The sequence below is a fragment of the Oncorhynchus mykiss genome, chromosome 16 (assembly GCF_057628025.1).
Source record: "Oncorhynchus mykiss isolate SJ-2025 chromosome 16, ASM5762802v1, whole genome shotgun sequence".
Classification (NCBI taxonomy): Eukaryota; Metazoa; Chordata; class Actinopteri; order Salmoniformes; family Salmonidae; genus Oncorhynchus; species Oncorhynchus mykiss.
The window spans coordinates 36,948,159-37,210,000 of record NC_143037.1 but is presented as its reverse complement, the minus strand read 5'-3'; the positions used below and the strand labels follow the sequence as shown (position 1 = coordinate 37,210,000).

At 43.7% G+C, this 261,842-nt stretch overlaps 3 protein-coding genes and 2 long non-coding RNA genes across 18 annotated transcripts in view; 2 read left to right on the top strand and 3 right to left on the bottom strand.

Annotated features, from left to right (window-relative positions):
* The window catches only part of LOC110491868 (agrin), a 472,223-nt gene extending 358,395 nt beyond the window's left edge, over positions 1–113,828 (top strand). For 4 of the 8 annotated variants that reach the window (XM_090202606.1, XM_090202602.1, XM_090202605.1 and 1 more), the window contains 28 exons: positions 13,726–13,868; positions 14,162–14,267; positions 16,372–16,491; positions 17,062–17,226; positions 23,538–23,681; positions 29,997–30,121; positions 30,288–30,393; positions 36,926–37,327; positions 50,001–50,126; positions 53,276–53,403; positions 54,771–54,885; positions 60,951–61,070; positions 61,277–61,633; positions 65,206–65,398; positions 68,303–68,518; positions 68,998–69,227; positions 72,965–73,099; positions 76,468–76,558; positions 78,520–78,684; positions 79,416–79,527; positions 84,140–84,151; positions 87,483–87,599; positions 90,635–90,818; positions 91,142–91,229; positions 104,220–104,252; positions 107,037–107,261; positions 107,564–107,667; positions 111,313–113,828. In XM_090202606.1, coding sequence (XP_090058732.1) covers positions 13,726–13,868; positions 14,162–14,267; positions 16,372–16,491; positions 17,062–17,226; positions 23,538–23,681; positions 29,997–30,121; positions 30,288–30,393; positions 36,926–37,327; positions 50,001–50,126; positions 53,276–53,403; positions 54,771–54,885; positions 60,951–61,070; positions 61,277–61,633; positions 65,206–65,398; positions 68,303–68,518; positions 68,998–69,227; positions 72,965–73,099; positions 76,468–76,558; positions 78,520–78,684; positions 79,416–79,527; positions 84,140–84,151; positions 87,483–87,599; positions 90,635–90,818; positions 91,142–91,229; positions 104,220–104,252; positions 107,037–107,261; positions 107,564–107,667; positions 111,313–111,482 — 4,232 coding nt within the window. In that variant the 3' untranslated portion in view covers positions 111,483–113,828. The remainder of the gene's footprint in view (positions 1–13,725; positions 13,869–14,161; positions 14,268–16,371; positions 16,492–17,061; positions 17,227–23,537; positions 23,682–29,996; positions 30,122–30,287; positions 30,394–36,925; positions 37,328–50,000; positions 50,127–53,275; positions 53,404–54,770; positions 54,886–60,950; positions 61,071–61,276; positions 61,634–65,205; positions 65,399–68,302; positions 68,519–68,997; positions 69,228–72,964; positions 73,100–76,467; positions 76,559–78,519; positions 78,685–79,415; positions 79,528–84,139; positions 84,152–87,482; positions 87,600–90,634; positions 90,819–91,141; positions 91,230–104,219; positions 104,253–107,036; positions 107,262–107,563; positions 107,668–111,312) is intronic. The other 4 variants (XM_036946761.2, XM_036946764.2, XM_090202603.1 and 1 more) reach the window with 3 other exon arrangements.
* Positions 113,829–133,710: 19,882 nt separating this feature from the next.
* On the top strand, positions 133,711–246,906 carry LOC110491865 (tyrosine-protein phosphatase non-receptor type 11). 7 transcript variants are annotated; one of them, XM_021565688.3, is made up of 16 exons: positions 133,711–134,099; positions 185,794–185,916; positions 200,949–201,143; positions 201,673–201,865; positions 203,263–203,382; positions 203,610–203,723; positions 205,298–205,394; positions 205,485–205,564; positions 209,777–209,932; positions 211,675–211,806; positions 221,300–221,454; positions 221,721–221,788; positions 222,123–222,274; positions 222,678–222,781; positions 222,941–223,068; positions 243,295–246,906. In XM_021565688.3, the coding sequence occupies exons 1-15, from the start codon at positions 134,086–134,088 to the stop codon at positions 223,029–223,031; spliced, it is 1,794 nt and encodes a 597-aa protein (XP_021421363.3). In that variant the 5' UTR covers positions 133,711–134,085; the 3' UTR covers positions 223,032–223,068; positions 243,295–246,906. The 7 variants fall into 7 exon arrangements, 5 of the variants coding, with proteins under 5 accessions (XP_021421363.3, XP_021421364.3, XP_021421362.3 ...); XM_021565689.3 differs by having other exon boundaries at positions 133,739–134,099; positions 203,266–203,382; XM_021565687.3 differs by having other exon boundaries at positions 133,739–134,099; positions 203,266–203,382; positions 205,485–205,579.
* On the bottom strand, positions 146,374–146,774 carry LOC149976659 (uncharacterized). The gene is made up of 2 exons (XR_016487236.1): positions 146,645–146,774; positions 146,374–146,542 (listed from the first exon to the last, which is right to left on the bottom strand). It is a non-coding gene; the product is annotated as an uncharacterized LOC149976659 (long non-coding RNA).
* Positions 150,691–151,090, bottom strand: LOC149976658 (uncharacterized). The gene is made up of 2 exons (XR_016487237.1): positions 150,961–151,090; positions 150,691–150,859 (listed from the first exon to the last, which is right to left on the bottom strand). It is a non-coding gene; the product is annotated as an uncharacterized LOC149976658 (long non-coding RNA).
* Positions 246,907–247,693: 787 nt separating the features above from the next.
* rnf223 (ring finger protein 223) lies at positions 247,694–261,367 on the bottom strand. Its single transcript, XM_021565685.3, has 2 exons — positions 261,001–261,367; positions 247,694–249,686 (listed from the first exon to the last, which is right to left on the bottom strand). The coding sequence occupies exon 2, from the start codon at positions 249,585–249,587 to the stop codon at positions 248,868–248,870; it is 720 nt and encodes a 239-aa protein (XP_021421360.1). The 5' UTR covers positions 249,588–249,686; positions 261,001–261,367; the 3' UTR covers positions 247,694–248,867.
* Positions 261,368–261,842: the final 475 nt, after the last annotated feature.

Genomic DNA, 261,842 nt, shown 5'->3' with positions numbered 1-261,842 from the left:
CATAAACCTACCCCCCAGGCCAACGTCATGACACTGTTAGTTATCATTGGTTTAGTTTACAATGGAGCCCCTAGTTCCACTCATTATACCTCTGATACCTCCTTTGTCGCCACCTCCCACACATGCGGTGACCTCAGCCATTATAATCAGCTTATCGAGAGATACAACCTCTCTTATCATCACTCAGTGACTGGGCTCACCTCCGCTGTTGGTGGGTGGATAGTGCATCACCGTGTGACTGCGGCCCAGTCTCCAAAGGAAAGGGATCATGCTCTGCTTCAGTATGTCACAGTACATGTTGGCATTCATGGTTCCCTCAATGAACTGTAGCTCCCCAGTGCCGGCAGCACTCATGCAGCCCCAGACCATCACACTCCCACCACCATGCTTGACTGTAGGCAAGACACACTTGTCTTTGTACTCCTCACCTGGTTGTCGCCACACACGCTTGACACCATCTGAACCAAATAAGTTTATCTCGGTCTCATCAGACCACAGGACATAGTTCCAGTAGTCCATGTCCTTTGTCTGCTTGTCTTCAGCAAACTGTTTGCGGGCTTTCTTGTGCATCATCTCTAGAAGAGGCTTCCTTCTGGGACGACAGCCATGCAGACCAATTTGATGCAGTGTACGGCGTATGGTCTGATATACTGTATATCCATTGTGCCCTGCCTATCTAAAGTCTTCGAAAGCCAAGTTAATAAACAGATCACTGACCATTTCGAATCCCACCGTACCTTCTCCTCTGTGCAATCCGGCCTCATTAGCCGGTCACGGGTGCACCTCAGCCACGCTCAAGGTACTAAACTATATCATAACCGCCATCGATAAAAGACAGTACTGTGCAGCCGTCTTCATCGACCTGGCCAAGGCTTTCAACTCTGTCACTCACCGCATTCTTATCGGCAGACTCAATAGCCTTGGTTTTTATAATGACTGCCTCACCTGGTTCACCAACTACTTTGCAGACAGAGTTCAGTGTGTCAAATCGGAGGGCATGTTGTCCGGACTTCTGGCAGTCTCTATGGGGGTACCAAAGGGTTCAATTCCCGGGCCGACTCTTTTCTTTGTATATATAAATGATGTCGCTCTTGCTGTGGGTGATTCCCTGATCCACCTCTACGCAGACGACACCATTCTGTATACATCTGGCCCTTCCTTGGACACTGCGCTAACTAACCTCCAAAAGAGCTTCAATGCCATACAACACTCCTTCCGTGGCCTCCAACTGCTCTTAAACGCTATTAAAACCAAATGCATGCTTTTCAATCGTTCGCTGCCCGCACCCGCCCGCCAGACTAGCATCCTCACCCTGGACGGTTCCGACCTAGAATATATGGACAACTATAAATACCTAGGTGTCTGGCTAGACTGTAAACTCTCCTTCCACACGCATATTAAACATCTCCAATCAAAAATAAAATCTAGAATCGGCTTTCTATTTCGCAACAAAGCCTCCTTCTTTCACGCCGCCAAACGTACCCGAGTAAAACGGACTATCCTACCGATCATCGACTTTGGCGATGTCATCTACAAAATAGCTTCCAACACTCAACTCAGCAAACTGGATGTAGTCTATCATAGTGCCATCCATTTTGTTACCAAATCACCTTATACCACCAACCACTGCGACCTGTATGCTCTAGTCGGCTGGCCCTCGCTAAATATTCGTCTCCAGACCCACTGGCTCCAGGTCATCTATAAGTCTATGCTAGGTAAAGCTCCGCCTTATCTCAGTTCACTGGTCACGATAACAACACCCACCCATAGCAGGTATATCTCACTGATCATCCCCAAAGCCAACACCTCATTTGGCCTCCTTTCCTTCCAGTTCTCTGCTGCCAGTGACTGGAACGAATTGCAAAAATCGCTGAAGTTGGAGACTTTTATTTCCCTCACCAACTACCTCTTACAGCTACCCCCCTACTTTTTTCAATTTCCGCCTGAAGACATACCCAAATCTAACTTCCTGTAGCTCAGGCCCAGGACCAAGGGTATGCATATTATTGGTTTAATTTGAAAGAAAACACTTTGAAGTTTGTCTAAATGTGAATTGAATGTAGGAGAATATAACACAATAGATCTGGTTTAGATCTGATAATACATTTAATTTTTTTTTTTTTTCATTTTTATTGTTGTATCATCATGTTTATAATGAACAAGACAAAACAAACATTCAGATAGGATGATGGGGACAATTTCAGTGAAAGACATAAGAGGGCCACAGTACTTGTGCAAAGTTTCAGAATGATAATTTCCAAAATGAGTGTGCTACGTGAAAATGTATCATGAAGTCACCCAGGTGTCCCACACAAGTAGCCCAAATGTACTGAAGTGGCCAAATTGGTGAAGTTATACATTTTGAATGGATTAACTATATACAAAATACCAAAATGGTATTCTAACACACACACCCAAAAAATGGAGAAAAAACATGAAAAGAAAATATATACATTTACAAAATAACACTTTCAATATTTGGAAGACCCTCAGTCCTCTACACAATATTGTGCTGCTGATGCCAGGTGCCACAACAGTCTCTTTCTGCTGTAAAGCAGAGGGTCACCAAGCATGTGGTGCAGGTGATGGGGGACTTCATTTTGCAAAGAACACAGTGACGCCTCCATGCTGTAACCTTTTGGCCCTGAGGCACATCCATGCCTGCAGAAATACATTTGGGCAGATGAACACTACTTGTGGCAGGAGCTGGATGAACCAGCTTCAGTGGGGGATGGAAACCTTGGCACTGGGGGCTCCCACTCGATGTCAGTGTCACTGTGAAAATGTTCAGTTAGAATAGTTTCACATATGAGCCCTGTATCAACAGGTATAATAAACAGATATATATAGAGTACAGAGAACATAAGGTTGAATATATTATTATAGACCTGCTAGATCTACTGTCTCATTTATATTATGACAGACCAGCTAGATCTACTGTCTTTATTACATTACAACAGACCAGCTGTATCTACTGTCTCCATTTCACTTTGGCCATTGTTGTGGGCCTGCCCTCCCCTCTAAAGCCTCAAATAGGCTATTTCATTTCACAAATAATATTTTATATTACTAATTTCAAACAACGGCATTGGCATGAAAAAAACTTACCAGTCCAAAACGATGTCCTTTGCGTTCAAGAAATATTCCTAAATTCGCTAAATGAATCGTCCTCCAACAATCTCTGTCTCACTTTCCCGATCAATTTCTCCTAAAATTGTGTGTACATCTGTATATCTAGACTTAGATTTAGCTTTCCCTGACTTAGTCGCCATACTGATTGATATATAAACAGCTGAAGATGTGCTTTACCAAAACAACGCTGTGCGTAACATGCGTGGCTCCTTCCGGTATGAATCTTCAATGGCGAATGAACCTCTTTATGCCGGAGTTTACTGCAAGGGTTGGTCTTCCAACACATAAACATTACATATTGCTGTTTACCTCAGCTCATTGAATATCTACCCAGCTAGATTTCAAGACGATCGGTGGTCATTGGGTTAAAATACAGTCAATACACGAAACAGCGGTCCTATCATTAGTGCACAACGATGTCATTACTTGTTGTCTTCAAATCAATTTCTTTCAGTCAATACGTCCCGCGAAATGACCCATCAGGTTTGGTTGTGTTACAATCAAACCAGTTGATTGCAATGAAACCAAACATGACTGGAAAAGTCACGTTTAGTGTGTGTATTTACATCGAATGTGTCGTCGAAAATGGGATGAGACGGTTCACAAAATGTTTCGTGTTAGGCTATAAAAATGGATTTTATCAAACAAAAGACCAGTCATTGTGTAACAACGAGCATTGGGATTGCAAACAGAGGAAGATCGTCAAAGGTAAACTATTTATTTTATTGCAGTTTGTGATTTTTTTTACGCCTGTGCTGGTTGAAATAGTTGTTTTTTATGGGTCTCTATCCTCAGATAATCGCATCGTATTCTTTTGCAGTAAATCCTTTTTTAAATCTGACAACGCAGTTGGATTAGCAAGATTCTACGCTTTCGAAACATGTGAAACACTTGTAATTTCATGAATGTTAAATATGACTATTTATGTAACGATCACTGTATGTTGTCGAATTTCATCCCGCTAACCGGTTCGATGCGCAGAGAGGTTAAACATCAACTATCTGAGCAGCTAACCGATCGCTGCAGCTGTACATACTCCATCTGTTAATAGCCCACCCAAACTACCTACCTCATCCCCATACTGTTTTTATTTTATTTACTTTTCTGCTCTTTTGCACACCAGTATCTCTACTTGCACATCATCATCTGCTCATTTATCACTTGTGTTAATCTGCTAAATTGTAATTATTCACTCCTATGGCCTATTTATTGCCTACCTCCTCATGCCTTTTGCACACACTGTATATAGACTTTATTTTTTCTACTGCGTCATTGACTTGTTTATTGTGTTATTGACTTGTTTATTGTTTATTCAATGTGTAACACTGTGTTGTTGTCTGTGTCACACTGCTTTGCTTTATTTCAAATCAAATCAAATTTTATTTGTCACATACACATGGTTAGCAGATTTTCTTGGCCAGGTTGCAGTTGCAAATGAGAACTTGTTCTCAACTAGCCTACCTGGTTAAATAAATAATAAAATAAAAACTAACCCACAACCCGCCTTTCAACTAGAAGCCAGGGCTTTGTTCATGGGCTAGTAGCTTAGTACCGGCAGAATTCTCCAACTCCAGAGAATTGAATGAGTGATTTATTTGTTTATTTAGACCCAACTTAAAAATCATATTCATTAGTCACAAGGAGAAATGGAAGTGTTTTCTCCCCATTTTATTTAGTGGTAATGAAAAATGACAGTGTCCCCACTGTTGGCTGTACGGGGGAATTTATCACCTGTTTAATTTCATACTCGACTAGGCCCGGGCTCAGCTTCATTGTCGACACTGACAAAGTGGCAGGTTAGCATAGTGCATCACCTTGGGGTCCCGGCCCATTTTAATTGAATTCACATTTACTAAACAGGATTATGGGTTGGGATATCACACGGTGATGCACTATCCACCCACCAATATGGAGAGAGAGAGAGAGAGAGAGAGAGAGAGAGAGAGAGAGAGAGAGATATGTGGAAAAGAGCTCTTCAAAAGAAGATCAGGGGGTTTATCCTCCTTCGCAGCATCCATCCATAACCAGCACCTGTATCTATCTATCCTGAAACCTTTTTCTTTCTCTCTCTCCTCCCTGCCACTCCATCCTTCTTTATGTAGCAGGGGTTTATTTGGATTCACATCCTTCAGCAGCAGTCTGTCTGAGGGGTTGACAAATGGTGCGAAAACAAACACCGGAGCAACAAGTCCGGAGTCCGGAGCAACAAGCCACCAGCGTGTCTGGACTGACCAAGGTCACACTTTTTTCGATCCCACCTAATACACTTCAAAACACAGACGTGTATGAAGTAGCGGGGGGAAGTCTATATAGGTACATACAGTGGTGGAAAAAGTACACAATTGCCATACTTGAGTAAAAGTTAAGAAACCTTAATTGAAAATGACTCAAGTAAAAGTAGAAGCGACCCAGTAAAAGTCTAAACGTATTTGGTTTTAAATATACTTAAGTATCAAAAGTAAATGTAACTGCTAAAATATACTTACAGTTGAAGTTTACATACTGTTGGAGTCATTAAAACCTGTTTTTCAACCACTCCACAAATGTCTTGTTAACAAACTATAGTTTTGGCAAGTTGGTTAGGACACCTATTTTGTGCACCTACAAGTCATTTTTCCAACAATTGTTTGCAGACAGATTATTTCACTTATAATTCACTGTATCATAATTCCAGTGGGTCAGAAGTCTACATACACTAAATTGACTGTGCCTTTAAACAGCTTGGAAAATCCCAGAAAATTATGTCATGGCTTTAGAAGCTTCTGATAGGCTAATTGACATCATTTGAGTGTACCTGTGGATGTATTTCAAGGCCTACCTTCAAACTCAGTGCCTATTTGCTTGACATCATGGGAAAATCGAAAGAAATCCGCCAAATACCTCAGAAAATAATTGTAGACCTCCACAAGTTTGGTTCATCCTTGAGAGCAATTTCCAAATGCCTGAAGGTGCATGTTCATCTGTACAAACAATAGTACGCAAGAATAAACACCATGGGACCACGCAGCCATTATACCTCTTTGGATGGAGACACGTTCTGTCTCCTAGAATGGGATGTACTTTGGTGCGAAAAGTGCAAATCAATCCCAAAACAACAGCAAAGGACCTTGTGAAGATGCTAGAGGAAACAGGTACAAAAGTATCTATATCCACAGTAAAACGAGTCCTATATCGACATAACCTGAAATGCCGCTCAGCAAGTGTTGGAGCGAACCATTAAGGAGAGAGGTGAGCATTAAATAGGTCTAGTTGCCAGGCTGAAATAGCAAGGACATGCACATTAACACCCAGGCTATACTCTATTTTTGAAAGAGTACATTAACCAAGACCATACGAACATTTATGACAGCTGGACATACTATGGTCAGCAGGATACAGAAAGAAAGATGGAAGCAAGATAACTGATGACTAACACGTGAAACATAAGCATGCAATACATACATTATTTTTAGAACATGGAAAGAGGTCTACCATCATTATAACCTAACCAAAAGCAGATATGGGCGTTAGTGGGCGTGAACTAGCTCTGAAATGAGAAGAAAATAATGGAAGAAAACTGAGCCCTTCCATGGAGGGCTGCGACAGAGCTGCGACAGAGCCTGGACTAGAACCAGGATCTCTAGTGGCACGACTGCGATGCAGTGCCTTAGACCATTGCATCACTCGGGAAGTCCTGTTAAGTAATACAAATATTACTTTTGACGATATACTACAGTGGGGCAAAAAATAATTTAGTCAGCCACCAATTGTGCAAGTTCTTATTTTCCACCATAATTTGCAAATAAATTCATTAAAAATCCTACAATGTGATTTTCTGGGTATTTGTTTCTCATTTTTCTGTCATAGTTGAAGTGTACCTATGATGAAAATTACAGACCTCTCTCATCTTTTTAAGTCAGAGAACTTGCACAATTGGTGGCTGACTAAATACTTTTTTGCCCCACTGTATATAATTTTGACTATCGCAATATCTTTGAGCTAGTTGGCTGTAACTGCACCAAAAATCCAGTATTCTTCCTTTATAGCTTGTTCTCCATCATCTTTTTGGTCATAGACTGTTCTCTCTGCTACCACACGGCAAGCCACACGTCAAGCGGTACCGGAGCGCCAAGTCTAGGTCCAAGAGGCTTCTAAACAGCTTCTACCCCCTAGCTATAAGACTAATGAACATCTAATCAAATGGCTACCCAGACTACTTACTGTCAAAGTTGTGCGCTACTGGTGGAGAAGTCAGGTGCAGGAGAGCAGAGAGTGAACAGGCGCACACTTTATTTAGGCAGAGGCAAATAAAACAAACAGAAGCCACTGTGTCAAAACCAAAAGGTAAGAAGAGCAAGGTGCGAAACAGTCACGAAAATAAGCAAATGTTTAACAATTAAACATCCTTAGTGAAATACCACGGAATACAGGGGAAAAACCAGCCTGGCGCGTAACACGAAACACGTAACAAAAACAATTCCACACAAAGACATGGGGTGGGGGGGAACAGAGGAATAATTACATGCAGTGTGATTGGGGAATGTAAACCAGGTGTGCAGGGAACAAGACAAGACAAATGGAACAATGGAAAAATGGAGCGGCGATGGCTATAAAGCCGGTGACGTCGACCGCCGAACGCCGTCCGAACAAGTAGAGGAGCCGACTTCAGCGGAAGTCGTGACACTTACATTGCCCCCCTTTTACGCTGCTGCTATTCTCTGTTATTACAGTGCCTTGCGAAAGTATTCGGCCCCCTTGAACTATGCGACCTTTTGACACATTTCAGGCTTCAAACATAAAGATATAAAATTGTAATTTTTTGTTAAGAATCAACAACAAGTGGGACACAATCATGAAGTGGAACGACATTTATTGGATATTTCAAACTTTTTTAACAAATCAAAAACTGAAAAATTGGGCGTGCAAAATTATTCAGCCCCTTTACTTTCAATGCAGCAAACTCTCTCCAGAAGTTCAGTGAGGATCTCTGAATGATCCAATGTTGACCTAAATGACTAATGATGATAAATACAATCCACCTGTGTGTAATCAAGTCTCCGTATAAATGCATCTGCACTGTGATAGTCTCAGAGGTCCGTTAAAAGCGCAGAGAGCATCATGAAGAACAAGGAACACACCAGGCAGGTCCGAGATACTGTTGTGAAGAAGTTTAAAGCCGGATTTGGATACAAAAAGATTTCCCAAGCTTTAAACATCCCAAGGAGCACTGTGCAAGCGATAATATTGAAATGGAAGGAGTATCAGACCACTACAAATCTACCAAGACCTGGCCGTCCCTCTAAACTTTCAGCTCATACAAGGAGAAGACTGATCAGAGATGCAGCCAAGAGGCCCATGATCACTCTGGATGAACTGCAGAGATCTACAGCTGAGGTGGGAGACTCTGTCCATAGGACAACAATCAGTCGTATATTGCACAAATCTGGCCTTTATGGAAGAGTGGCAAGAAGAAAGCCATTTCTTAAAGATATCCATAAAAAGTGTCGTTTAAAGTTTGCCACAAGCCACCTGGGAGACACACCAAACATGTGGAAGAAGGTGCTCTGGTCAGATGAAACCAAAATTGAACTTTTTGGCAACAATGCAAAACGTTATGTTTGGCGTAAAAGCAACACAGCTGAACACACCATCCCCACTGTCAAACATGGTGGTGGCAGGATCATGGTTTGGGCCTGCTTTTCTTCAGCAGGGACAGGGAAGATGGTTAAAATTGATGGGAAGATGGATGGAGCCAAATACAGGACCATTCTGGAAGAAAACCTGATGGAGTCTGCAAAAGACCTGAGACTGGGATGGAGATTTGTCTTCCAACAAGACAATGATCCAAAACATAAAGCAAAATCTACAATGGAATGGTTCAAAAATAAACATATCCAGGTGTTAGAATGGCCAAGTCAAAGTCCAGACCTGAATCCAATCGAGAATCTGTGGAAAGAACTGAAAACCGCTGTTCACAAATGCTCTCCATCCAACCTCACTGAGCTCGAGCTGTTTTGCAAGGAGGAATGGGAAAAAATGTCAGTCTCTCGATGTGCAAAACTGATAGAGACATACCCCAAGCGACTTACAGCTGTAATCGCAGCAAAAGGTGGCGCTACAAAGTATTAACTTAAGGGGGCTGAATAATTTTGCACGCCCAATTTTTCAGTTTTTGATTTGTTAAAAAAGTTTGAAATATCCAATAAATGTTGTTCCACTTCATGATTGTGTCCCACTTGTTGTTGATTCTTCACAAAAAAATACAGTTTTATATCTTTTTGTTTGAAGCCTGAAATGTGGCAAAAGGTCGCAAAGTTCAAGGGGGCCGAATACTTTCGCAAGGCACTGTATCTATGCATGAGTCACTTCAATAGCTCTACCCACATGTAAATATTACCTAAATTACATCGACTATCCGGTGCCCCCGCACATTCATTCTGTACCGGTACCGCCTGCATATAGCCTTGTTATTTTACTGCTTCTCTTTAATTATTTGTTACTTTATTTATTTTTGGGGGGCTGTATATTTCTTAAAACTGCATTGTTGGTTAAGGGCTTGTAAGTAAGCACATGTGACAAATAACATTTGATTTGATTTTACAATTTTCCAGCACTTTTATTTACATGACTGATCAAAACTTGTTTTCTCATGGCTCCCACGTCCCTCTGCAGCAGACATGGTGAGCAACATGTTTGGAACATCGAATCGCAAAAAAATCACAGTATCGAATCGCAACACATGTAGAATTGTGAAAATTGCAATACATTTTGTATCGGCACCTAAGTATCGTGATAATATTGTATTTTGAGGTCCCTGGCAATTCCCAGGGAGACGTGCAAGCACACACACACACAAAGGGGTGAAAAAGATGAAAAATGTTGACATTCACACGGGTCATGATCTTGGTACAGTGTTTTTTTACAGACAGGCGTGTTTCCTGGCCCTGATATTGATAGTACTGGGGTGACTCAGGCCATGTTCTTCAGAAGGTCACACCCCTTTCTCTACTTTACTTCCCATAATCCACCCTGTCTACTACTTCCCTCTAGTCATCACCTCATCCTATTAGTAAATCACACATTACTTCCTCTATTGCTTCTACAGTTTTTATTTGCTTAGCCAATTCCCAGCTCTTCTTTAAAATAGAGCAAAACGTTTTTTCTTTTCTCCTCTCTCCACCGTAGTGTATTTGCTCATCTTAATGGCGATCCCTTGGCTAAATGGATTCTGGTTATGACATGATTGAGTAAAAGAAGCAGGCAGACACGGGTGCTGGGAGAATAGCTGATGCAGACATCTTCTCTGCTAATTAAAAGGTTCATAGGCAGTGCGGGTGGCAGCCACATCAAAGACCAACAGCTAATTACTGCCCCCCTCCTTCGATTAACTCCCTCCCTCTCTTCACTTTTATTTATTCCATTTCTTAGGTTTATTTTGATATTTTTCTATTCCTTGAGTTTGGACGTGCATGTGCAGAATATGAATCGGGTTGTGAAGGCTCTCTCGGCGCACTCCCACATTTCCCTTCTCATGGCAAGTTTGCATAAATGGACTCAGGTGGCCAGGCAGGCCGGGGCCTTGTTTATTTAACAGCTGCTTTGGGGTCAGTTGACTCATGCATTTGCATGGAAACCCGTCATTCTGGCCTATCACTGTCCCGAATCAGATAGCGTGTGGGCTCATCGTATGGTGCTGACAGACATTTTGCAATGCAATATCGCGATAAGCTTTAGAAGACTCACAAAATGGCCTCTTACATAGTGGTATCAAATCCATTTTACAATCCTTTTTTATCATCTCCATTCATCATAATCAACACAGTCACAATGATAGCGAATCCTAATAAAGTGAATTCCCTTCCATTCTATCGACCCCTCGAGCCTGTCAGAGTCCATTGCTGATGACCCATATCAGGCTGAGGAGACGGACTGCTGCTCCTCTTGTCCCTGCACCGCTCACTACAGAGTGACCTGCCCCATAATCCACTTAAGAAGATGGGTTATGCTAATTGGCACTTCCACGACTACACTATTGATTTACCCATTAGGGCCAGCGGGGGCCTTGCTACAGCACCCCGTCAATACAGATGGGAGTGATTCAGATGGTCAAAATAGGCATTTGGGCTCCCTAGTACTTTACATCTGGTTTTAAGTGTTGTACAATAAGCATTATAACTGGTCTGGAGGATATCAAAAGGATAACTTGCATCATTCTTGTAACATCTTCCTCTGTCTGCCTGTGGAGTATCGTCCTCTTGCTCTCTCTCTCTATCTTGGTTTTTCTCCCTTTCTCTCTCTTGCTCTCTCTCCCGCATTCCTTCATTTCCCACAGGAGTCTTGTAAGTGTAGCTGGTGTCAACTGTCAGAATATCAAAAGAAGGACCCTCCTATTCTCCAGGGCTGAACTCCCTCCCATTTTGTTTGTATTAAATAAAACATTGTGGTCATGTCTTGCCCTGACCATAGAGAACCCCAAGTGCAATAGGTCAGAGCATGACTAAGGGGTGTTCTAGTCTTGAATTTCTATGTTGGTGTGAGTATGGTTCCCAATTGGAGGCAGCTGATGATCGTTGCCTCTAATTGGGGATCATGCTTAGTGTGGTCCTTTTCCCACCTGCGTTTGTGGGATATTGTTTTGTTGTCCCTGCAATTTATTTGTCCCTGCAATTTATTATGTGACTTGATAAGCACATTGTAAGGGGTGCGTAACTGGTGGCAGGGAAGTCGCAGAACTAGGTAATAGCCGGAGCAGTTTAATTCCAAAACCAACGGCATAAAGAAATAACAACTTGCGTACAAAACCCGATGCGCACCAGTAAACATGTGCACCAGCACTTACAACAAACAGTACCACACAAAGACATGGGGGGGAACAGAGGGTTAAATACACAACACGTAATGAGGGAATGAAAACCAGGTGTGTGGGAAAACAAAACAAAACAAATGGAAAATGAAAAATGGATCGGCGGTGGCTAGAAGACCGGTGACGTCGACCGCCCGAACAAGGAGAGGAACCGACTTCGGTAGAAGTCGTGACACACATTTTTATTCCTGAACTTATTTAGGCTTGCCATAACAAAAGGGTTGAATACTTAATGACTCAAGACATTTCAGCTTTTCATGTTTAATTCATTTGAAAAACATAATTCCACTGAAGGCCAATGACACAAAATCTCAATTTAATTGATTTTAAATTTAGGCTGTAACACATCAAATTGTGGAAAAAGTCAAGGGGTGTGAATACTTTCTGAAGGTGCTGTATATTATATTTCTATGGAATCTCTATTCCAATATTTTTTCAGCTTTCTAAGTCTCCGATCTTTGGAAATAATTCCGGATGGTCGTTTGTCCTTGTTACCGCTCTCTGAAGAACCATTTTCATAAACATTTCAAGGACGGCTCGTTGAAAAGGCCTCTTTGATCCAGTGAAGTTGACTGTTTTACAGTAAATTAAAAGTTTACCTTCCACAGTCGCCAATACAAAAAGCATCTGAGTTATTTTTCTCTGAAGTCTGGTGAAAAGGTGTATTTTTCGGTTTTTATACAACTTAGTGACCGACATCGGTTTAATTATTTGAATTTCATTCTGTTTTATTCAGTGACCTCAATGCGCACATTGCACTGCAGGTTCTCTAGAGATAAATCAGATCATATGCAAGAACAAGAGGGGATACATAGAGCAGTTTCTTTGAGGTATGTCTACCGGAAAATACATGAGCTAAGTGATTAATAGTTTGTATTCAGCAGTCATAAAAGTATGTTTATTTAGAAAAACTACTAAAATAGTGATTTTGTCAGACAGCGTAGGCAGCAGCTCTGTGGGGCTGAAATGATGACTTGGAATGAAATAAAGTCATCAAATAAAACAAACGTAATATACATAATAACAAAAAATATTTTATTAAAGTAATGTGTATAAATGATGGTTCATAAGTGATCAGCAGGCATGGGCAGTCACTACCATCATGGATCTTTTATTGATAGTCTGTGTTGTTACAGCATTCAACCCACATAATGCATAGTGCATTTAATGTAAAAATTGAAATAAAAAAATAAATACAAAAATAATAATTTTTTATAATCAAACCGAAACGGACCTCAAAAAGCACTAACCGTTCAGCACTACTGGAGTGGATTGATAATTGGATCTTACAGAACACTGTGCAATTAGTGGCTTCCTCATATCAGGAAATCTGTGTCCATGAAACAGGCTCTTGCATTGATTCCCCCTCGCAGGGATGCAAGTGATAATATTTTTCTCCTCCCTCTATCTTCAACTTTAATTGAAATGTAAAGGATGCCTCTCTGGTGGCGCAGCAATGTTGTGCCTAATTTATTTTGTCAATTGCTGGTCCTCTCCATGGTTGGTCATTATCTTGTACTTCCAGCAGCGCCTTTGGTTCAATCTCAGTGCCAACGTGAAGAAAATTCCAACATCAAAAGGTGGCGTGCTCTGAATGTATAAACACTCTGCCATTAACTTTTTTGGGGGGGAAGACAAAGATGGAAGGCATTTTTACTGATGTATCAAAAGGTTAGGGGTTCTTAAAATGTGTGTCTGTGCTGGGCTGTTAATAACCACTTCCGTTTTTTCTCTGTGTGTTGTCTTTGCAGAGTGTGGTTCAGGAGGGTCGGCCTCAGGTGTTGAGAGCTGCGAACAGGATAGGTGTCGTACGTTTGGAGGCTCGTGGGACGAGGACACAGAGGATGACCGCTGTGTCTGTGACTTCGACTGCAATCGCGTGCCTCGCAACCTGGTAAGCCTTAACCTCCATAACTTAGCCTTCCCAACAACAACCCTCTACTTGGGTTTTACTTAAATAGTGGTGGTTTTCATTTCACGCAAGCCTATGTAATTCCTAGATAATGAATGCATGACATCTGACATTTACATTCAGTTAATATTAGTGCAATTTAATTTTCATATTGAGATGGAACTTGTCGCATGGTTTGAAAATGAACTATGTACATAAAGTCATTTGAAATGAAATTGCTATCACACGCTGCTATGTTCCAGCATTCATATGCGTATGACTACAATTCTCCTCAGGTGTGTGGCTCAGATGGGAAGACCTACAGCAACGAGTGTGAGATGAAGAAGGCCAGTTGCGAAAGGCAAGGGCATCTGCTGATCCAGAATCAGGGACCCTGCACAGGTGAGCTGCCTGGACATCCCACCATAAATGATCTAAGATCAGCCAGAGTAATAATCCATCTCGTACACTGGATTCACACAGTTTACTACTTTGTTATAAAGCAAATCCCAGAAATCCTGTTGTTTCTTCTGAATAGCACTTTGGTGGTAACATATCCAACACAGTGTCATTTCCCAGATTCAATGTTGCTACATATGGCTCAACGTGCATGTGGCTACCAAAGGCTCAACATGAAGAAGCTCCTATTTCTCTAGAGACATCCACCACAGGTGCTAGGCAGTTCAGTAGGGAACACTAGTTATACTCGAGTCTCTGCCTTGGCAGTGCAAACCACAAGCTTTAACTGAAGAGACAGTATAGTGATGTTTCTGTAGTAGGCCAGAGTGAAGCCAAAGGCACATAAAAAATTCTGTATGATCACTGCAGCCTGTTTGATTCCTAGCTGTCCTAAAAAAAAGAGGGAGGGAGCAAACGAAAGGGAGAGAAGAGAGCGATACACTCGGATTTCACACTCGCATCCCTGTAGAGTTGTCCCTGCTAAGCTGGCATTTTGGCTGCTTTCTGTCACGCTTCTCCACCATCTGCGGATAATCAATCCCTTTTCTTGTGGAATGCTATTGGTGTGCGAGCTCTGGGTCCTCTTCTTCTTCTTCTCCCAAAAAGCTCAGATCAATGGGAATCTCATTGGGCCCTTCTTCATTAGCTATACATGCAGGAACTTGTCTTTGACCATGGTTTGATCTTCAAGAAAAGCTCCTGTTGGCTTTCACGAACTAGACAAAACAAACAGGGATTGACCTCAACACGATCTTGTTGTTTTGTACTGTCCTATGTTGTTTATAAACAACTTATGTGTGGTGTCTCTGGGAGTTCTTTGATCTATGACAGCTGTCTCTGAAGAACTTTCAAGCTGTCCTATTTTGAATTTTCTATCGGATAACTGGGTCAGTGATTCCAGTCTTCATGAGGTCTAAAAAGATCCTGTGCTATATACCGTTGCTACGTGCAGAGGCACTCAATTCTCTCCTAGGAGACATACAAAGGCTACCTGTACAGAGCCGTGGCAGCAGCAGACCTTGAGATAGAGAGAGTAATACTCTCACATCAGAGAGAACTGCATTATGCCAGACAATGGCCACTGAAGAGGAAAACCCTTGAAGGGTTGAAGAACATATGAAATTAAAAGTTCTCCCTTGCCCTAATAGGCTCAGTACAGATAGTAGCAGGAGCACTGAAAAGTGTCAAGTTAATGAACTGTGTCCAAAGCCCATCACTGGAGTGGGAAAGCACTGAAAAAAGAAAGAGCTAGTCATCACCATTAGGCTTCGGCTCATATCCACACCAGTAAGAGTGTGATTTATGGGCCGGTATCTGCAGCCTCCAAACTCCAAATGAGAAACACAAGAGAGGAAGAAAGAAATAGAGAGTGGAGGCCATTTTGATCCAAGGCTTGGAAAGAGTTTGAGCGATAAGATAATATATTGCCTTGGCCGTTGAACCACCTCCCTGCCTCCCTCTTTTCCCTCCATCCTTCCATCTCGCGCTCTCGTTTCCCTTATACACAAGTCTCTGTTGGGTAACATATTTGTTTAGGGTGTGTTGTATGTGGGTTTTCTTTTCGAGCTGTCACGTCAGCTTGGAATTTGGCACACGCACAGACAAAACAACTACACACATACGCTCACAGATTGGCCCAGTCCATCACATTCAGCCGTAGACTTGTTCTTTTCTGCTTCTGAAAGCTTGTAGAGATGTTGTGTCGCATGCTGCAATTTCACAGGAGAACAAATGAAGAGAATAGGCCTCCTAGGATGTGGCAAATGTCAGCTGTTCCACTAGGAGCACCATTGTTTTCAGGTAATGGCATAATTTCTCCCTGATTTTGAGCCGTTGTCAGGATTGGGAAAGTAGAATTGTTATCTAGAAGCCAGATGCCAGCTTTTCACCTCTGGCCCTCGAGGTGAACCTCATTGTTCGCTAGAAGTTGCACGTTGTTCAGAGATTGTGTCTTCTAACTCCTTTTAAAAGAGCCTTCACTGTCACTCTAAAAAGTTGTTTTATCTTTTCTTCCTCTTTTGTTCCATCCTCGTTCCCATCTCATCAGGGATTTCAGCCACCTCTCCACCAGAGCTGACAGCGCCACAACGCTGCATTCAGTCAGTCTACGGCTGTTGCCGCGACAACAAAACGGCGGCCCTTGGTGTGGGACTCGCTGGATGCACCAGTAAGCGTGCCAACCTCTTACCTGACATCTGATCTCTCACCTATGACCACTTGTATTATATCCATCACAATGGTATTAACTTATTGATGTACACAAACAGCCTAGCATACATTTGCTGGAAAGGAAAACCTGCATACGAAGTGATATCTGAAGGTCTACGTATAGGGCCGGTTTCCAGGACACAGATTCAAGTCTAGTATTGGACTAAAAGCTCTTTCAGTCAGTGCTGCTGAGGGGAGGACTACTCAAAATAATGGCTGGAATGGAGTATTTGGAATGGTATCAAACTTGTGTTTGATACCATTCACACCATTGCAGCCATTAAACTCCATTCCAGCCATTATTATGAGCCGTCCTCCCCTCAGCAGCCTCTGCTGCTTTCAGTTGAGATACGCAATTGAATCCCGGACTAAGCTTAATCAGTTTCTGGGAAACCGTCCTTTAGTGGTCCATCTGATCCCCCTCTGGCATCGCCTCAGACTGGAGAGTTGTTGTTTTGATGTTGTAGCTGTGTAAAATGATCTCATTAATGAAATCATCCATTCAGTCCTATCCTTATTGTGTCCCCAGGTACGTGCCAGTGTAACCCGTATGGCTCCTACAAGGGGACGTGTGACCCGGCCAGCGGCCAGTGCTCCTGTAAGCCCGGCGTCGGGGGACAGAAGTGCGACCGCTGTGATCCAGGCTTCTGGAACTTCCGTGGCATTGTCACAGAGAACTTGAGCGGCTGCACACGTAAGAGACCTCCTCCTACTTCGCTGCTTTCTGTTTTCTTCACATTAACTGTCCCGATGTAGGGAACAGAAGAGTTTTGGTCCTGTGCACTGCTTCATTTGTAAATCGGAAGGTGCCGGAACCAAAAGTGAGCACGAGAGGAGGGTGATCTGGGTAGCTCTGATGTACCTTTATAATAAAGCATTGCATCGCATTTGCATAGTGGTATAGAGCAGTAGAGTATAGGCGCTTACAGAAGTTGCACACATGGGGTACATTTTTAGTAGCCTAAGGGTCCTGGGAAAATGTTGCTTTTTATAAACGCATTTCATGCAACTCTGCACCATTTTACATGACTGGAGACTTTTGCAGTATCTTTAATACTGCACAAATGATCTAAATGACACTGAGAATCTGAGATCAATAAAAACGACCTTGTCTTGAAACCATCAATAGCCTAGGTGTGTGGTGAAACACATATTGTAGGTTACAATGTGAGGAGGAAATTATCCTTCTAAAACTGCTTTCCAGTTTCACTGACTCACCCAATGATGCACAGCGCACTCGCCGGTGATGGCCGATGTGTTCATGCCAGAAGCCTATCTGTCTCTTGTTTTACTTTGTAAAACACTATTTGGACGTTGATCAAATATTCTGGTAGCCAACAGCATCGTCTTCTCTTTGCAGCAGGAGCCATTTGCTTTCCAACCTGTGTTTTCCTGTGATTGTATTTGAAATAAAGGCCTGTTTTGTCTGCATGCTGTTCACTGACAGATTTGCTGTGTGTTCCCAACTGTAGGCTATGCTTTGTTATTGGGTTACACAAAATCCACAGCTATTTTTTTTCAGAGGCTATTGATAAATGATAGGCCTTCTCATGGTGTAGTAGGCTATTCTGAATTATTTGTTTGTTGTATTTGTTTGTTTTATTTGTTTCTGAACAGACAGTAGTAATTCTATAACTATGGCAAATGTATTTCAAATCGTCAGGGGTGCTGCGGCACCTCCAGCACCCTTCCCGCGGTTATGATTCTATCAGGAAATAAATGATGAAGTGCAACTCTGAAGAGATGAGAGTTGCAGGCTCATGTCTATCAGAGCAGAGAGAGGGAGAGAGATCATAGAAAGTGAATCTCATTCTAGTTCTGTGAGAGATACAGGCACACTTCTCACACAGCCACGCGTTGGTCTCAAACATACACTGAACAAAAATATAAACCCAACATGTAAAGTGTTGTTTCCCAGAAATGTTCCACATGCACAAAAAACGTATTTCTCTAATTTGTGCACATCCCTGTTAGTGAGAATTCTCATTTGCCAAGATAACCCATCAACCTGACAGGTATGGCTTATCAAGAAGCTGATTAAACAGCATGATCATTACACAGCCACCCAGACAGTTGATAAAACTGTGGGTTTGCACAACCGAAGAAACAACCAAACTGTCAGAAACCATCTCAGGGAAGCTAATCTGCCCGCTCGTTGTCCTCACCAGGGTCATGACCTGACTGCAGTTCGGTGTCGTAACGCTCACCATCGATGAACACTGGCACTCTGGACTAGTGTGCTCCTCACGGATAATTCCTGGTTTCAACTGTTCCAGGCAGATTGCAGACAGCTTGTATGGTGTCGTGTGGGGGAGCGGTCAACATTGTGTCAACGTGGTAGGGTTATGGTATGGGCAGGCAAAAGCTGCGGACAACAAAAACTATTGACGATACCATGACGAGATTCTGAGGCCCATTGTCATGCCATTCATCCTCCGCCATCACCTCGTCTTTCAGTATGATAATGCACTGCCCCATGTCGCAAGGATCTGCTCACAATTCCTGGAAGCTGAAAATGTCCCAGTTGTTCCATGGCCCGCATACTCACCAGACATGTCACCCATTGAGCATGTTTGGGATGCTCTGGGCCAACGTATATGACAGTGTGTTCCAGTTCATGTCAATATTCAGCAACTTCACACAGACATTGAAGAGGAGTGGGACAACAAGCCACCATCAACAGCCTGATCAACTCTATGCAAAGGAGATGTGTCACGTTGCATGAGGCAAATGGTGGTCACACCAGATACTGACTGGTTTTCTGATCCACACCCCTACCTGTTTTTAAGGTACGGTGCATTCAGAAAGTATTCAGAGCCCTTCACTCATTTCACATTTTGTTACATTACAGCCTTTTTCTAAAATGGATTAATAATATATTTTTTTAAATCCTCAGCAATCTACACACAATACCCCGTAATGACAAAATTAACATTTTTTTTTAGAAATGTTGGAAAATGTATTACAAATAAAAAACAGAAATACCTTACTTACATAAGTATTCGGACCCTTTGCTATAAGACTCGAAATTGAGCTCAGGTACCTCCTGTTTTCATTGATCATCCTTGAGATGTTTCTACAACTTCATTGGAGTCCACATGTGGTAAATTCAATTGATTGGACATGATTTAGAAAGGCACAGATCTGTCTATATTAGGTCCAACAGTTGACAGTGCATGTCAGAGCACAAACCAAACCATGAGGTCAAAGGAATTTTCCACAGAGCTCCGACACAGGATTGTGTCGAGGCACAGATCTGGGGAAGGGTACCAAAAAATGTCTGCAGCATTGAAGGTCCCCAAGAACACAGTGGCCTCCATCATTCTTAAATTGAAGAAGTTTGGTACCACCAAGACACTTCCTAGAGCTGGCCGCCCGGCCAAACTTAGCAATCGGGTGAGAAGGGCTTGGTCAGGGAGTTGACCAAGAACCCGATGGTCACTCTGACAGAGCTCCAGAGTTCCTCTGTGGAGATGGGAGAACCATCTAGAAGGACAACCATCTCTGCAGCACTCCACCAATCATCCCTTTATGGTAGTGTGACCAGACAAAAGCCACTCCTCAGTAAAAGACACATGACAGCCCGCTTGGAGTTTGCCAAAAGGCGCCTAAAGACTCTCAGACCATGAGAAACAAGATTCTCTGGTATGATGAAACCAAGTTTGAGCCCTTTGTCCTGAATGTCAAGCGTCAGGAGGAGCGTCTGGAGGAAACCTGGAATCATCCCTACAGTGAAGCATGTTGTTGGCAGCATCATACTGTGGGCAAGTTTTTTAGCGGCAGGGACTGGGAGACTAGTCAGGATAGAGGGAAAGATGAACGGAACAGAGTACAGAGAGATCCTTGATGAAAACCTGCTCCAGAGTGCTCAGGACCTCAGACTGGGGTGAAGGTTAATCTTCCAACAGGACAACGACCCTAAGCACACAGGCAAGACAATACAGGAGTGGCTGAATGTCCTTGAGTGGCCCAGCTAGAGCCTGGACTTGAACCCGATCGAACATCTCTGGAGAGACCTGAAAATAGCTGTGCAGTGACTCTACCCAGTCCAACCTGACAGAGCTTGAGGGGATATGCAGAGAAGAATGGGAGAAACTTCTCAAATACAGGTGTGACAAGCTTGTAGCACCATACACAAGAAGACTATGCTGTAACCGCTGCCAAAGGTGCTTCAACAAAGTACAGAGTAAAGGGCCTGAATGCGTATGTAAATGTGATATTTCAGTTTTTAATTTTTAATGAATTAGCAAAAATGTCATCCTGTTTTTCTTTGCCATTATGTGTGCAGATTGATGAAAAACGATTTAATACATTTTAGGATAAGGCTGTAACCTAACAAAATGTGGAAATGGTAATGGGGTCTGAATACTTTCCAAAGGCTAGGGTTAGTCATTTATATCTTGAGTATTTCTCCTGTCTTATCTGGTGTCCTGTGTGAATTTAAGTATGCTCTCTCTAATTCTAATTCTCTCTCTCTTTTTTTTCTCTCTCTCTCGGAGGACCTGAGCCCTAGGACCATGCCTCAGGACTACCTGGCCTGATAACTCCTTGCTGTCCCCAGTCCACCTGGCCGTGCTGCTGCTCCAGTTTCAACTGTTCTGCCTGTGGCTAACCCTCACCTGTTCTCCAGATGTGCTACCTGTCCCAGACCTGTTGTTTCCAACTCTCTAGAGACAGCAGGAGTGGTAGAGATACTCTTAATGATCGGCTATGAAAAGCCAACTGACATTTACTCCTGAGGTGCTGACCTGTTGCACCCTCTACAACCACTGTGACTATTATTATTTGACCCTGCTGGTCATCTATGAACGTTTAAACATCTTGGCCATGTTCTGTGATAATCTCCACCCAGCACAGCCAGAAGAGGACTAGCCACCCCTCATAGCCTGGTTCCTCTCTAGGTTTCTTCCTAGGTTCTGGCTTTTCTAGGGAGTTTTTCCTAGCCACCGTGCTTCTACACCTTCATTGCTTGCTGTTTGAGGTTTTAGGCTGGGTTTCTGTACAGCACTTTGTGACATCAGCTGATGTAAGAAGGGCTTTATAAATACATTTGATTGATTGACTGTATATGTGACCAACAGATGCATATCTGTATTTCCAGACATGTGAAATCCATAGGTTAGGGCCTAATGAATTTATTTACATTTCTTTATATGAACTGTAACTAAGTAAAGTTTTTTTTTTTTTTACCCGGTTTTCTCCCCAATTTCGTGGTAGCCAATTGGTAGTTACAGTCTTGTCCCATCGCAGCAACTCCTGTACGGACTCAGGAGAGCCGAAGGTCGAGAGCGAGTTTTTTTTTTTTTAACCCCGGTTTTCTCCCCAATTTCGTGGTAGCCAATTGGTAGTTACAGTCTTGTCCCATCGCAGCAACTCCTGTACGGACAGGAGAGCCGAAGGTCGAGAGCCGTGTGTCCTCCGAAACACAACCCAACCACTGCTTCTTGACACAATGCCCACTTAACCCAGAAGCCAGTCGCACCAATGTGTTGGAGGAAACACCATGCACCTGGCGACCGTTCAGCGTGCACTGCGCTCGGCCCGCCACTGGAGTCGCTAGTGCATGATTGGACAAGAACATCCCTGCCGGCCAAACCCTCCCCAAACCCAGATGACGCTGGGCGCCTCCCTATGGGTCTCCCGGTCGTGGCCAGCTGCGACAGAGCCTGGACTCGAACCCAGAATCTCTAGTGGCACAGCTAGCACTGTGATGCAGTGCCTTAGACCACTGCACCACTCAGGAAGCCTCTTCAGTAAATGTTTTGAAATTGTTCCATGTTGCATTTATATGTTGGTTCAGTTTTGGTTGCAGTGTTGCGCAAACCATAAGCCGGAATCAACTCTTAGAATATTGAGGAAACTCAAATTAACTTTGAACGCTTTTATCAAAATGTCTAGCCACGAAAGGTACCGGATCTGGCCAAATAGGATCCGTAATGAAACAGTCCAAAACGGTGAGGTGCCGGATCCTCTTCCGGCAAGATCCGGCTCAAGTGAAACAATGTTCCTGTGTAGTACAGTTACAAGACTCTGGCGCTTGTAATTCAAGGATCTTTGGCTACCGTATATGTATGCATTCCCTTCTGTAAGACGAATATGTTATATTAGTTAATTGTAGCACTTGGCTGTAAAGAGATTAAGTTGAAAAATGAATGCTTATTGTTGAAGCCAAGGAGGTCATAGGAAGAAAAATAAGAAAAAGGACTAGATTTACATAATATGACCACTTGAAAGAAAAAAACTGAGACCCAAGAATCAGAGCTTTGTCAAAGCTGTCACACAATTGCGCTTGACATTGCCTCAATTCCTTTGTGTGGCTGTGTGTCCGTCATCCTTTTTGAATACTATCCTACTTGTGAACAGAGTTCTTGGCAATACAGTAGAGGACCCGCTGAGCTATTTAGTCCACAGCAGGAGCTTGTATCCGTCTCCACTGTAGCCTGACCTGTGGGGTTTACCGACGGACAAGCAAACAGTACACACATCAGTACATCAGTACAGAGTTCAGCAGGGGGGAAAACATTGATTCCAGGAACATGATGGGGTTTGATGGGGTTGATGTTATTCCTTGGGGCCTGGAGGCTCTCTGTGATCTTATTGGCCCATCTACCCACTTGCCTCAGGACTCAGGCTGGCCTCTGCCTGAACTATCCCTGACTCCAGTCCCGACACCGAGGCGCTGAGATTTACATCAACCTAGGGGTCACTTCTGAGGTAGTCTGAGTGTGTGTGAGAGGCAGGTTTCTATGACATAGATTAAGTGTAGTTCTGAACTGAAAAGCCCAATAGAAAATCTTGAAGAGTTTTAGGGAAAGAGTTAAGATGGATAATCAATATTCTTTATCTTGCATTGTGGTGAACAGGTGGATTGTTATTCACTGTATGTCATTAAGTACCACTTACCCTTTTGTTTCCATCTCTCTCCCTGTCTCTCTTCCTCCATTCCTTCCTTCTCCCTATTTATATCTCCCTTCCTCTCTTTCTTTCTCTCCCTCGGTGTTCCAGCGTGTAACTGCGACGCAGTGGGCTCGGTGAGGGACGACTGCGAGCAGATGTCAGGCCTGTGCTCCTGCAAGACTGGAGTGAAGGGCATGAAATGCAATGTGTGCCCCGACGGCAGTAAGATGGGCAGGAGCGGCTGTGACACAGGTACAGGGAGCCCCTGCTGACTGACGTGCGCCACCTGTTAACTCACCGCGCCACCGACAGAGCATGGCAACCCCTCGGCTCTCGTCTCGTCCCTGTAACTCCTCTCATCCAGGGAGCGGTCTTGCAGAAGCGAAGTCATGAACTCAATGGATTTTTCTCGAAGCCACCTGTTTTATCAGCATTAAGAAGTATCAGAAAGTGAAGCGGCTGCAGTACAATAACAATCAAATCAAATTGTATTAGTCACATGCGCCGAATACAACAGTATTCAGTGTTGTATGCTGAAATGCTTACTTATGAGCCCTTAGCCAATAATGCAGTGAGAATGTTGTTTTTTTACAAATAAATAAATAAAATGAACAAGTAATTAAAAAGCAGCAGTAAAATAACAATAGCGAGACTATATACAAGGGGTACCGGTACAGAGTCAATGTGCGGGGGCACCGGTTAGTCGAGGTAATTGAGGTAATATGTACATGTAGGTAGAGTTATTAAAGTGACTATGTATAGATGATAAGAGAGAGAGTAGCAGCGGTGTAAAAGGGGGGGAAGGCAATGCAGATAGTCTGGGTAGCCATTTGATTAGGTGTTCAGGAGTCTGAATTTTAGGGCTTGGGGGTAGAAGCTATTTAGAAGCCTCTTGGACCTAGCCGTGGCGCTCCGGTACCGCTTGCCGTGCAGTAGCAGAGAGAACAGTCTACGACTAGGGTGGCTGGTGTCTTTGACAACAATGGCTGTTGTTGTAGCTGTAGTTTTTCATTCTGTTATTTGAAGGAAAAACAAATCAGAATGGGAAATATCAGTTTAAGTACACAACCCGATTCACAAAAATGGTTTGCTCCTACAGACATTGAGTCAGGTGTGCCGGTTCCAGTACCTCAGTACCTCGTCTGTCGTCCTGGGCTTTTCACGCACGACGGTGTCTAGGGTTTTATTTTTTTTATCCCTTTCTCTCCCCAATTTCATGTCATCCAGTTGGTAGTTACAGTTTTGTCCCATCGCTGTAACTCCCATACGGACTCAGGAGAGGCGAAGGTCGAGAGCCGTGCGTCCTCCGAAACACGACCCGCACTGCTTCTTGACATAACGCCCACTTAACACGGAAGCCAGCCGCAGCAATGTGTCAGAGGAAACACTGTACACCTGGCGACTGTGTCAGCGTGCATTGCACCCGGCCCACCACAGGAGTCGCTAGTGTGCGATGGGACAAGAACATCCCTGCCCGCTCCGGAGGCCCCAGTGTCTAGGGTTTACAGAAAATGGTAGAACAAACAACAGTACAGCGGTGGTGTGCAGAACAACATCTCGGAACAGACAACTCGTCGGTGCTTGTCACGGATGGTCTATAATGCAGTAGAGGGTTCCACTCCTATCAGCTAAAAAGAAGAAGAAGCGGCTCCATTGCCTCGTCCGACGAATCCCAGTTCCTGTAGCATCATGCTGATGGCAGAGTCAGGATTTGGTGTAAGCAGCATGAGTCCATGGCTCCATCCTGCCTGATGTACAGGCTGATGGTTACAATGGTGTGGGGAATGTTTTCCTGGCACACGTTAGGTCTCTTGAGATGAATTGATAAATATTTGAATGCCACACTTTGTTGAATCCATTCCCCAAATAATTCAGTCTGTTCTGGAATCAAAGGGGAGTCCGACTTGGTACTAGATGGATGTACCTAATACAATATTTGGGAAATTTATCCAGTGTCCATTAATTTAGCCCTCCATTCTAATGTCTGGATGAATGGCAACCTAACCTAATGAATACACACAACTGAGAGGGGAAGGTCCCGCTGTGTTATCCGGGCACTGTCTCGTTAAGACCCACTGTCATCTATTGACAGGAAGTCAAGTGCTTAATGAAGTCAATAGTCCCAGCACAAAGTGGGGTGGGGTGGGGGGGCCGCACTTGAAAGCCGAGAGGAGGCTCTCTGCACCACATTAAGTTCAGCGCAGAGAGGAGAGCCCACACTTGATGCCTCAGGGGCTCATGGCAATGATTCTTAGCCCCTGTTGTTGCTGCTGATGCAACCCAGTGGTTGCTTCAAACAGGTTCCTTGGTCAACGTACCAGTAATCAAATCAAAGTTAATTTGTCACGTGCGCCGAATACAACAGGTCTTACAGTGAAATGCTTACTTAAAGGTTCTAACCAATAGTGCAAAAAAAGGTGTTAGGTGAACAATAGGTAAGTAAAGAAATAAAACAACAGTAAAAAGACAGGCTATATACAGTAGCTATAAAAGTAGCGAGGCTACATACCGGTTAGTCTGGCTGACTGAGGTAGTATGTACATGTAGATATGGTTAAAGTGACTATGCATATATGATGAACAGAGAGTAGCAGTAGCGTAAAATAGGGGTTGGGGGGGAAGGCACACAATGCAAATAGTCTGTGTAGCCATTTGATTACCTGTTCAGGATTCTTATGGCTTGGGGGTAAAAACTGTTGAGAAGCCTTTTTGTCTTAGACTTGGCACTCTGGTAACGCTTGCCATGCGGTAGTAGAGAGAACAGTCTATGACTGGAGTGGCTGGGGTCTTTGACAATTGTTAGGGCCTTCCCCTGACACCGCCTGGTGTAGAGGTCCTGGATTGCAGGCAGCTTAGCCCCAGTGATGTACTGGGCCGTACACACTACCCTCTGTAGTGCTTTACGGTCAGAGGCCGAGCAATTGCTGTACCAGGCAGTGATGCAACCATGCTCTCGATGTTGCAGCTGTAGCACCTTTTGAGGATCTCAGACCCATGCCAAATCTTTTTGGTTTCCTGAGGGAGAATAGGCTTTGTCGTGCCCTCTTCATGACTGTCTTGGTGTGTTTGGACCATTATAGTTTGTTGTTGATGTGGACACCGAGGAACTTGAAGCTCTCAACCTGTTCCACTACAGCCCCGTCGATGAGAATGGGGGCGTGCTTGGTCCTCTTTTTCCTGTAGTCCATAATCATCTCCTTATTCTTGGTTACGTTGAGGGATAGGTTGTTATTCTGGCACCACACGGCCAGGTCTCTGACCTCCTCCCTATATGCTGTCTCGTCGTTGTCTGTGATCAGGCCTACCACTGTTGTGTCGTCTGAAAACTTAATGATGGTGTTGGAGTCGTGCCTGCCATGCAGTCGTGAGTGAACAGGGAGTACAGGAGGGGACTGAGCATGCACCCCTGGGGAGCTCCAGTGTTGAGGATCAGCGTGGCAGATGTGTTGCTACCTACCCTCACCACCTGGGGTCGGCCCGTCAGGAAGTCCAGGATCCAGTTGCAGAAGGAGGTTGTTTAGTCCCAGGATCCTTAGCTTAGTGATGAGCTTTGAGGGTACTATGGTGTTGAACGCTGAGCTGTAGTCAATGAATAGCATTCTCACATAAGTGTTCCTTTTGTCCAGGTGGGAAAGGGCAGTGTGGAGTGCAATAGAGATTGCATCATCTGTGGATCTGTTTGGGCGGTATGCAAATTGGAGTGGGTCTAGGGTTTCTGGGATAATGGTGTTGATGTGAGCCATTACCAACCTTTCAAAGCACTTCATGGCTACGGACGTGAGTACTAAGGTCTATAGTCATTTTGTCAGGTTGCCTTTGTGTTCGTGGGCACAGGGACTATGGTGGTCTGCTTGAAACATGTTGGTATTACAGACTCAGTCAGGGACATGTTGAAAATGTTAGTGAAGACACCTGCGAGTTGGTCAGCACAAGCCCGGAGCACACGTCCTAAAGGTCTTACTCACGTCAGCTACGGAGAGCCTGATCACACAGTCATCCAGAACAGCTGATGTTGCATGCTCTCATGCATGCCTCAGTGTTGCTTGCTTCAAAGCGAGCATAGAAGTGATTTAGCTCATCTGGTATGCTCGTGTCACTGGGCAGCTCACAGCTGAGCTTCCCTTTGTAGTCTGTAATAGTTTGCAAGCCTTGCCACATAAGACGAGCGTCGGAGCCGGTGTAGTATGATTCAATCTTAGCCCTGTATTGACGCTTTGCCTGTTTGATGGTTCGTCGCAGGGTTAGCATGATTTCCAGTCCCACACCTTGAAAGCGGCAACTCTACCCTTTAGCTCAGTGTGAATGTTGCCAGTAATCCATGGCTTCTTATTGGGGTATGTGCATACAGTCACTGTGGGGACGACGTCCTCGATGCACTAATTGATAGAGCCAATGACAGATGTGGTGTACTCCTCAATGCCATTGGAAGAATCCCGGAACATGTTCCAGCTTGTGATAGCAAAACAGTCCTGTAGTTTAGCATCTGCTTCATCTGACCACGTTTTTATAGACCGAGTCACTGGTGCTTCCTGCTTTCATTTTTGCTTGTAAACAGGAATTAGGAGCATAGAGTTGTGGTCGGATTTACCAAATGGAGGGCGAGGGAGAGCTTTGTACGCGTCTCTGTGTGTGGAGTACAGGTGATCTAGAATTTGTTTCCCTCTGGTTGCTCATTTAACATGTTGGTATAAATTATGTAGAACTGATTTAGGTTTCCCTGCATTAAAGTCTCTGGCCACTAGGAGCACCGCCTCTGAGTGAGTGGTTTCCTGTTTGCTTATTTCCTTATACAGCTGACTGAGTGCGGTCTTAGTGCCAGCATCTGTCTGTGGTGGTAAATAAACAGCCACGAAAAGTATAGCTGAAAACTCTTTAGGCAAGTAGTGGCCTGCAATTTATCACAATATACTCTACTTCAGGCGAGCAAAATCTAGAGACTTCCTTAGATTTCGTGCACCAGCTGTTGTTTACAAATATGCACAGACCGACTGCCCTCGTCTTACCAGAGTGTGCTGTTCTATCCTGCCGGTGCAGCGTATATCCCGCTAGCTGAATATCAGTTTTTGATGTCCTGTTGGTAGGGTATTTGTGATCGTACCTCGTCTAGTTTATTGTCCAATGATTGCACGTTGGCGAGTAGTATTGATGGTAACAGCAGCTTTCCCAGTCGACTTCGCCGGGTCCTGACCAGGCATCCGGCTCTTTGTCCTCTGTGTACCTGCGTCGCTTCCTCTTGCAAGTAACGGAATGTCGGTCCTGTGGGGTGTTTGGAGAATGTCTTGTGCGTCATCTTTGTTGCAGAAAAAATCTTTGTCTAATCCGAGGTGAGTGATCGCTGTTCTGATATTCAGAAGCTCTTTTTTTGCCGTAAGATACGGTTGCAGAAACATTATGTACAAAATAAGTTACAAATAACGCGAAAACCCCCCCACATAATAGCACAATTGGTTGGGCGCCCGTAAAACTGCTGCCATTTCTTCCGCCGCCATTTTAACGATCAGTGCTGTGTAGGCGCCTGACCCCAAACACAACAAACATGACGGAATGAGACCAAATCCTTTTTTTATTGTCTTGAAAAGAGTCCACATATTTACTTTATACTAAAGATTCATCATTAATATATTCGCGTATGGAAAGCATAACAATATTTCATCTGCATAACCTACTCATGTTTCTATACAGTCTAAGAGTATTGAGACAGGGACAAATGTTTTGTTGTTTTGGCTCTGTCCTCCAGCACTGAATTTGAAATGATACAATGACTGTGTGAATAATGATGAGTGAAAAAGTTACAGAGACAGAAATATCATACCCCCAAGACATGCTAACTTTTCAGAGGGGAGTTTAGCATTTTTGGGGGGTCGTATGATATTTGTGCGTATGTAACCTTCTCAGTCATCATTATTCAAGATTCATTCAGGACTATCCATAATCATTGTAGCATCCACATTAATGGAGAAGTGTTTAGAAACACATTATATTCATATTTACAATAAAAGTGACTCCAAATTGACACAATACATTGTTAATTTGTATCGGGCACAAAATAATCTGAAACACAACCAAAACAAACTGCATCCAACAAATGTGTAGAGTCACATGTAGTCATTACGTGCTATGAATATTGGACCAAATACTTTTTTTACTACTTTAATAAACATAGACTGAATTTGCCCCAATACTTTTGGTCCTCTGAAATGGGGGTACTATGTACAAACGGTGCTGTATTTGCTTATGAAAATACCCTCAAATTAAAGCTGACAGTCTGCACCTTAACCTCATAGTCATTGTATCACTTAAAATCCAAAGGGCTGAAGTAGAGAGCCAAAACAACAACAATTGTCACTGTCACATGACTTTTGGACCTCCCTGTATGTATGTGGAAGTGGTACCATGCATATACATTATTATGGTAATTATCAACTAGGATTCAGAGCAGTTAAAAGTACCAAGCTCACATGCTAATTCCAGCATCATGATTTGGACCATGAACACACATTCATATGATGGACAGTGATGGTATCCATTGACCCATGAGTTGATTTTAACCCCTTCATTCCCATCCCAGGTGCTGATGCCCCAACCTCATGTAATGAGCTGGACTGCAAGTTTGGTGCGTCTTGTGTTGAGGTCAATGGTCAAGCCCACTGTGAATGTCCCTCGCCCGACTGTGACGAGATGAACAAGACCAAGGTGGGCCTTTACATTATCCTCTCTATGTCAGAAATTCATCACAGAATCCAGAACACTTTATCTGGAACTACTGAGCTTGTGATCGGCCTAAAGAGGTCGGTAGTACGCAGGCATAGAGTTAACAAGCTGTGATCCTAGCCTGTTTCTATTTTTTTCCCCTGAGCAGGTGTGTGGCTCTGATGGGGTGACCTACGCTGACCAGTGCCAGCTGAGCACCATTGCCTGTAGGCGGGACAAGCACATCAGAGTGGAACACTTTGGCCAGTGTGCAGGTGAGCTCTGTCTGGCCTCCATACATCATTCTAGGGAATGTCCTTCTCCTGTTGTCAGGCCCATATCAAGAGATAATGAATAACGCCACAGGCGTTGGAAAGACCAACTGTCCTCTCTCTCCTTGTCAAAGCCAAGAGACTAGGGTATGGGTTGTGTCCTCTGTGGTTGGTGCAGTAGTGCTTCACTGTGTCTTTCACCGAGGTTTGTCTTTGGATAGCCTCCATGGCTATACTTTAAAGTATACAAATGTTACTTTACACATTACTGTAGTAAACAGTTTTTGAGACTGACTGTACCAGATATCGTCAAGTGTTTGTATTTTAGTGTATGTGGGCTCTATATGTGCCAAGAATTTGCAGTAAAGCACAAGTTTTCTTGTGGAAATAACGACCAGCTGGCGTGTCGTCAACATACCTGTGAGCGCACACGACGACAGCTGAGGCTCTTTACCATCATCCTCCCTGCTTCGGATGGCTGACAGAGAGGAGCGAGGAAGAGGGAAAACAATTTCTTGGGAGAGAAACGAGGCCCAAGATGCTCCCCTGGAGATAGAGAAACTACCGTTTGGCTGCAGCCTGAGCCACTGAATCGCCCATAAATGGTTGACATTTTACTGTTTGATTCCCTGCACCCCTGTGCGGATTAGGGAGGTTTAGCTCCCAAATTCTCAGTGGGCAATCCCCTTCGCAGCTTTTAGCTGGATGAGTGCACCACTGTTCAACTATCAGAGGGGAGATTGGCGAGATGCTTGAGGATGGGGGGAAGAGTAAGCCTTCTGATACCTGGTTTGGAATAGAGGTTGTGGGTAGAGGTCTTCACGGGTCCAAAAAGTTGGACCCATTCTGAAATGGATCCGTGGCGTTCCCACCTGACCGATATGCATAAATTCATTTTTTTTTTAAAGAGAACTGTTCCAAATGGACCCAAGGACAGTCAGACCCACTCCGAAAAGGCCAGTAGAAATACGAACCTCAATGGACCCATGCTGGTTTGGATCCAAGAGACCCGTTCAGATCCGAGAGTAGAAAGACAGAGTGAAAGAAACCTCAATAAACACGCGATAGGCTATTTGCTAAATGATCCATAGTTACGTTTCCTTAAAAACGGTGTGAAACAAATGACTTTATAGCCATTTGCTTAGTTTTTACTTTCCTAAAACAATAATTGTACACCTCACGGTTCAGCTGTCAGAGATTTGAGCACTAAATGCATCAGGGCATTGCATGCATCTAGACAAGCCTAAACGCCTAGGTGTCCACTGTATGCTATTAATATATATATATATGTATATATCACACCCACAGTGTGTACAGTGCATTCGGAATGTATTCAGACCCCTTGACTTTTTCCACATTTTGTTACATTACAGCCTTATTCTAAAATGAATTAAATCGTTTTTTCCCCTCATCAATCTATAACACAATACCTCATAATGACAAAGCAAAAGCAGGTTTTTAGAAATATTTGCAAATGTATTAAAAATAAAAACTGAAATCACATTTAAATAAGTATTCAGACCCTTTACTGTTGAAGCACCTTTGGCAGCGATTACAGCCTAGAGTCTTCTTGGGCAGCTATTTTCAGGTCTCTCCAGAGATGTTAGATCGGGTTCAAGTCCGGGCTTTCGCTGGACCACTCAGAAATATTCCAAACATAGCCTGAAACAGTTGTGGGATGCGAACCCAAATTAATACAACCACTAGCATAAAGTGTTTTAAGCAACAAGTATGACTCAACAGATGACAATGTTTTGCTTAAAAGGTTGAGAAACTATGAGTCTGTCTCTTCACATTAAAAGCGCAGCAATAGGTTGCCAGGTGCACGGTGTTTCCTCCGACACATTGGTGCGGCTGGCTTCCGGGTTGGCTGCGCGCTGTGTTAAGAAGCAGTGCGGCTTAGTTGGGTTGTGTATCGGAGGACGCATGACTTTCAACCTTCGATCTCCCGAGTACGTACGGGAGTTGTAGCGATGAGACAAGATAGTAGCTACTAACAGTTGGATACCACAAAATTGGGGAGAAAAAGGGGGTAAAAAAAAAAAAAAACAGAAAAGATGATTGCTGCCCCCAAAGTTATTAATTCACTCATTTGGTCTCTCCCACATCTCTCCCAAAGATGATCTATTGCCTCAGCAAAACTGACTGTGCTCCAACTGGCCACCCCACTCCTGCCTTGATGTCATTACTGGTTAATGAGACAGCGCATATTTGAAAAAAATAATCAGTACAATAAATTAAGTCCCAAACGGAAGGGAAATAGATTGTCATCTGTAGCCCCATGAAATCAGCCAAAACAAGCTCAATAATTCGATGCATTCACACACTGCTATAGGCCTATGCTACATCTTTATGTGCCCAGTTCATTAATAGAGATTTACAATTCAAATAAATGATCATTGTTGTTGTTGCTGTCTCTTCACATTAAAAGCGCAGCAATAGGTTGCCAGGTGCACAGTGTTTCCTCAGACACATTGGTGCGGCTGGCTTCCGGGTTGGATGGCGCTGTGATAAGAAGCAGTGCGGCTTAGTTGGGTTGTGTATCGGAGGACGCATGACTTTCAACCTTCGTCTCTCCCCAGCACGTACGGGAGTTGTAGCGATGAGACAAGATAGTAGCTACTAAAACAATTGGATACCACGAAATTGGGGAGAAAAAAGGGTAAAATTCCAACAGCAGGGTAGGGGTGGTATACAGAAGATAGCCCTATTTGGTAAAAAATCAAGTCCAAATTATGGCAAGAACAGCTCAAATAAGCAAAGAGAAACGATAGTCCATCATTACTTTAAGACGTGAAGGTCAGTCAATCCGGAAAATGTCAAGAACTTTTAAAGTTTCTTCAAGTGCAGTTGCAAAAACCATCAATCGCTATGATGAAACTGGCTCTCATGAGGACCGCCACTGGAAAGGAAGACCCAGGATTACCTCTGCTGCAGAGGATACCAGCCTCAGAAATTGATGCTCAAGTCAATGCTTCATAGTTTAAGTAACAGACAGAGGAGAATGCATGAGTCAGGCCTTCATGGTCGAATTGCTGAGAATAAACTACTACTAAAGGACACCAATAGAAGAAGAGACTTGCTTGGGCATTGAAACACGAGCAATGGACATTAGAGAGGTGAAAATCTGTCCTTTGGGCTGATGAGTCCAAATGTGAGATTTTTGGTTCCAACTGCCATGTCTTTGTGAGATGCAGAGTAGGTGAATGGGTGAGCTCCGCATGTGTGGTTCCCACCGTGAAGCATTGAGGTGTGATGGTGTGGAGGTGCTTTGCTAGTAACACTGTCTGTGATTTATTTAGAATTCAAGGCACACTTAACTAGCATGGCTACCACAGCATTCTGCAGCAATACGCCATCCCATCTGGTTTGCGCTTAGTGGGACCATCATTTGTTTTTCGGATCCCGGGTCGGATCTCAGAATTTAGGGTCTGTTGAACCCATGAAGACCTCTGGTGGGTACCTTCCTTTTCCCTGCTGATCTTGGTGCAGTTTGTCAGGCCTGAAGTAAGTGCAATGCTTCGAAGGCACCACCTCAACCCCTAACCAAGGCTTCTGAAATAGTGCTGTGTGGCGGCCTCATACATGCAGGTACACAGGAGCAGGGGTGCAACTTTCACTGGGGACATTCTGAAACAGCATTTTTGTCCCCCCGTTCTATCATAGGAATATGATACAAAATGAGGCAACGGTGTGCTTTAGGACCATGTGGACGCCTCCGAGTGGTCAGGTAGGCTGTTTGGAGTATATATAATAATATTATTATTATATAATATAGTAATTAAATTATATACACTCCATTATACCTAAAACCAGTTGCGTCCCTGCACAGGAGTAAGAGTAATTTGCTCTATGAGAGGCCGACAGCACCTTGATCTGGTGATTAGCGATCTGACGCCGTCGGTTACCAATGAAATTCACTCCAGGCTCATTCTTTGTTGCCTGGCGATGGAGAGATGGGTAGTATGTAAGTCCTTACCTAGTGTGGGGCTTCATTCGGAAGGAGAAAGAGTTCTCTCTCGCTCGCTTTCTTTGAGCCCAAGGGGAAGCCAGACGAACACAATTTGTCACAGCAGTTCGTTTAATTTCTTCCCCCAGATGCGGTCACGCCGTAGGTGGCGGCCCAGGTTGGAGGTTAGATCGAGCTCATTTCACGTGCGACTGGGTGCGAATTAGCATTCAAGCATCCTCACCCTGCCACCGCTCCTCACCTTCCGCTGATCTGATGCAGCTCTTAATACAAATGACAGAAACAACTTCAATGCTAATAGCTAGCGCAGAACCACTGCTGAAGACCTATGCCATTTCACACTGAAGCAAGTTCTGCAGAAACTACATCAAATGGCTACTACTGTGGACTTGTGATCTAACCCATCTCTCCGCCCATGCTAAGGGACAAGCACTTTGAGTCTTCTCTACACAACACAGCATTTCTGCTTCAGGCTATTCTAAGAGCTAGATGAAGCAAACCATGGGGAAACCTGTGAAAGTGTGTGAGGTACAAGCCACTAAAGGGGGGTATATGAACAAATGAGGAACTTCTGGCACCAATCGTGTCCAGACATTGACCATTGGACTGGTTCTCCCATATGTTGTCATCACCTGTAGGTTTGACGCAAATTGGCAGTGAACACTAGCATATGACATCATCAGTTTTCTGCCTTAATGTCTTTTATGCCTCCCGCGCCATCCTCATACTTTCCCTGAACACTTTTTCTGAACTTGTTCACTTATTTCCTCCGTCCCTCTTTTCATGTCTCTCTCTTTCGTGCTCTCTTTCTCCCCCGCTCGTTTTTCTTCTTCTCTTCCATTTTCTCTTTCCCTTTTTCTGTCGACTTTCATATATCTGATTCCTCCTCCCCACTGAGCATGGCAGACACGGCAAACAATCTTAATAACCGCCTTTCAAAGATGACTACACAGCCCAGACAAGTGAAGATGACAATGATTTGTCTCCCCGCCCGCCTGTCGATATAACCGCCTGCCTCTCGGAAAAAAAGCAAATGGAGTGTTAAACCTGATTAAGGAAAGCTTCCACTGAACTGACTGTGCTGCCAGTTGTCCATCCTTCCCTTTCTTTCTATATCTGTTTTTTATTTATTTTACCCCTCTTCGAGCGTTCGCCGTCGAAGGACTCCCGGCCGTAACACAGCACCTGAGTAACAGGTGTAGCCAAGAGGAAAAGCAAAGTATACCACCGCCTCGCACACGGCGATAGCAATTGATAGATGCACTCTTGGGCTAAGCCGACATACTGTATCTGCAGGCTGGCTCCTCTGCCTCCCCTCCTCTGGAGCCTAGCAGGATGGGAGATAGTGGGGTGCCTGCCTGGCTGATAACATCCAGCGCCTCATCAAGGTATCACATTTCACACCTCACGGCGTAATTGCCTATCAAATAGGAGATTATTAGTGTGCAATTAAATCCTACACATAATGTTTGCCGAATTCCAATGAGATGGAAATAATATACCGTAGGAGGTTTTTCTTTTGCCCTGCACAAACAACGGCTGGGGTAAAGTAGGAGCATCAGTATTAAGTGACGCCTGGCTGGTTTGCCGCCATCCTAGCAGCTACACTTACAAAGTGTCTCCCTTCCCTCCAGCTCGACTCGCTTCTTTCCCTCAGGAGTTTTTCTCCTATTTTATCGGTTTTATCCGATACATGTTTGTCTTTGTACCCAAGGCATTGCATGGGTAATGCTGGTTTCTGCTGAAAGAAAAGCGGGTCCCTCTCTCTTGCGACGTCAAGAAAAGGATTTCTGAGAGTTTTTGGATGGCGTGTGTGACTGTGTTGACAAGGCTGCCATTCGCGGCGGAGTTGACGGATACTTGTGCGGCTGTGAACGGAGTCTGGAGTCTTTGAAGCCGGAGTTAAACCCTGCTATTTCTGCCCCATTTATATCAATCATTCATCACCAGAGGCTTTGACTGTCTGTGATTAAAGCTCCGCTACAAGAGGGCAACATTTGAATATGTATATATAATTCATACCCACAGACACACACCAACACCAGCACATATACACACAGACACACTGAACAAACACACATGCCTCACAAACACACCAGTGCAACTGCAGTGCAGTTTAACCCTATATAGGGCACATTATTCTTCTCTGTACACAGACTGCAGTGCAGTTGAACTCAACAGTATGCCATCCTTTGGCATACTTCAGTGTAAGATGTTCTTATTTTCATGGTGTGTTTTGCTTCCTAAGTCATATGGGGTTAAAAGATTTCATCCAGGATTTCCGTTCCTATGTGCATAGGTTTTCAATTCTATTTTAGATGTATATTTCATATTGCAATGAGTCTGGCCTCTGCTCTTGTGTGTTGGTCAGTATTGGGTGCTCAGGTGCCTGACGTGACCAGAACACAAAAGACAACCATAAGGGGTACAGCAGTAGTATGAGGTAAAGGTGTACAATCGAAATAGGGGCTATAGGGAGAAGAAAATAAAAAACAGATTTTCATCTTTGCTTACCCATTCATCCATTCCTTGCTTCCTCTCCTCCTCCCTTCCCTCCCCATGCAGAAAGCATCACCGAGCCTGCCAGCCGACCCACCCCTTACCCCCCCACCCCCCGCGCAAAAGCCACCACCCCCTCCCACGTCAGGCTTACGTCGCCGCGCCATGGCACATCATACTCTCCCTGGGACGATGATGAAACCGAGGGGCCACTAGCCTCATTCGTGGAGGCCCTGCCGCCCCCCATGTCCACTGAGAGACCGCTTCCCACCAACCACCCCGTCATCACCCCCCACCACCCACCTCACTCCACCACCCCTCGCCTACCCAGCCACACCAGCCCTGGCTCCTCCCCTACAGCCTTCGAGGACTCAGGGAGCGGTGAGCCCAGCGGAGACGACCAGGTGGAGGAGGTGGAAGAGGGTAGCGGCGTCAGAGTCCTGGAGGCGAGCGGAGAGGAGCCAGTTGGTAAATCAAAGCTATTTCACTTCATAACCCATAATTCTGCTCCACAGGGGGTCAAGGGTCAGAGGTCAGGGGAGGGTTGAATTACAGATGGGGGTTTGAAATAATTTCACTATTTTAATAGTGTCATTCATCTATAGCTAGCTGGGCTAATTGAGGACACATTCTGCGCTTTCTCCCCAACCCAATTCAGATAAAACAGTCTACCTCTTGGTTGCTCTTTAAAGCCTACTCCTTGTCATTTCACTAACTTTTTAATTCCGTAATTGTATTCCATCTGCATTGCATTAGTGAACTCTCACTCCCCTTGCTACACATTGAGCCTCTTTGATTGGCCTACTAGTGGTGTGTATTCATGGATGGCAAGGGAAGCCAAGCTTTCCCCAAAAAAGTACCAAGGGAAAAAAACATAAAAAATAATGTATCTTTCGTCTCTCTGTGTTTCATACATTTCCTTCAAAAAGCAAGAGGCTGAATGTATCTCACTGAAGAAAGCATCTGAGTGAACGAAGCAGTGTGTCTCTGTCTCAGTAGCATATCTACAGTATCTGATGCTGTCTGGCCAAAAAGAGTATGACATTGTTGACTCCCGTAGCATTGAATGCAAGGGAAGCCAGCAAGCATTTGTCTTCCCTTGATAAAAAAGATATAAAATAATAGCCAATCAGTGCTGAGTGAGCTCAGCTTTAGATGGCCCTGCCGCACCCAAAAAAACGTGTCAAGGGATGCCAGTTTTGGATTTGGCTACAGACCAATCACATCACATCAGAAGTCAAACATCATTGACAGAAAGAAACTTAAATTGTTGCATCTCGTTGTGTCATTGTCCTCCGGTGGCTAGCTAGCTATATTAGCCATGGATGGAGATAGGGATTTGGTCTTGTTTTACTTCATTCTCCGTACTTTCCAAATCAAATGTATTTGGTCACATACACATGGTTAACAGATGGTATTGCCAGTGAAATGCTTGTGCTTCTACCAATGATTATAACGGTGATTCTGATCCACACTTTCCAAATGGTCTTCAGTACAACTCCCGCAGCTACACAAAGTATTTTCCTTTTCGTCCTGACAAATGTTGAAGCTCCTGACCACCAACAGCAGAGTACAATGTTAAAGATAGTGATATAGGGTCCAGAAATTCATACATTGTGCCCCTGGTCTGAGAGAATGGAAGTTCAACATGTAGCTAGATGTAGTATGCTAATGTTAACCAGCTGGCCTGCAACAGTGTTGCCCATGAAAGGAAGTTACGCTAGCGAGCAAGCATTTGAGCCAGGTAGTCTAGGACAATAAAAACTAAAAGTGTGTACTGTATGACAGATTCATAGACCGTTTAGGCAACATGAAAGAGGAGGATGGCTTTGGCGTTTCTCTACAAGTAGGATGAGTCAACATGTTTTTTTCCCAATTGCACGCACGCACACACACACAAAGTAATCAGTACCATGACAGCCATATCATATTTAACTTACGTTGATTGGACTAAATAGTTTTTGGTATCTTTTAGTTGTCACTGTATTAGACTAAGCATTGATGATTAGATGTTGGAATAGTGGAGGAAGCGCCTGTTTTCTTTGCGACTTGCGGTAACTCTCCGTGTTTCTAAATCAGTAGTAGTCCAACAATGTTGGAAACTTGCTTGACCATGCTGTAGGTCACGTAACTGTTTGTTACATGCAATATATTTTGTGGACTTCACCGATTGCTCTCCGGTTTTGTAATGAAATGAATGTATTCTTAATGTCCCGGCCTTAGGCCTATACAGTATATCACGGTGTCAAGGCATATGAACTAACAGGTTAATAGAGCAAACAACCCAATTATCACAACACATAGGAATTAATAGGGCTTTATTTTTTCTGGCTTCCCCCGTGGACATCCCTAGGTTGAATATGGGCCTCTGAACTGACTCAAGGTTTGATATGTCATTGCTACATCACACATTTTACAATGGTAAAAAGTAGAGACTCAGAGCTACAAAATGGTATATCATACACTGTATTTTTATTTTTTTTCAATTTAAAGTTTTATTAAGTTTTCTTGTTTTTCAATCAACCAACAAAACACATTCCACATTCACAGATGTGACAGGCTTAAAAAAAAGTTATAATATATATAATAATAATAATTTAAAAAATACAATTACAATAAAAGATTTTAAAAAATAATAAAAGTTTTTTTTTTGGTGTATATATATATACAGTATATATATATATACATACATACACATATATACTCATATCTATATATACACACACATACACATATACATACATACATTCACACCCATACACACACACACATATCCTACATACCTACACGTACTCACAAAGAACACTTAAAAAAACATATATGAAACTTGCAGCAGCACTATCAAGGTTCTTATTAGCTATTTCTAGCCTTCGCTGAGACGACGAGCCAATAATTAGTTTGTAGATTTTACAGCACCTTACACAACATGTATCTGCACATTTCCCAAGTCACCCCGTTCACTCTGTCCAGAATCTGGCAATCTCTCTACAGCTCCAAAATACATGCATGAAGGTACACTTTCAGAGGTACATCTTTTACAGTTAGGAGACATATCTGTTTTCATTCTATGGAGTCTCAAAGGAGTGTAATAAAATTTGTACAAAAATGTGTAATTAGATTCTTTAATTTTTACATGAGTAGGTGCAGTATACCCTGTTGCAAACCTCCGCCCATAACTCATCACTGATAGTCAGACCTAAGTCCTTTTCCCAGATTATTTTCAAAGGAGTAAAGGAGGAGCCTCCTTTCTCAGAAAGGAGTCTATAGATATACAATATTTTGCCTTTAATGGATTGTGCTGTGACAAAAAGGGTTTCAACAAATGACATATCTAAGATCCATTTTTAAATGGATCTTGGCACATTGAATTCACTGCAGAGCTCTTGAAAGGATTTCAGTGTAGTGATTTTCTGATGAAATAGGTCTGAAAAGGTCCTGATTCTTAGAGTATGCCAAAGATTAAAGTTGGCATTCCTCAGGGCTTTTGGCAAGTCTGGGTTGCCTACTATAGGCGAGTGAGAACATATTTGGGAGGAAATGCCAGGTATTTCTTACAGTCCCTCCACGCTAGTAGGGTGCTGTAAATCACAAAGGTTTTGGCTATTTTGCCCACTTCACTAAAGTTATTAATGAATCTAATTGAGCTTAAGGGCAATGAACCACAGGATTGGGCTTCTATCTGAATCCACGTTGACTCTTGTCTGTTTGTGATCCATGTTAGCATGTTGCGGATTTGGGCAGACCAGTAGTACAATTGGAGGGAGTGAAGGGCAAGACCACCCTTAGATTCAGGTTTCGATAGAGTTGAAAACTTGATCCTAGGTTTGTTATTGCCCCATATAAATTTGGTGATGCTTTGGTTAGTTGTTTTGAAAAAGGAAACTGGGAGAAAGCATTGGAGCATCTGAAATAAGTAGTTCAGTCTAGGGAGGATGTTCATACGGATGACATTAATTCTTCCTACTAAGCTAATTGGGAGGGAGATCCAGGTTTGGAGATCGTTCTTGATTCGATCCAGGAGTGGAAGATAATTTTCCTTGAAAAGGCTTTTCAGATCTGGTGTTATGAAGATCCCGAGGTATTGAAACCCCTGTGTATTCCATTGGAAAGGACATAGTGTCTTCATAGAGCTGGTGAGTGTAATATTGAGAGGGCAGACAGTGGATTTGTTAAAATTGATATTATAACCTGAAAACTTGCCATACTGAGCAATTGTGTCTAAAATGAGAGGGAGGGATTTCTCAGGGTTGGATATGTAGAGCAAGACATCATCCGCAGAAATCAAAATTTTGTGCTGCAGGCCGCCTGCAGAAACACCCATAATACTTGGATTGCTCCTTATCAGCTCTGCCAGAGGCTCCGCCCCCTACAACTAGAGCAGGGGGGACAGCGAGCACCCTTGTCTTGTGCCCCGTTCTAGAGGGAATCTGTCAGAGTTCAGTCCATTAGTAGTCACCATGGCATTTGGATGAGAGTATAGTGATTTCATCCATTTAATAAAATTTGGGCCCATATTGAACTTTTCTAAGACTGAAAACAGAGAGCTCCACTCCATCCTGTCAAACTCCTTCTCAGCATCCAGTGAAGCCAGCAGGACAGGGGTCTTCTGTGCATTTACTTGATCAATAACATAAAAAAGACAGCGAATGTTATCAGAAGAGTATCGGTCTCTAATAAATCCAGTTTGGTCCGGTTTTATTATTTTGGGAAGAAGAGTGTTTAGTCTTTTGGCGAGTAATTTGGTAATTATTTTGTAGTCGAAATCCAACAAACTTATGGGCCGGAATGACAAGCAGGATAGGGGGTCCTTGTCCTTTTTGAGCAACACTGTAACGCGAGCTGTGTGCATTAAGTCTGGAAGAACTCCATTTTTGCAAAAATCCTCCAGCATTGGCATGAAGATAGGGCTGAGCTGGGGCCAAAAAGCTTTGTAGAACTCTCTGGGGAATCCATCTGGGCCTGGGGACTTATTAGGTGACATGGAGGTAATTGCCTCCAGGATCTCCTCAGGAGTGAAGGGGGAGTTGAGATCTTCTTGGTCGGTCTCTGATAGTTTAGGTAGCAAGATTCCCTCTAGGAAAGATGGGAGTTCTGCCTCCGTGTGTTTTCTCTCAGAGTTATATAGTTTGCAGTAAAAATCATGAAAAGTTAAATTGATATTTTTTGGGTCATATGTGACCTCGTCCTCTGCTGTTCGGAGAGCCATGATTGTACGTTCTGACTGCTCTTTTTTTAAAATGGTAAGCAAGCAATCTACTGGGCCTATTGCTATACTCATGGTATTTCTGTTTAGTAAAGAAAACATTTTGTTTTATCTCCCGAGTGTAGTCCAAATTCAGTTGGGCTTTGGCTGCTTTAAGATGACTCCAGGAGGTGCTGTCTGGGGATTGTTTATGTATTTTTTCACAGCATTCCAGCTCCCTCTCAAGATCTAGCCTGTGTGCTTCCATTGCTTTTTTTGTTAGAGGAAGCATATGCAATTAGATGGCCTCTTAGTGTGGCTTTGGCAGCGTCCCACATTGTGGCAGGAGAAACAGGAGAATCTTTGTTGTCTTGTGTGTAGTTGTCTATCCATGTAGTTACCAATGTATGGAACGCTTCGTTTGATAGCATGGAGGTGTTGAATTTCCAGCTCTTTGACCTCGGGATGTTTTTGCAGAGGTCAAAGCGGAGGTGGACAAAGGCGTGATCTGAAAGTGCTATGGGTCAGATTGTACATGTGGCTGAATTTATTAAACTCTTTGGGATAAAAATGTAATCTATACGGGAGTAGGTGTTATGGGCATTAGAGTAGCATGTATAGTCCATAGATGAGCTATTAGTCTCTCCCCAGTTATCTATCAGTCCCATCTCTTTAGTAAGAGAGTTCAACATCTTTGCAGATCTAGGATTTGTGGTGGGGACTGATTTGTCTAGTGTTGGGTTAAGGGAACAATTAAAATCTCCGGCCACCACGGCAAAGGAAACACAATGCTCATTGAATAGGGTTAGCATTTTTGACATGAAAGCAGGAGTATCAGTGTTTGGGGCGTATATGTTTAAGATAGTAATTGGTTGACCATATAGTGACCCAGTTATCAAAATAAATCTCCCCTCCGGATCAGATATGTTTTTGTCATATGAATGGAACATTCTTATGGATAAGTATGGCTGCTGTTTGAAAGAGTGCGAGGTTGGCATTCGTTGTGCCTCGGGGGGGAGCGGGTTCTCTTGCTCCTGGCTAATTGCGCTAGCTTTTTCTGAAGCTAGCTTTTTCTTGGAGGCTTTTTCCGTCGCTAATGCTCGAGTCTGGGTAAAAATGTCACCTGTAGTGTCGCCTTTTGTAGCCGCCATGACTTTTTCTTACTAAAGCTAAATGAGTTTGAACTTGGGGTGGAGGTGAGATTAGGAATTGGAAACTACTTGTGCGGAGCTCTTAGTTCATGCGGCCATCTCGTTCAAGGGTCACGTGATCCCCCATACACTGTATTTTTGAGGAACATTGGGAAAGTGATTCTGCTTTGAAAGTTGATACACTTTTGAGAAAAAGGCCTTTGAATGTTTTGGTACCTACTGGAGAACTCTCCTTTGTCTACACCCATTCAGCATTGTTCACCCTCTTAAACTTTAGCCACACCCATCTCTTTAAGGATTCACATGTGAGGTCATGTGCTAAACAGTGAGTAGTGTAGTAAAGATTAAGACTAAAAGTGGTAACACCTACAATAAGGAGGAATTCCAGGTAAAGAGAAAGTGTCCAGATGTAAAGAAACCTTAATAGAAAATGACTGAAGTATAAGTCACCCAGGAAAAATACTACTTGAGTAAAAGTCTAAAAGTATTTGGTTTTAAAAATACTTAAGTATCAAAAGTAAATGGAATTGCTCAAATGTACTTAAGTATCAAAAGTAAAAGTATAAATAATTTCAAATTCCTTAAACCAGGCGGCCCAATTTCTTTCATTTTTTTTAATTGACGGATAACCAGGGGCACACTCCAACACTCAGACATAATTTACAAACAAAGCATTTTTGTTTAGTGAGTCTGTGGGGTATGTCACAAAATCATGTAACGACCACACATAGCAACATATTTATATATAAAATGAATATGGATTAGTCTTGCGAAGTGGATGCGTCTCTACGGAAGATGTAAATGGTACAGCCAAATGGTTACTTGCATAGTATCACTATCAGAAATAGATAGTGGCAATATAAATAAAATAATATACAGTATGTACACGAACAATATTAATAACGATAGTGATAGACGAGGTAGTAGTATGCATACAATCAGGGAAAAAGTGGCTGAGCAGCAGGATAAAATATATATATAGTTGCAGCAACGTATGGCGTGTGTGTTCTTAGAGAGTCATTTGAATCGAAGCACTGCAGATAGTGCTGATGACTAGTTCGTCCGAACAACGCATGAACAAGGGAATCTATATTCGGAGAGCCTGTTTCTGTCATGCCCTTGACTTTGGTGCGGGGCATGTGATGTCCATAGCCTCTTCGTCACAAAACTCCCTGATCTTCTCAACAAGATAAGTTTGTCTAGCTGTGTCCAGTCCAGGTGGTGCTTGTACAGGCAGACCACCTGTGGGAGGAAGGATGTCAGTGTTGCACAGCAGCTAAAACATGGTCCCGACTGAGTCCGAACACTCCTTGGCGACAACACCAGGCTCCAGAGCACCAAAGCTGTAAAACAGGAAATAGCACAACATCAGTTCACCTCCCAAGTTTAGATAAGAATAATAACCTCATACAATGCAATGAAAATTATATTCACCTGAAGTGCTGGTACTGCTTGATCTGTGTCAGCGGCCTGAAATACAGAGTCAGGTGTTGTTGCCAACCATAGCTTTCCACCAGCACCATACCATCCTCCAGTCCCACCAGCTGTGGGATGTTGTCCCCTGTCACAGTGCTGTCCTTCACATCACCAGCAATCTCAGACAAAGTGTTCACTCTGGTATTTCTGAAGCTCTGCTTGATGATCCCGAAGCACCAGTCGGGGTGTGGCCTGTGATCAGGAAGTGAAAGTCCAGACTGTGGTGGAGCTTGTGCATGGTCCGCCAGGCACAGTGGCAGAGCACAAACTTAACAGCTTCTGGCAGATTGGCAGCTATATTAGCTAGCTAAAATAAGGTGACCAGATTTCTGAAATGAGAACCGGGGATATTTCCAGTTCGGCGGTCAATATATCATTAAAATATCCAATGTTATTATCTATGAAATGAAAAAGGGGGACAATTCCGGTTTCATGTATTTAGTCTAACAGGCACATTGTGATAGAGAAAACAACTATACTACAGAAACACTACAGACAAGACAGAACTGATCTGAACAGCCATTCAGTGGTCCTGCTAGAATAAGAGCAGAAGAGAACATGAGCAAAATTGAAAAAACAGACAATAGTATATGTGAAATACTTATCATAATAAAGAAATAAGATGCTGATGAGATTGGTAACTACATAATATACCAACCTAATCTGTATATTTCTCAGAAGAATGTATTTTCTTCAGGATTGCTCTGTCTTCGGCCAGCTTCTCCATGAACTCCTGGCAGGGAAGGTTAAAGTTTGTCTTCACAATAAGCATGGCCTTGATGGTAGGAACAGTGAACCTATTTCTTGCTGCTGTCCATACTGCATATCGTTCATTTGGAAGAACACTCTCTCGACTGGTGCATTACTTCTAGGTAAGCAAATGACAACAGACGCTAATCTAGCCAGGTTAGTGTGTGGGATGTCGTTCTCTTTGAAGTGGTTAACCACCGTGCTCCATCTCTGACTAAGCCGCGTCTCAGATGTTTTCCATTCTTCAAGCGATCCCCCCCGTTAGGAACTCTTGCAGGCCAGTAACCTCGTCAAACAATGCATCCTCATTAATGGTCACATTGGGGCATTTTTCCTGCAGTGTGTCTGCTGCCTTCTGGATGTCTTCACGCAGAGGTTGCCTTTTTAAAAGGAGACAATGTAAATATTTTAGATTATCTGTGTGCTTTCCCCATGCTTGCAAGTAGTTCACAGCCATAGTGAAGAATGATTGGGATGTTTTGAGAAAGCTCTCTTTAGACATGTCTCCATTTTCCTCTAGCTCTCTCAGAAGTCCTCTGACCACTGGGATGAAGTTGTCATCACGTCTTGCAGTCAATTTTGCCTCAATGTTTCTCAGAACTGCAGCTGACTCCACAGCACAGCGGTCCTGGCATTCAAGCATCTTGATCATGCCACTGAATATGGTCGAGTTTCCATGGACAAAGGCCAGCCAAAGTTCAGTCAGTGGATCTTCGAACATTGCTCGCAGGACAACAGGGCGTTTGTCTTAAGAAAGAAAATGGCACATACCTTTTCAGCACACTTTCTAGAGCAGGGAGCATGGACAGCCAGAGAACATTGCTGTGTCCTAAAATGTTATGGTACTCCTGGCCAACAAACTTTCTACTCTGACGGTGAAAATATGAAAATATCCAAATATCTTTGTGAGCAGGTACTCAACAACAAGGGGAATCATAACCAAAGCTGTTCTGGCCGTGTTATGAATGATGTGGGCAGAACAACCTAAGCCAATCACCTCACGCTGCACAGCATTTTTAACATTGGTATGGACATTGACTCTCCCCAGCCTATTCAGTCCTCCAAAGTTGGTATTTGTGTTGTCGGCAGAGAATGCTACGACTTTGTTTTGCAGGTTACATTTTTGGATGACCACCAGGACCTCAGCTGCAATCTCCTCTGCTGTTTCTCCTTTCAATTCAACAAAATCAAGCAGTTTTGTTTTGACAGATGTGTTGCCACCATATACAGTGGGGCAAAAAAAGTATTTAGTCAGCCACCAATTGTGCAAGTTCTCCCACGTAGAAAGGTGAGAGAGGCCTGCAATTTTCATCATAGGTACACTTCAACTATGACAGACAAAATGAGAAAAAAATCCAGAAAATCACATTGTAGGATTTTTTCTGAATTTATTTGCAAATTATGGTGGAAAGTAAGTATTTGGTCAATAACAAAAGTTTATCTCAATACTTTGTTATATACCCTTTGTTGGCAATGACAGAGGTCAAACATTTTCTGTAAGTCTTCACAAGGTTTTCACACACTGTTGCTGGTATTTTGGCCCATTCCTGCATGCAGATCTCCTCTAGAGCAGTGATGTTTTGGGGCTGTTGCTGGGCAACACGGATTTCCAATTCCCTCCAAAGATTTTCTATGGGGTTGAGATCTGGAGACTGGCTAGGCCATTCCAGGATCTTGAAATGCTTCTTACGAAGCCACTACTTCGTTGCCCGGGCGGAAGGAGGTTTTCAATCAAAATCTCACGATACATGGCCCCATTCATTCTTTCCTTTACATGGATTAGTCGGCCTGGTCCCTTTGCAGAAAAACAGCCCTAAAGCATGATGTTTCCACCCCCATGCTTCACAGTAGGTATGGTGTTCTTTGGATGCAACTCATCATTCTTTGTCCTCCAAACACGACAAGTTTAGTTTTTACCAAAAAGTTATATATTTGTTTCATCTGACCATATGACATTCTCCCAATCTTCTTCTGGATCATCCAAATGCTCTCTAGCAAACTTCAGACGGGCCTGGACATGTACTGGCTTAAGCAGGGGGACATGTCTGGCACTGCAGGATTTGAGTCCCTGGCGGCGTAGTGTGTTACTGATGGTAGGCTTTGTTACTTTGGTCCCAGCTCTCTGCAGGTCATTCACTAGGTCCCCCCGTGTGGTTCTGGGATTTTTGCTCATCGTTCTTGTGATCATTTTGACCCCACGGGGTGAGATCTTGCGTGGAGCCCCAGATAGAGGGAGATTATCAGTGGTCTTATATGTCTTCCATTTCCTAATAATTGCTCCCACAGTTGATTTCTTCAAACCAAGCTGCTTACCTATTGCAGATTCGGTCTTTCCAGCCTGGTGCAGGTCTACAATTTTGTTTCTGGTGTCCTTTGACAGCTTTGGTCTTGGCCATAGTGGAGTTTGGAGTGTGACTGTTTGAGGTTGTGGACAGGTGTCTTTTATACTGATAACAATTTCAAACAGGTGCCATTAATACAGGTAACGAGTGGAGGACAGAGGAGCCTCTTAAAGAAGAAGTTACAGGTCTGTGAGAGCCAGAAATCTTTCTTGTTTGTAGGTGACTTAATACTTATTTTCCACCGCAATTTGCAAACAAATTCATTAAAAATCCTACAATGTGATTTTTTTCCTAATTTTGTCTGTCATAGTTGAAGAGTACCTATGTACCTCTCTCATCTTTTTAAGTGGGAGAACTTGCACAATTGGTGGCTGACTAAATACTTTTTTGCCCCACTGTATCTTACAATATCTGACTACTACTGGCAGCAGCTATACATGTCCATGATTGAATGCATCAATGGACAGGACACATATTCAACTTGGTCTAGGTCCTGTGTTACCAAAGTAGTTGCCCATGGTGCTAACACGTTACTCACTATGGCTTCACATTTTGTCCTAGCACATGTACACTTCGGCTCATAAAGCTTTCGTGTCAGTTGTGCTCAATGTTCAATGTTATCTAGCATTTGGATTAAACCGATAATAATGACATGTATAACATCAAACAAAGTCATTCTTACATTTTAAACATGTCATTGTTTGACATTATACATGTCATTATCTGATGTTATGTCACCACAACAGAAGTGTGTTTTCAAAGTGTCCTTTGCATTTAGTTTAAGCCAAATGTTAAGCAGAGAAATACAAGAATGTCTTCCAAACGAAAACTGTTGTCACAGTATCCTCCATTCTGTCAAAATAAGAAGCTATTTTCATATTTGAAATGGAAAACAGAAAGTTGATGAGATTATTGGCTTATGTTGGGGGGTTGTTTCAAAGCTGCGTTGATAGCTTGATAAGAATTTCTCTTACCTTGTCATTGCAGCATAGTGATACGGAACACAACTCTCACTCTACACAGTAAAATCCCTCCACGGCATTCTGGCCTTATAGCTAAACCACTCCACCAAGCACCACACTCCAGAGACCTGTAGACTAACCCTTTTCAATCAGCTTTTTTTTACCATTCCAAAGCTCTGTGACCCAACAGCTTGCTTTGACACTCCTGAATTGATGGAACACGAGCCTCAGCGCTTCCTCTGACGCTTTTCCCTCTTGCAGATTTATTCTCTTGTCACCAGCGGACCGGAGCGCTCGCTGACGCCTGGCACATATGGCCTGTCTGCCAAGGAGACCTGGGTCTCCTATGTGTCTGTGTGTCTAGTTGTATGTTTATGTAAACAGGGGGGTGGTTGTGGTTGGGTAGATCTGTGTTTGCCTCCCAATGGAGCAATAGCACACCTCCCTACACCCCCATTCTCCCAACTCAATTGCTGTGGTCAGTAAATCCATGTGCCAACAGATGCCCTGTAGACGCCAACACTCCTCTCCATCATTCTCTCCCTTCCTTCCAATCCCTGACCTAGAGTTGTTTCTCCACAGACTCCTGTCCTAGCGGCGGGTGTTTCACTCAGAGGGCGACGACAGGGAGTCCTTGAAGAGACAACCTTCCCCCTTTGACGTCTTAACGACTTATTCAGCAAGCCACGGTTGTTTGCTCTACGATCATTTCTAATCATAGGGTGACCGTTAAGCTGCTCCACAGAGAAACCTATCCCTGTAAGAGAGAAACGGGTGCAGGCCATTCCCTGGTGTACTGTAAGAGTAGCCACTTTACCCCATTGGAGATGAGGTCAGGGTACTCCTAGATTTATAGCAAAGGCAATGTTCTCAGGGACAAAGTGTTTGGAGATTGCCATCTGCCAATCAGTGGAAATGTGCAGATAGCAATCGCCCAATCAGTGGAAGAGATTAGCTGTTTCCGTGGTTATTTATCAACCCTCATCACAAAGTACTTAGTGCCATTATAACGGTATGTAGCCCATTATGTAGCTACTACAGTATGGCTCTCATAATGGAGATGAGTTCCAGATGCAGCTTCTCCGAGGTTGGGGTTACAGAGGTATTATGAAGCATTAAAATGAGCTATAAAGCATTATGAATCTCTTCCTCTCTCTCCCCTAGTTCCCTAGGCTGTAGCCACCACTGCCAGATTTAAGATGTGTTACAAGTGTTACGAATCATTATGAAGCGTTATGAGGTGTTATGAAGCATTATGAACCCTCCTCTTTCCCCTAGACCCCACAGCCGCAGCCACCACCATCCCCACAGCGGAGGACCGCTCGTCGTGTGACAACACTCCCTTCGGCTGTTGTCCTGATGGCAAGACGGCTTCCAGCAGCCCTGAGGGAGCCAAATGCCCCTGTAAGTACCCCACAACCCCCCTCTCCTGTTCCCCTCCTATACTTACCACCTCACCTCTCTTCAACCCCTTTAGGAGGTACACTTGAAATTGAAGAGGACTATTGGATATGAAACAATGTGCTCATATAAAATCTAGAGCTGTGTTGCTTCTTTCTCATCACACCAACATGACCAGTCGCTACCGTCCTTGACATCAAATCACACCAACATTACCAGTCGCTACCGTCCATGAAATGAAATCACACCAACATTACCAGTCGCTAACGTCCATTGAATGAAATCACACCAACATTACCAGTCGCTACCGTCCATGAAATGAAATCACACCAACATTACCAGTCGCTACCGTCCATTAAATGAAATCACGCTATTAGCACTACAATAGAGTCTCGGTACAGTACATCTGCAGTACGCCACATCACGCAATGACGAAATGCACAAACATCCATTTGTCAGCAGTGGCGAGGCGCTAACGGTGTCACACCCACCCTTTGTCGATCGATAGCTCATTCTGCCAAAGAGTTACCGATTTATAGAGTGTATCGCTCCTTAATCAATACGCCAGACCTATTTCTACTCCTGAGTAAGGATGATATCACACTCATTAGGATGGAACTGACAAGTCCATGGCGACCGGCAAGGTGTAATATCTATCAGCGGAGCGTCTTGCTTTATTTTCCTCCTGTATTGATGGTGTAAGTGATCTCTCTGAGGAGAGGAGATAACCGCTATTTGCTAACTCCTAGCGAAAACAGGCATAGTTAACTTTAGATCACCCTGTAAACGATCATCAGAAGGTGTGGACAAATTTTATTGGTGTGCAAATGGATATTTTGATCATGTTTGTGTTCCTTTAACCGTCCGAAATAAGATAAGATAAGCATCAGTGGGAGTGATTTCAATAACTCTGACTTTGTTGCCACACCATTGAAACATCTGAAAAGTGTAATAACTTGTATCAGTTACAGTATATGTATCATGCGAATGGTTTCCCATTTAAAAATTTTTTTTTTTGTTGCCAGAAGTTAGAAAGTGACGTACCATTTGAAAGCTACAGCCATTGTCTTTACGGAAATCAAACTATCTCACTTGTTTACAATAGGAATAGTGAATGGGAAAATAAGTGCTATTTTGGCACGGTGACGACCCAAACCAGAGGTTTGGTTTGGTTTGAAGTTGCCAAGAGACATCATGTGCTCTCCTACTGGACAAACTGGGAATCAGATGGGATATATTTACGTCAATGGATAGGTAGAGACTTCAGCTTTCTCCTCATTTATTTTATTTTTATTTAACTAGGCAAGTCAGTTAAGAACAAATTCTTATTTACAATGACGGCCTAGGAACAGTGGGTTAACTGCCTTGTTCAGGGGCAGAACGACAGAATTTTACCTTATCAGCTCGGGGAGTCGATCTTGCAACCTTTCGGTTACTAATCCAACGCTATAACCACTAGGCTACCTGCCAGCCCCCTGCTGCTCATATGTATATTATTCCAGTAAGATGAAAAATTATTCCTGTAATACGAAAAATTACATTGCACAAGTCCTGTCTGGGAATTTGTGCATGTTTGAAGCGACACCATTAGGTTTTTTCATAAAAAACAACCTTTTGGAACAATAATTGTTTACATATTTAATGTTAAACCTAGACATTCAAATCTCTCAATTGTGACCCCCCCCCCCCCCCCCCCCCCACACACACACACATTCACATTTGTTTTATCTGCTGTATCTAAGGTTCTGTTATAGTCACATTGTTTCTGATCCCCCTTTATCACCCCCTTTATCATAATCCCACAGTCCTTACCTTTCTAACAGTACTAATCATGTGTTTGTAGGACTTATAGTTTTGAAATGAAATCCACTTTATGAGGGTAGTATACAATATTATGAGTCATTTACAAAATGCCACCAGAGGGTGTCAGAGTTGAATATGTTAATACTAAGAACAAAGCTTCTGTCCACTTTCCCAATGCAAGTTGCGAGTGGCAAGTTAAACTCAGACAAGGCCTTTTAAGTTTCACAGTTTAACCTTATCTGATAATCCCCCATCCCTCTCTTTGTCCATCACGGCTGCTGCTCGTCGGAAAAATGGCCTCCTCTGTTTTGTCTTCTACCCATATAAAAATAATCTGATCTATTGCTCTCCTCTCCTCTTTTTTCTGCTCTCCATCCAAACCTTCCCCATTTGTTCCTATTTAATAGCTGCCCCATCAGATTTGAATCGATGTGTGTCGTGCGGAGACAACGGCCAAAAAAAGTCCTTATCATGCAATTTTGTCAGTCACCGGTTTGGCGGCATTAGGAGACAATTATGGCTATCTTCCACGATAATCATACAAATGCTCTTCACTTTTTTTTTCAGGCGAGCTCCAAGCAGGGCACCATGATTGATTTGGGCAATTTGTTCAGCTGATTATGAGCCGTGGCATGAAACCTCAGCATCAGCGCCTCTCCTCATCTCCTCTCCAGCCCCCTTTCTCTCCTGCTTCCTGCTTTATTTCACTCTTCTCTTTCACGATGTCTTGAGTCTCGCTGCCATTGTGTTGCCGGAACAATAGCAAGAGGCCATTGGGGCTTGAAGGATTTTGAACAGGGAAATGGGGATGTTTAAGGGCAAGGTGTGGGACTGTCTTTGCCAAAGCTGGAGACTTTTAGAAAATGTTCTTAATTTTTGCTATGCGTGTTGTCTTGTCTGTCCCTCTCTGCTTGTCTTTGTAATATGTGTGTTAATATCTCCTGTCTATCTAACTGATATCTCTCTCTCTACTCAGTCCTCCATGCCTCTGCCAATTTTTGGGACAAGTCTCAGTCTGGTAAACTCCATTACTCCACCCCCTGCCCTTCTGCTCTTCCTCTTCTCTTCTTCTTTCATTCCTCCTTCATATCCCACCATCCACTCTTTCCACTTCCGCTGCAGCCAATCACAGGCTCTGCCCCCTCAACTCCACAGCCACACCCACCATAAAAAACAACCACACTAACCCTCCCCCCCACACACACACTCCATCACTAACCCCAGACTGGCACTACTCCACCAAAATGGTCACTGTCTGAAGCCGAGGGCGGGTAGTTGAGGGCACCGCATGCCCCATAGGTACAGAAAGTAAACGTTTATAACTTGTGTGTGACACCATTTCCTCCCAGCCACCATGCGGTTCAACGGCTTCCTGCACTTGGACCAGGTGGAGGGCCAGGAGGTCTTCTACACCCCTGAGATGGAGGATCCCAAGTCTGAGCTGTTTGGCGAGACGGCCAGGAGCATCGAGAATGCTGTGAGTAGCAACCCCCCTACATACAGAACTAGCTGCCATAGTCAGTGGTTCAATAACGGTCTGTCGAACAAGTGTGGGTTGTCAAAGTTAATGCTCGCTCTTAAACGGGGACATTGTGTGTGTGTGTGTGTGTGGGCGCACGCACACGTGTGCTTCTCGCCAGCTGTTGAAATGGTGTCACTGGCCCGCGTCGAAGCCTAATCTACCACCTCACAACACTCAGTGTGTGACTGTGTGTCTGTATGTGTGTGCATCCTACGCCTCGTGGGGGCCAGCTGTGGCACTAGATAGCAAAACCATCCCTCTAGCCCCTTGTGTGTGTTTGTCTGCTAGAGACTGTGTGTGGATATCACCTGAGGTTAAAACTAGAGAGGGGGAGAGGTGGCCATGTTTCTGGTTCAGTGTGGCCGTGTGGGGGTTTGTGTCTGGGCACACACATATTGGTTTTGTTATGCTACTTGCAGTCCCGCCCTCTACCCAGCAGAGGTACCTGAGGAGTATGTACAGAGACATTAACATACAGTAGGCTAGTATAGAAAATGGAATATAGTGTAGTGGGAGTGATGTCATTCACCCCCATACAAATCATTTGGAGTGAACAGAGGAGGAACAGGAGAATAACCCAATTGTGTGTGCTTCAAAATCTCTTGAGATGAGTGGTCAGCAGGAGTTAGCTCTATTTTTGAAAATAAACAAGAATTAGGTCAGGTACTTGGTACAGCGCCTTATGTCTCCCTCAAGGTATCAAATTTGAGCCAACAGAGAGAGATACATGATGAATGTTATGCTCTGTCTAGTAGGGAAGCATGAAACCATGTGGATTACAAGCTTATTTACTTCCTGACAATGACTTAGACTTCATTTGGGCACCAAAAGCACACACCCATATTGTGAATCAGAAGCTAAACCAATCAGCAGCCAGCGTGTGCCATGCTAACCTGACATTTACCACTGCCTCAGAAAAAAACATGCTCATGTAATTATACCCCTATCTGCAGCTAAATATCAATTTGTGCACCCAGACCAGGCCCAATGTGCTTCTACACAGTAGAAGACCTATTCCCTGACAAAGGCTGCGTCCCAAATGGCACAGGGGCCCTGGTCAATAGTAGTGCACTATACAGGGAATAAGGTGCCATTTTGGATGCAGACATAGTCTTCCCCCATCCTTCCGGGAAATGAGTTTACTGCACTCAAATTGGATGAGCCACTGCACAGAGCTCATTACCTCGCTCATTCATCATCCTGGTTGTATTCATTATGCACGAAACAGAACAAAACAGACTGAAACAGGGAGGGACAACCTAAACTGCAAAATATTTGTCTGTGGTATGTACTAATGAATGTGTTTCTCATCCCTGGCTCAGCTGAACGAGTTGTTCCGTAAATCAAAGGTGCAGAACGACTTCATGAGTGTCCAAGTCCGCAGCCTGGCGCCCAGCAACTCCATCCTGGCCTTCATCGAGGCCCACTTCAACCCAGGTAAAAACTTTTTTGATAAAAAGTCATGATGAACACACTCTGGGCCAGTTTCCCGGACACAGATTAAAAAGCATGTTCAATGGAGATTGTCCTTTGAAAGTGCTTCTTAGTCCAAGAAACCAGCCCTTACTGTATGGTATAGTATGGTAAATGTACTGTTATCATCAAATCAAATCAAATGTATTTATATAGCCCTTCATACATCAGCTGATATCTCAAAGTGCTGTACAGAAACCCATCCTAAAACCCCAAACAGCAAGCAATGCAGGTGTTGAAGCACGTTGGCTAGGAAAAACACCCTAGAAAGGCCGGAACCTAGGAAGAAACCTAGAGAGGAACCAGGCTATGAGGGGTGGCCAGTCCTCTTCTGGCTGCGCCGGGTGGAGATTATAACAGAACATGGCCAAGATGTTCAAATGTTCATAAATTACCAGCATGGTCAAATAATAGGTCTGGGACAGGTAGCACGTCCAGTAAACAGGTCAGGATTCCATAGCCGCAGGCAGAACAGTTGAAACTGGAGCAGCAGCATGGCCAGGTGGACTGGAGACAACAAGGAGTCATCATGCCAGGTAGTCTTGAGGCATGGTCCTACGGCTGAGGTCCTCCGAGAGAGAGAAAGAGAGAATTAGAGCATACTTAAATTCACACAGGATACCGGATAAGACAGGAGAAGTACTCTAGATATAACAAACTGACCCTAGCCCCTCGACACATAAACTACTGCAGCATAGATACTGGAGGCTGAGACAGGAGGGGTCAGGAGACACTGTGGCCCCATCCGATGATACACCCGGACAGGACCAAACGGGAAGGATGTAACCCCACCCACTTTGCCAAAGCACAGCCCTCACACCACTAGAGGGATATCTTCAAGCACCAACTTATCATCCTGAGACGAAGACAAAGGCAGAGTATAGCCCACAAAGATCTCTGCCATGGCACAACCCAGACAGGAAGATCACATCAGTGACTCAACCCACTCAAGTGACACACCCCTTCTAGGGACCGCATGAAAGAGCCCCAGTAAGCCAGTGACTCAGCCCCTGTAATAGGGTTAGAGGCAGAGAATCCAAGTGGAAAGAGGGGAACCGGCCAGGCAGAGACAGCAAGGGCGGTTCGTTGCTCCAGAGCCTTTCCATTCACCTTCACACTCCTGGGCCAGACTACACTCAATCATATGACCCACTGAAGAGATGAGTCTTCAGTAAAGACTTAAAGGTTGAGACCGAGTTTGTGTCTCTCACATGGGTAGGCAGACCATTCCATAAAAATTTAGCTTTATAGGAGATAGCCCTGCCTCCAGCTGTTTCCTTAGAAATTCTAGGGACAATTAGGAGGCCTGCGTCTTGTGACCGTAGCGTACGTGTAGGTATGTACGGCAGGACCAAATCGGAAAGATAGGTAGGGGCAAGCCCATGTAATGCGTTGTAGGTTAGCAGTAAAACGTTGAAATCAGCCCTTGCCTTGACAGGAAGCCAGTGTAGGGAGGCTAGCACTGGAGTAATATGATCAAATCTTTTGGTTCTAGTCAGGATTCTAGCAGCCATATTTAGCACTAACTGAAGTTTATTTAGTGCTTTATCCAGGTAGCCGGAAAGTAGAGGATTGCAGTAGTCTAACCTAGAAGTAACAAAAGCATGGATAAATTTTTCTGCATCATTTTTGGACAGAAAGTTTCAGATTTTTGCAATGTTACGTAGATGGAAAAAAGCTGTCCTTGAAACAGTCTTGATATGTTCGTCAAAAGAGAGATCAGGGTCCAGAGTAACGCCGAGGTCCTTCGCAGTTTTATTTGAGACGACTGTACAACCATTAAGAATAATTATCAGATTCAACAGAAGATATCTTTGTTTCTTGGGACCTAGAACAAGCATCTCTGTTTTGTCCGAGTTTAAAAGTAGAAAGTTTGCAGCCATCCACTTCCTTATGTCTGAAACACAGGCTTCTAGCAAGGGCAATTTTGGGACTTCACCATGTTTCATTGAAATGTACAGCTGTGTGTTGTCCGCATAGTTAACATAGTTTTCGAATGACATCCCCAAGAGGTAAAATATATAGTGAAAACAATAGTGGTCCTAAAACGAAACCTTGAGGAACACTGAAAACCATTCACAGAGACAAACTGATATCTTTCCGACAGATAAGATCTAAACCAGGCCAGAACTTGTCCGTGTAGACCAATTTGGATTTCCAATCTCTCCAAAATAATGTGGTGATCGATGGTATCAAAAGCAGCACTAAGGTCTAGGAGCATGAGGACAGATGCAGAGCCTCGGTCTGATGCCATTAAAAGGTCATTTACCACCTTCACAAGTGCAGTCTCAGTGCTATGATGGGGTCTAAAACCAGACTGAAGCATTTCGTATACATTGTTTGTCTTCAGGAAGTGAGTTGCTGCGCAACAGCCTTTTCTAAAATTTTGAGAGGAATGGAAGATTCGATATAGGCCGATTCGTTTTTTATATTTTCTGGGTCAAGGTTTGGCTTTTTCAAGAGAGGCTTTATTACTGCCACCTTTAGTGACCTTTGGTACAACCGTTTATTATGCTCAACATAGGAGGGCCAAGCACAGGAAGCAGCTCTTTCAGTAGTTTAGTTGGAATAGGGTCCAGTATGCAGCTTGGAGGTTTAGAGGCCATGATTATTTTCATCATTGTGTCAAGAGATATAGTACTAAAACACTTGAGTGTCTCTCTTGATCCTCGGTCCTGGCAGAGTTGTGCAGACTCAGGACAACTAAGCTTTGAAGGAATACGCAGATTTAAAGAGTAGTCCGTAATTTGCTTTCTAATAATCATGATCTTTTCCTCAAAGAAGTTCATGAATTTATTACTAATGAAGTGAAAGCCATTCTCACTTGGGGAATGCTGCTTTTTAGTTAGCTTTGAGACAGTATCAAAAATACATTTCGTGTTGTTCTTATTTTCCTCAATTAAGTTGGAAAAATAGGATGATTGAGCAGCAGTGAGGGCTCTTCGGTACTGTCTTTCCCAGCTAGTCGGAAGACTTCCAGTTTGGTGTGGCGCCATTTCCGTTCCAATTTTCTGGAAGCTTGCTTCACAGCTCGGGTATTTTCTGTATACCAGGGAGCTAGTTTCTTAAGATAAATGTTTTTAGGGGTGCAACTGCATCTAGGGTATTGCGCAAGGTTAAATTGAGTTCCTCAGTTAGGTGGTTAACTGATTTTTGCCCTTTGACGTCGTTGGGTAGGCAGAGGGAGTCTGAAAGGGCATCAAGGAATCTTTGTGTTGTCTGTGAATTTATAGCACGACTTTTGATGCTCCTTGGTTGGGGTTATTTGTTGCAATTGCAAACGTAATAAAATGGTGGTCCAATAGTCCAGGATTTTGAGGAAAAACATAAAGATCCACAACATTTATTCCATGGGACAAAACTAGGTCCAGAGAATGACTGTGACAGTTATGGCTAGTGTAGCACATTCATTATACATATAAACAAGTTTCTAAATGCCAATGTAAGCAAAAGGCCACGGCAGTGTATCACTGCACTGGCATTATTGTTCAGGAAGTCATTCCATTTTACAAAACACACTAGACCGTGGCTATGCTATTTTCATTGTTATTCTCTTTTTCAGACGTGGGTTGTATTTGTTATTTGTAAGCGCCAACAGGGAAAAACTAACAAAACAACACCAACAACAATTAAATCCTCTCAGTGAGCTTGGTGGCGTTGTCTTTCAGAACTGGGTTCATTTCAGCCCCAGAGTGCTGTTAGGCATTGTTCACATTGCAGGCCTTAATGCTCAAATCAGTTCTGTTTTTGAATACTGATTGTCCAAACAACAAGTTACAAGTGATCAATTCGGATGTGTGTGTGTTCAGACAACAGTCATTTGCTGACATGGCTATGCTAGTTGTCATAGTAACGACGGGTGTGTGCACAGTAGTGTACGCTGATTAGTGGTTGTGCTTGTGCTTCCTATCACTCAGAAGTTATTTAACAACCAATTGTTGTCACCTTTGCTTTTTGGCTAGGCACAGCAGTCAACTACCCTACATGGCCAAAATGTGTGGATTCTGCTATTTCAGCCACACCCGTTGCAACCGGTGTATAAAATCGAGCACACAGCCATGCAATCTCCGTAGACAAACATTAGCAGTAGAATGGCCTTACTGAAGAGCTCAGTGACTTTCAACATGGCACCGTCATAGGAAGCCACCTTTCCAACCAGAGCTGCCCCGGTCAACTGTAAGTGTTGTTATTGTGAAATGGAAATGTCTAGGAGCAACAACTGCTCAGCCGCGAAGTGGTAGATCACACAAGCTCACAGAACTGGACTTCCGATTTCTGAAGCGTGTAGCACGTAAAAATCCTATGTCCTCAGTTGCAACACTCACTACGGAGTTCCAAACTGCCTCTGGTAGCAACGTCAGCACAATAACTGTTTGTCGGGAATTTCTTGAAAAGGGTTTCCTTGGCCAAGCAGCCTAAGATCACCATGCGCAATGCCAAGCGTCGGCTGGAGTTGTGTAAAGTTTGCCGCCATTGGACTCTGGAGCAGTGGAAACTCGTCTCTGGAGTGATGAATCAATCTACACCATCTGGCAGTCTGACGGACTGATCTGGGTTTGACGGATGCCAGGAGAACACTACCTGCCCCAATGCATAGTGCCAACTGTAAAGTTTGGTGAAGGTGGAATAGTGGTCTGGGGCTGTTTTTCATGGTTTGCGCTAGGCCCCTTAGTTCCAGTGAAGTGAAATCTTAGCACTACAGCACACAATGACATTCTAGACGATTCTGTGCTTCCAACTTTGTGGCAACAGTTTGGGGAAGGTCCTTTCCTGTTTCAGCATGACAATGCCCCCGTGCACAAAGCGAGGTCCATACAGAAATGGTTTGTCGAGATCGGTGTGGAAGAACTTGACTCTCCTGCACAGAGCCCTGACCTCAACCCCATCGAACACCTTTGAGATTAATTGGAATGCAGAGTGCGAGCCAGGCCTAATCGCCAACATCAGTGCCTGACCACACTAATGCTCTTGTGGCCGAATGGAAGCAAGTCCCTGCAGCAATGTTCTAGTGGAAAGCCTTCCCAGAAGAGTGGAGATTGTTATAGCAGCAAAGGGGGGGGGACCAACTCCATATTAATGCCCTTGATTTTGGAATGAGATGTTTGACGAGCATGTCAATATACTTTTGGCCATGTAGTGTAGCTAGCTAGTGTAACTAGCTAACGAGTTAGCAACCACATGTTCTTACCTAACTGTCAACAGAGTAGCTAGCAAGCAATAAAATATGCCAAATAAGTATAAAAAACACTTGAGGGCAAGTAAATCAGATTTTATCATTCAGATACAAGTGGCATGGACAGGAATAAGATTTGCATCCGACTTCGAACCATCTATGAAGGTGGTTTGAAATGTGCCTTGAAATATGAGATTCCATGTGATTTTTAGCCGTTCAGACTGCAGGACAAATAACAGATTAGAATCGGATATTACAAAAAATTGGATTTGAACTTCCAATGTGAACAAGGGTTAGTGTGTGCCTCTCCCCTATTGGATTAAACCTCCAAAAACTTTGCCCTTCTCCACGCCTCTTCTCTTTTACATCCGCACAATAGACACTGCCATAAAGGAACTCTGCGTCGGCCATTTCAAATGGCCATCTGTGGAAAATGTTATGAGAAAGGTTCATCTGAACCTTAGTGAACTTTGTTGGATGTTAGGAGAATGACTGGTCCCCTTGGGTGTGTCGTTGTCTTGTCGCAAGCGGCCTCGATCGCTCTCGCAAATATTTACTGCAATGGGATGGAGGGAGGGGAATGACATTCCTAATGTCCTGCCGTTTCAGGACATTGCTTCTCTGTCTTCTAGTTCAGTGTCTCTCAAACCTCTCCTCTGGGACCAAATGTTTCACAGTTCTGTGGTAGCCCTGGAACTAATTTACTGTAACTAGTCAATGGCTTTATAATTAGTTGACAAGTTGAATCAGGTGTGCTAGCTCTGTGATATATAAAATACGTAGAAGTACAGCTATCCAAGTGTGTGGTGTCCTCTGGGTTGTTGTGAACGTCTTTATCCTCCATGTTGTCCCACAGAGACCAGTTTCACGGTGCAGGACATTGAAGGAGCCCTGCTCAAGCAGCTGAAGGCAGCCAAGGAGACAGCCATTGTGGTGAAGAAGCCAGAGGAGGAGAATATTCGCTTCAACAACTATGGTAGGACACACCCAGGGGATTGGCTTGCGTTGTTTACATGTAATGTAACAAACACGAAGCATGAGAGGACATGAAATGTTCTTAGGAAGGACGATGCGAGCATGAGTAGACATTTTTTGGTTCTTGTATCAATGTCCAAGACTGACATGCTCCTTGACATTTGCTCTCTCTCTCTCTGAATCTCCCTCTCTTCATCTGTCTACCAGGCCTGTTCTCCCTCCCCTACTTCACTACCAGAGCTACCGCCACCACCCCCACTGCCAGCACTGCCACCAGCACCACCCTGCCGCACCCCAACTCCCCTTTCATCACACGCCGTCCCCTGGGCACCACACGCCGTCCCTATACCAGCCGCCGGACCACCGCCGCCCCTTCTACCATGGCCCCCACTCCCACCATTACTATCACCCCCCTCCACAGGACCAGCCCTGTGCCCCACTACACCAAAGCTCAGCAGCCCTGTGACTCCCACCCATGCCGCCACGGCGGCACCTGCGAGGACGACGGCGCCGATTTCACCTGCATCTGCCCCGCCGGGAGAGGGGGCGCTGTCTGCGAGAAATGTGAGTGGTGCCCCCTCGCCCTCCTCCTTGACCGACACACAAACAAACACAAACCTTAGGTTCCATCTCTGAACTTTGAAAGGGAGATGGAATTGATCACAATCCTAGAAGAGAACAGTAGGTTTCTATTTAAGTATTGATGTCCTGAAATGACAGTGCTGAAGTGACCCCTACCTTGCATCAAAGACCATGCCCATACCCATACAGCTTACCTCCCAGTCTATTTAACTCAATAGATATCCAACCTCTATCAACGTTGCTACACCACTAGGTAAATAACCAACGAGGTTATCAGACTATACTAGTCAACACTAAAGTAAACTGATATCAAATCAGTGTCTTCTGTGCCGAGCGCCAAAATCATGTGTTGAGTGCTGTCAGAGCAATCTCAAGAGCTTTTTTCCCCTTAGTTTCTCTGATAAGAAATTACCTCACGCAGCTGCATCTTAAAATAATTTACACTAATTGCTTTGATCGGGATTAACTGGTGGAAATGTGTGTTCAAGTCAGAGTGTGTGTGAGTGACAGCCCCATAGCCTCCCTCAAATCAATCAATCAAATCATTAGACAAGATGATTTCATCAGCCTACATTCTCCCAAGACAAAGAAAGGCGGACAGAGAAACAGACGGCTCAGGAGTTTGTTGAGTTTGGAGAACAAAGATGATAATGTAATGGCAGAGTGAGAGAAACAAGTGTGTACGCGGTGGAGGGATGCATCCGGGTTGAGGATTTGCAGATTTACTCCCGTGTACACCTGTGTCACGGCTGGGGTCTGCCCCTATATATAGACACACATTCTCTTTCATTTTCTCGGTAGACGCCCGCAATGGTTTGAGGTACAGTCTCGCTTGGATGAGGGCTTGGCAGCCTCTACACTGAGAGGATATTTGGCCACTATATCTTCCTGCCTTGTGGGGTGGATGGACAGGCCGGTGGGGCGCTATCCTTTGTTCTCCAGGTTTATGAAGGGGGTTCGTTGCCTGCGTCCAGCTAGGACCCGTTCAATGACGAGCTGGGATCTGGATGTGGTCTTGGCAGCCTTGGCAAAGCCGCCTTTCGAGTCTGCCTCCCTGAAACACCTCTCTATGAAGGTGGCTTTCTTGTTAGCGATTACTTCCATGAAGAGGATGGGTGAGCTCCATGTTCTTTCAGTAAGTTCTGAGTGCTCCCGGATGGACCCAGGGGGAGGAGTATAATCTCTCCGTCCCAACCCCTCATTCCTCCCCAAGGTTCTGCTTACAACCCCCCGGCAGTGGCAGGGAAATCTGCGCCTCCCTCCGGCATGCTGTGCCCTGTACCCTCCGGCACTGGCTGCCTATGTGGAGCGGACACGGTCAGGGGTAACAACAGACCAGCTCTTTGTCTGCTATGATGAGAGAGTCCTGGGGGCTGGGCTATCAAAGCAGAGGTTCTCTCACTGGATCGTGGACACGATTACGACAGCATACCTCCTGGCTGGAAGTCCAGTGCTGGGATCTGTGGTGGCACATTCAACACGAGGTGCGGCTGCGTCCTGGGCACTACTGAGAAGAGTGCCCCTCGCTGATATCTGTGGACACGATTACGACAGCATACCTCCTGGCTGGAAGTCCAGTGCTGGGATCTGTGGTGGCACATTCAACACGAGGTGCGGCTGCGTCCTGGGCACTACTGAGAAGAGTGCCCCTCGCTGATATCTGTGGACACGATTACGACAGCATACCTCCTGGCTGGAAGTCCAGTGCTGGGATCTGTGGTGGCACATTCAACACGAGGTGCGGCTGCGTCCTGGGCACTACTGAGAAGAGTGCCCCTCGCTGATATCTGTGCTGCGGCCAGCTGGGCTTCCTCTTGCATTTTTGCTAGGCACTATTGGGTAAATGTGGCACCTCCCTCTGCAGTTGGTTCAGCAGTCCTGGGCGTTTCCTCCCCTTATGGGGACTGTGCCAGGACCTCCCTTCCACATCGACGGCCCCTGCGTCTCGGTCCCGCGCTGCCTGGCCAGGTCCCTCTGGAGTGATCCAATATAGTGAAACATAATACGCAACGTATGTAAATTATATGGATCACTCCAATCCTCTACAGTGCTAGAGAACATGTGTCATGATCATGGGGTCTATATATAGGGGCGAACCCCAGCGTGACACAGGAGTATATCTGTAAATCCTCACCTCTGATGTATCCCTCCGAAGCGGAGTGTTACCAATATATTGGAGTGATCCATATAGCTCACATAACCATGGTTCCATACGTAACCTTAGTTTTGTGTGTGTGTGCGTTCATGTGTGCATTCGTGTCAAAACTCCAAGTATAAAATCGAAAATGCATCATCAAGCTGTCCTTTTCTACCTGACGATACAGACCAGCACATGTTCTGTAAGTCACAGGGTCTCTCTTTCCACACATCTGTCTGTTGAGCTTACTGTATGACCTACCTAGCTAGGCTAGGCTATATTACTTTAACTAGGCTCTTGTCTCCAACTGTACGAACAACAATTTACAGACACACACAAACAATGACTACATCTCCTCTGCCCAGACCTGCATGCTCACACCCCCATCCCCAGTGCCTGCATTATTGTTGGCCACTTCGCCTTAAATTATACCAATTTATTTTTCTTCTCGCCGATGCTACTTCAATAATAAATCATTCGATTTTTCCATTGTGTCAATGATGGCGGATTGACTTCTAAGTTTTTAGTAGTTTTTAGTATATGTTTTTTTCAAGATGAGTGATGAGAAGAGAATCGTCCAACCCATTGGGTATCTCACTACACCCCCATATGCTATATCTTGAAATATACAGACAGCGGATTAGAAGTAAGTTTCCATTGCAATACTTCTGACTTTGCAATACTTCACTTTGTAGTTTCGCCCACAAACTCCGGACTTTATAGCATTCCCAGAAAGCATGGATTACGACGTCGTTATGATTGTGTATATCTTATCTATCATATGAACATTTTCTGACTCAAATAAGATTCCCTCAAGGTTGCTCTGATGTACAAAAGATTTTAACTCAAAAGTTTGTGATATATAACTTTTAAGTTGCATATATTTGAAACTCTCTTTATTGGTACCTTTTAATTCTGTTACGGTAATACATGTATTTCCTGTTACCAAGTCATTTACGGTTTCTATGCCAATAGTGTTCCAATTTATCTGTGAATTCTCAAAAGCTTTCCAAGGATTGTACCATAAGGTTGTGTTTTTAGAGAGGGATATTGGTTCTTGTAGAATACGTTTCATTTTCTTCCATATTATTATAGTGTTCTTTACTATGAAGTTAATGTTCTTAGCTTTATCCTTTGAAAATAGACATGTAAAAATATTCTGGGAGTGAGCATGAGCATCTTCAATATATACCCATTGTTTCTCTTTGATGCATTTAACTATATGTCCCAAGTAAAAGACTTGGGTAGCGAGTTGATACAATTTCAAGTCTGGAAGGTTAAAACCACCTCAGACTTAGGAAGATGTAAAACTTTCCTTCTTATTTTATGAATTTTATTAGCTCAAAGATTTTTTAAAGCATGTCATCAGTGGGATAATTGGTATTACCAAAAATAAATACCCCTCTCTTCTTCCCAGTGATCACATACTTCATCCCGTCATTCGGGGGTAAGTCCTATCTGGCCTTCGACACCATGAGGGCCTATCACACGGTCCGTATCGCCATGGAGTTCAGGGTGGCCGAGATGACGGGCATCCTGCTCTTCAACGGCCAGGATGGCAAGAAGGACTTCCTGTCTCTCACCCTGGTCAATGGCAAGGTGGAGCTCAAGTGAGTGGACGGGTGGAGGTGATAGAACAGGAAGGGACAAAACAGGAAGAGGTTCAGTTGTGTCAAAGGGCATTGATAGCAAGCTGTAGATCAGGGTGTAAAAACATACGGCCCGGATCCGGCCCGTGGAGGTGTCCAATCCGGTCTGCGGGTGGTTTGAGTAAAAAAATGACATGTACACTACATGACCAAAAGTATGTGGAGACTTGCTTGTCGAACATCTCATTCCAAAATCATGGGCATTAACATGGAGTTGGTCCCCCCCTTTGCTGCTCTAACAGCCTCCACTCTCCATGGAAGTCTTTCCATTAGATGTTGGAACATTGCTGCAGGGACAAGAGCATTAGTGAGGTCAGGCACTGATGTTTGGCAATTTGGTCTGGCTCGCAGTTGGCATTCCAATTTTTCCCAAAGGTGTTCGATAGGTTTGAGGTCAGGGCTCTTGGCATTGCACATGGTGATCTCAGGCTTGTGTGGGGGTGCTCGGCCATGGAAACCCATTTCATGAAGCTCCCGACGAACAGTTATTGTGCTGACGTTGCTTCCAGAGGTAGTTTGGAACTCGGTAATGAGTGTTGCAACCGAGGACAGACCATTTTTACACACTCAGGGGTCCTGTTCTGTAAGCTTTTGTGGCTTACCACTTAGCGGCTGAGCCGTTGTTGCTCCTAGACGTTTCCACTCCACAATGACAGCGCTTACAGTTGACCCGGGCAGCTCCAGCAAGGCAGAAATTTGATGAACTGACTGCCACATTGAAAGTCACTGAGCTCTTCAGGCCATTCTACTGCCAATGTTTGTTTATGGAGATTGCATGGCTGTGTGCTCTATTTTATACAGATGTCAGCAACGGGTGTGACTGAAATAGCCGAATCCACTAATTTGAAGGGGTGTACCAGTCCAGTTTTGACCCACCTACTCATTCAAGGGATTTTCTTAATTTTCTACTATTTTATACATTGTATAATAATAGTGAAGACATACAAATTAGGAAATAACACATATGGAATCATGTAGTAAACAAATAAAGTGTTAAACAAATCTAAATCTATTTTAGATTTTAGATTCTTCAAAGTAGCCACCCTTTGCCTTGATGACAGCTTTGCAAACTCATGGCATTCTCTCAACCATCTTAACCTGGAATGCTTTTTCCAACAGTCTTGAAGGAGTTCCCACACATGCAAGCATTTTTGGGCTGCTTTTCCTTCACTCTGTGGTCCAACTCATCCCAAACCATCTCAATTGGGTTGAGGTCGGGTGATTGTGGAGGCCAGGTCATCTGATGCAGCACTACATCACTCTCCTTCTTGGTCGAAAAGCCCTTATACCGCCTGGAGGTGTGTTGGGTTATTGTCCTGTTGAATAACAAATGATATTCCCACTAAGTGCAAACCAGATGGGATGGCATATCACTGCAGAAGGCTGTGGTAGCCATGCTGGTTAAGTGTACCTTGAATTCTAAATCAATCACTGACAGTGTCACCAGCAAAGCACCCCAACACCATCACACCTCCTCCATGCTTCACGGTGGGAACCACACATGTGGAGATCATCCATTCACTTAATCTGCGTCTCACAAAGACATGGCGGTTGGAACCCAAAATCTCAAAATTGGACTCATCAGACCAAAGGACAGATTTCCACCGGTCTAATGCCCATTGCTCGTGTTTCTTGGTCCAAGCAAGTCTCTTCTTCCTATTGGTGTCCTTTAAACGTGGTTTCTTTGCAGCCATTTGACCATGGCCTGATTCACACAGTCTCATCTGAATAGTTGATATTGAGCTGTGTCTATTACTTGAACTCTGTGAAGCATTTATTTGGGCTGCAATCTGAGTTTAATCAACTTGTACTCTGCATCAGAGGTAACTCTGGGACTTTCTTTCCTGTGGCAGTCCTCATGAGAGCCAGTTTCATCATAGCGCTTGATGTTTTTTGCGATTGCACTTGAAGAAACTTTCAAAGTTCTTAAAATGTTCCGTATTGACTGACCTTCATGTCTTAAAGTAATGATGGACTGTCATTTCCTGTTGCTTATTTGAGCTGTTCTTGCCATAATATGGACTTGGTCTTTTACCAAATAGGGCTATCTTCTGTATACAACCCCTACTTTGTCACAACACAACTGATTGGCTCAAACACATTAAGAAGGAAAGAAATTCCACAACTTAACTTTGAACAAAGCCACACCTGTTCATTGAAATGCATTCCAGGTGGCTACCTCATGAAGCTGGTTGAGAGAATACCAAGAGTTTGCAAAGCTGTCATAAAGGCAAAGGGTAGCTACTTTCAAGTATCTCAAATCTCAAATATATTTTGTTTTGTTTAACACTTTTTTGGTTACTACATGATTCCATATGTGTTATTTCATAGTATTGATGTCTTCACTATTATTCTACAATGTTAAAAATAAAGAAAACCCAAGGAATGAGTAAGTGTGTTCTAAAACGTTTGCCTGGTACTTTATATATATATATATATATATATATATATATATATATATATATATATATATATACATATATATATATATATACTTTAAAATGACTCAGATCAAATTGAAACTGTGTAGAAATGATTATGGACCTCCATTCCAACAGTAGCTCTATAAAAATCCCATTAGAAAACAGAGTTGAGGGCAATTGATTATGAGAAATATAATACTATCAATTCTCAACCAAGTTTTCCTTAGGTACATGTAGGGCAGTTAATCGGGTGTAGCTGGTGCACCTATGAACCTCTAATCTGCTTCCTTTAAAAAAAATATATATACTGAAAAACATATGCAGTATGGGCCAGTTTCCTGTATCCAGATTTAAACCTATTCCTGGATTAAAAATCATCTTTCAATGCAGAATCTCCGTTGAACATATTATATAAAGATGATGGTTTGCTACCCATCCCTAGGTTCAACACCGGCTCGGGCACAGGCACACTGGTCAGTAAAGTCCAGGTGAAGCAGGGTCGCTGGTACCAGCTGGTGGTGACGAGGAACCGGCGCAACGCCGTGCTGAGCGTGGATGACGAGCTCCACATCGAGGGCGCCAGCCCCCCCGGAACCGACGGCCTCAACCTGGACACACACCTCTTCATCGGAGGGGTGCCCGAAGACATGATGACAGAGTAAGGCCTAACATGAAGATGGCATTAGTATGGTTGTATGTTAGCAATATAATTAGTAATGGATTAGTATATATATATAGAGAAAAGGATATTGATGGAGAAAGGAGTTGTTGAGTTATATAAAACCAGTACAGTACGGAACTCTCCGGTACCATATTGGTTTATTGAGACGCGTACACAGTGAGCATTAGCAGAGCTGCAGGTAATTGCTTTTTTCATATTATTTGTTTGTTTTTTCTGTCCAGCACCTGTGTTTATTTTTCCTATTTTTCACTAAGTTGATTTGAATAACTATTGAATGGCTGATGGTATATTGTCATTCACACTCTTTCTCTCTCTTGCTCTCTCTGTCTCTCTCACTCCCTCTCTCTCCCTCTCTCCTCTCTCTCTCTCTCTCTCTCTCTCTCTCCCTCCACTCTCCTCTCTTTCTCTCTCTCTCCCACTCCCACTCCCGCTCTCTCCATCCTCTTCTCTCTTAGTGTGAAGGAGAGGACCTCCACCGGTACAGGTCTTGTTGGCTGTGTTCGCACGCTGGACGTCAACAACCTGGTGTACAACCTGCAGGAGAAGGGTGGCAACGTGCTCTACGGCACCGGCGTAGGCGAGTGCGGCAACAACCCGTGCCAGCCGAACCCCTGTAAGAACAGCGCCTCCTGCCAGGTCAAGGAGGCTGAGATGTTCCACTGCAAGTGCATCAACAGCTACTCCGGTCAGCCAAACACTTTTTCTTTCTAACAACAGAGTCCTGGTCATTAGGCACCAAACGTCTGAAAGTGGATCGCAACATCAAGGGACTACCTGGACTTGTCCATTGAGAAACGCCATTGCAACACGTCTCAAAATGTTTTTTGTTGCATGCCCTAATGAACATGACTCAGACCTCAGTTCTTGGCACCGTAGATTTGACTTCACAAATAGTATTTGTTTTTGTTTATTTGAATAATTAAGCTGCACTTGATTGAGCTTGCCTGGCACAGTAGAACCAAATTACATAGTCCCCACAGTAGAGGTCTTCATGGATCCACCTGTACCCGAATACCCGAGACCCGGTCCGGGTCCCGAGCGAGTCCGGATACAGAATTCTAAATAATGTCACAGGTCTGGGTCGGATCTGATATAGTTTGTCTCGGTCTTGGGTATATGTAATTGTAACTGACTTGTTTGGAAGGGCACGTACAGATCTGAACGTGACTGCTGCAGTAGAGAGAGAGAGAAATATCTTCTTATTTATGTTGCTGCTCTTGCTTTTCACTTGTGTGGACTGTGGCGTGTGTAGCTTGTGGTTGGCCAGCCATTGCTGCAACAGGCTAAGGTCATATAGCCTCTCTCCATGTGTGGCAAAAGTTAGGAGCTATCTAACCAATGGAAGATGGAATTAAAAGTTAAAGTAGAGGGTTAGGCTTCAATGACCAAGAGCCAACAGAAAGGCTGCATCTTAGTATTCTGAATTGGAGTTGTTGTTATTTGTAACTCTAGGATGAGAAAGCGCATGCACTGCAACCTCAGTTAGCCTAGCTAGCTAACATTAGCTATCTAAATTAGCTTCTCCCGGTTTGTTGCAGTCAAGATGGGTACCACGTACTTATATTTGATGATAAATAGCCTAGCTAAGGCAGCTATTAGTCTACTATGGCGCGAGTCGGCTTGGTTGGTTGCCGTCTCTCACTTCTCCCTCCCTCCTCACATTGTCACTCGCTCACAGTATGGCCCCTCCCCCGCCTACTAGAGCGGCATCTCCCTCCCTCCTCACTTGTCACTCGCTCACAGTATGGCCCCTCCCCCGCCTACTAGAGTGGCAGCTCCCTCCCTCCTCATATTGTCACTCGCTCACAGTATGGCCCCTCCCCCGCCTACTAGAGCGGCATCTCCCTCCCTCCTCACATTGTCACTCGCTCACAGAACGGCCCCTCCCCCGCCTACTAGAGCGGCATCTCCCTCCCTCCTCACATTGTCACTCGCTCACAGAACGGCCCCTCCCCCGCCTACTAGAGCGGCATCTCCCTTCCTCTTGCGCTTTATCTTCTCCGGTTAATAAAGTAACTTATACAAATACTTTTCTGTGACTTCCCCCACTCGGATCGGATCTGGGCCCGATCAGGTCTGTACGGAAAGGTTCTAGTTGTCTTCGGGTCTGTTCGAAACGGGTCTCTAGATTACATTGTTTATTTATGCATATCGGGTCTGGGTGGGAAAGCCCCAGATCGATTTCGGAACGGCTCCAACTTTTTGGACCCATGATTACCCCACACTGCACTCCTCCTTAGGCTCAATCAACTGCTCAAAGGTATTTGAAAGCGAGCCAATACTATTTGAACCAATGTCTGAGGAATAAACCGCAGTCAGAATTTAGCCATTTGAAAAGCTCACAGCACGTTGCCTCTGTCTTGTTTAAGACTTGTCTGGGATTAGGTGTAGTGCAGTAAAGGAACCCATTGAAGACTATAACCAAATGCTCCCCATCGCTTGGCCTTTACCCCTCTCTCCTCTCTTACAGTGGTCCAAGTGCAGTGTCAGGGGCAGAGTGAGTGTTATTTAAGATAGTCTTCAAAGAGGTAGGGTTTCAGATGTTTTCGTAAGATGGGCAGGTACTCCGCTGTCCTGACTTTAGAGGGAAGCTGGTTCCACCATTGGGGTCCAGGACTGAGAAGAGCTTTGACTGGGCCGAGTGGGAGCTGCCCTCCCATAGGGGTGGGAGGGCCAAGAGACCAGAGGTGGCAGAATGCAGTGCTTGGGTTGGGGTGTAGGGTTTGAGCATAGCCTAATGCACGAAGGGGCAGTTCCCCTTGCTGCTCCATAGACAAGAACCAGGGTCTTGAAGATGATGCGAGCTTCGACTGGAAGCCAGTGGAGTGTGCAGAGGAGCGGTGTGACATGGGACAACTTAGGAAGGTTGAACACAAGGCGGGCTGCGGCATTATGGATAAGTTGCAGGTGTTTGATGGCACAAGAGGGGAGCCCAGCCAACAGAGAGTTGCATTAGTCTAGACAGGAGATAAGTGCCTGGATTAGGACCTGCACCACTACCTGTGTGAGGAAAGGTTGTACTCTTCAAAGCAGTGACTGCAGGAGCAAGTCACTGCTTTGATGTTTGCAGAGAACGACAGTGTCTTGTCCAGGGTCAGGCCAAGGATCTTTGCACTCTTGGAGGGGGACACCATGGAGTTGTCAACCATGATGGAGAGGTCTTGGAGCGGGCAGGCCTTCCCCGGGAGGATGAGTAGCTCCGTTTTGTTGGGCTTGAGCTTGAGCTTGAGGTGGTGGGCCGACATCCAAGCTGAGATGTCTGCCAGGCATGCAGAGATGCATGTCGCTACCTGTGCGTCAGAAGAGTCGAAGGAGAAGAGTAGTTGAGTGTCATCCGCATAGCAATGATAGAAGACACAATGTGAAGATATGACAGAGCCAAGTGACTTGATGTAAAGAGAAAAGAGGAGAGGTCCTAGAACCGAGCCCTGGGGGACACCAGTAGTGAGAGCACGTAGTGCAGTCACAGGCGACCTGTCAGGTAGGATGCAATCCAAGTGTTTGCAGATCCTGAGACACCCAACCCTGAGAAGGTGACGAGGAGGATCTGTTGAAGGCAGCAGATAGATCTGGGAGGATGAAAACAGAAGAGAGCGAGTCCGCTGTAGCAGAGCGGAAGAGCGTCTGTGACACAGAGGAGAGCGGTCTCAGTTGAATGAGCTGCCTTGAAGCCTGACTGGTTAGGGTCAGGAAGATAGTTCTGAGAGAGATAACGAGAGAGTTGGTCAGAGACAAGAGAGAGAGGGAGATGGAGTAAGAGGGAGGGAGAGAGACGAGAGAAAGAGTGTGTATGTGTGTGCGAGAGAGAGTGAGTAACAGGAGAAATTGATGAGAAAGAGTGTAATAGAACTCAGCGGAAGGGGTTAATTACAGCATTCTCCTCGCCTCAGGCAGCTCTGGCTACTTAAATAATGACAGCTGAATTGGGATGCGTCCTGGCTAGCGTAGGGCAAAGCCAATTTAGCCATCCGGGAGCCATTTCAGACACCTCTCCCACAGCCAAGAACCGTCTCCATACGCATGACTGCAAAACAGCAAGACAGGGTGCCTGGGTCTTTCCTTAATCTTTCTAAATCCTATTAGAAAAGGACCTCTATTACTGAGGAAATCATGGAATGAAGGGAAAATGGTCTGAAAGGCCTAGGTTGTATTAATTAGGGCATACCGTAGCAAAACGGTTTGCAATAGAAAATGGGAAAGTTTCTTAGAATAGAACTTAATTGTCCATATGTTACAGAAAACAGCAGTAATTTGTCTTCTGCCCCAAGTTCAGGTAGTCCCTCCCTTTTTGTCACTTATTTCCCTTTTTGGTGCCTAATGAATACAACCCTGGTTTTTATAAGAGAAGATGGAATAAAGATTCTGTGGTTTGAGTTCTAACTTGGGGTGTTTTTTTTGTAATTTGCTGATGGTGAAATATAGGTCCGACGTGCGCCGACACCCACAATCCATGCGAGCCTAACAGATGCCACCCATCGTCCCAGTGTCAGGTGCAACCAGAGGGAGGGTATAAGTGTGAGTGTCCCATGGGCCGCGAAGGACTCCATTGCGAGCAAGGTACTGGCACCTCTTTTTAAAGAAGTTAAATCCCTACTGCTGAACCTTTTGTGTCTGTGTTTGAGAGAGAGTGAGCATGTATCTGAGATATAAACTCAGCAAAGAAAGAAATGTCCTCTCACTGTCAACTGCGTTTATTTTCAGCAAACTTAACATGTGTAACATGGGGGGGTCAAAATCAAAAGTAACAGTCAGTATCTGGTGTGGGCACCAGCTGCATTAATAATTAAGTACTGCAGTGCATCTCCTCCTCATGGACGACACCAGATTTGTCGGTTCTTGCTGTGAGATGTTACCCCACTCTTCAATCAAGGAATCTGCAAGTTCCGGGATATTTCAGGGGGGAATGGCCCTAGCCATCACCATCCGATCCAACAGGTTCCAGATGTGCTCAATGGGAATGAGAATTATTATTTTTTTATTTCACCTTTTTCTAACCAGGTAGGCCAGTTGAAAACAAGTTCTCATTTACAACTGCGACCTGCCCAAGAAAAAGCAAAGCAGCGTGACACAAACAACAACACAGAGTTACACATGGAATAAACAAATGTACAGTCAATAATAATAAGATTAGGGAGGTAAGTCAATAAATAGGCCGTAGTGGCGAAGTAATAGCAATGTAGAGTAGAGTAGAGATACTGGGGTGCAAAGGAGAAAAAAATAATAACAATATGGGGATGAGGTAGTTGGATGGGCTATGTACAGGTGCAATGATCTGTGAGCTGCTCTGACAGCTGATGCTTAAAGTTAGTAAGAGAGATATGAGTCTCCAGCTTCAGTGATTTTTGCAATTCGTTCCAGTCATTGGCAGCAGAGAACTGGAAGGAAAGGCGCCAAAGTAGGAATTGGCTTTGGGGGTGACCAGTGAAATATACCTGCTGGAGCGCGTGCTACGGGTGGGTGCTGCTATGATGACCAGTGAGCTGAGATAAGGCGGGGCTTTACCTAGCAAAGACTTATAGATGACCTGGAGCCAGTGGGTTTGGCGATAAATATGAAGCGAGGGCCAGCCAACGAGAGCATACAGGTTGCAGTGGTGGGTAGTATATGGGGCTTTGGTGACAAAAACGGATCCAGGCTCTTTGCTGGGCATGGCAGAACACTATCGTTTCTGTCTTGCAGGAAATCATGCACAGAACGAGCAGTATGGCTGGTGTCATTGTCATGCTGGAGCGTCATGTCAGGATGAGCCTACAGGAAAGGTACCACATGAGGGAGGAGGATGCCTTCCCTGTAACGCACTGAGTTGAGATTGCCTGCATGACAACAAGCTCAGTCCAATGATGCTGTGACACACCGCCCCAGACCATGACTGACCCTCCACCTCCAAATCGATCCCGCTCCAGTGTACAGGCCTCGGTGTAACGCTCATTCATTCGATGATATAAACGCCAATCCGACCATCACCCCTGGTGAGACAAAACCATGACTCGTCAGTGAAGAGCACTTTTTGCCAGTCCTGTCTGGTCCAGCGACGGTGGGTTTATGCCCATAGGCGACGTTGTTGCCAGTGATGTCTGGTGAGGACCTGCCTTACAACAGGCCTACAAGCCCTCAGTCCAGCCTCTCTCAGCTTATTGCGGACAGTCTGAGCACTGATGGAGGTGTTGTGCGTTCCTGGTGTAACTCGGGCAGTTGTTGTTGTCATTCTGTACCTGTCCCACAGGTGTGATGTTCGGATGTACCGATCCTGTGCAGGTGTTGTTACACGTGGTCTGCCACTGCGAGGACGATCAGCTGTCCATCCTGTCTGCCTGTATAGCGCTGTCTTTGGCATCTCACAGTACGGACATTGCAATTTATTGCCCTGGCCACATCTGCAGTCCTCATTCCTCCTTGCAGCATGCCTAAGGCACGTACACGCAGATGAGCAGGGACCCTTGGGATCTTTCTTCTGGTGTTTTTCAGAGTCAGTAGAAAGGCCTCTTTAGTGTCCTAAGTTTTCATAACTGTGACCTTAATTGCCTACCTTCTGTAAGCTGTTAGTGTCTTAACGACTGTTCCACAGGTGCATGTTCATTAAATGTTTATGGTTCATTGAACAAGCATGGGAAACCGTGTTTAAACCCTTTACAATGAAGATCTGTGAAGTTATTTGGATTTTTACTAATTATCTTTGAATCACATGGTCCTGAAAAAGGGGCGTTTCTTTTTTTGCTGAGTTTATAAAGCATGTCAGTACAGTATGTACATCAGTCTGTGTTTTGACTTCAGTATTTATGTGTCGTATCACATCGCTACTTAAACTACAAACATTTGATTTAAAAAATAAAACACCAAGCTTATCATTCACTCACACACACGCGCTTTCCTAACCTGACTGGTTCGACAAACACCTGAGGAGAACCGCCTCTCGCCTCACCGTAAGTCCCAGTTAGCAGGTGATTTAAAATCAATTGGGGTGAACTGAAAATCATTGTGAGGGAAAGAGCATCTCACACTCTGAGGGCTTCAATTAAATCAATGAGATGACTAATGACATCAGTCCTCCCATGTTGATTAATGAAGAAGTCACTCAGCCTGAGTGTCTGGCCTACACAAGATCTGGATCACGTAACAGAACCATCATTCAGCCGAATATGCTTTAAGGGCTGTACTGGGAACAGTTAAAGACAGGTGGTGTCGCCAACCGCCTACTCGAAGGAAGCCCTTGGTAGACATAGTTATACTCACTAATACTAAGTACAAGAGTGTTTTTCCCTAGTACCCTGCTGCTGTCCCCAATTCAACTACATAGAGTTGCTTCGCTGGAACTCGTGTGAGATTTTAGATTCCAACTGTCCATCTCCCTTTATCGTGTCACTCACTTATCTGAGTCCCTGTACCTTATGGCAGAAACATAGCCAGTCTTTTAAACCATAAATGCAATTCTCCTCTCAAATGTGTGTGTGTGTGTGTGTGCATTCAGCTAAGGAAACCGAACTCTTCTCCTGATCCACTGTCTGAGTTCCGAGGTTGCTCTTTCCTTTCCTTACTATGACAGCTGCTTTGACGGCAGACTTCCTTGTTGTGTCTGCAGCAGTGCTCCTATTGTCCTCTCCGTCATTAGCCGTTTCCTACACAATGGCTAATTAGCTTTCTCATCTGCGTCTGCCTCCCCTCCCTGACTCAGTTAGCTAATCCCGACTAATTAGCAAAGAAAAGAGCCTCGCAGCCCCAAACTGTCTGTTTGTGTGTGTGTCGGTGTGGGTGAAGACTAGGCCACCATTGTTATCCAAAATGGACCGCCTGGGTGGGTAGCACTTACTTCAGCCAATGTGCCCCTGACAGACTGTATAAGCCTTCTTACTGTCATAAGCATGCATAGTGCTATCGTAAGGATGACATAATGTCTGTTGTAATGCATTCCATTTGTGTTTCATCTTCAGTGTCGGACAAGAAAGGGGCCTACATGCCGTTCTTTAGTGGTGACTCTTACCTGGAGCTGAAGGGATTGCACACCTATGGTCACAATCTCCAGTAAGTCAAATGCAAATTTCACTACACACAGACATACATATACTCACACACCTATACTCACACACACACTCCACGCATTACATGCACAACACCATATGTGTCCACAAAGACACCTTCACTGATATTTGAGTGTATTCTGGTCCTGTATCGTAAAGGCATATTGATCTCCAGGAGTAGGTACACAGGGAGCTGTAACTTGATGTAATGGAAGATAGATACTTAAAGCTGTGCCTCCAGCAGGACAGCCTTGTGATGAATTGAATATAATAAAATGGAACAGAACAGATCATTGTCCTGCTGCTTAGAAATAGTATTCCATAGAAATATAATTTATTAAATGTTTATGTTGTCCTCTATGGTGGGAATTATTTTCAGTCTTGTGTAGGTTACACAAAAGAACACACAACTACAGCTATCGTCACATACAACATTGTTACATTATGTAAAGACCAGATAGACATAACAGTAGACAGACAGGCATGGTAGACAAGTGTCACAATTGCAGATTTTAGAGAAACAACAAATGTCGGTACATATAAGTGTGTTATATCGGCAGAAAGCTTAAATTATTATTAATATAACTGCACTGTCCAATTTATAGTAGCTATTACTGTAAAAAAATGTAATTCTATTGTTTGAGGAGAGCTTCTAACAACAAAATACTTTTGTCACCGCGATAGGTTTGATAAATTCACCTCTGAAGGTGAAATGTGTACTTACATACTGAAATCTTGCTCTGATTTATCATCCAAAGGGTCCCAGAGATAACATGAAGTGTTGTTTTGTTAGATAAAATCATTTTTCATATCCTTAAAAGGTCCATATAGCATGCACGATCGATTTTGTATTTCCACTCGTTCGATTTGCAAAGAAAGGAATCTGTGAAAATTTCACCTTTTAATGTTATTTCAACCAGTCAAATCACATTCGTATGTATTCCTCAGAGATCCTAGAATGTAACCAGACTTCACAATATCATTAGGGGTGTAGTTTATCCTATACGAAAACCATATTTGGTCAGAAAGCGATACCTTCATGGCACTCCAATGACGCGGGTGGTCTTCACTTGAACAACTCTAACTTTGTCAAATAAGCACCAATCGGGGTCAAACAAAGCTAGCTAGATGGCCAATGAGCTAGGCTTTACGGGAGTATCCGGAAACCCTGTATCTGTTGTAAAATGTTGCTACTGACCTTGTACGACCGCATGCCTTTTCATTTTGGCCAAAAATGATAAGAATATTCAGAGTTATGAAAACTGGTTGTTTTGCAAATGTTGAACATAACATGTCTACTAATACTGGAAAAAGCTAAATTAAACTCCAAGTATACAGATGTGACTATATTCTTGCAGAAAAATTTAATATGAATGCAAATGTCTCCTTCACAATTTGCCCAAATGTACCTGGGTGACTTAACACTAAATGTTATGTCATTCACTCCTAATTCAAGTAATCCATCTGAGACTTTGCACATACACTGCTGCCATCTTGTGGACACCATTGGAATTACAAGCAGAGTGATGGCTGGAACTGGGATGTTTCTGTTGCATTTCAAAGATGGTGGTAGAAAAAAAGTTATTATTTTCTTTGTATTTTCTTCTACCAGATATGTTGTGTTTTATTCTCCTACATTCAATTTGCATTTCCACAAACTTCAAAAGTGTTTCCTTTCAAATGGTACCAAGAATATGCATATCCTTGCTTCAGGGCCTGAGCTACAGGCAGTTAGATTTGGTTATGTCATTTAGGCGAAAATTGAAAAAAAGGGGGCTATCCCTAAGTTGTAATACCAGGTCTGGCCTCCATTCGGCAATGGTGTTTGTTTACCATTGTTGTTGGTCTTCTGTCTGTTGTTTGGATACTGTTGTTTTTTACGTTTAGTCTGGCGCTTGTTTACTATTGTTGTATGTGTTTTTGTCTGTGCCTGGTTGTTTACTCATGTTTGTGTTTTGTCTGCAGCCAAAAGGTCAGCATAATGGTGGTGCTCATGGCCAACGAATCCAACGGCATGATATTCTACAATGGCCAGAAGACCGACGGCAAAGGGGACTTCATCTCCCTCTCCCTCAACGATGGCATCCTGGAGTTCCGCTACGACCTGGGCAAGGGCCCCGCCGTCATCAGGTGTGCACCACACTAGAACCCCATAGTGACTCTAGACTGAAACCCCATAGTGACTCTAGACTGAAACACCATACTGACTCTAGTCTGAAACCCCATAGTGACTCTAGACTGAAACCCCGTAGTGACTCTAATCTGAAACCCCATAGTCACTCTAGTCTGAAACCACATAGTGACTCTAGTCTGAAACCCCATACTGACTCTAGGTTGAAACCCCATAGTGACTCTAGTCTGAAACCTCATAGTGACTCTAGTCTGAAACCCCATCGTGACTCTAGTCTGAAACCCCATAGTGACTCTAGTCTGAAACCCCATAGTGACTCTAGTCTGAAACCCCATAGTGACTCTAGTCTGAAACCCCATAGTGACTCTAGTCTGAAACCCCATAGTGACTCTAGACTGAAACCCCATAGTGACTCTAGTCTGAAACCCTAGACTAATCTTCTAGCCCACAGCAACTAGTCCAGAACACCATAATGACTCTTAACTAGAACTCCTATAGCAACTCTAGTCTAGAACCCCGTAGCAACTCTAGTCTAGACACCTATTTATTTTAATTGTACCTTTATTTAACTAGGCAAGTCAGTTAAGAACTAATTCTTATTTTCAATGACGGCCCAGGAGTCCTCGTTAACTGGGTTATTGTTGTCTCTTGATTTTGGATTGTACTTGTGTGTGTTGCTTTGCGACGTCCCTGACCTCTTGGCTCGTTTGTGTCTGCTCCTCTCATGCAGGAGTAAAGATAAGATCAAGATGGGTGTGTGGAACACAGTGAATCTGGAGAGGGCCAGTCGCAAGGGAGAGATCAACATAAACGGAAAGGACCCAGTCAGGGGAGAGTCGCCGGTGAGACAGAGAGAGAGAGCTAGCATTCTAGGTTTATCATGATTTATGATTAGCCTAGCTATTAGCATGCAAGGCAAACTGAATGTGAATATACTCTGCATAGCTGCTAGCATAAAAGGCAATATCCAGCCTTGCTTATACTTAGCCTGCGCTACTGTGTGTGTGTGTGTACATGCGTGTCACTGTAGCACCACATCCTTGGTCATGCATACTAGAGGTTGACCGATTAGGATTTTTCAACGCCGATACCGATACAGATTATTGGAGAAAAGCCGATACCGATTAATCTGCCGATGTTTATTTATTTGTAATAATGACAATTACAACAATACTGAATGAAAACTTAATTTAACTTAATATAATACATCAAAATCTATTTAGCCTCAAGTAAATAATGAAACATGTTCAATTTGATTTAAATAATGCAAAAACAAAGTGTTGGAGAAGAAAGTAAAAGTGCAATATGTGCTATGTAAGAAAGCCAACGTTTCAGTTCCTTGCTCAGAACATGAGAACATATGAAAGCTGGTGGTTCCTTTTAACATGACTCTTCAATATTCCCAGGTAAGAAGTTTTAGGTTGTAGTTATTATAGGAATTATAGGACTATTTCCCTCTATACCATTTGTATTTCATTAACCTTTGACTATTGGATGTTCTTATAGGCACTTTAGTATTGCCAGTGTAACAATACAGCTTCTGTCCCTCTCCTCGCTCCTAACGGGCTCGAGCAAGGAACACAAAGACAACAGCTACCATCGAAGTAGCGTTACCCAAGCAGAGCAAAGGAAACAACTACTAGAAGGCTCAGAGTGAGTGACGCTATTTGAAACGCTATTAGCGCACGCTAACTAGCTAGCCATTTCACTTCCTTTACACCAGCCTCATCTCGGGAGTTGATAGGCTTGAAGTCATAAACAGCGCAATGCTTGACGAACAACGAAGAGCTGCTTCCAAAACGCACGGAAGTCCTGTTTGAATGAATGTTTACACGCCTGCTTCTGCCTACCACCACTCAGTTAGATACTTAGATGCTTGTATGCTCAGTCAGATTATATGCAACGCAGGACACACTAGATAATATCTAGTAATATCATCAACCATGTGTAGTTAACTAGTGATTATGATTGATTGTTTTTTTTACAAGATAAGTTTAATGCTAGCTAGCAACTTACCTTGGCTTACTGCATTTGCGTAACAGGCAGTCTCCTTGTGGAGTGCAACGAGAGAGAGCCAGGTCGTTATTGCGTTGGACTAGTTAACTGTAAGGTTGCAAGATTGGCTCCCCCGAGCTGACAAGGTGAAAATCTGTCGTTCTGCCCCTGAACAAGGCAGTTAACCCACTGTTCCTTGGCCGTCATTGAAAATAAGAATGTGTTCTTAACTGACTTGCCTAGTTAAATAAAGGTACAGTGCCTTGCGAAAGTATTCGGCCCCCTTGAACTTTGCGACCTTTTGCCACATTTCAGGCTTCAAACATAAAGATATAAAACTGTATTTGTTTGTGAAGAATCAACAACAAGTGGGACACAATCATGAAGTGGAACGACATTTATTGGATATTTCAAACTTTTTTAACAAATCAAAAACTGAAAAATTGGGCGTGCAAAATTATTCAGCCCCTTTACTTTCAGTGCAGCAAACTCTCTCCAGAAGTTCAGTGAGGATCTCTGAATGATCCAATGTTGACCTAAATGACTAATGATGATAAATACAATCCACCTGTGTGTAATCAAGTCTCCGTATAAATGCACCTGCACTGTGATAGTCTCAGAGGTCCGTTAAAAGCGCAGAGAGCATCATGAAGAACAAGGAACACACCAGGCAGGTCCGAGATACTGTTGTGAAGAAGTTTAAAGCCGGATTTGGATACAAAAATATTTCCCAAGCTTTAAACATCCCAAGGAGCACTGTGCAAGCGATAATATTGAAATGGAAGGAGTATCAGACCACTGCAAATCTACCAAGACCTGGCCGTCCCTCTAAACTTTCAGCTCATACAAGGAGAAGACTGATCAGAGATGCAGCCAAGAGGCCCATGATCACTCTGGATGAACTGCAGAGATCTACAGCTGAGGTGGGAGACTCTGTCCATAGGACAACAATCAGTCGTATATTGCACAAATCTGGCCTTTATGGAAGAGTGGCAAGAAGAAAGCCATTTCTTAAAGATATCCATAAAAAGTGTCGTTTAAAGTTTGCCACAAGCCACCTGGGAGACACACCAAACATGTGGAAGAAGGTGCTCTGGTCAGATGAAACCAAAATTGAACTTTTTGGCAACAATGCAAAACGTTATGTTTGGCGTAAAAGCAACACAGCTCATCACCCTGAACACACCATACCCACTGTCAAACATGGTGGTGGCAGCATCATGGTTTGGGCCTGCTTTTCTTCAGCAGGGACAGGGAAGATGGTTAAAATTGATGGGAAGATGGATGGAGCCAAATACAGGACCATTCTGGAAGAAAACCTGATGGAGTCTGCAAAAGACCTGAGACTGGGACGGAGATTTGTCTTCCAACAAGACAATGATCCAAAACATAAAGCAAAATCTACAATGGAATGGTTCAAAAATAAACATATCCAGGTGTTAGAATGGCCAAGTCAAAGTCCAGACCTGAATCCAATCGAGAATCTGTGGAAAGAACTGAAAACTGCTGTTCACAAATGCTCTCCATCCAACCTCACTGAGCTCGAGCTGTTTTGCAAGGAGGAATGGGAAAAAATTTCAGTCTCTCGATGTGCAAAACTGATAGAGACATACCCCAAGCGACTTACAGCTGTAATCGCAGCAAAAGGTGGCGCTACAAAGTATTAACTTAAGGGGGCTGAATAATTTTGCACGCCCAATTTTTCAGTTTTTGTTTTGTTAAAAAAGTTTGAAATATCCAATAAATGTCGTTCCACTTCATGATTGTGTCCCACTTGTTGTTGATTCTTCACAAAAATGTTCGAAGCTTGAAATGTGGCAAAAGGTCGCAAAGTTCAAGGGGGCCGAATACTTTCGCAAGGCACTGTATATAAAAAATATTTTAAAAAATCTGCAAATTGGCCCCCAAAAATACAGATTTCCGATTGTTATGAAAACTTGAAATCGGCCCTAATTAATCGGCCAATCCAATTAATCGGTCGACCTCTAATGCATACATGCCCTTATCAATGGAGCTGTTCAACTCAGTGCACTCTTTACTCCCAGAGTGCAATGATGATAACACACCAGAGCTGACTGTACAAAACGCTTACCTAGTTGCGGTCGTCCATAAGGACATACACGCTACCAGGGTTGTGTTTGAAAACACATTCCACTGTATTCTGATAGTTCGTCACGGTAAGAAATAGTACGCTGGAGACATAAAGGGCACGTTTGACAGGTGGTCTCTGAGTTGGAAATGTCTTATTTCCCTCCTTCTTAGAATCCTTTTTATCTGTCATCATTGCATCTACAGAAATGCCTACACAGAAGTATGATCTCGTTCTTATTTGTTGCAGTCACGAAAAACAACCTCTATGGCCTGAGTGGTATGCACCGATTAGTATGACTTTACTTATTCCTTTTAGCTTCTAGTGAAGCAAAGATCCCCCGATAGTGCAGCCCATTAATATGTACATGCAAGTTCTATTGTCACATGCACAAGTGCAGTTATTATCATTATTACATTAGTTTGACCCATGCTCTTAAACTCTAGGGAGGTAGATGTATAGATGGAGAGATGGGAAAAATAAATCATGATAATCAAGCAATAAACCAGGTACATAAGTGAGAGCAATCTAATAGCCAAGTACAGTATGTCTGCAAGTCATCCAATCATAGTAAAGAGTGTAATTTGTGATTAGGAACATGTACACTCCAAAGCCACCACCTCCAGAATGCATGCTGTCACTTTTTCTCTCTTTTCTTTTTGTCTTCCTGTCCTCCGTAAAGTAATTGTGTTTCCCTACTGCAAAGGAGGCAGAAAATCGTATTAAAAGACGAGAACAGGGAGCGGGTGAGAAGGATAGGGATGAGTGGAGGCTAGTGATGGAGGAGCTCAATGCATAGAGGCCCCATGCAGGATATAGTTGGCAGCTAATTTTCTCCTACTCCTGCATTTACATTGAAGATGGGAGCCAGGAAGTCCCACTGCACTCAGAGAACCTAGCATCTTTGATATAGATACCTTATATAAAGTTATTATATTATACCTGGGACAGGAATTTCTGTGATTCAGGACATCTAAAAACAGAATATTTCAGTAAAATCCAGAAGGAGATTTTAAAAAGACCAAATGTCCCGTCAAATCCATGCATGCTTTCGCACACAAACAGAAATAACACTGTCTGCATTGGCTGGCTATATGGTGGATCCAAATGATGAGCCACAGCTGCAACTTCCTTAAGCACAATTTTTGTTTCTCATTTATTTTCAGTGGCAGCCTTTCTGTCTTGTCCATGACCTTCAGGCTTCACAGTTTGTGTTGTGTTATGCGGTTTTATGTTGGTCCGGGGTGTGTATTTGAGTGTGTGTGTGTTGCCTGTTTCTCCACACACCAATGTCCATTGATAACCTTTTATGATAACCTTTTTCCCCTCCCGGTTTCTTTTCTCTTACTGTGTGCTGTCTGGAAACTAAGAAATCACGCAAGGTAATAAGACAAGTCCCATCCACCTCCTTTGACATATTTCATATCTCCACTTTCAGCTCCAATTTCAGTTCGCCACTTCTCATCCCCATGCTCCACCATACGACAGTTACTAGACTATAGAACTGACAGGGGAGAAGGGTCAGTATTTAGTACTACCATCTCACACACTGTACCAAAGTAGAGACATTTGTTAAAGAAGTAGGTTTGGCTTTCAAATCAGACCATCTGCTGTGGAGGCGGAAGGAGGGGGTGAGGGAGGCAGTTATCTTTCTGACCGCCATTGTGCCTCGCAACAATGAAACTTCTTTAAGGCCCTTTCTCACTAAGTCCGTTATTTTCGTCTGAATTATAAGACAATGTCTTGTTTATGACACCGTGCTGCCGCAATCCGTCACTTATTTATTCGGAACAGGTTCTATTTTTGTGTCTTTTCACATGTTAAAATAAGCTGTTGACCAAAAGTGATTGTTATCTGGGACAGTGCAGGCGGCTCACTGACAGGTCTGTGGGTTCATTGTGTGAATTAAAGAATTCATTCATTAATTTCTCTCGGCCTGGTTTTTACATTTGCAATGCTTCAGTGGAGCACGGTGTCGTTTTAGCCAAATTGCTACACATCGCTCTCGCCATTCAAACTTCCCCACCAGTTCTATGCCAACGATTTAGCCAATTTTCTAGACATTCAGCAAGCAAGGGGATCGATCAATGCTTCTCTCCTTGAATAGACCTAGGCCTATAAGTACATGTTTTGTTGTTGCTTGAAATACATTTCAAACTGTATCGTTGGTCAGTATCTAAATATAGAGGCTACTCATTCAAGAGCTAGAGAGAAGGGGGAAGAGAGTTGCCAGTGGCGTTGCCAGTGGAGATGTGTGAATTGCGTGAGGAGTGAAGAAGGAGATGTGCAAGTTAAGTTAGTTAATATATGAATGCATAATTTGTATAGCCTACACATTAGGCAATGTATTATATGCCTGCTAAAGTGAATCTAGGCGACCATCTGCCAGACTTGATCTTTTTCAATAAGTGGTTGCACAGATTTAACATAACCACCCGTTGCTTCACAAAAATGTATCAACGGGTGATCGTTAGGCTATGGATAAGTTGTGTGCATGTGTTTCTATTTTCTAATGGTTGTCAATTACATCTTCATATACCCTAAATCACAGTTGTCTCTCTGTCTCCCCCTTAAAACGTTCCTCTTCAATTTACGTGATAGGCTACATTGATTTAGCATTATCTTATAGACTCGTTTTTGATATCCTACAGAAGTGATTTGAAGCTAAGGCAAGGTTATTGCAGTAAAACGTTTTTGGGAAAGGAGAAACGTGATTTGCTTATGTCTGAGTGAGATGCGCTTCAGGCGGCCTTGATTGATGGGTCCTTTTAGGTGGCTGTGCGTGTATGAGTTCGCTAATTTTCTATGTCCATTCAGAAAGTTTCCTAAAATAGGCTTAGCCTGTCTAGGCTTAATCTCTTTAATCCAAACAGAAATAACTTAAGTCAGCAAGTGTCATGATGTACAGCATATGTGCGAGGAACGACGACAGGTTATAGTTTTGCATCTCCTCCACTTATTGAATGATTGAATGAAACGTAGCCATTCTCCATTCATGATTAATCCTATAAAATGAATAGCATATCCTAATATTTTCAGTAGCATATTATTTTTCCAATAGCCTACTATATGATTTGCTTCTCATTAAATGTCTCTCTAGCCACTTTGAACAAGGAATTGCCTTTGAGAATGACCTCAGCAGCGTTGGTGATGTTATGCAAATTCTTCGGACTTGTTGTGAATGGTTTAGTGCATCAAAATCGGAATCTGTGTTTTGGGGAATTGGGATGAAAAGATCGCAACGCAGTTGATGAGAAAAGGCTGCGTGGGCAGAGATATCGTGTGGCAGTCGAGAGTGAGAAGAAGATCAAGGAGAGAAGAATGAGAGTGAGGTGCCAAGCTGGGCTGTTCTTTTGTCATCAACATTCTCTTCTCGAAAGAGAAACAAAACGTTCTACATCATCAACTCACTTACTCAATCACTCAAACATAACAGCACTGGCATTACCAACAACACCCATGCCATTAGATATACTGGTCTGTTACCAGAGTTAGAGTATATCATTCCAATTCTCCCCTATTCAGGAATCTAATATGACCTTTCAATTTGACAGAAGCCATGTTTATTATATGATGGCCAAAGTACAACTTCATAATAATGGACTGGATGTATATATCCAAATCGTTTTACAATGTAACTGAGCGAATTGCATGTCAACTTGTATCGAATACAGGTTGAGTTGATCCCAACCCGCTACTCTTCACTTGAGCATTGCCTTCAGCTAAAGTGGGCACTTAGTCCTTCCCACAAGAGGCATGCATAGCTGGACTGTAGGTGACCCACCTGACTGGGCTCTTGGAGCCCACTCCAGGTGCACCACACAGCCGTGGGGTTAGCGAAGCCCCACTGGCCTCCACACTCCAGCTCCCATCTCAAATAGAAGCACAATCCCATGCCGGCTCTCAAACACAGCCCATGTTTACTTGGCAACTTCCATCATTTTTACACCAATAACCTCATATTTTCCCTCTGGTAATTACTGGCCTACATAAAAAGAAATATCCGCAATTCCTCCCGAAGAGGGGGCCTGTACTTTCTCTTTCGTAATTGAAGCCAAGTCCCCTGCGGGTTGCTGGATGAACCTGATTTCATGGTCCTCCAACACACAAATTAACGGCCAATTATAGGCTGCTGCTCGCTCGGCGCCGGAAAGGTCTTCAGTACAATCACTCATTCATTAGAGAGACATTCATAAAAATAACGGCATCCATATCGTCTCTCCAGCCGCACCAGCTGACTTTCTATTGTAGCCCTTTTCTTGTGTTTTGTACCAGATAACAAATAATTTACTGCTTGGAGAGTTGCACAGAAATCAAATACACGTATTTTATCAAGTGTATTGATGTGGAAAAGGAGGTAGCACAGTTAGTGAATTGTCCTGCATGCACTATATAGATATATCTTTCAAAGGATAAATATTTTTTCGCTGGGACAGCTATTAGTCTCATTGTGCTACTGTATGGATCAAAAACTAAAAAAACGAGTCTCATTTGAATCAAAACAGAATCGATTGATCAGGTGTGGTTATAGTCCCTGTGGTAGGGTTCTAGACCACGTGGTAGGGTTCTAGTCCTTGTTATATGGTTCTAGTCTCTGTTATGGTAGGGTTCTAGTCTAGTAGGGTTCTAGTCCTTGTGGTAGGGTTTTAGTACCTGTGGTAGGGTTCCATACCCTGTTATTATAGGGTTCTAACACTTGTGTCCTATCTCCAGAACCAACACACCGCTCTCAACCTGAAGGAGTCTCTGTTCGTGGGTGGTGCTCCTGATTTCAGCCGGCAAGCGAGAGCCGCCTCGCTCAAAGATGGCTTCAAGGGGGCCATTCAGAAGGTGAGTATCCTCTCCCCACACACACTATTCACACAAAAGCAGATATTTTTTTGCCAGACACCCTGTTCAAAAGGTTATGCAAAAGTTCCTATACATTTTACCAATTATCAACAACTATAAATGATTTCATTTAAAATAGGTAGGTTTTTGACGTCTTTTAACTGTGACACAATGTTGAATCCACCTCAGACATGGATACATATATTTTAACAAAATTTAGTGATGGACAATAACTATCTGCCTAAACATGATGACCTTTACAGTGACCCCAGCTATTGTAAGGTCCGCTGTGTTGAACTGAACTGACACAGTTCCGCAGAACGAAATACAACACAGTAAAATCTGAATCTACACTAACGTTCAAAAGTTTGGGGTCACTTAGAAATGTCCTTGTTTTTGAAAGAAAAGCAACTTTTTTTGTATATTAAAATAACATCAAATTGAAATACAGTGTAGACATTGTTGTAAATTACTATTGTAGCTAGAAATGGCAGATTTTTAATGGAATATCTATATAGGCGTACAGAGGTCCATTATCAGCAGCTATCACTCCTGTGTTCCAATGGCACGTTGTGTAAGCTAATCCAAGTTTATCATTTTAAAAGGCTAATTGATCATTAGAAATCCCCTTTGCAATTATGTTAGCACAGCTGAAAACTGTTGTCCTGATTTAAGAAGCAATATAACTGGCCTTCTTTAGACTAGTTGAGTATCTGGAGCATCAGCATTTGTGGGTTCGATTACAGCCTCAAAATGGCCAGAAACAAAGAATTTTCTTCTGAAACTTGTCAGTCTATTCTTGTTCTGAGAAATGAAGGCTATTCCATGCGAAAAATTGTCAAGAAACTGAAGATCTCGTACAATGCTGTGTACTACTCCCTTCACAGAACAGTGCAAACTGGCACTAACCAGAATAGAAATAGGAGTGGGAGGCCCCGGTGCACAACAAGTACATTAGTGTCTAGTTTGAGAAACAGATGCCTCACAAGTCCTCAACTGGCAGCTTCATTAAACAGTACCTGCAAAACACCAGTCTCAATGTCAACAGTGAAGAGGCAATTCCGGGATGCTGGCCTTCTAGGCAGAGTTCCTCTGTCCAGTGTGTGTGTGTTCTTTTGCCCTTCTTAATCTTTTCTTTTTATTGGCCAATCTGGCTTTTTCTTTGCAACTCTGCCTAGAAGGCCAGCATCCCGGAGTCGCCTCTTCACTGTTGACGTTGAGACTGGTGTTCTTGAAATGTGCAGATTGACTGACCTGCATGTCTTAAAGTAATGATGGACTGTCATTTCTCTTTGCTTATTTGAGCTGTTCTTGCCATAATATGGACTTGGTCTTTTACCAAATAGGGGTATCTTCTGTATACCCCCTACCTTGTCACAACACAACTGATTGGCTCAAATGCATTAAGAAGGAAAAAATTCAGACAAATTAACTTTTAACAAGTTTTTAGCCATTTTTGCACATTTATAATACAACTGAAATACCTTATTTACATAAACAATTCAGACCCTTTGCTATGAGACTCGAAATGGAGCGCAGGTGCATCCTGTTTCATTTATCATCCTTGAGATGTTTCTCCAACTTGATTGGAGTCCAACTGTGGTACATTCAATTGGTTGGACATAGAAAGGCACACACCTGTCTATTTAAGGTCACACCATTGACAGTGCATGCCAGAACAAAAACCAAGCCGTGAGGTCGAAGGAATTGTCCGTAAAGCTCCGAGACAGGATTGTGTTGAGGCACAGATCTGGGGAAGGGCACCAAAAGATGTCTGCAGCATTGAAGGTCCCCAAGAACACAGTGGCCGCCGTCATTCTTAAATGGAAGAAGATTGGAACCACCAAGACTCTTCCTAGAGCTAGTCCCCCATTCAACCTGAGCAATCGTTCGAGAAGGGCCTTGGTCAGGGAGTTGACCAAGAAACCGATGTTCACTGAAACCTTTCAGAAGAACAACCATCTCTGCACCACTCCACCAATCAGGCCTTTATAGTAGAGTTGCCAGATGGAAGCCACTACTCAGTAAAATGCACATGACAGCCCGCTTGGAGTTTACCAAAAGGCACCTAAAGACTCCCATAGCATGGGAAACAAGATTATCTGGTCTGATGAAACCCAGATTAAACTCTTTGGCTGGAATGCAAAGCATCACGTTTGGAGGTCATTACCTGACCAATACCATCCAAACAGTGAAGCATGGTGGTGGCAGAATCATGCAGTGGGGATGTTTTTCCATGGCAGGGAGAGGGAGACTAGTCACGATCGAGGGAAAGATGAACAGATCAAAGTACAGAGAGATCCTTAATGGAAACCTACTCCAGACCTCTCAGGACTTCAGATTGGGGTGAAGGTTCACCTTCCAACAGGACAACAACGCTAAGCACACAGCCAAGACAACGTAGGAGTGGCTTCGGCACAAGTCTGAATGTCCTTCAGTGGCGCAGCCAGAGCCAGGACTTGAGACCTGAAAATAGCTGTGCAGCGACGCTCCCCATCCAACCTGACAGAGCTTGACAAGATCTGCAGAGAAGAGTGTGAGAAACCCCAAGAAGACTTGAGGCTGTAATTGCTGCCAAAGGTGCTTCATCAAAGTACTGAGTAAAAGGTCTGAGTACTTCCGCTTCTTATTTTTAATACATTTGCTAAAAAATAAACTGTTTTTGCTTTATCATTATGGGGTATTGTGTGTAGATTCATGAGTAGGGGAAAACAATGTAATCAATTTTAGAATAAGGCTGTAACATAACAAAATGTGGAAAAAGTCCAGGGGTCTGAATACTTTCCGAATGCACTGTATGTCAGATGTATCTTCGATGTAAATTATTTGGCTAGGATACCAAGATAGTCCTGACCATATCACTTGACCAGGAAAGACTCTGAACCCTAGTTTTAGCCTTTAGGGCCGAGAGGATTTCCAGGTCAGGTAGGTCATGTGGTCAGGAAAAACTCAGTATGTCATGTATGTCCTATGTAGGCTACACACTGCACTATGACAGGTTTAAGTCCCCTCTCCTCCTCTCTATCCCGCCTCAGATCACCCTGATGGGCACTCCCATCCTGCGGCAGGAGAACGCATTGCACTCCAGTGACGTGGCAATGTTTAAGGGCCACCCGTGCAGCCGGTATCCCTGCCACAACGGGGGTCTCTGCAACCCCATGCTTGAGAGCTACGAGTGTGTGTGCCCCCACGGCTTCACGGGCACAGCCTGTCAGAACAGTGAGTGAACAAAGATCCTGAATTCAACGTTTCTGTTGGTGTAGTGTTGATGTCACGCTAGTCTTAAAATGTTTCCATTTGAAGGTTAGCGTAACCCCTCTGTTTCATCATTCTCAGCAGTTTGCACACGTTAACACACACGAACAACACACGTGTACTTTACCAAATACATTCACTTTGGCCGTGTGCCCTACTGTTCCTTTTACTTTAATTAGAACCATCCCCATTCATCACCATCCACTGCCTTGACTCCGATTAAAGGAGCCATGTTTCCTATTGATTCATGTGATCTCATCCAATGTTCCTCCTCCTCTTCCTCGCAGCCATCTTGGAGAAGTCGGCCGGGGAGTCAGAGTCCATTGTTTTTGATGGCCGGACTTTTATCGAGTACCACAACGCCGTCACCAAGAGGTAATCTAATCAAATCAATCAAATTCTATTGGTCACATACACGTGGCTAGCAGATGTTATTGGTCACATACACGTGGTTAGGAGATGTTATTGCGAGGGTAGCAAAATGCTTGTGCTTCCAGTTCCGACAGTGCAGCAATATCTAACATGCAATCTAACTCCACAACAATACCTAACACACACAAATCTAAATAAAGGAATGGAATAAGAATGTATAAATATATGGATGAGCAATGTCAGAGCGGCATAGGCTAAGATACAGTAGATAATATAGAATACAGTATATACAGTGGGGAGAACAAGTATTTGATACACTGCCGATTTTGCAGGTTTTCCCACTTACAAAGCATGTAGAGGTCTGTAAATCCAGAAAATCACATTGTATGATTTTTAAGTAATTAATTTGCATTTTATTGCATGACATAATTATTTGATACATCAGAAAATCAGAACTTAATATTTGGTACAGAAACCTTTGTTTGCAATTACAGAGATCATACGTTTCCTGTAGTTCTTGACCAGGTTTGCACACACTGCAGCAGGGATTTTGGCCCACTCCTCCATACAGACCTTCTCCAGATCCTTCAGGTTTCAGGGCTGTCGCTGGGCAATACGGACTTTCAGCTCCCTCCAAAGATTTTCTATTGGGTTCAGGTCTCGAGACTGGCTAGGCCACTCCAGGACCTTGAGATGCTTCTTACGGAGCCACTTCTTAGTTGCCCTGGCTGTGTGTTTCGGGTCGTTGTCATGCTGGAAGACCCAGCCACGACCCATCTTCAATGCTCTTACTGAGGGAAGGAGGTTGTTGGCCAAGATCTCGCGATACATGGCCCCATCCACCCCCCCCCCCCCTCAATACGGTGCAGTTGTCCTGTCCCCTTTGCAGAAAAGCATCCCCAAAGAATGATGTTTCCACCTCCATGCTTCACGGTTGGGATGGTGATCTTGGGGTTGTACTCATCCTTCTTCCTCCAAACACAGCGAGTGGAGTTTAGACCAAAAAGCTCTATTTTTGTCTCATCAGACCACATGACCTTCTCCCATTCCTCCTCTGGATCATCCAGATGGTCATTGGCAAACTTCAGACGGGCCTGGACATGCGCTGGCTTGAGCAGGGGGACCTTGCGTGCACTGCATGATTTTAATCCATGACGGCGTAGTGTGTTACTAATGGTTTTCCTTGAGACTGTGGTCCCAGCTCTCTTCAGGTCATTGACCAGGTCCTGCCGTGTAGTTCTGGGCTGATCCCTCACCTTCCTCATGATCATTGATGCCCCACGAGGTGAGATTTTGCATGGAGCTCCAGACCGAGGGTGATTGACCGTCATTTCTCATTTCTTCAGCCTCCTGAGGTGGAAGAGGTGCTGTTGTGCCTTCACCCACACTATCTGTGTGGGTGGACCATTTCAGTTTGTCTGTGATGTGTACACCAAGGAACTTTCCACCTGTTCCACTGCTGTCCTGTCGATATTTATAGGGGGCTCCCTCTGCTGATTCCTTTGTTTTGTTGACGCTAAGTGAGAGATTGTTTTCCTGACACCCCCGCGAGAGCCCTCACCTCCTCCCTGTAGCCTGTCTTGTCATTGTTGGTAATCAAGCCTAACACTGTTGGGTCGTCTGCAAACTTGATGATTGAGTTGGAGGCATGCATTGGTCACGCAGTTATGGGTGAACAGGAAGTACAGGAGGGGGCTGAGCATACACCCTTTTGGGGACCCAGTGTTGAGGATCAGCAAAGTGGAGATGTTGTTTCCTACCTTCACCACCTGGGTGGCCCTTCAGGAAGACCAGGACCCGATTGCACAGGGTGGAGTTGGCCGATGGGAATGGCCGATTAATTAGGGCCGATTTAAAGTTTTCATAACAATCGGTAATCGGCATTATGGGCGATTATATTGCAATCCACGAGGAGGCTGTGTGGCAGGCTGACCAGCTGTTACGTGAGTGCAGGCAGTGAGGAGCCATGGTAAATTGCTAGCTAGCATTAAACTTATCTTATAAAAAACAATCTTGACATAATCACTAGTTAACTACACATGGTTGATGATATTATTAGTTTAACTAGCTTGTCCTGCGTTGCAATCAATGCGGTGCCTGAAATTGTCACTTCTCTTGCGTTCAGTGTAAGCAGACTCAGGGTATATGCAGCAGTTTAGGGCACCTGGCTCGTTTCGAACTGTGTGAAGACCATTTCTTACTAACAAAGGCCGTAATTAATTTGCCAGAATTGTACATAATTATGACATAACATTAATGGTTGTGCAATGTAACAGCAATATTTATACTTAGGGTTGCCACCCGTTAGATAAAATACGCAACGGTTCCGTATTTCACTGAAATAATAAACGCTTTGTTTTCTAAATTATAGTTTCCAGATTTGGCCATATTAATGACCTAAGGCTCGTATTTCTGTGTGTTTATTATATTATAATTTAATCTATGATTTGATTTTTGATAGAGCAGTCTGACTGAGCGGTGGTAGGCAGCAGCATGCTCGTAAGCATTCATTCAAACAGCACTGTCCTGCGTTTGCCAGCAGCTCTTCGCAATGCTTGAAGCACAGCGCTGTTTATGACTTCAAGCCTATCAACTCCCGAGATTAGGTTGGCAGTGCCTAAAAGAACATCCAATAGTCAAAGGTCTATGAAGTACAAATGGTATAGAGAGAAATAGTCCTATAATAACTACAACTTCTTACCTGGGAATATTGAAGACTCATGTTAAAAGGAACCACCAGCTTTCATATGTTCTCATGTTCTGAGCAAGGAATTTAAACATTAGCTTTTTACATGGCACATTTACTTTCTTCTCCAACACTTTGTTTTTGCATTATTTAAACCATATGTTTCATTATTTATTTGAGACTAAATTGATTTTATTTATGTACCCTTTTTTCTCCCCAATTTCATGGTATCCAATTGTTGTAGTAGCTACTATCTTGTCTCATTGCTACAACTCCCGTACGGGCTCGGGAGAGACGAAGGTTGAAAGTCATGCGTCCTCCGATACACAACCCAACCAGCCGTACTGCTTCTTAACACAGCGCGCATCCAACCCGGAAGCCAGCCGCACCAATGTGTCGGAGGCTACACCGTGCCCCTGGCAACCTTGGCTAGCGCGCACTGCGCCTGGCCCGCCACAGGAGTCGCTGGTGCGCGATGAGACAAGGAGATCCCTACCGACCAATCCCTCCCTAACCCGGACGACGCTAGGCCAATTGTGCGTCGCCCCACGGACCTCCCGGTCGCGGCCGGTTACGACAGAGCCTGGGCGCGAACCCAGGGACTCTGATAGTACAGCGCCCTTAACCACTGCGCCACCCGGGAGGCCCCTATTTATGTATTATATTAAGTTAAAATAAAGTGTTCATTGTTCATTCAGTGTTGTTGCAATTGTCATTATTACAAATATATTTACAAAAATCGGCCGATTTATCGATTTCGGCTTTTTTTTGGTCCTCCAATAATCGGTATCGGCGTTGAAAAATCATAATCGGTCGACCTCTAGTTGAGACCCAGAGCCTCAAGCTTAATGATGAGCTTGGAGGGTACTATGGTGTTGAATGCTGAGCTATAGTCAATGAACAGCATTCTAACATAGGTATTCCTCTTGTCCAGATGGGATAGGGCAGGGTGATCACGATTGCGTCGTCTGTGGACCTATTGAGGCGGTAAGCAAATTGGAGTGGGTCTAGGGTGTCAGGTAGGGTGGAGGTGATATGATCCTTGACTAGTCTCTCAAAGCACTTCATGATGACAGAAGTGAGTGCTACGGGGCGATAGTCATTTAGTTAAGGTTTAATTGGTTTAAGTGAATTGGTCTCCCAGGCTAACCGGTAGTAGAGAAATGGTTAATGGCCCCCCATTCATATTCCATTGCAGTAAGTGGTGGTGACAGGGTTGATTATTCCAGGCCCATTAGGGGCTTCGGAAGTGAGCCTGGCGTTAGTTGATTGCTCGACCACTTCCCCTGCGCTGTTTCACTGGTCTTGACTGAATTTAGCTAATTTAGCTGACTGGCTAACAATTACGGCAATGCCCCGAGCACCCCCCTTGCTTGCTGTACACCACAGCGGACTGAGCCGACACACACAGACACATACACCCACACACTCTGATTTGACACACACACCATGCATTTCACAACAACCATAGCAGCCCTTTATTCTATACTTGGTTAAAATTTGGTATAATTTAAGCTTCTTTTAGAAATACACAATGAGCGACTGTGTCCCCTCAAAATAGCAGTCCTAAAGTGTCGATTTCCATTTAAACACACACTAGCTATACCAGGAGAAGCTGGATGATGTAAGTGTAAATGGTTTCAATACAAGGTGTGAACAAGAGAGAAACGTATCCTGCCTTCCAGGCTACCGCTGATACATTGTATCCTCTTCCATCCATCTACGTCTTCCACACGCCCGCAGGTTGGCATGCATTAAATGTTTGTGATGACGAACCTGAAAAGAGATGGAACATAAGACTAACCATCAAGATCCATTACAAGTCCTCCCAAAACACAACACTCCAGGGTGTGAAAATGGAGAAACAGACAGTGAATTTGAATTTGTGGTCTTATGAACACACACACACACACACACACACAATGAAACTATAAGAGACAATTGTAGGATATGTCTGTATCCTCTGTCTGTTGTCCGGGTTGAGCCTGTCAGATGTATGTGCTGCCGTCCGTCTGTCTGTCCACTTCTTTCTCTTGTCTGTCTCATGAGTGTTCCTTGTCTGTCTTTCTGATGCACTCAAGCCAACTGACCAATGACATTCCAGAGTAAGTAGACTTAAAGAGATGCAGAACCTTCACAGGTTCAGTCAAAGCCAAACTAACCCAACTCTAAATACATTACAATAGTTAACACAAAAGTAATAGATTCTTTATTTATTTATCCTATATCATCTTCATCATCTTCACCTGTGCAGAAAGCTATCATGTGTATTATGTTTAAAATAGGCCTAAAGGACATTCAAACTCCATGCCCATCATTTGATTTTGTCCGGGCTTTTCTCTTTTCTCATTAAAATGGCTCATCATAGTCCAGTCTCAATGAACGCATGACTGCATGTGTACCAGATGCATTGTGTTCAAGCTCATAGCAAAGAGTGCTATATTGAAGGTGCTATATTGTATGCATGGTTGTAACTACTTTCACCAGAACCAGAAATATGTAAATTGTCATGTTGAAATTAACCCTTTCTTAACTCTTTACACTCATACCCATATACGGGTTGAAAATTGCAGATTTTGGCACTAATAAGTGCCTAAATTGGAACGCAGTGGTAAAATGCTGTAAATGACGTCAGAGTTCAGGCTCTGCCACTCACAGCGCTGTATGGGTTTTTTTGCCTGACAGCCATTCTGAACTTGAGCTCCGCACGCTTCAATAAAGTGCTCCCATCCCTGTCGTTAATTGGGCAACTTTTGCAAATTTGTAGTTGTTTGAGTGAGGAAAATGCTGTAAATTAAGAGGACTCGATGTACTTTGAAAGATGAGACATTGAGGATTCTAATAAATACCACTTTGATGTCATACAAGCAAGCCAAACACCTGTGAGTCAAAATGTGCACTATACATTTCCATATCATAAATTTCATGTCATCTACAGTGTCAAAGTTTATGATCCCGATGTTTGATGTACAGTTACAAGATGGCATGGCGCCTAGGTTGTTCTGAACAGAATGAACCTATGTTTGTCTATTTGTCTCTCAAAAATAGCCCAGAACACTCACCTGAATGCACGCATGACTTCTTTCTATGCGCACCTGAATTATGATCTGTTTCTCTGAATTATCCTGTGAAAGCCTAACACTGTAAGATCATATTTTATAACTTAACTAGTTAAGTTAGCAAAGAACAATCTGTCAAATAATGCCCACCTGACCCAGTATGTGATTTACAGTGTATTCAGACCCCTTCCCTTTTACCACATTTTGTTACGTTACAATCTTATTTGAAAATTGATTTAAAAAATGTTTTCCCCTCATCAAGCTACACACAATACCCCATAATGACAAAGCAACAACAGTTTTTTTTAAACATTTTTGCAAATGTATAAAAATACAAAAACGGAATACCTTATTTACAGAAGTATTCAGACCCTTTGCAATGAGGCCCGAAATTGAGCTAAGGTGCATCCTGTTTCCATTGATCATCCTTGAGATGATCCAAAAACCAAGCCATGAGGTCAAAGGAATTGTCCTTAGAGCTCCGAGACAGTATTGTGTTGAGGCACAGATCTGGGGAAGGGGAACAACAAAATGTTTGCAGCATTGAAGGTCCCCTAGAACACAGTGGCCTCCATCATTCTTAAATGGGACAAGTTTGGAACCACCAAGACTCTTCGTAGAGCTGGCCGCCGTCCGGCGAAACTGAGCAATCGGGGGAGAATGGCCTTGGTCAGGGAGGTGACCAAGTAACCAATGGTCACTCTGACAGAGCATTAGAGTTCCTCTTTGGAGATGGGAGAACCTTCTAGAAGGACAACCATCTCTGCAGCACTCCACCAATCAGGCCTTTGTTAGAATGGCCAAACAAAAGCCACTCCTCAGTAAAGGGCACATGACAGTCTCTTGGAGTTTGCCAAAAAAGCACCTAAAAGACTCTCAGACAATGAGAAACAAGATTCTCTGGTCTGATGAAACCAAGATTGAACTCTTTGGCCTGAATGTCAAGTGTCACGTCTGGAGGAAACCTGGCACCATCCCAAAGGCGAAGCAAGGTGTTGGCAGCGTCATGCTGTGGGGATGTTTTTCAGCAGCAGGGACTGGGAGACCAGAGAGTACAGAGAGAGCAGAACTTGCCGAACTTGATCCCGATCGAACATCTCTGGGGAGACCTGCAAATCGCTGTGCAGCAACGCTCCCCATCCAACCTGACAGCTTGAGAGGATCTGTAGAGAAGAATGGGAGAAACATACCCAAGAAGTCTGAAATCGCAAAGTACTGAGTAAAGTACAATAATTGCTAAAAACCTGTTTTTGCTTTGTCATTATAGGGTATTTTTTTGTAAATTGATGAGGGGGATAACACAATTTAATTCAGTTTAGAATAAGGCAGTAACGTACAGTTGAATTCGGAAGTTTACATAGACTTTAGCCAAATACATTTAAACTCAGTTTTTCACAATTCCTGACATTTAATCCTAGTAGGGGGTCTTTGGTCTTTGGTTAGTTAGGATCACCACTTTATTTTAAGAATATGAAATGTCAGAATAATAGTAGAGAGAATGATTTATTTCAGATTTGATTTCTTTCATCACTTTCCCAGTGGGTCAGAAGTTTACTTACACTTAATTAGTATTTGGTAGCGTTGCCTTTAAATTGTTTAACCTGGGTCAAAAATTTCGGGTAGCCTTCCACAAGCTTCCCAGAATAAGTTGGGTGAATTTTGGCCCATTCCTCCTGACAGAGCTGGTGTAACTAAGTCAGGTTTGTAGGCCTCCTTGCTTGCACACGCTTTTTCAGTTCTGCCCATACATTTTCTATAGGATTGAGGTCAGGGCTTTGTGATGACCACTCCAATACCTTGACTTTGTTGTCCTTAAGCCATTTTGCCACAACTTTGGAAGTATGCTTGGGGTCATTGTCCATTTGGAAGACCCATTTGCGACCAAGCTTTAACTTCCTGACTGATGTCTTGATGTTGCTTCAATATATCCACATAATTTTCCTAAATCAGGATGCCATCTATTTTGTGAAGTGCCCCAGTCCCTCCTGCAGCAAAACACCCCCACAACATGATGATACCACCCCCGTACTTCACGGTTGGGATGGTGTTCTTCGGCTTGCAAGCCTCCCTCTTTTTCCCTCCAAACATAACGATGGTCGTTATGGCCAAACAGTTCTATTTTTGTTTCGTGAGACCAGAGGACAGTTTTCCAAAAAGTACAATCTTTGTCCCGATGTGCAGTTGCAAACCGTAGTATGGCTTTTTTTATGGCGGTTTTGGAGCAGCGGCTTTTTCCTTGCTGAGCTGCCTTTCAGGTTATGTCGATATAGGACTCGTTTTACTGTGGAAAAAATACTTTTGTACCTGTTTCCTCCAGCATCTTCACAAGGTCTTTTACTGCTGTTCTGGGATTGATTTGCACTTTTCACACCAAAATACGTTCATCTCTAGGAGACAGAATGCGTCTCCTTGCTGAGCGGAATGACGGCTGTGTGGTCCCATGGTGTTTAAACTTGCGTACTATTGTTTGTACAGATGAACGTGCTACCTTCAGGCATTTGAAAATTGCTCCCAAGGATGAACCAGACTTGTGGAGTTCCACAATTTTTTTTCTGAGGTCTTGACTGGTTTCTTTAGATTTTCCCATGATGTCAAGCAAAGAGGCATTGAGTTTGAAGGTAGGCCTTGAAATACATTCTCAGGTACACCTCCAATTGACTCAAATTATGTCAATCAGCATGTCAGAAGCTTCTAAAGCCATGACATAATTTTCTGGAGCTGTTTAAAGGCACAGCTGTTTAAAGGCACAGTCAACTTAGTGTGTGTACATTTCTGACCCACTGGAATTGTTATACAGTGAGTTATAAGAGAAATAATCTGTCTGTAAACAATTATTCGGAAAATTACTTGTGTCATGCAGAAAGTAGATGTCCTAACCGATAAACTATAGTTTGTTAACAAGAAATTTGTGGAGTGGTTGAAAAATGAGTTTTAATGACTCCAACCTAAGTGTATGTAAACTTCTGACTTCAACTGTAAAAGATGTTGAATAAGTCAAGGGGTCTGAATACTTTCCGAATGCACTGTATAATGGGCTGTTTTTGGATTGCGTGAACAACAACAGTAATCGTGTGATGGTGGGGATGCAGGGTTGTGTTCCAAACAAGTGTGCTTGCTCTAATTCCTCAAGGGCACAGCTAGGAGAGCTCAATAAATCACATTGTTGAAGACTCTTCTTTGAGTCATAAAAGTGCATGGGAATTACTTAGGAAAAGAGGACACTTAGAAGTGTGTGGCTACTTGGAGACACCAGTTAGCTCTCTCAGTCAAACCCTTGTAATTTATTTTTGTCTTATGTTGCACCTTCCCAACATTTTCCATTAATATTCTTATCGTGTTACTGAATGTATCCAGAGTATTTTCTGATTTCGTTGTCAACAAATTACATGATAAGAACAGTAAATGTAAAAGGCACATAAAATCAACTGTGTAATGTTTGGATTCAGTCTTGTGTCAGGGGAATTGTTGTGTCAACTTTGGTCTAATAATTTTCCATAATCTCCAAACTGTACCATGCTTATTTATCTGCTTTTCATATTTATTTTGTAAGAAACATGTCAATTTAGCCATGTCCATATAGGCCAATTCCCACGAGTGTAAAGGCTTAATTGCAAGGTAGTGGACCAAGATATTCCCCCTTCCTCAGTCTTGCTGCATCAGTTATTTTACTGCCTCCTCCAGGGCAACACTTAGATCTTACTTTGTTAGTTTCCTTTTTGCTGGCATTAGCTTGGTAAGTAACTTCTTAAAAGATTTGATATGATAAAAAAACTAAGCGGGGAAGTTGGTTTTAGGTCGAGCTCATTCACCAGAGAATTTGATATCCACATGTAAGCCCCTGTCATTCACACTTAGTTCAATCTTTAACTGCAATTATGAATACGTATCAAGTTGGATGCTGAGAAAAAGAAGGCTGACATGTTAAGGAGTTGTCTCATGTTTTAAAAATTATTTTCAAGAATGTAACGGCTGTCGTCAGAATGAGACCAAAGTGGAAAGTGTTCAAAAAATGTTCAAAAAACACTGTGATGACAAAATGACAAAAGGTGAAAACGAAAGCGCACAGTTCTGTCAGGAAAAAAACAGAAAATAACATCCCACCCAAACCCAAACGGAAAATGACAACTTATATATGATCCCCACTCAGAGACAACGATAGATAGCTGCCTCTGATTGGGAACCACACTAACATAGAAATAAGGAAACTAGAATGCCCACCCTAGTCACACCCTGACCTAACCAAAATAGAGAATAAAAACCTCTCTATGGCCAGGGCGTGACAAAGAAAGACTTCAAATCGAGGCGTCTTTGAGACCAGCCCTAACTATGTTGCAGCTGGTATCAAAATCCATCAGGACAGCATTTCCCAATGATCAAAGCTTTATGATTATTTGAATCAGCTTTGTAGTGCTATGCTAAAAACTAGACGTGCACCTCTTGGAGTTTGGCCAACCCTGCGTTAGAGTGATAATCATGGTCCTTCGAGCCGGACTGGCCAGAGGAGCTTTAATAATTGTCACTTCCTGTAAGAGCGAGGGGCGCGATTATGGTCCAAACCAGAGCCAGCCCAATCTCTCCGAGCGAGTGTCATCGATTCAACATGATCTGGTGTTTAACAGAGATTCATAAATTGATCAATTAATTCCTCAGAGGAATGTTATAGCAATGTTATTACAACACACAGACCAGCGCTGTATCACCCTGGGCTAATGATGCTGTTACTATTTACTGTAGCCTAGATCGGTCTTCATTCCTCTTCTGAAAGCTTGGGTCAATTTCCTCACGCCCCAATATTGGAGCAACCAAATCATATAGGGCCCTGTCTCTGGTAATACAATATTTGACCCCATTTTTGTCGATTTCCCCATTTTTCTCATTTGGTGCTTCCTTCTCTCAAGGAAGTTGATAATAGCCACTACACACACACACACACACACACACAGCACTGTCATCAGACTCAGTTATAGTAGTGGAAAATGTTATTATCCCCAAAAGAAAAATGGTTTGGCAAATTAATCATAAAATCATGACATTGTTGCCCAGCCCTCCCCTTAAGAGTCCCAGTGGTCCTCATTGTGTTGCTTTACTGCTCCTGGACCAGGGCTACAGTGTCTCTGATCAAATCAAATTGTATTGGTCGCATACACAAGCGAAATGCTTGTGTTCCTAGCTCCAACAGTTCAGCAGTATCTAACAATACACAACAGTACACAGAAATCTAAAATAATAGAATTAAAAAACAGAAATAATTGGACGAGCATTGTCCGAGTCAGGAGTTTATAAAAACAAAAATATGACATCTCCAGAATTCCACTTTTCCTGGCACCACTCCACCAGGGCCAGCTCCTCCCTGTAAGGCCATCTTGTCATTGTTGGCAATCAGGCCTAACACTTTTGTGTCGCCTGCAAACTTGATTGTTGAGTTGGAGGCGTGGCCACGCAGTCATGGGTAAACGAGGGAAGTACAGAACGAGGCTGAGGACGCACCTTTGTGGGGCCCCTGTGTTGAGGTTCAGTGTAGTGGAGGTGTTGTTGCCTACCTTCACCACCTGGGGGGGCAGCCTGTCAGGAAGTCCAGGATCCAGTTCCACAGGGCGGGGTTCAGACCCAGGACCCCGAGCTTAATGATGAGCTCGGAGGATACTATGGTGTTGAAGGCTGAGCTGTAGTCAATGATCAGTATTCTTACATACATTAGGTAAGATGGGATAGGGCAGTGTGTAGTGCGATGGCATCATCCGTAAATCTATTGGGGCAATATGTAAATTGCAGTGGGTCTAGGCTGTCGGTGAAGGTGACATGATCCTTAACTAGTCTCTCAAAGCACTTCATGATGACGGAAGTGTGCTACGGGGCGATAGTCATTTAGTTCAGTTACCTTAGCTTTCTTGGGAACAGATACAATGGTGGACATCTTGAAGCATATGGGGACAGCAGACTGAGATAGGAAGAGGTTGAATATGTCCATAAACACTCCAGCTAGCAGGTCTGCGCCTGCTCTGAGGATGCGGCTCGGGATGCCATCTGGGCTGGCAGCCTTTCAAGGGTTAACATGCTGTCCGCGGTGTGGCTGGTTTTCTCTTTATAATACATTATTTTTTGGAGTCCCTGCCACATACATCTTGTGTCTGAGCCGTTAAATTGCAACTCCACTTAGTCTCTGTACTGACGTTCTGCCTGTTTGATTGCCTTACGGAGGGCATAACTGGACTGTTTATAACCTACCATATTCCCAGTCACCTTGCTGTGGTTAAATGCAGTGGTCACAGTGGGAACAAAATCCCCCATACACTTCTTGATGAACTCAGTCACCTTGTCAGTGTACACGTCAATGTTATTCTAGAAGCAACCCGGAACATGTCCCAGTCCGCGTGATCAAAACAGTCTTGGTCAGACCAGCATTGAATAAACCTTAGCACAGGTATTTCCTGTTTGAGTTTCTGCTTATAGGGAGGGAGGAGCGAAAGGGAGTTGCCGAAGGGAGTTGAGGGGAGAGCCTTGTAGCCATCCTGGAAGGGAGAGGATTTCTGCAGGCAATGTGTTGGTAAAACTTCGGTAGTGTTTTCCTCAGATTTGCTTTATTCAAATTCCCAGCTTTAATAAATGTCCCCCAGGTTATGCAGTTTCCAGTTTGCACATGGTCCAGTGTAGTTCTTTGAGAGCTGTCATGTATCGGCTAGAGGGGGAATTTACACGGCTGTGACGATAACCAAAGAAAATTCTAAGGAGGTAATGCGGTCGGCATTGATTGTGAGGTATTCTAGGTCGGTGAACAAAAGGACTTGAGTTCCTGTACGTTCCCACAATCACACCATGAGTAGTTAATCATGAAACATACCCCTCCGCCTTTCTTCTTCCCAGAGAGTTCTCTATCAGCACAATGTACTGAGAACCCAGCTGGCTGTATGGATGGGAACATAATATCCAGAGAGAGCCATGATTCTGTGATCACAGCTCCAGAGCCAAACTCATAATGTGTTCTATTTCCTGTGTTCATACTACCTAGAATGTAGTAATGCATTGGCTAGTATGCTAGTATGGACCATGGAAGGTAGCTAGACATGTTTTCCCATCTCCCGGGCAACAACTTACTCTGTTCAACACATCTCCCTGATCACTGAGGCTCTTGTCTATGCTGGACGATGCTATATAGTACATCACCCTGTAAGGTTCCTTGTGGGTCCTCCTTCCACCTCCCTCCGTCCGCTTATTGCACGCCCTTCCATTCTCTCCCCTGCTCCCTTAAAGTCCAGAGTCACTGGAGAACCCGTCGGAACAGAGGTGAGTGTCCTGGAGCCTGTAGCCAGCGCTGTCCAACCAATCGCTAGCATGCTGCCTCCCCACCCTTCTGCATCCCACCCCGACACAACCCCCCTCAGGTTGGCAGCCTAACTTCTCACTACTCAAGGGTCAGAAAGTGCCCCATAGAAACAGTATTGGAGAGCCACAGTTCAATACTCTCGGCCCCATTTAGAGAAGTATAATAGGGCCACACTACTCTGTACACTGGGACCCATAGAGAAATTATTGGAGGGCCAGACTTCTCTATACTTACCTATATACTGGGCCACGTATAGAGACAGTATTATATTGTAATTTGTTTATCTGGATCCCCATAAGCTGTTGCAATCGCACCCGGGTCTATTAAGACAGCAGAGCTCAGTCCCCAATCATATCTAGCCCTAGCAGCCAAACGAGCCATCCAACCTTGCAATCTCTATGCAATGTTTTCCTTACAAGTTTAGCAATGCTCTGTTTACTTCTCCCACCTAAAGGCAATGGGGTGCACAGCCCTTTTTCAGACTTATTCAAAAAGGAATAAAAGAAGCATAGAAGACGCTACTCCATAATATTAATCAAATCCAGTAAGTAAACCCCAAAGTAAGACAACTTGGTTGCATTTGAAATCATGTATTGTTTCACATCAAATTCTTAATTCAGTTAAATTCAAACGTTGTCCCTTCTTGGAAATGTATTATGCAACCAGGAGTCCGAGACATAATTAAGACTAGTCAGTATAGTATAAATACAGTATAATATATCCTTAGTCTGAGGACCTTATTCTTTCTGAAAATCCATCCTGTTGAGGATTTATTCAACCTCATAACCAGGCTGTTGAGGATTTATTGAACCTCCTACCCAGGCTGTTGAGGATTTATTGAACCTCATAACCCAGGCTGTTGAGGATTTATTGAACCTCCTACCCAGGCTGTTGAAGATTTATTGAACCTCATAACCCAGGCTGTTGAGGATTTATTGAACCTCCTACCCAGGCTGTTGAGGATTTATTGAACCTCCTACCCAGGCTGTTGAGGATTTATTGAACCTCCTACCCAGGCTGTTGAGGATTTATTGAACCTCCTACCCAGGCAAGGGGAAAGGAGTCCAAATATTGTATGTGTTTTGTTACTGTTTGTCTAAAGGATTTCTATGACTCTAAATTCATTAGTCATTCTGTTTTGTGCATTTGTGCTTGAGTGAATTTAAATGGTGTATTTTAGAAAGATTAGTTATGCTTTGGAAATCTCAAATCCAAATGTAGAAACGTTTCACTCCTTCCTCTCTGCTGGGTCGAATACTAAACATGCGTCAAGTTCGGTTGGCCATACCTGAACAGAAACTAAATGAAAAGACTTAAAAAATTATTACGTTTAAACAATCCGTCCAGTCTCTTCACCACCGTTAGCTCATTAGCAGTAGCACCACTTTTGGCCGGCCCAATGAGAGGATCAAATCAACTTTATTTATACGTAGTCAAGGGTCATTTTCTCTTTTCTTCCTTTTCTCCTCTCCTTCTGCCCGTTTGTGGATAACCCCCTGTGCTCCCATAAGACTCTGTCTGTTTGCTGAGCAGACTTGTGTCGTGTACATGTCATGTCTGTCTTGTGTGATCTGGGTTTTGTGTTGTGTTGTGTGCTCTCTGTTCTGTGTTGTGTGCTCTCTGTTCTGTGTTGTGTGCTCTCTGTTCTGTGTTGTGTGCTCTCTGTTCTGTGTTGTGTGCTCTCTGTTCTGTGTTGTGTTGTGTGCTCTCTGTTCTGTGTTGTGTTGTGTGCTCTCTGTTCTGTGTTGTGTTGTGTGCTCTCTGTTCTGTGTGCTTTGCCTGTTTGTCAAAAAAAAAAGTTGTTGTACCTTGTCGACTTCACAGTACATTACAGCGATACCGATTAGTGACACACACACCACAAACACATAGGCATGATTCTCTTGATATCCATCTCTTGAAGGAAACAATGGAGAATAAAGGAGCTGTTTAAAAATAGCTTCCTTTCTGGAGTCTTTTTGTTTGAGGTCTGTACCAAATGGAGCTGTGTGCATGTGTGCATACATGGATGTGTGTGTGTGTGTGTGTGTGTGTGTGTGTGTGTGTGTGTGTGTGTGTGTGTGTATATATGCAAACCACCACACCAGCTAGGCTCTGAGCAGCAGCCCACTCACAGAGTAGAGACAGCTGTGGCAGTGAGATGCAGCGCTCCCCATAGGAAGGCCCAGGATGTCCCAGTCTCCACCCCTCTCCCCAGCTCCCTGACTCCCCCGCAGCACAGGCAGTCCAGAGACTGAGATCAAACAGCACCGAACCCCCCAGAATCCTGCCTCAGTCCCCCGCCTCAACCACCACCTAACGAGAGAGAGAGAGAGAGAGAGAGAGAGAGAGAGAGAGAGAGAGAGAGAGAGAGAGAGAGAGAGAGAGAGAGAGAGAGAGAGAGAGAGAGAGAGAGAGAGAGAGAGAGAGAGAGAGAGAGAGAGAGAGAGAGAGAGAGAGAGAGAGAGAGAGAGGCCTGAGAGGTTTCTCACATGACCCTCTCAAGTGCTTTCAGATCAGTTGTCATGAAGGAAGCTAGACAAGGAATTAGGAAACCAGTGAAGTGTATTGGGACACAGCCATCACTGGTAACCATTTAGAATGCATCCCATCACTATCAACCTTGAATCACCTCTCTGGGGTTCATACGTACAAGCAACACAGCCAGTATGCAAACGTTGACTACTTCACAGTTCACAATCACCTCACTTACTCTGCTCTCCAATAATATAAGTCATTCTAAATCTCCTCCCCCTGCCCTGCAGTGAGAAGGCCCTGCTAGTGAACAAATTTGAGCTGAGCATCAAGACGGAGGCCACACAGGGCCTGGTGCTGTGGAGCGGCAAGGGCGTGGAGCGCTCTGACTATATCGCCCTGGCCATTGTGGATGGCCGCGTGCAGATGACCTATGACCTGGGCTCCAAGCCTGTGGTGCTTCACTCGACGGTGCGCGTCAACACTAACAGTTGGATCTGCGTCAAGGCCAGCAGGTAAGGCGACGGCTAACGGGACATTCAACAGGATAGCTTGTATTTGTGATTTTGCTTTAGCGTAAATCCTAACTTCAACTTGACTAACTTTGACTTGGGGGGAAGTTAGGATTTAGCCCTAAGTGAATATTTATATTAGTGATATCGGATGCACTCACTCTCTCCCCCTTCGCTCAATCACCTGCTAAGCACATAGCCATCTGACTTAATTTTTACTACAAGCCAGTAAACAACTCCCTCTTTCTCTCCCTATCTCCCACCTCTCCCTCTACCTTCCCCCTTTCTGCCCCCTCCTCTCTCAGAGCACGTAGGGACGGATCTCTCCAGGTGGGCAACGAGGCAGCAGTCACGGGATCGTCGCCCCTGACAGCCACTCAGCTGGACACAGACGGAGCTCTCTGGTTGGGTAGGTGGATTAATAAGCCCGCAACAGGTCTTAGGTTTAAAACACAGTGAAACAGACACACAGAGGCAGACACAGGTGTACAAACATACACACACCCAGATGGGAATGCACACATGCAGACACACGACAGACAGACAAATCAAATAAATGTTTATTTGTCGCATGCGCCCTTAACCAACAATGCAGTTTTAAGGAAACAAAGTGTTAAGTAAAAAATAGATACAGTTGAAGTCGGAAGTTTACATACACTTAGGTTGGAGTCATTAAAACTAGTTTTTCAACCATTCCACAAATTTCTTGTTAACAAACTACAGTTGTGGCAAGTCGGTTAGGACACCTACTTTGTGCATGACACAAGTAATTTTTCCAACAATTGTTTACAGACAGATTATTTCACGTATAATTCACTGTATCACAATTCCAGTGAGTCAGAAGTTTACATACACTAAGGTGACTGTGCCTTTAAACAGCTTGGAAAATTCCAGAAAATGATGTCATGGCTTTAGAAGCTTCTGATAGGCTAATTGACATCATTTGAGTCAATTGGAGGTGTACATGTGAATGTATTTCAAGGCCTACCCTCAAACTCAGTGCCTCTTTGCTTGACATCATGGGAAAATCAAAAGTATCTATATCCGCAGTAAAACGAGTCCCATATCGACATAACCTGAAAGACCGCTCAGCAAGGAAGAAGCCACTGCTCCAAAACTGCTATAAAAAAGCCAGACTACGGTTTGCAACTGCACATTGGGACAAAGATTGTACTTTTTGGAGAAATGTCCTCTGGTCTGATGAAATGAAAATAGAACTGTTTGGCCATAATGACCATTGCTATGTTTGGAGGAAAAAGGAGGAGGCTTGCAAGTTGAAGGACACCATCCTAACCATGAAGCACAGGGGTGGCAGCATCATGTTGTGGGGGTGCTTTGCTGCAGGAGGGACTGGTGGACTTCACAAAATAATGAAGAGGGGAAATTATGTGGATATATTGAAGCAACATCTCAAGACATCAGTCAGGAAGTGAAAGCTTGGTTGCAAATGGGTCTTCCAAATGGACAATGACCCCAAGCATACTTCCAAAGTTGTGGCAAAATAGCTGAAGGACAACAGAGTCAAGGTATTGGAGTGGCCATCACAAAGCCCTGACCTCAATCCTATAGAACATTTGTGGGCAGAACTGAAAGTGTGCGAACAAGGAGGCCTACAAACCTGCCTCAGTTACACCAGCTCTGTCAGGAGGAATGGGCCAAAATTCATCCACATTACTGTGGGAAGCTTGTGGAAGGCTACCTGAAACATTTGACCCAGGTTAAACAATTTAAAGGCAATGCTACCAAATACTATTTGAGTGTATGTAAACTGACCCACTGGGAATGTGATGAAAGAAATAAAAGCTGAAATAAATCACTCTACTATTATTCTGACATTTCATATTCTTAAAATAAAGTGGTGATCCTAACTGACCAAAGACAGGGAATTTTTGCTAGGATTAAATGTCAGGAATTGTGAAAAACTGAGTTTAAATGTATTTGGCTAAGGTGTATGTAAACTTCCAAATTCAACTGTAAATAGAAAAATAAAAGTAACAAATAATTACACAGCAGCAGTAAAATAACAATAGCGAGGCTATATACAGGGGGTACCGGTACAGAGTCAATGTGCGGGGGCACCGGTTAGTCAAGGTAATGGAGGTAATATGTTCATGTAGGTAGAGTTAAAGTGACAATGCATAGATAATAAACAGAGCAGCAGCATAAAAGATAGGGGGCAATGCAAATCGTCTGGGAAGCCCTTTGATTTGCTGTTCAGGAGCCTTATGGCTTTGGGGTAGAAGCTGTTGAGAATACTTTTGGACTTAGACTCTGTGCTCTGGTACTGCTTGCCATGCAGCAGCAGAGAGAACACTCTATGACTAGAGGGCTGGAGTCTTTGAAAATGTTTAGGGCCATCCTCTGACACCGCCTGGTTTAGAGGTCCTGGATGGAAAGAAGCTTGGCCCCAGTGATATACTAGACCAATCACACTACCCTCTGTAGTGCCTTGCGCTCGGAGGCCGAGCAGTTGCCATACCAGGTGATCAGGGCTGCCACTGTTGTGTCATCGGAAAACATGATGATGGTGTTGGAGTCGTGCCTGGCCATGCAGTCATGAGTCCTCCATACATCAATCCGTCAGACACTAAAATGTTGTTTTTAGAAACAGCAAGTGAGTAAACGCTGATAATACTTGGTCTAACTTCCCTCTGATAGTGTAACGGACATGGACTAGTGACCAAGGTACTGTTGAGCAACACATAGGGTTAACCTGAAATTTGACACACACAGTACATTTCCATCTGTAACAATGGTAGGTGTGTGCCAGAAATGAGGAATGTGCTCACTATGCATTGCAGTGGATGTGAGAGAACTCGCTGGCATGAAAATAATTGGTCATAAATGTAAGATGACGGTCTGGAAAGAGTGTCCAACTCTATTCTGGTATTGATTTGAGAAATGAAAAGCAATCTGACTAAACTCAAAAGTTTTCTTTTCTCTGGAATTTGAAACGACCAAAGAAGTCTGCCTGTTATCTTTTTGAGTTCCATTTGACCTGAACTTCGCTCAGCGAAATGGCTTTTGAAGTAGCACACGCTGATAGATTGAATATTCTGGGGAAATGGCGCTGGTAGAATTTTTTTTCCTTGAAATGCATTTGGTCGTGTAAGGTGTTGGGAAGGTATGTGTGGGTGTTTTGAGTTAGGAGAGCCAGCAGGTGGAAGGACACACATAATCCCTCTCTTTCTCACACACACACGCACACACACACTGACACACCACACATACACACCGCTGCGGTTCCAAACAGGTGCCGAGCACGCCCCACAGCTAGAATACATTATCCTTTCAGCAGGCCTCACATCAAGCAGCTCCTCGCTTTTAAATCCTTCTCTTTCACTGCTCATCATTAATTAATCTTTTACTCGCATAAAATTAGCCCTGTCGATCCCCGATTCAGAGGCACGCAATCCGATTAGAGGGGACAGAGAGAAGGGGGAAAGAGCTTGACGGAAAGGCCAACTCGGGGCAGCAGATGAAACAGGGACAAAAGCAGGAGAGGGAAGAGAAAGGAAATAAGTGGAAAATAGTGTCTTTGAGAGGGAAAGAGATATAGGCAAAGAGTGTGTGAAAGTGTTTGATAGAGAATGAGAAACAGAAAACGAGAGAAAGATAAATCCAGGTGAATTATCAGAAGACGGGCTCCCCTTGGAATGAATGAGAGACAGAAAACGAGAGAAAGATAAATCCAGGTGAATCTATCAGAAGACGGGCTCCCCTTGGAGTGAATGGTGATTTCTAGTGACTGTACTGCTCGAGCAGGCCTCCAGAAAGGACCACCTGTTTGATATGCAGTTCGTTCCTGTTCACCAGAGCTACATGTCTCTCTCTCATCATCTACTGCCAGTGTCAACATTACACAGTACTTTACAGCAGTTAGTTATCCTTTGTGGCAGGACACATGCTGCTTTATGGGAGATGCAAGGACGTGACCTCAATCTGTGGGAGTGCTGGGGTGCATGCATTTGTTGTGTGTCTGTCCATGCACCTCAGACACTGTTCTAAAGCGCCCTCCTTCTCTTCCCTTCTCTCTCTCTCGTTCTGTCTCCAGGTGGCTTGGAGGAGTTGATGGTGGCCCACAGGCTGCCTAAGGCCTACAGCACGGGCTTCGTTGGCTGTGTAAAGAATGTGGTGGTGGACGGCATGGGGCTTCACCTGGTGGAGGACGCCCTCAATAGCCCCAAAATATTACACTGTTCCGCCGCTGAGGACAAAAAATAGCCTGGCTAAACCACCCCCTTCATAAACTACATGTCTAATGCTGTAATTAAGTTCTATTTTTGTATAATTGTCATCGCTTTTTATATTGGAAAAAAATAATACATCGTTTAAATTTGTTTTATTTTGTTTTGTTATACTGTATTTTTTTTGTTTGTTTATCTACGCCTCCCGTTCATTCATTATCCCCCTCCTGAAAGGCCGGTGTAAATACCTTGCGTATATGCGTACATTTGTGTGGCGTTGCAAGACAAGCGAAAGTTGCATTAATTGTATTTGTTATTTTCAAACAAACGCGCATTGCTTGAACACTGGTGAACCACATTGGTCCTCTCTATTATTGCCTCGTCTTGGTGTCATATCAGTCACTACCACCCAACACAGCCTATAGACATAACCCTAACTCTACATACAAACATTCCCGTGTGAGGCAAATGCAGTAGACATACTGCAGATACCTGTGTCATGTTCATTAGAGCACACTGTTACAAAATGTTTTACAACATTTTGCAACGAAAACAAGCCTGTCTTATTGGTGCCTCATGAACACAACTCTGGTTTCATAGAACCCTCTGCTTGCCCCTGATAGGACACAAGTTTATTCCATATTAGTTAAGACTGAGTTTCGGAAACCGCCTGATCAAACTCTTCTAACTCCTCATACAGCGCAAATACTCTCAGTTGGCTCTGAACCAATGACTAAGTCTCATTTTTGAACAAAGACGAAGTGCCATGCATTCCAGAACAACTTACATATCATAATTTCAAAACATCCATTAATCAAGAAATGTAATAATAATTTACATAAATAAATGTAATAAATATAGAGTATATAAATACCTGAGACTGTGAATATGTAAGATTGGTTCTCTTCTCATGTATTGTGCTTCTCATGTATTGTGCATATTCTATTTTGCAATCAGTAAAGCTAACAATGACCACTAGTTGCATGCGGTTTCTGCGATGTTGATTTTGTTTTGTTTTAGTTTTGCCAGATCTTTTCATTTTCTGAGGCGAACGTGTCAGCGGTCAAGTGGATTATTTTACTCTCACCTGATTTCACTGAGCTTGTAGAACTATTTCATTTGGCTGGGTCCTTTTTTTATGGTGTAAGAGAACAAGTTGTTGTTTTTACCACATCTGGCCTGATGGAGGAGCTGTAAGATACGGCTAAATAGAGGAAGAGGAGAGATGTCATACCAGGTGGGCAGTGGGACCCTTCAATGCTCAGTCATGGAATGTTCAGTCATCAATAAAATTCTTCAATCTTTCAAACTTCAGAGTAAAAAAAAATGTCTCAAATTGAAAGGAAAACTGGTTTATACTCTTGCATTAAAATAACATAAACTCTTGCTGTTGGAAAGGGGATAATGTGATAAGTTGGGATATTGGGCGGCAAAATGTAAAGAAAAATCGCAAACATAATTGCAATTGCAAATAAACATACTAATACATGGGTTTGTATTAAGATGAATTCTGCAACATCCAAAAACTGGCATAAACCCACTCTGTTTTGATACATAAGATACTTGGCAATATTGTTCACTTCATATTTCCCCCTTCTGAAACAAAGGCGGCCATTTTGTACGTGTAAATTTAGCATTGTGTAAAACTGTGGAGGTTATGTTTTTAGTACTATACACTGGAACCAAGAAGTCTGACTTGTCTGTTCACTACACACAATAATTATGTTCTTATGTCAATGGGGAAGGAAAGGGAAGGGGAAGAGCATTGAAGCATATGACTTTTGAGTCAAATCAAGGACTAGTTTCCAAAGCTAAGACCAGTAACCGTGTGTGCTTATGTATGGTCTACACCACTGCATTTCTATGTTGTATTACTGTTGAATTGGACCTATTCCAGTAGTTGTGGAATGTGTCCTGTGTTATTGACACTCAGAAGTGACACTGGCTCAAGAGTAAGACGGGCACAATCTAATGTCGGGGTAGTTGCAACTGTCTATGAATTGCCTTAAAACAGTTCAACGGCTCACCGGTTGACAAAGTCATTGTGCTCTTATTTTAGCCAGCATCCTAGCCTCATCAACCCCATGGTGTAAATTAATATGTAATAATTAAATTCATAATAATACTCATACAAGTCATCGGAGAGCCTCAAAAATGTCTGCCTCTGGCTTTTACAGAAAAGGTACTATTTACTGTTTGAATCTATTTTCTGTTCCTTTATGTCTTCATGTGGATTCCCCTATCGACTGGCCTCTAAACTACTGTTTGATTTAGACGCTCCTGAAGGGCAGTGCACCGAGTAAGAGTGGCATGACCTGACCATTACTAACTTTATTACCTTTGTCTTTTGTTCCTACCACCATGAAATAAAATGTCAAACAGACCTGACTCTGTCGCCTGTCTCCGTGGAATCCATCTCCTTCCGTCGAAACAACATAAGGATTACTTAACGGCTTCATAAGCAATGCATAACGGCATTATAAGCACTACCTAAATATTGATCGACGCTTACTGCACACGGTATGTCAATAACATAAATTTTACTCATGCTTATTAAAGTGTTAATGACTCCTAACAAACCTTATGTAGTTACTCTTGGATGGTTGAATTATAAATATAAATTAGGAGTTGTCTGTGCAGTATGAACTGGGGCCTTTATAATTCAAGCCATAGCTTAATGAGAACTCGTGTAGGGCACACATCTAACATACGAGTACCTCCACAGATAACTATGAGTTCAGGACTAATGTAAAGCTGGAATGTCAACATGTGCTTTGGGTGAGAAAATTAGATGGACAGGCAGGCAGTAATGCCAATCTCATTATTATTCTGAGTTCAACTCAAGTGGGATTTTGGACTGGCATCAGAGTGTAAAGCCTCCAGCCAGCTAAGCACATTTCAAGATTTGTTATTTTTAACAGGGAATACATTATGAAATTATTATTTTTACAAAGGTCAAAGGAGATTTATGAATTATGCAACAATGCCGGGCCTTCAGTAGATATCCTGAGCAGCAGAAGAGAGATGGAGTGGGGGGAAAAGTGCCTGGAGATGTGTGGGGGGAAAAGCAATTTCATCCATGAGCCTTTCTCATGACATAACTGCACAAATAAAAACAGACTGTGTTTGATTTCTGCGGTCCAACGTGAAGTAATGATGAAATTATCCGAGCTCTGATAAGAGGGATCTTTTCTCTTTGGGAGGGGGGTTTCTAGCTAGGCCACCACACACCTTTCTGTCAATGGCAACCTGGATGTCACATAGCAATAAATCTGCTAATTCCATTGTAGTCCATTTTAGTGGATCTATCAGTTTAACTGTGAGTGAGGGAAGGACAGTGGAAATGGGTAAAGGAAACCATTTCAAAGTATTTGGACCCAGCCTTGGTCTGCACAACAGTGTCCTCTCTATACATTCTCAACATTCTGTTAGTAAACTCAACCTCAAACATGTCCACGGCATATTCAAATCAAGTTTATTTATAAAGCCCTTCTTACATCAGCTGATGTCACAAAGTGCTGTACAGAAACCCAGCCTAAAACTCCAAACAGCAAGCAATGCAGGTGTAGAAGCACAGTGGCTAGGAAAAACTCCCTAGAAAGGCCAGAACCTAGGAAGAAACCTAGAGAGGAACCAGGCTATGAGGGGTGGCGAGTCCTCTTCTGGCTGTGTCGCGTGGAGATTATAACAGAACATGGCCAAGATGTTCAAATTTTCCAGCAGGGTCAAATAATACAATTCACAGTGGTTGTCGAGGGTGCAACAGGTAAGCACCTCAGAAGTAAATGTTAGTTGGCTTTTCATAGCCGATCATAGCCGATCTCTACCACTCCTGCTGTCTCTAGAGAGTTGAAAACAGCACGTCCGGAGAACAGGTCAGGGTTCCACAGCCAGAGGCAGAACAGTTGAAACTGGAGCAGCAGCACGGCCAGGTGGACTGGGGACAGCAAGGAGTCATCAGGCCAGGTAGTCCTGAGGCATGGTCCTAGGGCTCAGGTCCTCCGAGAATATTCTGTTAATTGAAAATGCAACAAACCTTTCTCCATGGCTCTCAAGTTATCTATTTTGGCTTTAAGACCCGTCCCTAGAATTCCCTAAAAGAGCAATGACATATCAATTACATTTGAATTCAACAGAACTCCCACTGTGTTGTGTTACTGGTGCGGTATAGAGTACCACAGTATGAATTATAATACCCGTAAAACCTAGGGGTCAAATGGTTCCAATCGTTTCACCATTCATTTTTCCATAGGGGATTCTAGGAACACTTTAAATAAGGGCTGTGTTTCATATCGACTTACCCTGGCATGACGTTTTGATATTTGCCTGTATTTACAACCCCAAAAATGAAATGCTAATTTGCTGTTAATGAGGCTATCATACATGAGGCTATCAAACTACAGATGCCTGTCTCAAGCTTTACGTCACTCACTAAGCCATGATGATCTGGATGAGTCTGTCGAATCAAGGTGAAGGTAAGAATCTCTGGATTAAAGAGCTGAATTATCTGTTAGATAAATTTAGTAATTAATAAATTGCCTATATTTATTTAAATTCACAATTCTGTGAACTGTCTTGGGCAAGTTTTTAATTTACTGTATTTAATACATGTTATTAAGCCAGCTAGCTCATGGTTAGCTGGTTAACAATATTAGTCTGGCTAGATAGCTACATTAGCTGTCTGTCTAGCCATTTAAATGCATGAAAAAATGAGTTTAGCTTTCTTTGGCTTTTATAAACCAACAAGGCAGCTTGCTAGTTAACTCGTTTGCTAACTTAGATGGTGAGCAAGGCGTCCTTGATAATGTTTGTATCTGTGGGTGAGGGGTGGGTCGCCTACTTCAATTCTACTTGACTTGTACAGTAGCTACCCTAGAATTATTTGGATTATTTGGATTAGCATCCTCTCTTGAGTCAACAGTGCTTTACTTTACTGTGTTTTCTGTTACCCTCTTAACAGCAGATCATTAGTAGAGCTAGCAGGCAATATTGATGCAGGAAAAATACAATCAATACAGATACATCACATTATTATTGTGGATGATATTATATCAATACTTAGACTCCAAGTATCGATGTGTAATTTTTTAAATAAAAACTAAGTTAGCCAAAATAGTGAGCCAACATGTTTTTAGCACTTATTTCCCTGACTGATCAGAACTCCTTTTCTCATGTTCTCTCTTGTCTCTCTGCAGCAGACACGTACTGAGCAATATGCTTGGAATGTCAAACCGCAATAAAATCACAGTATCGAATCGCAATACATATCGAATTGTGAGAATCAGGCCTCCCGAGTGGCGCAGCGGTCTACGGTACTGCATCGCAGTCCTAGCTGCGTCACTACAGATCCTGGTTCGATCCCAGGCTGTGTCGCAGCCGGCTGCGAAAGGGAGACCCATGACGAGGCGCACAATTAGCCCAGAGTCATCTGAGTTAGGTGAGGGTTAGGCTGGCCGGGTTGTTCTTCTCCCATTGTGCTCAAGCAACTCCTGTGGCAGGCCAGGCACAATGCACACTGACATGGTCGCCAGGTGTACAGTGTTTCTTCCAACACATTGGAGTGTCTTGCTTCCGGGCTAAGCGAGCATTGTGTCAAGAAGCAGTGCGGCTTGGCGGGGTAGTGTTTCGGATAATGCACGGCTCTTGAACTTCGTCTCTCCCGAGTCTGTATGGGAGTTGCAGCGATGGGACAAGACTGTAACTACCAATTGGCCATCACGAAATTGGTGAGAAGAAGGGGTAAAACAATTACATCGAAACAATATATATGAATACAATTTTGAAAAAAAGGTTGGTGAGAATCACAATACAGTGGTAAGAAAAAGTATGTGAACCCTTTGGAATTATCTGAATTTCTGCATAAATTTGTCATAAAATAGATCTGATCTTCATCTAAGTCACAACAATAGACAAACACAGTGGGCTTAAACTAATAACACACAAAGTATTGTATTTTTCTTGTTTATATTGAATACATAATTTCAACATTCACAGCGTAGGTTGGAAAAAGTATGTGAACCCCTAGGCTAATGACTTCTCCAAAAGATAATTGGAGTCAAGAGTCAGCTAACCTGGAGTCCAATCAATAGACAAACACAGTGTGCTTAAACTAATAACACACAAAGTATTGTATTTTTCTTGTCTATATTGAATACATCATTTAAACATTCACAGCGTAGGTTGGAAAAAGTATGTGAACCCCTAATGACTTCTCCAAAAGCTAATTGTCAGTCAGCTAACCTGGAGTACAATCATTGAGACGAGATTGGAGATGTTGGTTAGAGCTGCCCTGCCCTATGAAAAACACTCACAAAATGTGAGTTTGCTATTCACAAGAAGCATTGACTGAAGTGAACCATGCCTCGAACAAAAGAGATCTCAGAAGACCCAAGATTAAGAATTGTTGACTTGCATAAAGCTGAAAAGGGTTGCAAAGTATCTCTAAAAGCCTTGATGTTCATCAGTACATGGTTGTTGAGTTGTTTGGAAGGAAGGAACACACAACACTATGTGTGGAGAAAAAAAGGCACAGCACACCAACATCAAAACCTCATCCCAACTGTAAAGTATGGTGAAGGGATCATCATGGTTTGGAGCCGCTTTGCTGCCTCAGGGCCTGGACAGCTTGCTATCGTCGACGGAAAAATGAATTCCCAAGTTTATCAAGACAATTTGCAGGAGAATGTAAGGCTGTCTGTCTGCCAATTGAAGATCAACAGGAGTTGGGTGAGGCAACAGGACAACGACCCAAAACACAGAAGTAAATCAACAACAGAATGGCTTCAACAGAAGAAAATACGGCTTCTGGAGTGGCCCAGTCCTGGCCCAGTCCTGACCTCAACGCGATTGTGATGCTGTGGCATGACCTCAAGAGAGCGGTTCACACCCAATATCCCAAGAATATTGCTGAAGGCAAATTGTAAAGAGGAATGGTCCAAAATTCCTCCTGAACATTGTGCAGGTCTGATCCACAACTACAGAAAATGTTTGGTTGAGGTTATTGCTGTCAATGGAGGGTTAACCAGTTATTAAAACCAAGGGTTCACATACTTTTCAAACCCTGCACTGTGAATGTTTACACGGTGTGTTCAATAAAGATATGGAAAAATGTAATTGTTTGTGTTATTAGTTTAAGCATACTGTATTGTTGTGACTTAGATGAAGATGACTTAGATGAAGATCAGATCAAATGTTTTGACAAATTTATGCAGAAGTCCAGGTAATTCCAAAGGGTTCACATACTTTTTCTTGCCACTCTGCATATCGTATCGCAATCTAAGTATCTTGATAATATCGTATCGTGAGATCCCTGGAAATTCCCAGCCCTAGTAGGCAAGGTTATGAAACCTTATTTAGTCCTACATGCTATGGTGGGTTTTAAATTAGTTGGTATTCACGTTTGTTTTTTGAGTTAGAATTACTGTCATATTATTGATGCCAAATTGCAAACCTTATTTGCACCTTCTCTGTTCCAGAACCAATGGGTGTGCCTGAGTCTTATCACCTCTCAACTAGATAAACTGTTGCAACCTGGAAGACTTTTCTCATGCTTTGATCTGTTTGGCAGGAAGTCCTGATGAGCAGGAGTCCGTGAAAGGTTTTGTCCCAGCCCAGCTCTAACACCTGATCAACATAATCCATTGACCATAACATTGACCATAATCAACATAACAAATTACGGCAATAGGCTACGGTTTGTAATCAGGTATGATCTGGGTTGGAACAAAAAGCTAATACTGTCTCCTGCCATTCAGATCTGGTGCTGTCCACTATTTTAAGTAATTCTGCACAATGGTATACATACCACATGCTCCACTCTCAAGTTGAAGTTGAACTTGTTGACTGATGCAAAGGCTACTAAGAAGAACGGAGCAGGTGCGGACCAGAAGACTGCAGCCAAGGCAGCGCTGGTCCACACTTGCCTTGTCTGTCGGGTGTGGTGTATTGGCTGGTACTGTATGTACCATTAGGTTCCTTTCCATTTGTAAGCTATTGTACTGGCCTTTGTGGAATAGTCTTTCGTATGTGTAGAACATAAAATGGGGTGCTGGAGTGTGTAGAAGTTTGTATTGATTTGTTCACCATTTGTGTCATTTTTTTATTCAGTCTAAGCCACAGATGAACTTCCTCCATTTTGTACTTGACCTTTATAGATGCAGACCCAAATACATTCAAACAGCACTTTGAGAGCAAACATCCCAAGTCTCCAATGGTCCCAGTACTGGTTGATGTACAGTGACCACACACACTCAAATGGACCTACAGCTGGGGTAAGATTCTTCCATCATTAACACACGTAAACCACCATGTTATCAACAAAATGCTGACCTCAATGATTAAGTTGTATTATGTATGGTTCAATCTGTGGAAATGCTGTGATCACTCATCGTCTTTAACGTTGTGATTCACAGACACTCGATGACCACGATTTGAATGACGTCGAGGGACACACACTGAGGCCCCGAGTATGACTGGACATGGGCCGGATATTTGTGACAACAGCATAAAAGGGGTGCAGAAGCACTCCAGCACCCCATTTTATGTTTATGTTAATTTCATGGCCAACCATCCCTCCAGCTGCCCCTTATTCCACACTTTGCCTTTTACATCTCATGCTCCCTCAACTTCGGACACTTCTCCATCTTATCTCTATAAACCCACCCTACCTTCACCTATTTTCCCTATGCTGCTTCCTTCTTCTCCTGATTTGTAGACTCTGTAACACATTCAAAGGCGCTTACACACTGCGAGGAAATCAACATACCTTAAGTGTACCAGTGGTCCCAGTTGATGTCAGCTCGAATGTTGTCATTAAAACATTGTTTGATTGGTTGAAAATATTAGCTCTTCTCATTAGTCAACCATTTGCGGTGGGCGTTCTAGACTCCAGCTAATTCCATCTTTTGGCGCCTCGTGCGCCGAGCCAGCGGCGCCGCTCACGGGAGCGAGCACCACAAACCAGTGTCCTCCTTTTGGGGTTCAGACTGAACGCAGGGGTAAATGTGCTGCTCACAATTGACAGCAGCAACATGGACCTGTTGTCTTGAGATATTGCTCGCCTGAGGTAGAATACCTCATGATAAACTGTAGACCACACTAAACCACACTATCTACCAAGAGAGGTCTCATCTATATTATTCGTAGCCGTCTATTTACCGCCACAAACCGATGATGGCACTAAGACGGCTCTCAACAAGCTGTATAAGGTCATAAGCAAACAAGGAAATGCTCATCCAGAGGTGGTGCTCCTTGTGCCCGGGCACTTTAATGCAGCCAAACTTAAATCCGTTTTACCTCATTTCTACCAACATGTTACATCCAGTGCAACCAGAGGGAAAAAAACTCTAGACCACCTATACTCCAGACAGAGAGATGCATAAAAAGCTCTCCCTCGCCCTCCATTTGGCAAATCTGACCATAATTCTATGCTCCTGATTACTGCTTACAAGCAAAAACTAAAGCAGGACGTACCAGTCACTCGCTCAATACTGACGTGGTCAGATGAAGCAGATGCTACACTACAGGACTGTTTGGCTAGCACAGACTGGAATATGTTCCGGGATTCATCCAATGGCATTGAGGAGTATACCACCTCAGTCACCGGCTTCATCAATAAGTGCATCGACGACATCGTCTCCGCAGTGACCGTACGTACATTTCCCAACCAGAACCCATGGATTACAGGCAACATCTGCACCGAGCTAAAGGGTAGAGCTGCCGCTTTCAAGGAGCGGGACAATAATCCAAATGCTTATAAGAAACCCTACTATGCCCTCAGACGAAACATCAAACAGGCAAAGTGTCAATACAGGACTAAGATTGAATCCTACTACATCGGCTCTGATGCTCATTGGATGTGACAGGGCTTGAAAAATATTACGGACCACAAAGGGAACCGCGGCCGCAAGCTGCCCAGTGATGTGAGCCTAACAGACGAGCTAAATTACTTTCATGCTCGCTTCGAGGCAAGCAACAATGAAGCATGCATGAGAGCAACAACTGCTTCGGAAGACTGTGTGATCTCACTCTCTGTGCTGATGTGAGTAAGACCTTTAAACAGGTCAACATTCAAAAAGCTGCGGGGCCAGATGGATTACCAGGGAGTGTACTCAATGTATGCACGGACCAACTGGCAAATCAAATCAAATCAAATTTTATTTGTCACATACACATGGTTAGCAGATGTTAATGCGAGTGTATCGAAATGCTTGTGCTTCTAGTTCCGACAATGCAGTAATAACCAACAAGTAATCTAGCTAACAATTCCAAAACTACTACCTTATAGACACAAGTGTAAGGGGATAAAGAATATGCACATAAAGATATATGAATGAGTGATGGTACAGAGCGGCATAGGCAAGATACAGTAGATGGTATTGAGTGCAGTATATACATATGAGATGATTATGTAAACAAAGTGGCATAGTTATAGTGGCTAGTGATACATGTATTACATAAAGATGCAGTAGATGATATAGAGTACAGTATATACATATACATATGAGATGAATAATGTAGGGTATGTAACATTATATTAGGTAGCATTGTTTAAAGTGGCTAGTGATATATTTTACATCATTTCCCATCAATTCCCATTATTAAAGTGGCTGGAGTTGAGTCAGTGTGTTGGCAGCAGCCACTCAATGTTAGTGGTGGCTGCTTAACAGTCTGATGGCCTTGAGATAGAAGCTGTTTTTCAGTCTCTCGGTCCCAGCTTTGATTCACCTGTACTGACCTTGCCTTCTGGATGATAGCGGGGTGAACAGGCAGTGGCTCGGGTGGTTGTTGTCCTTGATGATCTTTATGGCCTTCCTCTGACATCGGGTGGTGTAGGTGTCCTGGAGGGCAGGTAGTTTGCCCCCGGTGATGCGTTGTGCAGACCTCACTACCCTCTGGAGAGCCTTACGGTTGTGGGCGGAACAGTTGCCGTACCAGGCGGTGATACAGCCCGACAGGATGTTCTCGATTGTGCATCTGTAGAAGTTTGTGAGTGCTTTAGGTGACAAGCCGAATTTCTTCAGCCTCCTGAGGTTGAAGAGGCGCTGCTGCGCCTTCTTCACGATGCTGTCTGTGTGGGTGGACCAATTCAGTTTGTCTGTGATGTGTACGCCGAGGAACTTAAAACCTACTACCCTCTCCACTACTGTTCCATCGATGTGGATAGGGGGGTGTTCCCTCTGCTGTTTCCTAAAGTCCACAATCATCTCCTTAGTTTTGTTGACGTTGAGTGTGAGGTTATTTTCCTGACACCACACTCCGAGGGCCCTCACCTCCTCCCTGTAGGCCGTCTCGTCGTTGATGGTAATCAAGCCTACCACTGTTGTGTCGTCCGCAAACTTGATGATTGAGTTGGAGGCGTGCGTGGCCACGCAGTCGTGGGTGAACAGGGAGTACAGGAGAGGGCTCAGAACGCACCCTTGTGGGGCCCCAGTGTTGAGGATCAGCGGGGTGGAAATGTTGTTGCCTATCCTCACCACCTGAGGGCGGCCCGTAAGGAAGTCCAGTACCCAGTTGCACAGGGCGGGGTCGAGACCCAAGGTCTCGAGCTTGATGACGAGCATGGAGGGCACTATGGTGTTAAATGCCGAGCTGTAGTCGATGAACAGCATTCTCACATAGGTATTCCTCTTGTCCAGATGGGTTAGGGCAGTGTGCAGTGTGTTTGAGATTGCATCGTCTGTGGACCTATTTGGGCGGTAAGCAAATTGGAGTGGGTCTAGGGTGTCAGGTAGGGTGGAGGTGATATGGTCCTTGACTAGTCTCTCAAAGCACTTCATGATGACGGAAGTGAGTGCTACGGGGCGGTAGTCGTTTAGCTCAGTTACCTTAGCTTTCTTGGGAACAGGAACAATGGTGGCCCTCTTGAAGCATGTGGGAACAACAGACTGGGATAGGGATTGATTGAATATGTCCGTAAACACACCAGCCAGCTGGTCTGCGCATGCTCTGAGGGCGCGGCTGGGGATGCCGTCTGGGCCTGCAGCCTTGCGAGGGTTGACACGTTTAAATGTTTTCCTCACTTCGGCTGCAGTGAAGGAGAGTCCACATGTTTTATTTGCGGGCCGTGTCAGTGGCACTGTATTGTCCTCAAAGCGGGCAAAAAAGTTATTTAGTCTGCCTGGGAGCAAGACATCCTGGTCCGTAACTGGGCTGGTTTTCTTTTTGTAATCCGTGATTGACTGTAGACCCTGCCACATACCTCTTGTGTCTGAGCCGTTGAATTGAGATTCTACTTTGTCTCTATACTGACGCTTTAGCTTGTTTGATTGCCTTGCGGAAGGAATAGTTACACTGTTTGTATTCGGTCATGTTTCTGGTCACCTTGCCCTGATTAAAAGCAGTGGTACGGGCTTTCAGTTTCACGCGAATGCTGCCATCAATCCACGGTTTCTGGTTTGGGAATGTTTTAATCGTTGCTATGGGAACGACATCTTCAACGCACGTTCTAATGAACTCACTCACCGAATCAGCGTATTCGTCAATGTTGTTGTCTGACGCAATACGAAACATATCCCAGTCCACGTGATGGAAGCAGTCTTGGAGTGTGGAATCAGATTGGTCGGACCAGCGTTGAACAGACCTCAGCGCGGGAGCTTCTTGTTTTAGTTTCTGTCTGTAAGCAGGGATCAACAAAGTCGTGGTCAGCTTTTCCGAAAGGAGGGCGGGGCAGGGCCCTATATGCGTTGCGGAAATTAGAATAGCAGTGATCCAAGGTTTTTCCAGCCCTGGTTGCGCAATCGATATGCTGTCTTGTTTTCAGATTAGCCTTGTTAAATGATGGTGTTGGTGTGAGCCATGACCAACCTTTCAAAGCACTTCATGACTACCGACGTGAGTGCTACAAGGCGGTAGTCATTTAGGCAGGTTACCTTTGCTTTCTTGGGCACAGGGACTATGGTAGTCTGTTTGAAGCATGTAGAATCAGTCAAGGAGAGGTTGAAAATGTAATTGAAGACTCTTCATTGTAGCTGGGGATTTTAACAAGGCTAATCTGAAAACAAGACTCCCTAAATTTTATCAGCATATCGATTGCGCAACCAGGGGTGGAAAAACCTTGGATCACTGCTATTCTAACTTCCGCAACGCATATATACTCCCTGTTCACCCACGACTGCGTGGCCACGCACTCCTCCAACTCAATCATCAAGTTTGCGGACGACACAACAGTGGTAGGCTTGATTACCAACAACGACGAGACGGCCTACAGGGAGGAGGTGAGGGCCCTCGGAGTGTGGTGTCAGGAAAATAACCTCACACTCAACGTCAACAAAACTAAGGAGATGATTGTGGACTTCAGGAAACAGCAGAGGGAACACCCCCCTATCCACATTGATGGAACAGTAGTGGAGAGGGTAGTACGTTTTAAGTTCCTCGGCGTACACATCACAGACAAACTGAATTGGTCCGCCCACACAGACAGCATCGTGAAGAAGGCGCAGCAGCGCCTCTTCAACCTCAGGAGGCTGAAGAAATTCGGCTTGTCACCTAAAGCACTCACAAACTTCTACAGATGCACAATCGAGAGCATCCTGTCGGGCTGTATCACCGCCTGGTACGGCAACTGCTCCGCCCACAACCGTAAGGCTCTCCAGAGGGTAGTGAGGTCTGCACAACGCATCACCGGGGGCAAACTACCTGCCCTCCAGGACACCTACACCACCCGATGTCATAGGAAGGCCATAAAGATCATTAAGGACAACAACCACCCGAGCCACTGCCTGTTCACCCCGCTATCATCCAGAAGGCGAGGTCAGTACAGGTGCATCAAGCTGGGACCGAGAGACTGAAAAACAGCTTATATCTCAAGGCCATCAAACTGTTAAACAGCCACCACTAACATTGAGTGGCTGCTGCCAACACACTGACTCAACTCCAGCCACTTTAATAATGGGAATTGATGAGAAATGATGTAAAATATATCACTAGCCACTTTAAACAATGCTACCTAATATAATGTTTACATACCCTACATTATTCATCTCATATGTATATGTATATACTGTACTCTATATCATCTACTGCATCTTTATGTAATACATGTATCACTAGCCACTTTAACTATGCCACTTTGTTTACATACTCATCTCATATGTATATACTGCACTCAATACCATCTACTGTATCTTGCCTATGACGCTCTGTACCATCACTCACTCATATATCTTTATGTACATATTCTTTATCCCCTTACACTTGTGTGTATAGGGTAGTAGTTTTGGAATTGTTAGCTAGATTACTTGTTGGTTATTACTGCATTGTCGGAACTAGAAGCACAAGCATTTCGCTACACTCGCATTAACATCTGCTAACCATGTGTATTTGACAAATAAAATTTGATTTGATGCCAGAAACCCTAGACCCACTCCAATTTGCATACCACCATAACAGATATGACGCAATCTCAATCACACTAGACAATGCCCATTCACACCTGGACAAAAGGAACACCTATGTTCAACACCATAGTGCTCACAAAGCTCATCATTGAGCTAAGGACACTTGAACATAAACACCTCCCTCTGCAACTGGATCCTGGACTTCCTGACAGGCTGCCCACAGGTGGTAAGGGTAGGCAAAAACACATCTGCCATGCTGATCCTCAACACGGGGGCCCCTCAAGGGTGTGAGCTTAGTCCTCTCTTGTACTCCCTGTTCACCTACAACTGCGTGGCCAAACACGACTCCAACACCATCATTTAGTTTGTTGACGACACAACAGCCTGATCACCGACATCCATGAGACAGCCTATAGGGAGGAGGTCAGAGACCTGGCAGTGTGGTGCCAGGACAACAACCTCTCCCTCAATGTGAGCAAGACAAAGAAACTGATCGTTGACTTCAAGAAAAGGATGGCCCAACAGGCCCCCATTAACATCAACGGGGCTGAAGTGGAGCGGGTCGAGAGTTTCAAATTCCTTGGTGTCCAGATCACCAACGAACTATCATGGTCCAAACACACCAAGAGAGTTGTGAAGAGGGCACAACAACATCTTTCCCCCTCAGGAGACTGAAAAGATTTGGCATGGGTTCCCCCATTTCTACAGCTGCACCATCGAGAGCACCCTGACCGGTTGCGTCACTGCCTGGTATGGCAACTGTTTGGCATCTGACCGTAAGGAGCTACAGAGGGTAGTGCGTACGGCCCAGTACATCACTGGGGCCAAGCTTCCTGACATCCAGGACCTATATACCAGGCGGTGTCAGAGGAAGGCCCAAAAAATTGTCAAAGATTCCAGTCACCCAAGTTATAGACTGTTCTCTCTTAGGCATGTTTTGGGTCTTTTAAATGTGTTTCTAATTCTGCTGGAGTTAACCTACAGTGCCTTGCAAAAGTATTCATCCCCCTTGGCATTTTCCCTATTTTGTTGCATTACAACCTGCAATTTGAATGGATTTTTATTTGGATTTCATGTAACAAACATACACAAAATAATTCAAATTGGTGAAGTGAAATTTAAAAAATAGCTTGTTTCAATAATAAATAAAAAATATTAAACGGAAAAGTGGTGTGTGCATATGTATTCAACCCTTTTGCTATGAAGCCCCTAAGTCAGAAGTCACATAATTAGTTTAATAAGAGTCCACCCGTGTGCAATATCAGTATCACATGATCTGTCACATGATCTCAGTATATATACCTGTTCTGAAAAGCCCCAGAGTCTGCAACACCACTAAGCAAGGCGCGCCACCAAGCAAGCGGCACTAAGAAGACCAGCGAGCTCTCCAGACAGGTCAGGGACAAAGTTGGGGTTGGGTTATAAAAAAATATCCAAAATGTTGAACATCCCACGGAGCACCATTAAATCCATTATTACAAAATGGAAAGAATACGGCACCACACACAAACCTGCCAAGTGAGGGCAGCCCACCAAAACTCACAGACCAGGCAAGGAGGGCATTAATTAGAGAAGCAATAAAGAGACCAAAGATAACCCTGAAGGAGCTGTAAAGCTCCACAGCGGAGAATGGAGTATCTGTCCATAGGACCACTTTAAGCCATACACTCCACAGAGCTGGGCTTTACAGAAGAGTGGCCAGAAAAAAGCCATTGCTTAAAGAAAAAAATAGGCAAACACGTTTGGTGTTCGCCAAAAGGCATGTGGGAGACTAACCAAACATATGGAAGAAGGTACTCTGGTCAAATGAAACAAAAATTTAGCTTTTTGGACATCAAGGAAAATGCTATGTCTGGCGCAAACCCAACACCCCTCATCACCCTGAGAACACCATTCCCACAGTGAAGCATGGTGGTGGCAGCATCATGCTGTCGGGATGTTTTTCATCGGCAGGGACTTGGAAACTGGTCAGAATTGAAGGAACGGTGGATGGCGCTAAATACAGGGAAAGTCTTGAGGGAAATCTGTTTCAGTCTTCAAGAGATTTGAGACTGGGACGGAGGTTCACCTTCCAGCAGGACAATGACCCTAATCATACTGCTAAAGCAACACTTAAGTGGTTTAAGGGGAGACATTTAAATGTCTTAGAATGGCCTCGTCAAAGCCCAGACCTCAATCCAATTGAGAATCTGTGGTATGACTTAAATATTGCTGTACACCAGCGGAACCCATCCAACTTGAAGGAGCTGGAGCAGTTTTGCCTTGAAGAATGGGCAAAAATTCCAGTAGCTAGATGTGCCAAGCATATAGAGACATACCCCAAGAGACTTGCAGCTGTAATTGCTGCAAAAGGTGGCTCTATAAAGTATTTACTTTGGGGGGTGTTAAAGGTCTGTGTGTAGCTGGAGCAGAGGAGTCAGGTGCAGGACAGCAAAGATGAGTAGTAAAAGTAACTTTCCTCAAAATTACCAAATACATGTAGTAATACCAATCCCACACAAAAGGACCAAAATACATAAAACAAACACGCACAAAAACCATGGGGAAAACAAAGGGTTAAATAATGAACATGTAATTGGGGAATTGAAACCAGGTGTGTAAAACAAAGACAAAACAAATGGAAAATGAAAAGTGGATCGGAGATGGCTAGAAGGCCAGTGACGTCGACCGCCGAACTCCGCCCGAACAAGGAGAGGGATCGACTTCAGCGGAAGTCGTAACAGGGGGTGAATAGTTATGGACACAAGTTTTCTTCCCGTCTTATTTCTTGCTTGTTTCACAGTAAAAAATATTTTGCATCTTCAAAGTGGTAGGCATTTTGTGTAAATCCAATGATACAAACCCTCCAGAAATCTATTTTAATTCTATGTTGTAAGTCAACAAAATAGGAAAAATGCCAAGGGGGGTGAATACTTTCGCAAGCCACTGTAATATTTTATATTAAACCTACCTTACGCATCCAGTTGTTTCTCAATTTGTAACTCACCCACCCAAAATCACAACATGACGTTTTACATTTTGTGTTATTTGTGCTGGTGTCAACGGTGGGTGTAGCTTGTGCATGGAAATCCAGCGCAGGAGAGCAGAGATGAGTGAATACAAAGCACTTTACTGAGGCAAATAGTACGACCAGAACGCAACAGCGACACCAAAACCAAATGCCCAAAACAAGTAAGGCCCCAAACAAAGTACAAAGTACCGGCTGCCACAAAACACAGGTATACATAAAACCTGGCACTAACCAGCCGGAAGCGTGCCAACCTCGACAAATAAACAATACCCCACACAGACATGGAGGGAACAGAGGGCTAAATACACATAGTAATTATGAGGAGACATAAACCATGTGTGGAGGAAAACAAGACAAAACAAATGGAAAATGAAAGGTGGAGCGGCGATGGCTAGAAGACCGGTGACGTCAACCGCCGAATGCCGCCCGAACAAGGAGAGGGACCGACTTCAGCGGAAGTCGTGATAGCTGGTCTAATTCCTAAAATGGAAAAGCAGAAGAATATGTTAAGTTCTCAGATAGTGATAATAATTAATATGGTGCTCTTCGATGTTCGAGGTTTGTGGCATTGATTGATACTTCAAGTCAGATGTCTTTATGTTATGTACAGTATAAAAGGCATATTGTATGCGTTGTTTATTATTTTGATTTTTTTTAAACAATGTAATTTATTGGAATTCAGGTTTTTGATGTGATTGACTAGGTGCATTCTTGTCAAATAAATACACTTATTCATTCTTGATTATGGATACTGCAATGAGTTAATTTGGCTTTGAATCTGCAACAGAACATGTCAAAATTTAGTGCATTATGACACTATGAATTGAAATACATTTCATATCATTCATATAGTTGGCAGACATTATAAAGGATTAAATATGCTTCTACACCTGCATTGCTTGCTGTTTGGGGTTTTAGGCTGGGTTTCTGTACAGCACTTTGAGATATCAGCTGATGTACGAAGGGCTATATAAATAAATTTGATTTGATTTGATATAGACCTCCACCGGCTGAAGGAGAAGAGGATCTAGTAAAATACAGGTATGTTGCTAATATCATCTAGGTAGGTAGGTAGCTAGCTAGCTTCTTTGAAAAAAACTAGCCTAGTATTCATGAAAAATTGTAAATATCTGACTGCTACTACGAAAGTATTCTGTACAAGATACAAGAACAAATGCATAAATATGACAACAAATATTAGTTAAATAAAATATGGAACAGTAAATGAAAATGGGAGCGTGCAAATGGAATGCAGGAATGTCCACCAGAACTGTTGCCAGAAAATGGAGTATACATTTTTTTCCATATGCCACCACCGTCATTTTAGAGAATTTGTCAGTACGTCCAACCGGCCTTACAACCGCAGACCACATGTACCCACGCCAGCCCAGGACCTCCACACCTGCTTCATCACCTGCGGGATCATCTAAGGGGGTGCTGAGGAGTATTTCTGTCAGTAATAAAGCCATTTTGTGGGGAAAAACTCACTCTGATTTGCTAGGCCTGGCTCCCCAGTGGGTGGGTGTATGCCCTCCCAGACCCACCCATGGCTGTGCCCCTGCCCAGTCATGTGAAATCCATAGATGATGGCCTAATTAATGTATTTAAATTGACTGATTTCCTTTTATAAACTGTAACTCAGTAAAATCTTTGAAAATGTTGCATGTTGCATTTATATTTTTGTTCAGCATATACAGTGGGGAGAACAAGTATTTTGATACACTGCCGATTTTGCAGGTTTTCATACTTACAAAGCATATAGAGGTCTGTAATTTTTATCATAGGTACACTTCAACTGTGAGACGGAATCTAAAAAAAAATCCAGAAAATCACGTTGTATGGTTTTTAAGTAATTAATGTGCATTTTATTGCATGACATAAGTATTTGATCACCTACTAACCAGTAAGAATTACGGCTCTCACAGACCTGTTAGTTTTTCTTTAAGAAGCCCTCCTGTTCTCCACTCATTACCTGTATTAACTACACCTGTTTGAACTCGTTGCCTGTATAAAAGACACCTGTCCACACACTTTATCAAACAGACTCCAACCTCTCCACAATGGCCAAGACCAGAGGGCTGTGTAAGGACATCAGGGATAAAATTGTAGACATGCACAAGGCTGGGATGGGCTACAGGACAGTAGGCAAGCAACTTGGTGAGAAGGCAACAACTGTTGGCGCAATTATTAGAAAATGGAAGAAGTTCAAGATGACGGTCAATAAACCTCGGTCTGGGGCTCCATGCAAGATCTCACCTCGTGGGGCATCAATGATCATGAGGAAGGTGAGGGATCAGCCCAGAACTACACGGCAGGACCTGGTCAATGACCTGAAGAGAGCTGAGACCACAGTCTCAAAGAAAACCATTAGTAACACACTACGCCGGCATGGATTAAAATCCTGCAGCGCACGCAAGGTCCCCTTGCTCAAGCCAGCACATGTCCAGGCCCGTCTGAAGTTTGCCAATGACCATCTGGATGATCCAGAGGAGGAATGAGAGAAGGTCATGTGGTCTGATTAGACAAAAATAGAGCTTTTTGGTCTAAACTCCACTCGCTGTGTTTGGAGGAAGAAGAAGGATTAGTACAACCCCAAGAACACCATCCCAACCGTGAAGCCTGGAGGTGGAAACATCATTCTTTGGGGATGCTTTTCTGCAAAGGGGACAGGACGACTGCACCGTATTGAGGGGAGGATGGATGGGGCCATGTATCGCGAGATCTTGGCCAACAACCTCCTTCCCTCAGTAAGAGCATTGAAGATGGGTCGTGGCTGGGTCTTCCAGCATGACAACGACCCGAAACACACAGCCAGGGCAACTAAGGAGTGGCTCCGTAAGAAGCATCTCAAGGTCTTGGAGTGGCCTAGCCAGTCTCCAGACCTGAACCCAATAGAAAATCTTTGGAGGGAGCTGAAAGTCCGTATTGCCCAGCGACAGCCCCGAAACCCAAAGGATCTGGAGAAGGTCTGTTTGGAGGAGTGGGCCAAAATCCCTGCTGCAGTGTGTGCAAACCTGGTCAAGAACTACAGGAAAGGTTTCTGTACCAAATATTAAGTTCTGCTTTTCTGATGTATCAAATACTTATGTCATGCAATACAATGCAAATTAATTACTTAAAAATCATACAATGTGATTTTCTGGATTTTTGTTGAAGTGTACCTATGATAAAAATACAGACCTCTACATGCTTTGAAAGTAGGAAAACCTGCAAAATCAGCAGTGTATCAAATACTTGTTCTCCCCACTGTATCAGTGCAAAGGAAATCCATAGAGGAGAGAAAGCCCTGTGGCTTCAGACAATTGCATAACCCCATTCCCCAGCAGATTAACCTCTTGTTGATAACCACACAGCCTGGTGACGTCAATGCTGCTGCAGCCATGGAAGCTCTGACTGAGATTCCTTTCGCTCTGACTGAGGAGCACTCTCTCTCTCTCTCAATTCAATTCAATTCAAGGGGCTTTATTGGCACGGGAAACATATGTTAACGTTGCCAAAGCAAGTGAAGAGGATAATATACAAAAGTGAAATAAACAATAAATATTAACAGTAGACATTACACTCATAAAAGTTCCAAAAGAATAATGACATTACAAATGGCATTATGTATGTATAGAGTGTAACGAGATGTGCAAATGATTAAATTACAAAAGGGAAAATAAATAAACATAAATATGGGTTGTATTTACAATGGTGTTTGTTCTTCACTGGTTGCCCTTTTCTTGTGGCAACAGGTCACACATCTTGCTGCTGTGATGGCACACTGTGGTATTTCACCCAGTAGATATGGGAGTTTATCAAAATCAGGTTTGTTTTCGAATTCTTTGTGGATCTGTGTAATCAGAGGGAAATATGTGTCTCTAAATGGTCATACATTTGGCAGGAGGTTAGGAAGTGCAGCTCAGTTTCCACCTCATTTTGTGGGCTGTTTGCACATAGCCTGTCTTCTCTTGAGAGCCAGGTCTGCTTACGGTGGCCTTTCTCAATAGCAAGGCTATGCTCACTGAGTCTGTACATTGTCAAAGCTTTCCTTAAGTTTGGGTCAGTTACAGTGGTCAGGTATTCTGCCACTGTGTGCTCTCTGTTTAGGGCCAAATAGCATTCTAGTTTGCTCCGTTTTTTTGTTAATTCTTTCCAATGTGTCAAGTAATTAATTATCTTTTTGTTTTCTCATGATTTGGTTGGGTCTAATTGTGTTGCTGTCCTGGGGCTCTGTGGTGTCTGTTTGTGTTTGTGAACTCTCTCTCTCTTTCTCCGTTTCTACAGTATCTCCCTCCCCCTGCCTCTCAATCCAATTCAATTCAAGGAGCTTATTGGCATGGGAAACATGTGTTAACATTGCCAAAGCAAGTGAAGTAGATAATAAACAGAAGTGAAATAAACAATAAAAATGAACAGTAAACATTAAACTCTCTCACCCCTGTAATTTTTCTTGGCCTCGCTCTTGGCCTCTTCCCCCTCTCCCCTTTTTCCTTTCTCTCTCTACATCTGTCTATCTTACTTTGTCTCCCTCTGTTTCTGTGCTTCTCTCCCTCTCTCTCTCTGCAACCTACAACTTGCCTTCATGCCATTGTAAGATGAAGTGGACAGAGGCAGGCAGAATATTTAAATAGGTTTGCCATTATCCTTGCATTGTTGCTGTTAATAACTCAAAAGGGAGTTCGTGGAGGGCTATTTTCTTATCAAGACTTGTGTAATCATGCATTTCAATACAAAAATTGGCAGCATTTAGGATACAGAATGTTATTTCAACTAGTTACCTTCTCACGGACTACTCTAATATGATGTGAGGTCCCATGTAGTGATAAGTAGGTCATGATTGAGATTATATAAAATGGTCTTTAATTTGCTTGCCCTCCCCTTTTGGTTTTAGAGGCTATATAATATTGAATTAGATTATATAATACAGACAAATGTTTGATAGGCAATAGGCCTCTACACGCATGCACCAGACACAAGCCCACGCGCCTTCAGTCTGTTCTTCATTGTTCTGCTATTCCACCTGTAAGCGATCTGACATGAACCAAGTGGATATTATGGACACAGTATCGTTTTTTTTTAACGACACACTTCAGTCTTTGTGTAAGCCACACCGACCCTTAGTAGAATGAGTATCCCTAACTGTGGGCTTTGGAGGCGGGTTATCCGGGGATATTGTCTTTGGAGTTGAACCTTGTTCTACAACCGCTCTCCCCAGTGCATGCTCGCCAACAGCGACACCGTGAAGCCCTAAAGGGAAGGCTTGCTTTATTTGACTTTCACTTCTCATTCGACGACAGCTTTCCAAGACTGCTATGACGTCTCGCAGGTAAGACCGGCTTTATCGAAACCAATGGAAGGAACCGGGAATAGTCCTTTCACCCATTATAACAGCGTATCACGACTTATTCCCGGGACTAGCCGTGTTGGACTTGCAGGTTGACGTTTTGACCCATTAAAACGCACAAAGCCCACAATGGTTGCTTCAATTAGTGGTATTGTTTTTGCTTTTGTCGGCATCTTGTATTTGGTATGGCACAAGTTATTGACTGTAAGTTCAGAGTTACAATAACATTGTCATAGACAGTTGGGTTATAGGCTAGTTTACGCTTGTAAGGCTATGGGACATGGCAAAACTCCTGAATATAGATTGATATAAAACGACAACTGTTCATTTGAAAACCAGGAGGGTCTTATTTGCTATAGCACACTAGTTCTCTCTCTCTCTGCTGTGCAGGAAACCACCAGGAGTTGAGCTATGATATCACGGTCCCCGGTTTGGCTTTTGCAGAATGCAAGCTCTGCTTTTGTAGTTGGAATGCAACATACTTGTTCAAATGTAGGTTGAATTGAGCTGGCTAGTTGTTGTATTTAGAAACAATAGGATAGGCCACAAATGAATGACACTTTGGTTTGGTTACATCAGAAATACGTGTTGCATTTTTACCTCAATGTGGTTAAAACCTGTTAGAACAAACATTTGAATGATTTGTAAACCTAAAACAAGTAACCACTATTAACTATTTGGGAGGCTACTGTAGACTAGCTTACATTACTGTCTTAGTTGACACGTGGTTGTTTTACAAAGTATTTCTCGATGATGTTTGAGAAACTTCATTAATTAGTCTTCACATTTAGATTTGATATTATTGTTGAACTATTAGAGCACAGCACACTGTTTGGAATTTACAGATAGGCCTTGATTTAAATGATGTTTGGTATGTTTGTTCAGTGAGGTATTTCATTCACTGACTTTTTGTAATCTGAACAGGACTGGTCAATATCACATTTAAAATTAAGTTATCACCTCAAGTGTGTCCCCTCATATCAGTCATATCAGTAGGAAATAAGATAGTTTTAACCCAGTAAATAAGTAATTTTCAAATGTAGCCTAGTGTCAGTCTCATAAGACAATAGTAAAATCATGAGAATGGGGTTTAGGTAGGCCTATGCTATCCATGACTTGTTTTAGGCAGGCATAACCGCCACAAAACATTGTAGCTCAACCGTAAATTGTTCAATTACAACTGCAGTTTGTAATTGAGTTCAGCAAAGGCTATTGATTGCCATTTCAATCAATACATTTATCTTTATGTACTAGTTCAAACCACCATACATATTATGCTTTTCTGGTAAGTGTGTAAGTGTAATCCTACCTGTCCAGCTGTATACTGTAGTTATGTAAACACTTTTTTGACATGTAGTCTTAAGGTGGGCAGCTGCAAGTACCTGCAAGTGGAGATAAGTCTACAGTACACAAAATAACATCAACATTGACCATGTCAGCAATCTAAGAGTTGACAATGTACACAGACACCCCTATATGAGTACGCTCTAAATGAGAGAGATGCATCACATCAACGTTTCCAAACGGGATTGCCACTGTAGAAGCAAAGCTGTGCGAACAAATGAATGGATGTTAGATAACAACAACGTCGTTTAGCAATGCGGTCCAACGACATTTATTTCTGTTTCTTGAGAACAAAGGGGTGTAACAGCTTATAAAACAGCTTTCATTAATACTGCCTGGATCTGGCGTTAGTCTCTGTGCATCACAAAGGACTTGTTGTGAAGTAAACATCTCGGCTCGTTCCCCTGAGAACTTTCTCATGTGTCTTTTTAGGTTCTCAGTGAGTTTGTGTCGAGCCTTTACTATGGACAAACGATAGGCTACATGTAGTTTCATGCTTGGGAGACACTGATAATATGACGTTGGTTGGCGAAACAGTTGTAGCATTGAATTGGAGTTTGTTGATTATAGGGTTGTCACGATACCAGTATCACACTACTATGAAACTTTTATTTTCCCTGGCAAAGAAAGGAAAACATAAAGCAGTCCGATCGCTTTAGTCCTTAATAGCTTGGCAAATAAGAAAATGTGACACTCAATAAATGAAGTGTGCTTCATGTTTTGTTTTAATGCCATGATATTTCTGAGTACCACAATGCTGGTATCGTGACAACCTAGTTGGTTAGTGGGTGTTTGTTTCCATCCTTTGTCACCTGTTCTGTTTAGTCTGTGGTTCAGTACTTCCTGCTCCTGTGAGCCACAGGGGAACCGTTTCTGACACATTCATCTGAACAATAGTCTGGGTGCCATCTTGGAAAGACCGTCTGCTTCTGAACTTTAGCAGTCAAACATTTGAGTCCGTCAGTTTTTACTTCAGATCAACCAATAATTAATAGTTAGTGTGTTTTGCCTTTTATCATCAAATGCAAAGTACTTCATAACTATTAGTGACAGTTCAATGAAGAGCGTCGTTTTGACAATGAAGGGCGTCGTTTTGAGTAAGGCGCATGCAAAACGTTCTAAAATCGGTGCTGTACATAATGCTGCTCCTGAGTGATTTATTCCCTGCACCAGAATTCACAACATTTCGACAACCGTGTGTGTCCCTCTTCTTTCATCATTCAGTAACACATTACTGGAGGTTGGCTTGCACATTGCCACAATAACATTGTAATAAGCTTGACATGATGCCTAATCACAATGGAGTTGCATGTGTCATACCAATTTTACATTGTTACCTAAAGCAGGAGTTATCATACCTAGAACGTTTTGCCGGTCCATCCTGGTGCTCTTCAGATAAAGCGGTTCCAAGTTTTCCAGTATTGGAAATCTCTTTGGGCTCTTTTGTTTGTGGAACGAGTCTTTCACTGAAACGGATTGAAACTGTGGAAAACAGTGAGTCATTCGGGGTGGAGAAGCACTCAGGAAAACAACAGGCCAATGTGGAGATGTAAGATAGCCCATCCAAAATGTCCAGGAATTCACAATAAAAGCTGTTATAGCCATACTATAATTACCAATGCAGTCAAATCCTTTCATCTTCCCTCCAGCTGCGTTTGATTTAGGTTATCACATTTTGATATCATTTCCAGCAACTGTTTGATGCATAAGCACAGCACTCTCAAATGTATCTGCCAGTTTGTCATTTTTATATAATTTCCAGCAACTGTTTGATGCATAACCACAGCACTCTCAAATGTATCTGCCAGTTTGTCATCTTGATATCATTTCCAGCAACTGTTTGATGCATAACCACAGCACTCTCAAATGTATCCGCCAGTTTGTCATTTTGATGGTTGGTTTGTTCTAGGATATTTTGGGATTTATGAAATATGTTTCTTCTGTTATTCGTAGCTGTATGATTCATAAACTAATGCTATTCTTTTTTCATTCTTGGACTTTCCACATGGGTGTGTGTGGAGATAAAGCCACCACGTTTAGATCAAAGTTACTGCTACTGGCGAATGACTAACTGATGCCATTTAAAGGGGTAGCTCACAAGCTTGAAGTATGAACATGTCTGATAAACTTTGATTTGGGTTAACTATCCCTTTAAATGTGCACATTTCTGGCTTCATAAAATTTCACCAATTTAAACTACAATAACATGCATTTTAGCTACCAGTTGCTAAAGTCACATTTTGAAGAGGATATAGCTGTCTAAGCTTTATCAGTTTTTCATACCTGCTTTCTTCTCAATTGTGATTGATCAACATCTTGCTTCAAAAATGTTATCCAAGGTTTGGGAAGTTAGGTTTTTCCATCATCAAATGAATCAAGATAGCGCAACACTCTCAAAATGGGTTAAATATCACAGACAATGTGTAATGGTCAGGTTATATTAAACCACCAATGCTACACTTGTCTGGCCACAGTTGAACCTGTAGCTCCATGTAACCAGAGTAGCACGGCTTGCTCTCTCTTCAAACTGTGTGCATAGCCTCTGCTCATGCAATTTAAATGGATTGCCCATTAAGTCTAAAAGCCCTCTTACCAAGATGTTCAATATCATTGCACTCAAAAAGGCAGAATAGTTAGCCATCCCCTCAAAACAGAGGGGGCTAGTCTATATGCATACCTTCATATACGCATTTCATGTGCAACTTGAAAGTGCTAAGTTAGCTGCTAACCGCTAGCTGACTACATAGTGATGTGGGGCATCTAGCCGCTGAGGGTGGGTTTGCACTGCAGGTAAATACCGCAAGATTATCAGCTGTTCTAAAAATACCAGTAACATGACCAAAATCCACACCCCGGGGCTTGTCTGTGACCGATATAGCCCTAACGGAGCTTTCATGCAGCGTTGGGGGCACTAAGTACATCACCATTTTGTCACCAGGCCTAGCCAGTGCTTTAAATAGCCCAGGCTGTACTGATCTTGAGACATTATGTAAGAGAATAGAGAGCAGGCGTGATGTATGCACATGGGGCCTCTGTTTCCCCTGTCTGTCTGTGCAAGCTAGCGCTGTGCTCTGTGCTGTGTTCAACCCGCTGAGCCATGGCTTTTTGACTGTGTTGCTCTCCCTTCCATCTGTCACTCTACAGTTTGCTCTCTCCCTCTCTGTATGTCTTATGTCTTATACCAGTCTCTCATTGACAGTTTCGCATCAGGCACATTGAGAAACACTGGTTCTGCCGCAGTGAAACTATTCGGCCAGTGCTCCATGCCTGATACGGGAAATTGAAGGGCCTGGTAGTTGTCAAAGGAAATTCCCTGCGTCACTCCTGCAGTCGTGTTCTGTGAGGATAGAGAGATGATATTTGTAGCGCGAGGACACCACAGAAAGGGCCCGCTTCAGGTATTTTTATACTGCAAATGGCTTTTACTTGTTGAATTCATAGTATAGTAAGTCAAGTTGTCTTAATCTGTTAAATATATTCATAAACAAAATGACAAACAAGGGTCTCCATTTTGGTGGGGCACATCTGTTCAAGCTGATCTATTTGCAAAAGGGATTTCTCAGTCAGAGATGTGGCTAGCATGGACACTACCCGTTAATCATTAAACTCTGCACAAAGAAAAAGAGAAAGGGCAAACGCATTGGCCCCAGACTTACACAATAACCAGCCAATTCAAAGTTTGACAAAGAAATCCCATTCTGGTGTCCAATCCTACCACATCACATTGGTGTATTGTTTTTTAACTGAACGTCAGAGTAACACTTTACCTAAGATATCCAGGTATAATTCCTTGTAACTTGTTATAAGCATGTATGAGCCTTTGTCATGTCTTAGAACAATGCTTATAATATGTCATGTCTCTCCATGCGCCAATGAAAGGCCATAGAGGAGCCTGCAGGCCTCATGTCTTGAGGGTGTACTTGCTAACCATTAGCGTCTTCATGGCAGATTGAATAGGACCCCTGGGACTGGATCAGGCATAAGCAGGAAGCTTACGAGGGGAAACTTAATAAGCTGGCCTGGCCTCGTGGCTTCATATCTGGGCACATGCTGCTAGTGACATGAGCTTTCTGGGGAAAGTCTGCTAGTTTCTTCACTTCAATGTGATTTATATACCTAATGTACAGTAAATGTCTTTAGAATTGGTAAATGGCATAGCTGAGCATTGAAAGCTGAGGATATCTTTATGTTAGAATTGGAAAGTTTGGTTTTGTCCTTGTCTGGATCCAAGATGGCGTAGCAGTAAGTCGTCCTGTCGTGTCGTGTCCCTTGTATATATCGTTTCTTTTTCGTTTTTTTATATATTTTTCTTCGCATATCTCTTTAAAAACATTTTGCTAAACCTAAGCTTCCAATACTCTCCTGCAACCCGCCTCACCCAATGTAGCTATTTTTCCTAAAGTATTTATAATTACTTCGGAACCGGAACCCCTCAACTGAAGCTAGCCAGCTAACCACCAGCTGTGCTAGCGGTCTTCAGCTAACCGGTCATCAGCTAACCTTTAGCTCGGAAAGCTCTCGCCAGTTCGAACAACGCGACTCTAACCAGAGCATAACGGACCTATTTATTTTTCATCCCCGGATTCATCCCCGGATTCCCACCGCAAACGGAACATTTCTCAGCTGGATCTTCACAACTAGCTATCTAGCTAAACCGCAACCCCGGATGATTACACCTGGCTAGCGTTTCCACCCACTTAGCTTGAAGCTAGCCCGGCCAGCGCACCTGTGCTACCACCGTAGCATACTCCTGGGCTACAATACCCGGGCCCACGACCGGTCTATCGATGTCACCGCATGAAGAGGAATAAACAGACTCACCCCATCGCGACGTCCCCCAAAGGCTAACTCTCTAGCCCTCGCTATCTCCCTGCTTGCTAATTCGGCCTGCTAACTGCTAGCTTGTCCAGCTCCGGTCCGCTAACTGCTACCTTGTTTAGCCCGGGCCTACAAACTGTTAGCTTGTTAGCACAGGCCTGCTAACCGTCTGAATCGCCGCGTCCCAAACACTCACTGGATCCATATTTACTTTCTTTCTCTTTTTGATTTTTTATATTTTTCATATTTATTTACATATTTACATATTTACTTTTCATATTTACTTTTTCATATTTTTTATATTTTTCATATTTACTTTCTTTGATCTTTTTGAATCTCTTTTAGATTTTTAACTTGTTTATACCTTCCGGAAACCTGCCTCACCCAATGTGATACGGAATCGCTATTATTTTTAATTTTTAGTACACACTCAAGAACCCCCAGAAGCTAACCAGCTAACTATTTAGTCATTGTTAGTTTTTTTAACCTGGATAACACTCGCCAGTCCAGCTTCCCTGCCCCATCCACCGCTGCCCCCTGGACACTGATCTCTTGGCTACATAGCTGATGCACGCTGGACTGTCCATTAATCACGGTACTCCATTCTGCTTGTTTGTTTTATCTGTTGGCCCCGTTGCCTAGTCAACGCCATTTTACCTGCTGTTGTTGTGCTAGCTGATTAGCTGTTGTCTCACCTACTGTTTTAGCTAGCTTTCCCAACTCAACACCTGTGATTACTGTATGCCTCGCTGTATGTCTCTCTCAAGTGTCAATATGCCTTGTATACTGTTGTTCAGGTTAGTTATCATTGTTTTAGTTCACAATGGAGCCCCTAGTTCCACTCTTCATACCCCTGATAACTCCTTTGTCCCACCTCCCACACATGCAGTGACCTCACCCATTACAACCAGCATGTCCAGAGATACAACCTCTCTCATCATCACCCAGTGCCTGGGCTTACCTCCGCTGTACCCGCACCCTACTATACCCCTGTCTGCGCATTATGCCCTGAATATATTCTACCATGCCCAGAAACCTGCTCCTCTTATTCTCTGTCCCCAACGCTCTAGGCGACCAGTTTTGATAGCCTTTAGCCGCACTCTCATACTACTCCTTCTCTGTTCCGCGGGTGATGTGGAGGTAAACCCAGGCCCTGCATGTCCCCAGGCACCCTCATTTGTTGACTTCTGTGATCGAAAAAGCCTTGGTTTCATGCATGTCAACATCAGAAGCCTCCTCCCTAAGTTTGTTTTACTCACTGCTTTAGCACACTCTGATAACCCTGATGTCCTTGCTGTGTCTGAATCCTGGCTCAGGAAGGCCACCAAAAATTCAGAGATGTCCATACCCAACTATAACATCTTCCGTCAAGATAGAACTGCCAAAGGGGGAGGAGTTGCAGTCTACTGCAGAGATAGCCTGCAAAGTAATGTCATACTTTCCAGGTCCATACCCAAACAGTTCGAACTACTAATTTTGAAAATTACTCTCTCCAGAAATAAGTCTCTCACTGTTGCCCTGGACACCATTTGTGAATTGATCGCCCCCCATCTAGCTTCAGAGTTTGTTCTGTTAGGTGACCTAAACTGGGATATGCTTAACACCCCGGCAGTCCTACAATCTAAGCTAGATGCCCTCAATCTCACACAAATCATCAAGGAACCCACCAGGTACAACCCTAACTCTGTAAACAAGGGCACCCTCATAGACGTCATCCTGACCAACTGGCCCTCCAAATACACCTCCGCTGTCTTCAACCAGGATCTCAGCGATCACTGCCTCATTGCCTGTATCCGCTACGGAGCCGCAGTCAAACGACCACCCCTCATCACTGTCAAACGCTCCCTAAAACACTTCTGTGAGCAGGCCTTTCTAATCGACCTGGCCCGGGTATCCTGGAAGGACATTGACCTCATCCCGTCAGTTGAGGATGCCTGGTCATTCTTTAAAAGTAACTTCCTCACCATTTTAGATAAGCATGCTCCGTTCAAAAAATGCAGAACTAAGAACAGATACAGCCCTTGGTTCACCCCAGACCTGACTGCCCTCGACCAGCACAAAAACATCCTGTGGCGGACTGCAATAGCATCGAATAGTCCCCGTGATATGCAACTGTTCAGGGAAGTCCGGAACCAATACACGCAGTCAGTCAGGAAAGCTAAGGCCAGCTTCTTCAGGCAGAAGTTTGCATCCTGTAGCTCCAACTCCAAAAAGTTCTGGGACACTGTGAAGTCAATGGAGAACAAGAGCACCTCCTCCCAGCTGCCCACTGCACTGAGGCTAGGTAACACGGTCACCACCGATAAATCCGTGATAATCGAAAACTTCAACAAGCATTTCTCAACGGCTGGCCATGCCTTCCGCCTGGCTACTTCAACCTCGGCCAACAGCCCCGCCCCCCCCGCTGCTCCTCGCCCAAGCCTCTCCAGGTTCTCCTTTACCCAAATCCAGATAGCAGATGTTCTGAAAGAGCTGCAAAACCTGGACCCGTACAAATCAGCTGGGCTTGACAATCTGGACCCTCTATTTCTGAAACTATCCGCCACCATTGTCGCAACCCCTATTACCAGCCTGTTCAACCTCTCTTTCATATCGTCTGAGATCCCCAAGGATTGGAAAGCTGCCGCAGTCATCCCCCTCTTCAAAGGGGGAGACACCCTGGACCCAAACTGTTACAGACCTATATCCATCCTGCCCTGCCTATCTAAGGTCTTCGAAAGCCAAGTCAACAAACACGTCACTGACCATCTCGAATCCCACTGTACCTTCTCCGCTGTGCAATCTGGTTTCCGAGCCGGTCACGGGTGCACCTCAGCCACACTCAAGGTACTAAACGATATCATAACCGCCATCGATAAAAGACAGTACTGTGCAGCCGTCTTCATCGACCTTGCCAAGGCTTTCGACTCTGTCAATCACCATATTCTTATCGGCAGACTCAGTAGCCTCGGTTTTTCGGATGACTGCCTTGCCTGGTTCACCAATTACTTTGCAGACAGAGTTCAGTGTGTCAAATCGGAGGGCATGCTGTCCGGTCCTCTGGCAGTCTCTATGGGGGTGCCACAGGGTTCAATTCTCGGGCCGACTCTTTTCTCTGTATACATCAATGATGTTGCTCTTGCTGCGGGCGATTCCCTGATCCACCTCTACGCAGACGACACCATTCTATATACTTTCGGCCCGTCATTGGACACTGTGCTATCTAACCTCCAAACAAGCTTCAATGCCATACAACACTCCTTCCGTGGCCTCCGACTGCTCTTAAACGCTAGTAAAACCAAATGCATGCTTTTCAACCGATCGCTGCCTGCACCCGCATGCCCGCCTAGCATCACCACCCTGGATGGTTCCGACCTAGAATATGTGGACATCTATAAGTACCTAGGTGTCTGGCTAGACTGCAAACTCTCCTTCCAGACTCATATCAAACATCTCCAATCGAAAATCAAATCAAGAGTCGGCTTTCTATTCCGCAACAAAGCCTCCTTCACTCACGCCGCCAAGCTTACCCTAGTAAAACTGACTATCCTACCGATCCTCGACTTCGGCGATGTCATCTACAAAATGGCTTCCAACACTCTACTCAGCAAACTGGATGCAGTCTATCACAGTGCCACCCGTTTTGTCACTAAAGCACCTTATACCACCCACCACTGCGACTTGTATGCTCTAGTCGGCTGGCCCTCGCTACATATTCGTCGCCAGACCCACTGGCTCCAGGTCATCTACAAGTCCATGCTAGGTAAAGCTCCGCCTTATCTCAGCTCACTGGTCACGATGGCAACACCCACCCGTAGCACGCGCTCCAGCAGGTGTATCTCACTGATCATCCCTAAAGCCAACACCTCATTTGGCCGCCTTTCGTTCCAGTACTCTGCTGCCTGTGACTGGAACGAATTGCAAAAATCGCTGAAGTTGGAGACTTTTATCTCCCTCACCAACTTCAAACATCAGCTATCTGAGCAGCTAACCGATCGATGCAGCTGTACATAGTCTATTGGTAAATAGCCCACCCATTTTCACCTACCTCATCCCCATACTGTTTTTATTTATTTACTTTTCTGCTCTTTTGCACACCAATATCTCTACCTGTACATGACCATCTGATCATTTATCACTCCAGTGTTAATCTGCAAAATTGTAATTATTCGCCTACCTCATGCCTTTTGCACACATTGTATATAGACTCCCCCTTTGTTTTCTACTGTGTTATTGACTTGTTAATTGTTTACTCCATGTGTAACTCTGTGTTGTCTGCTCATACTGCTATGCTTTATCTTGGCCAGGTCGCAGTTGCAAATGAGAACTTGTTCTCAACTAGCCTACCTGGTTAAATAAAGGTGAAATAAAAAAAAATAAAAAATGTTTATCTTTGTTCATCCACCATGTCTTGGTTGACATGCAGTAGCAATTGCTCATTCCTCTCAAACTTAAATAGTAATGTATCTTGCAATGCTCAAAGAGAATGCAAAAGAGAGCACAATCATTGGCATGCCTAATTTCAGGCATTAATCATGTACCTGATCTGATTCATTTCTAGATCATTTTGAGATAGTTTCCATTTGTTTCACTGTTCCCTATTTCAGATATCATTTTTGTGATGAAAATGCATTTAATATTGTGTTGCAACGTAATACTTTTTTTTCCATCAGCATCATTCGGAAATGCCGGGACTAAGGAAAAAACCTTCCTGACATTAAAATGTATTTTAGTCACCCACATGCATTGGGTCTTACCAGTAAGTTGCTGTTGTTGTGTTTAGGTCAAGTTAGGCTCACGCTTCAATTGTTGATAGTTCATGACTTTGTGTGCATTTTGGAGGATCTGGCTGGAGTTGACTGGGTAGTGCTGGGTGGGTGTGCTTGTTGGCGGACATTTGGTGTTAGGGCTTCTTGAGGTGATTGACCCTGCTGAACTGCCAAGTGTGTGTGAACAGACCTGGGCAGTGTGATCCCAGGCCAGGTCAAGCCAGGGCGAGAGAGAGAAAGAGAGGGAAGGATTATGTGCAGTAATTGGTGAGCAGTGCTATTTGTTCCATTGAGGGGGTCAGGGGTCAAACAGGGGGTGACCTCCTGTCTGATCTTCATTAGCAGGCAAGCAGGTGTGTGTGTGTGTGTGTGTGCACGTCTGTGCTTGCGTGCATTTGTTTGTTAGTGTGTGTTTTGTGTTGAGGTGAGGGTTGCAGACAAGACAGACTAGAACCCGAAACAGAAAGTGATACTGACCGCTCTCTGTTGTCCTTTGACCTGCAATCGACACAAAGGTATTTTGCTTGTGTTTAAGTGTCGGGCACTTTGTCGGGTGTTTGTTCCAATTTCAAAGCAAACCAAACAAAGCTCTTTGAACATTGTTGCATGTGTAGTGCTAGTACGTGATTCACTAAAACTGTTGTATAAGCTGTGCATAAAAGATGCAAGTCATTTTGTTTGCTGGTTGTTAATATAGAACAATGGTGAACAGTTTCCAAGACTGAATGGTCTGAGTGGGGTGCCATTGTTTCATCAGATGACATGAATGAAAGCAGTGCTGGTGTGACTTAAAGTACAATAGCATTCTTTTCCGATTGGTAGAGAAATGTTTTTCCATGGCCCGTGAAAACAATACTATTAAATCTAATCTGCAACCCAGTCAACAACCCAAGGTCTACAGTAGTCTACGGGACCCCAGTCAACACTCAATAAAACCCATGAGACTGTGTATTCAAGATGGCAGCACCACAGAATGCCATATATGTCCGTAGAATGTTGCTCATAACCATAGCTCAAGTAACAACTAGTGGCAGCGGTGGCATTTGGAGGATATACAGTGAGCTCCAAATGATACAATGACTGAGGTTAAGGTGCAGACTGTCAGCTTTAATTAGAGGATATTTTCATCCATATCGGGTAAAACTATTAGAAATTCACTTATGTGTATTAAAGTAGTAAAAAGTTAAGTATTTGGTCTCATATTCATAGCACACAATGACTACATAAAGCTTGTGACAAATTTGTTGGACGCATCTGCTGTATGTTTTGGTTGTGGTTCAGATTATTTTGTGCCCATGTCACGTCTCTTCAAAATTGAACCCAGAAGCAGACCAGGACAAGGAGAGTAGGAAGAAGGTGAGTATTTATTTACAAGTGAATGTGAATGGGTAGATATATCCAGGTGGCGTAGCGGGCAGCGGTGGTGAGTTGATGGGAGTAAATAGGTGGATCCAATGGGGAAGCGGAATCCTCCGACGACCAGGCGGGAATGGGGTAAATGATCCGGGTGAGTAACTGAAGACAGAACAAACGGAGGTAAGTTTAAGGTAAGCAATACGTAAAAAACAACAAAACTAATTCTATCCAACTTGAGGCTGATACTATGGCACAACATACTGTTCATGGCTAACGATCCGGCAGGGAATGGATGTCAGGTCCGGGCTTATGAAGAGGAGAGATGATGATCAGGACCAGGTGTGCAGATAGCTGATGGGATACAGGTGCGGGTAATCAGAACTCCCAACTGGCTACATTGCCCGGCAACCAGACAGGGTGCGTTCCAGGACGCCGAAAAAACACTCCAGGACAGAACACAGGCAAAAACAGACTCAGGAAACGGGATTCGTAACAGTACCCCCCTCCTCGACTCAGTCCGTAGAGGAAGATCCCGTGAAGCCAACCAAACCCTATCTCCAACGGTATAAGCGGGGGCAGAAATACGGCGACGATTCGCCTGGATCTGATACCGGTCAGAAACCTTAAGGAGGGCCTTCCTGGCCCGATGCCAGGTGCGGTGGCAATGACGAATGTGGGTCTGGACAGAAGGAACCGAGAGATCCCGCTCCTGAGAACGAAACAATGGAGGTTGGTAACCGTACAGGCACTGGAAGGGAGACATCCCAGTGGCAGATGAAGGGAGAGTATTATGAGCATACTCGACCCAGGGTAATTGAGAGGACCAAGAGGTGGGATCAGAGGAAACAAGACAGCGCAGCGTGGACTCCATCTTCTGGTTGGCTCTCTCCGCCTGACCATTAGATTGGGGGTGAAATCCAGATGTGAGACTGACTGTAGCTCCATTGGCCAAACAGAAGGATTTCCAGACAGCAGAGGTAAACTGAGAAACAATGTCACAGGGCAACCCGTGGACCCTGAACACCTCCCTAACCAGGATCTCGGACGTCTCAGTGGCAGAAGGCAGCTTGGAGAGGGGAACAAAGTGGGCAAACTTGCTGAATCTATCCACAATGGTCAGAATAACCGTGTTACCAACAGAAGAGGGCAACCCCGTGACAAAATCCAGGGCCAGATGCGACCAAGGTCGCCGGGGAATAGGTAGGGGGTGAAGAAGCCCAGAGCTGGCCCGATTTGGTACTCTTATTCTGCGCACAAACAGGACAAGCGGCAACAAACCTCCGGGTATCTTCTCCCATGGCAGGCCACCAAAATCGTCTGCGCAGTAACGCCATAGTCCGAGCAACACCAGGGTGACAAGCTATCTTGCTGGCGTGGGACCACTGAAGGACAGCAGAACGAACCGACTCAGGCACGAACAACTGACCGGGTGGACCGTTATCGGGCCCGGGCTGTGTCCGAAGAGGCGCCATCACCTCCTCCTCAATCCTCCATGTAACGACTCCCACGACAACGTTCTGGGGAAGAATCGTCTCAGTCTTGGCCCCACTCTCCTCCGTCTTGGAGAACATCCGGGACAGGGCGTCCGCCTTCCCGTTCTTCTACCCAGGTCGGAACGTCAGGGAAAAATTGAAGCGTCCAAAAAACAAAGCCCACCGGGCCTGACGGGAGTTGAGACGTTTATCCGATTGCACGTAAGCCAGATTCTTGTGGTCAGTCCAGACTACAAACGGTTGCTCCGCTCCCTCCAACCAGTGATGCCACTCCTCCAAGGCAAGCTTCACAGCGAGAAGCTCCCGGTTACCCACATCGTAGTTTCTTTCAGCTGGAGAAAGACGACAAGAGTAGAAGGCGCAGGGATGGAGTTTACAGTCAGTGGAGCTACGCTGGGACAGGATGGCGCCCACCCCCACAACGAACTGATGGGAAGTGTCAGGTTGAGAGAGAAATCGGCTCTTCAAATCAAGAAATGCTCAGTCTGCCTCAGGAGACCAACAGAACTTTCTGGTGCAAGACGTCAGTACAGTTACATCTTCATCTCTCCCCTGGAGATGATGTACCCGAGGAAGGACGTCGTGTGGGCGTGAAAATCACACTTCTCAGCCTTCACGAACAGACGGTTCTCCAATAACCGCTGCAGGACCTGCCTGACATGCTGAACGTGGCTAGAAAGCTCCTTCAAGAAGATGAGGATATCATCCAGGTAAACGAACACAAAAATACCAATCATATCTCTCAGAACGTCATTCACCATACTTTGGAACACAGCAGGAGCGTTGGTCAGTCCAAACGGCATCACCTGGTACTCGAAATGTCCCATCAGAGTATTGAACCCAGTCAAACACTCGGCCCCCTCTTTGATCCGAACCAAATGATAAGCATTACGTAAATCAAGCTTCGTAAAAACCGTAGCACCCTGTAAAGAATCGAAAGCCGAGCTCATCAAGGGCAGGGGATACTTGTTCTTGACCGTAATATCATTCAACCCCCGATAATCAATACACGGTCGAAGAGAGCCATCCTTCTTGCTCACAAAAAAAAATTCCTGCTCCCAGAGGTGATGACGAGGGCCGAATGAGACTTGCAGCTAGAGACTCCTTGATGTAGGTCTCCAAGGCCTCACGTTCAGGTCGAGAGATACTGTATAACCGTCCCTTGGGAAAGGCGGCTCCAGGAAACCGATTAATCGCACAGTCATAAGGTCGGTGGGGAGGAAGGGACTGAGCCTTCTGTTTACTGAATACTTCACCCAACTCGTGATATGTTTCTGGAACCAGGGACAAATCAGGAGGAGCAGAGTCACTGACCTGACTGGAAACGGCAGGAGAACAGGCAGTCAGTCCTAAGACAGTTAGCATGACAATCAATGCTCCAACTAGTTACCTTACCCGTCACCCAATCAAACGAGGGATTGTGTTCCTTCAGCCAGGGGTAACCAAGAACCAGAGGAACATGAGGCGAGGACAGAATGAAGAAAGAGATAAACTCTGAATGATTCCCCAACAACAACATCTTAACCGGTTCAGTCCTCATAGTGATCCGTGCCAGACTACTGCCGTTCAGAGTGGTTGCTTCAATGGCTTCCGGCAATTGCTCCTTGGAAAGCCCCAGCTGTTCCACCAAGTCGGCATCAATAAAGCTGCCATCGGCACCTGAATCGATAAAAGCGTTCATCTCTAAGCTCTGATCCTTATTCATAAGGGTCGCAGGAAAACGGGGTCTGACAGGATTCTTGAGAGGTTGAAACTGGCTCGCTAAAATTCCTCCCAAAACTAGCGAGCCGGGCAGTTTAACGAGCGCTGTGGACAAGCGGAGATGTAATGTCCTAAGCTACCACAGTAGAGACTGCTGTTGGTCTCACGTCTACGTTGGCGCTCCTCCTTAGTTAGCCCGTGTCGCCCCACTTGCATTGGTTCAGGATCAGGTGGCAAGACCCCTCCACTAATCCCGTGTGGGGAATAACAATCAATACGTTCTGGTTCACTTCCTGAACCGAATGGTAACCGAGTTGCTGATTGATTGGATGGACCCCACTGCTTCTCCCTCCTCTCTCGGACTCTATTATCTACCCGAATAGATAAAGTGACCAAGCTGTCTAGGTCACTAGGCTCTGGATAGGATATCAGCTCGTCCTTGAGTTGCTCCGACAACCCCTGGTAAAAAGCCGCTTGTAGTGACTCCTCATTCCAACCACTCTCCACAGACAATGTCCTGAACTCGATCATAAAGTCTGCCACACTGCGAGCTCCTTGGCGAAGAGTGAACAAACGTTTAGCTGCGTCCTTACCTTGGACTGGATGGTCAAAAAGCCTTCTCATCTCTCCCGTGAATGCCTGGTATGAAGCCATGCAGGTCTCCTGTCGTTCCCAAACGGCTGAAGCCCATTCCAGAGCTCTTCCACGCAGCAGTTCAATAACAAAGGCTATCCTAGCCTTGTCAGTGGCGTAAGAATGGGGCTGCAGATCAAACACTAACCCACACTGCATAAGAAACAAACGGCATCTTCCCAAATCCCCTTCATATTTATCAGGCGTCGGTACCTTGGGTTCACAGAAGGAAACCGCATCAGACACGGCAGGTGAGATGGGTGAAACAGGTGGTGACTGAATCGCCAGCAAACTGAGCTGATCCTGGATTTGTGTCAAGCTAGCAGATAAGTTCTGGATTGCAACCGCTGTCCCAATGTCTTCCCCTGCTGGGTAATGGCATGGCAAACGGAATCCAGGTCCGCTGGGTTCATCCTTGGCCGGATCGTTCTGTCACGTTTCTTCAAAATCGAACCTAGAAGCAGACCAGGACAAGGAGAGTAGGAAGAAGGTGAGTATTTATTTACAAGTGAATGTGAATGGGTAGATATATCCAGGTGGCGTAGCGGGCAGCGGTGGTGAGTTGATGGGAGTAAATAGGTGGATCCAATGGGGAAGCGGAATCCTCCGACGACCAGGCGGGAATGGGGTAAATGATCCGGGTGAGTAACTGAAGACAGAACAAACGGAGGTAAGTTTAAGGTAAGCAATACGTAAAAACAACAAAATAAATTCTATCCAACTTGTGGCTGATACTATGGCACAACATACTGTTCATGGCTAACGATCCGGCAGGGAATGGATGTCAGGTCCGGGCTTATGAAGAGGAGAGATGATGATCAGGACCAGGTGTGCAGATAGCTGATGGGATACAGGTGCGGGTAATCAGAACTCCCAACTGGCTACATTGCCTGGCAACCAGACAGGGTGCGTTCCAGGACGCCGAAAAAAACACTCCAGGACAGAACACAGGCAAAAACAGACTCAGGAAACGGGATTCGTGACAGCCCAATAGAAATGAATGGTAAATAATGTATTGTGTCATTGTCACAAGTTGGTTCCTCTCCTTGTTCGGGCGGCGTTCGGCGGTCGGCGTCACCGGTCTTCTAGCCATCATCGATCCACTTTTCATTTTCCATTTGTTTTGTCTCGTTTTCCTACACACCTGGTTTTCATTTCCCTCATTAATTGTTGTGGACCGTTTTTCTAAATCCTGCCGCCTCCTCCCTCTGCCCGGTCTCCCTACGGCCCTACAGACTGCGGAGGCCTTGTTTACACACGTCTTCCGGCACTACGGGGTGCCTGAGGACATAGTGTCTGATCTGGGTCCCCAGTTCACTTCGAGGGTCTGGAGGGCGTTCATGGAACGTCTGGGGGTCTCGATCAGCCTTACCTCAGGTTTTCACCCCGAGAGTAACGGGCAGGTGAAGAGAGTTAATCAGGATGTGGGTAGGTTTCTGAGGTCTTATTGCCAGGACCGGCCGGAGGCGGAGTTCGTGCCCTGGGCAGAGAAACCCCAGAACTCGCTCTGCCACCCCTCCACTAACCTTTCCCCCTTCCAGTGCGTACTGGGGTATCAGCCGGTTCTGGCTCCTTGGCCTCAGAGTCAGACTGAGGCTCCTTCGGTGAACGACTGGTTCCGGCGTGCGGAGGAGACATGGGACGCCGCTCATGTTCACCTTCAGTGCGCCGTGCGGCGCCAGAAAGCCTTTGGGTTTGCACTGCCGTGCGGCGCACCACCGGTGGAGTTCGTCACCGGTCTTCTAGCCATCGCCGATCCACCTTTAATTTTCCATTTGTTTTGTCTTGTTTTCCTACACACCTGTTTTTCATTTCCCTTATTCATTGTTGTGTGTTTAACCCTCTGTTCCCCCCCATGTCTTTGTGTGGAATTGTTTGTTGTAAGTGCTTGTGCACATGTTGACTGGTATGCGTCGGGTTTTGTACCCATGTTGGTTATTTCTTTATGCCGTTGGTTTTGCTCTCCTGTGTCTAACTTCCCTGCCACCAGTTACCCTTACAGTCATTTTGGAGTCACTTTTACTGTAAATAAGAATATGTTCCTAAACACTTTTACATTAATGTGGATGCTACCATGATTACGAAAAATCCTGAATGAATAGTAAATAATGATGAGTGAGAAAGTTAGACCCACAAATAGGTTGAGTAATTAAGAATTTTGTCCACAAATGTACCCACATTTATTTTATACCGTACCAGTCAAAAGTTTGCACACACCTACTCATTCAAGGGTTTTCTTTATTTTTTACTATTTTCTACATTGTCGAATAATAGTGAAGACATCAAAACTATGAAATAGCACACATGGACTCATGTAGTAACCAAAAAAGTGTTAAACAAATATTTTAAACAAATATATATTTTATATTCTTCAAAGTAGCCACCCTTTGCCTTGATGACAACTTTGCACACTCTTGGTTTTCTCTCAACCAGCTTCATGAGGTCACCTGGAAGGCATCTCAATTAACAGGTGTGCCTTTTTAATTTGTGGAATTTCTTCTTAATGCGTTTGGGTCAATGGGTTGTGTTGTGACAAGGTAGTGATGGTATACAGATGATAACCCTATTTGGTAAAAGACCCAAGTCCATATTATGGCAAGAACAGCTCAAATAGGCAAAGAGAAATGACAGTCCATAATTACTTTAAGACATGAAGGTCAGTCAATGCAGAACATTCCAAGAACTTTGAAAGTTTCTTCAAGTGCAGTCGCAAAAACCATCAAGCGCTATGATGAAACTGTCTCTCATGAGGACCGCCACAGGAAAGGAAGACCCAGAGTTACCTCTGCTACAGAGGATAAGTTCATTAGAGTAGCAGCCTCAAGAATTGCAGCCCAAATAAATGCTTCACAGAGTTCAAGTAACAGACACATCTCAACATCAACTGTTCTGAGGAGACTGCGTGAATCAGGCATTCATGGTCGAATTGATGCAAAGAAATCACTACTAAAGGACACCAATAATAAGACGAGACTTGCTTGGGCCAAGAAACACAAGCAATGGACCGGTGGAAATCTGTTCTTTGGTCTGATGGGTCCAAATGTTCTACTTTTGGTTCCAACCGCTGTGTCTTTGTGAGACGCAGAGTAAGTAAACGGATTATCTCCATGTGGTTGACACCGTGAAGCATGGAGGAGGAGGTGTGATGGTGCTTTGCTGGTGACACTGCCTGTGATTTATTTAAGGCTCACTTAACCAGCATGGCTACCACAGCATTCTGCAGTGATGCGCCATCTCATCTGGTTTGCGCTTAGTTGGACAATCATTTGTTTTTCAACAGGACAATGACCCACACACCTCCAGGCTGTGTAAGGGCTATTTGACCAAGAAGTAGAGTGATGGAGTGCTGCATCAGATTACCTGGCCTCCACAATTACCTGACCTCAACCCAATTGATGGTTTGGGATGAGTTGAACCGCAGAGTGAAGGAAAATCAGCCAACAAGTGCTCCACAGTGGAGATTGGAGTATCTGTCCATAGGTACCATTTCAAGCCATACATTTCACAAAGCTGGGCTTTACAGAAGAGTGGCCAGAAAAAAAGCCATTGCTTAAAGAAAAAAATAAGCAAACAGATTTGGTGTTTGCCAAAAGGCATGTGGGAGACTCCCCAAACATATGGAAGAAGGTACTCTGGTCAGATAAAACTAAAATGTTGCTTTTGGCCATCAAGGCAAACGCTATGTCTGGCGCAAACCCAACACCCCTCATCACCCTGAGAACACCATTCCCACAGTGATGCATGGTGATGGCAGCATCATGCTGTGGGGACGTTTTCATCGGCAGGGACTGGGAAACTGGTCAGAATTGAAGGAATGATGGATGGCGCTAAATACAGGGAAATTCTTGAGGGAAACCTGTTTCAGTCTTCAAGAGATTTGAGACTGGGACGGAGGTTCATCTTCCAGCAGGACAATGACCTTAAGCATACTTCTAAAGCAACACTCGAGTGGTTTAAGGGGAAACACTTAAATGTCTTGGAATGGCCTAGTCAAAGCCCAGACCTCAATCCAATTGAGAACCTATGGTATGACTTAAAGATTGCTGTACACCAGTTGGAACCCATCCAACTTGAAGGAGCTGGAGCGGTTTTGCCCTGAAGAATGGATAACAATCCCAGTGGCTAGATGTGCCAAGCTTATAGAGACATTCCCCAGTTTGCGCTGTTCTGTAAAGGGAGTAGTACACAGCATTGTACGAGATCTTCAGTTTCTTGGCAATTTCTCGCATGGAATTTGCCTTCATTTCTCAGAACAAGAATAGACTGACAATTTTCAGAAGAACGTTTTTTGTTTCTGGACATTTTGTAATTGAACCCACAAATGCTGACGCTCCAGATACTCAACTAGTCTAAAGAAGGCCAGTTTTATTGTTTCTTTAATCAGAACAACAGTTTCAGCTGTGCTAATGTAATTTCGAAAAGGGTTTTCCAATGATCAATTAGCCTTTTAAAATGATAAACTTGAATTAGCTAGCACAACGTGCCATTGGAATACAGGAGTGATGGTTGCTGATAATGGGCCTCTGTACGCCTATGTAGATATTCCATTTTAAAAAATCAGCCGTTTCCAGCTACAATATTCATTTACAACATGAACAATGTCTACACTGTATTTCTGATCAATTTGATGTTATTTTAATGGACAATTTTTTTTTTTTTGCTTTTCTTTCAAAAACAAGGACATTTCTAAGTGACCCCAAACTTTTGAACGATAGTGTACAAACCACCAGTCAATCAAATATTCCTGGGAAGTAAATTTGTTTTTGTGCTTTAGACTTAAATACGCATAGATATTAAGGTGTAATTAGATTCCATCCTATCCCTTCAAGCTAAAAACAACATGATGCCATTGGTTCTACAACCATACATCCCACTTTCAACAGTATTAGCTAGCTAAACCCCAGTCACGCTAAGTTGAACTAGCTCTCTCAGGCTAACAAGATTGAAGTCAATTTGAAACTTTTGGACAAAGATAAATACTTACATGCTTCATTGCCAAACCCAAACACACCTGTACCAGCCAAAGGGGTGACCGAAGATGTGTGTTGAACAGTTGCCAGAACAGGGCATCTGTTCCCCACACAGAATACAATTACCTTAACAAAGGACAAGAACTGAATCAGAAAACCTTTATGTTGATATTTAAAGAAGTGCATGTGAATCGATTATTTCTCTCAGAAGCTAGAGAGGAAAATGTCTCCAATTGTCACGGTATTCATCGGAAGAAGAAGAGGAATCGTCAGACCAAAATGCAGCGGGGTACGTGTTCATCTTTAATATACTGAACTTAACATGAAGATACAAAATAACAATAGGAATAACCGAAAACAGTCCTGCAAGGTGAAAACACTAAACAGAAAATAACCACCCACAACTAACAGTGGGAAAACAGGCTACCTGTTATGGTTCTCAATCAGAGACAACGAAAGACAGCTGTCCCTTGATTGAGAACCATACCGGGCCAAAACATAGAAATACAAGACCTAGACATACAAACATAAAATGCCTACCCACATCACACCCTGACCAAACAAAAAATAGAAACATACAAAGCAATCTACGGTCAGGGCGTGACACCAATATCCATTGTCATGGAGTGATGAGAATTCACCAAGTCGTCTGTGCACCAGAGATTACATTTTGTAGGAGACAAATGGATTAAATAATGAATTGAGCCCATATTGAGACCTTGGCTGAGGTCGTTTGAAGACAAGACACTGTAGGCCTACTGCCGACCAATAAGTTTCACTGACAACATATTACAGCTAATGTTCATCAAATCAAACTTTGTCACATGCGCTGAATACAACAAGTGTAGACCTTACCGTGAAATGCTTACTTACAAGCCCTTAACCAACAGTGCAGTTCAAGAAGAGTTAGGAAATACTACAAATACTACAAAATCCTACAATGTGATTATCTGGATTTTTTTTCCTCATTTTGTCTGTCATAGTTGAAGTGTACCTATGATGAAAATTACAGGCCTCTCTCATCTTTTTAAGTGGGAGAACTTGCACAATTGGTGTCTGACTAAATACTTTTTTGCCCCATTGTACAAAAGTTCTGTTATACTCACAGACATGATTCAAACAGTTTTAGAAACTTCAGAGTGTTTTCTATCCAAATCTACTAATAATGTGCATATCTTATATTATTGGAATGATAGCAGGAAGTTGAAATTGGGCACACTATTTATCCAAAAGGGAAAATGCTGCCCCCTATCCCAATTAAGTGCGTAATACGTTTATGTTGCAACTTATTCTGTTTTGGTTTATTACTATTATTTTGGTTTGTTTTTTTAGATGCTAAATGAACACTTGATTTGCGGGAGCCTCCTCAGTTCATATGTTAGTAGATGTTTTAGGATAGTGAGAGGTGAATGTATAGTTAGGATTTAATTTTTGTTTCACCTCTCGTTCGAGGTCGCGCCGTGCATTTTTGGCATCGGACAGACAGTTTATTTTTATTTTTTATACAATGTTTCTATTTGTATATGCTTGTTGAAGGTTGATTGGGGGGGGGGGGGGGGGGTAAATGTTGGGGAGGGTTGGGGACAGGGTGGTGATTAAGCTTACATTAAGCTTACATTTACTTCCTGGAATGTCAAGGGTTTAAATGAACCAATTAAGAGAGTCAAGGTAACTGTGTGCTTGCCCAATATTTGGATAGATCCTCTACCCAGCGTACCGCTACCTCCTATTCAAGCAAATTCTTGAATACCTACAGTGCCTTGCGAAAGTATTCGGCCCCCTTGAACTTTGCGACCTTTTGCCACATTTCAGGCTTCAAACATAAAGATATAAAACTATAGTTTTTTGTGAAGAATCAACAACAAGTGGGACACAATCATGAAGTGGAACGACATTTATTGAATATTTCAAACTTTTTTAACAAATCAAAAACTGAAAAATTGGGCGTGCAAAATTATTCAGCCCCCTTAAGTTAATACTTTGTAGCGCCACCTTTTGCTGCGATTACAACTAAGTCGCTTGGGGTATGTCTCTATCAGTTTTGCACATCGAGAGACTGACATTTTTTCCCATTCCTCCTTGCAAAACAGCTCGAGCTCAGTGAGGTTGGATGGAGAGCATTTGTGAACAGCAGTTTTCAGTTCTTTCCACAGATTCTCGATTGGATTCAGGTCTGGACTTTGACTTGGCCATTCTAACACCTGGATATGTTTATTTTTGAACCATTCCATTGTAGATTTTGCTTTATGTTTTGGATCATTATCTTGTTGGAAGACAAATCTCCGTCCCAGTCTCAGGTCTTTTGCAGACTCCATCAGGTTTTCTTCCAGAATGGTCCTGTATTTGGCTCCATCCATCTTCCCATCAATTTTAACCATCTTCCCTGTCCCTGCTGAAGAAAAGCAGGCCCAAACCATGATGCTGCCACCACCATGTTTGACAGTGGGGATGGTGTGTTCAGCTGTGTTGCTTTTACACCAAACATAAGGTTTTGCATTGTTGCCAAAAAGTTCAATTTTGGTTTCATGTGACCAGAGCACCTTCTTCCACATGTTTGGTGTGTCTCCCAGGTGGCTTGTGACAAACTTAAAACGACACTTTTTATGGATATCTTTAAGAAATGGCTTTCTTCTTGCCACTCTTCCATGAAGGCCAGATTTGTGCAATATACGACTGATTGTTGTCCTATGGACAGAGTCTCCCACCTCAGCTGTAGATCTCTGCAGTTCATCCAGAGTGATCATGGGCCTCTTGGCTGCATCTCTGATCAGTCTTCTCCTTGTATGAGCTGAAAGTTTAGAGGGACGGCCAGGTCTTGGTAGATTTGCAGTGGTCTGATACTCCTTCCATTTCAATATTATCGCTTGCACAGTGCTCCTTGGGATGTTCAAAGCTTGGGAAATCTTTTTGTATCCAAATCCGGCTTTTAACTTCTTCACAACAGTATCTCGGACCTGCCTGGTGTGTTCCTTGTTCTTCATGATGCTCTCTGCGCTTTTGACGGACCTCTGAGACTATCACAGTGCAGGTGCATTTATACGGAGACTTGATTACACACAGGTGGATTGTATTTATCATCATTAGTCATTTAGGTCAACATTGGATCATTCAAAGATCCTCACTGAACTTCTGGAGAGAGTTTGCTGCACTGAAAGTAAAGGGGCTGAATAATTTTGCACGCCCAATTTTTCAGTTTTTGTTTGAAATATCCAATAAATGTCGTTCCACTTCATGATTGTGTCCCACTTGTTGTTGATTCTTCACAAAAAAATACAGTTTTATATCTTTATGTTTGAAGCCTGAAATGTGGCAAAAGGTCGCAAAGTTCAAGGGGGCCGAATACTTTCGCAAGGCACTGTACATGAAAAATTCTAACTTATTTGAAACTTGGAGGATCTCCAACCCTATGGGTAGGGAATAGTCCTTTTACTCTCATTTTTCCAATGTTTATACCTGAATTGACTACTTTTTGGTTGATGCTAAATTACTCCCTTATACCTGTAATGTGAGATATCATGATATTATAATTTCTGATCACAGTCCACTCACCTTCTCCCTGAGATTGTGTGACATCGTATCGAATGAGAGGGTCTGGAGGTTGAATCCTCAACTCCTCACAGAACCAACATTCTGTGAACATCTTAAATAACTAATTACATTTTTCTTTGATACCAATGACATCACAGAGACTTCCACAGCATTATTGTGGGAAACACTGGAGGCTTATTTGAGAGGCTGTATCATGTCCTTTCAGGCTGCCAAGAGAAGGTAAAACAGAGAAAAATTGTAGAATTGGAGGCACAAATTCACCTACTGGATAGGGAGAATGCTAGTCATCCATCTATGGATAAACATTAAAAAAATAACCACTTTCTTTCAGCTAAAATTGCAAAATCTTTTCTCTGTACCCAGCAAATCCAAGATGGAAGGAGGATTGTCTCTCCCAAATGTTATATTTTACTATTGGGCCGCTAACCTCGGTGCTGTTACATTTTTGCTGGCTTAGTATGGACTGTGAGAATGTCCACCCCTTCTATATTGACGCTGTGATTTTGTCACTTGTCAAGTTGGAAATGTCACTTCATAGTAACAATCCTATTATACATAGCACAGCCTGAATCTGGAAGCAAATTAAAGTGTACTTTGACCTCAGACTAATATAATTCCAGCTCCCTGTTGCCAGGAATCACTCCTTTGCCCCCCCCCCCCCCCAACCTTGATAACACCTTTGAGAGATGGGGAGAACTATGGATCAATACCATAGGGGATCTATATTTAGAAGAGACATTTGTCTCCTTTGATTTGCTGAGGGAAACCTATAATCTTCCCATAAATAACTTTTTCAGATACCTACAGATTAGAGACTGTTAGAAAACATCTGACATTTGGAAATGCTAAAAAAAATTGACGGATGCATAAAAATTGGGCCCATCTCAGGCAAACTGATATCTCGTCTAGATGACGCTCTTCAATCTGTTAGCACACCTTCTACAGATGCCATTAAAACTTCTTCATGATCGGTGTGTCCCCCACTGGATGGTTGAGCTAACGTAGACTAATGCGATTAGCATGAGGTTGTAAGTAACAAGAAAATTTCCCAGGACATAGACATATCTGATATTTGCAGGAAGCTTAAATTCTTGTCAGACTGCACTGTCCAATTTACGGTAGCTATTACAGTGAAAGAATACCATGCTATTGTTTCAGGAGAGTGCACAGTTTTGAACTTGAGAAGTTATTAATAAACAAATTGGGCACATTTGGGCAGTCTTGATACAACATTTTGAACAGGAATGCAATGGTTCATTGGATCAGTCAAAAAACTTTGCACATACACTGCTGCCATGTAATGGCCAAAATCTAATTTGCACCTGGGCTGGAATAATACATTATGGCCTTTATCTTGCATTTCAAAGATGGTACAAAAAAAACCCAAAATATAGTTTTTTTCCTTTGTGCTATCTTTTACCAGATCTAATGTATTATATTCTCCTACATTCATTTCACATTTCCACAAACTTCAAAGTGTTTTCTTTCAAATGGTAACAAGCATATGCATATCCTTGATTCAGGTCCTGAGCTACAGGCAGTTAGATTTGGGTATGTCATTTTAGGCGAAAATTGAAAAAAAAGGTTCCGATCCTTAAAACCTGTTGGTACTAGTGGGCAGTATTTTCATTTTTGGAAAAATAATCTTCCCAAATTAAACAGGATATTTTGTCAGGACAAGATGCTAGAATATTCATATAATTGACAGCTTAGGATAGAAAACACTCTAAAGTTTCCAAAACTGTAAAATATTGTCTGAGTATAACAGAACTGATGTTACAGGCGAAAGCCTGAGAAAAATCCAATCCGGAAGTGACTCATCTTTTGAAAGCCCTGCGTTCCGATGCGTCCCTATTGAGCTGTGAATGCCCTATCAACCAGATTACGCTTTCTATGTATTCCCCAAGGTGTCTACAGCATTGTGACGTAGTTTTACGCATTTATGTTGAAGAATACCCGTAGGCGGCTTCATTGCACAAGGTCACCTGATGCTCCCAGAGAAATTCTTGCGTAAAATACAGAGGTAGCCATTATTCCAATCGCTTCTACTGAGAAACCAATTGTCCCGGTTGATATATTATCAAATAGATATTTGAAAAACACCTTGAGGATTGATTATAAACAACATTTGCCATGTTTCTGTCGATATTATGGAGCTAATTTGGAATATTTTTCGCTGTTGTCGTGACCGCAATTGCCGGTTGATTTCTCAGCCAAACGTGAAGAACAAACGGAGCTATTTCGCCTACAAAATAATATTTTGGGAATAAATGAACTTTGGCAATCTACCTGGGAGTCTCGTGAGTGAAACCATCCGAAGTTCATCAAAGGTAAACGATTTAATTTGATTGCTTTTCTCATTTTCGTGACAAGGTTGCCTGCTGCTAGCAAGGCATAATGCTATGCTAGGCTATCGATAAACTTACACAATTGCTTGTCTAGCTTTGGCTGTAAAGCATATTTTGAAAATCTGAGATGACAGGGTGATTAACAAAAGGCTAAGCTGTGTTCCAATATATTTCATTTGTGATTTTCATGAATAGGAATATTTTCTAGGAAGATGTATGTCCGAAGCGTTATGCTAATTAGTGCCAGATGATGACAACGGTCCCGCTCACAGGATGGGGTGTCACTAGAGGTTAAGAGGTTTTAAGGCAGCTAGGGACTGACATCTCTGTGGCAGATTGGGAAGATAGATTGGAGTATATCCACACCTGCTCCATTAACTCCAGACATTGTCTCATACAATTCAAGGTATTCCACATATTACACTATTCTAAAACTAAGCAACATAGGATATTTCCTGATACATCCTTTGTGTGATACATGTCATGCTGCAGAGGGTACACTACTCTACTGCTTTGCATTATGCCCTAACTTATATGGTTATTAGTGTGGAATTTTTAGGATCCTTTCTGAAGTTCTAGAGGCTTCAATTAACCCAGACCCGCTTCTGATCATCCTGGGAGTGTCAGAAACCGTAAACAGATGAACCAGTCCCCAAAACAACTCCTCTCTTACAGTCTCATTTCAGCAAAAAAATATATCTTGTTGTTTTGGAAAAGGAAGGAAGCTCCCTCCCAAATTATGGCTCAGTGAGTTGGCAAACACTCTACACTTAGAAAGAATTCGATATATTCTAAGCAATAAATTATCAACATTATCAAAATCTGGCAGCCTCTCCTCTCTTGAATGATGAATGGGCGGGCGGGGGGTGGGGGGGGTGTGGTAGATACAGTATGTTCTGTATGTCTTATTTTGAATAACTTATTTTGTACATATTACTCTGGGTATTTTTGTATCTATCGGCTCTTTTATGTTTATATAAGAATTGCATGCTTGTCTTTTCTACGAAATACCTATGCACCATTATTGTGTGTGTTCAATAAACAATATTTGAACAGAATAATAGATGAATAAATGTCAAGAAAATATGCCTAAACTTCAACAAAAATGAAAAGATAATTTCACTGTAAAGAAGTTTAGACATAAGGGGCATCAGAGAAGAAAGTGCATCACCGAGAGCAGAGGGGGGTCAAAAACAGCCATTCACAGATACAGAGAGCAGAGGGGGTCTATAACAGCCATTCACAGATACAGAGAGCAGAGGGGGTATATAACAGCCAATCAAAGATACAGAGAGCAGAGGGGGTCTATAGCAGCCAATCACAGATACAGAGAGCAGAGGGGGTCTATAACAGCCATTCACAGATACAGAGAGCAGAGGGGGTCTATAACAGCCATTCACAGATACAGAGAGCAGAAGGGGTCTATAACAGCCATTCACAGATACAGAGAGCGGAGGGGGTCTATAACAGCCATTCACAGATACAGAGAGCAGGGGGGGGGGGTCTATAACAGCCAATCACAGATACAGAGAGCAGAGGGAGGTCTATAACAGCCATTCACAGATACAGAGAGCAGAGGTGGGGTCTATAACATCCATTCACAGATACAGAGAGCCGAGGGGGGTCTATAACAGCCATTCACAGATACAGAGAGCAGAGGGGGTCTATAACAGCCAATCACAGATACAGGGAGCAGAGGGGGTCTATAACAGCCATTCACAGATACAGAGAGCAGAGGGGGGGGGGGGGGGGGGGGGGGCTGGGCTATAACAGCCATTCACAGATACCAGAGAGCAGAGGGGGTCTATAACATCCATTCACAGATACAGAGAGCCGAGGGGGGTCTATAACAATCAATCAAAGTTGCAGAGAACAGAGGGGGGGGGGGGGTCTATAACAGCCAATCACAGATACAGAAAGCAGAGGGGGGGGGGTCTATAACAGCCAATCACAGATGCAGAGAGCAGAGGGGGGTCTATAACATCCATTCACAGATACAGAGAGCAAAGGCGGTCTATAACAGCCAATCACAGATACCAGAGAGCAGAGGGGGTCTATAACATCCATTCACAGATACAGAGAGCCGAGGGCGGTCTATAACAGCCAATCACAGATACAGAGAGCAGAGGGGGGTCTATAACAGCCAATCACAGATACAGAGAGCCGAGGGGGGTCTATAACATCCATTCACAGATACAGAGAGCCGAGGGGGGTCTATAACATCCATTCACAGATACAGAGAGCCGAGGGGGGTCTATAACAGCCAATCACAGATACAGAGAGCAGAGGGGGGTCTATAACAGCCATTCACAGATACATAGAGCAGAGGGGGGTCTATAACAGCCAATCACAGATACAGAGAGCAGAGGGGGGCTCTATAACATCCATTCACAGATACAGAGAGCAGAGGGGGGGGGGGGGGTCTATAACAGCCAATCACAATTATAGAGAGACAATTTGAAACCTCAAGATTCAAAGCAAGAAATTCCAACTGTTTACAAATAGTTTCAGACTTTGCCACACTTACAGGGAATTTAATTTGTACATATATAGCCACACCCCTACCTTTCTTACCCCGATCAGTGCGTTACACATTGTAAACATTTATACAAATATCCTTATTAAGAACAGACTTGCTGAGCCAGGATTCAGAAAATACAATTAGCGTCAGTTGATTTAGCCCCAATCCTAACCAATCCAATTTTAGACAACAGGCTGTGTACATTTAAATGAAAAATACCAAAACCAGATCTTGATTTAAAATCAGAGGGGGTTTGGAGACATTGCATATCAGGGCCAGGGTTAGGTTGCACGTTACCTGATATCAACAAAAGAAGAATAACTAGGCACCTCGGTTTAATAACCTTGCACGGCTTCTCTTTTTTAAGAGACCTACTGCAAGCGAATTCCACAAGATATATTCTAGACAATGCAAAACAGTAATGGTAGTGACACTAGTTCGTGCTGCTCACATCATGACACACATGCATCGGCACTTGGACGAGTGGCTCGAGTGGAAAAAGAGTGAGTGCCCACAGACACAATGTCTAATGTAGGGGAGAGCACATTGTCAGATGTTCGTTTTCTCCAGTAAAGTCAGTGCGCAAAGCAATACCACAAATTGGTGTTTTCTCTGAAATCGAGGCCAAGGAAATGTAAAGGGAGAGATGGACACTGAGTATGTGTGAGTGTATGTGAGTGTGCGCCCGTGTGAGTAGATTGGGGGTCGATTTAGAGAACTGGTTGGGGATTGTTGAGGTTACTGCCAGGTGGAGAGCAAAGTGGAGCAGCTTGAACGAGACACTCCACAGAGGGAAGGCAGAGGATAGAACCCAGGCCAGCCTGAGAGAGGGTAACTTTGGTAAACTTCGAGTAGGGAAGTGCAAATAGTGATAAAAAAAAAGATCAGAGTTGAGCGAGACCTGGGATCTTTACACCAGCAAAACTAAATAGTTGCACTACACAGCAAGGAAAGTGTAGATTTGCTCCACCATGAATGAATAGGTTAAAAACTACCAGTCACAGACAAACAACTATACATGCTGCCATCTTGGATTCTGGTTGATTTGGTTTGATTTGATAAAAGTACCATGTGCAGTGCCTTCAGAAAGTATTCACACTCCTTGAAGTTTTCCACATTTTGTTGTGATACAAAGTGGGATTAAAATGGATGCTATTGTTATTTTTTTGTCAATGATCTACACAAAATACTCTCTAATGTTAGTGGAAGAAAAATTCTCACATTTGTAAAAAAAACAACAAAAAAAACACGAATATCTCGATGAAATAAGTATTCAACCCCATAACTCAACACACGTTAGAATCACCTTTGGCAGCGATTACAGCCTTCTGAAGGAACTGTATGTAAAATGTGTGTAAAACGTCACAAAACAGCTGTAGAAACAAAAAAAGTGAAAGAAAGTTACTTGTGTCCTCCGAAAAGGGATGAGAGGGCCAATAAACAAGTCCAGCATGCAGGTTTTAAATAACAGAGGACTAGGGAGGGGTAGGCACTCCTCTAACAATTTGAAGTACCAATGTGCCACTCCACCCCAATCCCTTTGAGGGAAATGACTGGTAACAAGTGTCACTGTTATAAAACAGATGAATATAAAATATACAGAATAGAAACCCATATCTACTGTAAAATATGTTGGAGGATCTTCGAAATTATGGGGCTATTTTGCTTCCACTGTTCCTGGGGTCCTTTTACATTTTAGCCAAATACCTGGTTGCCTCTGCCAGGAGTTTGAAACTTGACTGCAAGTGGATCTTCCAGCAAGACAATAACCCCAAGCACACGTCAAAATCCACAAAGAAATGGTTAATTGACCACAAAATCGGTGACAAACAAAATTGAAAACCTGTGAACCCCTTTGAAAACCTGAAGAGGGCAGCCCATAAGCGCAGACAAAAGATATCAAGGATCTGGAAAGATTCATTATGAAATAATTGTCTAAGATCCCTCTCAAGTCATAAAACATTTAGAAAAAGGCACAGTTCCATTATTCTCGCAAGGTGAGGTGTTGAAAAATATATGACTGCTGTCATAAAAAAAGTATTACTTGTTAAACTAAATACATATTCTTAGCTATTTTTTCTTAGCTATTCTATTAGTATAAATGATATTCATTTTGGGGGGAGGCATACACTATAGCTCTGTATATGTATTATTTTTGTTATATAGTCTTTTTTTTGCTCATCTTTATCAAAAGGTGCCAATACTTTCGGACCTAACTGTATATCCAATTTTCTGTGGTGTCCATACAGCTCAAGGTGCATGATTAGGTTTTGCAAAGCCAGACGCCGTACTTTCCTTGAGTGGCCCTGCAGAGCCCGGACTTGAACCCAATCCAACATCTCTGGAAAGAAAATAGATGTGCAGTGACACTCCCCATCCAACCGGACAGAGCTTGAGAGGATCTGTAGTATAATACCCAAGAAGACTCAAGGCTTGAATTGCTGCTAAAGGTGAATGGAGCAAAGTACAGAGAGCTTCTTGATGAAAACCTGCGCCAGAGCGCTCAGGACCTCAGACTGGGGTGAAGGTTCACCTTCCAACAGGACAACAACGACCCTAAGCTAACAGCCAAGACAACGCAGGAGTCTCTGAATGTCCTTGAGTGGGCCAGCCACAGCCAGAACTTGAACCCGATCAGACATCTCTTGAGAGGATTGAAAATAGCTGTGCAGCGACACTCCCCATCCAAACTGACAGAGCTTGAGAGGATATGCAGAGAAGAATGGAAGAAACTGCCTAAGTACAGGTGAGGCAAGCTTGTACCCAAGAAGACTCAAGGCTGTAATCGCTGCTAAAGGTGCTTCAACAAAGTAGTGAGTAAAGGGTTCTGAATATTTATGTAAATGTATTCTTTCAGTTTTTTATGTATTTATACATTTATGTTTTGCGTGTCTGTAGATTGATGAGGGGGGAAAACTATTTAATCAATTTTAGAATAAGGCTGTAACCTAACAAAATGTGGAAAAGGTTAAGGGGTCTAAATAGTTCAGTTAGATAGCTTGGTAGACGCAGCATGAAGCTGCTGAAATTTCAGACAGAGAAAAAGTAACATTTTTATTTTAGGCAGCTCCTGTTATTATTTAGTATGTGTGTAAAAACTCCTGTTATTATTTAGGATGTGTGTAAAGTAACAATTGCTTGTTTTCCATTTCTTTTATACTATGCTACACTTACCCTAATATAATGAAAGCTGGTTCAACAGCAATGCATCTGGTGTCTTTCTTATCCTGGCCATGAATTAGCCAAGGAGTCAATCCATGTCAATCAATCAATCAAATGTATATATAAAGCCCTTCATACATCAACTGATATCTCAAAGTGCTGTACAGAAACCCAGCCTAAAACCCCAAACAGCAAGCAATGCAGGTATAGAAGCACAGTGGCTAGGAAAAACTCCCTAGAAAGGCCAGCACCTAGGAAGAAACCTAGAGAGGAACCAGGCTATGAGGGGTGGCCAGTCCTCTTCTGACCCTGACGGGTGGAGATTAACATGGCCAAGATGTTTATAGATGACAAGCAGGGTCAAATAATAATAATCACAGTAGTTGTCGAGGGTGCAACAGGTCAGCGCCTCAGAAGTAAATGTCAGTTGGCTTTGCTTAGCTGATCATTCAGAGTATCTCTACCGCTCTTGCTGTCTCTAGATAGTTGAAAACAGCAGGTCTGGGACAGGTCAGGGTTCCATAGCCGTAGGCAGAACAGTTGAAACTGGAGCAGCAGCACGACCAGGTGGACTGGGGAGAGCAAGGAGTCATCAGGCCAGGTAGTCCTGAGGCATGGTCCTAGGGCTCAGGTCCTCCGAGAGAAAGAAAGAGAGATAGAGAAAAAGAGAATTAGAGAGTATACTTAAATTCACACAGGACACCGAATAAGACAGGAGAAATACTCCAGATATAACAGTCTGACCCTAGCCCCCCGACATATAAAATATTGCAGCATAAATCCTGGAGACTGAGACAGGAGGGGTCGGGAGACACGGTGGCCCTGTCCGACGATACCCCCGGGCTGTGCCAAACAGGCAGGATATAACCCCACTCACTTTGCCAAAGCACAGCCCCCACACCACAAGAGGGATATCTTCAACCACCAACGTACTATCCTGAGCTCACAAAGATTTCCCCCACGGCACGAACCCAAGGGGGGGGGGGGGGGGGGGGGCGCCAACCCGGACGGGAAGATCACGTCAGTGACTCAAACCACTCAAGTGACCCAGCCCTTCTAGGGACGGCATGGAAGAGCACCAGTAAGCCAGTAACGCAGCCCCTGTAATAGGGTAGAGAATGAGTCAGAGAATCCCAGAGGAGAGAGGGTAACCGGCCAGGCAGAGACAGCAAGGGCGGTTTGTTGATCCAGTGCCTTTCAGTGCCTTTCCGTTCACCTTCACACTCCTGGGCCAGACTACACTCAATCATAGGACCTACTGAAGAGATGAGTCTTCAAAAAATACCTAAAGGTCGAGACTTAGTCTGCGTCTCTCACATGGATCGCCAGACCATAAAAATGGAGCTCTATGGGAGAAAGCCCTGCCTCCAGCTGTTTGCTTAGAAATCTTAGGGACAGTAAGGAGGCCTGTGTCTTGTGTAGGTACGTACGGCAGGACCAATTCGGAAAGATAGGTAGGAGCAGCCTATGTAATGCTTTGTAGGTTAGCAGTAAAACCTTGAAATCAGCCCTAGCCTTAACAGGAAGCCAGTGTAGAGAGGCTAGCATTGGGGTAATATGATCACCTTTTTTTGGTTCCATTAATGATTCTAGCAGCCGTGTTTAGCACTAACTGAAGTTTATTTAGTGCTTTAGGGTTTCTAAATGGTCTACTCGTGAGGCTTTTGCCAACATGATTTTGCATGATTCACAATTCACATAGGCCTACCTGCAATGCAATCTCCATTTGGCTTGTATCCATCCTCATTTCCAAAGAGCACCTCTTGTCCGGTTACCAAAGACGCGCTCCTCCAAACATTGGCTATTCAAAATGTTCAGCCCTATAACACCATATCAACAGTAGGCCTGGGCTATACAGTCTCTTGCTTATTGAGAATGGGGTAGCAGCTGAGTAGATATAATTCCTCTTATCTCCTTCTGACGGACTGTTTTTGAATCAGGTGGATCCTGCAGTGACCCCTCTTCTACAATTACGTCAGGCGTGTTTCTGGATCTCTACACATGCTCCTTTCATTGATGTATATCCCAGTATATTGTTCATGACAGAGCATGGGCCTTTGATGATGCAGAGCCTTGTTCAATTCCCCCCTGTCATGTATTTGTGTCTAATCCCTTGTTGAATGCCAGTTGTAATCTGTTACAATTTGCCTGCTGCTGTTTGAAAAGTTTCTCAGTAATCTCCTGGGTTTAGAATGAGAAATAAGCCTGGTACCCGGCTGGATAAGGGGGTCAGGTGCAATCTGGGCCAGTGTCGCTCCCCAGATGTCTGAGGCTTTGCGGGGCTTTGGCCCTGTCTGTTCCCTCTTCCATCAGCTCTACTACTGTCTACTGATGTCTTCTCTTGCTCTCTCTCTCTTTCTCTGTTTCTCTCTCTCTCTCTCTCTCTCTCACGTCTGGTTTGTGAATGACGAGCCGCCACTAAAGCCTGATTCATCCTGATCTGAGTGTCATTGCACCGGAGGCACGGAGCGAAGGCACAGGACAACGTCCCGCCATTCCAAGGACTTAGTTTACTCTGTTGACATTGTCGGGACTTTATTAATTTAGATGTTTGCCCAGCAGTTGAGCTCAAGCTCCCCAAGAGTCCGGTTAAATTGGATCCACAGTTTTGCCATCAAACAGAAATATGAAAGGATGTGCGTTTCACGGCTGCTTGAAGGCTGTACGAAAGTCTCACAAGGCTTGTAAGTAGATCGAGTGTTAACATGCCTGTTGATCTCCTTAGTTTATTAATAGTAATTGTAAGATGAAAAAAAAACATTTTTTTTTTGTTACTGGTCATGGGTTTGTCTCCTAAATATAAACATGAGCAGCTCCCACTCAGCCCAGTCTAAGATCTTCTCTGTCCTGGTACCCCGATGGTGGAATCAGCTTCACCCTGAAACTAGGACCGCAGAGTCCCTGCCCATCTACCCCAAAACATTTGAAACCCTACCTCGTATATAATCAAACAGCAACCCCCTCACCCCTTCCCTTGCCTTCTGTGAAGTAACACTTGACTTGTTTCTCCTCTGTTAGCACTGACTGCTGATACTTAGTAAAAAATGTACTGTAAGTCTCTCTGGATATGAGTGTCTGATAAATGACTCAAATGTACACGAATATACCCAAATACTCACTTTTGTGCCATGGCATAGAGGCCTGATCTGGCAAAGATTGTGTGTGTGGAGTTTTATAAAAAGTTTATCTTATTGTTGCATTTACTGCATTTATCGCTGTCCGTGATTCTTTGTGAAGCCTGGGGGAAGCGATATTTTGCCAAGGAAATACATGTGCTATGTGACTCACTGATTCTATCAATCTCAGTGTCAAAAAGTATAATGTCCCCCCCCTACCAAATTCCCCACTTATCTCTGATATTTCCTCAAAAGAAAGAATCCCCTAGAGTGTTGGAAACAGTGAATTGGAAACGGCAGTGGTGGTCGGTGCCGATTAGAAAGGACAATAATTGTTTTATGAGCAGGACCCTTTACAGCATAATATGAGCTCAATGTAACATCGATAGGTTTAGGCTACTACAAGATTCTCAAATGTTTCCTTTACCCATCACAACCTAGCCTAAGAATGAAAGTTCACAAGATAGTTGCGCAGGTCAAGTAATCAAGGTGACAGACAGTGAGACATTATATTCCGCATTGCACACTCAGGCCTGCATCTAGCGTGTAATCATTACTCCAAACAGTTGCAAACAAGAGTTTCGGTTGGACAAATTCAGGCACGTTTATCCTTGTTTCGTTCTGTTTGCTTCCGTTTAAGAAACGTTTTAACAGAATCGGCAGAATGAATACACCCCTGATCACACGCAAACACTTTCATAGCGGCCACATTTCACCTTTATTTAACCAGGTAGGCTAGTTGAGAACAAGTTCTCATTTACAACTGCAACCTGGCCAAGATAAAGCAAAGCAGTGTGACACAAACAACAACACAGGGTTACACATGGAATAAAGAGGCGTACAGTTAATAACACAATAAGAAAAAAGAAAGTCTATATACAGTGTGTACAAATGGCATGAGGAGGTATGGCAATAAATAGGCCAAAGTAGCGAAGTAATTACAATTTAGCAGATTAACACTGGAGTGATAGATGTGCAGATGATGATGTGCAAGTAGAAATACTGGTGTGCAAAAGAGCAGAAAGGTAAATAAAAACAAAATGGGGATGAGGTTGGTAGATTGGATTGGCTATTTACAGATGGGCTATGTACAGCTGCAGCGATCGGTTTAGCTGCTCAGATAGCTGATGTTTAAAGTTAGTGAGGGAAATATAAGTCTCCAGCTTCAGAGATTTTTGCAATTCGTTCCAGTCATTGGCAGCAGAGAACTGGAAGGAAACACGTCCAAATAGGTGTACAATGACCACTTTGCTCATTGTATAATTCCTTATCGCATCTACACACTTTATCCCTTTTCCCTTCGCTTGTGGACTTCAGTGCTAAACACAACAGCTGTTTGTGACCAGGCAAAAAAAAAGGGGGTTAGGACAATTCTAAGGGCCTGTGACTGACAGGGGCCCTAAAAAATGATTAGAACATTAGGTAAAAAAAATTCAATATTAAATTATTGACCTGTCATCATTAATATAATATTTTACTAATAAAACAAATGGTTTCTTTTTCTTGTTTTTGGCAAAAAATAAACATCCAGAGAGCCTCTGTATTGCCCATGCCCCAACCCTATTTACATTAAATGGTTCCGTCCTGCCCCCAAACCAGGCACGAACGGTACTTGAATTGAGAGTGAGGAGTGCAGTGGAGCATAGTGTCTCAGCTTCCTAAAGACAAATCTGGCTTCCAAAAACGAAAAGGAAAAAAAAGAAAGACAGGAGAGAGAAAAGAAAGCTGTTGCCCAATTTTAAACAAAGGAAGGTGGGTGTTGTCCGTGAGTGGTGGGAACTAACCTGTTAGCTTAGTCCATAGTTATATAGGCTACCTTTGCTCCACTAAAATTATTTACTTGATATCTTCAAAGAATATTCTGAGTGATTACATTTTGCTCCTCTTTTAGCCAACATTTAATCAATGCAGGCAAACTTTTAGCAAGCTAATACTGAATCAGTTGTCCCTGCCCTTGCCTGGTGCCAGGCCCAACAGATGCAGCTTCAGGCTCAGCAGCCCAGTCTCCCCATCCCCATACCCCTCAACCAGCCCTACTCCCAACTGAAAAAGGAGGTGAGCAGCATTGTGTTGAATGACATGTCAGGTGGAATAAATGCAGGTACTGTAATGCATTGAGGACAGGAATGTGATTCTCCAGTCAGGAAAAATCTCACTTGACACAGAGGCAGCCAATATCAGAGCCTTAAAGGAAGAGATGCAGGCTCTTAGAGATGGATGGGAGTCTCTCCTGTCTGAGGCAACAGTGATTGCTACGCAAATGGATGTTGCACCTCAATTTAGCAAGGAAAACAGCCTCCAGAGGAAAAGGAAGAGATTCGATGATGAGACCTCTCAAGAGGAGACAGCTCAGGACAGTGCAGCAACGGTGTTTCGGAACAGTGTTTTTGTTACTGCTATGGACAACATCATAAGTGACCTGGACACTAGGTTCCACACCACTGCAAAAATTGTATCAGAAATTTCTGCTGTTCTGAAAGTTGGGCAGATTAGTGAGGATAAAGTCCCCTCTGTGTGCCAGCCACTGATCATGAAGTATTCCAGAAGTCTTACACCTGAGTTTCATAATGAAGTGAGACACCTGAATACTGTAAATGCTGCCACTTTCCCCCCTAACTTGTCCCCTCTTGGTCTCCTGAATGCAATTTGTATGATGCATTTTTGGAGAAGTGTGCATTGCTTTACATAGATTTTGCACACTGCCTGTGACTGTTGCTGGGGGCGAGAGGGCTTTCAGTAAGCTAAAACTGATAAACTATTTGAGATCCACTATGTCCCAGGACAGGCTTTGCAGTCTTGCCATGCTGTCCATTGAAAGTCAGTTAGCTAGAAAGCTGGACTTCAAAGACTTGATCAGTGAATTAGCCAGGAAGGCTCAGCGCTGGGCTCTTGGTGAGTAAGGCTGAGCAAGGGCCAGTGATAACTGTTAAATGGTATGGCTATGGATATTGGATACACACATGATGCCCACAGGCTGAGAACAAGACTGAGAACAGACTGAGAACAAGATGTATCTCAAAGTAATGGCTGGATTGCCATAACATTAGTTATGCACAATCAAGACCCCAAGTGGAAGAAACCTATTGATTGGGTGACCTCTTGACCTTTCCTCTAGAGCCACCTTCAGGCCTTTTCATTTCCATTTTGTTTTCCATTTCCACTTTTACAGCTGCTTATTGTCTAGTTGGTATGTGTACTTAGTTCAAAAATCTGCTGCTGATTTTATTATTTTGTTTATTATATCATTCTATAGATGATGATGTTAATTTATTTTAATTGAAGAGGTTAATGTATATTTAAGTTATATTTATTTTAAGTTATTCATTAATGTTAAGAGAATTTTCCATTCAAGAGTTTTACCTTTAAAATGACATTTAGACTGTAAAAGATGGCCTTTAGCACATTTCTTATAGAGTGGATCAGTCTTGCATCAAATAGTGAATTCCACTGTATGCAGAATGTTGCATGCATGTCTGCACAGTGTTATATTATCACAGCTCACTGTCAGTAAATATCGTACAGTAAATATTGGACTACAAAAGAGTTGCAAGCCTTGACTTGGAAGAGTGTTGGATAGCCATAGTCAGCTAGCTAACACTGCATTCCTCTCTGTTTGAGCCGGGTGTTTGAGTAGGCTAAACTAGCTAGCTGCATTCAGCTAGCTAACAAAGCACTCCTCTCTGTTTGAGATGGGTAGGCTAAACTAGCTAGCTGAATGCAGCTAGCTAACATAGCATTCCTCTCTGTTTGAACCGGGTGTTTGAGTAGGCTAAACTAGCTAGCTGCATTCAGCTAGCTAACATAGCATTCCTCTCTGTTTGAGCCGGGTATTTGATTAGGCTAAACTAGCTAGCTGCATTCGCTAGCTTAGAAAGTGAAAGTGAAGAAAATACAACAAAATATCTCTCGCTCTCTCTCTCTTTTGCTTCTCCTTCATTTTTTAAGAAATGAATTTGTTCAGAACTGTCTTTCTATTTGAGTCAACTACTCCCCACATGTTATGCACTGCAGTGCTAGCTAGCTGTAGTTATGCTTTCAGTACTAGATTCATTCTCTGATCCTTTGATTGGGTGGAAAACATGTCAGTTCATGCTGCAATTGCTCTAATAGGTTGGAGGACGTCCTCCAGAAGGTGTCATAATTGCTGTGTACTGTAAGTCAATGGAAGGTGGTGAGAACCACAAGGTTCCTATGTTTTCTGCTGAAGTCAATGTACCCAGAGGAGGATGGAGAGTAGCTGTCCTCCAGCTACACCATGGTGCTACCCCAGAGAGTGCTGTTGAGGCTACTGCAGACCATTGCAAAGCAGTGTGTTTTAATCAATTATTTTGGTGACGTGAATATATTTAGTATTGTTTTATCTAAAAAGGAAAACTTTGTTTCACAATTTCTATTTTATGAAATTCACTGAGGAGGATGGACCTCCTCTACCTCCACTGAGGAGCCTCCACTGGTAAACAGTGAAGAATTGTAAACAGTGTTCAGAAAGTATTGGTGTAGTTTACACCACCAGTACATATCACTGTAAATCCATGACGGGGTGCAAGTGCATACTTCTTAGCTTCTTAGATAATCAGGCTTTTCCTAGCTAAATAGTTTGGATGCTGAAGCAACAGATCGAGATCGCAAACGTTTGTATAAAAGTGTGGTATTCTTTAACCTAAGTAGCAAAGTGGCCAAAATTACTTTTTAGCATGGGCAGCGCCATTGAGGGTTTCCGCTGTATTAAAATAGTAAACTGTTTGGATTCCTATGGGTTGTAGCCTCAATGGTGCTTCCCATTCTGTCACAGACACTATAATGGCACAGATATAAAGATGAGTCCTCTATCTATCTCTATGGTTTGTTCAAGCAGCGACCATTGGTGCATTCTGTCTCGTGGACAAAGAAGCTACAAATTGTGCCTTTAAGTCTGATACCAGAACATCGCACCGTATTCCTCCAAGAGCGTATCCAGACATATTCAACACAGTGTTTTGTGGAAATTCTCAATCCACCCTTGAGCATCAACAAAACTGACCACAAGCTCTGTTTTTGATTCAAGACAACATCATCACAATAGGCTTCATCAACGTTTGCAGTTGTTTTTGTTTTTTCATGTAGACCCAATTGATTATGCTTAATACAAATGGGTTCACACTTTAACTAGCCTTGAAAAAGCCACAATAGTGAATTAATTCCATTTGCTATAGCAACCACTTGTGGAAAGGGGCCCTGTGAATCGAATAGGTCATAGATTAGACCCAGAGTAATTTAGCATATTAACCTCATAATTATGAAAAATATTTACGTTATGGTGAGGAAAAAAATAATTCCATGTTAGCTTTTTATACATAACCACAAAACTTGTTTTTGTTGGAAGTTCTCAGACCTCTATTGATCTTTTGATACCACGAGGAGTCACAATCCCCTTTCATATTTAAAAAAAAAAACAGTTTTATGAAAGAATGGTTAGGATATATGGAGAGATAGTGATAGAAGGGCACAGACCAGAGCCATCATTTGCAATTATGCTTGTGGTGTATTTCTGTACATTTTCTTGTTGGACAATGTAGCATCCAAATGTGTAATTGTTGATGGTGAACAATATGGTTATCCAAATGTGAGCTGGGTGGAGTAAATTGTTTTACTCTTTGTTTGGTTATATAACACAGGAAGTAAGCATTTGCCAGTAATCTTAAGTTCTGTAAACGTTGGTGTTCTGAGTGGTATACTACGAAATAAACTAGATCAACTCAGGCTTTTATAAAGCTAGGTCAGCTTCACATTGCAGATCAGGCTTCAAATGTACTATGATGGTGGATATTGCTCATCCGCCTGCCCCCAACTCTAGTAGGCTTGTAACTGTGCATTCATGTCGTGCATGGCTAGTCGAATGCCAGACTCTTCACTCCTCCAGCTCCTTCAAGTTGGATGGGTTACGCTGGTGTACAGCCATTTTTAAGTCATACCAAAGATTCTCAATTGAATTGAGGTCTGGGTTTAGACTAGGCCATTCCAAGACATGTAAATGTTTCCCCTTAAACCACTTGAGTGTTGCTTTAGCAGTATGCTTATGGTCATTGTCCTGCTGGAAGGTGAACCTCCGTCCCAGTCTCAAATCTCTGGAAGACTGAAACAGGTTTCTCTCAAGAATTTCCCTGTATTTAGCGCCATCCATCATTCCTTCAATTCTGACCAGTTTCCCAGTCCCTGCCGATGAAAACGTCCCCACAGCATGATGCTGCCACCACCATGCTTCACTGTGGGGATGGTGTTCTCAGGGTGATGAGGGGTGTTGGGTTTGCGCCAGACATAGCGTTTCCCTTAACCTCTAGCGACGAGCAATCCCGTATCCGGGAGCGTAATCATAGCCTCAAGCTCATTACCATAACGCAACGTTTCCTATTCATGAAAATCGCAAATGAAATGAAATAAATATATTGAAACACAAGCTTAGCCTTTTGTTAACAACACTGTCATCTCAGATTTTCAAAATATGCTTTTCAACCAAAGCTACACAAGCATTTGTGTAAGAGTATTGATAGCCTAGCATAGCATTAAGCCTAGCATTCAGCAGGCAACATTTTCACAAAAACAAGAAAAGCATTCAAATAAAATGATTTACCTTTGAAGAACTTCGGATGTTTTCAATGACAAGACTCTTAGTTAGATAGCAAATGTTCATTTTTTCCAAAAATATGATTTTTGTAGACGAAATAGCTCCATTTTGTTCATCACGTTTGAAAAATACCAGAAAATGCAGCCACAATATCGACAGAAACATGGCAAACGTTGTTTAGAATCAATCCTCAAGGTGTTTTTCACATATCTATTCGATAATCTATCAGTGGTGGCAGCTGGCTTCTCATCAGAAGCAAACAGAAAAATACAGCAGCTGGAGATTACGCAATAATTGCAACCGAGGACACCAAGCGACCACCTGGTAGATGTAGTCTCTTATGGTCAATCTTCCAATGATATGCCTACAAATAGGTCACAATGCTGTAGACACCTTGGGGAAAACGTGGAAAACGTAAGCTGACTCCTAGCTCCTTCACAGCCATATAAGGAGTCATTGGAATGAGGTGGTTTCAAAAAATGTGGCACTTCCTGATTGGATTTATATCTGGGTTTCGCCTGTAAAATCAGTTCTGTGGCACTCACAGACAATATCTTTGCAGTTTTGGAAACGTCAGAGTGTTTTCTTTCCAAAGCTGTCAATTATATGCATAGTCGAGCATCTTTACGTGACAAAATATCTTGTTTAAAACGGGAACGTTTTTCATCCAAAAATTAAAAGAGCGCCCCCTATATCAAAGAAGTTAATGGCCAAAAAGCTACATTTGTGTCTCATTTGACAGAGTGCCTTCTTCCATATGTTTGGTGAGTCTCCCACATCCATTTTGGAGAACACCAAATGTGTTTGCTTATTTTTTTCTTAAAGCAATGGCTTTTTTTCTGGCAACTCTTCCATATTGCCCAGCTCTGTGGAGTGTACGGCTTAGTGGTCCTTTGAACAGATACTCCAATCTCTGCTGTGGAGCTTGGTAGCTCTTTCAGGGTTATCTTTGGTCTCTTTGTTGCCTCTCTGGTTAATGCCCTCCTTGCCTGGTCTGTGAGTTTTGGTGGGCGGCACTCTCTTGGCAGGTTTGTTGTTGTGCCATATTCTTTCCATGTTTTAATAATGGATTTAATGGTGCACCGTGGGATGTTCTATGTTTCTGATATTTTTTTTATAACCCAACCCTGATCTGTACTTCTCCACAACTTTGTCCCTGACCTGTTTGGAGAGCTCCTTGGTCTTCATGGTGCCGCTTGCTTGGTGGTGCCCCTTGCTTTGTGGTTTTGCAGACTATGGGGCCTCTCAGAACAGGTAGGTGTACAGTGGGGAGAACAATTATTTGATACACTGCCGATTTTGCAGGTTTTCCTACTAAAGCATGTAGAGGTCTGTAATTTTTATCATAGGTACACTTCCACTGTGAAAATCCAGAAAATCACACAATTCCTGACATTTAATCCTAGTAAAAATTTCCTGTCTTAGGTCAGTTAGGATCACCACTTTATTTTAAGAATGTGAAATGTTCGAATAATAGTAGAGAGAATTTTCAGGTTTTATTTCTTTCATCACATTCCCAGTGGATCAGAAGTTTGCATACACTCAATTAGTACTTGGTAGCATTGCCTTTAAATTGTTTAACCTGGATCAAACATTTCGGGTAGCCTTCCACAAGCTTCCCACAATAAGTTGGGTTAATGTTGGCCCATTCCTCCTGACAGAGCTGGTGTAGGTAACTGAGTCAGGTTTGCAGGCCTCCTTGCACGCACACACTTTTTCAGTTCTGCCCACACATTTTCTATGGCATTGAGGGCTTTGTGATGGCCACTACCAATACCTTGACTTTGTTGTCCTTAAGCCATTTTGCCACAACTTTGGAAGTATCCTTGGGGTCATTGGGCATTTGGAAGACCCATTTGTGACCAAGCTTTAACTTCCTGAGTGATGTCTTGAGATGTTGCTTTAATAGATCCACATAATTGTCCTCTCTCATGATACCATCTGTTTTGTGAAGTGCACCAGTCTCTCCTGCAGCAAATCACCCCCACAACATGATGCTGCCACCCCCGTGCTTCACAATTGGGATAGGTTCTTCGAACTTGCAAGCCTCTCCCTCTTTTTCCTCCTAACATAATGATGGTCATTATGGCCAAACAGTTTCATCAGAGGACATTTCTCAGAAAAGTACGATCTTTGTCCCCATGTGCAATTGCAAACCGTAGTCTGGCTTTTTTATGGCGGTTTTGGAGCATTGGCATCGTCTTTGCTGAGCGGCCTTTCAGGTTATGTCGATATAGGACTCGTTTTACTGTGGATATAGATACATTTGTACCTGTTTGTACCATCTTCACAAGGTCCTTTGCTGTTGTTTTGGGATTGATTTGCACTTTTCACACCAAAGTACTTTCATCTCTAGGAGACAGAACTCGTCTCCTTCCTGAGCGGTATGATGGCTGCGTGGTCTCATGGTGTTTATACTTGAGTACTATTGTTTGTACAGATGAGCGTGGTACCTTCAGGCATTTGGAAATTGCTCCCAAGTATGAACCAGACTTATGAGGTCTACAATTTTTCCCATGATGTCAAGCAAAGAGGCACTGAGTTGGATGGTAGGCCTTGAAATACATTAAAAAACATGAGCTGGCGCACACCCAGAATAATAGTTTGTGTAGAGGTGCTGACTAACGGCGATAAACTATAAATCAAAATCAAGAAAGTCGCACACTCCATGTACAATCTCCCAGCAATTTAATGCGTATTTACCAATGTTTCGGCATCACTGTGCCTTCCTCAGGGAAAGAGGCACTGAGTTTGAAGGTAGGCCTTGAAATACATCCACAGGTACACCTGCAATTGACTCAAATTATGTCAATTAGCCTATCAGAAGCTTCTAAATCCATGACATAATTTTCTGGAATTATCTAAGCTGTGTAAAGGCACAGTCAATTTAGTAAATATAAACTTCTGACCCACTGGAATTGTGATACAGTGAATGATAAGTGAAATAATCTGTCTGTAAACAATTGTTGGAAAAATAACTTGCGTCATTCACAAAGTGGATGTCCGAACCGACTTGCCAAAACTATAGTTTGTTAACAAGATATTTTTGGAGTGGTTGGAAAACAAGTTTTAATGACTCCAACCTAAGTGTATGTAAACTTCCGACTTCAACTGAATACCACGGGTATGACAAAACATATGCATCTCATGCTACATCTGTACTACTCTAATAACGTTGGTAACCTGTTTACAATAACAATAAGGCACCTCAGGGGGTTGTGGTAAATGGCCAAATTACCAGGGCTAAAGGCTGTATCCATAAGAACAGCCCTTAGCCGTGGTATATTGTCTCTTCCTAGAGCTGGCCGTCTGGTCAAACTGAGCAGGGAAGTGACCAAGAACCCGATGGTCACTCTGGTAGAGCTCTAGAGTTCCTCTGTGGTAATAGGAGAACCTTTCAGATCGACAACCATCTCTGCAGCACTCCACCAATCAGGCCTTTATGGTAGAGTGGCCAGATGGAAGCCACTCCTCAGTAAAAGGCACATGACAGCCCGCTTGGAGTTTGCTAAAAGGCACCTAAAAGACTCTCAGACGATGAAACAACATTCTCTGGTCTGATGAAACTAAGACTGACCTCTTTGGCCTTAATGCCAAGCGTCACGTCTAGAGAGAACCTGGCACCATCCCTACAGTGAAGCATGGTGGTAGCAGCATCATGCAGTGGGGATGTTTTTCAGCGGCAGGGAGACTTGTCTCGATGAATGGAGCAAAGTAGAGAGATCCTTGATGGAGACCTGCTCAGGACCTCAGACTGGGGCGAATGTTCACCTTCCAACAGGACAACGACCCTAAGCACACAGACAAGACAATGCAGGAGTGGCTTCGGGACAAGTCTCTGAATGTCCTTGAGTGGCCCTGCCAAAGCACGACCTTGAACCAGATCCAACATCTCTGGAGAGACCTGAAAATCGCTGTGCAGCGACACTCACTCCCCACCTGACAGAGCTTGAGAGGATCTGCAGAGAAGAATGGGAGGATCTCCCCAAATACAGTCGTGGCCAAAGTTTCCTGCTTCAGTGTCTTTAGATATTTTTGTCAGATGTTACTTCTGGGCCACATCCTGACTGATGGCAGCCCATTCTTGCATGATTAATGCTTGGAGTTTGTCAGAATTTGTGGGTTTTTGTTTGTCCATCCACCTCTTGAGGATTGACCATAAATTCTCAATGGGATTAAGGTCTGGGGAGTTTCCTAGCCATGGACCCAAAATATTGATGTGTTGTTCCCCGAGCCACTTAGTTATCACTTTTGCCTTATGGCAAGGTGCTCCATCATGGAAAAGGTATTGTTCATCACCAAACTGTTCCTGGATGGTTGGGAGAAGTTGCTCTCAGAGGATGTGTTGGTACCATTCTTTATTCATGGCTGTGTTCTTAGGCAAAATTGTGAGTGAGCCCACTCCCTTGGCTGAAAAGCAACCTCACACATGAATGGTCTCAGGATGCTTTACTGTTGGCATGACATAGGACTGAAGGTAGCGCTCACCTTGTCTTCTCCGGACAAGCTTTTTTTACGGATGCCCCAAACAATTGGAAAAGGGGATTCATCAGAGAAAATTACTTTACCCCAGTCCTCAGCAGTCCAATCCCTGTACCTTTTGCAGAATATCAGTCTGTCCCTGATGTTTTTCCTGGAGAGAAGTGGCTTCTTTGCTGCCCTTCTTGACACCAGGCCATCCTCCAAAAGTCTTTGCCTCACTGTGCGTGCAGATACACTCACACCTGCCTGCTGCCATTCCTGAGCAAACTCTGAACTGGTGGTGCCCTGATCCCGCAGCTGAATCAACTTAAGAAAACGGTCCTGGCGCTTGCTGGACTTTCTTGGGCGCCCTGAAGCCTTCTTCACAACAATTGAACTGCTCTCCTTGAAGTTCTTGATCATCTGAGAAATAGTTGATTTAAGTGCAATCTTACTGGCAGCAATATCCTTGTCTGTGAAGCCCTTTTTTTGTGCAAAGCAATGATGACGGCACCTGTTTCCTTGCAGGTAATCATAGTTGACAGAGGAAGAACAATGATTTCAAGCACCACCCTCCTTTTGAAGCTTCCAGTCTGTTATTCGAACTCAATCAGCATGAGAGAGTGATCTCCAGTCTTGTCCTCGTCAACACTCACACCTGTGTTAACGAGAGAATAACTGAGAATCACTGACATGATGTCAGCTGGTCCTTTTGTGGCAGGGCTGAAATGCAGTGGAAATGTTTTAGGATTCAATTCATTTGCATGGCAAAGAGGGACTTTGCAATTAATTGCAATTCATCTGATCACACTTCATAACATTCTGGAGTATATGCAAATTGCCATCATACAAACTGAGGCAGCAGACTTTGTGAAAATTAATATTTGTGTCATTCTCAAAACTTTTGGCCACAACTGTACAGGTGTGGAAAAGTTGTAGTGTCATAGCCAAGAATACTCAAGGCTGTGATCAGTGCCAAAGGTGCTTCAACAAAGTACATGTACAAAGTAAAGGGTCTGAATCCTTTTGTCTTTCATACATTTGCAACAAAATTCTAAAAGTATTTTTGCTATTCCATTACATGCTATTGTGTTGATTGATGGGAAAAAACAACAATATAATCAATTTTAGAATAAGGCTGTACCGTAACAAAATGTGGAAAAAGTCAATACTTTCCAAATTTACTTTGTAATGGTAAATTATACAGTGCCTTGCGAAAGTATTCGGCCCCCTTGAACTTTGCGACCTTTTGCCACATTTCAGGCTTCAAACATAAAGATATAAAACTGTATTTTTTTGTGAAGAATCAACAACAAGTGGGACACAATCATGAAGTGGAACGACATTTATTGGATATTTCAAACTTTTTTAACAATTCAAAAACTGAAAAATTGGGCGTGCAAAATTATTCAGCCCCCTTAAGTTAATACTTTGTAGTGCCACCTTTTGCTGCGATTACAGCTGTAAGTCGCTTGGTGTATGTCTCTATCAGTTTTGCACATCGAGAGACTGAAATTTTTTCCCATTCCTCCTTGCAAAACAGCTCGAGCTCAGTGAGGTTGGATGGAGAGCATTTGTGAACAGCAGTTTTCAGTTCTTTCCACAGATTCTCGATTGGATTCAGGTCTGGACTTTGACTTGGCCATTCTAACACCTGGATATGTTTATTTTTGAACCATTCCATTGTAGATTTTGCTTTATGTTTTGGATCATTGTCTTGTTGGAAGACAAATCTCCGTCCCAGTCTCAGGTCTTTTGCAGACTCCATCAGGTTTTCTTCCAGAATGATCCTGTATTTGGCTCCATCCATCTTCCCATCAATTTTAACCATCTTCCCTGTCCCTGCTGAAGAAAAGCAGGCCCAAACCATGATGCTGCCACCACCTTGTTTGACAGTGGGGATGGTGTGTTCAGCTGTGTTGCTTTTACGCCAAACATAACGTTTTGCATTGTTGCCAAAAAGTTCAATTTTGGTTTAATCTGACCAGAGCACCTTCTTCCACATGTTTGGTGTGTCTCCCAGGTGGCTTGTGGCAAACTTTAAACAACACTTTTTATGGATATCTTTAAGAAATGGCTTTCTTCTTGCCACTCTTCCATAATGGCCAGATTTGTGCAATATACGACAACGATTGTTGTCCAATGGACAGAGTCTCCCACCTCAGCTGTAGATCTCTGCAGTTCATCCAGAGTGATCATGGGCCTCTTGGCTGCATCTCTGATCAGTCTTCTCCTTGTATGAGCTGAAAGTTTAGAGGGACGGCCAGGTCTTGGTAGATTTGCAGTGGTCTGATACTCCTTCCATTTCAATATTATCGCTTGCACAGTGCTCCTTGGGATGTTTAAAGCTTGGGAAATCTTTTTGTATCCAAATCCGGCTTTAAACTTCTTCACAACAGTATCTCGGTCCTGCCTGGTGTGTTCCTTGTTCTTTATGATGCTCTCTGCGCTTTTAACGGACCTCTGAGACTATCACAGTGCAGGTGCATTTATACGGAGACTTGATTACACACAGGTGGATTGTATTTATCATCATTAGTCATTTAGGTCAACATTGGATCATTCAGAGATCCTCACTGAACTTCTGGAGAGAGTTTGCTGCACTGAAAGTAAAGGGGCTGAATAATTTTGCACGCCCAATTTTTCAGTTTTTGATTTGTTAAAAAAGTTTGAAATATCCAATAAATGTCGTTCCACTTCATGATTGTGTCCCACTTGTTGTTGATTCTTCACAAAAAAATACAGTTTTATATCTTTATGTTTGAAGCCTGAAATGTGGCAAAAGGTTGCAAAGTTCAAGGGGGCCGAATACTTTCGCAAGGCACTGTAAATACAGACAACAAAAGTAAATACACTAGCATATCACAAATATTAAGAACAGTCTTACAGACTATTCATTAGGTCATTGACCTCTTCATTTACTTCTATGGTCTCTTCGGAGATGCTCATATTCATCAGGATAAACAGAAGTGATAGAACATTACAAAAAAAGAAATTCACTGAATAAGATCTGTACAATTTTGGCAATACACATATAGGGTGATAATGTCTTGGAATAGTTAACGGAAAAAAACGTGTTGCCTGTTTTCTCCTTTTGTTGCCTCTTTGGTGCTCCCATCTAGTTCAACAACTCCAGGCTACTTCAGAAAGTCATCCCCCCTTTAGAAAAGACAGTTGGTTATACTCCAAGAATATAGTATCTTCATTACTGGCAAACATTTTGACTACTAGAGAGTGAGACATGACAGTAGCAGAGAGATAAACCTACACATAGGCTACTCAAAGAAGGCAGGCTCAAAGAGAGGTACACAGAAACCAACCATAAATGATGCACACAAAGTTCACACTACCCATCATTGAAAGGAATAGGAAAAAGGTATCTAGCTATTCTCCTATTGAAATGAAGCATGTGTTCTTTGCTATCTGACAGTGTGGTGCTGGATGCCACTCCAATGCTTGATAAAGCAGGCAGAGGTAACACTTCCCTTGGAGTGGATTGTGGTGGGGCCTTTTCATAACTAGAACATGAGAAATTACATTTTTCTTTCACGCATGTCCCATTATTATATCACATATCTAGCTAGTGAGCTTACTTGTCAACTCTCTACCAAGCTACATAATGTTAATTAGCTAGCTAGCATTGTTTCAGTAATGTTCTGTAATAGCGATAGTCACTTGGAAGTCTCAAAAAGACGAGGCAACTATACTGCCGAGCACCATTACAGCTACTTTCGTTACAGCCAAAGCGCCATTAGAGAAATGCACAAGAAATGTTAGCTAGCCATCAACACACAACAACAAAAATTCAGCAATGTAAATAGGTTCTAAATGATCATGACTATCAAATACACATGTTTATGTCAATATCCTGACTGGTCTTAGATCATAAATACCATGTACACCTTAGTAATTTATCAAGACAGCCATATAATTTAGATAGCATAAAGCTAACCCAGATTCCCCATTCATAGCTAACATTAGCTAGCTCCTGTAGCTGATGCAACGTCTTGGTAACGTTATCTGTCAAGCAGAAAACAGGCCATATCTGCATCAGACTTCAGCCCTTTTAGGGCCATAACTTCTCTCCAGCGATTCAAATTGTTACCGATATTTACTCTGGTTTTTCCCTAAGCCTCATCATTTTGTCGCTTGGCTAAACTTGCCACCCGTATCTGCAACCAGTGCTGGGCTGGACCCATACAAAAACATCTACATAATGTCCTTTTAACTTGAATGGGAACTGCCATCTATGGATTAAATGTCTATGGTTGGTTGCGGCTGTTAGTTTGCATTTTGCAAATTTCAAAATACAATTGCGTGAAAAAAACAAATCACTAATTCTGTAATACTTTTTTAAACAAATGTACACAAAAAAAACCAATTGATTGATAAAATATTGAATCAGTCATCTTCCTCAAATGACAATCTTTGCAAGAGGAAGCAAATCTGATTTTATTGGTCCTTAACCCACATCTCAGAAACTTCATTCAAGATAAATGGAGTTAACTTGGCCCAGAGCAGGCTAAAAGGTGAGCCACATTTGTTGACCAAAGTTACTTAGCTAACTACTCAAACCTTATTTGTAGTTTTGGGTTCTGCTCTCCAAAAGGTTAACTCTTATGGTTTATGTGTTTCTGACTAGTGTCACCAAACTGAATCTTTTACTGGGAAATTATTGATTGATTGATGAGTGAGCTCCTGGAGGGGCCCCTGTTTCTTTTTAGCCCGGCAGTAACACACCTGATTCAACTGGGTGATCATTTGAATCAGGTACATTGAGAAACACTGTTTCTGGCGCAGTGACTCTGGATTTGGCGTTTGTGCTCAACTATTCTCTCTCTCTCTGTTCTTCCAGGTGGTTCCACCCCAACATCACCGGCATCGAGGCAGAGCAGCTCCTCTTGACCCGGGGGGTCCATGGCAGTTTCCTAGCCCGGCCGAGCAAGAGCAACCCGGGAGATTTTACTCTCTCTATCAGGTAGGGGCCTCCATGTTCCCAGCTAACAAATGTTGGTTCCAATAACAATCTGGTTAAGTTATTTGTCAAATAACCAAGGGAGAATGGTAATGTTTCATGAATGTTCTGTGTTAGCATGGTTCTCTGCTAGTGCTTTAGTCCACCGCTTTAGCCTAGCTCTTTATCCTAGCGTTAGCGGCCCATGCTCCACAACATTGTCCCTGGTGTAAGTTAATCATTCAGAGCAAATTGTCTCGTGAGTCAAGCCTCAAGAAATGGGAAATGATCGCTTCCCAGTAAGCAAGCTAGCGAGAGAGCAAGAGCCTTGCCTTTGGGTGAACAGTCACAGCTTGTGGGAGTTCAAGCTTGAAATATGTAGTTTGTAGTTTGTTATTCTCCCACGTTTCTACAAAATGGAAAATGTTTGTTTCCCTCCTCGGTTGAAAAGAAAGCGAGAACTGGTCGTAAATAGCCTTTCACAAGAATTCACTTACGCCACTGACCCCATGTATGAAATCATCAGGTCTAACCCTGTCCCATGACATTACATTTCACTGAATTATGAACAGTGAGCTCTGTAGTTGGAGAGATACAAAAGAGAAACATGGAGTTCTGGTAAACAGCAGGCCTCTGTGATTTCCTGTAGCGCCAGGATAGAGAGTGCCTCTGCATTGGCAACGGAAGCTTTTAAGAGGCTTATCAGTCAGACGAGCTCATGGAAAAGGTCCAGCATCGTCCTTTAGCTCACTCTCTTTAGCAGAGGTTAGCTTGAGTAGCGAGGGAGAGAGGAGTGTGTGTGTGTGAGAGAGAGAGAGAGAGAGAGAGAGAGAGAGAGAGAGAGGGGAGTGTATGTAGGGTAGAGGGAAAGGGGGATACAAATGAATGCATTCAACTGAAATGTGTCGTCTGCATTTAACCCAACCCCTCTGAATCAGAGAGGTGCGGGGGCTGCCGTAATCGACATCCATGTCTTCGGCGCCCGGGGAGCAGTGGGTTAACTGCCTTGCTCATGGGCAGAAGACAGATTTTTACCTTGTCTGCTCAGGGATTCGATCAAGCAACCTTGAAAGTGAATGTAGGTTGTTAGGCTGGTAACAGCAGTGAGTGTGGCAGCCATGCCAGTCCAGGCAGTAGCTCTTAATAACATTAAGGCCGGGGCCCATGTCGAGGTCTGACCCTGCATGCCCCTGGTGTTATGTGGCTTTGTGGTGACTGAGGGCTGCCTAACTGCCTGTGTGTGTTTGCAGTCACCAGGCTAAATTACATGTATTTGTTATTCTTCAGACCACGGGGCCTGTGGCTAAACTATAGTGCAGGCTAACAGCAGCCCTCCCTCACCCCTACTCCACCACCTTCCTGTGGGCTGTGTGATTTATGCCCCCCCATGGTACAGTAAGGTCAGTTTGGACTAGCTTGGTGGGGGGAAGGAGGAAATAGTTAGAATAGTGCTATCTAGAGCATTGACAGCTTTATTTTGTGTCTGCACTGTTTTGCTGTTGAAAGTAGGCTACGTACCAACATGAATGCATAAGAGTTTATTTATTTGCTTACGGTGAGAAATACAAAAAGCTTATTCAGCTTTCATGAGCTGATGAGAGTTATGCTTTACACTTACTCACTTACACTTTTCTTTGCGACTATTCAGCTATGTCTTGCCTATTCACCAAGGACCCAATTACGACCCGAGTTTAGCGTGCGTAAATGGAACGTATGCATTTTTATGCATTTTTTTCCGAGGTTTCTGACCTTGAACTTAAGCAATGGAACTTAAACAATGGAATAGCGTGCTATTCACCTGATATTCATTTTGGGTGGCGATCGAATAAATCAAGGTGTGGCAGAGGTGTGTCTAGCTAGATACGCCGTATTCTGACCTTGATTTACAGTAATTCCCTAATTTCTGCACCGTTACGCGTGAGGAAACTATGAATAAGGTTCAGCGAACCTGTCGGCATCTACTTTATTTTTTCCGATAGAAATAACCCCATTCTCATTGCACTGTAATTTACAACTTGATTATAGCTATTGATAGCAGCTAGGGAAATTAGTAATCTGTTTGGAATTGTAAATATAAGTGACACTTGTTTTAGGTATACTTACCTTATAAATCACAGGAGGCAAATGTTAAACCAGTCATATGTAATCGTATTAACTTTCCCACAGTAAAGTTTTTTGAAATGTTTTTCCATTCTGCAGAATTGAAATTGTATGGCCTTTTAACTTGCAGGGATCGGCACTCTCAATTGTCTTAATTATATTATCATTATTATCATTCTCTGTTTACTATTTCTATCATGTTGAATATTAGCCACTATCAGTAGGTAGGCCTGATAACAACCCACATTGAACTGCCAATGTATTGTTAGTTCCCTTTAGTTAGTATAGCCCGTGTTATCATTCCATTTAATTACATTGTTTTGTTTACCTTCATTTGCTTTCTCTGTGAATTCCGTCATGGCCATGTGGTTGTTGCTGAGGATCATTAGTAACAGTTGGTAATACAGAGAAAATACATGTAGGTTCATTAAATGGTTATGGAGCGGAGCGCAGACCAAGCCGTAACAGTTTGAACCTGACGAATGACACTACTTGGCTGTGTCATCACACAGTTAGTTAGTGCAGGCAATAGATGAGGGTACAGCCTCCTATTGTAAAATATTCTCCCTATTGTAATTCAATGTAAACTAATCTTCCAACATTACCATGGGTTAAAGATCTGAATGTAGCAATTTTCTGACTGAATCAAACCACCGTTTTCTTTCTTCCGTGTGTAAATGCTAGGCAAACCTGTAAAATACATTGCTACCCTTAAATAATCTACACGATCAGAGTATTTTGAAATCTACCAATGGGTGCAGAAACAGAGGCAAATATGCATATATTATAGATTACTTTCTTTCATTGATCCCTAAATTGTGAACCCGTTCTCTCAAGATATTCTATTGAGTCTGATGACAAAATTCAAACTACTAGGTACACCGTATTTGAAGGGATGTCTTAAGATACATTTACTGAAAACCCTATTGAATGGAAAAATCTGTTGGCCACCAAGTGGAAAGGTTTTCAGCGGATAAATGTATTATTCAGTGAACACAAGGGAACCACGCCTGCAAAGCCCATTACACACCTTCATAAGGTAAGTCTGAATACCAACTACTGAGAAGTGTGTAGGAAAGGCGTGTGTAAGAAAGTGTAATTTCCTAAATCGGAATTGGGCCCTAAACTTGCCAGGGTCCAGTGTGACCAAGCTAACGGTCTCTTACTTGTATGCTCACACATACTCCCACATCACAGACACTCTCTAGCATTCTCTCACACACACTCTCACACTCTCTCACACACACACACACACACACACACACACACACACACACACACACACACACACACACACACACACACACACACACACACACACACACACACACTCAACAGGAGAGTGATTACCATGTCGTTAGTGTTTCTTCTTACCAGCATGTTATTAGCTTGACTCTCCTTTTAATGGACGCCCTGGTACTCCAATGGGCTGTTATCTCATTCTCCCTGCTTTTCCCTTCGCTTATCTCCCCCTCTCCCTTTCCTGGCCTGGGCAGGGGGCTGGATGGCAGGGGAAGGGGGAGGGGTTATACATTTTCTGCTAGTAGTGGCCGGAGTAGACCACAATGTGTGGTTAAGTAGACAGTGTGTTCTGTTATGGGAGAGGCCTTGGCAACCATAGCTCTATGCTGCATTTTGAGGGAGTGAGAATTTACACAGCCAAGCATGTAATTGTGAAGCTCATGTACACTGAGTATACAAAACATAATGAACACCTGCTCTTTCCATGACATAGACTGACCAGGTGGAAGCTATGATCCATTATTGATGTCACTTGTTAAATCCACTTCAATCAGTGTAGATGAAGGGGAGGAGACAGGTTAAAGAAGGATTATATCAAGAATGGTCCACCACCTAAAGGACATCCAGCCAATTTGACAAAAGGGGTGCAAATCAATATTAGGAAGGTATTCCTAATGTTTAGTATACTCTGTGTATGTAATTCTCAGATCAAAAGAAATGCCTTGGTTATTCATTGTTTTCGTTTAGTGAAAATATTTTGGGAACATAGGCCACAACTTTTGTTCTAGTGGTGTGTGTTCTAGTATCATGTTGTGTTTATACATCTCTATGCTCTTAGTCAGAGGAGAGGTTTAGAGGGCATTAGCCGGGACTGTGGATGGATTTTCTCCCCGTATTACGTATGCCATTGCCTCCATTCATTTCCATTAGACATATTTCCATTGCAGTCGGGCTATTTATAGATTCAATCTATTAAATGCATTGGCCAAATTGACCTAATAGAATGTTGATTCATCTCATTTTGATAAGTGGATTGTGTTCTCACTGGATACTATGTAACAGAGACGTGGCCATGGTGGTCTGGTGGTTATTGACTCTGCCCTCGGCACTCACATACAGTGGGGAGAACAAGTATTTGATACACTGCCTATTTTGCAGGTTTTCCTACTTACAAAGCATGTAGAGGTCTGTAATTTTTATCATAGGTACACTTCAACTGTGAGAGACAGAATCTAAAACAAAAATCCAGAAAATCATTGCATGACATAAGTATTTGATCACCTACCAACCAGTGAGATTTCCGTCTCTCACAGACCTGTTAGTTTTTCTTTAAGAAGCCCTCCTGTTCTCCACTCATTACCTATATTAACTGCACCTGTTTGAACTCATTACTTGTATAAAAGACACCTGTCCACACACTCAATCAAACAGACTCCAACATCTCCACAATGGCCAAGACCAGAGAGCTGTGTAAAGGACATCAGGGATAAAACTGTAAACCTGCACAAGGCTGGGATGGGCTACAGGACAATAGGCAAGCAGCTTGGTGAGAAGGCAACAACTGTTGGCACAATTATTAGAAATTGGAAGAAGTTCAAGATGACGGTCAATCACCCTCGGTCTGGGACTCCATGCAAGATCTCACCTCGTGGCGCATCAATGATCATGAGGAAGGTGAGGGATCAGCCCAGAACTACACGGCAGGACCTGGTCAATGACCTGAAGAGAGCTGGGACCACAGTCTCAAAGAAAACCATTAGTAACAAACTACGCCGTCATGGATTAAAATCCTGCAGCGCACGCAAGGTCCCCCTGCTCAAGCCAGCGCATGTCCAGGCCCATCTGAAGTTTGTCAATGACCATCTAGATGATCCAGAGGAGGAATGGGAGAAGGTCATGTGGTCTGATGAGACAAAAATAGAGCTTTTTGGTCTAAACTCCACTCGCGCGTTTGGAGGAAGAAGGATGAGTACAACCCCAAGAACACCATCCCAACCGTGAAGCATGGAGGTGGAAACATCATTCTTTGGGGATGCTTTTCTGCAAAGGGGACAGGACAACTGCACTGTATTGAGGGGAGGATGGATGGGGCCATGTATCGCGAGATCTTGGCCAACAACCTCCTTCCAGCATGACAACGACCCGAAACACACAGCCAGGGCAACTAAGTGGCTCCGTAAGAAGCATCTCAAGGTCCTGGAGTGGCCTAGCCAGTCTCCAGACCTGAACCCAATAGAAAATCTTTGGAGGGAGCTGAAAGTCCGTATTGCCCAGCGACAGCCACGAAACCTGAAAGATCTGGAGAAGGTCTGTACGGAGGAGTGGGCCAAAATCCCTGCTGCAGTGTGTGCAAACCTGGTCGAGAACTACAGGAAACGTATCTTCTCTGTACATGCAAACAAAGATTTCTGTACCAAATATTAAGTTCTGCTTTTCTGATGTATCAAATATTTATGTCATGCAATAAAATGCAAATTAATTACTTAAAAATCATACAATGTTTTTTTCAGGATTTTTTTTTTCAGATTCCGTCTCTCACAGTTGTAATGTACCTATGATAAAACTTACAGACCTCTCTCTAAAAGTCGGAAAACCTGCAAAATCGGCAGTGTATCAAATACTTGTTCTCCCCACTGTATTCTGATGTCGACATGTGTTCGAATCTGTCCAAAGGCCTGTTTGATACACACGTTTTGGAACTAGAGAGAGATAGGAAGCCAGTAGATAAAAGGAAAGGGGGGGAAGAGGCACTAAATAGTGTCATTGTGTGTTCTTTCTTCTCGAACCATGGGTGGGCCACTGAAGATTGATGATGACCTAATGTTGCTCCAGATATATTAAAACAAGTGCAGCGGCCTCCATCCTTGTAGTCAGAAGGGCTTTTAGGTAGACAGGTCCTTCACTCACACATGTTTGTTTTACTATACCTGTGGGGACCAAACAATTGATTCCCATGCAAATCATATTTTCCCTAACCTCTAATTCTAAACCTTAACCTAACTCTTTTTCTTGTGGGGACTGTTCTTGTGCCAGAAGCCCCCACATGTGCAATGTTCTTTCAAAGGCCAAACCCACTGCTGCTGTGCACGGACAAAGACCTCTATGACCATAGCACCGGTCCAATCCAAGTGCCAATGCCATTTAACAAACTCCAGGTGGTGCTATTGTCAGATGACATGAAAATAGAGGTCGTTGGTCACGCACACCAGCAGTGGGTTTGGCCTTCAAAATAAAAATGCACATTTTTCAGAAATTGCTCATCCCTACTGTAAAACATAGTGTTAGATCTTTGATGTTTATGGGGCTATTTTGCTTCCCTTGTTAAGATCAACAGCATCCTCCTTACCAAGTACCAGGATATGTTTAGCCAAAAACCTGGTTGCCTCTGCTAGGAAACTGAAGCTTGGCCCCAAGTGGATATTCCAGCAAGACAATAATCCCAAGCACACGTCAAAATCCACAAATAAATTGTTTATTTGACCAAAAAAAATCTACATTTTGCAATTGCCACCTCAGTCTCCTGACTTGATCCCCATTGAAAACCTGTGGTTTGAATTGAAGAGGACAGTCCATAAACTCAGAGGAAGGATATCAAGGATCTGGAAGGATTCTGTATGGAGGAATGGTCTAAGATCCCTCCCAATGTGTTCTCCAATAACACCTTATTTTATATAAGGCTCAGTGTTGTTATCCAGGAGTACTGAAAACAGGGGATCCAATCATTTGACCCCTACCTTTTGTAGATATATATAATAATATATAATAAAATAAATACAAATATATATTTATTTTATATATATAATATATATGTATATATACAATAATATATATAATAAAATAAATACAAATATAGAGCTCAAATGTTTATTTGAGCTCCATATTTGTATTTATTTTATGCAGTCTTTTTGCTCAGCTTTATCAAGGCATCTGAAAAAAGACTCCACTGTATGTCCAAAAACAATATTCACATAACTCTGTACAAAAGCATTACTTGATTTTGCCATGGTCAAAAGCAGCTTAATGAATGCTGTATGGCACAATGATTGTGTGCTATGTCTCCAAGTCTGCAAGAGACCTATCCCATCCGCAGTGTAAAATCTAGATGGATGTTTGGCTCAATGCGACGTCATTAATTGTGTTAAACTCCCACAAACAGCATGGTGCAAACACACACACACACACACAGTGCAGCCGCCACGGGCCATTAGTAGCCACAGACAGGGAGGCATACTGCTCCACTCAAACATTCATAACACAATTACAGGGAAGGAGAGAATGCAGGTTTATAGGAGCGAAAGATGGATGAGAGGGAGGGAAGGAGAGAATGCAGGTTTATAGGAGAGAAAGATGGATGAGAGGGAGGGAATAGGATTTGTTCCACTTTATATGACTGTTACTTGATCATCAATTTGCAGAGAGAGGGCTAGCTAATTGCATTAAAGCTAGATAGCAGATAGCATAATGTGCAGTTATGTCACTTTTCTTCCTGAGTTAGATCGCTAGCAACAGCATGATCTTTTTTGTAAAAGTGTGTGGAGTGGGAGTTGTGGTTTGCTGCAGGCTCAAAAACCGACTTGTACATGTGTAGATGTACTAAGACAAAGTGCATGTTTGTGCATTGGTTCGGCCTTTTGCTGCAGACAAATATTGCTCTGAAATTTTCACTGGAAATGGAAAAAGAAAGTACTATCTTCAACTAGGCCTAATTTTTCACTTCTTGTTTCCATGCTGATAAGAATGTTTCAGGTTTAGCATGCTATGTGTTTGTGACATTGTGTCTCTTTGTGGCTGTGTATTTTGAAAAGTGTCAGACTGTTTTTTGACCTTATCTGTGCTCCCTGGCCATCTGCATTTAGTGAAAACCAGTTGCTCTCAAATACTCACTCAAACTCAACATGGTATTATAAAGGAATAATCTCAGAAATTGTAAGGATCGTCGTCGGGAGAAAAAGAGGAGGACCAAGGTGCAGCGTGTTAATATTAAAACGGTTTTAATGAACACTGAAACAAAACAATACACGACAAACGAACAATCCTGAACAGTGCAACAAAACACAGAACAGAAAATAAACACCCACAAAACACAGGTGGAAAAAGGCTACCTAAGTATGATTCTCAATCAGTGACAACTAACGACACCTGCCTCTGATTGAGAACCATACTAGGCCGAACACAGAAACCAAACATAGAAAAACAAACAGACTGCCCACCCCAACTCACGCCCTGACCATATAAACAAAGACAAAACAAAGGAACTAAGGCCCAACCTTACCTAGTTGAATGCTCCCCGTAGCCAGGCCAGTGCGGCGAGGTGGAATAGCCCGCACTGGGCTGTGCTGGCGAACCGGGGACAACATGCGTAAGGCTGGTGCCATGTACGCCGGCCCGGCTTCATGGCACCTGGCTCGATGCCCACTCTAGCCCGGCCGATACGAAGAGCTGGAATGTACCGCACCAGCTATGCACATGTACCGGGGACACCGTGCGCTCCACCGCATAACACGGTGCCTGCCCGGTCCCTCTCTCTCTCCGGTAAGCAAGGGAAGTTGGCGCAGGTCTCCTACCTGCCTTCGCCACACTCCCCGTGTGCCCACCCCCAATAAATGTTTGGGGCTGCCTCTCGGGCTTCCAGCCGCGCTGCCATGCTGCCTCCTCATACCACCGCCTCTCGGCTTTCGCTGCCTCCAGCTCAGCCTTGGGGCGGTGATATTCACCCGGCTGTGCCCAACAGAAAATAAACACCCACAAAACAAAGGTGGAAAAAGGCTACCTAAGTATGATTCTCAATCAGAGACAACTAACAACACCTGCCTCTGATTGAGAACCGTACTAGGCCGAACACATAAACCAAACATAGAAAAACAAACAGAGTGCCCACACCAACTCACGCCCTGACCATATAAACAAAGACAAAACAAAGGAACTAAGGTCAGAACGTGACAGACATGTACATGAACACAAACAAATACTCACTCAAAATCAACAGGGTATTATAAAGGAATAATCTTGTCTGATAAGGTTGTTCTTACTCCTGTGCAGAAATGATTGGGTATTCACGGTACCGCGGACCACATCAACCTGTTATTTTCATGTGGGTTTTCGTGATGTTTTCTCTTGCTCTGTTCTGGCACGCGCAGACATGTGCATGAACACAAACACTCTGGCTGAATACAAGCCCTAACCAACAATGCAGTATAAAAAAATAAAATACCCAAAACATTTCAAGTAACAAATAATTAAAGAGCAGCAGTAAAATAACAATGGTGAGGCTATATACAGGGGGTACTGGTCAATGAGTGTGGGGACACTAGTTTGTCAAGGTAATATGTACATATAGGTAGAGATATTAAAACGACTATGCATAGATGACGACTGAGAGTAGCAGCAGTGTAAAATATGGGGGGGGCAATGCAAATAGTTTGGGTAGCCGTTTGATTGGGGATAGAAGCTGTTTGGAAGCCTCTTGGACCTAGACTTGGCTCTCCGGTACTGCTTGCCATGCGGTAGCAGATATAACAGTCTATGACTAGGGTGGCTGGAGTCTTTTTAGGGCCATCCTCTGACACTGCCTGGTATAGAGGTCCTGGATGCAGGAAGCTTGGCCCAAGTGATGTACGGGGCCGTACGCACTACCCTCTGTTGTACCTTGAGGTCGGAAGCCGAGCAGTTACCATTCTAGGCAGGGATGCTCTCTCGCAGCTGTAGAACCTTTTGGGGATCTGATGAACCATCATATTTTCAGTCTCCTGAAGGGTAATAGGTTTTGTCATGCCCTCTTCACGACTGTCTTGGTGTGCTTGGACCATGTTGGTTTGTTGGTGATGTGGACACCAAGGAACTTGAAGATCTTAACCTGCTCCACTACAGCCCTGTCGATGAGAATGGGGGCGTGCTCGGTCCTCCTTTTCCTGTAGTCCACAATCATCTCCTTTGTCTTGATCACGTTGAAGAAGCAGTTGTTGTCCTGGCACCAAACTGCCAGGTCTCTGACCTCCTCCCTATAGGCTGCCTCGTCGTTGTCTGTGATCAGGCCTACCATTGTTGTGTCATCTGCAAACTTAATGCTGGTGTTGGAGTCAAGCCTGGCCGTGCAGTCATGAGTGAACAGGGAGTACAGGAGGGGACTGACCACGCACCCCTGAGGGGCCCCCGTGTTGAAGATCAGCATGGCGGACGTGTTGTTACCTACCCTTACCACTTGGGGGCGGCCCGTCAGGAAGTCCAGGATCCATTTGCAGAGGGAGGTGTTTAGTCCCAGGGTCCTCAGTGTTGAACGCTGAGCTGTAGTCAATGAATAGCATTCTCACATACAGTAGGTGTTCCTTTTGTCCAGGTGGGAAAGGGCAGTGTGGTGGGCAGTAGAGATCATTATCTGTTAATTAAGGTTGTATGCAAATTGGAGTGGATCTAGAGTTTCTATGATAGTGGTGTAGATGGGAGCCATGACCAGCCTTTCAAAGCACTTCATGGCACACAGATGTGAGTGCTACAGGTCGGTAGTCATTTAGGCAGGTTACACTAGTGTTCTTGGGAACAGGGACTATGGTGGTCTGCTTGAAACATGTTGGTATTACAGACTCAGACAGGGAGAGGTTGACAATGTTAGTGAAGACACTTGCTAGTTGGTCAGCCCATGTGAATGTTGACTTGTTTAAAGGTCTTACTTACATCGGTTGCGGAGAGCGTGATCACACAGTCGCCCGGAACAGCTGATGCTCTCATGAGTTTGCATCCCAATTTTGCACTTTGTATACAGTACCAGTCAAAGGTTTGGACACACCTACTCTTTCCAGGGTTTTTCTTTATATTTACTATATAATAGTGAAGACTTAAACTATGAAATCATCTACTAACCCAAAAAGTTTTAACAAATCAAAATATATTTGAGATTCTTTAAAGTAGCCACCCTTTGCCTTGACAGCTTTGCACACTCTTGGCATTCTCTCAACCAGCTCCATGAGGTAGTCATCTGGAATGCATTTCAATTACCAGGTGTGCCTTGTTAAAAGTTCATTTGTGGAATTTCTTTCCTTAATGCATTTGAGACACACAAAAAAGATAAGGGTGGTATACAGAAGATAGCCCTATTTGGTCATTTCAAGAACAGTACTAGCATCAGAAATTACAACCAAATAAATGCTTCAGTGTTCAAGTAACAGACACATCGCAACATCAACTGTTCTGATGAGACTGTGAATCAGGCCTTCTTGGTCGAATTGAAGCAAAGAAACCACTACTACAGGACCGCAATAAGAAGAGACTTGCTTGGGCCAGGAAACACGAGCAATGGACATTAGACCGGTGTAAATCTGTCCTTTTGGTGTGATTTCCAAATTTGAGATTTTTGTTTCCAACCGCCTTTATGAGACACAGAGTTGAACGGAAAATCTCTGCATGTGTGGTTCCCACTGTGAAGCAAGGAGGAGGTGTGATTGTATGCTGTGGTGACGCTGATTATTTTAAATGTATGCTTAAGCAGCATGGCTACCACAGCATTCTGCAGCGATACACCATCCCTTCCGATACACCATCCCTTCTGGTAAGCACTTAGTCCCACTATCATTTGTTTTTCAACAGGACAATGACCCAACACACCTCCAGGCTTTGTAAGGGCAATTTGATCAAGAAGGAGAGTGATGGAGTGCTGCATCAGATGACCTGGCCTACACAATCACCTGACCTCAACCCAATTGAGATGAGTTGAACCGCAGAGTGAAGGAACAGCAGCCAACAAGTGCTCAGCACATGTGGGAGCTCCTTCAGGACTGTTGGAAAAGCATTTCTCATGAAGCTGGTTGAATGCCAAGAGTGTGCAAAGCTGTGATCAAGGCAAAGGGTGGCAACTTTGAAGAATCTCACATATATTTGGTTTTGTTTAACTTTTTTGTTGTTGTTGGTTACTACATGATTCCATATGTGTTATGTGTCTTCTCTATAATTCTACAATGTAGAAAATAGTACAAATAAAGAAAAGCCCTTGAATCAGTAGGTGTGTCCAAACTTTTGACTGGTATTGTACGTCACATAAGTCTGAAATATAACACAAATGTTTGACATAGAAACAAACATGGGCTTTCCAGAGGGTTTTTGGAAATAATGTTGATTTAATTATAAAACTAAAAATATTAATAGCATTCCACCCATGAAGCCACTAGAGGGCGATTTGGGCATTTGTCTATAAGAAAGGCATACTGTGTACTAATCGTACTACATACTGTTCAGTAAAAACAAATGCAGTAAGCAACAAATATCAGGATACTAGGCTCATCCTACTGAGAATGCCTCATCTAATGCACAATTGCATTTTGGTAAAGCGTGTCCCCTCAGCTGATTACGGTTTTCCTCCTCATCTGACGAGGAGTATGAAGGATCGGACCAATGCGCAGCATGGTAAGTGTTCAATTTTATTTAAACTGAACACAAAACAAAATAACAAGAGAATGAACGAAAACCAAACAGTCCTGTCAGGTGTAGAAACACAAAACAGAAAACAGGCTGCCTAAGTATGGTTCTCAATCAGAGACAACGATAAACAGCTACCTCTGATTGGGAACCATTCCAGGCTAAACACTGAAATACAAAAACATAGAACAACACATAGAATGCCCACCCCAACTCATGCCCAGACCAAACTAAAATAGAGACATGAAAAAGGAAATAAGGTCAAGACGTGACAGTACCTCCCCCCCAAAGGTGCGGACTCCGGCCGCAAAACCTAAACCCATAGGGCAGGGTCTGGGTGGGCATCTGTCCGCAGTGGCGGCTCTAGCGCGGGACGTGGACCCCACTCCACCTTAGTCTTGGCCCACTTAAACGGCGCCTTTGGAGTGGCGACCCTCGCCGCAGACCTCGGACTGTGGACCCTTACAGCGGGCCCCGAATAGACGGGAAACTCCGGCAGCACCGGAGTGAAGGGCGGCTCCGTAGTGACAGGTGTCTCCGGCGGCTCCTGACTGACGGGCGGCTCCGGCGGCTCCTGTCTGATGGGCGGCTTTGGCAGCTCCTGACAGGAGGGAGACTCTGGAAGCGCCGGACAGGCGGGAGAACCTGGAGTGAGGAGACGGAGAGACAGCCTGGTGCGTGGGGCTGCCAACAGGACCCACCAGGCTGGGGAGACCTACAGGAGCCTGGTGTGTGGAGGAGGCACTGGATGGACCGGGCTGTGGGGGAGCACTGGAGTTCTGGTGCTTACCACTCACACTTCTCCTTTAGGCTCAATCCCCACATTCGCCCGACACTGCATCCTCCCAGCGCCCTGGAGACACAGCACGCAGCGCCGGCGCAGGATACTCTGGGCCGAAACGGCGTACCGGAGACCAAACACGCTGAGCTGGCACAACACGCCCTGGCTTGATGACCACTCTCGCATTGACTTGGGGGCTGGCCTATAGCGCACCGGGCTATGAGCACGTACTGGCGACACTATGCGCTTGATATCAGGCCAAACACAGAAATACAAAACCTAGAACAAAAACATAGAATGCCCACCCCAACTCACGCCCTGACCAAACTAAAATAGAGACATAAAAAAGGAACTAAGGTCAGGACGTGACATTATCAGCTGTTGTCAAACAGGCGTCGGTTTCCAAAGACAATTATTTTCCTCAGCAGTGTGCAATGAAGTCTACTCGATGAAAAGCCCAAATAGGTCCACAGACGATGCAATCTCAACCACACTGCACACTGCCCTAACCCATCCCTGTTCACCCTCGACTGCGTGGCCACACACGCCTCCAACTCAATCATCAAGTTTGCGGACGACACAACAGTGGTAGGCTGTCGGGCTGTATCACCGCCTGGTACGGCAACTGCTCCGCCCACAACCGTAAGGCTCTCCAGAGGGTAGTGAGGTCTGCACAACGCATCACCGGGGGCAAACTACCTGCCCTCCAGGACACCTACACCACCCGATGTCACAGGAAGGCCATAAAGATCATCAAGGACAACAACCACTGCCTGTTCACCCCGCTATCATCCAGAAGGCGAGGTCAGTACAGGTGCATCAAAGCTGGGACCGAGAGACTGAAAAACAGCTTCTATCTCAAGGCCATCAGACTGTTAAACAGCCACCACTAACATTGAGTGGCTGCTGCCAACACACTGACTCAACTCCAGCCACTTTAATAATGGGAATTGATGGGAAATGATGTAAAATATATCACTAGCCACTTTAAACACTGCTACCTAATATAATGTTTACCAACCCTACATTATTCATCTCATATGTATACGTATATACTGTACTCTATATCATCTACGGCATCTTTATGTAATACATGTATCACTAGCCACTTTAACTATGCCACTTTGTTTACATACTCATCTCATATGTATATACTGCACTCAATACCATCTACTGTATCTTGCCTATGCCGCTCTGTACCATCACTCATTCATATATCTTTATGTGCATATTCTTTATCCCCTTACACTTGTGTCTATAAGGTAGTAGTTTTGGAATTGTTAGCTAGATTACTTGTTGGTTATTACTGCATTGTCGGAACTAGAAGCACAAGCATTTCGCTACACTCGCATTAACATCTGCTAACCATGTGTATGTGACAAATCAAATTTGATTTGATTTGATTTGAACCTAACCTCTGCTACATGCTGCAGGGTGCACCTGTTACATAATATATAGTGATCTATCTGAACAATGTGCACTATGACTAACCCTGACTCCAACCGCTCTCCTCTGTGTGTGTGTGTGTCAGGCGGAACAATGAGGTCACCCACATTAAGATCCAGAATTCAGGGGACTACTACGACCTGTATGGAGGGGAGAAGTTTGCCACGCTGGCAGAGCTGGTGCAGTACTACACAGAGCAGCACGACCTTCTCAGAGAGAGGAACGGAGACGTCATCGAGCTCAAGTACCCACTCAACTGTAAGGACCCAACCTCCGAGAGGTACGTACACACACGCACGCACAGTCACATGCATGCACACAGATGGCTGCACACACACACAAATGAAAACAACCACAGACACAACATTTACAATAAAATTCACACACACACACACAGACCCTGTTATAATCTTCAAACATATCTATGCTGGCATTTCTGTCTCTACACATTGTAACACACAGTGTATCAGTTTGTATCAAGCTCCAAAAACAACGTGTGATCCCTGTTGAGGATGGTTTCTCCATGAAACACCAGCTGAGCGCTCTTGCCGGAACCTCCAACACATTTACATATGCAAGCTCTCATACAGAGAAACACACAAACACACACAATTCGGATTTCTTTGTAAACACCATCACGTGCAAACTCACACATTCAGAAACACCCACATTTTTCAATTTCTTATGTAAACAATTACACGTAAACGGCGGAGTTGGGGTGATTTCCATTTCCCAATTCTTCATTGCTTTTTAATAGTATTAGTATTTTCAAACATAATAGTCATAAATTGTCTACCGATCTACACTAGGTGGTACCACGGGCACCTCTCTGGGCGCGACGCTGAGAAGCTGCTCATGGACAAGGGCAAGCCTGGCAGTTTCCTGGTACGGGAGAGCCAGAGCAAACCAGGTGACTTTGTGCTCTCTGTCCTCACCAACGAGGAGAAGCACGAGAACGTAGACCGCAAGACCAAGGTCACCCATGTCATGATTCGCCACCAGGTAAGACCAGATAGGGCCTTTACATGTACAGTGGGGTCTGAAATGATTGACATCCTTGATAAAGATGAGCAAAAAAAAAAACGTTGTATATAATAAGTAATCCAACTACTGAGCTATATTGTATGCTCAACATTTTTTGAAGTTCTACTATTGTATACTAATACAATTGCTCAGAGAAATAGATTTTGTTTAACAAGTAATACTTTTTTTCTCAAAGGTAGGGGTCAAAATAATTGACACCTCTGTTTCAAAACCTTTCAATAACCTCACAATGTGAGGATAACGGCACTGAGCCCTTTTCTAAAATGTTTTATGAGTTAAACACATTCAGAGGTATTTTAGACCATTCCTCCTTACAGAATCCTTCCAGATCCTTGATATACTTAGTCTGTTCTTATGGATAGCCCTCTTCAATTCAAACCGCAGGTGACTGAGATGGCCATTGCAAAAAATATATATTTTGTGGCCAATTAAAAATGTCTTTGTTTATTTTGATGTGTGCTTGGGGTTATTGTCTTGCTGGAAGATCCACTTGCGGCCAGGCTTCAGCTTCCCGGCAGAGTCAACCAGGTTTTTGGCTAAAATGTTCTGGTACTGGGTAAAGTTCATGATGCCGTTGACCTTAAACAAGAGCCCCACGACCAGTGGACGGAAATTGCCACATAACATTAAAGATCCACACCATATTTTACAGTAGGTATGGGGTTCTTTTCTGCTTATGCATTCTCATTTCAACGCCAAACCCACCCCTGGTGTGAGTGGCCAAAGAGCTCTATTTTCATGTCATCTGACCAAAGCACCTGTGCCAATGCATTTTAGCAAACCCCAGGTGTTTTATATTTGTTGGATGACATGAAAAAAGAGCTCTTTGGCCACTCACACCAGGGGTGGGTTTGGTGTTGAAATGAGAATGCATAAGGAAAAAAGAACCCCATACCTACTGTAAAATATGGTGGTGGATCTTTAATGTTATGTGGCAATTTCCATCCACTGGTCGTGGGGCTCTTGTGGTGGGTTTGGTGTCGAAATGAGAATGCTTGAGCAGAAAATAACACCATATGGTGGTGGATCTTAGATGTTAGGATAATTACCGTAGCAGGTTAGGAGAATTAGGTTAAAGTTAGGGAAGAGGGTTAGGGTTAATGAAAATGCCAAAATGCTCCCCGATGCGACTCAAACATGCAACTTTTGACATCAATTTGACATTAGCTGCATCCCTTCTAGCCATGACCAGCTAGTAAGGACTAGTATGCTTGTAGGGCTAGTAAGCTAGCAGGCAGGCTAGGGTCTATCCGGCTAGATAGCAGGGATGGCAGGCTGGGATAGCAGGCTTGTAGGCAAGCTAACTGTCCAGCTAGAAGGGCAAACAAACAACATTAGTTTTTGTGTGTTTCTAGCAGGATGGGAAGTATGACGTAGGTGGAGGAGAGAGGTTTGACACGCTGGCTGACCTGGTGGATCACTACAAGAAGAACCCCATGGTGGAGAAGAGTGGAATTGTTGTTCACCTCAAACAGGTGAGAGACTGAACCAGTGCATTCAGACAGCCGCACATGAAACAATGTTGTACTGCCATTTTTATGTTCTACTCTGATAAAACCAGATGTGTTAAGTATATTAATTATGTGTCATTCCAAGTATGGATGAGCTGCAAATTCTATATTAGTAATATCATTTAATGTGAAGGGTGGATCATATGATCATCCATGGAGTTAACGTTTTGCTCTTCCTTTCCCAACGGAAGCCCTTCAATGCCACCAGGATAAATGCAGCCAACATTGAGAACAGGGTGAAGGAACTAAACAAAGTGGCAGACAACTCAGAGAAGCCCAAACAGGGATTCTGGGAAGAGTTTGAGGTACAAGAATGGTGGTATCATCATTACCGCCAGTGTATTTAAAAAATTGTAAATCACACCTAATATTCCAAAACATGAAAGTCAAGATCAAGATAATTTTTTTAAATATTTTTTTTATTTCACCTTTATTTAACCATGTAGACAAGTTGAGAACAAGTTCTCATCTACAACTGCGACCTGGCCAAGATAAAGTAAATCAGTGCGAAACAAACACCACAGTTACACATGGGATAAACAAACGTACAGTCAATAACACAATAGAAAAGTCTATATACAGTGTGTGCATATTTAGTAAGATTAGGGAGGTAAGGAAATAAATATGCCATAGTGGCGAAATAATTACAATTTAGCAATTAAACACTGGAGTGATAGATGTGCAGAAGATGAATGTACAAGCAGAGATACTGGGGTGCAAAGGAGCAAAAAAAAAAACAATATGGGGATGAGGTAGTTGGTTGAACTATTTACAGATGGGTTATGTACAGGTGCAATGATCGCTGATGACAGCTGATGCTTAAAGTTAGTGAGGCAGATATAAGTCTCCAGCTTCAGTGATTTTCAGCAATTCGTTACAGTCATTGGCAGCAGAAAACTGTAAGGAAAGGCGGCCAAAGGAGGAGTTGGCTTTGGGGGTGACCAATGAAATATACCTGCTGGAGCTCGTGCTACGGGTGGGTTCTGCTATGGTGACCAGTGAGCTGAGATAAGGCGGGGCTTTATCTAGCAAATACTTATAGATGACTTGAAGCCAGTGGGTCTGGCGACGAATATGAAGCGAGGGACAGCCAACTAGAGCATACAGGTCGAAGTGGTGGGTAGTATATGGGGCTTTGGTGACAAAATGGATGACACTGTGATAGACTGCATCCAATTTGCTGAGTAGATTATTGGAGGCTATTTTGTAAACGACATCGCCGAAGTCAAGGATCGGTAGGATAGTCAGTTTTACGAGGGTATGTTTGGCAGCATAAGATGCTTTGTTTTGCGAAATAGGAAGCCGATTCTAGATTTAATTTTGGAGTGGAGATGCTTAATGTGAGTCTGGAAGGAGAGTTTACAGTCTAACCAGACACCTAGGTATTTGTAGTTGTCCACATATTCTAAGTCAGAACCATCCAGAATAGTGATGCTGGACGGGCGGGTGGGTGCGGGCAGCGATCGGTTGAAGAGCATGCATTTAGTTTTGCTAGCGTTTAAGAGCAGTTGGAGGCCATGGAAGGAGAGTTGTATGGCATTGAAGCTCGTCTGGGTGATGTAAATCCAGTATGTTCATGAGGCATTTCCTGAAGGACAACACACAGCACATTATTGTTAACTCTAAGATGGTCACCACTGGTTCCTGTCATAGTCTGGTTATGGGCCCTGATCAAAGGTAGTGCACTATATCTTGGCACATATGGTGCCATTTGGAATACCTGGGTGTAAGGGATTTTTTTATGGCTCAGATTAGACTCTTCACTCCAAAATGACTTCCTAGACTTTGGTCAAAAGTATTGCACTAGATTGCCAATAGGGATTGCCATTTCATATACTGCCTCTGTCTGACTTTCTCTCACCTTGTTCTCTTCTCTCAGGTGCTACAGCAGCAGGAGTGTAAGCTCCTTTACCCCAGGAAAGAAGGGCAGAGAGCAGAGAACAAGAGTAAAAACAGATACAAGAACATCCTCCCTTGTGAGTGAGATATCGACCTGAACCTCCTGTCTACAATACCTCCCAGTGTGTGTGACCAATGACCCTAATCCCGGTCTATCTGTGTTCCAGTTGACACCACACGGGTGGAGATCAGGGAAGCAGACACAGATGTGCCTGGCTCCGACTACATCAATGCCAACTACATCAGAGTGAGTTCTGGAAGTGTGAGTGGAATAATTGCATTTAGGGGTGAATCCTAACTTCCATTTTAATCAAATGTTCCCTTAATCTCCCATTGACATCAATGCATGACTAATTCTGCTTTTCGACTGTTACACTAGTGTATACACCCTTATGTTATACTTGGGAAATTGTTTCAATAGCTAGGGCTGACAGTGAGGACTTGTGAAGAGCAGAATCAACAACCTCTGCATAATCAAAACAGTTGCTTTGTTAGAAGGTGTTAAAGTTCACAGTTAGCTATTGTTATGTAAATGACAGCTGAAAAGTACCAGTGACCTGGCTTTGACCCCAAGCGAGAGCAGGTCCAGCCTTGGTCCACTAAGACACGGGTGCCGGCCCGAGTAGAAAAGTGAACATTTTGCTTGAATTTGATTTGATTTGCCCCTAACACTTACAATGCTTTCAGAAAGTATTCATACCCCTTGACTTATTCCACATTTTGTTGTGTTACATACAGCCTGAATTCAAAATTGATTAAATATTTTTATTTTCTCACCCACAATACCCCATAATGACAAAGTGAAAATAGTTTAATTTTTTTTTTATTTTTATCAAATGTATTGAATGAAATACAGAAATATCTCATTTACGTAAGTATTTGCACCTCTGAGTCAATACTTTGTAGAAGCACCTTTGGTGGTGATTACAGCTTTGAGTTGTCTTGGGTAGGTCTATCAGCTTTGAGTTGTATTGGGTAGGTCTATCTGCTTTAAGTTGTCTTGGGTAGGTCTATTAGCTTTGAGTTGTATTGGGTAGGTCTATTAGCTTTGAGTCATCATAGGTATGTCTGTATCAGCTTTGAGTTATCTTGGGAAGATCTGTCAGCTTTGAGTTGTCTTGGGTAGGTCTGTCAGCTTTGAGTTGTCTTGGGTAGGTCTATCAGCTTCGAGTTGTCTTGGGAATGTCTGTCAGCTTTGAGTTGTCTTGGGTAGGTCTGTCAGCTTTGAGTTGTCTTGGGTAGGTCTGTACCAGCTTTAAGTCATCATGGGTAGGTCTGTATCAGCTTTGAGTTGTCTTGGGTAGGTCTATTAGCTTTGAGTCATCATGGATAGGTCTGTACCAGCTTTGAGTTGTCTTGGGTAGGTCTGTTCCAGCTTTGAGTTGTGTTGGGTAGGTCTGTACCAGCTTTGAGTTGTCTTGGGTAGGTCTGTTCCAGCTTTGAGTTGTGTTGGGTAGGTCTCTCAGCTTTGAGTTGTCTTGTTTGGTCTATTAGCTTTGAGTCATCATGGGTAGGTCTGTATCAGCTTTGAGTTGTCTTGGGTAGGTCTATTAGCTTTGAGTCATCATGGATAGGTCTGTACCAGCTTTGAGTTGTCTTGGGTAGGTCTGTACCATCTTTGAGTTGTCTTGGGGAGGTCTGTTCCAGCTTTGAGTTGTGTTGGGTAGGTCTCTCAGCTTTGCACATCTGGATTTAGGGATGTTCTTCCTTTCAGATTTTCTCAAGCTCTGTTAAATTGGATGGGGAGCGGCAGTGAACAACAATCTTTAAGTCTTTCCACAGATTTTCAATGGGATTCAAGTCTGGGCTTTAGCTGGGCCTCTCAAGAAGTTTCACATTCTTGTTCTGAAGCCATTCCATCGTTGCTTTGGCTATGGGTCATTGTCCTGTTGTAACAGCCCCAGTCTGTTTGCACTCCGAAGTAGGTTCTCATCAAGGATTTGTCTGTATTTGGCACCATTCATTGTTCCCTCTATACTTACCAGTCTCCCAGTTCCCGCTGCTGAAAAGCATCCCCATATTCCCATAGCATGATGCTAGGCACCACCATACTTCATGGTAGGGTTGGTGTTAGATGGGTAATGAGCTATGTCTGGTTTTCTCCAAATATAGCTATTTGCATTCAGGCCAAAGAGTTACATTTTTGTCTCATCAGACCACAGGATCTTTTGCCTTATGCTCTGTCTTTCACATGCCTTTTTGCAAACTCCAGGCATGCTGTCATGTGCCTTTTTAGCAAGAGTGGCTTCCGTCTGGCCACTCTCCCATCAAGCCCTGATTGGTGAAGTGCTGTAGAGACTGTGGTCCGTCTGGCATGTTCTCCCAGATAGACGGCTAGCTAGACGGCTAGCTCTTGGCAGTCTTGGTAGTACCAAATGTTTCCCAATGATGGAGACCACTGTGGTCTTGTATGGTGTGTGGAAAGTTTCCATTTTTTATACCCTTCCCCAGATATACAGTACCAGTCAAAAGTTTGGACGCACCTACTCATTCCAGTGTTTTACTTTATTTTTTACTATTTTCTACATTGTAGAATAATAGTGAAGTCATCAAAACTTTGAAATAACACATGGAATCATTTAGTAACCAAAGTGTTGAACAAATCAAAATATATTTTAGATTCTTCAAAGTAGCAACCCTTTGCCTTGATGACAGCTTTGCATTCTCTCAACCAGCTTCACAAGGTAGTCACCTGGAATGCATTTCGAGGAACAGGTTGCCTTGTTAAAAGTTCATTTGTGGATTTTCTTAACTTAATGCATTTGAGCCAATCAGTTGTGTTGTGACAAGGTAGGGGTGGTATACAGAAGATGGCTCTATTTGGTAAAAGACCAAGTCCATATTATGGCAAGAACAGCTCAAATAAGCAAAGAAAAACAACAGTCTGTTACTTTAAGACACGAAGGTCAGTCAATCTGGAACATTACAAAAACGTAGATTTTTTTTTCCCAAGTTCAGTCGCAAAAAAAATCTGCGCTATGATGAAACTGTCTCTCATGAGGACTGCCACAGGAAAGGAAGACCCAGAGTTACCTCTGCTGCAGAGGATAAGTTCACAGATTTACCAGCCTCAGAAATTGCAGCCCAAATAAATGCTTCACAGAGTTCAAGTAACATACACATCTCAAAATCAACTGTTCAGAGGAGACTGTGTGAATCAGGCCTTTATGGTCAAATTGCTGCAAAGAAACCACTACTAAAGAACACCAATATGAAGAAGAGACTTGCTTGGGCCAAGAAACACGAGCAATGTACATTAGACCGGTGGAAATCTGTCCTTTGGTCTGATGAGTCCAAATTTGAGATGTTTGGTTCCTACCGCTGTGTCTTTGAGACGCAGAGTAGGTGAACGGATGATCTCTGCATGTGTGGTTCCCACCGTGAAGCATGGAGGAGGTGTGATGGCGTGGGGGTGCATTTGCTGGTGACACTGTCTGTGATTTTATTTAGAAGTCAAGGCACACTTAACCAGCATGGCAACCACATCATTCTGCAGTGACACGTCATCCCATCTGGGTTGAGCTTAGTGGGACTATCATGTGTTTTTCAACAGGACAATGACCCAACACACCTCCAGGCTGTGTAAGGGCTATTTTACCAAGAATGAGAGTGATAGAGTGCTGCATCAGATAACCTGACCTCCACAATCCCCCGACCTCAACTCAACTGAGATGGTTTGGTATGATTTGGACCGCAGAGTGAAGGAAAAGCAGCCAACAAGTGCTCAGCAATATGTGGGAACTCCTTCAAGACCATTTGAAAAACATTCCAGGTGAGGCTGATTTAGTGAATGCCAAGAGTGTGCAAAGGCTGTCAAGGCAAAGGGTGGCTACTTTGAAGAATCTCAAATAGAAAATACATTTGGTTTTGTTTAACACTTTTTTTTGGTTACTACATGATTCCATGTCTTATTTCATAGCTTTGATGTCTTCAGTATTATTCTATAATGTAGGAAATAGTACAAATAAAGTAAAACCCTTGAATGAGGAGGTGTGTCCAAACTTTTGACTGGTATTGTATGCCTCAACACAATTATCTCAGAGCTCTACGGAGGGTTCCTTGCACTTCATGGTATAATGTCTGCTCTGACATGCACTGTCAACTGTGGAACCTTATAGAGATAGGTGTTTCTTTTTAAATCCTGTCCAAACAATTTAATTGGCCACAGGTGGACTCCAAGTTGTAGTGCCATCTCAAGGATGATCAAAGGAAATTGGATGCACCTGAGCTCCATTTGGAGTGTCAAAGCAGAGGGTGTGAATGGCCTGCTCCCATACTGTAGCCTATGTGCTGTCGTAGCCAACTCTTCTATGTTTGGCATGAAAATGAACTAACACACACAGTGAGGAGTTGGTTAAAGCACAAACAGACTGAACCACCACCAGGTTACCAATGTTCATCTGTTCATCATGAATGAAGACATGAAATTAATTAAGTACTGTATGTTTCTCTCGCCCAGAGTATGCATGAAGAGGGCCGCCACGTGGAGGAGGGCAAGGTGTTCATCGCCACCCAGGGCTGCCTTCAGAACACGGTGGTGGACTTCTGGAAGATGGTCTACCAGGAAAACACACACGTCATTGTCATGACCACCAAGGAGATGGAGAGAGGACGGGTGAGGGCATAGAAGTAGAATTACTGGGTCCAAAGTCTGGTCCAGTGATAATGGTATCGTCTATGGAACCACATACATTCCCCCATGGTGGGGATCCCAGTTTGCTCTTTCAACAAATACATAAAGATATCTTAGACATTCAGAATTTGAATAAAAGATGAGAGGAAGGGGAAAAAATAAGTAAATGTATTAGAACAGGCATTCCTATTAAGTCCATGTAATGTAATACTATTTGTAAGGTGGAAAGCCTCCCACTGACACCATCTCTGTTTAGATGAGGATTAAAGCCTCCCACTGACACCATCTCTGTTTAGATGAGGATTAAAGCCTCCCACTGACACCATCTCTGTTTAGATGAGGATTAAAGTCTCCCACTGACACCATCTCTGTTTAGATGAGGATTAAAGTCTCCCACTGACACCATCTCTGTTTAGATGAGGATGAGTCTCATACTGACACCATCGCTGTTTAGATGAGGATTAAAGTCTCCCACTGACACCATCTCTGTTTAGATGAGGATGCAAGTCTCCCACTGACACCGTCTCTGTTTAGATGAGGATGAGTCTCATACTGACACCATCGCTGTTTAGATGAGGATTAAAGTCTCCCACTGACACCATCTCTGTTTAGATGAGGATGCAAGTCTCCCACTGACACCATCTCTGTTTACATGAGGATTAAAGTCTCCCACTGACACCATCTCTGTTTAGATGAGGATTAAAGTCTCCCACCGACACCATCTCTGTTTAGATGAGGATTAAAGTCTTCCACTGACACCATATCTGTTTAGATGAGGATTAAAGTCTCCCACTGACACCATCTCTGTTTAGATGAGGATTAAAGTCTCCCATTGACACCATCTCTGTTTAGATGAGGATTAAAGTCTCCCACTGACACCATCTCTGTTTAGATGAGGATTAAAGTCTCCCACTGACACCATATCTGTTTAGATGAGGATGAAAGTCTCCCACTGACACCATCTCTGTTTAGATGAGGATTAAAGTCTCCCACTGACACCATCTCTGTTTAGATGAGGATTAAAGTCTCCCACTGACACCATCTCTGTTTAGATGAGGATTAAAGCATCCCACTGACACCATCTCTGTTTAGATGAGGATGAAAGTCTCCCACTGACACCATCTCTGTTTAGATGAGGATTAAAGCCTCCCACTGACACCATCTCTGTTTAGATGAGGATTAAAGTCTCCCACTGACACCATCTCTGTTTAGATGAGGATTAAAGTCTCCCACTGACACCGTCTCTGTTTAGATGAGGATGAAAGTCTCCCACTGACACCATCTCTGTTTAGATGAGGATTAAAGTCTCCCACTGACACCATCTCTGTTTAGATGAGGATTAAAGCCTCCCACTGACACCATCTCTGTTTAGATGAGGATGAAAGTCTCCCACTGACACCATCTCTGTTTAGATGAGGATGCAAGTCTCCTACTGACACCATCTCTGTTTGGATGAGGATTAAAGTCGCCCACTGACACCATCTCTGTTTAGAAGTACATCAGTGGATGGGGTGCATGTATGGACAGATAGATGCTTATCAGAACTGATCTTCAGGAGGCTAGCAATACATTGTTTGGCTCCCCCCTCCTCCAATCCAAAACAGCTGTTGTCAGCCAATCTCCGGGATGACCAGGATAGTATGACAGCTAAACTGGTCGTAAAAGTGCTTGGGAAAAAAGCAGGGCCTTCTAGATTGTGTAATGCTCCACTTTTCCCTCGACAGAACAAGTGTGTGCGTTACTGGCCCGACCTCAACGCCACTAAGGAGTTTGGGAAAGTGAGTGTGAAGAACGTGGAGGAGTGTCCGGCTCAGGACTACATCCTAAGGGAATTGGAGGTGACGCGTTTGGACAGGGTAAGACCACATACATTTAAGAAGGATCTTTATAAAATTGGTACCATTTGGTATAGCACAGTAAATTACATCTCAACTAAGGCCACTTGTGATGGGGGGAGGTTTATTTCTGGTTGTATAAATTAATATATAATTAACAGGTACTACATAGGCCATTTCTGAGTGACCGCCGTAACATTTGAGTAATGCACTACTTTGCAAAGCTCAACGTGCAAATCGCCCCTGCACCCACTTCGCCTCCCTTCATTGACTGGGGGGGGCCGTGTTTCATTGCCCCAACGCGTTCAAAGGACGGCTGACTGAAAAGCCATGTACGGATTGACCATGTCTCCACAGCCAATGTTATATGGTTTGCGTGCCCTGCTGAAGGACCCTAGTATTGTAAGTATAACCAGAGACACTGGAATATAATGACCTCTCTGCTATAATTTAGCTAACGATTTTAAATTATGTTATGTAGCTATCTTGTGATGAAGCGAGGCAGGCTAGCAAAAGTTTTAGCTAACGTTAAGAGTAGCTAGCTAATTACCTCATTACAACATAGTTAGGTCGTAGCTCATACTAGTTTACTGTGTATTGTCTGGATACTGTTGGTTATGTCACGTTATCATTTGATAATGTTAGTGAGGAAGGCTACCTAGCTAATGTTAGCCTACAAGTCAGTCTACATCTGTAAAGCATAGAATTAGGGGTTCCACTAGTTACCGCAGCCACAAAGTCCAAATGGACTAGAATAACAATGGTTAAAAACAAAAATGAGTTTAATGTAAGGTTAGGCATAAGGTGGTTGACATTGCTTGTCCAAATATATATATTCTTAATTCTATTCCTTTAATTTAGATGTGTGTTGTGAAATTGTTAGATATTTCTGTACTGTTGGTTGGAGTTAGAAACACATGCATTTCTCTACACCAGCAATAACATCTGCTAAACGCGTGTATGTGACCAATAAAATTAGATTCTTAGGTTCGCAGTGTGGTTAGGATAAGAGAAATTGTAGAAATAGGCAGTGTTTATGACTTTGTGGCTGTGTTAACTAGTGACAATCTATAACTAAATTGACCCAAGGTACTGCCCTGATGACACAGACGGCTTCATCAACAATGTGTTATGTGGAAAGTTTTATTAAAACATACCGTTTGATAAACTAGTAGGTTAATTACCCAGCCAAGCAGATACAAATAGTACAGTCATTTTTGTGAAGTGCATTATCAAAAAGCGTTGTCCTTTATAACAAAATGCTATTTACCACTTGGCTGTCTATTGTATCACCCTGTCACAGGCCCTCCCAGTCAACACCACCTCATAAGATGAGGACGTACGTTGTTTATGAGGATTGCCTTCTGCAGTTGTTTGCGAGATTGCCAGTTTGCAGCAGAACATGCAACATAGAGAAGACCAGCAAGGGGACCCTCAGCATCACACAGACATGCCCCTCGCTGTGAGCATTCCTATAAAACGGAACAGGGAGGACACTTGAATCAGGTTGGTGACATTTTACCTGGTCAAAGGTCAAAACATGTTTGAGTTTTGTCCCAATTCACCTTCATAACTTTAGCCTTGTGGAACAAGCCTGATCGCTGAGTTTACCATTCCATTTCACTTCACATATCATGATATCTGAGGTGAAATAGAAAGGTGAATACAGCTAATCATAACCACCATTGATAATCTAATCAGTGCTCTGTATGTTTGACCGACCAGTATCTTTGAGGGGTCAGGAGCTCATCAATGCTGCGATGCCCATCAATGGGGCACTGGCAAAGAACTTGCTTCTTGCCTCCTCACCAATGGTCGTCGATGGGGAGACAAGAATTAGGTAGGTTTAGTATGACCTATTCAAACTTCAACATGGTAGATGTGTGTTAAGATAGGTGATATCTGACAAACTGCCCGTTGGTAATAGAACAGTGACTCTGTATGTGTTCACAGAAACATGTATGGAGCCAGCACATGGAGACTTGCAAGATGACGTGATGAAGTCTGATGTCTCTAAATGGACCTGGCACTCTGCATACATTTTTTACTACAACCTTTACTTGTATTGTCTTTTTTTATTATTGGGTTGACTGGTATCAGTCAGTATGGGGAGGGAGAAACTCTATGTATTCTGCACCAGGATCAAGGAACTCCTGTTTTATATGGGACACCACACAGGAAGGTACACTGGCATGTTAGCCAAGGTAGCCCCATTACCACCAGACAAAATGCAGATAGGCACAGTATCTGTATCGGCTTGGAATGACAATGAAAGGTGTATTTTGTTATACTGTATTTGCAAAACACTGCTTATATTGTATTATTTAAAGGGTTGTTTATTCTGCATGGATCTGTAACTACATTTGAAAGTTATCAAAACACTTTGTTTAGAATATCTACATAAATTCAACAATTGCATTCTTCTCATATTACTCTGAAGACTACTGACCTGTTTCCTCCGGCATCTCCTGATACATCTGCCTGTAGTTATTGAACTCCAGCTGCCGGGGTTTGTTTGTGGTTATTGAGTGGGGGGGGAACAGCTGCAGGCAAAGTTCTCACAGATGGGTGTGTCTTGGTGGTGGCAAGGACACACTCAAGAAACACCCCAAATCACATTTGGTTTCTGATATGGCCGCCAGCATTTCTTGAGGCGCCAAAAAAACAAGGCCAGATCAGCAGGTGCAGTTCCTTATTGAGTTCCTTTTTCTGCATCGTGTCATAAGGGCCCGATTCAGACATAGGAAATGTACCCCTTTCCTACGCACTTCTCAGTAGTTGGTATTCAGACTTGGAACCAGGTTTGCTTGTGTGGCACCATTGCGCGCACTGAATACATTTAATTCCACCCCAGAAAACACCCAATGGGCGGCCTACCTATTTGAACAGGAGGTTTGTGTTCAATTGTTTTTTCTGTTCATTTAGCTAAAACAGGGTTGTGCAACTTTGAAGGGGATGGGGGCCACAACAAATCTAAACTCATGAGAGGATGCTGTGGCATCGTGGGTCTCTGTACCGACATACATACAGTAGCAACACATGCAGTCGGAGCTGGCCCTAGCCTCATGTTGTTGGGGACTCCCCCCCACCTTGCAAGCAAAACATTTTAGCAGCCCCCTTATTGACAGCAGCGAGGTGTGTGTGTGTTTATGTATATATATTTACTTTCCTGCAATTCTACACTTTGTCATGGGGTGTAGAGAGAATGAGGCATTCTTAATGTTTCACATTTTGCTATAGAGCAGAGGGAAAAATTAGCAGTTTTATAGTGAATGTTTGCTGTTTCTAATATATGAGAGTGACTAACAAAATTAATGGGGGCCACCTGGTCGGTAATTCGACCACGATTACTACAATTTTAGATAGCTGGCTAAACTAATTGACCAATTAAAACATATTTAGCGGGTGTGGGTGAGTGTCAGAGACTGACATAAGAGAAGCTGCTGACGCCCAACCACATTTTGAAATTGAAGCCTGTGTGTTCTATTATTCTAATTCTCCACACTAAGTTGAGACCCCGACTGAGTTAATAAAATGATATATACAGTGAGCTCCAAAAGTATTGGGCCAGTGATACACTATCAAGCTTGAGACTCTACAAATTGGTTGGATGCTGTTTTTGTTTCAGATTATTTTGTGCCATAGAGAAATTAATGGTAAATGTGACTTTTATTGTAAATAAGAATAGAATACGTTTCTAAACAAATCTACATTAATGTGGATGCTGACATCATTACAGATAATCCTGAAGAATCGTGAATAACGAGTGAGAAAGTTAGACGCCAAATATCATACCCCCAAAAATGCTACTGTCACCTGATATTGTCAGAGTGAGATGTTAGCATGTCTTGGGGGTTTGATGTTTGTAACTTTCTCACTCAACAATATTCATGATTCATTCAGGATTGTCTGTAATCAGTGTAGCATCCACATTAATGTAGAAGTGTTTTATTTACAATACAAGTGACTCATGACACATTATTTACAGTTTCTGTTGGGCACCAACTAATCTGAAACACAACCAAAACAAACCAGCAAATGCATCCAACAAATATGTAGTCACAAGCTTGATGTAGTTACCACGTGCTATGAATATGGGACCAAATACGTACATTGTTACTGCTTTAATACATACTTTTTTTCATATTTAAGTCCCAATACTTTTGGTTCCCTAAAATGGGGGGGACTATGAACAAAAAGTTATTTAATTTCTAAAATGTTTACCCTGTATGGATGAAAATACCCTCAAATTAAAGTTGACAGTCTGCACTTTAACCTCAAGGTCATTGTATCATTTCAAATACAAAGTGCTGGACTACAAAGCCAACTCAAACAGTTGTCAAAGATGCTTCAACAAAGTACAGAGTAAAGGGTCTGAATAACTGTAGATGTGAAATTTCAGTTTATTTGTTATACATTTTCTAAAATGTCTAACCCTATTGTGTGTAGATTGATGAGGGAGGAAAACCAATTTTAGAATAAGGCTGCAACATAACAAAATGTGGAAAAAGGAGTCGGAATACTTTCTGAATGCATAGTATATTTTGACTTAAATTTCAACATATTGATATCAGGTATGAAGGGAAGACCCAGATGCAGACCGGCAGGCAGGGGTCAAGACAGGCAGGGGTCAGAAAACCAGAGGTCGGGCAATGGTACCGGACGGCAGGCAGGGTCTGGGTAAGGCAGAGTGATCAGGCAGGCGGGCTCTGAGTCAGGACAGGCAAGGGTCAAAACCGGGAGGGCAAGAAAAGAGAGACTAGAAAAAGCAGGAGCTGAGACAATGCTGGCTGACTCGAACAAACAAGACAAACTGGCAACAGACCAACACAGAACACAGGTATAAATACACAGGGGATAATGGGGAAGATGGGTGACACCTGGAGGGGGGTGGAGACAATCACAAAGACAGGTGAAACAGATCAGGTGTGACAGTACCCACCCCCTCTCGGGTGCCACCTGGCGTCCTACCTGGGCGCTTACCTGGTTGAACGGGGAGTCGTTGAAAATCCGTGATGAGGCCTGGTTTCAAGATGTCCCTGGCGGGGACCCAGCACCTCTTCTCTGGGCCATAGCCCTCCCAGTCAACCAAGTACTGGAATCCGCTGCCCCGAGGTCGAACCTTCAGGAGATGCCTCACCGTGTAAGCCGGTTGGCAGTCAATGAGACAGGGGAGAGGGGTGGGCTTGGAAACAGGAGACAAAGGGCTGTGAGACATAGGTTCGACTCTGGACACATGAAAGGTGGGGTGTATACAAAGAATACGGGACTGGAGAAGACGAACATCAGAGGGACTGATCATTTTAGAGTTGGGAAACGGGCCAATAAAGTGGGGGAAGAGCCCGAGACGATGCTGGGGTCCGATTGTGATCTGCTTGTCGTCGACACCTGGAGGTGGTCTTGAGGAGGACCGACCGGGCTCTCCAGATATGACGACAGGTGGACAAACATCTGGGCAGAAGGTATGCCGACGTCGGTAGGCCGAGACCGTGTAGTCCATGGATCCAGACGACGTGCTGCACCATGAGCTGGTCCGTCGCCTTGGCTGAGGGTAATTTGGGGAGAGGAATGAATTGGGTGGCCTAGGAAAACCGGTCGACCACCATCAGGATGGCAGCGTTGCCCTCAGACAGAGGGAGACCCGTGACGAAATCCAGGAATATGTGGAACCGAGGATGGTGAGGGACAAGCAGAGGTTGCAGAAGGCCAGCCAGAACTTGCTGAGGAGTCTTGTTCTGAGCACACATGGTGCAAGCGGCGATGAATGCAGAGACGTCAGGAACCATGGTGGGCCACCAAATGCATTGTCACACAAACGCCAGGGTCCGCTGGGAGCACAGGTGGCAAGCAAGCCTGGAGGAATGGGCCCACTCCAGGACCGCAGAGTGGACTGTGTCAGGTACGAACATCCGGTTATCTGGGCCCCACCCAGGTTTCGGCTGGGACCGCTGCGCCTCCCGGACCTGCTTCCCGATACCCCAGCTAAGTTCCGTCGCCAGGCACAAGGTGGAAGCTGTAGGGTTATAGCAGCAAGACAGGGCATCCGGGCTTGATGTTCTTGGACTCCGGCCGATAGGAGAGGGAAAAGTTGAACCGGGTAAACAGCAGGGCCAATCTCGCCTGCCTGGAGTTGAGGCGCTTAGCGGTGCTGAGATACAACAGGTTTTTGTGGTCGGTCCACACAATGTATGGATGCTATGCCCCTTCGAGCCAGTGCCTCAATTCCTCCAATGCCATTTTCACCGTGAGAAGCTCCCGAGTCCCCACATCGTAATTCTTCTGCGAGGCGGTGGGAGAAGAAGGCGCAGGGATGCAGCTTAAAGTCCCATGCAGAACGTTGGTACAGAACAGCCCCCACTCCAAAGTCCGAAGCATCGGCCTCCACCACGAACTGACAGGAAGGTTCCGGATGAACCAGGATCGGAGCCGTGGTGAAGTGATGTTTAAGGTCCCGGAACGCCCGGTCAGCAGCCGTGGACCACGTGAACGGAACCTTGGTAGAGGTGAGGGCATACAGGGGGGAGGCCAGGGTGCTGTAACCCCGGATAAAGCGGCGATAGAAGTTGGAAAACCCCAGGAAGCATTGCAGCTGCAACCTGGACGTAGGCAGGGGCCAATCCACCACCGCTTTCACCTTCTGGGATCCATCTTGACACCCCCAGCAGAGATGATGTAGTCCAGAAAGGGAATGCTTTCCACCTTAACGAACAACTGGGGAACCTGCCGGACATAGAGCACATGTTCTTGGGGGGAGTGGCAGAAGACGAGGATGTCATCAATGTAGACAAAGACGAACCGGTTCAGCAAGTCGCGGAGAACGTCATTCTCCAGAGCCTGGAACACGGCAAGGGCGTTGGTGAGGCCAAAGGGCATGACCAGATATTGGTAGTGGCCGCTGGCTGAGTTGTAAAGCAATCTTCCACTCGTCCCCCTCTCGTATCCTCACCAGGTGGTAGGCGTTAGGTAAATCCAACTTGGAGAACACAGTATCCCCCTGGAGCGGCTCTAAGGCCGAGGAAATGAGAGGTAGCGGATAACGGTTCTTTACAGTGATGTCATCGAGTCCCCGGTAGTCAATGCACAGGCTTGTCCTTCTCCACGAAGAAGAACCCTGCGCCAGTGTGAGAGGAGGAAGGACGGATAAATCCATTAGCTAGGGAGTCCCCAATGTAGTCCTCCATAGCCTTGGTTTCAGATCAAGACAGCGAGTATAGATGCCCCCAGGGCGGTGTGGCACAAGGGAGAAGGTCAATCCCACAGTCATAGGGGCGGTGCGTCGGAAGGGAAGTGGCCCGGGACTTGCTAAACACCTCCCGGAGGTCCTGGTACTCCACGGGGAAGGCGGAGAGATCTGGAACCAGGAAGACGTCCCGGGGCAGGTTGTGCCAACTTCAGATAATGGGCGTGGCAGAACGGACTCCAGCCCATGATGGCACCCGTATACCAGTTGATGAGTGGGTTGTGTCGCTGGAACCAGGACAATACCAACACCATGAGAATCTGGGGGAATGTTGATGAGTAGGAACTGATTGGTCTCGCTGTGATTCCCTGAAACACGTAGGTTGATGGAAGTGGTGTTATGGGTGACCCGACCTGTAGAACGCCAGCCCAACGCTCTAACATCCACGGGAATGGAGAGGGGCTGAGTGAGGATGTTCAGCTCGAAAGCCAGTGCGGTGTCCAAAAGCCTCTCATCGGCTCCAGAGTCAATGAGGACCCGGAGAGATTTGGACTGATTTCCCCACAGCAGAATGACATGAAAAGGGAAGCAGAAAAGTTCCCCATATTGCCCAACTGAGTACTCGCTCCTTGGTGAGCATGGTCCTTTACCGGGCACGAGTACACAAAATGACCAAAAGTGCCACAATACAGACAGCTCCTTGTGCTGATCCTGTGTTGCCGTTATGCTGGTGACAGCCCAGCTCTGCCTAGTTGCACTGGCTCGGGAAACAGTGCCCCGGCCTGTTCGGTGAATCTCGAGGAAGGTCGGAAACCTCGGGTGCTCTTGGCCATGGGACCGTCGGGGACTTCCGGGATGGCTCGGAGGCGAGGTGGAATCCCTGGATGTGCGAGTGACGTCGAATTCTCTCTCCATGCATTGTTCCTGCAATCGCCCATTGATGTGAATGGTCAAGGCAATGAGGGAGTCTAGATCCGTGGGCAACTCCCGAGCCACAAGGTCGTCCTTAACCCCCCCCCCCCGAGACGCCGTGCAGGAACATATCGAATAATACTTACGGGTTCCACGCACTCTCTGCTGCCAACGTGTGGAAATCCACCACATAGTCGGCCACTGTGTGGGCATCCTGCCGGGGCTGGTTTAGCTTCCAGGCAGCTTCTCTCATGGAGAGCGGGGCATCAAGAACCTTCCTCACCTCTCCCACGAACCCCTCCAGGCTCATGCATATGGTTGGCTGCTGTTCCCATACGGCGGTAGCCCAGGTGAGAGACCTTCCAGACATCAGCATTATGAGGTAGGCTATTCTGGAATGAACGAAGGGAAGGAGGAGGGCTGAACCTCAAAAATGAGGACACTCTGAGCTAAAAACGCCCGACAGGTGCTTGGCTTTCCATTTAGGCATTCCGGGGGAGGTAACCAGGGCTCCCAGAAGGAGTTACTGAGGGGTGGTAGGGTTACCACCATGGCAGATCTCCCCCCCAGCCAACCCGCGGAATTGCTCCCGCAGCATGTCCAATGCCTGGTCATGGCGCTTAGCCAACGTTTGGACCCCCTCCATCAGCCCACATAGCAACTCCGCGTGCCTACCAATGGAGGCTCCTTGAGAGGATATGGTGTTGCGCAGCTGGCCCAGGTCTGCTCGGTCAGTCATGGCCAGTTCGTACTATCAAGTATGAAGGGAAGACCCAGATGCAGACCACGTTGGATAAACAATAGTTTAATAGAGGCAGGCAATACACAGGTCAAGACAGGTAGGGGTCAGAAAACCAGAGGTCGGGCAATGGTACCGGATGGCAGGCAGGGTCAGGGTAAGGCAGAGGTCGGCAATCCAGATTGGGGCAAAGGTACAGGTCGGCAGGCAGAGTGATCAGGCAGGTGTGCTCAGAGTCAGGACAGGCAACTGTCAAAACCAAGAGGGCGAGAAAAGAGAGACTAGAAAAAGCAGGAGCTTAGACACAAAACGCTGGTTGACCTGAACAAACAAGAAGAACTGGCAACAGACCAACAGAGAACACGGGATAATGGGGAAGATGGGCCTGGAAGGAGATGGAGACAGTCACAAAGACAGGTGAAACAGATCAGGGTGTGACAGCTGGAAGGGGATGGAGACAGTCGCAAAGATGAAACAGATCAGGGAGTGACAGAAACATGCGTTTAGAACAGTGATATATATATATGCGTTTCCCAAAATTCAAGGTCAGTCTACATGTAGAGAGAAGTGCATAAAAAGGGAAGGAAGTTCCATTTATTCGTGTGTAACTGAATTTCCCCTCCCCAGGTGAACACTGCTGAAATAGGCCTGTAAACTGTAATGCTACCTCTCTCCATCTGTAGAGGGAGCTGGTGCGGTATATCTGGCACTACCAGTATCTGAGCTGGCCTGACCATGGCGTGCCCAACGAGCCTGGGGGAGTGCTCAGCTTCCTGGAGCAGGTCAACCGCACGCAGAGCGCCATTCCAGAAACCGGGCCAATTGTGGTCCACTGCAGGTATATATAACTATGGGTCTAGTATTCTAGGACTATATACATCAAAAGTTGACCATGCATCTGTGATATACTATAAATTTAACAGACCAAAAAGTAGGATTTATTTTCACATTTTAGTATAAAGCACAACTGTCTTTCTTATAGATTTGGTCATATTTGTAAGTGTAACTTTAGCGAAATTGCAGTTTGGGTCTATGTCTGTTATGAAAGTGCCACCTAATTGTAGTAATATAGTGGTATTGTCTCCTTTGACCCCCCTCCCCCAGTGCAGGAATTGGGAGAACAGGCACCATAATTGTCATTGACATTCTGATTGACATCATCAACAGACAAGGTAAGACAATGTCAAACATTATGGTTACCAGTCCTAACCAAACGTTACCGCTATAAAATCAGTCCTAGCCAAACGTTACGGCTCTGATATCGGTCCTTTCCAAGCGTTAATGCTCTATCAGTCCTGTCCAAACCTTTACAGCTCTGATATCGGTCCTTTCCAAGCGTTACGGCTGTGATACTGTGTTTTTGGATGGCTCTGCATGGAGTAAAGATTAGGATTTGGGACAAATCTGTGTAACCGTGCTAAATATGCTGCCCTTTTGACCTTTGTGCTTGTGTCTGTACGTGTGTTTGTGTGCGTGCTCGTGTGTGTGTGTGTGTGTGTGTTTCAGGATTAGACTGTGACATCGACATCCCTAAGACCATCCAGAGGGTTCGTCAGCAGCGGTCAGGCATGGTGCAGACGGAGGCCCAGTATAAGTTCATCTACATGGCCGTCCAGCAGTACATTGACACGGCACAGAAGAGACTGGAGGAGGAGCAGGTATCTACCAAACAGTAGTGGAAATAGTTTGATAATATTGTAGAAGTATTCTATCAGTAAAAGTGGCCCTTTTAGTCACAGTTAATGTATATTAGCAGTGGACGAGTAGGAGTTTATTACTAAAGGTACTAGTAACTACCGTACCAACAGCAGTATTGCAGTACATATTCTCTAAAGGGACTGTCTGGAGATTAGTTATTGCCTGACAGTTGGAGACCCAAGCATTTTATAATAGCTTGATTCAAAGGAACAATCAAGTTGAACCCGAGTTACGGGTACTACATTTCAGGGAGTCAACAAGCCAAGCATGTTGGCCAGGTGCGCGATAAGCTACCCTGTCTCAATGTTTACTGATCTTCCTTTTCAAGTTCTAAAAACATGGCTTCTTGTGGACACTTTGCAGAGGAACAAAACGAAGGAGAGGGAGTACTCCAATATCAAATACCCCCAGATGACCAACGCCCGGTCCAAACCCAACATGACCTGTGTGTCACGCTCCTCCTCTGTGTGAGTAGCCCTGCAAATACACACACTGCTCATAGTTCACAGACAAATGCTGCTTTACTCTCCATCTCCTTCATATTATTTCATCCACACCTAATGAACATTGTCTGAATGAACATGAAACACAATTTCAGCTCACCATGTTTTGTTTGTGTGATGCAGGGTGACGGATGACAACCCGTCCAGCGTGTATGAGAACTTAAACATCAAGAACCCAAAGACCTCCGGGAGCAGCAGTAAAACCAGAAGGTGAAGTCCAGCCACGGACCTCTGCCTCTCTCAACCTCTCTGTGAGTACTCTGTTACGGTGGCTCGTTTAATTATTAGTTATGGCATTATAAAGGCTCATACGTGCTTATAACAATATTTAAGTGGTGTTATTGTTATTTTCTAAAATAAATAATTGATCACTTTTTATTGAGCAACTCCTCCATATACTCTTAAATCCCTCTATTTGATTTATATAGTGTGTTAATAACCAGCCGACAGGCACCAAAATAAACAGCTTAATTAGTAATAGAAATATACACTGCTCAGAAAAATAATGGGAACACTAAAAGAACATATTCTAGATCTGAATGAATGAAATATTCTTATTAAATACTTTTTTCTTTACATAGTTTAATGTGCTGACAACAAAATCACACAAAAATTATCAATGGAAATCAAATTTATCAACCCATGGAGGTCTGGATTTGGAGTCACACTCAAAATTAAAGTGGCAAACCACACTACAGGCTGATCCAACTTTGATGTAATGTCAAGTCAAAATGAGGCTCAGTAGTGTGTGTGGTCTCCACGTGCCTGTATGACCTCCCTACAACGCCTAGGCATGTTCCTGATGAGGTAGCGGTCCTGCTGCTGTTGCCCTTTTACCGCCTCCTCCACGTCTCCTGATGTACTGGCCTGTCTCCTGGTAGCGCCTCCATGCTCTGGACACTACGCTGACAGACACAGCAAACCTTCTTGCCACAGCTCGCATTGATGTGCCATCCTGGATGAGCTGCACTTCCTGAGCCACTTGTGTGGGTTGTAGACTCCGTCTCATGCTACCACTAGAGTAAAAGCACCGACAGCATTCAAAAGTCACCAAAACATCAGCCAGGAAGCATAGGAACTGAGAAGTGGTCTGTGGTCCCCACCTGCAGAACAACTCCTTTATTGGGGGTGTCTTGCTAATTGCCTATAATTTCCACCTGCTGTCTATTCCATTTGCACAACAGCATGTGAAATGTATTGTCAATCAGTGTTGCTTCCTAAGTGGACAGTTTGATTTCACAGAAGTGTGATTGACTTGGAGTTAAGTTGTTTAATTGTTCCCTTTATTTTTTTGAGCAGTGTATATATATATATATATATATATATATATATATATATATATATATATATATATATATTTAAATAAGAACAAATTCTTATTTACAATGACAGCCTAGGAACAGTGGGTTAACTGCCTTGTTCAGGGGTAGAACAGCAAATTTTTACCTTGTTAGCTCAGGGATTCGATCTAGCAACCTTTCAGTTCCTGCCCCGACGCTCTAACCACCTGGTTGTGGTACATGTATGGCACCTGCCTCCCCAGTGAATAATCATTATGGGCGAAGAAGCCTTTACGATAAGATGGATAAGAAAGCATTTTATTGTCTGTTTTGACATAAATGTCCTTTGCGTCATAAAAACGGATTACATAACATAAAATACAGCATACAGAAGATGTCACGTTCAGGGGGTTATAGAAGTTAAACTGAATAGTTAATCTCAACATTTGAATCAGATTTACCCCTCTACAACTGAAAAAAATTCTACACTCTTAGAATTATTTTTTGATTATAGAACCAAAGAGTTCTATTACTTGCTTCATGGAACCCATAAAGTTATATATACTGGATAACCCTTTTATAGGGTTCTTTGATCAGAACCTTAGAGGCTCTTCTTCAATGAAGAGCCTGAATGGCGCAGCGGTCTAAGGCACTGCATCTCAGTGCTAGAGGCGTCACTACAGACCCTGGTTCGATTCGAGGATATATCACAACTGGCTGTGATTGGGAGTCCCTTGGGGCGGCGCACAATTGGCCCAGTGTCATTCAGGTTAGTGTTTGGCTGGGTTAGGCTGTCATCAATCAATCAAATGTATTTATAAAGCCCTTCTTACATCAGCTGATGTTACAAAGTGCTGTACAGAAACCCAGCCTAAAACCACAAACAGCAAGCAATGCAGGTGTAGAAGCACTGTGGCTAGGAAAAACTCCCTAGAAAAGCCAGAACCTAGGAAGAAACCAAGAGAGGAACCAGGCTATGAGGGGTGGCCAGTCCTCTTCTGGCTGTGCCGGGTGGAGGTTATAACAGAACATGGCCAAGATGTTCAAATGTTCATAGATGACGAGAATGGTCAAATAATAATAATCACAGTTGTTTTCGAGGGTGCAACAAGTCAGCACCTCAGGAGTAAATGTCAGTTGGCTTTTCATAGCCGATCATTCAGAGTATCTCTACTGCTCCTGCCGTCTCTAGAGGGTTGAAAACAGCAGGTCTGGGACAGGTAGCACGTCAGGTGAACAGGTCAGGGTTCCATAGCCGCAGGCAGAACAGTTGAAACTGGAGCAGCAGCACAGCCAGGTGGACTGGGGACATGCATGTAGCCTAGTGTTCCTGAGTGGCCGAGTTACAGTTTTGACTTAAATCTGAAAATGGTTGTCAAGCAATGATCAACAACCAATTTGATAGAGCTTGAAGAATTTTTTAAAGAGTAATGGGAACATGTTGCATAATTGCATTACCTAGAAAGTCTCACAGCTGTAATTTCTGCCAAAGGTGCTTCTACACTGAATACATGTGAATACATGTGAATTAGATATGTGTTTTTCATTTTCAATACTTTTGCACACATTTATAAAAACATGCTTCCCTGTTGTGTGTAGATGGATGAGAAAAAAAATGTATTCGATCAATTTTGAGACGACAGGTAGCCTAGTGGTTAGAGCGTTGGGCCAGTAACCTGAAAGGTTGTTGGATCGAATCCCCTAGCTGACAAGGTAAAAATCTGTCGTTCTGCTCCTGAAAAAGGCAGTTAACCCACTGTTCCCCATTAGGCCATCATCGTAAATAAAAATTTGTTCATAAGGTAAACATTTTTAAAAAATTCTTAATTAACTGACTTGCGTAGTTAAATAAATTAACCAAAATGGTTCCATATAGAACCCTGCGTGGTGCCATTAATGAATTATGGCTACTACTATTAAATAGTGATATTTTGAGCTAAGAATATAATTGAATAAACAACTAAATAATGGACAAAAGAATACCAGCATAATTTTATTAATTTATTGTCATTGACATCATCAACAGACAATGTAAGACAATGTCAAACATTATGGTTACCAGTTCTAAATGAACCAAGTAAAACTCACGGACGATTAGTAAAGCTTTAACCAAGTTTATTCACCCATTGGGTCATACAGCTGCATAAGACAAGACATGGTTCCACCAGTAGTAGTAGTGTGTGTGTATATATATATATATATACAGTGCCTTGCGAAAGTATTCGGCCCCCTTGAACTTTGCGACCTTTTGCCACATTTCAGGCTTCAAACATAAAGATATAAAACTGTATTTTTTTTGTGAAGAATCAACAACAAGTGGGACACAATCATGTAGTGGAACAACATTTATTGGATATTTCAAACTTTTTTAACAAATCAAAAACTGAAAAATTGGGCGTGCAAAATTATTCAGCCCCCTTAAGTTAATACTTTGTAGCGCCACCTTTTGCTGTGATTACAGCTGTAAGTCGCTTGGGGTATGTCTCTATCAGTTTTGCACATCGAGAGACTGACATTTTTTCCCATTCCTCCTTGCAAAACAGCTCGAGCTCAGTGAGGTTGGATGGAGAGCATTTGTGAACAGCAGTTTTCAGTTCTTTCCACAGATTCTCGATTGGATTCAGGTCTGGACTTTGACTTGGCCATTCTAACACCTGGATATGTTTATTTTTTAACCATTCCATTGTAGATTTTGCTTTATGTTTTGGATCATTGTCTTGTTGGAAGACAAATCTCCGTCCCAGTCTCAGGTCTTTTGCAGACTCCATCAGGTTTTCTTCCAGAATGGTCCTGTATTTGGCTCCATCCATCTTCCCATCAATTTTAACCATCTTCCCTGTCCCTGCTGAAGAAAAGCAGGCCCAAACCATGATGCTGCCACCACCATGTTTGACAGTGGGGATGGTGTGTTCAGCTGTGTTGCTTTTACGCCAAACATAACGTTTTGCATTGTTGCCAAAAAGTTCCATTTTGGTTTCATCTGACCAGAGCACCTTCTTCCACATGTTTGGTGTGTCTCCCAGGTGGCTTGTGGCAAACTTTAAACAACACTTTTTATGGATATCTTTAAGAAATGGCTTTCTTCTTGCCACTCTTCCATAAAGGCCAGATTTGTGCAATATACGACTGATTGTTGTCCTATGGACAGAGTCTCCCACCTCAGCTGTAGATCTCTGCAGTTCATCCAGAGTGATCATGGGCCTCTTGGCTGCATCTCTGATCAGTCTTCTCCTTGTATGAGCTGAAAGTTTAGAGGGACGGCCAGGTCTTGGTAGATTTGCAGTGGTCTGATACTCCTTCCATTTCAATATTATCGCTTGCACAGTGCTCCTTGGGACGTTTAAAGCTTGGGAAATCTTTTTGTATCCAAATCCGGCTTTAAACTTCTTCACAACAGTATCTCGGACCTGCCTGGTGTGTTCCTTGTTCTTCATGATGCTCTCTGCGCTTTTGACGGACCTCTGAGACTATCACAGTGCAGGTGCATTTATACGGAGACTTGATTACACACAGGTGGATTGTATTTATCATCATTAGTCATTTAGGTCAACATTGGATCATTCAGAGATCCTCACTGAACTTCTGGAGAGAGTTTGCTGCACTGAAAGTAAAGGGGCTGAATAATTTTGCACGCCCAATTTTTCAGTTTTTGATTTGTTAAAAAAGTTTGAAATATCCAATTAATGTCGTTCCACTTCATGATTGTGTCCCACTTGTTGTTGATTCTTCACAAAAAAAATACAGTTTTATATCTTTATGTTTGAAGCCTGAAATGTGGCAAAAGGTCGCAAAGTTCAAGGGGGCCGAATACTTTCGCAAGGCACTGTATATACAGTGGGGCAAAAAAGTATTTAGTCAGCCACCAATTATAACTTCTACTTTAAGAGGCTCCTCTGTCCTTCCACTCATTACCTGTATTAATGGCACCTGAACTTGTTGTCAGTATAAAAGACACCTGTCCACAACCTCAAACAGTCACACTCCAAACTCCACTATGGCCAAGACCAAAGAGCTGTCAAAGGACACCAGAAACAAAATTGTAGACCTGCACCAGGCTGGGAAGACTGAATCTGCAATAGGTAAGCAGCTTGGTTTGAAGAAATCAACTGTGGGAGCAATTATTAGGAAATGGAAGACATACAAGACCACTGATAATCTCCCTCGATCTGGGTATCCACGCAAGATCTCACGCCGTGGGGTCAAAATGATCACAAGAACGGTGAGCAAAAATCCCAGAACCACACGGGGGGGACCTAGTGAATGACCTGCAGAGAGCTGGGACCAAAGTAACAAAGCCTACCATCAGTAACACACTACGCCGCCAGGGACTCAAATCCTGCAGTGCCAGACGTGTCCCCCTGCTTAAGCCAGTACATGTCCAGGCCCGTCTGAAGTTTGCTAGAGAGCATTTGGATGATCCAGAAGAAGATTGGGAGAATGTCATATGGTCAGATGAAACCAAAATATAACTTTTTGGTAAAAACTCAACCTGTTGTGTTTGGAGGACAAAGAATGCTGAGTTGCATCCAAAGAACACCATACCTACTGTGAAGCATGGGGGTGGAAACATCATGCTTTGGGGCTGTTTTTCTGCAAAGGGACCAGGACGACTGATCCGTGTTAATTAAAGAATGGATGGGGCCATGTATCGTGAGATGAACCGTGGCTGGGTCTTTCAGCATGACAATGATCCGAAACACAACATCCGGGCAACGAAGGAGTGGCTTCGTAAGAAGCATTTCAAGGTCCTGGAGTGGCCTAGCCAGTCTCCAGATCTCAACCCCATAGAAAATCTTTGGAAGGAGTTGAAAGTCTGTGTTGCCCAGCAACAGTCCCAAAACATCACTGCTCTAGAGGTGATCTGCATGGAGGAATGGCCAAAATACCAGCAACAGTGTGTGAAAACATTGTGAAGACTTACAGAAAACGTTTGACCTCTGTCATTGCCAACAAAGGGTATATAACAAAGTATTGAGATAAACTTTTGTTATTGACCAAATTTTTATTTTCCACCATAATTTGCAAATAAATTCATAAAAAATCCTACAATGTGATTTTCTGGATTGTTTACCCTCATTTTGTCTGTCATAGTTGAAGTGTACCTGTGATGAAAATGACAGGCCTCTCTCATCTTTTTAAGTGGGAGAACTTGCACAATTGGTGGCTGACTAAATACTTTTTTGCCCCACTGTATATCCAAAATGTCCATTTATTTAGCACGTTTGATCCAGAAAAACACTGGTTCCAACTTGCGCCATGTGACTACAAAATATCTCAAAAGTTACCTGTAAACTTTGCCAAAACATTTCAAGCTATTTTTGTAATACAACTTTAGGTATTTTTTAAAGTAAATAATCAATCAAATTGAAGACGGGATGATATGTGTTCAATACAGGAAGAAAACAAACTGACGCTAGCTTTCTTTTCATGCGCCTCTATTAAACAGTACACATGAAGTGACCCTCGTTTTGAACAGGGCTTCTTCTTCATTACACAAAGGAAAACCCTCATCCAATTTCTAAAGACTGGTGACATCCAGTGGAAGTGGTAGGAATTGCAAGCAAGTCCCTTTGAAATCTGGATTCTCAATGAAAACCCATTGAAAAGAGAGTGACCTCAAAAAAAAAAGAAATCTGAATGGTTTGTCCTCAGGGTTTCGCCTGCTACATAAGCTCTGTTATACTCACAGACATGATTCAAACAGTTTTAGAAACTTCAGCGTGTTTTCTATCCAAATCCTAATAATATGCATATCTTATCTTCTGGGGATGAGTAGCAGGCAGTTGAATTTGGGCATGCTTTTCATCCAAAATGTAAAATGCTAAATGCCCTATGCTAGAGAAGTTAAGAACATACAAGCTGGCGGGTTATACACTCTATCGACAGTGTAGCAGCCTCTGGTAAGACACGCGCGGGGACCTATGCATATTTGTAAACAATAGCTGGTGCACGATATCTAAGGAAGTCTCAAGGTTTTGCTCACCTGAGTTAGAGTATCTCATGATAAGCTGTAGACCACACTAACTACCTAGAATTTTCATCTGTATTTTTTGTAGCTGTCTACATACCACCACTGACCGAGGCTGGCACTAAAGCCACACTCAACGAGCTGTATTCCGCAAAAAGCAAACAGGAAAACGCTCATCCAGAGGTGGCGCTCCTAGTGGCCGGGGACTTTAATGCAGGGAAACTTCAATCAGTTTTACCTAATTTTTATCAGCATGTTAAATGTGCAACCAGAGGGAAAACAATTCTAGACCACCTTTACTCCACACACAGAGACGCATACAAAGCTCTCCCTCGCCCTCCATTTGGCAAATCTGACCATAACTCCTGACCTGCTTTCAAGCCAAAATTAAGGCAGGAAGCACCAGTGACTCAGTCTATAAAAAAAAGTGGTCAGATGAAGCAGATGCAGATGATGGAATATGTTCCGGTATTCTTCCGATTGCATTGAGGAGTACTCCACATCAGTCACTGGCTTTATCAATAAGTTCATCCAGGACGTCGTCCCCGCAGTGACCGTACGTACACACCCCAACCAGAAGCTATGGATTACAGGCAACATTCGCTAAAGGGTAAAGCTGCCGCTTTCAAGGAGTGGGACTCAGAAGCTTATAATAAATCCCGCATTGCCCTCCGACGAACCATCAAACAAGGCAAAGTGTCAATACAGGACTAAGATCGAATTGTACTGCACAGGCTCGTTGGATGTGGCAGGGTTTGCAAACTATTACTGACTACATAGGGAAGCACAGCCGAGAGCTGCCCAGTGACACTGGCCTACCAGACCAGCTAAATCACTTCCATGCTCGCTTCAAGGCAAGTAACACTGAAACATGCATAAGTTCATCAGCTGTTCTGGATGACTGTGATCACGCTCTCCGTGAGTGTGAGTAAGACCTTTAAACAGGTCAACATTCACAAGGCCGCTGGGCCAGACAGATTACCAGGACGGTTACTCCGAGCATGCGCTGACCAACTGGCAAGTGCCTTCACTGACATGTTCAAACTCTCCCTGCCTGAGTCTGTAATACCAACATGTTTCAAGCAGACCACCATAGTCCCTGTGCCCAAGAAAGCAAAGGTAACCTGCCCAATTGACTATACATCTGTAGCCATGAAATGCTTTGAAAGGCTGGTCATGGGTCACATCAACACCATTATTCCAGAAACCCTAGACTCCAACATAAGACTCCAGAACAGCTAATCAAATGGCTACCAATACTATTTACATTGCCCTCCCCCCCTACCTACATGTACATAATTACCTCGACACCGGTGCCCCCGCACATTGACACATTGACTCTGTACCGGTACCCCCTGTATATAGTTATTTACTGCTCTTGTTATTTACTGCTGATCTTTAAATATATGTTATTCTTAGCTCATACATTTTGAGGTATTTTCTTAAAACTGCATTGTTGGTTAGAGTAATTAAGTAAGCATTTCACTGTAAGGTCTACACACGTTGCATTCGGCGCATGTGACAAATACAATTTAATTTGAAGAACCTAAATGTTCTATGTAGAACCCCAAAGAACCCTATTTTGTAAGAGTGTAGAGCCTCTATCTGAAAAACACGGGGTTGGGGTGAGGGTAATGTTGTGTATGAGAATATTTCTGAAAGGAAACACGACGTATACGTTTATTCAATTATTAGAAAATATTACGATGCATAGTCTTGGCACTCTGCTCTGCTCCTTCAGGGTAGCTCACCGCCAGAGCGAACCGTCATATAAAGATGATCAAACAACTACAGGCAGTGAGCATGATATGCTGTACCAAATCCCCTGAAGGAAGAAACAGGTGTAGGTTGCTGGTGGGATTTCAGAAAACAGCAGGTATAGCGACTAACTAGTAGGCAGCAACGCCAATGGCAGCAAGACACATCAAGACACACCAGCGTGTGTGACATCCATCATCGGGGAAGGATGTGTAAAACTGGCCAACTTAAATAGGCTGCATGAAGGTAGAGTGTGAATCCAATTGGTGCAATATCCTCTGTTGTGATCAGCTGTTGCAACCACACTCAGGTTTCCCTTCTGTGCTGGCTTTGTTTTATTTCAGAAAGAAAACACCACATGTAAGTTTAAGAATTTATTAGAAAGGTTACAATGTGTAATCTTGGCATTAGGCTCTGCTCCTTCAGGGTAGCTCACTGCCAGAGCGAACCGTCATATAAAAATTATAAAATGACTACAGGCAGGGAGCACGATATGCTATACCAAATCCCCCAAAACAGCCAGATGATTAACTGTGTGTATGGCATAATACGCCATTTAAGAGCTGTCAATAGACCAGCGAAGGTCATTGTACCGTTACATGAATGCCTACTAGGCCTGTGTGTGAATACTAACTATCTGTAGCATGAGTAAATGCAGACATATGACGCAACGCCGGGTACCCTCAATGAGGCATCTTACTACATGGGAAATATCCTATCTAAATAGGCAACTGTAAGTAGTATGAACCACAGGAGCCATTATTCCAGCCATTATTTTGAGCCGTCCTCCCCTCAGCAGCCTCCACTTGCCATAGTGACGTCCTGCCGGATGCCCTCGCTGAGCCAAGATCAGCTTTCATCTTGGATCATGAAGATATTCTACCTATGAACACAGCCAACCACCTGAAATATAGATGCACCATCAGTTTGCCTCGCTGAGGCAGGATGAGCAATCTTCTTGGTACATGAAGATATTCTACCTATGAACACAGCCAACCACCTGAAATATAGATGCACCATCAGGTGGCCTCGCTGAGGCAGGATGAGCGATCTTCTTGGTACATGAGGATATTCTACCTATGAACACAGCCAACCACCTGAAATATAGATGCACCATCAGGTGGCCTCGCTGAGGCAGGATGAGCGATCTTCTTGGTACATGAGGATATTCTACCTATGAACACAGCCAACCACCTGAAATATAGATGCACCATCAGGTGGCCTCGCTGAGGCAGGATGAGCGATCTTCTTGGTACATGAGGATATTCTACCTATGACCCAGCCAATCACATGCAGCTATGTAACAGCTTTATATGTCAAATTGCGATGCAGTACGAATAACCAGCATATCTACTGGACCATATTGGCAATTACTGCAGGAACTCTTGTAGGCTCCACAATCTCAGCATTTCAACCAAGTGTAATGTCTTAGGCAGAACAGGATAATAGGCCCATGATTTTGAGGGTGCAGCCGGGAGCGATTTTAGAAGCAGTAGCAGCGTTGATGCAGGAGTGGGCGGCCCATAGCTCAGAGCTAGCCCACAGCACTGATGCAGGAGTGGGCAGCCCATAGCTCAGAGCTAGCCCGCAGCGCTGATGCAGGAGTGGGCTGCCCATAGCTCAGAGCTAGCCCGCAGCGCTGATGCAGGAGTGGACGGCCCATAGCTCAGAGCTAGCCCGCAGCCTTGATGCAGGAGTGGGCGGCCCATAGCTCAGAGCTAGCCCGCAGCGCTGATGCAGGAGTGGGCGGCCCATAGCTCAGAGCTAGCCCGCAGCGCTGATGCAGGAGTGGGCGGCCCATAACTCAGAGCTAGCCCGCAGCGCTGATGCAGGAGTGGGCGGCCCATAGCTCAGAGCTAGCCCGCAGCGCTGATGCAGGAGGGGGCGGCCCATAGCTCAGAGCTAGGTCGCAGGGCTGATGCAGGAGTGGGCGGCCCATAGCTCAGAGCTAGCTCGCAGCGCTGATGCAGGAGTGGGCGGCCAATAGCTCAGAGCTAGCCCGCAGCGCTGATGCAGGATTGGGCGGCCCATAGCTCAGAGCTAGTCCGCAGCGCTGATGCAGGAGTGGGCGGCCCATAGCTCAGAGCTAGCCCGCAGCGCTTATGAAGGAGCCAGAGAAGTGATGAGTTACAGTATCTTGTTATTGGTTGCCAGCATCAATGTTGATCAGAGGTTAGCCAGGTGCCGCCTCTGCTCAGCATGCAGATAGCGTAACATGGAAGAGAGGACAAAGCAGTGTCAGTTCTAGTGATGATGACTGGTGTTGATTTGCTAGTTCTTTCATTCTCGGTGTGTATGAGAATACGATTAACTTAACATGTGAAGGTCCATCATTTAGTCAGAACCTGAGAGATCCTGCAATATTAAAGGAGTGGAATTTAGTGTATTTCAGACCGCAGAACCCGTACAAGCCATCACACAGACCACCTCTGGAAAAGCGTAATGTAAACCCAACACTGTTGACCCAAACTTGTGCTACTGCGAGAGGAGAGATACTCAGAGTTATTAAGAGTAGGTGGACAGATGCATTCCTGAGCAGAACTCACACCGAATGGTCCTGACACCCAATATGAATTGACTCCCTGCTATCAGACAATAAGAAAAGCTGCGTTTGCCTCACTGAAATTTGTAATAGAAAAGGCATACATGGTTGTATAAACACAAAACATTGTACAGAGAGAAAAGCAAATCAATTTTGATTGGTCGCATACACAGTTTAGCAGATGTTATGGAAGGTGCAGCAAAATTCTAATGTTCCTAGTTCCTATCAATCAATGCAGTAAATGTCAACAAGCACAGAATAATAACAAATTATAAAAACTCTAGTACAGCAGACATATAAATAGCTACCAGCGTGTAGAGTACCTGAGAATAGCTGGCTAGTGCCCGAGGGGCAGAGTAGGGTACTGGGCACGGTAGTGGGTAGATGTCCTGGAGGGCAGGCAGTGTGCCCTCGATGGTGCATTGGGATAACCGCACCACGCTCTGGAGAGCCCTGCGGTTGTGGTTTGTGCATTTGCTAAACCAGGCAGTCATACAGACCGACAGGATGCTCTCAATGGTGCATATGTAGAAGTTTGTGAGGGTCAGGATCCAAATTTCTTCAGCCTCCTGAGGTTGAAGAGGCGCTGCTGAACCTTCTTCTCCACACCGTCCATGTGGACCATTTCAGGTCCTCAGTGATGTGCAGGCCAAGAAACGTGAAGCTTTTCACCCTGTGCACTGCTGTCTCCTGTAGTCCATGACCAGCTCCTTCATTTTGTTGACATTGAGGGAGAGGTTATTTTGCTGCCAGCAGTCTGCCAAGGCATCTCATCAAACTTGATGATTGAGTTGGAGAGGTGTGTGGCCACAGTTATGGGTGAATAGGGAGTACAGGATAGGGCTGAACACGCAGCCCTGTTTGGGCCCCCGTGTTAAGGATCAGCGTGGAAGCGGTGTTGTTGCCTACCTTCACCGCCTGTAAGGGATTCCAGGACCAGGTTGCACAGGGAGGGGTTCAGACCCATGCCCTGAAAATAGTGATTAGCTTGGAGGGCACTATGGTGTTGAATGCTGAGCTGTAGTCGATTTAACAGCATTCTTTCATAGGTATTAGACAGTAGAATGCTGCAGAGAGGCACAACTCAGCCATGATATACCATCACACAACATAGAGTATAGTAATAAACCCCCCAGAACCACAAATAAATGCTAGTCACAATGTTTTATTTAACCAGGCAAGTCAGTTAAGAACAAATTCTTATTTACAATGACGGCCTACCCCAGACGACACTGGGCCAATTGTGCACCGCCCAATGGGACTCCCAATCACGTCCGGATTCGATGCAGCCTGGATTTGAACCAGGTATTGCAGTCACGCCTCTTGTACTGGGATGCAGTGTCTTAGACCGCTGCGCCACTCGGGAGCCCAATGGGGCAAAACATAACATAACCACCTGTAGGATTGAAATAGCCTAATGTCCTGCCGATACTGCCCAAGAGTGTGCAAAGCTGTCATCAAGGCAAAGGGTGGCTACTTTGAAGAATCTGAAACATAAAGTATATTTTGATTTGTTTAACACTTTTTTTTGGTTACTACATGATTCAATGTGTTATATCATAGTTGTGATGTCTTCACTAGTATTCTACAATGTTGAAAATAGTACAAATAAAGAAAAACCCTTGAATGAGTAGGTATGTCCAAACATTTGACTGGTACTGTTTTTCAGTCAATTAAAGTTGGCCATTCAGATGTGAAGACATACTTATTTGCCACTCCTTTTGCCCCATCTCTTTCAACCGTAGACTTGTTCAATTACTCATCAATCCCTGGAGCCTTAATAGTTCTAACAGTCAGTTTCTTAACAGCTGCATGTTTATCAGTAATTTTTAGAACAATTTCATAAATCCATCAATTGCCATGTGTGGATGCTGCTTATTAAGCACATCACACCAACAAATATGTCCACATAAATCACAGCTTAATATTTTGTATGATCTCTTATATACCATTTTAGGCCCAGTTTTTGGAACCTTGGCTTTCCTGGATATAACCACTATATGCATCCAATGGATACAGCTTTAGAACAAAGTTCTACAGTATTAGTAAAAATGTGATCAATACATGTGGATGATATAGTTCCTGTAGTGTTTATAAATACCATTATAGGTTGATTAATAATCTGAACCAGATTATTGGCACTAGTTAGTGAGAAGCTTCTTCTTGAGCGGATACCTTAATGGAAAAACAGTCAATATTCAGGTCCCCAAGAAAGTAGACCTGTTTACATCACATACACTATCAAGCATTTCATACATTATCTACATACTGACAATTAGCACTTAGCTACACCCTCAAATAATGGGATTTAGATGAGGTAGGTGTACCTACATCCACTGTAACAACGTGTGCTGAGAGTCGGGAAGCAAGTTCAGGGAGTGAGTGTTTTTAATAAAATAAAGGTAACATAATACAAAACAAGAAACACAGACATGAAACAGAAACAATAACGCCTGGGGAAGGAACCAAAGGGAGTGACATACATCGGGAAGTTTATCAGGTAAGTGATGGGAGTCCAGGTGAGTCTGATAACACGCAGGTGCGCGTAACGATGGTGACAGGTGTACGCCATAACTAGCAGCCTGGTCTTCTAGAGGCCGGAGAGGGAGTACACGGGACGTCCACAATGCTTCAATAACACTTAACATGAGATCTTCTCTAAGCATTACAGGGATGTGGCTCTGAATATACAGTTGAAGTTTACATACACTTAGGTTGGAATCATTAAAACTTGTTTTTCAACCACTCCACAAATGTCTTGTTAACAAACTTTTGGCAAGTTGGTTTGGACATCTACATTGTGCATGACACAACTAATTTTTCCAACAGTTGTTTACAGATAGATTACTTCACTTATAATTCACTGTATCACAATTCCAGTGGGTCAGAAGTTTACATACACTAAGTTGACTGTGCCTTTAAATAGCTTGGAAAATTCCAGAAAATGATGTTATGGCTATAGAAGCTTCTGATAGGCTAATTGACACCATTTGAGTCAATTGGTGGTGTTCCTGTGGATGTATTTCATGGACTACCTTCAAACTCAGTGCCTCTTTGCTTGACATCATTGTAAAATCAAAATGAATCAGCCAAGACCTCAGAAAGAAATTGTAGGCCTCCACAAGTCTGGTTCATCCTTGGGAGAAATTTCCAAACGCCTGAAGATATCACGTTCATCTGTACAAACAATAGTGCGCAAGGTGCGAAAAGTGTAAATCAATCCCAGAACAACAGCAAAGGACCTTGTGAAGATGCTGGAGGAAACAGGTACAAAAGCATCTATTTCCACAGTAAAATGAGTCCTATATTGACATAACCTGAAAGGCCGCTCAGCAAGGAAGAAGCCACTGCTCAAAAACCGCCATAAAAAAGCCAGACTATGGTTTGCAACTGCACATGGGGACAAGGATCATACTTTTTGGAGAAATGTCCTCTGTTCTGATGAAACAAAAATAGAATTGTCAAGGTATTGGAGTGGCCATCACAAAGCCCTGACCTCAATCCTATAGAAAATTTGTGGGCAGAACTGAAAAAGCGTGTACGAGCATTGTAACGGTTTTGACTTGAGGTTATTCTTTATAGGGGTGCCAGGTAGGTTGTGCCTACCAGAGAAAACATTGGTTTCTCCTTTTGGTTTGGGAGGGAATGAGTCCCATCTGGTCCGTCAAGTCTACACCAATACAAAGGACTTATGTAAAAGTCAGGATGGAAATAAACTTTTCATAAACCCTTAAAAAATTGGAAAGAACTTAAAAAACAACTGTATTCTTTTGCGTGGGTTACCGTGTATTACCAACAAAATATTACACACACATATAATATAACACAATGAGTTCTGGTTCATCCAGAAATGTCCTGTACCTCGGGCCTAAAAAGAGTCCAGCCCGGTAAAGGAGTTCAGGGAACTCAAGTGACCTTTGTCACACAATGTTTGTCCATTCATTCAAGTGTAGTGTAAACCCAGTATTAATCATACAATCAATATAACAATTATTTTACCACAGAACTTTAAAGCATATCAACTCTTACCAAGTCCTCAACTACAACTAACTACATAAATCATCACCGTATAGAGTGGATCCGATCCTGGGTAAACTCTATTATGCTACAAAACACACGTTTAATGGCAACAAAACAAACGGAATAGAGACGCTTCGGAACTGAGGGTTGAACACATCCTCATGCACGTCTCCATCACAACCCCACTTTTGCGCAGCTGATGCTGGCTATTTAATTGGGAATTAAAGGGAAAGCACCCTCTTGGAAGGAGAAGCACTGAGACGGTTCAGAAAAATTTAGGGCCGTCACACAATGGAGGCCTACAAACCTGACTCAGTTACACCAGCTCTGTCAGGAAGAATGGGACAAAATTCACCCAACTTACTGTGGGAAGCTTGTGGAAGGCTACGCAAAACATTTGACCCAGGTTAAACAATTTAAAGGCAAATCTACCAAATACTAATTGAGTGTATGTAAACTTCTGACGCACTGGGAATGTGATGAAAGAAACAAAAGCTGAAATAAATTATTCTCTCTACTATTATTCTGACATTTCACATTCTTAAAATAAAGTGGTGATTCTAACTGACCTAAGACAGGGAATTTTTACTAGGATTAAATGTAAGGAATTGTGAAAAACTGAGTTTGAATGTATTTGGCTAAGGTGTATGTAAACTTCCGACTTCAACTGTATACAGCAACACCCTATAGGCATTTCTGTCATGATGATAACGACAGATAACGACAGAAATAGCCGCTCCCCATCTAACTTAACAGAGCTTGAGAAAACCAGCAAGGAAGAATGGGAGAAAATCCCCAAATCCGGATATGCAAAGCTGATACAGACATACCCAAGATGACTCAAAGCTGTAATCGTCGCCAAAGGTTCTTCCACAAATTATTGACCGCATAGAGATAAACTATCGTATGACTGTGATAAGGACCATCTCCATGCTCATGACGAGAAAACATTGATGCTCAATGTATATCAGCGCATACATCTGCATAGCTAGCCTAGTATAGGTTACTTCCTCCTTGTAAGGATGAGGGAGGATTCTCTGTGATGTGGTATGTGTTCACTGAGCGCACCGACTTTGCCCGAAAGCTGGCATTGGGAACAAACAACAAAGTTTTACAATAGGCTACTCCCAAGACTAATTCTACTTAGCTAGCTAGTTTGTAGCCAGCTATTGACTGACAACAGAAGATCAGCATCATGGTTGATCCTCACAATCAATGACATCCCCCCTTCAGTCAAAAATTGCAACATGAGAATATTGAACGACACAGATGAGGTTCAAACACAGATAGCAAGTAGTCGCAAAGAAAGTTTCTTACAGAAACAGCAAGCATAGTGAGTAACAACTAGTTACAGCAGCATGAGACACCAGTGCATACATGACATCCATCATCTTAAATAGATCCCATGTAGGGACGGGGCGGCAGGGGCGGGTTGTCTGATAAGATACAAGACAGTTGAAATGGACATATAACCAATACTTCTCTGTCAATGGGTTCCACAAATATTCCAGATGAGGAAAGACATCACAAAAACACTTTGCAAATCAGTAAATCAAATCAAATTGTATTTGTCACATGCGCCGAATACAACAGGTACCATGAAATGCTTATTTACAAGCCCTTAACCAACAATGCAGTTTTAAGAAAATAGAGTTGAGAAAATATTTACAAAATAAACAACAGTACAAAATGAAATAACATTAACAAGGCTATATATAGGGGATACCAGTACAGAGTCAATGTGCGAGGTAAGGTTAGTCAAGGTAATATGTACATGTAGGTAGGGGTAAAGTGACTAAGCATAGTAGCAGCAGTGTAAAAACAAAGGGGGGTGGGGTCAATGCAAATAGTACAGGTGGCCATTTTGATTAATTGTTCATCAGTCTTATGGCTTAGGGGTAGAAGCTGTTAAGGAGCCTTTTGGACCTGGACTTGGCGTTCCGGTACAGCTTGCCGCACGGTAGTAGAGAGAACAGTATGACTTGGGTGACTAGAGTCTTTGACAATTTTTTGGGCTTTCCTTCACACCGTCTAGTATATAGGTCCTGGATGGCAGGAAGCTTGGTCCCAGTAATGTCCTGGGCCGTACGCTCTACCCTCTGTAGTGCCTTTCGGTCGGGATACCAAGCTGTTGCCATACCAGGCAGTGATGCTACCTGTCAGGATGCTTTCGATGGTGCAGCTGTAGAACTTTTTGAGGATCTGGAGACCCATGCCAAATATTTTCAGTCTCTTGAGGGAAAGGCATTGTCGTGCCCTCTTCACAACTGTCTTGGTGTGTTTGGACCATAATAGTTTGTTGGTGATGTGGACATCAAGGAACTTGAAGCTCCCAACCTGCTCCACTAGTGCAGAGGAGGGGTGTTCGGCCCTCCTTTTGCTGTAGTCCACGATCAGCTCCTTTGTCTTTCTGACATTGAGGGAGAGGTTGTTGTCCTGGCACCACACTGCCAGGTCTCTGACCTCCTCCCTATAGGCTGTCTTATTGTTGTCGGTGATCAGGTTGTGCTTGGCCACACAGTTGTTGGTGAACAGAGAGTACAGGAGGGGGCTAAGCAAGCACCCCTGAGGGGCCCCGTGTTGAGTAGCTGTGCGGCAGATGTGTTGTTGCCTACCCTTACCACCTGGGGGCAGCCCGTCAGGAAGTCCAGGATCAAATTGCAGCGGTAGTGTTTAGTCCCAGGGTCCTTAGCTTAGTGATGAGCTTTGTGGGCACTATGGTGTTGAACGCTGAGCTGTAGTCAATGAACAGCATTCTCGCATTCTCCTTTTGTCCAGGTGTGAAAGGGCAGTGTGGAGTGCAATTGAGATTGCATCATCTGTGGATCTGTTGTGGCGTATGCAAATTGGAGTGGGTCTAGGGTTTCCCGGAGGATGCTGTTGATGTGAGCCATGACAAGCCTTTCAAAGCACTTCATGGCTACTGACGTGAGTGCTACAGGGCGGTAGTCATTTAGGCAGGTTACCTTCACTTCCTTGGGCACAGGGACTGTGGTGGTATGCTTGAAACATGTAGGTATTACAGACAGGGAGAGGTTGAAAATGTCTGTGAAAACACTTGACAGTTGGTCCGCGCATGCTCGGAGTACTCGTCCTTGTAATCCGTCTGGCCTGCGGCCTTGTGAACGTTGACCTATTTAAAAGTCTTGCTCACATTGACTACGGAGAGCGTGATCACACTGTCGTCCAGAACAGCTGGTCCTGTCATGCATGGTTCAGTGTTGATTGCCTCGAAGTGAGCACAAAAAGCATTTAGACCGTCTGGTAGTCTCGCTACACTGGACAGCTTGCGGCTGGGCTTCCCTTTGTAGTCCGTAATAGTTTTCAAGCCCTGCCACATCCGACAAGCGTCAGAGCTGGTGTAGTAGGATTCAAGCTTAGTCCTGTATTGACACTTTGTATAGTGGGATTTCTTATAAATGTCCGGATTAGTGTCCCGCTCCTTGAAAGCAGCAGCTCTAGCCTTTAGCCCGACCTGTCAAGGTAAAAATCTGTCGTTCTGCCCCTGAGCAAGGCAGTTAACCCACTGTACCATGGGCGCCGAAGACGTGGATGTCGATTAAGGCAGCTCTCCACACCTCTCTGATTCAATTGAATGCATTCCCTCTTTTCTTTTAGCTCGGTGCGGATGTTGCTTGTATCCATGGCTTCTGGTTGGGATATGTACGTACGGTCACTGTGGCGACAATGTCGTCGATGCACTTATTTATGAAGCCAGTGACTGAGGTGGTATACTCCTCAATGCCACTGGATGAATCGCGGAACATATTCGAGTCTGTGCTAGCAAAACAGTCCTGTAGCTTAGCATCCGCATCATCTGTCCACTTCCGTATTGAGTACTGGTACTTCCTGCTTTAGTTTTTTCTCGTAAGCAGGAATCAGGAGGATAGAATTATGGTCAGTTTTGCCAAATGGAGGGTGAGGGAAAGCTTTGTACATGTCTCTGTGTGTGGAGTAAAGATGGTCTAGAGTTGTTTTTCCTCTGGTTGCACATGATGGTAGAAATGAGGTGAAAACGGATTTATGTTTGTCTGCATTAATGTCCCCGTCCATTAGGAGCGCTGCATCTGGATCAGCATTTTCTAGTTTGTTTATGGCCACATACAGCTCACTGAGTGCGGTTTTAGTGCCAGAATTGGTTTGTGGTGGTAATTAGATGGCTACGGAAAATATAGATAGTGTGGTGTTCAGCTTATCGAGCAATCATTCGAGACTTCCTTAATATTAGACATCGCACACCAGCTGTTATTGACAAATATACACACACAACCACCCCTCGTCCTACCAAACATTGCTGTTCTGTCCTGCCGATGGACTAAAAACCCAGCCAACTGTATATTATCTGTGTCGTCGTTTACCTACGACTCCTTGAAACATAAGATATTACAGGTTTTAATATCCCATTGGTAGGATATTCTCGAACGGAGCTCATCCAGTTTATTCTCTAGTAATTGCACGTTGGCCAATCGAACGTATTGGTAGAGGCGAGTTACCCACTTGCTGACGAATTCTCACAAGGCACCCGGATCTGTCCCCTTGTATCTCTGTCATTTCTTAATGTGAATGAAGGGGATTTGGGCCTGGTCCAAGAGCAACAGTGTATCCTTCGTGTCAGACTCAAAAATCTTCTTCCAGTTCGAGGTGAGTAGTCGCTGTTCTGATATCTTGAAGCTCTTTTTGGTCTTAAGAGACGGTAGCAGCAACATTATGTTCAAAATAAGTTACAAACAATGCGAATAAACCCACAATAGCACAATTTGGTTAGGAGCCCGTAAAACGGAAGCCATCCCCTCTGACGCCATTACTCTGAAGGAGTAGTGATTATAGGATTCATTAGTTGTGTTTTATTGTGTGCATTTCTATTAGAAGTGGTTCTGTGTAACACGGTGTGCCATTGTGTGTGCTTCAGTTTCAACAGAGGTGCCTCTTCGCCAGCGCCTGATCCATGGGGGGCCTGTGGAGCTCTGGCCCCGGACCCCCTGGCGGTGGACCCTACCTGGGGTGAAGGTGGAGGTCCTGACACCTCCTAGTCTCTCCCCTTCTGCTGCCCTGCTGGCTGTCTGGAGCATCCCCCCTCCACGGAGAGAGGGGTGTAGCGCAGGGCTCTTGTCCTTCTATCTTCATCCCCCATCCCCTCTCTCTCTCTCTCTCTATGACCCCCACATGACTTCATGTCTCTTCTACAGGCTCTACCATTTACTGACAGTGCCTTGTCTACAGACGTGTCTGTATCCCCCTTCCTCCTCCCACAGTTGTTCCATCTCACCACCCAAATCCCCTATCTATCAACCATCCCACCGGCCCAACAAATGTCCTTTGCTTATTTCTGTTGACTCAAACTAAATCGAGAAAAGAAACAAACCATTGTGTACTCTTGTGTGATATCAATGTTTAAGTGATGCTTTTCTCTGTCGTGTTCCGTCGTGAGGTGGATGGGACAAGAAAGATTTTGAGAAGATTTCTCTCCTCGCTCTCAGAATTTGCTCCTCTATCTCTCTCTCCCTCTCGCTCTCTCTCTCTCTCTCTGCTGGCTGTCATCTACTTGAATCAAAGACTTCAGCAATGTTCTATTCTTGCTAGCAGCAGTCATTACTGCAGTGTTGAGCGATTTTACCACGTGAGGCACTGGCGCAGACAAGCTTACTCAACCCTCTCTCATACCTTCATTTTGAAAGTCGAGGAAAGTCAGGGTATTTGCAATGGCCCTTTGTCAGTGAGTTGGGGTATAAAAAAAAATACCCCAACTCACTGACAAAGGGATTTTCCATTTGCCACAAAGATATTTTCCATTTCTGTACTGGGAAGTATTTCTTCAATATAGTTTGAGATGTACTTGTTTGTCCCACCGATGATCTCTTGTGCCAATAGAAGACGTGCATGCTCATCTACTTTAGTGATTCCACCATTACAGTTGCTGAGCGCCTATTCAGTCAATATTAACAAGCTCCTCTCCAGACTTACTCATGAAATGTTTATATTTATTTAGTTTGAATCTGTGTCCTTTCAATGGATTCTTGTTTATTTTATTGTTATTAATGGTGTGATTTTGTAATGCACAGGATACGTTTTTTTCTGTTTTTGTTTATTATGTGCTCTGCACATCCTGGTTTATATGCGGGAAATTAACATAGTTTGAGGTCAACGTTGGCCTCAGACAAAGTCTGCAAAGGTTTTCATCCTAATCGAATGGCATAACAAACAGGGTTAAACATCTGCCAAGCGAGAGATAGGAGAAGATGGGAGAGGACAGAAGAGGAGTCAGGATGCTAGCCTGGCTCACTGACGTGGGCTGCCATCGCTGAAGTCTTTAGCCAAACATTACTGGGCCAGATGGCCTACAGCCCAAGATTAAATAATAGATTTATGTCCAAAAAGCAATCTACAAGATGGCTATAATCCAGGCGTGACGATGGTGGGAGTAAAAACCGACGTTACTGATGTCATAAGGAGGGAGGCGCCGCACAGCAAAGAGCCTTCTGTAATATATTTTTAAATATACATGTACGTCATGGGCAGTGGCTTCTTTCTGACAGACGTCATGCTAACTATTCTTAGCATTTTGCATAAAAATCTAATGTTGAAGATGTTCACACTGGATTTAGCCAGCGGCACAATGATGTCATCCTTTTGAACAAGCCGGTTGTTTGGCTACATAGAGGTTGTGTTACCTGCTGTGTGAGTCGGGCTGTACTTGTACATGGTTCAGGCCTTTTTAACTAAGGCTTGGCAGCACATCTGAGGGCCGCATTTGCTACATCGTCTCTTGCTCATCCTAACACCAATGCAGTAACTTTCAGTAATACTGAAAGTATGGATTTTCAGTATTTCCCTTTTAGCCGAAATGTCTGTATTTCAGAAAGCTAAATCAGTCCTAGTAGGATATTTCATTCTCAATACTGTATTCATGCTACATTGAGCTCCAAAACTATTGTTGTTTTGGCTCTGTACTCCTGCACATTTTTACCATGATTACGGATAGTCCTGAATGAATCGTGTATAAGTGTATAAGTGTATAAGTGAGAAAGTTAGACACACAAATATCATAATCCCCTAGAATGCTAACCTCCCCTGTTATTGTCATGGTGAGAGGTTAGCATGTTTGTGCGTCTAACTTACTGACTCATCATTATTCACAATTAATTCAGGACTATCCATAATCATGGTAGCATCCACATTCATGTAGCAGTTTTTTAGAAACATTCTATTCTTATTTACAATAAAAGTGACTCCAAAATGAAACAATACATTATTTACCATTCATTTCTATTGGGCACAAAATAATCTGAAACAGCCAAAACAAACAGCAAATGCTTTGTAGAGTCACAAGCTTGATGTAATCATTTCATGCTATATGGGACCAAATAGTAAACTTTTGACAATTTTAATACACATATAAGTGAATTTGGCCCAATACTTTTGGTCCCCTAAAATGGGGAGGACTATGTACAAAAAGTGGTGTAATTTCTAAATGGTTCACCTGGTATGGATGAAGTCTGCACTTTAACCTCATATATAATTTCAGATGTCAAGCGCTGGAGTGCAGAGCACAAACAACAACAAATGTGTCACTGTCTCAATACTTTTGGAGCGCACTGTATATTCTGAAATCACTGGTAGCTGTAGCTATTTTGAAATTAAGTTGTATGCTATTCTGAAGTGATCACTGAACATTTTGTGCAATTATCTCTCTCCGTCGTTCAACTGCCTGCCTAACTCCTAATCTTGCCCAATGAATGAAAAGTTAATTTTTTGCTTTCTGTTTTCTTAATAATGTTGCACTGATGATCATGATGATGATGATGTTGATGATTTTGTATTGTATTTCACTTTGCCTCTATGGGTCCAAACTTTTTGTTATGTGGTGAGAAATTGAGGGGCGAATCCTAACTTCTACTTATGAGAAATGTTCACTGAGTGAAAACTTTACTTAGGTGGAAATTAGCCCCTAACACAGTACTTGAAATTCTGTTTGAGGCTTCTGAGTCCTTTAGCTGAGGGCTTGTGATCTGTGACTGTCAGGATGGCCGTTGGCTGTTTAAAGAGTACAGTATGATGATAGTCTGCTCGACGTATACGCCGTCAGTGTTGTAAGTTTTCTTTTCATTTCCTATTTTCTTTTGAAGCATTTTGTTTTCTATAAGATCATTATTATTATTTGTGTGTCTATTTTGGTGTTATTACACCATTGATAATAACATCATGATTATGAATTATAAGCTAAACCGGTGTTCTTGGAGGTATACAGTAATTATATCAGTTATTGTATATCTGCTCTTTACATTTACTTGAATATGATGTCGACATAGTAAAAAGAGAAATACTTGTTCCTTTGTTGGTTGCAATATGCCTGATTTGAGTAGTGGTATACTGACTGTTCCTGTGTTCGGATGAAGACTGTTCCCCCCCTCTTGCACTGACCCAAACGCCTTCTGTCCAGGCATATAGCGCTGATGCAATGAGATGGTCAGAAATAACAACATCATTAAATATTTAATAGTTTAATAAAAATGTATGAAGGAAATATGATCTCCGCTCATTCCTGTCTCTATGTAATGATAGTTTAGTGCCTTCTTGAGTGCTGTAGTAATGTGATTTGCTGATGTCCTTGGACAGTTAACACAAAATTGACTTTATAAGCAGAGAAATGTGAAGTGATTTTCTTCTGCAAGAAATGTGTTATTTCTTAAGTAAAAGCTAAAGACCAAATAATGCAACTATTTTCTTATGTCATATTTAGTTAGCTGTACTCAGTTATACTCCTCTTTTGTTGTTATGCTCTTGTGTGCTGTAATGTGACTTGCCAATCAATGTCCATGCCTTTCATAAAACCATATATTTTCCTTTCAGGAGGAAGAAATGCATTATTTTAGGAGGAAATAAACTAAAGCAATTATATCTTATAACTTTGCATATCTGTTAGGGTAATAAAAGTCTCTCTATAGCTTTTTTATTGCATTCTACAGTAGCTGTTTATCAGCCTCATATCCACACTCCCTACTGTAAAGACCACTCACTACTGTAAAGACCACTCCCTACTGTAAAGACCACTCACTACTGTAAAGACCACTCACTACTGTAAAAAGAGAACCCCTAACTGGAAAGGCCACTCCTTACTGTAGCAGGAAGGGTTCACTTTTCCTTTGAAGCAGTTTACAACCTTGTTGTTAGTAATAATGGTTGTGTGTTGGGAAAATCCTGACTGGTCATATGGTGTGTGCCCAGATAAGATACTTACAGGAATCACACTTCTTGAAAAAAACGTACAAAGAAACGTGGTAGTCAAACAATCCGCCATCATTGACACAATGGGAAAATCAAATTATTTATTTTTCAAATGTTGAAATGGCATGGGCGACCGAGGAAAAACAAATTGGTACAATTTAAGGCCAAGTGGCAAACAATAATGCAGGCACTAGGAATGGGGGTGTGAGCATCCAGGTCTGGGCAGAGGAGATGTAGTCAATGTTTGTGTGTGTCTGTAAGTTGTTAGTATGTATATGTTTGTTTTTGTAATGTAAAAAAATAAGAAACAATATATTTAATACAAATGAAATAAACAGATTCTAACAGGAAGTGGGAAACACCATGAATCATTAGTTCCTACCAAGACCAACCATTCATGTCTATGTCATTCTGGTCAATCCTGATTAGGTAAGTGCTGTACAAAGCTCTGCAATATTTCCCTAAACCTAGACCATGCCTGTGTTGTTTTTCATTTATTGTAGTATTGTAAACTAAATATATATCAGAATAGTACAATGAACTATACATTTATATACACTTACAATTTCAGCATTGTGTTTTGGCATACTCTTATTTTCAAATCAGATAAGACAGCTGAACTTTGTTCTCTAACTGAACATTTTGAGTGGAGGTTTCTAAGGTATTGAGTTTCAATGTCTGCTCTGACTTGGATACACGACAATAATGCTTTCAGTGTGTTGTGAAAGTAATGTCGGACGGATTTGGTTTGAGAAAAATTACCTATACTGTTGTACTGTGGCCAACAAATCTGATACTGTAGATATGAATAGATTTCACCCAGATTGTGTCTGAATATTACAACATATTTAATCCACATATTGTATTTTTAATACAAAATAACAATTTTATAAAGGAAAATCTCAAACAATATCAGTTAAATCAAAGTGCAAGGATTGGAATTCATGTATGAATTTCATTATGAATGTTATATGTAACTTTCTTGTCAGAAAAATAACACTGAGCATACCGTTATCAATTGTTAAAACAATTGGATGCGAGTGTGCCTCTCACCGTTGAGTTCTATATTCAGTATTTTTTGTATCAAATCAAATCAAATTTGATTAGTCACAGGTGTAGACCTTACCGTGAAATGCTTCCTTACGAGCCCCTAACTGATGGCCGTGGGCCTTAACCACTTGGCCATGTGCTTTTCAATAAGCACTCTGGCGATCTGTGGACGTGTGAACCAGTTATCTGGCCTACTACATATCATGTCTTTTAATTAAAGGCTCCCTTTGTGAGACTGGGTATCCTGGTGAATGGGGTAGCGGTGGTGGCGGTGAAGCCGTGTCCTGAGCCCACGGAGCGCGGCATGCAGCGCATATTGCCCGTGGTGACAATGCACTGCAGGGGCCACAGCACGATGACCACCAGCAGCACCATCAACACGATGAAGAGCAGCAGCCGCTTCCAGCCGTTCAGACGCTCCAGGAAGCCTATGTGCTGGGGCCATGTCTGAGCAAGGACCTCACCTGCCTTGCTGGCCCCGATGTCGATGGAGATGCAGAAGGCTGTGGTGGAGCTGGGTGTTCCGGGGTTGGCTTCCAGTGGCCGCTTGTAGCACAGCTTCTCCCCATCAAGCCACACAGGTTCCTCGTGCTGCTGGTGGCTGGGTAGTTTACACAGTACCTCTTGGCTGGTGGCCAGAGCAGGCGGACCCTCCTTGGTTAGGAGGGTAGGGTGGCGGCAGAATGGACAAGGGATCTTGCTGCTGCCTCCTTCCTGTTCTCCTAGCGAAATGGCCATGAGGCGCGACAGGCACTCCAGGCAGAATGTGTGGGTGCACTCCAGCAGCTTGGGCGTCTTGAAGACATTGTCGTAGGTGTTGTAGCAGATGGAGCACTCGGGCTGGCTACCAAAAGCAACCATTTTGTCCAGGTCCACATTCTCTTCCTGGGGCATCACCTTGGTGTGCCACATCTGAGGGATCTGCGCCATCTTGAAGGGGTGTTCTGTATCCTTTTCTCTCTTTCTTTGGTCTTAATTGGCACTCCCTCTTTTTCCCCCTTTCTCTTCTTTGTTTTTGGTGTGGATTATCTGAGAATGAATGAAAATCCAGATTATATATATTTTAATGACGTGTTCAGATAGTTTCTAGTAAAAATAACGGGCCAGAAACCATGTAAAATCTATTTTTAGCATCAAGCAGTGTGTACATAATCCCAAATGGTTAACAGGATTTCATTCAAGAGCATATTATACAGTAGGTCATAAAGGTCTACGTCCTCATGCAGGCGGAGTACCATTATGTTATTCCCTTCAGAATATGATTACATTCTGACCTAATTTAAGGAGATTACACTCACGGTAGTCACAAATAATTCAGCATTTGGTGGAATTTTATCATAAAGTAAGGTGTATAAATGTAATGTATTTTTACATATTTACATACATTTGAAGTCGGAAGTTTACATACACCATAGCCAAATACATTTAAACTCCGTTTTTCACAATTCCTGACATTTAATCCTCGTAAAAATTCCCTGTTTTAGGTCAGTTAGGATCACCACTTTATTTTAAGAATGTGAAATGTCAGAATAATAGTAGCGAGAATTATTTATTTCAGCTTTCATTTCTTTCATCACATTCCCAGTGGTTTAGACGTTTGCATACACTCAATTAGTATTTGGTAGCATTGCCTTTAAATTGTTTAACTTGGGTCAAACGTTTCGGGTAGCCTTCTACAAGCTTCCCACAATAAGTTGGGTGAATTGCGGCCCATTCCTCCTGACAGAGCTGGTGTAACTGAGTCAGGTTTGTAGGCCTTTTTCAGTTCTGCCCTCAAATTTTCTATGGGATTGAGGTCACTCCAATACCTTGACTTTGTTGTTCTTAAGCCATTTTGCCACAACTTTGGAGGTATGCTTGGGGTCATTGTCCATTTGGAAGATCCATTTGTGACCAAGCTTTAACTTCCTGACTGATGTCTTGAGATGTTGCTTCAATATATCCACATAATTGTCCATCCTCCTGAAGCCATCTATTTTGTGAAGTGCACGAGTCCCTCCTGCAGCAAAGCACCCCCATGACATGATGCTGCCACCCCCGTGCTTCACAGTTGGGATGGTGTTCTTTGGTTTGCAAGCCTCTGTCATGTACTGTCATGTTGTGTCTTGTCTCTGTCCTTTCCCTTCACCCTGTCTCCCTCTGCTGGTCGTTGTTAGGTTACCTTTTCTCCCCCTCTTTCCCCCAGCTGTGCCTTGTCTCCTCCTAACCACCTCGTCACCCCTCTTCCCACCTGTTCCCTTTTTCCCTCTGATTAGTCCCCTATATCTCTCTCTGTTTTTGTTCCTGTCCTTGTCGGATTCTTGTTTGTTGTGTTTCATGCCTGAACCAGACTGTCGTCATGTTTGCTGTAACCATGTCTTGTCCTGTCGGAATCTGCCGGTCCGTCTGAGCCTACCTATGTTTGGTAATTAAAGAAGCTCTGTTTAAGTTAATTCGCTTTTGGGTCCTCATTCACGCACCGTAACAGAAGAATCCGACCAAGAATGGACCCAGCGACTTCGGATCCTCTCCACTCAGCCGTCGGGATCCAGGGAGCGATGCTAGGCAGACACGAGCAGGAAGTGTCTGCTGCTCGACATGCCGTTGAGACCCTGGCCACCCAAGTCTCCAACCTCACAGAACAGGTTCACCATCTCCGCCTCGATCCACCGGCCACTTCCAGGGCTTTCGAATCTCCGGAGCCCAGAATCAATAACCCGCCGTGTTACTCTGGGGAGCCCACTGAATGCCGCTCGTTCCTCACCCAGTGTGATATTGTGTTTTCTCTCCAGCCCAACACTTACTCCAGGAGCACTGCTCGTGTCGCCTACGTCATATCTCTCCTTATTGGACGGGCTCGTGAGTGGGGCACGGCAATCTGGGAGGCAAGGGCTGAGTGTACTAACCAGTATCAGGACTTTAAGGAGGAGATGATACGGGTTTTTGATCGATCTGTTTTTGGGGAGGAGGCTTCCAGGGCCCTGTCTTCCCTATGTCAAGGCAATCGATCCATAACAGACTACTCTATTGAGTTTCGCACTCTTGCTGTCTCCAGTGGCTGGAACGAGCCGGCCTTGCTCGCTCGTCTTCTGGAGGGTCTCCGCGCAGAGGTAAAGGATGAGATTCTCTCCCGGGAGGTTCCTTCCAGCGTGGATTCCTTGATTGAACTCGCTATTCGCATTGAGCGACGGGTTGATCTTCGTCACCGAGCTCGTGGAAAGGAGCTCGCGCTCTCCGTCGCCCCCCTCTCCGCATCACTACCATCTTCCTCTGCCGGCTCGGGTGCTGAGCCCATGCAGCTGGGAGGTATCCGCATCTCGACTAAGGAGAGGGAACGGAGAATCACCAACCGCCTCTGTCTCTATTGCGGTTCCGCTGGTCATTTTGTCACTTCATGTCCAGTAAAAGGCCAGAGCTCGTCAGTAAGCGGAGGGCTACTGGTGAGCGCTACTACTCCTGTCTCTCCTTCAAGATCCTGCACTACCTTGTCGGTCCATCTACGCTGGACCGGTTCGTCAGCTTCCTGCAGTGCCTTAATAGACTCTGGGGCGGAGGGCTGTTTTATGGACGAGACCTGGGCTCGGGAACATGACATTCCTCTCAGACAGTTAAAGGAGCCCACGGCCTTGTTCGCCCTGGATGGTAGCCCTCTCCCCAGGATTCAGCGTGAGACGCTACCTTTAACCCTCACTGTTTCTGGTAATCATAGTGAAACCATTTCTTTTTTAATTTTTCGTTCACCTTTTACACCTGTTGTTTTGGGCCATCCCTGGCTAGTTTGTCATAATCCTTCCATTAATTGGTCTAGTAATTCTATCCTCTCCTGGAACGTCTCTTGTCATGTGAAATGTTTAATGTCTGCTATCCCTCCTGTTTCCTCTGTCTCTTCTTCACAGGAGGAGCCTGGTGATTTGACAGGGGTGCCGGAGGAATATCACGATCTGCGCACGGTGTTCAGTCGGTCCAGGGCCACCTCTCTTCCTCCACACCGGTCGTATGATTGTAGTATTGATCTCCTTCCGGGAACCACCCCCCCCCCGGGGTAGACTATACTCTCTGTCGGCTCCCGAACGTAAGGCTCTCGAAGATTATTTGTCTGTAGCTCTTGACGCCGGTACCATAGTCCCCTCCTCCTCTCCCGCCGGAGCGGGGGTTTTTTTTGTCAAGAAGAAGGACGGGTCTCTGCGCCCCTGCATAGATTATCGAGGGCTGAATGACACAACAGTGAAGAATCGTTATCCGCTTCCTCTTATGTCTTCAGCCTTCGAGATCCTGCAGGGAGCCAGGTTTTTCACTAAGTTGGACCTTCGTAACGCTTACCATCTCGTGCGCATCAGGGAGGGGGACGAGTGGAAGACGGCGTTTAACACTCCGTTAGGGCACTTTGAATACCGGGTTCTTCCTTTCGGCCTCGCTAACGCTCCAGCTGTCTTTCAGGCATTAGTCAATGATGTCCTGAGAGACATGCTGAACATCTTTGTTTTCGTTTACCTTGACGATATCCTGATTTTTTCACCGTCACTCCAGATTCATGTTCAGCACGTTCGACGTGTCCTCCAGCGCCTTTTAGAGAATTGTCTTTTTGTGAAGGCTGAGAAGTGCACTTTTCATGCCTCCTCCGTCACATTTCTCGGTTCTGTTATTTCCGCTGAAGGCATTAAGATGGATCCCGCTAAGGTCCAAGCTGTCATTGATTGGCCCGTCCCTAAGTCACGCGTCGAGCTGCAGCGCTTTCTCGGCTTCGCGAACTTCTATCGTCGTTTCATCCGTAATTTCGGTCAGGTGGCAGCTCCTCTCACAGCCCTTACTTCTGTCAAGACGTGCTTTAAGTGGTCCGTTTCCGCCCAGGGAGCTTTTGATCTCCTCAAGAATCGTTTTACATCCGCTCCTATCCTTGTTACACCTGACGTCTCTAGACAGTTCGTTGTCGAGGTTGACGCGTCAGAGGTGGGCGTGGGAGCCATTCTTTCTCAGCGCTCCCTCTCTGACGACAAGGTCCACCCATGCGCGTATTTTTCTCATCGCCTGTCGCCGTCGGAACGTAACTATGATGTGGGTAACCGCGAACTGCTCGCCATCCGGTTAGCCCTAGGCGAATGGCGACAGTGGTTGGAGGGGGCGACCGTTCCTTTTGTCGTTTGGACTGACCATAGGAACCTTGAGTACATCCGTTCTGCCAAACGACTTAATGCGCGTCAGGCGCGTTGGGCGCTGTTTTTCGCTCGTTTCGAGTTCGTGATTTCTTATCGTCCGGGCTCTAAGAACACCAAGCCTGATGCTTTGTCTCGTCTCTTCAGTTCTTCAGTAGCCTCCACTGACCCCGAGGGGATTCTCCCTGAGGGGCGTGTTGTCGGGTTGACTGTCTGGGGAATTGAGAGGCAGGTAAAACAAGCGCTCACTCACACTCCGTCGCCGCGCGCTTGTCCTAGGAACCTTCTTTTCGTTCCCGTTCCTACTCGTCTGGCCGTTCTTCAGTGGGCTCACTCTGCCAAGTTAGCCGGCCACCCTGGCGTTCGGGGTACGCTTGCTTCCATTCGCCAGCGTTTTTGGTGGCCCACCCGGGAGCATGACACGCGTCGTTTCGTGGCTGCTTGTTCGGTCTGCGCGCAGACTAAGTCCGGTAACTCTCCTCCTGCCGGCCGTCTCAGGCCGCTTCCTATTCCCTCTCGACCGTGGTCTCACATCGCCTTAGATTTTGTCACCGGACTGCCTTCGTCAGCGGGGAAGACTGTTATTCTTACGGTTGTCGATAGGTTCTCTAAGGCGGCTCATTTCATTCCCCTTGCTAAGCTTCCTTCTGCTAAAGAGACGGCACAAATCATCATCGAGAATGTTTTCAGAATTCATGGCCTTCCGTCAGACGTCGTTTCGGACAGAGGTCCGCAATTCACGTCTCAATTTTGGAGGGAGTTTTGCCGTTTGATTGGGGCTTCCGTCAGTCTCTCTTCCGGCTTTCACCCCCAGTCTAACGGTCAAGCAGAACGGGCCAATCAGACTATTGGTCGCATCTTACGCAGTCTTTCTTTTCGTAACCCTGCGTCTTGGTCAGAACAGCTCCCCTGGGCAGAATACGCCCACAACTCGCTTCCTTCGTCTGCGACCGGGCTATCTCCTTTTCAGAGTAGCCTCGGGTACCAGCCTCCGCTGTTCTCATCTCAGTTCGCCGAGTCCAGCGTCCCCTCCGCTCAGGCTTTTGTCCAACGTTGCGAGCGCACCTGGAAGAGGGTCAGGTCTGCACTTTGCCGTTATAGGACGCAGACTGTGAGGGCTGCTAATAAGCGTAGAACTAAGAGTCCTAGATATTGTCGCGGTCAGAGAGTTTGGCTCTCCACTCAGAACCTTCCCCTTAAGACGGCTTCTCGCAAGTTGACCCCGCGGTTCATTGGTTCGTTCCGTATTTCTCGGGTCATTAATCCTGTCGCAGTTCGACTTCTTCTTCCGCGATACCTTCGTCGCGTCCACCCGGTCTTCCATGTCTCCTGCATCAAGCCCGTCCTTCGCGCCCCCGCTCGTCTTCCCCCCCCCCCCCCCCCCATCCTTGTCGAGGGCGCACCCATCTACAGGGTCCGTAGAATTTTGGACATGCGTCCTCGGGGCCGTGGTCACCAGTACCTCGTAGATTGGGAGGGGTACGGTCCTGAGGAGAGGAGTTGGGTTCCCTCTCGGGACGTGCTGGACCGTGCGCTGATCGAGGATTTCCTCCGTTGCCGCCAGGTTTCCTCCTCGAGTGCGCCAGGAGGCGCTCGGTGAGTGGGGGGGTACTGTCATGTACTGTCATGTTGTGTCTTGTCTCTGTCCTTTCCCTTCACCCTGTCTCCCTCTGCTGGTCGTTGTTAGGTTACCTTTTCTCCCCCTCTTTCCCCCAGCTGTGCCTTGTCTCCTCCTAACCACCTCGTCACCCCTCTTCCCACCTGTTCCCTTTTTCCCTCTGATTAGTCCCCTATATCTCTCTCTGTTTTTGTTCCTGTCCTTGTCGGATTCTTGTTTGTTGTGTTTCATGCCTGAACCAGACTGTCGTCATGTTTGCTGTAACCTTGTCTTGTCCTGTCGGAATCTGCCGGTCCGTCTGAGCCTACCTATGTTTGGTAATTAAAGAAGCTCTGTTTAAGTTAATTCGCTTTTGGGTCCTCATTCACGCACCGTAACAGCCTCACCCTTTTTCCTCCAAACATATCAATGGTAAAAATGGCCAAACAGTTCTATTTTTGTTTCATCAGACCAGAGGACATTTCTCCAAAAAGTACGATCTTTGTCCCCATGTGCAATTGCAAACCGTAGTCTGGCTTTTTTATGGCGGTTTTGGAGCAGCGGCTTCTTCCTTGCTGAGCGGCCTTTCAGGTTATGTCAATATAGGACTCGTTTTAGATACTTTTGTACCTGTTTCCTCCAGCATCTTCACAAGGTCCTTTGCTGTTGTTCTGGGATTGATTTGCACTTTTCGCACCAAAGTACATTCATCTCCAGGAGACAGAACGCGTCTCCTTCCTGAGCGGTATGACGGCTGCGTGGTCCCATGGAGTTTATACTTGCATATTATTGTTTTTACAGATGAACGTGGTACCTTCAGGCGTTTGGAAATTGCTTCCAAGGATGAACCAGAATTGTGGAGGTGTAGAATTTTTTTTCTGAGGTCTTTTGATTTATTTTTATTTTCCCATGATGTCAAGCAAAGAGGCACTGAGTTTGAAGGTAGGCCTTGAAAAACATCCACTTGAAAAACATCCAACCTCCAATTGACTCAAATGATGTCAGTTAGCCTATCCGAAGCTTCTAAAGCCATGACATAATTTTCTGGAATTTTCCAAGCTGTTTAAAGGCACAGTCAACTTAGTGTATGTAAACTTCTGACCCATTGGAATTGTGATACAGTGAATTATAAGTGAAATAATCTGTCTGTAAACAATTGTTGTAAAAATGACTTGTGTCATGCACAAAGTAGGTGTCCTAACCGACTTGCCAAAACTATAGTTTATTGAAAATAAATTTGTGGAGTGTTTGAAAAACTAGTTTTAATGACTCCAACCTAAGTGTATGTAAACTTCCGACTTCAACTGTATATCGGTCCCAATCCAAATCATCCTATCAAATGCATTTTGATATCAAAATCTACATTCATCAGTTTAATTGAATACTGTGACAACAAAAATGAGGTCAACCAAACAAAAACCTGATCTTAAAAACAGCATTTATAAGAATGATGTAAATACAGAAAATATTTGCTCTGTGGGATATGAATATTCATATAGTATGTGACAACTATGTTCAATTTGGAGTTTGTGACAGCAACTACAGTGGGGCAAAAAAGTATTTAGTCAGCCAACAATTGTGCAAGTTCTCCCACTTAAAAAGATGAGAGAGGCCTGTAATTGTCATCATAGGTACACTTCAACTATGACAGACAAAATGAGAATTAGCTTCTTTTTTTTTCTTTTTTTTTTTTGTCTCACAAACTGTGCTTTAGCACAGCTCCCTTCTACCGCAGAGGCGTGTGGCTGCTCTGGGCGTATCCAGGGCAACAAAAAGTCTGTAGTTGAAACACGGACATATTGGGGCGCTGTATTGAAGCCACCATGCAGCCATCAGGATTTGGAGACCGTTACATTGATACATGTATTCTACTATAGACACTTTAATGCATACTTTTAACTTATATTGTGTGAGCTAAACATAACAAAAATATATTTAAAAAATTGTCTATTTAGAAAATAGTAAAAAATAAAGAAAAACCCTTGAATGAGTCGGTGTGTCCAGACTTTTGACTGCTACTGTATATCATTGCTTACTACCAACTAAACCCACTGTAAAGTCATTAGGCATCCTCTTGCATCCAATGGGCAATGTTCATCAGGATAACGTTGTAGATAGAAATGTTATGAATAGAGCTGACACGATTGTTCATTCTTCCTGTCAGAGGCTTTTTTTGTTCTACATCAAATATATAATTTATTTCACTTTTATTTAACCAGGAAAGACCGTTGAGTTAAGAAACCTCTTTTACGAGGGCGATCAGGAAACCGACATGATCTAAAACTGAGCATTTCACAAACGCTGTGCACCGGCTGAATGAGGCCCAGCTGTTGAAAGCATCTTTCTAGTGAGTGGGGAACAGTTATGTGGGACTCTCATCAGGCAGTACTAGGGATGGACACTGAGCTCTTTGTTATTCCCGATTTTCGCAGACGTCAGGATGGGCACCCTCCACAGGGACCTCCCTCTGGCCATAGCCTCAAAGTCACCCAGCCAACCATCAGTCTGATCAACAGCCAGATAGTGTTATAGCACCACCACTATTGTACCACAACCATTAGCCATTAGCCATCCAGTATTGTATACCATGAGTCAATACATCTTAGAATTACCTTTGGTAGCGATTACAGCTGTGAGTCTTTCTGGGTAAGTCTCTAAGAGCTTTCCACACCTGGATTGTGCAACATTTGCCCATTATTCTTTAAAGAATTCTTCAAGCTCTGTCAAATTGGTTGTTGATTTACTGCTGGACAACCATTTTCAAGTCTTTATAAAGATTTTCAAGCAGATTTAAATCAAAACTGTAACTCGGCCACTCAGGAACATTCATTGTCTTCTTGGTAAGCAACTCTGGTATATATGTGGCCTTGTGTTTTAGGTTATTGTCCTGCTGAAAGGTAAATTCATCTCCCAGTTGTCACACCCTGACCATAGTTTGCTTTGTATGTTTCTATGTTTTGGTTGGTCAGGGTGTGCTGAGTGGGCATTCTATGTTACATGTCTAGTTTGTCCAGTTCTATGTTCGGCCTGATATGGTTCTCAATCAGAGGCAGGTGTTCGTCATTGTCTCTGATTGGGAACCATATTTAGGTAGCCTGGGTTTCACTGTGTGTTTGTGGGTGATTGTTCCTGTCTATGTGTTTTCACCAGATAGGGCTGTTTAGGTTTTCGTTACGTTCTTTATTTTGTAGTGTTTGTATTGATTTGTGTTTTACGTTTGGTTATTAAAACATGGATCGCAATCTACACGCTGCATTTTGGTCCGACTCTCCTTCTCATACAGAAAACCGTTACACCAGTGTCTGGTAGAAAGCTAACTGAACCAGGTTTTCTAGTAGCATTTTGCCTGTGCTTAAATCCATTCCATGTATTTTTTTTATCCTAAACTGCCCAGTCCTTGCCAATGACATGCAAACCCATAACATGATGCAGCCACCACTATGCTTGAAAATATGGAGAGTGGTACTCAGTAATGTGTTGTATTGGATTTGCCCCAAACATAACACTTTGTATTCAGGACAAAAAGTGAATAACTTTGCCACATTTTTTTACAGTATTACTTTAGTGCCTTGTTGCAAACAGGATGCATGTTTTGGAATAGTTGTATTCTGTACAAGGTTGTGGAGTAACTACAATGTTGTTGATCCATCCTCAGTTAACATGTTTTAAAGTCACCATCGGCCTCATTGTGAAATCCCTGAGCGGTTTCCTTTCACTTCGGCGACTGAGTATACTTTCTGGTATTGGTTTGGGTGTGATTGACACCTGTGTTCCGCTAATGCAGGATAGGTAGGTAGCTAGTAGGTACAGGACAGGTGATACAGTAGCTGTGATGAGGAGGTTAGGTTGCATGTGTTCCCCCTTGACACACAGCAGCCCTACCCCTCTCTGTCCGGGCCCAGGTCTGCCAGCCGGCTGGTACAATGTGTCTGCTTGTTCTTCCTGTCCTCTCATTGCTCCATCTACCTGTTGGCATTCCTGCAGTGCCAGCCTTTGCCCAGGCCTCCTGTCTTCTCTCTCTCTCTCGCTCGCTCTCGCTCTCACCACCATTTCAGAAACAATTGGAGGCCCCCAAAAGAAGTCTTGATGGATCCCCTAACTTCCTACGCAATCTACAATGTAGCAACTGCTCTGATGTTGGGAACAATGTAAAACAATCAACTAAGTAGACCAAGTGAGAATATCTGTGGCCTATGGGTTTAATTCCAACCTTTGTTAAACTTGTTATACCACTGTTAACCTCCCACGATCCCAATCCACTGTTTGCACTTCAGGTAGAAGTTACCCCCAAAGCACAGATCTAAGATCAGCTTACCCTCCCTAACTCCTAGCTGGAACAATCAGGTTTATTTAACAGTCAACAAACCACAACACCAACCACATATCAGTGCTTATGGGCACATTTTAGTGTGTGGGACCACTGACAGTTAGTCATTAATATAATCTTTGTTGGGTAAGTCGGACCTGATTATCTACCACAGGAACATGAGGAAGGAGAGCCTTTGTTTTGCAGACTGGTGCTCCCTGAAGTTTGAACCCTCCCTCCCTGCCTGCCCTGTCTCTATCTATACGAACCGCTTTGGATATCAGCGGCACGTTTTCACCCTATCGCCATTTTAGCCGAGTAACCCGGTTTTGTGACTGCCTCCAAATCTATTCATGCTGCCTGAGCTGAGATATTTTGTGTTGTTAAAGTGTTGTGTTTTTCAGATTCTCAAAGTGGAATCTTAGCTTGTTTAAAGTCATTGGGAACATTTGATGTCTTTCATGAATAAATCTTTATACATTGTGAATCAATGTTTACAATGAATTAAATACGTATTTATTAACAGTTTATAAATAGTTTATCAATGCTTATTCATTAAAGCTATTTTAAAGTGTTACCAAGTCGTCCTTTTTAAATGGTAAGCTAAGCTAAGTGCAGTAGGCTACAGTGCCTACGATTCTATGAAGCAAAGCAGGTAGAGTTATGTGTTTACTTTTTCGGGCAGCAGCTGTTGTTTTCAACTGACTAGCCAGAGGCGGACCGGGACCAGAAATCGTCTCTGGAATTTCTCACACAACAGACCTTTTTTTTTCTTAGTGGCCCCCACAACAGCCAACTGTTTTCCCTTGAGGCCCCCACACCAGCCCATTTTATTCCTTGAGACCTCCATTATTAGCCAGATAATAATCATTTAGCCCATTTTTTTTTACATGCCCACTTCGGCTAAAAATTGACCAGCCCATATCTGGCCCAAAATGCTTGAAATGCCAGATGACTTGTCCACCCCGGAGCGTGACCTTTGTGTTCTTCAGCTGTGTGTATTTTGAGGTCAGCTGGTGCATAGACAGTTAAACTGCCTTTCTCTTTTCCATTGCTGCTCTACCTGTTCTCCAATTCTAAAGTAAACGTAACTTGATCCTCAGAAACGTGAGGTGTGCAACAGCATACAGTTCTGCTCAAAAAACTTGCTCTGATATGAAGTTACTTGATCCACACGTGAAAACATCATCTAAAACAACATGTTTTATCCTGTACCAGTTGGGACAATCTCATATGTTTGCACTGTATACTAAGGTCAACTAAGCTAAGGTCAACAAAAGTTTTAAAGTACCTGCTGAGGTTTCCTCTTACCTGTATAGTGAAAATATTGTCAGATGACGCTCTTTCTCTTTCTAGTGTATTACAGGTATTTCCTGATCGATTCTTCCTTCTGTAGACTAAAAAAACACGTCTTCAGGCCAAGTTGGACGACTGGGGGGGGTCCCACGGAGGAGGTGTGAATTGTGGGGATCACTCTGCAGCTACAGTATTCCTTGGTCATTGGAAGCAATAACGAATGGAAGTCAAGCAAGCTGCAGGTGTGCTCCGACAAACCTTCACAGTAGCATGAGGTGTTTGCATAAGCCCAGGGGTCCTTCTATCTCTGTCCGTTGTCGTCTATCACCTGCTCTACTCTGCCGACTCCCTTTTCAGCTCTCTATGTCAATGACACTGCAGGCAGGGGAACAAAAAGGTGGCCTTGAGGGAGCGTCTGAAGGGGTAGGACAAGGGGGAGAGGGGGAGGGGAGAGGGATAGGCTAAGGAGACTCCAACACATTGTTTCCTCTCTACCTTACACTCCCTTTCCTTACTCCCCATCTCCTTCCCTCTCTCCTCTCTTTCTCTCTCCTGCTCTTTCTGTCTCTCTTATATCCCACCAACACACTCATGCAAAAACACACTGCGACAATCAAATCAAATGTTGTCACTGCTCTTACCCTATGAAAGGTAAGGTTGGGAGTGTTTGGATACCACCCAGCCTATCAAACTGTTCTCAGGGCCTTCCCATCTACTGTGTGTGATCGCACTTATAAAATAGTATAAGATTCTCAGCGCATATGAATGGGTTTGTACTGTCCTAACACATTTCTCATGGACTGCGTTTCTCATTGACAGTAAATTAACAAGCTCATTGCAGTCCCTTCTGCTTTAGA

Bases quoted from the DNA above. Each gene is read 5' to 3' on its own strand.
- rnf223 (XM_021565685.3), bottom strand. From the start codon at position 249,587: ATGGCGCAGATCCCTCAGATGTGGCACACCAAGGTGATGCCCCAGGAA.
- LOC110491865 (XM_021565686.3), top strand. The intron at 203,724-205,297 runs GTACAAGAATGG...CTCTTCTCTCAG, and splicing joins GATTCTGGGAAGAGTTTGAG to GTGCTACAGCAGCAGGAGTG. The intron at 205,395-205,484 runs GTGAGTGAGATA...TCTGTGTTCCAG, and splicing joins ATACAAGAACATCCTCCCTT to TTGACACCACACGGGTGGAG.